General features: G+C 39.7%; 1 protein-coding gene, 1 long non-coding RNA gene and 1 pseudogene across 29 annotated transcripts; 1 reads left to right on the top strand and 2 right to left on the bottom strand.

Annotated features, from left to right (window-relative positions):
- Positions 1–54,839: 54,839 nt before the first annotated feature.
- Positions 54,840–274,807, top strand: RBMS1 (RNA binding motif single stranded interacting protein 1). 28 transcript variants are annotated; one of them, XM_086355859.1, is made up of 16 exons: positions 55,304–55,469; positions 120,928–120,981; positions 179,059–179,234; positions 233,307–233,365; positions 238,281–238,372; positions 247,597–247,754; positions 249,652–249,731; positions 260,759–260,865; positions 261,954–262,003; positions 262,130–262,223; positions 264,660–264,707; positions 265,586–265,636; positions 268,837–268,947; positions 269,883–269,963; positions 271,274–271,358; positions 272,189–274,807. In XM_086355859.1, exons 3-15 carry the CDS (start codon positions 179,083–179,085, stop codon positions 271,349–271,351), a joined length of 1,161 nt encoding a protein of 386 aa, XP_086211985.1. In that variant the 5' UTR covers positions 55,304–55,469; positions 120,928–120,981; positions 179,059–179,082; the 3' UTR covers positions 271,352–271,358; positions 272,189–274,807. The 28 variants fall into 28 exon arrangements, with proteins under 28 accessions (XP_086211895.1, XP_086211842.1, XP_086211810.1 ...); XM_086355827.1 differs by having other exon boundaries at positions 55,347–55,469; positions 260,759–260,874; XM_086355716.1 differs by lacking the exon at positions 120,928–120,981 and having other exon boundaries at positions 54,922–55,469; positions 179,062–179,234.
- LOC147378416 (uncharacterized) lies at positions 119,293–124,168 on the bottom strand. The gene is made up of 3 exons (XR_015147067.1): positions 123,708–124,168; positions 121,948–122,045; positions 119,293–119,657 (listed from the first exon to the last, which is right to left on the bottom strand). It is a non-coding gene; the product is annotated as an uncharacterized LOC147378416 (long non-coding RNA).
- LOC147378415 (dynein light chain 1, cytoplasmic pseudogene) lies at positions 228,894–229,292 on the bottom strand (annotated as a pseudogene).
- Positions 274,808–288,358: the final 13,551 nt, after the last annotated feature.

The following is a 288,358-nucleotide window of genomic DNA, read 5'->3' as shown; positions in this document are numbered from 1 at the left end:
AGTTCAATTCAGTCGCTCAGCCGTATCTGACTCTTTGCAACTCCATGGACTGCAACATGCCAGGCTTACCCTGTCCATCACCAGCTCCCGGAGTTTGCTTAAATTCATGTCCATCAAGTGGGTGATGCTAACCAAACATCTCATCCTCTGTCGTCCCCATCTCCTCCTGCTTTCAATTTTTCCCAGCATCAGGGTCTTTTCCAAGAAGTCAGGTCTTTGCATCAGGTGGCCAAAATATTGCAGTTTCAATTTCAGCGTCAGTCTTTCCAATGAATGTTCAGGACTGATTTCCTTTAGGATTGACTGGTTGGATCTCCCAAGAGTCTTCTCCAACATCACAGTTCAAAAGCATCAATTCTTTGGCATTCAGCTTTCTTTATACTCCAACTCTCATATCCATAGGGCTTCCCTGGTGGCTCAGACAGTAAAGCGTCTACCTGCAATGCAGGAGACCTGGGTTTGATCCCTGGGTCAGGAAGATTCCCTGGAGAAGAAAATGGCAACCCAGTCCAGTACACTTGCCTGGAAAATTCCATGGACTGAGGAGACTGGTAGGCTATAGTTCATGGGGTCACAAAGAGTCAGATGCGACTGAGGTTTCTTTCTCACATCCATACTTGACTACTGGAAAAACCATAGCTTTGACTAGATGGGCCTTTGTTGGTAAAGCAATGTCTCTTCTTTTTAATATGCAGTCTAGGTTGGTCATAGCTTTTCTTCCAAGGAGCAAGTGTCTTTTAATTTCATGGCTGCAGGTACCATCTGAAGTGATTTTGGAGCCCCCCAAAATAAAGTCTCTCACTGTTTCCATTGTTTCCCTACCTATTTGCCATGAAGTGATGGGGCTGGATGCCATGATCTTAGTTTTTTAAATGTTGAGTTTTAAGCCAACTCTTTCACGTTTCTCTTTCACTTTCATCAAGAGGCTCTTTAGTTCTTTTCTTTCTGCCATAAGGGTGGTGTTGTCTGCATATCTGAGGTTATTGATATTTCTCCTGGCAATCATGATTCCAGCTTGTGTTGCATCCAGCCCAGAATTTCACATGATGTACTCTGCATATAAGTTAAATAAGCAGGGTGACAATATACAGCTTTGACGTACTCCCTTCCTGATTTGGAACCAGTCCATTGTTCCATGTCCAGTTCTTAACTGTTGCTTCTTTACTTGCTTACAGGTTTCTCAGGCTGCAGATCAGGTGGTCTGGTATTCCCATCTCTAAGAATTTCCCATGGTTTGTTGTGATCCACACAGTCAAAGGCTTTGACATAGTCAATAAAGTAGAAGTTGATGTTTTTCTGCAATTCTCTTGCTTTTTCTACGATCCAACGGATGTTGGCAATTTGATCTCTGGTTCCTCTGCCCTTTCTAAATCCAGCTTCAACATCTTCGAGCTCACGGTTCATGTACTTTTGAAGCCTGGCTTGGAGAATTGTGCAAAGTAATGCACAAATGTCATGAGGAAAATGCAAATCAAAACTGCAATGAGATAACACTTCATACCTATTAGAATAGTTATAATAAAAAAAAACAAACAGAAAAAAATTTTTTTAACAAAATAATAAGAGTTGGCCAGGGAATAAAGAAATTGTAATTCTTATTCATTGCTGGTAGAAATTTAAAGTGTTCAGACTCTTTGGAAAACAGTCTACAATTCTTCAAATATTTGAAGGTAGTTTGTTATATGACCTAGGACTTCTACTCCTAGGTGTATACCCAAGAAACATGAAGACATGTCTACATAAAAACTTGTATGTTCATAATAACCAAAAAGTGAAAACAACCCACTAAAGAGTGAATAAAGTGTATCATAAGGTAATATTATTATTATTATCATTTCTTAGCAATAAAAAGGAGGATGTACTTTTATAGCTACAATTTAGATGAACATTATGCTAAATGAAAGAGCAATTACAAAAGACCACACATATTGCATGCTTGCATATATGTGAAATGTCCAGGACAGGTTAATTTACAGATAAAAAGTAGGTTAGCAGTTGCCTTTGGAAAGGTTGGGGAAATGGAAGAATGGGCAGGGACTGCTAATGAGCACAGGATTTCTCTGGGGATAATGAAAATATTCTAAGCTTACACTGTGGTAAGAGTTGCACCTTATTAATTTTATTGTATACAAATTATATCTCAATAAAGATTTTGTCAATAAAAGGAAAGTTCCTTAATCTGATAAAGGATATCTACAAGAGCATCAGATAACACCATATTAAATATAGTAATTGCTTTTCTTTTGTGATCAGGAATCAAAAAAGAATGTTTGCTCAAAATACTTCTTTTCAACATTAAGTAGACATCCTAGCCAGTGCCATAAGACAAACAAATAGATGTTAAATGATAGAGAGATAGGTAGGTAGATAGATAAAGATTGAAAGGGGGACTTCCCTGGTGATACAGTGGATAAGAACCCACCTGCCAATGCAGGAGACACAGGTCCAGTCCCTGGTCTGGGAAGATTCCATATGCCATGGAGCAACTAAGCCTGTGTGCTGCAAATACTGAGCCTGTGCTCTAGAGCCCGCGAGCTATAGCTACTGGAGCTCACGCATCTAGAGCCTGTGCTCTGCAACAAAAGAAGCCATCTCAGGGAGAAGCCTGCACACCACAACTAGAGTGTGGCCCCTGCTCTCCACAACTAGAGAAAAGCCACAGCAACAAAGACCCAGCACAACCACAAATAAATAAAGATTGAAAGGGAAGAAATAAAATGACAGTCTACAAAGTAGAGGCTAAAACAAATAAGTCAATCTAGCAAGATTGCTAAATGCAAAACAAATATGTAAAAAGATCAACTGCATTTCAACACATAATCAATAAGCAATTAGAAAATTAAAAGAAAATAGCATCCATTTAAAATGAGTCACCTAGAAATACACTAAATAAAAATATGTGTAATATCTGTGCACTGAAAAATGAAAAAATAAAGATATCTAAAGAAATGGAGAGATATGCTATTTTTCTAGATTGGAAGACTCAGTATACTTAGGATGTCATTTCTGCTCAAATTGATCTATAGATTCAGCACAATGCCAATCAAAACACAGCATGTTCTGTGTAGAAACTGCAAAGACAGAATAAACAGGACAATTTTGAAATAGAACAGAGTTGGAGAACTTCTATATCTGATCTCAATAATTTTCATAAAGTTAAAGTAAATTAAGACTTACTATAAAGAAAAGGGGGCTTTGCAGGTGGCACTAGTGGTAAAGAAGCTGCCTGCCAAAGTGGGAGACATAAGGAGACCCAGGTTCAATCCCTGAGTCAGGAAGATCCCTTGGAGGAGGGCGTGGCAACCCACTCCAATATTCTTACCTTGGAAATCCCATAGACAGAGGTGCCTGGTGGGTTACAGTTTATAGGCTTGCACGGAATTGGACACGATTGAAGCAACTTAGCATGCAGGCATGCATAAAGCAAAAGACAGAGTGGTACTGGCATAGGAAGAAAGGTATTAAAAAAAAAAAACAGAGAGTCTAGAAATAGATCCACACCTGTATGGTAAACTGATTTTTGTCAAAGATGCCAAGGGTTACCCAATATGGAGAGCATAGTCTTTTTTAAAAAGGTGCTGGATCAACTGGATATCCATGTAAACAAAATTCAATCATAACTTTTCCTTCACAATATATGTACACAAGCAAAAATCTCTAAGTGAACCATAGCCTTAAAAATAAAAGCTAAAATCATGAAATTTTTAGATGAAAACACAAAAGAGCATCTTTGTAGTGTTGTGGTAGGCAAACATTTCCTGGATAGGACACAAAAATAATGAGAAATAAAAGAAAACTTTAATAAACTGACCCTTATTTTATTAGAACTTTTACTCTTCAAGAGATTACAATAAGCAATGAAAAGGCAAGTTACAGACTGGGAGAAAATATTTCCCAAATCTAAAATATATAGAGAAATCTTATTTCTCAATAATAATTTTAAAGGTAATCCACTTTTTAAAAAAGAACAGAAGATTTGAATAGTCACATCCCAAAAGCAGATATATAAATGACCATCAAGCTCATGAACAGTCAACATCGTTAGTTCCAAGGGAAATGCAAATTAGAACGCAGTGAGATGCTATGACACATCTAAATTAAAATGACTAAAATTAAGGACTGAAAAGGCTAAGCATCAACATGTAATTCTCATACTTTGCTGGTGGGAATGCAAAATGTTACAGCCACTTTTCAAACCTTCTGGCAGTTTCCTACAGAATGAAACCTACACTTACCCATATGACCCCAGAATTCAACTTCTAAATATTTACTCATGAAAAATGAAAACATAGGCATGTAAACATACATACATGCTTCCAGCACTTGGTTATTATCTGCTTTGGGTAGAAGAAGAAGTGACCCAAGATTAGACTATATATGATTGAGAGACAGTAACAAATGGCCTGGTTTTTTTGGCCAGAGGCCAAAAACTGACCAAATGGAACCTGGGAAACCAAAAACTGAAATATTAAGTACAATGAAGTCTAAGGTAGAGGCATGTGGGAGTGGGCACAAAGGATGTAGATCTCTGTATCGCATGTCAGCACCCACCAGAGAAGCTGCTAACTAACCAAGTAGACAAAATGATTTGGACTGCTGATGTTGGCCATTGACTACACAGTCCTCTCATCCCTGAAGGACCAGAGATTTGTCCTACCACCAACAGACACATACTCCAGAAATGGGTTTGCCTTTCCTGCCTACAGGACCCCAACCAGAAACACCATCTGTAGGTTGATCGAGTGTTTGGTCCACCAGCAGAGGGTTCCACACAGACCAGGGGTCCACTTCACAGCAGAGAATTTGCCCGTCTTCTAAGGCTATGGGATCCACTGTTTATATCATATCCTACAACACCCACAGCAGCTGGCTTACTGGAGGGATGAGTCTTTCAAATTCACTCCAGAGTTCTTGATCTGTACCCACAAATCAGGTAGAAACATCTGTAAGTCAAGTTCATGTTATTTTGTCACACAGAGTCGGACACAACTGAAATGACTTAGCAGCAGCAGCAGCAGCAGCTGGTTGTAATGGATTCCCATATGACCATACGCATCAGCTAGGTGCTTCTCCAGACATAGACTCTGGGCTTTTGCTTACACAGCCTACTTGTGTGCTCTGGTCCTGCTTGTGCTCATTCCCATGTCATCTCATGTTGCTGACTCCAGAATCTTCCTGATCTTATGACTGACAGAACTCAGATCCTGAGGGGCAGGTTCAAATGCATGGTCTCTTGGTCAAACATTCCATCTCTACCGGGGCTCAATCTTACTTTCAATAAGATGACATTTTCGACTATTTCTTTTTCATGAAGCAGTTTTACTATGCAATCTCCAATATCTGTTTCTGTGCAGTCTTGAAACAATATGCACAAAAGTTGAAAAAAGTCAAACTATAGACCTATTTTTTAAAAGGTTCTGGTTCTCAGAAGTTAAGAACTACCAAAACCCTAATCTCGTGATCATAATGAGAATCATATGCTCATAATCATGGCTTTGTTTTTGCTGTTAATTTTGTTCTTGAAATTTAAAATAAAGTTGGAGTTCAAGTATGACCAAAGATTTCCATTTCAGGACATGCTTTTTGGCTTACATCTTTATCTCTATTTTGTTTAACATATGAAAGTTCCTATGATAAATACTAACACTTCTATGTTTCATTAAAGTTGGGGCAAAAATCAAAATAAAATAGTCAAATAACTGCCCAGTTCAACTAATTTTCAAAAATGTCAAAGCTGCCAAAACTGAATTATTGATAGCTCCCAGCATACCCACAGAAAAGCTTAATGTTTATTAGCTAATGTATAAAACTTTAAATTCAGTATAAAGAATGGTTTCAGGCATTTAAACATGTATATATATAAATATTGTTCAAAAACATCAAACTAAAAAATCTAATACTACCTATATTTAATTTAATTTATAATTTAAATTGGCTGCTCTAATAAAAATGGCACTGGACAAGCCATGAAGCCTTTCACATAAAAAGCCTTTCTCATGGACAGTGACTCAGTGATTTCTTACACATACATACCCAGTAGAGTGAATGCTATTGTGCACCACACACATCACTCAGGCCTCACCACTTCAGTGAGTGCAGCGCTTTCAACTGCTGGGTTCAACTGCATCTCTTGGCCTGAGGCTGCAAACATTAGGGAATAGAAAAGTGAACACCCCTCCTCAGCTTCCCTTCCAGCAGCCTTCAACCAAAACTGAGATAATACTTCCCTGGGAAAACCCTAGGATACGTGTTTTATGTACCCAGATTTCCCCTCAGGATTAAACTCTAGTCACTCACAGTGCTTGATGTTGCACTCTTTCCTGGATGTCTTTCCCCACCTCTCTGTCCCAGTTCCCCAGACCTCAGCTAGTGTTTCTTGCATTTACCACAGAAACTGTGCACAGGAATCTTCCAGGCATGCTTTGCATCATTTGACCCCAACACTAATTGGAACAGCAGTTGGCTAATCTGTGACCTCTGGAGTGGTCTGTTTTGAGACCTAGAGGAGCACTGAATACTGAACAGGCTGGTGAACCCAATCTTCTCTTGGGAAATTTAAATGTGAAATACTTGGAAATAGAGTTGATCATAGAAGCAAAGACTCAGAGACATGCTCGTGTGCAGTAAGATGACAAGAGTCAGGGGTACACAATATCTTCACCCCTTGTAGAAATCAAGAATCAAGTGTTTTACTCAGGTTGAGGTTTCACTTTATCATAAATGAACCTAGAATTGAAACCAGTATCTTCTGCCTTTATCTATTCAACTCCCAACATTTTTTTTTCTACAAGTCAACAATATCTTATATAAATTTCAAGTATTTTATTCAAGTGTTATTGTAGCCTTAAAATTTTTTATTCTAAGCATTTCAAAGGTTTAATAAAGTAGGTTAATCCTGGCACTTTGTCAATTACCCCAAAATGCCCTAAGCCAAATTTTTTCATATTTTGGGACTCAGATATCATCTTCCTCTTGTAGTTGGCTTCTTTTCATATTTCTTTGTCCATTAAAAAAGTTCTTCAAAATATCAACATGCTGCTTCTGGTAAGAGGGGAGTATAGTACATCTCCCTCTGCAACCACAACCCAAGTTGTAGCTAAACTACTCTGCAATGTGGGGCTGAAAAGAGATTTTCAGGGTTGTACAAATGTTCAGATGCTTTGTAAAGCTATTTAAAAGGAAATATGCACCCCTTCACAGCACTTTTAAACCTATTATAGATAGCAATAATGCATTAGAATTTTGGGGAATGTTTATAGCCTTATCTACTGTTCTCCACACAGGAACTCATGAGATGAGGAGGACAGATATTAACTTACACCTAAAGGACGAGGAAATAGAGACACAAAACAGTAACTTCAGCAAAGTTCGAATGAACTGTTGGTAAAGCCAGGACCTCAGCCTCTTGGCTTGGGACTCTGTCTTCCACCACTGAAGCCAAGTTTTCTGTAGTCTATTTTATAATTGTCTAATTTATAAATAGGCCAAGGGTCACATCTTCCAATTTAGTGGTTAAAAACAATGTGATATACATGGAATGCCCCAAATAGACATTCATTTTTAATCATTTGAAGTGTTTCTAATAGGCCCAAAGTATGTTAAGAGTCCTTGAACAAGAAATGATCCTTGAAACACATCAATTCTGAAAGAGTGGATTTTGATTTTTTAAAGTTAGAAGTATTCCCAAGATGAGTCTCTTCATATGTTCAATCTATTACTTTCTTTCAAAAAGTAGGAAAGCAATCTCTCATTTTGAAAATGAAACAAGCCTTGAAAAATATCTAACTAATTCCAGCAGTACTTTTGTCCCATTCTGTGCTATAATTCTGCTAAGTTAATGATGAGAAGCTAGTATTTTTAAAGTTATATTTAAAAAATGGGCAACACTGTTTACTGTAACTATAGTTTACAGCCTATATGTTCTATTTGAAATATAACCTTGAAGGGTTTTTTTTTTTTTTTTTTTTTTTATTTCTGTTCCCATTAAGCTTTGGAGAAGAAGTAGAATGATTTCTACCATTGCTTCTTTTCAAGGAAAAAGTTTGCAAATTTAAGTAAAAGGCCTCCTCTACTCCTATTTCTTTACGCATAACTCAGGACAGAGACTTCTAGCTGAAGTGTAAGTCAGATGAACTTTATTTGTAGCTAAGCATAGAAGCTTAAGAATCTCATAATTATATCTTGTGGACCAGTTCCAAAACCAGCTTCCAAGGAGGCTATTGGAGAGTCATTTCAATGTCAGGGGAGTGAGAACCCATGCTGCCTTCAACAATAGCTGAATCTCTTCATTGTTCATGGAGGTTTATTGGCAGGTATCACTGTCTGATAGTTCCCAGATTCTCCAGTATTTATTGCTGAGATGCCAGCATTTCAAATTATTTCCCAGAGCCCAAAGCACTCTGGTAAAATCCAGATTTCTTTTCATATCAAATTTAGTCTGTGTATCTTTCTAAGCAGTGTTTCTCATATCTCTAGCAGGTAAAGATTGCTTTCTCTTCCTCATCAAGGTCACCATTAAAATCCCTGTGGAAATTTTTGAATGTGTTTTGGGTTTGGGCTGTCAAAGCATATTCCTTGCATCACAAATCATTCTTTTTTCTTTTGCACAATTCCTAGAGCTCAGAACAAGCTGCATTTTGAGCTGAGAATTCTGAAATTAACATTGATTTTCAATGTGGGCTTAGGATCCTGATAACTGAGAACAAATCCATTTGTGAAAGTTATCAGCAACCTCTGACAATATTGTTTCTTGGAAAAGGCTGATGATAGCATATTTAGATGTGAATTTGATTCATAAAATTCAGAACTTCTTGCCTCGTGTATATTTGCTTTACTTGAACACTAATATACTGGGTTGACAGAAATGAAATCTAGGGAATACTTCCTGGATTACTTAAGCAATGCTTCTTGTTCAATTGCAGGCACACACAGGAGACATCAATAAATGAATGAGCAAATAATTACATAATTAGGAGAAGTCACTTAACCCCATCACCCTTTAAGTCCATCATGTAGTATAATAAACATGTATATAATAGTGTGTGTTAAACTTTAAGATGCCATTACAGATAGTATCTACAGTGGACATTGGTCATCTCTGTCTGTTTAGCATCCACCTTTCCTTCCTATCTTCCTAGTTTTTCAGAGGACACCTTGTATTTCAGAAGCTAAATGTCTAAGATCCTCCATCCCTCTTTCTATCACAGCCAGGGTATGGGCACATGATTAGCCTCTCCCTGGACTTTGAATGACAAGCCAGGAATAAAATTATTTTGAGAGAGTTCAAGATTATCTCAAGAGCAGAAGCGCATGAGCCAGATCTTTCCCACAGTGTGATCTTCATTGCAGCTTCTGTTTCCTAGCTTTCAGATCTTGCCCACTTTCCAAGCCTTGTTCTCAAGCTTCTCTTTATTTCTCTGCCCCTTGATATTTTTCCAACCTTCCCCGCTTCCCTTCGCCTCTCCTTCCTCTTCCTGTTTCTCCTCACTCTCCTCCCCTCACTAACGGATGTTAAATATTGTCAAATACTTTTTCTGCATCTATTGAGATGATCATGTGATTTTTATCCTTTGTTTTTTTAATGTGGTACATCATATTGATTGATTTGCAGATATTGAGCCATGCTTGCATCTCTCGAATAAATCCCACTTGATCATGGTTGGATCCTTTCTCCGTATTGTTGAATTCAGTTTGCTAATATTTTATTGAAAATTTTTACCTCTATATTTATCAGAGATATTAACTTGAAATGTTCTTCTTTTGTCTTTGTTTGGTTTGTTTTTTCGTAGTAGCTTTGTCTGGTTTTGATATCAGAGTAATCACGGGCTCATATAATGAATATGGGAGTATCCCCTCCTCTTCCATTTTTTGGAATAGTTACGGAAGGATAGGTATTAGCTCTTCTTTATTTGTTTGATAAATTTACCCCATGATGCTGTCTAATCCTGGACTTCTGTTTACTGGGAGGTTTGACTTTTTTTTTTTTTAATAGATTCAATTTCACTGTTATTGATCTATTCAGATTATCTATTTCTTCCTGATTCAGTTTTGGAAAGTTGTATGTTTCTAGGAATTTATCCATTTCTCTTAGGCTGTCCAACGCATTGACATAGAACTGTTCCTAGTATTCTCTAATGATTCTTTTTTTGTTATCTCTGAGATATTGGTTGTAATTTCTCCATTTTCATTTCTTATTTTGTTTATTTGTATCTCCTTTCTTTTTTCTCAATGAGTTTTGCTGAAGACATGTCAATTTTATCTTTTAAAAAGAAACAGTTCTTGGTTTCATTGATGTTTTTCTTTTTTTTCTTTCTTTTTTGGTCTCCGTTTTATTTATTTCTTTTCTGATCTTTATTATCTCCTTCTTTCTGTTGGCTTTGAGCTTTGTTTGTTCTTTTTTAACTCCTCTAGATAATAGATTATGTTGTTTATTTGAAATTTTTCTTGTTTCTTGAGGTAGGCCTGTATCGCTGTAAAGTTCTCTCTTAGAACTGCTTTTGCTGTATCCCACAGATTTTGGGAAGTTGCATTTTTATTTTCATTTGTGTTAAGGTCTTTTCTATTTCCTCTTTGATTTTTCCATTGACCTATTGGGTTTGTTAGACAGCATACTAAAAAGCAGAGATATTACTTTGCCAACAATGGTCCATCTGGTCAAAGCTATGGTTTTTCAGTAGTCATGTATGGATGTGAGAGTTGGACTGTAAAGAAAACTGAGAACCAAAGAATTGCTGCTTTTGAACTGTGGTGTTGGAAAAGACTCTTGAGAGTCCCTTGGACTACAAGGAGATCCAACCTGTCCATCCTAAAGGAAATCAGTCCTAAATATTCATTGGAAAGACTGATGCTGAGGCTGAAACTCCAGTACTTTGGCCACCTGATGTAAAGAACTGACTCATTTGAAAAGACCCTGATGCTGGGAAAGACTGAAGGTAGGAGGAGAAGGGGATGACAGAGGATGAGATGGTTGGATGGCATCACCAACTCAATGGACATGAGTTTGGGTAAACTCTGGGAGTTGGTGATGGACATGGAGGCCTGGGGTACTGCAGTCCATGGGGTCACAAAGAGTCAGACACGACTGAGTGACTGAACTGGACTGAACTGAATAAGTTCTCTACATATTCTGGATACTAAATCTTTATCAGATAAATGGATTGAAATTTTTTTTTTTTGGCCAATTCTGTGGGTTGTCTTTTCCCTCTCTTGATGATTTCTGATGCATAAAAGTTATTAATTTCAAAGGAATAAAAATCATCTTTTTGTTTGTTTGTTTGTTTCTTGTGCCTTTGGTGTCGTATTTAAGACCATTGCCAAGTCTAAGGTCATGAAGACTTACTCCCATGTTTTCTTCTAAGATTTTTATAATTTTAGCTCTTATATTTACATCTGTACTCCACTTTGAATTAATTTTTATATATGGAGTGAGGTAAGGGTCCAGCTTTATTTTTTGCATGTGAATATCCAGTTGTCCCAGCATCATCTGTGGAAGAAACTATTTTTATTGAATGATTGACTCACTTGCAAATATCAACTGGCCATAGATCTATGGGTTTGTCTCTAGACTGATAATTCTATTTCATTAATCTATACATCTATCCCTATACCAGTATCACAGTCTTTTGATTACTATAGCTTTGTAGTAAGTTTAAAATCAGGAAATGTGAATTATTCAGTTTTGCTCTTTTTCAGTATTGTTTTAACTAGTTAGAGCTCCTTGAATTCCATATGAATTTGAGGGTTGGCTTTTCCATTTCTGGAAAAATGCTATTGGAATTTTAATAGGTATTGCATTGAATTTATAGATTACTTTGAGTAGTATTGCCATTTTAACACTATTAAATCTTCCAATCCATGAACACGTTATGTCTACTCTATTTATGTCTTATTTAATTTTTTTCAGCAATACTTTGTAGTTTTCAGTGTATAAATCTTTCACCTCCTTGGTTAAATTTATTCCTAAGTATTTTGCTCTTTTGAATGCTACTGTAAATGGAATTGTATTCCTAATTTGTTTTTTCATTGTTCATTTCTAGTGTATATAAATACCACTGAATTGTGTGTGTTAATCTTATATCTTGCAAATTTGCTGAATTTATTTATTGTTGCTAATAGTTTAGAGGAATTTTTAAGGATTTTTTAATGTACAAGACTATGTCATCTGTGAATGGATAATTTTACTTCTTTGCCATCTACATGCCTTTTTTCATCTTCTCACCTAATTACTACAGTTAAAACTTCCAGTACAAAGTTGAATAGAAGTAGCAAAAGCAGGTAGCCTTGTTTTATTCCTGGTCTTAGGGAGAAAGCTTTCAGTCTTTCACCATTGACAGAAGTTAGCTGTGAGTTTTTATAAATTTCTTTTATCGTATTACAAAAGTTCTAAGAAAAACTTTTTGCAACCTAGAAGTGAATACTCAGCCAAGCTCTCAGTCAGAGGTGAGAGCAGAATAAAAGACATTTTCAAACTTGTGTATTCTCAGAATACTTGCATGCATTCACCTTTTCATAGGCAGGTGCTTAGAAATGTACTATAGTGAAACAAAGAAGTGAAGTAAACAAAGGGAAGATGGAGGATCCAAAATCAATGGATCTATCCATTTCAGGAGCCCAATAAAGAAGTCTACAGAATGGGTTCACTCCAGAAAGCAACCAGTCCATATTTTAAGAGTGTTAAGATAAAAGGATCCCAAGAGCGAGCTTTATGGTAACTGTTGAAAGTGGAGTTAAGTATGAAAGTATGGTCCACAAATGAAGAAACTAGTCAAATTAAAACAAAAAGTCAGTAGCCTTAAAGAAGAATGAAATTGACTCCAAGTAATTTTTAACAAGAGAGACTTCGTTAGTGGGGAAGGCACCATAAGAAAACAGTCTGGATGACACGTAATGGAGCAGACTAAACTGTAGAATAATTTTAAGTAATTGGTGGCAGAAGTCAAGCACCTTTATCTGAACTTGACAAATACAGTTCAGTGGGGAAGGCACCATAAGAAAACAGTCTGGATACAGACTGGATACAAGTGGGGAAGGCACCAAATAAAATCAAGCAGCTTTATCTGAACTTGACACAAGAACTTGTCCTTGGAATGGCATCAAAGTCATGAAATGTACCATTGGGACACTTTTAAGTGACCACTCTTTACACACTCAAGATAATGTTAAAACTGCTTATTGGTTTTCAATGTTCATAAAATTAAGGAAGGTTTAATTATGGTTATAGAAGATAACAAAAATAAACAGTCTGATGAAAAGACAAAAGAAATGTTTTGGATTTTCTCTTGGACAAGCACTTTTTCTCAACTGTCTCTCAGTCAGGTTGGGGTTTTTATGATACTGGATCATCCAGATGTGTGGGACGAAATGGTAAGTTTACAAGGCAATATGACAACTGGTGGCATGAAATCCTAAGAAGTATATGGAAGGACTTTACAAAAGCTTCGGCTTTTTAAAAAAGAAGGGCATTTTGTCATCCTTCTGGGAAGATAGAACAGGTGATAATTAGTATATTTGAGGTGGAGGAAAAGAAAGTTCCAAGAGAATTTGCCAGGTTACTCTGAATGTTCCATCACTGTTTAACTAGTTTCTAGCTTTTTCCTGAAAACTAAGAATGATATATCACATCCAATTCATTTGAAGCATAAATTTGAATCCATGAATAAGTTTTTCATTTTTGCAGACACCACACCCTCTTCCCGTCCTCCAGTTCTTTTCAATTTTGTTCCATCTGACAATTACGCCATTATGCTCCATGGAAACCATTCCGTGCATTCTTGGCATTAGCTATTGGTCTTCTTGGTATCTATAACTCCTACTAATATGAATGGGCATGACATCAGTGTCAAAGAGTCGTTTAGTTTGGCGTACAAAATGAGATATGCTCATAATGAATTATTTTCTGTGCATGTAAAATATATAATTCAAAGTTTACCCAGAATATAAATAGTTCTTGAATATATTCCGTCCTTTTTGAAAAGCATTGCTGTATTTATATGCATAAATCCCATGATTCCTTCTAGTCATTTTGAACATATTATATGCGACTTCCCCAGAAAAGGAAAGTGGAAAGTTAAGCAATTATCCAATGAATGTATTTAATGGAGACAGTCAGTCTGGACCATGTAAGCAATAAAATATTTTCTCAGAATCCTTTTTTGAAACTTGAATTATCAATATAGGCACCTCAACCTCTCAGTTATTTGTGTATGTGCTGCAAATTGCTCAGGACGGGGATATTAAATGGTGATATTTTGCCTATTTTCATAATAAAAGGAGAAATTAACCCTGTTTAAATAAATTTCCAGGCCTTTTGAGGTAGACATTGGAAAATTTGATTTTTTTCAATGTAGTAAATTATGGATCATAAGCTCTATCTGAATTATGAAAATTGTAGGCTCCTTCAAATACAGCTTTGCCTAGAAGTGGATAAAAAGGAGAATAGAGTCCTCTAGAGATTTCAGAGACTTACCTTAAAAGATAACTTGCATGTAACTTGTAGTTAAGAACCTTGGGGTGCAGATTACAAATGTATTAAATACATAAATTAGCACCTTGAATCAAAAACCAAGGTATGTTTTTTAACCAGCACTGAAATATGGAGAAGCTCTCCCTCCCACTCTTCTGCCCTCTTACAGTTACCCCTCAGGAAGCCGAAGGGAAGAACACTTTGGTTTCCACTCTCTGCAGCCCTCCTTCGCAGTCCCAGGCAAAGGCAGCTCACAGAGTTAACTCAGCTGGCAGGTTATTTTGGAGAATAAGGAGGAAGCAGTTGAGAGCTGGGTTTTGATAACTTCTTATTTTCTGGAACATGGTGTCATGTGCTGCGAATATTGAGATGACGTCAACTGTGAAAGATAAACGCAAAAACTCACTTAGCATTAGTTATAAGATAAGGCCAAGCAAATATTCACTTGATTACAGATCTACCACCTGTTTTTAAGACTAATTGCCAAAATAATGTATTAATAGTTGAACAATCTCTGCAATAATGTACTGATCTCTAAAGCACTCTTCCCTGTTTCATGGGGACTTCAGTCTTCCTCAGTGTGGGTGAGCATCTTCAATTAGCACCCCTCACATAACCCTCCCTAATACTGACCCTACTGCTGCTGCTGCTGCTGTTGCTAAGTTGCTTCAGTCGTGTCCGACTCTGTGCGACCCATAGACGGCAGCCCACCGGGCTTCTCTGTCCCTGGGATTCTCCAGGCAAGAACACTGGAGTGGGTTGCCATTTCCTTCTCCAACGCAGGAAAGTGAAAAGTGAAAGTGAAGTCGCTCAGTCGTGTCCGACTCTTAGCGACCCCATGGACTGCAGCCTACCAGGCTCCTCTGTCCATGGGATTTTCCAGGCAAGAGTACTGGAGTGGGTTGCCATTGCCTTCTCCAATACTGACCCCACAGTCCCTTAATCAGCAAATTTGCTGTATCTCTCATAGCAATTCTAACTGTGATACTGATGAGACTGTATACCTTAACTTCCAAAGTTCCCTCTCTCAAAAACCCCAATCTAAAATTCCCCATGTATATATGGAATTCAGAAAAAAATGGTATTGATGAATCTATTTGCAGGGAAGGAATGGAGACTCAGATGTAGAGAATGGACTTGTAGACAAAGTAGGGGAAGGAGAAATCAACTAGCATCAACATATATATACTATTATGTGTAAAATGGATAGCTGCTGAGAAGTTGGTATATAACATAGGGATCCAGTCTGGTGCTCTGTGATGACCTAGAAGGGTATGATAGGGAAAGGAAGGTTTTGGGGAGAGGGGACATATATGTATAATTATAACAGATTTGAGTTGTTGTAAGGAGATCAGCCCTGGGATTTCTTTGGAAGGAATGATGCTAAGGCTGAAACTCAAATACTTTGGCCACCTCATGCGAAGAGTTGACTCATTGGAAAAGACTCTGATGCTGGAAGGGATTGGGGGCAGGAGGAGAAGGGGACGACAGAGGATGAGATGGCTGGATGGCATCACTGACTCGACGGATGTGAGTTTGAGTGAACTCCGGAAGTTGATGGACAGGGGGGCCTGGAGTGCTGAGATTCATGGGGTTGCAAAAGAGTCAGACATGACTGAGCGACTGAACTGAACTGAACTGAACTAATGGCAGAAAGCAACACATTATAAAAATTAAAAAACAAAAAATAAATAGATGAAATTTCCCATGACCTGAGAACCTCTCATCTGACATCTCCCCATCCATCAGTTCAATTTCATCTGCATTTGGTTATCACCGAATCTGAAGTATCTGACCCACCACATTTTCAGCTTCTCCTTCCACCTTACTCTGTCTAGTCCATCTGGGCAGCCATTTAAAATCTGCCACTTAAAAAAGAATCTTTCTTTTTTCCACTTATAGAAATAAAACATGCTAATGAACACCTCCTTCTTCAGGTGCACATTATCCCATAGTATGGTTATATCTATAAAACACTGACCATTTCAGCATTGTTCATTGTTCATCCGGAATCCCTTATTTGCTATTTCACCAACCACTTTCTTTCTTCAGTAGCTGGTGTCCTGTTTTCTCTCTTTCCTGCTTCTAGGTTAATAAATATCATTATAGCAGCTCACAAGAAACTGTTGATAGAACCCATGTCTAAATTTATGATCTCCAAGTTCACCTGGATCATTCCTGATTTTTGGCTATCTGTTAATGACTGTCTCGTCAAATTAGGATTTGCATGTCAACAAGTGTTCCTCACCTTCTTCACTTTCCTTGACTCCCAGGTTTCCTCTTGATTTTTCACTTTCTGGATAGATGATTTAACTTTGCACTTTATTAAAAAAGATAAAGATCCTCTATGACCCACCTTCTAGACTAATGGAAATAAAAACAAAAGTAAACAAGTGGGACCTGATTAAACTTAAAAGCTTTAGAACAGCAAAGGAAACTATAAGCAAGGTGAAAAGACAACCCTCAGAATGGGAGAAAATAATAGTAAATGAAACAACTAACAAAGGATTAATTTCCAAAATATACAAGCAGCTCATACAACTGAATACCAGAAAAACAAACAGCCTAATCAAAAAGTGGGAAAAGACCTAAACAGACATTTCTCCAAAAAAGACATGCAGATGGCTAACAAACACATGAAAAGATGCTCAACATCACTCATTATTAGAAAAATGCAAATCAAAACTATAATGAGATATTACCTCACACCAGTAAGAATGGCCCTCATCAAAAAGTCTACAAACAATAAATGCTGGAGAGGGTGTGGAGAAAAGAGAATGGTCTTGCACTGTTGGTGGAAATGGAAATTGATACAGCCACTATGGAAGACAGTATGGGAGATTCCTTAAAAAACTAGGAATAAAACCATCATATTGGAGTTGGTGATGGACAGGAAGGCCTGGCGTGCTACAATTCATGGTGTCGCAAAGAGTCGGACACGACTGAGCGACTGATCTGATCTGATCTGATGACCCAGCAATCCCACTCCTAGGCATATACCCTGAGGAAAAAAAAAATTGAAAAGGACACATGTATCCCATTGTTCACTGCAGCACTATTTACAATAGCTAGAACATGGAAGCAACCTAGATGCCATCAACAGATGAATGGATAAAGAAGTTGTGGTACATATACACAATGGAATATTACTCAGCCATAAAAAGGAATGCAGTTGAATCAATTCTAGTGAGGTGGATGAACCTAGAACCTATTATACAGAGTGAAGTAAATCAGAAAGTGAAAGATAAATATCATATTCTAATGCATATATACAGAAGGTAGAAAAATGATACTGAAGAATTTATTTACAGGACAGTAATGGAGAAACAGATATAAAGAATAGATTTATGGACATGGAGAGAGGGAGGAGAGGGTGAGATGTATGGAAAGAGTAACACGGAAACTTACATTACCATGTGTAAAATAGATAGCCAACAGGAATTTTCTGTATAGCTCAGGAAATTCAAACAGGGGCTCTGTATCAACCTAGAGGGATAGGATGGGGAGGGTGATAGGAGGGAGGGTCAAAAGGGAGGGGACATATGTACACCTATGGCTGATTTATGTTGAGGTTTGACAGAAAACAACAAAATACTGTAATGTAATTATCCTTCAATAAAAAATAAATAATTTTTAAAAATAATAAAGATCATCTGACTTGATGTATCTCTCAGAATTCCTCACGGTGTCTGCTCCTTTTTCCTTCAGTCCAGTTCAGTTGCTCAGTAGTATCCGACTCTTTGCAACCCCATGAATCGCAGCACACCAGGCCTCCCTGTCCATCACCAACTCCTGGAGTTAACTCAAATTCACATCCATCGAGTCAGTGATGCCATCCAGCCATCTCATCCTCTGGCGTCCCCTTCTCCTCCTGCCCCCAGTCCCTCCCAGCATCAGAGTCTTTTCCAATGAGTCAACTCTTCGCATGAGGTGGCCAAAGGACTGGAGTTTCAGCTTTAGCATCATTCCTTCCAAATAAAACCCAGGACTGATCTCCTTCAGAATGGACTGGTTGGATCTCCTTACAGTCCAAGGGACTCTCAAGAGTTTTCTCCCACACCACGGTTCAAAAGCATCAATTCTTCAGTGCTCAGCTTTCTTCACAGTCCAACTCTCACATCCATACATGACCACAGGAAAAACCATAGCCTTGACTAGATGAACCCTTGTTGGCAAAGTAATGTCTCTGCTTTTCAATATGTTATCTAGGTTGGTCATAACTTTCCTTCCAAGGAGTAAGCGTCTTTTAATTTCATGGCTGCAGTCACCATCTGCAGTGATTTTGGAGCCCAAAAAAATAAAGTCTGACACTGTTTCCACTGTTTCTCCATCTATTTCCCATGAAGTGATGGGACCAGATGCCATGATCTTCGTTTTCTGAATGTTGAGCTTTAAGCCAACTTTTTCACTCTCCACTTTCACTTTCATCAAGAGGCTTTTGAGTTCCTCTTCACTTTCTGCCATAAGGGTGGTGTCATCTGCATATCTGAAGTTATTGATATTTCTCCCAGCAAACTTGATTCCAGTTTTTGCTTCTTCCAGCTCAGCATTTCTCATGATGTACTCTGCATATAAGTTAAATAAGCAGGGTGACAATATACAGCCTTGACGTACTCCTTTTCCTATTTGGAACCAATCTGTTGTTCCATGTCCAGTTCTAACTGTTGTTTCCTGACCTGCATATAGGTTTCTCAAGAGGCAGGTCAGGTGGTCTGGTATTCCCATCTCTTTCAGAATTTTCCACAGTTTATTGTGATCCACACAGTCAAAGGCTTTGGCATAGTCAATAAAGCAGAAGTGTATGTTTTTCTGTAACTCTCTTGCTTTTTCGATGATCCAGCAGATGTTGGCAATTTGATCTCTGGTTCCTCTGCCTTTTCTAAAACCAGCTTGAACATCTGGAAGTTCACAGTTCACGTATTGCTGAACCTGGCTTGGAGAATTTTGAGCATTACTTTACTAGCGTGTGAGATGAGTGCAACTGTGCAGTAGTTTGAGCATTCTTTGGCATTGCCTTTCTTTGGGATTGGAATGAAAACAAAAGAGTCCGAAATGCAGTACTTGGATGCAATCTCAAAAATGACAGAATGATCCCTGTTGGTTTCCAAGGCAAACCATTCAATATCACAGTAATCCAAGTCTATGCCCCAACCAGTAACGCCGAAGAAGCTGAAGTTGAACGGTTCTATGAAGACCTACAAGACCTTTTAGAACTAACACCCAAAAAAAGATGTCCTTTTCATTATAGGGGACTGGAATGCAAAAGTAGGAAGTCAAGAAACACCTGGAGTAACAGGCAAATTTGGCCTTGGAATACGGAATGAAGAAGGGCAAAGGCTAATAGAGTTTTGCCAAGAGAACGCACTGGTCATAGCAAACACTCTGTTCCAACAACACAAGAGAAGACTCTACACATGGACATCACCAGATGGTCAACACCAAAATCAGATTGATTATATTCTTTTCAGCCAAAGATGGAGAAGCTCTATACAGTCAGCAAAAACAAGACCGGGAGCTGACTGTGGCTCAGATCATGAACTCCTTATTGATAAATTCAGACTGAAATTGAAGAAAGTAGGGAAAACCACTAGACCATTCATGTATGACCTAAATCAAATCCCTTATGATTATACAGTGGAAGTGAGAAATAGATTTAAGGGATTAGATCTGATAGAGTGCCTGATGAACTATGAATGGAGGTTCATGACATTGTACAGGAGACAGGGATCAAGACCATCCCCATGGAAAAGAAGTGCAAAAAAAAAAAAAAAAAAAAAAATAGCTGTCTGGGGAGGCCTTACAAATAGCTGTGAAAAAAAAGAGAAGTGAAAAGCAAAGGAGAAAAGGAAAGATATAAACATCTGAATGCAGAGTTCCAAAGAATAGCAAGAAGAGATAAGAAAGGTTTCTTCAGCAATCAATGCAAAGAAATAGAGGAAAACAACAGAATGGGAAAGACTAGAGATCTCTTCAAGAAAATTAGAGATACCAAGGGAACATTTCATGCAAAGATGGGCTCGATAAAGGACAGAAATGGTATGGACCTAACAGAAGCAGAAGATATTAAGAAGAGGTGGCAAGAATACACAGAAGAACTATACAAAAAAGATCTTCATGACCCAGATAATGACGATGGTGTGATCACTGACCTAGAGCCAGACATCCTGGAATGTAAAGTCAAGTGGGCCTTAGAAAGCATCACTACAAACAAAGCTAGTGGAGGTGATGGAATTCCAGTTGAGCTATTTCAAATCCTGAAAGATGATGCTGTGAAAGTGCTGCACTCAATATGCCAGCAAATTTGGAAAACTCAGCAGTGGCCTGTATTCCTTAGCAATGCTAATCTTGGAGCATACCTCGAAACTTCCTTTGAGACCTTGCCTTCCTCTCTTACCTGATCATCCACATGTTACATAACTCACCAATCCTCACATAGCTTGTAAGGCGTAGAGCTGGACTTCAACTCCAAGCAACCTGACTGCAGACTCTTTTGTGCTCACCACAATGCAATCCTGCCTCTAACTTATGCTACTGTCTTCTTCCTTAATCTCCCAAGTTTCAGAATAAATAACCTTTAATGTGAAGTCAAGTGGGCCTTAGAAAGCATCACTACGAACAAAGCTAGTGGAGGTGATGGAATTCCAGCTGAGCTATTTCAAATCCTGAAAGATGATGCTGTGAAAGTGCTGCATCAATATGCCAGCAAATTTGGAAAACTCAGCAGTGGCCACAGGACTGGAAAAGGTCAGTTTTCATTCTAATCCCAAAGAAAGGCAATGCCAAAGAATGCTCAGACTACCGCACAATTGCACTCATCTCACATGCTAGTAAAGTAATGCTCAAAATTTTCCAAGCCAGGCTTCAGCAATACGTGAACCGTGAACTTCTTGATGTTCAAGCTGGTTTTAGAAAAGGCAGAGGAACCAGAGATCAAATTGCCAACATCCCCTGGATCATGGAAAAAGCAATAGAGTTCCAGAAAAACATCTATTTCTGCTTTATTGACTATGCAAAAGCCTCTGACTGTGTGGATCACAATAAACTGTGGAAAATTCTGAAAGAGATGGGATTACCAGACCACCTGACCTGCCTCTTGAGAAATCTGTATGCAGGTCAGGAAGCAACAGTTAGAACTGGACATGGAACAACAGACTGGTTCCAAATAGGAAAAGGAGTACATCAAGGCTGTATATTGTCACCCTGCTTATTTAACTTATATGCAGAGTACATCATGAGAAACGCTGGACTGGAAGAAACACAAGCTGGAATGAAGATTGCCGGGAGAAATATCAATAACCTCAGATATGCAGATGACACCACCCTTATGGCAGAAAGTGAAAAGGAACTAAAAAGCCTCTTGATGAAAGTGAAAGTGGAGAGTGAAAAAGTTGGCTTAAAGCTCAACATTCAGAAAACGAAGATCATGGCATCTGGTCCCATCACTTCATGGGAAATAGATGGGGAAACAGTGGAAAGTGTCAGACTTTATTTTTCTGGGCTGCAAAATCACTGCAGATGGTGACTGCAGCCATGAAATTAAAAGACGCTTACTCCTTGGAAGGAAAGTTATGACCAACCTAGAGAGTATATTCAAAAGCAGAGACATTACTTTGCCAACAAAGGTTCATCTAGTCAAGGCTATGGTTTTTCCTGTGGTCATGTATGGATGTGAGATTTGGACAGTGGAGAAGGCTGAGCGCCAAAGAATTGATGCTTTTGAACTGTGGTGTTGGAGAAGACTCTTGAGAGTCCCTTGGACTGTAAGGAGATCCAACCAGTCCATCCTGAAGGAGATCAGCCCTGGGATTTCTTTGGAGGGAATGATGCTAAAGCTGAAACTCCAGTCCTTTGGCCACCTCATGCGAAGAGTTGACTCATTGGAAAAGACTCTGATGCTGGAAGGGATTGGGGGCAGGAGGAGAAGGGGACGCCAGAGGATGAGATGGCTGGATGGCATCACTGACTCTGTGGACGTGAGTCTGAGTGAACTCTGGGAGTTGGACAGGGAGGCCTGACATGCTGGGATTCATGGGGTCGCAAAGAGTCAGACATGACTGAGCGTCTGAACTGAACTGAACTGAACTGAACCCTTATTTAAATTATCATTATTCACTCTTTAATCTGTTGCAATTTCCCTATGACCCCACTAGTATCCTGAAAATACTCTCTCCAAGATGCCCTCATTGAAAGACTTTTTTTTCCTTCCTTGAATCATTTCTCAACTTCTTTGGAGGATATGATATGGCCAAAGGGCAAGGGAAAAGAACTCGTATTAACTAAGTGGCTATGAGGTATCCGAACCTTTGAACATTATCTACTCTAGTATAATTCTTACTGTAGCTCTGTGGTATAAGTAGTAGTTCTTTATCACGCTGAAGAAAAATATTTGCAAAGTACATTTACTAGAAGATTGTTTAAATCAGAACTTATTTTAAAAGAAAAAGATCCTCCTAAAACTCAATAATAAGACAAACCTCTCCCAATAACTTAAATGAGCAAGAGATTTGAACAGACACACCAAAGAGTGGTCCATAAATAATAAAAAACATGCTTAACATTATTAATCATTAAGAAAACACAAATTAAAAATATTCCACACCCAGTTGAACAGCCAAAATCAAGAAGATTGATAATACTAAGTGTTAACAAACATGTGAAATAATACATACATTGCTGGTGGGAATGTAAAATGATACAGTCACTTTCAAAACAGTCTGGCAGTTTTTTTCAAAATTAAACATACACCCTGTTAACCCCACATAAGGTATTTACCAAGGAAAATGAAGATGTATATTCACACAACTTGTACACATATGTTCATAATAATTTTATTCATAATTGCCAAAAAATGGAAATAATTCAAATGTCCACTGACTTTTTGAATACATAAATAAATTGTGGTGTATTAAAAAACAAAACTACTCAACAATAAACAGGAATGAGCTATGATACCTCAAAGGTGTTATTCTAAATGAAAGAAGTTGGTCACAAAAGACTAGAGACATACGAAATTCTAGAAAAGCCAAATCAAACAACAAATGCTGAAGACATGGGGAGTGAAGGGAACTTTCCTACACTATTAGTGAGAATGTTAATCGGTGCTACCACTGTGGAAAACAATATAGAGGGTCCTTGAAAACCTAAAAATAGAGTTACCATATGATCCAGCAATCCTGGAATCCAAAGAAAACTCTAAATTCAAAAAGATACATGTATCTCAATGTTCATAGCAGCACTATTTATCATAGCCAAGACATGGAAGCTACCTAAATGTCCATGGATAGGTGAATGGATAAAGAAGATGTGACATGTATAACAGAATACTATTCAGCCATAAAAAAGAATAAAATAATGCCATTTGCAGTAACATAGATGGACCTAGAGATTGTCATACTCAGTGAAGTAAATCAGACAGAGGAAGATAAATATCACATGATATCACTTATATGTGATATCTAAACGATGGTACAAACGGACTTATTTACAAAACAGAAACAGATTCACTGACATAGAAAACAAGCATGATTACCAAATGGGATAGGTGAGGGAGAGATCAATTAGGAGCTGGGATTAGCAGATACAAACTACTACATATAAAATAGATACACAGCAAGGTCCTATTGTACAGCACAGGTAACTATATTCAGTATCTTGTAATAACCCATAATGAAAAAGAATATGCATTTATGTATGTATAACTGAATCACTTTGCTGTATCCCAGAAACTAGCACAACTTTAAATCATTATACAAAAAAAGAAAAACCACAACTGTATTTATAAGAAGCAGATAATTTGTTTCTAAAAGCCAGTGGTGGGAAGAGGAGATTGAGCATGAAGGGGATTTGGGGCAGTGAAGAAAATGTGATCATGGTAGCAGTTTGATAGCTATAAAGACATCAAAAATCATGGAAAATTCGTATCAAGTTGGTGACAGTACAATCAGTTCAGTTCAGTCCCTCAGTCATGTCTGACTCTTTGTGATTCCATGGACTGCAGCACACCAGACTTTCCCGTCCATCATCAACTCCTGGAGCTTGGTCAAAGTCAGGTTCATCAAGTCAGTGATGCCATCCAACCATCTCATCCTCTGTTGTCCCCTTCTCCTCCTGCCTTCAATCTTTCCCAGCATCAGGGTCTTTTCCAATAAGTCAGTTCTTGAGGATGAAGATTTGGGGCAGTGATGAAAATGTGATTGTGGTAGTAGTTTAACAGGTTAAAGACATCAAAAATCATGGAAAATTCATGCCAAGTTGGTGAATTTATAATACATGTATATTATTATATAATAACATGTAATCAAACAATAGTAAAATGAACATTTAAGTGTTACATTTAAAGCTATGTCTCAATAAAACAAATAAAAAATATAAAAGAAGGGGTGAGAAAATTTGAAAATAATTAGCAATTAGAAGGGTTACATGAACCTTAAAATGTTCCCTCTTCTTACCTTCATTGTTTCTTTCCTTCTGGTCCCTCTGTATTCTTCTATAGTCTTTTTTTCATTTCTCAACATTTTATTTCTACAACCAGTGATTAGTGAATTATATGGTGATTTTTAATCCTAGAAAGTGATTATTACATGAGTAGGAGAAGAAGACAGCCTTTATGGAATCATGTGCTGCAGAGATTCTCTTGACTAAATAAGCAAAGTGCTGTTAGAGTAAGATGTGGACATAACTATGTTATCATAATGACGGCTGCCAGGAAGGTAGAGTCCGATATGATGCTCAATCACAGCAACTCTATTAGCCCTTGAGGTTGACATATTAGCTTTCTCTTTCTTTCCATGGTCTTGACTTTCTATTTTAACTTCATCATCCTTATAATACCTTTCTTCTTCTTCATGAACCACCTAAATTCCTTATGAGACAGAAAAGGAGTATAAATAAAGGAAATAGAATTGTAATAAAAATGATGATGCTTATGATAACAGGATTATTCCTACATATGTAAAGGACTGTGGTGGTATGTACTCTGCTGATACTTCTTTTCTCAAAACACAGAAGTAGGCAATTAGTATTTCCCAGGGCAGTGTGTAATGGTCTGAAATTACAGGGGAAAAATGAAATATGCTCTCATTTGTTCCTTACATATATAAAAAGCTAAACTTATTGCTGTGCATCTGAAAGCAGTCTCATCTGAACCTCTAACTTGAGAAAGTTTCCACTCCTCCTCAGGAATGATAATGTCCTGCTGTGTGGGACATATTCTGTTTGCCTCTCCAGATCCACCTTCCCTTCCCCTTTAGAGACTGCATCATTGGTCATCTTTTCCTCTGGCATCCATTTTGATTTGGCCAAAGAGAGGTACTAGTAGGGGAGTGGAAAGGGAATAAAGTTGGGTATTTACTCCTCTAACTTTCTTTAAGGCAAGTGAAATTCTCTTTCAAAGGCCTCATGGGTGCCTCCCTCCCCACCTACTCCCCACCTACAGCTACTGGTTCTAGATTCCACAGTGTACTTCCTTCCTGTCTCCTGCAGCCCTAGTAAATAAGCCCGAGAGGGCTTCACAGTCCCTTGTTGGTTTCTCCCAGCCCTGCTATAATGGGTTGAATACTGGTCCCCACAAAAGAAACTAAGAGATGTCCACTTCTTAACCTCTTATTTGGAAAACTGATCTTTGCAGATGTAATTAAGTTATGGATCTCGAAATTAGGAGATCATCCTTGACTATTTGGGTGGGCCCCAAATCCAATGACTGTCCTTAGGAAAGAAAGACAAAAAGAAATATGACACAGACAGAAGAGAAGAAGGCAATATGAAAAGGAGAAGAGGAGAAGGCAACGCAAAAACGGAGGCAGAGATTGGAGTGACGTGGCTTTGTCGGACAAAGGTCCATTTAGTCAAAGCTATGGTTTTTCCAGTAGTCACGTATGGATATGAGAGTTGGACCATAAAGAAAGCTGAGCACCAAAGAATTGATGTTTTTGAACTGTGGTGTTGGAGAAGACTCTTGAGAGTCCCATAGACTATAAGGAGATCAAACCAGTCCATCCTAAAGGAAATCAGTCCTAAATATTCATTGGAAGGACTAATGCTAAAGCTGAAACTCCAATACTTTGGCCACCTGATACAAAGAACTGACTCATTTGAAAAGACCCTGATGCTGAGAAGGATTGAAGGAAGGAGGAGAAGGGGATGACAGAGGATGAGATGGTTGGATGGCATCACAGATTTGAAGAACATGAGTTTGAGCAAGATTTGTAAGTTGGTGATGGACAGGGAATTCCTAGCGTGCTGCAGTCCACAGGGTCGCAAAGAGTCAGACGTAACTGAGCAAATGAACTGAACTGAACTGGCTGCAGTCGAAGAAGCCAAGGAATGCCAATAGCGAACAGAGACTGGAAGAGACAAGGAACAGGTTCTCCTCTAGAACCTCTGGAAGTAGTGTAGCCTGGCCAACATCTTGACTGTGGACTTCTGACCTCCAGAATGATGAGAGAATAAACTTCTGTTGTTTTAAGCCACCAGGTTAGTGGTAATTTGTTATGGTAGACCTTGGAAACAAATACACCTGCCCATACCTTTGTAAAAAGACTCCCTGAAAACTCTCGCCAATTACCCAGTTTGCATGTCTCACTTATCTCCTGACGAGCTGCTGGATATAACTGGCAATGAATGAGTGTCTCATTGTTTTATCTCTGAACTATAGGAGTGCTCTGGTGACATAAAAGCAAAATTGTTATTTAAATTACTTATTTCTATTAAATAGTATTTAACCTTATACACACCGGTAACTTTCTATACAGCATGAGGTATACCTCGATGCAAAAGGTATGTTACGAAGTCCCCAAATGACCTTATTGTGGGGTTTCTCCTGTAAGAAAGTTGCATGGTAAGGATGGTAGTTTTCAAAATGTTCTGTGGAATGTCCCATGCTGTGGGAGTTGATATCTGGAATAAAAGACTGTAACTTAGTTTTATGACTATGACTTTTCATATCTAATTTCCAAAACCATGATCAAGAACAGAGTCACCCGGTAACTTACTAAAACAACCCCTGTGGGAGAGATTAGGACAAAAGTTAGTTATATGAATGTTGTTTATAGAGAAGTAAGACCATGACACAGGCCAGGAAAAATTAATCAGAGAAGAACCCTGAGGACAGCTCTTTGGGGAGCATCTATATTTAATGTGCAAAAGGTTGAAGAAGAGGCAGAAGGGTAGTTAGAAGCATAGGGGGAAAACTTGGAGGGTGAGGAGTTTCAAGGTACCTGAAATCATGGAGTGTTTCTAAATCTCAGTCTCAGGGATTCAGAGGAACAGACACTAATAAAAGCCCATTAATTTGTGAACTTTCAGGAGAGTCCCTGGGACAAAAGCCAGATTGCAAGAGAAGGCTCTGCTGACTGCTGATAAGGGTCTCCTGGGCTGGGTCAACTTTCAAACACACAAACAGCAACTATCTCAGAGCAATGGCTCTCAACACTGGCTGTACATTCTCATCCATGGGATGTTTTTAACTAACACCAACACGGGAGGCCTCTCCCAGACCAGTCAAATCAGAATTGGGGGAGGGGAAGTCCAGGTAATACCATGTTTAAAAGCTCCTGGGTTCTTCTAATGAGCATCTGAGATTGAGAATTATTGTTATGGAGGAGTCCACAAACAACAGCCCAGGCCAGCATCCAGCAGGCTGTTTTTGTAAATAAAGGTTATCATGAAACAGATGCACCCATTGTCAGCCGGTATATTGTCAGCAGCTGCTTTCACGCTACACAGGCAAAGGCAAGTAGTTGTAATGGAGACCACGTGGCTCACAAAGAGGAAGATAGTAACTATCCAGTCCTTACAGAGGTAGTTTGAAGACTCAATATAGGGCACGGTTTCTCAGCTTTGGCACTGACATTTTTGACTGGATAATTCTTTGTTGTGAGGAACTGTCCTGTGTATGCTAGGAAGTATAAGAGCATCCTTGTTATTTAACCAAAGCTAGTAGTCTTGGGGGTATATGCCATATACACCCCCCCTCACAGCCCACTCTTCACCAAATTCAAGACCGTCAAAACAGCTCCACACATTCCAAAATGTCCCAGATTGGCTCAGATTCCTATGAGCAAACAAAATCAATTCATATTCTTGTTTTATGTGTGTTTCTGTTTAAAGACAACATTATATACATATGCATAATAATATATTATTCAATTCAATTCAGTTCAGTTGCTCAGTCGTGTCCGACTCTGCGACCCCATGAATCACAGCACGCCAGGCCTCCCTGTCCATCACCAACTCCCAGAGTTCACTCAAACTCACACCCATCGAGTCGGTGATGCCATCCAGCCATCTCGTCCTCTGTCATCCCCTTCTCCTCCGGCCCCCAATCCCTCCCAGCATCAGAGTCTTTTCCAATGAGTCAACTCTTCACATGAGGTGGCCAAAGTACTGGAGTTTCAGCTTTAGCATCATTTCCTTCCAAAGAACACCCAGGACTGATCTCCTTTAGGATGGACTGGTTGGATCTCCTTGCAGTCCAAGGGACTCACAAGAGTCTTCTCCAACACCACAGTTCAAAAGCATCAATTCTTCGGCGCTCAGCCTTCTTCACAGTCCAACTCTCACATCCATACATGACCACAGGAAAAACCATAGCCTTGACTAGATGGACCTTTGTTGGCAAAATAATGTCTCTGCTTTTGAATATGCTGTCTAGGTTGGTCATAACTTTCCTTCCAAGGAGTAAGCGTCTTTTAATTTCATGGCTGCAATCACCATCTGCAATGATTTTACATAATTTTTATATACAAGTGTATATGTATCTTGTAAATAATTATTGACATATTTCTTTATAATAAAACACAGCCAGGATGGGTTTAACATTTTCTTGACCCTAGTTAAAATGTCAGTAAATTTCTTTGGTTTTCAGTCTTACAACAATTCAATTGTGGAGGTCACAATAGAATTTGAAGATGCACCACGGAGCAAGTGGAGAAGGAAATGGCAACCCACTCCAGTATTCTTGCCTGGAGAATCCCGTGGACAGAGGAGCCTGGTGGGCTGCTGTCCATGGGGTTGCACAGAGTCGGACACGACTGAAGTGACTTAACATGCACGCATGCATTGGAGAAGGAAATGGCAACCCACTCCAGTATTCTTGCCTGGGGAATCCCAGGGACAGAGGAGCCTGGTGGGCTGCCGTCTATGGGGTCACGCAGAGTCAGACATGACTGAAGCAACTTGGCAGCAGCAGCAGCATGGAGCAAGTAGAGAAGATGATGTGTGGTTTTTAAGGCAGTTTTCAGGACCCCTTAAATTAAAGTGAGTTTGGAATATGAATCCCCATCCATCCTGACTTCTGCTGATTGGTGAGGTCACGCCAACTCTGGACATCTCAAAAAAGTCAGAGTTTGTTCTGTGACTCTCCGTAAGAGTTAACTTAAGATTCACTTAATTACAAAATAGTGGTAACTCTGCTCAGTAAAGCATAAATTCTTTTCTTTGTATTTGCACATCTTCTAGAGTTTCTGTGTTGTTTGGAATTTCTATGAAGAACTCCTATTCTCTGGGCAATCTCTTCCAAACACTGTAATTTTTGTCTACGTCCAAGATCAGTATAATAATTGCAGCAATGAAATCTTACATTTTAAAATTAGTAATAATAGCTAATATATTTATTATTTACCTTCTATGGGATCGCACAGAGTTGGACACGACTGACGCAACTTAACAGCAGCAGCAAATAATACTCAGTGATATAGACTTATGAAATAAGTGATATTATAATGCTCATATGATATGAATGATATATATATTTATTTAAATTCATCAATATCACAACTTTTAAGTAGGAATGTATTAGCCTCATTTTTCTAGTTTCATTGAGATATAATTGACACATACCACTGTATAAGTTCAAGGTGTACAGCATAATAATTTTATCTTCCCTCATTTTGTAATGAGAAAACTGAGGCACACAGAGGTCAAGTATTTTGCCAAGGGTCACATAGCAAATAAATAAAAGAACAAGGGTCCAAATCTATTTCCTAACTCCCACCCAGCAAGCCATCTGCATATACAATGTAAAGAGACTTCACTGTAGTTTGAAATGATCAGCAAATATATTTTTGAGTAAATTTTCTGAGTCGGAATACATATTAACCACTCAGTAATATTTGTTGGTCATAGACCTACTGAGTGCTGATAAAATACAAAATTTCATAGCAGCACCTGATAAGAAAGATATCTTATTTTCCATTTTTAAAAAAAATTGTATCTGATTCAGACTATTTCCTCCTTTTTCTCACTAATGGAATTTGGATCAAAATTGCTATAACATGAAAAATAAAATTGTGCCTTTGTCGTGAGGGTTTTATTGATACAATTCATGGGAAAAGACAGTCTGCCAAAGTGATATTAACCATTTTTCATAAATATGAAGTGTATGTGTGCTAAATCACTTCAATTGTTTCCAATTCTTTGTGACCCTATGGATGGTAGCTCGCCAGGCTCCTCTGTCCATGGGATTCTCCAGGCAAGAACACTGGAGTGGATAACCATTCCCTCCTCCAGGGGATCTTCCTGACCCAGGGATCAAACCCGTGGCTCCTGTGATTCCTGCATTGCAGGCAGGTTCTTTAACACTGAGTCACTGGAGGAGCCCAATTATGAAGATACGACCCTAAAAAGACAGGAAACGCTGTAGCACGAATGGTTTAAAAAAAAAAAGAAAATAATTTCAACCAGGACATACTCCACGTTACCATACACAAATAAAGGTTATTTAAGGGCAGGAGACGGAGAAGGCAATGACATCCCTCTCCAGTACTCTTGCCTGGAAAATCCCATGGATGGAGGAGCCTGATAGGCTGCAGTCCGTGGGGTCGCTAAGAGTCAGACACGACTGAGCGACTTCACTTTCACTTTTCACTTTCATGCATTGCAGAAGGCAATGGCAACCCATTCCAGTGTTCTTGCCTGGAGAACCCCAGGGACAGAGGAGCCTGGTAGGAGGCCATCTACAGGGTCACAGAGTCGGACACGACTGAAGTGATTTAACAGCAGCAGCAGCAGCAAGGGCAGGAGAAGCTTTATACTGTGACTGCCAGAGGAACCTAGAAATCATATTCTGTTTTACCCATAGCAAAATTAATCAAGTGAGGAATGGCTGAATCTGATAAAAATTCTTATCTAGCACATGTGGCCACATATTAGCCCCAGTCCAAAGGAAAAAAGAATACAGACACAAGCAGATAGGATCGAGGAAAAGTATTTGGTCTTGTTTACATTCTTCAAAATAGAAATTATCTAAGAAAAATAAAATGAGGAAACCAGGCCTGTCAGAATGTTGATATCAAAGGAAGACAACAGATCAAATTTGATAGAATAAATTTATAAAATAAATTAGCTGAAACTACAGCAATAATGCAGGAAGCCTTAGGAAAGTATGTCCTCACCTATAAAGAAAGATTTCCCTGCAATATCAAACAAGCATTTGATTTGGGGAGGAGGCTGGATGGAAAACATTTCAAAAAATGGATGTTGATCAGGTATGAGTTAAAGTGGTCACTTCTATCCTTGACTAATCTTTGTCTTTTTACATCTCCTCAAAATTTTCAGCTTCCTAATAAAATAAAATTAAATAAAATCTGATGGGAGACAATTAACAAAGCACCAGCAGAGCGGTTAATAGTGATTATTCCCCCAAAGCAATGGGACCTCATTGAACAAAGATAGTTTGCGTGTAGAAGAGGGTAGAGTGGTTCTCATTATTATGTATCTTAAATATAACCTTGTTCAAATAAATCTTATTTTAATATAATCGAATCTCACTAAGCAAAAAATGAAATCTTTGGTGGGGGGTAGGTTTTAGGCGAAAGGTATAGCATCTTCTCTCATAGATATAGTTATATATTCCCAGTCAAATATCTTAAGATTTTTAAGGTATGTATTTACACCTACAGAAGTCAGGATTTCAGGAAAACATATCTGCTATTGCATATCCTAATCAGGGGGCACAGTGGTAAAGAATCTGCCTGCCAGTGCAGGAGGCGCAGGAGATGTGGGCTCAATCCCTGGGTTGGGAAGATGCCTGGAGAAGGAAACAGCAACCCATTCCAGTATTCTTGCTTGGAAAATTCCATGGACAGAAGAGCCTTGTAGGCTACAGTCAACAGGGTCACAAAGAGTCAGACGCCACTGAGCACACATGCACACACACACACACATCCAATCAATATGACATTATACTAGCATATTTAAAGTCACAGACAGTCTAAAATACACCTTGTTTTCTACTTGATCCATATTTATTATTTCCTTAATTTTAAATTTTTGGAAACTATCTCTTGTATTAGATGGAAATGTGTAAGAAGTGTATGAAGGCCCTCTGTTAATTGCTAAAAGTATACTGGAAGTGTGGACTGGATTTGAAATGGGGTTATTGAGGAAGGAGAAATGCTCCCAGTGTCTGGGTCTTGTTAAAAATAGGGCAGGCTCGTCTCTGTCTGGGCGGGTTTGGGTGTGGTCCGACTGGAGGCAGGAGAATGGACGAGAATAGACGACCGCACACCGTCCCTGACATACTGAGGACGCTAGGAGCCAAGAAGCCCTGGGATTCGGCATTGTGGGAGTAAATGAGAGAAAAACCCTTCCGAGTTTTTATTGACCCACCAGAGCCTGAGAAGTAAACACATCCTTCGTTCCTGTAGCTTTCTGCAACTGAAAACCCCTAGAATAAATGGGTGGCCTCGTTTTACTCAATCAATGCTTTAGTCATCATGTGCTAGAAACGATCTCAGAAATTATCCAGTCTTAGGTAGCCCTTCACAAAAGTGTGTAACTCTTAATTTTAGGAAACCAAATCTCCTGGGGATCCAGGGGAGCATTACTATTTAAAGGAATTCTATATTGAGTCCTTTCCTTACGAAAATATTCACCCTCTGTTTTGCTTTTTTCGTTTGTCCAGAATTCTGGTTTTCTCAAAAGGAGGTGTACGAGTGAGCGTCAGTCACTCAGTCATGTTCAACTCTTTATGACCCCATGGACCGTAGCCCACTGGGCTCCTCTGTCCATGGATTCTCCAGGCAAGAATACTGGGAGTGGGTAGCCATCCCTTTCTCCAGGAGAATCTTCCCGACCCAGTGATCGAACCCAGGTCTCCTACATTGCAGGCGAATTCCTCACCGTCTGAGATACCAGCCAAGCCCAAAATGAAGTGTATTTGTGTGATATTGTCTTAATTTTAACTACTACATTAAAAATTTTTTTTAATGTTTCAGTATTTATTAACTGTATCGTTGTGTAACTACTAAAATTATAACTGTAAAAACTATACAACTTGGGGAAATGTAAATGAAAAGTTATATGAGAAAAGTAGAACTGGAAATTGTGCATTTGCCAAAGATTCTACTACTATATAAAAATTATAAGTATATCTGAGTGGTTAAGACTTCATGCTCCCTATACAGGGAGCATTGGGTTCAATCACTTGTCAGGGAACCAAGATCCTGCACATGCCCCATGGCATGGGCAAAAAAATTTTTTTAACTTTTTTAAAAGGTAATAGCTGATAACACAATGTTACAGAAAACTTACATAAACATGCTCATTAATTTCAAGATTAACTATAAAATTAACGGAATCATTTATATGTTCCATTGGCTGTTTGCTTAAAGTGAAATATTGACGCATAATGCATTGAATAGAAACTCAGTTCAAATCCCAATTCCTCCATTCTGAACCTTTGGGCAAGAGGCAACCTCACACAGTCTTTGGCTTCTCATCTGAATGCAAAGATAGTAACCTACAAAGCGGGTGATTGAGAGAGGATTAGGTAAGGAAACATTTAGTAAGTGGTCCTTGGAAAGCATCACTACGAACAAAGCTAGTGGAGGTGATGGAATTCCAGTTGAGCTATTTCAAATCCTGAAAGATGATGCTGTGAAAGTGCTTCACTCAATATGCCAGCAAATTTGGAAAACTCAGCAGTGGCCACAGGACTGGAAAAGGTCAGTTTTCATTCCAATCCCAAAGAAAGGCAATGCCAAAGAAAGCTCAAAGTACCACACAATTGCACTCATCTCACACGCTAGTAAAGTAATGCTTAAAATTCTCCAAGCCAGGCTTCAGCAATACCTGAGCCATGAACTTTCTGATGTTCAAATTGGTTTTAGAAAAGGCAGAGGAACCAGAGATCAAATTGCCAACATCTGCTGGATCATGGAAAAAGCAAGAGAATTCCAGAAAAACATCTATTTCTGCTTTACTGACTATGCCAAAGCCTTTGACTGTGTGGATCACAATAAACTGTGGAAAATTCTGAAAGAGATGGGATTACCAGACCACCTGACCTGCCTCTTGAGAAATCTGTATGCAGGTCAGGAAGCAACAGTTAGAACTGGACACGGAACAACAGACTGGTTCCAAATAGGAAAAGGAGTATGTCAAGGCTGTATATTGTCACCCTGCTTATTTAACTTATATGCAGAGTACATCATGAGAAACGCTGGACTGGAAGAAGCACAGCTGGAATCAAGATTGCCGGGACAAATATCAATAACCTCAGATATGCAGATGACACCACCCTTATGGCAGAAAGTGAAGAGGAACTAAAAAGCCTCTTGATGAAAGTGAAAGAGGAGAGTGAAAAAGTTGGCTTAAAGCTCAACATTCAGAAAATGAAGATCATGGCATCTGGTCCCATCACTTCATGGGAAAAAGATGGGGAAACAGTGTCAGACTTTATTTTTGGGGGCTCCAAAATCACTGCAGATGGTGACTGCAGCCATGAAATTAAAAGACGCTTACTCCTTGGAAGGAAAGTTATGACCAACCTAGATAGCATATTCAAAAGCAGAGACATTACTTTGCCAACAAAGTTTCGTCTAGTCAAGGCTATGGTTTTTCCTGTGGTCATGTATGGATGTGAGAGTTGGACTGTGAAGAAGGCTGAGTGCCGAAGAATTGACACTTTTGAACTGTGGTGTTGGAGAAGACTCTTGAGAGTCCCTTGGACTGTAAGGAGATCCAACCAGTCCATTCTGAAGGAGATCAGCCCTGGGATTTCTTTGGAAGGAATGATGCTAAAGCTGAAACTCCAGTACTTTGGCCACCTCATGCGAAGAGTTGACTCATTGGAAAAGACTCTGATGCTGGGAGGGATTGGGGGCAGGAGGAGAAGGGGACAACAGAGGATGAGATAGCTGGATGGCATCACTGACTCGATGGACGTGAGTCTGAGTGAACTCTGGGAGTTGGTGATGGACAGGGAGGCCTGGCATGCTGCGATTCATGGGGTGGCAAAGAGTCGGACACAACTGAGCGACTGATCTGATCTGATCTGATCTGACATTGTTACAAGAGCTATGAAGTGTGAAAGATCCATGGAAGTTAAATGCAAGCTGGACCTTCAGGAAGTCATAGAAAATGGCTATTTTTCAGGCTGGATCCTGGTGAGTCAGGGATGCCCTGATCGAACTACACTTTGCCCATTCCCCATCCATGCCAAAACCCACCAAGTAATCTTGACCCTGGGCTTCCCTGGTGGCGCAGTTGCAAAGAATTTGGCTGCCAATGCGGGAGACACAAGAGACTCAGGTTCGATTCGTGGGTCAGGAAGATCCCTGGAGTAGGAAATGGCAACCCATTCCAGTATTATCGCCTGGAAAATTCCTTGGCAGGGGAGCCTCGCAAAGAGTAGGACATGACTGAGCGACTGAACACACACATAATCTTGACTCCTTGCACGGCATTCATTAAAGAGTGTTAACTACCCTTCAAGTACATGAGAGACATATCTTTCAAAGAGTTGGAATATTCTAATGATTCCACAGAAGTAAACACCATTCCCACGTAATTGCATTACCCAGAAGTCTAACCTACTTCCTTCTAGACCTTAGAGTGCAGGTATAGCCCTTCTGAACGGTAGATTAGATTTCCTCCTCTTACTAGGCCAGACATCTCGCAAATACAGGAAAATTCATCTGAAGTATCTTGACAGCACAGGATTACTCACATTTCATTATTGTTGCTGTGTCAGTCACAATATATACGAAACACAGAAAGGCTTGACAAAGACTGGATGGCTTACAATCACTGCATTCTGCACTGTACCTGCAGGAAATGCAAATTACTAAGGTTGCCCTGAACTGAGATTTAGTCTACTAGACAAGTCTTGCCTTTGCTCTACTATCCATTAAAGTGGGAAAGCTGCAAACATAAAAAGGTTCATACCATCCTAGAAATGTAATTTGATAGGGAGTATTGCCCCCCCATCCCCTACCCCAACCCACCAAAGTGCAGGTGATCAACTTAGTGTCAGTCTAATAGGAAACCACCACACTGGGGTGAATTTTAGCTTCCCACTGTTGTCAACATTCCTTATCAGTAACAAAATGGAATTGAGAAAATTCTCAGTTCTGGTGTGGTTGCGAATATGACAAGATTAACACACACACACACACACACGCAAGCGCACACACATAAAATACAGGAAGAAAATTGAAAGTGTTCTTTGTAAATTAGAGATATGTATAAACAAAAAATTCTGAGAAAAGTACAGAGTAACATTAATTAACACATGCCCTGAAACTGAAATACTCTGCTGGTGTAACAGGAGAAATAATCTAGATAAACCATTAATAAAGGGGCTTGAGATTACAATGGACCACAAATTTAAATATACTGATAAAAAAAAAAGAGAAAGTGAAGTCACTCAGTTGTGTCTGACTCTTTGCGACCCCATGGATTGTAGCCTACCAGGCTCCTTCATCCATGGAATTTTTCAGGCAAGAGTACTGGAGTGGGTTGCCATTTCCTTCTCCAGCGGATCTTCCTGACCCAGGAATCGAATACAGGTCTCCCGCATTGCAGACAGACGCTTTACCGTCTGAGCTACTATGGAAGTGGGAAGAACTGATAAGCCCCTCCCAAATTCTTGACCATCAGAAATCATGTGAAATAATGACTGTATGTTGTTTAAATTGCTAAAGTTGGGGTACTTTGTTAAGCAGCAATATATAACAAATACAATGATTAAAACTCAACAAAGTCTGATGCCGTAAAGAGCAATATTGCATAGGAACCTGGAATGTTAGGTCCATGAATCAAGGCAAATTGGAAGTCGTCAAACAGGACATGGGAAGAGTGAACACTGACATTTTAGGAATCAGCAAACTAAAATGGACTGGAATGGGTGAATTTAACTCAGATGACCATTATATCTACTACTGTGGGGAAGAATCCCTTAGAAGAAATGGAGTAGCCATCAGTCAACAAAAGAGTCTGAAATGCAATACTTGGAGGCAATCTCAAAAATGACAGAATGATCTCTATTCGTTTCCAAGGCAAACCATTCAATATCATGGTAATCCAAGTCTATGCTCCAACCAGCAATGCTGAAAAAGCTGAAGTTGAACGGTTCTGTAAAGACCTACAAGACCTTTTAGAACTAATACCCAAAAAAGATGCCCTTTTCATTATAGGGGACTGGAATGCAAAAGTAGGAAGTCAATAAACACCTGGAGTAACCAATTTGACCTTGGAGTACAGAATGAAGCAAGGCAAAGGCTAATATAGTTTTGCCAAGATAACGCACTGGTCATAGCAAACACCCTGTTCCAACAACACAAGAGAAGTCTCTACACATGGACATCACCAGATGGTCAACACCAAAATCAGATTGATTATATTCTTTGCAGCCAAAGATGGAGAAGCTCTATACAGTCAGCAAAAACAAGACCAGGAGCTGACTGTGGCTCAGACCATGAACTCCTTATTGCCAAATTCAGACTTAAATTGAACAAAGTAGGGAAAACCACTAGACCATTCAGGTATGACCTAAATCAACTTTCTTAGGATTATACAGAGGAGGTGACAAATAGATTCAAGGGATTAGATCTGATAGATAGAGTGCCTGATGAACTACGGACAGAAGTTCATGACATTGTATAGGAGACAGGGTTCAAGACCATCCCCATAGAAAAGAAATGCAAAAAAAGCAAAATGGCTGTCTGGGGAGGCCTTACAAATAGCTGTGAAAAGAAGAGAAGTGAAAAGTAAAGGAGAAAAGGAAAAATATACCCATTTGAATGCAGAGTTCCAAAGAATAGCAAAGAGAGATAAGAAAGTCTACCTCAGTGATCAGTGCGAAGAAATAGAGGAAAATAACAGAATGGGGAAGACTAGAGATCTCTTCAAGAAAATTAGAGAAACCAAGGGAATATTTCATGCAGATGGGCTCAATAAAGGACAGAAATGGTATGGACCTAACAGAAGCAGAAGATATTAAGAAGAGGTGGCAAGAATACACAGAAGAACTGTACAAAAAAGATCTTCACGACCCAGATAATCATGATGGTATGATCACTCACCTAGAGCCAGACATCCTGGAATGTGAAGTCAAGTGGGCCTTAGGAAGCATCACTAGAAACAAAGCTAGTGGAGGTGATGGAATTCCAGTTGAGCTATTTCAAATCCTGAAAGATGATGCTGTGAAAGAGCTGAACTCAATATGCCAGCAAATTTGGAAAACTCAACAGTGGCCACAAGACAGGAGGTCAGTTTTCATTCAATCCCAAAGAAAGGCAATGCCAAAGAATGCTCAAACTTCTGCACAGTTGCACTCATCTTGCATGCTGGTAAAGTAATGCTCAAAATTCTCCAAGCCAGCCTTCAACAATACATGAACCGTGAGCTTCCAGATGTTCAAGCTGGTTTTAGAAAAGGCAGAGGAACCAGAGATCAAATTGCCAACATCCATTGGATCATCAAAAAAGCAAGAGAGTTCCAGGAAAAAACATCTATTTCTGCTTTATTGACTATGCCAAAGCCTTTGACTGTGTGGATCATGACAAACTGTGGAAAATTCTGAAAGAGATGGGAATACCAGACCACATAATCTGCCTCTTGAGAAATCTGTATGCAGGTCAGGAAGCAACAGTTAGAACTGGACATGGAACAACAGACTGGTTCCAAATCAGGAAGGGAGTACGTCAAGGCTGTATATTGTCACCCTGCTTATTTAACTTATATACAGAGTACATCATGAGAAATGCTGGGCTGGATGAAGCACAAACTGGAATCAAGATTGCTGGGCAAAATATCGATAACCTCAAATACTCTAACGATACCATTCTTATGGCAGAAAGCAAAGAGCTAAAGAGCTTCTTGATGAAAGTGAAAGAGGAGAGTGAAAAAGTTGGCTTAAAGCTCAACATTCAGAAAACTAAGATCATAGCATCTGGTCCCATCACTTCTCAGCAAATAGATGGGGAAACAATGGAAATAGTGAGAGACTTTATTTTTGGTGGCTCAAAATCACTGCAGATGGTGACTGCAGCCATGAAATTAAAAGACGCTTACTCCTTGGAAGAAAAGTTATGACCAACCCAGACAGCATATTAAAAAGCAGAGACATTACTTTGCCAACAAAGGTCCATCTAGTCAAGGCTATGGTTTTTCTAGTAGGCATGTATGGATATGAGAGTTGCACTAGAAAGAAAGCTGAGCACCGAAGAATTGACACTTTTGAACTGTGGTGTTGGAGAAGACTCTTGAGAGTCCCTTGGACTGCAAGGAGATCCAACCAGTCCATCCTAAAGGAAATTAGTCTGGAATATTCATTGGAAGGACTGATGTGAAGCTGAAACTCCAAAACTTTGGCTACCTGATGCAAAGCACTGACTCATTGGAAAAGATCCTGATGCTGGGAAAGATTGAAGGTGGGAGGAGAAGGGGACGACAGAGGATGAGATAGTTTTATGGCATCACCGATTCACTGGACATGAGTTTGAGTAAACTCCGGAAGTTGGTGATGGACAGGGAGGCCTGGCATACTGCAGTCCATGGGTTTCCAAAGAGTCAGATACAACTGAGCAACTGAACTGAATTGAAAACTCAGCAATAACCATGGCAATTATTTAGAACTTAGACCAACGAAAGATTTTTTTCAGGAGGGAGTGTTTCATCATTATCATCACACTCTCTTACTGCCTATACCCAGAATGGACAGCTCCCATTGCTTATATGTATCCTGACTCTAGATTAAGCCATTGTCATCTGTTCCCTGAAATAACTGAAGTTTCTGATTCTAATCTCCCCATTGCCAATGAATCCATCTACCATATTGATGACAGTGTAATCTTTTTAATCTTAAATCTGAACTTGTAACTCAGACTGCAATACAGACTGTATAAAACCCCTAATAACTCCATTATACCTAGAGAATAAAGCCCAAGTGATTCACAAATTCATGTTGTCTATGCAGGAAATATTGGAAATTTCCACTTGTTGCACAGTAGTATTCTAATGAGATTGTCATGATCTATCCATTACTTCAGAGAAGGCAATGGCAACCCACTCCAGTACTCTTGCCTGGAAAATTCCATGGACAGAGGAGCCTTGTGGGCTGCAGTCCGTGGGGTCTCGAAGAGTCGGACACGACTGAGCGACTTCACTTTTCACTTTCAAGCATTGGAAAAGGAAATGGCAACTGACTCCACTGTTCTTGCCTGGAGAATCCCAGGGACGGGGGAGCCTGGCAGGCTGCCGTCTGTGGGATAGCACAGAGTTGGACACGACTGCAGCGACTTAGCAGCAGCAGCAGCAGCAGCCCCTACTTAGCCTTTTCAATGTCAAATCTCTACTCACCTCTGCATGCACTTGGAACTTAAGTCATGATGAAAGATTTGTAGTTCTCTGACACTTTTGCATAAACTTACCTTTTGTGTAGAATTTTCCAATTCTCCTTTAACTCTACTCCTACTACATTCTAGTTGTATCCTTACTTACTTTGTGAATTCTTTTTTTTTTTTTCTCCCTATAAACTATAGCTAAAAATATCTCTTCTTAAAGAAGCTTCATTAGACATCCTCAGTCCAAATAAAGTGCTTCCTCCTTAACCAGCTCACCACACTCGATAGCAAATATGTTTACATGTTTGTTTTTACTACTAGACTGAGAATCTCTCAAGGACAGGAACTATATTTATTGTAATTTTCCTTTAATTCCCTGTTGATTCACACAGTGTCAGGCCACCCTATAGGCATGTGATAAATAATGGAATGAACAAACATTGAAAATTAAAGCAACAGCAGCAGCAAAAACTACCCCCTATTGCAAAACCCTGACTCACATACTAGTATAATTTTTACACAAGCATTTCCATATTTTTCTAGATAACAATTTTATATAAATTATCCATTTATATTCTTAGCATTAGCACAGTTTAGTGCCCTGCATTTGTTAATATTTTTCATTTTGGATAGCTTCTACTATTAACTGTTCAAGTTCACTAATCTTTTCTTCTTCAGTGTCTAAACTGCTGTTATCTTTTCAAGAATGTGTTTCACCTCAGGCATTGTTTTTTATAAAGAAGTAGAAATGGCACCCCACTCTGAGTACTTTTGCCTAGAACATCCCATGGACGGAGGAGCCTGGTAGGCTGCAGTCCATGGGGTCGCAAAGAGTCGGACACGACTGAGTGACTTCACTTTCACTTTTCACTTTCATGCATTGGAGAAGGAAATGGCAACCCACTCTAGTGTTCTTGCCTGGAGAATCCCAGGGATGGGGAAGCCTGGTGGGCTACCGTCTATGGGATCGCACAGGGTCGGACACGACTAAAGTGACTTAGCAGCAGTAGAATCCATAGCTGCCCTGGTGGCTCAGATGGTAAAGTGTCTGCCTGCAATGCGGGAGACCTGGGTTTGATTCCTGGGTTGGGAAGATCCCCTGGAGAAGAAAATGGCAATCCACTCCAGCACTCTTGCCTGGAAAATCCCATGGACGGAGGAGCCTGATAGGCTACAGTCCACGGGGTCGCAAAGAGTTGGACACAACTGAGCGACTTCACTTTCACTTTTCACTTTCAGAGACCATAACTACAAGTTAAATATATAGCATAGTACGATTATCAACTAAAATCACATTTTTCTTCCTTCCTTTCTTCCCTCTTTCCTTTTTTCATTCTCCATCAGCCCATTAAAAATAAATTTATCAGCATGCATTCCTTTCAAATTCATTGTCAGTCTAGTTCATCACGCTAGTGTTTCTGGTGATAACGTTGGTAGCACCAGTGATGGAAGAGGTGATTAGGGTAATGGTAGGACTAGGAGAAGGAAGAGAAAACAGAGAGAAAGGAGAAGATGGGGGGAAGAAAAAGATGAGAGGAAGAATGGGATGAAAAAGAGAAAGAGGGGAAGGAGGAAAGAAATCTTAAAGGAAAAGTGATCTAAGTAACAAGCTAGTACTGAACAATACTTAAAAGTAGGGCTTTTAACAATACTTTAAAAATCTGGGATTTTGCCCTAGATTTTTAACTTACCATAAATAACTACCTTAGGACAATTATTTAATATCTCTGAGATTTTTTTTAATATATAAAAGAACTAATAGTAATGAATACGTTTATAGTGCTTACTTTTTACCAGGCACTAGTCTGACTGCTTTATGAATATCAACTCACTTAATCCTCTCAACAACCTCCTTTCACAAGCCAGGGAGGGGAACAGTCAGCTTTAAATCTGGGCAGTCTGACTCTGAAGACTGTGCTCTTTAATAACAATGTCTACCTGGACGGACTTCAGTGAGGATCAAATGAGGTAACTAATGTGTGGGGGTTTTGTAAATTAAAAAATAATTATGGGAAGTCCATGCTGGTCCAGTGGTTAGGACTCTGCACTTTTACTGCCAAAGGCCCAAGTTCAATCTCTGGTTGGGGAATGAAGATCTCACAAGCCACATGGTGCAGCCAAAAGTAAATCTAAAAGTAAATATAATGTTAAAATAATTCCAAAATAAGTGTGACAGCAATGATGGTGATAAAATCGAGATAACAAGTCTTAAAGAAAGAAAACAAAGTATTGCTGAGAATTCAACTATAATTTAGATTTGGAAAATTTACAAGTGTTAACGAAGTTAAGGGCTTCCTTAGTGGCTCAGATGGTGAAGAACCTGCCTGCAACGTGGGAGACCCAGGTTTGATCCCTGGGTCAGGGAGATCTCCTGGAAAAAGAAATGGTTACCCACTCCAGCATTTCTGCCTGGAGAATTCCATGGCCAGAATTCCATGGCCAGCTACAGTCCGTGGGGTCACAAAGAGTTGGACACGCCTGAGCTACTAACACACAAAGAAGCTAAAGATGGTGCTTCCGCTATGAGTTCTTTCTTCCCCAGTTTTCTAATTCCACGGCGCCATCAAGAAAACAGAAGCAGCAGTGCCTTCCACCTTGCCTCACTGATAACTATACTCAGAGAGCCCATACTCTGGAGATAAATAGTGATAGAATTTATAGTCTTAGGCATCTATTTTTATCAAATACTTCCATGTAGTATTGAAACACATGCTATATATTTCCAGAACTGCATTGAAAAGTGTACATGTGTGTATACATATGTACATATACATATATAATGTATATATACATATACACTGGTTACATCTCAACTTTTAGGACATCATACCCTCTCATTTCAAAATGCTTTAAAAAAAATCTCAAAGACAAGATTTGAAACTACTAAATAGTGGAGATAGAACAAGAGGAGAGAGGGAGGGAGGGAGGGAGAAAGGAAGAAAGAATTAGGGAAAGGTAAAAATTCTCTTCTCACTCTTTCCTGATACCTCCTCAGAAGTTCTCCTATTAAAACACTTGAAAAGAGAGCCTTAAAATATTAGGAGCACAGCCGCTCTTTCTTGACCTCTTCTGATGATGAAATCATGAAACCACAGCCTACCTCACACAGGCATCTAAACATATTGCTGCAAGGGTCAGGCTATTTAAAAAAGTGAAACTACAGTTGAAAAAAATAACCCTCAGTTGACACATACTTAATAACATGATTTTGTTGGTCCTTGTAAAACATTTTTTAAAAATCATGTCACTAAATGACTTTTATCTAAAGCATTTAAAAAATCCGGAAAGCAAGGCATAAATATAAAAACCTATCTTTAGGAAATATTGGCCTCCACAAAAATCCAAATTTCTAACCAATAGCAGCTTGAGGACTGCTAGCTTATCCAGAAAGAAAACAGACCATAACGTGAATTTAAAAATTTCCCCTTCCCATTCAGCTGGCTTACTCCTTGAACTTTTGAAAATGTCTACTTATTTGGGACTTTAGTATCACCAAAGGTTATAGTAATGCTTATCAGCAACCTGTTTACAAACACATTCATGGGATCAGCTAGGGAATGCAAATTATGAAATCTTGATCTTCAAGGACGGGGTCTAAGTCTTGACTTGCCTCTAGAGGCCAACCATTGCATGCTAATGGTGCTCACTAACTGCTTACTTAATGAATGAATTCACTATAAATTCTTTCATTCACCTTTTTGTGGAGATGATTATCTGGGTTATGGTAATAAAGAGGCGAACGCTTGTTTATAGACCACTCAGCAGGGCTGATTGGGGGAATGTATGTCCCTGATGATCCACTAAGTCCTTAGTTCTACCATATTCTTGGAGAGCAGCATCCAATTACATGTATTATTGCTAAATTTAAAATTAGTAGTTTGCCATCATCAACATCATTCAATATTTACTATAACTGAGTCCCTCAGTTGAGCCTAATTTTAGCCCTTATTAATAAATTTATCAAATATTATTTTTAATTCATATATACTTTTTGTCTATTTCAATTCTTGAAGGAAGGTCTTCCTGAAGTTTTGTCCTACTGTTGGAAATATTTGTGTTCCTTTCATTGGTCTAAAATACACTGGGGCAAGGAAGGGATGCGTGGGTTGTAACATATCAGGAAGTGACTGTGTACACAGCCACTCTTGCAAATCACAAAATCACTGAATTTCTAAATTGGAAGGGACCTTTGAGTATTTAAAGAACTTTTCTTATCACAAGTTCTGGAAATTGCCTCCAATGAATGTGCATGTTAATTGGATAATTGCTGTTCAGAAGGAGGTTCAGACTGGGTACCATGGGAGAGGCATTCAGTCCAACCTGGTGGTTGAAGGAAGTCATGATGGAGCTGTCTTAAAGGGTAAGAGTAGACCACATGAAGAAAGGTAAAAGACCCTCCAGGCAGGTGGATCAGAAAAAGTTGGTTGGAGATGTACAACAATTTGGTGAGTTTAGAAGGCGCAGGCATGGAGGCGAGGAAAGAACTACAAGCCACAAGGCAATGTAGTAGAGGGAAATGAATCTGGGAAAATGGGAAGGTCTAGTCAGGGAGGGAATTTTGAGCTGTGATTAAAAAAAGAAAACTGTGAACTAAGCAATGCTTCTCAAACTCTGATGGAGTATAAGGGATGCATTCTGTGAAATTTTAAATTTGTGTTTCACTTTGATGGAAGAAATGTTAAAGTATATTCCTACTTTAAAAACTAGCAAAACTTTAGTTTCTTAAGACAGGACTCCACAAAATAAGGTTTTTGGATAAATACCTGAGAAACATCAGGCTAGACAATGATTTATACATACCTTCCCTGAAGACTGTAAAACAATTCCCTATTCAAGACAAAACTCCATTGTACATTATTACCACTGGTTCCCTTTTATCTACTCTCCTGTTTGTTTAACCCTCTAAGAACTCTAACATGTATGTCAATTACACTTTCACCTTGCAAAAGCTATATGACCTTTCTGTCTTAAGTGTTCAGTAAATGTGTTACAGACATCACCTAGTCACCTAGTGTGGAAGAAAATTCTCCAAGTTCTCCATGAAGTCCTTCTAATGAATCTAAAACCCATTTCCAATTTACCGACGCTCTAGCATAGGGACTTTTTGTAACAAAATTTCCAATTTTGTCCAACAATTGTTTCAATACTCTCTGACAAACAGCATTAGAACAAAGGCATTCATCAGTGCTCATTTATTTGGTTCACTTCTGATTAACTGTTTAAAAAAGAAAAAGTTTACCTTTGGTTATAAGTGAAACCAGATTGGAGAGCTTGGATGGGACAATGCATGCCTCAAAATCTTTAACTTGGGGTTGTTTCTACAAGGACTTCACCCTCACCTTTCACCTCCTACAAGTTTCTTATGGCTGACCCACTCTCATTCATCATGTCTCCTCTAAGTGGTTCTCCCTGACTACTTAAAATTCCTAACCCAACTCCCACAAAGTTACTCTGCTCCCATTAGCTTGTTGGTTTCTTCACAGACTTTATCACAATTTATTATTGTTTTATCTCTGTCTGTCTCACTGGGCCATACACTCCATGCAAGTGAACACTGTATCCCCAGTGTCCTGTTCATAAAGGATGCTTCTTAAATGTTGGTGAAGGTATAAATATATAACTTCTCTTGAGGAAAATCACTCAATAGCTCATGTTCTCCTAAGGATCATCTTGGCACAAATTTCATAAAGAATAGCTCATGAGCTCCTGCCCCCAAATGTAATAAGGATAAAACACATTCAAAAAATTTTTCATAATAAAAAAATTATTAAGAGCAAGCTGATGTGGGCTCTTTTTTTTTTTTTTTAAAGAGAAATAGCTGATCCAGGTTTAGGCATGAGCTGTACAAGAACCTAGGACAATCTTATGCTAGAAAGCAAAAAAAATCTATCAAAGACTATTTGTTGTTATTCACTCATTCAGTTGTGTCTGATTCTTTGTGACTCCATGGGTTGTAGCATGCCAAGCTTTCCTGGTGTTCACTGTCTGCCAGAGTTTGCTCAAACTCATGTTCATTGAGTCAATGATGCCATGCAACCATCTCATTCTCTGAACCCATGTCAAAGACTATTGCAATCTGGTAAAAAAAAAAACAAACACCAAGCCAGGGTTTCCCATTGGCTGAAAAATGGGACAGTTTGAGCATAACAAGAATAATGATTGTGATGGATTGAAACAAATCAAACATATAAAAATCCATAAGTTCAGAATGTTGTTACTTAAAACTGGTAAGCTCTGGAGTTTCTTACAACATCAACTTATTATTCTGAAACTTGGTGAATAAGGGGAAATTTACCCTTATAGCACTCTTCCTGTGCTAACTGTATTTCAAGTTAACCAAAGAATTGAAGAGAGAAAATTCTCCTCCATAGACAATTTCCAACTAATAAGTACAGAAGGAATGGAAAAACTATAAAACCCAAAGTTCTATAACTCCTACTGAAATAAGGAATTGAGGTAACACTCATGAATGCCTACTAAAACCATGGAACTTTTTAATGGAAAAATAAAACTGATAATACCTGAACTTCTGATTGATCTTAATATCACTAAAAGTGAGACAGCCAGACTGTATAGTCTCTGTTGATGTGATAGACATCACATCACCTATGTGTGTTTAGCACCACCTATGAATTGCTCTTTGCCCTCCAAAAAAGTGAACCTGCATGTAATTAAACCTCTGTAACTAACTTTCAACCTTAAATGACACCTGCTACTGCTAAGTCGCTTCAGTTCAGTTCAGTTCAGTTCAGTCGTTCAGTCGTGTCCGACCCTTTGCGACCCCATGAACCGCAGCGCGCCAGGCCTCCCTGTCCATCACCAACTCCCGGAGTTCACTCAGACTCACGTCCATTGAGTCAGTGATGCCATCCAGTCATCTCATCCTCTGCCGTCCCCTTTTCCTCCTGCCCCCAATCCCTCCCAGCATCAGAGTCTTTTCCAGTGAATCAACTCTTCACATGAGGTGGCCAAAGTACTGGAGATTCAGCTTTAGCATCATCCTTCCAAAGAAATCCCAGGGGTGATCTCCTTCAGAATGGACTGGTTGGATCTCCTTACAGTCCAAGGGACTCTCTAGAGTCTTCTCCAACACCACAGTTCAAAAGCATCAATTCTTCAGCACTCAGCCTTCTTCACAGTCCAACTCTCACATCCATACATGACCACAGGAAAAACTATAGACTTGACTAGATGAACCTTTGTTGGCAAAGTAATGTCTCTGCTTTTGAATATGCTATCTAGGTTGGTCATAACTTTCCTTCCAAGGAGTAAGCGTCTTTTACTTTCAAGGCTGCAGTCACCATCTGCAGTAATTTTGGAGCCCAGAAAAATAAAGTCTGACACTATTTCCACTGTTTCTCCACCTATTTCCCATGAAGTGATGGGACTGGATGCCATGATCTTCATTTTCTGAATGTTGAGCTTTAAGCCAACTTTTTCATTCTCCTCTTTCACTTTCATCAAGAGGCTTTTGAGTTCCTCTTCACTTTCTGCCATAAGGGTGGTGTCATCTGCATATCTGAGGTTATTGATATTTCTCCCGGCAATCTTGATTCCAGCTTATGCTTCTTCCAGCCCAGCGTTTCTCATGATGTACTCTGCATAAAAGTTAAATAAGCAGGGTGACAATATACAGCCTTGACGTACTCCTTTTCCTATTTGGAACCAGTCTGTTGTTCTATATCCGTTCTAACTGTTGCTTCCTGACCTGCATACAAATTTCTCAAGAGGCAGGTCAGGTGGTCTGGTATTCCCATCTCTTTCAGAATTTCCCACAGTTTATTGTGATCCACACAGTCAGAGGCTTTGGCATAGTCAATAAAGCAAAAGTAGATGTTTTTCTGGAACTCTCTTGCTTTTTCCATGATCCAGCGGATGTTGGCAATTTGATCTCTGGTTCCTCTGCCTTTTCTAAAACCAGCTTGAACATCAGGAAGTTCACAGTTCACGTATTGCTGAAGCCTGGCTTGGAGAATTTTGAGCATTACTTTACTAGCGTGTGAGATGAGTGCAATTGTGCGGTAGTTTGAGCATTCTTTCGCGTTGCCTTTCTTTGGGATTGGAATGAAAACTGACCTTTTCCAGTCCTGTGGCCACTGCTGAGTTTTCCAAATTTGCTGGCATATTGAGTGAAGCACTTTCACAGCATCATCTTTCAGGATTTGAAATAGCTCAACTGGAATTCTATCACCTCCACTAGCTTTGTTCGTAGTGATGCTTTCTAAGGCCCACTTGACTTCACATTCCAGGATGTCTGGCTCTAGGTCAGTGATCACACCATCGTGATTATCTGGGTCATGAAGATCTTTTTTGTACAGTTCTTCTGTGTATTCTTGCCACCTCTTCTTAATATCTTCTGCTTCTGTTAGGTCCATACCATTTCTGTCCTTTATCGAGCCCATCTTTGCATGAAATGTTCCCTCAGTATCCCTAATTTTCTTGAAGAGATCTCTAGTCTTTCCCATTCTGTTGTTTTCCTCTATTTCTTTTCATTGATCACTGAGGAAGGCTTTCTTATCTCTTCTTGCTATTCTTTGGAACTCAGCATTCAGATGTTTAAATCTTTCCTTTTCTCCTTTGCTTTTCGCTTCTCTTCTTTTCACAGCTATTTGTAAGGCCTCCCCAGACAGCCATTTTGCTTTTTTGCATTTCTTTTCCATGGGGATGGTCTTGATCCCTGTCTCCTGTACAATGTCACGAACCTCATTCCATAGTTCATCAGGCACTCTATCAGATCTAGGCCCTTAAATCTATTTCTCACTTCCACTGTATAATCATAAGGGATTTGATTTAGTTCATACCTGAATGGTCTAGTGGTTTCCCCTACTTTCTTCAACTTAAGTCTGAATTTGGAAATAAGGAGTTCATGATCTGAGCCACAGTCAGCTCCTGGTCTTGTTTTTGTTGACTGTATAGAGCTTCTCCATCTTTGGCTGCAAAGAATATAATCAGTCGCTTCGTCTATGTGCGACCCCATAGATGGCAGCCCACCAGGCTCCCCAGTCCCTGGGATTCTCCAAGCAAGAACACTGGAGTGGGTTGCCATTTCCTTCTCCAATGCATGAAAGTGAAAAGTGAAAGTGAAGTCGCTCAGTCGAGTCCAGCTCTTGGCGACCCCATGGACTGCCGCCTACCAGGCTCCTCTGTCCATGGGATTTTCCAGGCAAGAGTACTGGAGTGGGGTGCCATTGCCTTCTCCGTAAATGACACCATGAGGTTGCAATAAGCCATGTAGGAAATTCTATGGGACAAATGACTCGATTTCTTTAACAAATAAACATCAATTTAGAAAATGAGTAGGGGTGAACTTTTATATAGTAAAGGAAGCTTAAGAGACACATCAACCAAATGTAACATACAGGCATTGTTTCATTCTGATTTAAGCCAATGAACTTTTTTAAACTGTTTATGGGGTTCCCAAGGACACAACTTAGATACTGAACAATGACAAGCAAATGAACTACAAAAAGTGATTTTTAGATAACTGAGGAGAAATGAGCAGAAACTGAGTAGTAGATGATCTTAACAAAGTGTCTGTTATCAACTTTGTTAGAGGGGATCTGATATTGTGTTTTTAAAAGTTCCTATTTGTTAGAGGTAGATACCCAAAGTGTTGCAGGTGAAGTGATACAATGTTTGGGTTTTGCTTTAAAACACTGCAGAAAAATTAAAATGGCTGTGTGTATGTGTGTGAGAGAGAGGGTTTGAGGGAGGGAGAGAGAGAAACAAGAATGACAAAATGTTGATAAATGTTGGAGCAGAGTGTTAGGAACAAAGGGATCATTGGTCTATTCTTTCTGTACATGTTTGAAAAAGATCATAAACAAAATTAAATGTTGAATTTTGTTTTTAAAATGTTTTAGTATGAAATACAGTAAACATACAAACGTGTCTGCTGCTGCTGCTGCTGCTAAGTCGCTTCAGTCGTGTCCAACTCTGTGTGACCCCAGAGACGGCAGCCCACCAGGCTCCCCCGTCCCTGGGACTCTCCAGGCAAGAACACTGGAGTGGGTTGCCATTTCCTCCTCCAATGCATGAAAGTGAAAAGTGAAAGTGAAGTCGCTCAGTCGTGTCCGACTCCTAGCGACCCCATGGACTGCCGCCTACCAGGCTCCTCTGTCCATGGGATTTTCCAGGCAAGAATACTGGAGTGGGTTGCCATTGCCCTCTCCACAAAAGTGTCTAGGAACCACTTAAAGAAAAGTATTGAAATATATTGTTACATGTCCACAACACAGTGCAAAACACGAACAATTGCCATCTCTGCAAGTCCACTTCTGTCCATCCCTGAACATTACACTCTTCTCCCTCAGAGAAAACCATAGTTATGAATTTTATGTTATAATCCCCTTGTTTTTCTTTATAGTTTTAAAAACACTACTCTTGTACTTACTCTTACACAACATACTATTCATTTATTTTTTCTGTTTTTCAACTTCATACAAATGGAATCATGCTTTATGTTGACTAACTTCTTGCAACATCAATTTTGAAATGATCTGTGTTGCTGTTTTTAACTGTAGTTTATTAATTTTCAGTGCTGCAAAGTTTTCCATTGTAGGCATGTACCACAGCCATTTTTATCCATTCTACAGGTGGTAGACATTTGACTTATTTTCAGTATATGATGAACATTCCTGTACATTTCTCTTGGTACACAGATAGACAAAGTGATGGACACTCACAAATAAAATTACTGTGTCATCAGATCAGATCAGATCAGATCAGTCGCTCAGTTGTGTCCGACTCTTTGCCACCCCATGAATCGCAGCACGCCAGGCCTCCCTGTCCATCACCAACTCCCAGAGTTCACTCAGACTCACGTCCATCGAGTCAGTGATGCCATCCAGTCATCTCATCCTCTGCTGTCCCCTTTTCCTCCTGCCCCCAATCCCTCCCAGCATCAGAGTCTTTTCCAATGAGTCAACTCTTCACATGAGGTGGCCAAAGTACTGGAGTTTCAGCTTTAGCATCATTCCTTCCAAAGAAACCCCAGGGCTGATCTTCAGAATGGACTGATTGGATCTCCTTGCAGTCCAAGGGACTCTCAAGAGTCTTCTCCAACACCACAGTTCAAAAGCATCAATTCTTCGGCGCTCAGCCTTCTTCACAGTCCAACTCTCACATCCATGATACATGCAAATAAATTGGGAAATATCAAAATGGTTTCTAAAGCAGCAGATGTACCAGTTTACATTTCTTCCAGTAAGCATTGTTCTTGAGATATTCCCCTTTTATACATCTTTACCTACTCTTAATATTTTCAGAGTTCTTAAATTTTTGCCAATCTGGTGATTGTGAAATGGTATCTTATTATTTAAATTTGCATTTCCTTTATTACTTGCCTTACCCAGTGGCTCAGGGGTAAAGAATCCACCTACAATGCAGGAGCCGCAGGAGACATGGTTTCTATCCCTGGATTGGGATTATACACTGGAGGAGGACGTAAGCAATTCATTCCACTATTCTTGCCTGGAGAATCCCATGGACAGAGAAGCCTGCGGGCTATAGTCCATAGGGTCTTAAAGAGTCAGACAGGGTTGAACTGACTTAGCATGCATACATGCGTGACTATCTCTTCAAGTGTCATAGTGATATTTGTGCTTCCTCCTCTATGAAATAGACACATTCATTCTTTTGCTCACATTTTAATGTTTCTCTTTTTAAAACTGATTTCAGAAAGTTCTTTATATATCCTGTTAGCCTTTTATAGTTCATATGGATTGCAAATAACTTTGTGGCTTGCATTTTCACTTTCTTTATAGAATCCTTTGATGAATCAAATTTAATCATTTTTGAATTTTAATCAATATAGTCAAACTGATCAATTTTGCAGTCTTGGTTACCTTATTAGAGAAATATTCCCTACTTCAATGTGATAAAGATATTTTCTATATTGTCTTCTAACAGCTTTACAGCTTTTTTTTTTTTTACATCTAGGCCTTTAATTCACTTAAACTTCTTTCTTCTCCTTTTGTGAAACAGGACTCCAATTTCATTTTTCCATATGGACAGCCAATTGACCCAAAACCATTTATTGAAAAGCTCATTCTTTCTCCACTGCTCTGCAATACTAACACAGTCATAAATCAAGTGTCTACATAATTGTGGGTGTACTGCTGGGCTCTGTAAAACAGACTGAATTTTCATCATCCAGAAAAAAGTAGAGCAGTCTAAGTTTGGTCATTTCGTTTATCAACTGATGCCTAGAACCCCTGAAACTGTTCTTAATCTGTTCTCTTCCTTCAGTCACTCCTCTAAACCATTCCTAGTCCTGCTAGGCTCTTCATGCTGGTTAGTTCATGTCCATTCTCTTATCAAATACATTAAAAGGTCCCACAGTGAAACAGTATAAAGAACTATTTTTAACCCCTAGCTAGACAATGAACTACCCCACTCTTCAGACTGTTATTAACTTCAACAGAATCCACCATACAGCGGAAGCTCAGTAAATACTAGTTTCCCTATAGGGTTTCACATGGGTTAACTGTTATTATTATTATTTTTTTATGAGAGTGTGATTTGCCTCCTGGCATATCCAAAATATTCTCATATGAACTTATATTGTTTTTTTCAAAATGTTTAACGTAGACATTTGTCTAAATCACAATATAAAGATAATAAAGATATTATAAAGATAATAAAGGCTTCACTTCACTATTGCATTGTTTTTAAAGTATCTTACTAAACTGTTTGAAATGTAATCAGACAAAAATGTAACTTTGACAAAATCAAGCATTTCATTTCAGCTTGATTTACCTTTGGGCTATTATGAAAACAGACTCTTGGAAATCCAGAATGACAAAACAGAGTAATCAAGGTCTATTTAATAGCAAATTAATTTTTCATTACCCTTTATTAGATGAGCAACAACTTCAACTTGAACGTGCTTTCTTACTTATCCTATTTGTACATTTTGGTATTATCTCTTGTTGAGCTAGAATGTAAAAAGTCTTCTACAGGGAGCTTCAGGGACCAATTAACTCCATTAAATTGTATCCAGTTACGTAGTGCACTGAACCACGGCTGTCTGGGGCTGTTTGGAGCTGTGACAATCAGGAGATGGAGAGGCAGAAAAGGAGAGATTGATTTTAATATGTCACCGAAGCACACTGCAACAATATGCCAGCGTGACTTTCAAAATGGCCTTAAAATATTCCAAACTCAGGGAGTTTCCTTGCTCCTGAGTGGGAGTTGACAGACTGTCTGGCAGCATTAGAAACAGGCAGAGAAAAGCTGATGTCTATATTGTGTCCTCTAATGATAACATTCTGCCTCTTTGCGACATCTCCCCCTCAGAAGGATCCGTATATTGGTGTGACGGTGTGTGTGTGTGTGTGTGTGTGTGTGTGTGTGTGTGTGTGTACTCGCGCGCGCGAACCCCCCGCTCCCCCAACCCCCCGCGCGTTTTGCCTCCTCCTGTGCAGAGGGCAGGGTTTCACCTCTCACATCTGGGAAAACCAAACCGAAGGACACTAACCCTCCCAAGGTCAACTAGAAAATTAGGCCTGGGAGGGGGGATGGGGGAACCGAACCCAGGTGTCCCCACTGCAGCTTTGTGGTTGGGCACTAAATCATTTTTCTTCTCTTGTGGGGAAAAAAAATCACTGGGTGGGGGTAAGTGAGAGATTAATCAGATTTCTTCCTCTTTCTCCCCTTTCCTCCCCTCCCCTCTCCTAAAGGAGATAAAACTCATGAAAGCAAACAAGGTGTCCACTCCGCAGTTCTTAAGCTGGGTCCCTCCAGTCTACCCCCACACTCCACCCCCAACACAAAGCGATCCGGGCTCCTAAGGTTTCGGTCCGTCCTACGCGGAGCCCGGGAGGTGAGGAGTGGTTAAAACTCAGCCCTCACCTCCAGCGGGTCCCGGATCCGCGGCGCCCAAGCCCCGCCCCCGCCGCCCTTCCCCCACGGCCTCGGCACGCCAGCCCCTCTCCCCTCTCCCAATCGGGCGCACCCACCCCAGATGCCGCCTGGCACCGAGCGCTGCCGCCGCTGCCGCCGCCGCCGCAGCACTTTCCACTTGTATTGATCACCTCCCGGCCCCGCTCAGCCTGCTCGCCAGAGCGGAGCGCGGCCAGCGCGCCAGCCCTTGGCAGCCCCGGAGCAGTCGGGCTCCGGGAGGCAACTCCTTGGGAGCGCCCTGTCCGGGGTGCCCTCTGCGCTCTGCAGTCTCTTTCTCTGTGTCTGGGAGGAGAAGAAGGAGGAGGAGGAGGAGAAGGAGGAGGAGGACGTCTGGTCCGGGCTGGGAGGTGGAGCAGCGGCAGCCGCCGCCGCCGCCGCCGGAAAGGGAGAGGCAGGAGAGATCGAGACTTGGAAACCCCAAAGTGCCCGCGACCCTGCACGGCAGGCTCCCTTCCAGCTTCATGGGCAAAGTGTGGAAACAGCAGATGTACCCTCAGTACGCCACCTACTACTACCCCCAGTATCTTCAAGCGAAGGTAAAGGGGCGCCGGGGATGGGGGGCGCCCAGGGCGCACGCTGCTCGGGTCCGGGAGGGGCGAGCGGCGAGCTCCCGCCGCCCCCGGTGGAGTTGATGGAAGGTTGCTAACTATAGCGCTGGCCTGGGCGCAGCCGGGCGGCGCGCTGGGCGGCTGCTGCCCGCGGAACTGAGTGCGGGGATCGGGTTACAGAAAGCCTCGGGGGGAAAGACTAGACAGGAAAGAGCCGCCGGCCCCTTCCTGGCCCGGGAGGCGGGGAGGGTCGCGGGCCGGGCGGCGCCCCTCGCCGAGCGTAGGCTGCTCGGCCGCGGGTCCCGCTGGCGGCGCAGATCTTCGACCCCTTCTCCTGGGCCTCGCCCGGCGAGCGGTAACTCTCGGCTTCCCTCGGAGTGGCGCCGAACCTCCCGCCCCCCGGGGACGCCCCTCAGTCTCCCGCGCGCGCGATGACTGGGGCTCCAGCGGGGGACGGGACTTTTCCCTCCCCGCCTCCGGCCCTGCGCGCCCGCCCCTCGCCTTGATCTTTGTGCGCTGTGGCACTTCACCTGGTTACTGATTTCTACTTTTACGCTGGTGTTTTGGGTAGGAAAGTGGCCAAAGTTCACTCAGCGTTCATTGATGTCCCTTTTAATCTTCCCTGTAGCTTCTGCAAAGGAGGGACAATGGGCAGATTTCGATGCAGAGAAAGAAGTGACTTCGTATTTAGTTTTGAAAAATGCTACCTTATATGTTTACCTACAGATCGATTTTCAGTGGTGCTTTCTCAGAAGTGGCTTTGGTACATACTTAAGTAACACAGCAGATGACATGTAGTCATACAAATTGCGCCTGGCTTTCTAGGGACCCTGGGTACGTTGTTAGTGGAACTATCTTATTTTTACTATAAGAATTTGATGCCTTCTGAACTCATTTTAAAAAATTATTGGGTCCATGAAAAGTGAGGGTTTCGCTGCTTTGGAAGCTTTTTTCCAGTTTGGGAGGGCGAAAGTTGGATGCAAAAGATGTCGTCAGCTGTTAGCATCTCCTATCTGGACTCCTGGTGCCCTTCCAGATTACAAAAGAATCAAGTGTGGGTACAGCCTCTGAACTTTCTCTGGAAGGTTGTTATCATGCCCTGCTTGCTGGCAGAGGGCAATTCAGGCCTGGTGCAGAGAATCTCTGATTCAACTTCGATAAGCCTTTCTTTCTTACAGTGTGTGTGGTCCATGTTATGTACCTACATCATCGTTCTGCATGTGTCCCTGTAGGTAAAATGACACTCTTCCGCATAGAGACCTGAAATTTTTTATCCCTCAAGGACCTCATTTTCACCCCCTCCCCAATAATCGCCAGAAAGCAGCAAGATGGTAGCAGTAAGGATACCCATTACTCATTTTTGTGTGGTAGCCTCTATATTTGTTTTCAGGGACTGGAGGGCGGTACCCATATTTTGGTGAACTACATTGTAAATATAAGTTCGGAGAAATTTTGAGGTGTAATCAATGCACTACCTTTTAGATATCATATATGTTTAATGCATTTGTTTAAATTATGCAGCATTGGGTACCTAAAGGACAGCCTGTTCAACACTTAACTTTATGAATAATAAATACCATACACTCAGGTGAAGAAAAAAAGACTGTGTTTCTACAGGCACATTCACCTTAGTAATTTTTATGTACCATTAGTAAGTTAGAAACCAAGTACATAGTATTTAATATAGCTAATGCAATGCCATTTGGCTCTTTTTTGCCCCGTAAATAATTGAAGAGAGAGACAAACGGCAAGAGCCTGCTCTAGTAATTAGGGTCGGATCCCAGAAAGCTTTAGGGCCCATTTTCTGAAAGTGTGCTTCCTGCATAAAGCATTTAATATTGATTTGTGTTACAGTAAATGACAGTCTCAAAACATATCTTGCTGTTTCTACTCTGAAATCTGAAATCCTATTACTCTGAATCTCTTTGTTTCCGGAGAAAGACAGACATACTCACTTGACCTATATAACATGGTATTAAAGTTTGATAATTAAATCTAAATTCCCTGTTGTAAAGAATCTTGATTATCTCAAGAAGAGGCATCTCCTAAAATGTAAAGGACTAGATGCAGATTTTAGATAAGCATAATTCAGTACACATAGCCTTTTTTTCCCTCCCTTTTCTAATCTATTTCTTGGTAACATGGTATTGTGAATCATTAAAAAAAATAGAGACCTGATTTGATCTGTAGTTAGTTTAAAAACAAGTGTTACCTATTCTACCTGAAGAGTTAATAAACTGACGTAGTATCCGTGGTCTACAGTGATGATCCTTGCCTCTGTGTGTGTTTGTGTTCTAACCCTCTTGAAATATGGGATAGGTAGCATCACCGTTTAAAGTACAGTGACGTGTTTGCTAGACAGAGTTGTTTTGAAACTTCTGTTTGGAAGCTATATCAAAAACTGAAGAATGGTGTGGTTGTTTACCAAGTGATATTTGACTTAGCCTTGTGATCAAGAGATGGATGTGATTGTTTTGAATCGAGAAAGAATAAATGGATGGGATTTCTTTTCCTCAAAAGGAATAGACACCAATGAAAATGGCACTTGAAAATCAGTTTTGTTACCATACTTTAAAAAGTTATCATATGTCAAATAATTTTTCTTATGTTAATCATCCAATCAGTCTGTTTTGAAAAATTTATTTAGTAATGTTTCTCTATAGAAACGTATTAGTTACTTCTGCATTCTATTAACAATTAGTAACCAAAAAATTATGGAGCTGTGTTACAGCATGTGACCATATTTGGGTGCGTTATGCTTTGACAGAAAAAGAATAGTAATACAGATGCAATAAACATAAAGTAAAATAGAGGATATTATGGAAGGGTTGGACATGGGGTGGAAATGAAGGACTCCAAAATTTTTATAATACCTTAGTGCAGAGTAACAGAGATTGCAAGTAACCTGATTTTACACGCTTGTTGAGTTTTTTGTATTTCTCTGTAAGGATGGTCTTATCACAGCAGGAGTCTCTTTATCACTTGACACATCCATTCTAAGTTATAGGTTGATGTAGCTTCATAAGTATAAGCACGTATTGTTTTGAAGGATTTTCTAAATTATTAAGAGATATTGTGTATTATTGAAAGTTAAATTTGGTATCTACTTTTCAGATACACAGGAAACATTCTGACAATTTGATATATTTTAATTAAAATTTTGTATGTAGACATTTTCACTTATCGTAAAGGAAACCCTTGAATTCTGTTTGTTTCAAAAAATACCATGATGTATATTACTACCAATATATGTATACAAATATTTATGGGAATTGAAATACTTATTCTAGTTCTTTTGAAGAAAGGGAAGTACAAAACGTTCTTTAATGGTTAGTTGATATTTTGTACCATCTACAAGCAATTTGACTCATTTGTGATCTTTATTCATAGATTGTTTTGTGTAAGAGATGATCTACGCTAGAAAAATGTTTTTTTCTAAAACAAATGTTTGTTTTAAAACTATTTTTGTGTAGGTGTATGCCAGAGAAGATACCTGAACCTAGCCTAAAAATCTGAAAAATATTGAGCAACATAATTTGGTATTCTATTAATGAAACTACTAGGAAAAAAGCTTTTTCTGAATTGAATTTTTGGGCACATTAATGCTTTGTTGAATTCTTTAATTTTTCCTTAGTTGTAACCACATGAATATTGTATCAGTCTGTTTCTTTAGGAATTAGGGGTCATGATTTGATACATGGAACTACTGAGTATATTAAGGTGGATTGGAGGTACAGTGGCATGATATTAAGACTTGAGGTGCTTTGTGTCCTGAGAAGTAACTGTGTTTGGGGAATGAATAAAGTTTGTTTAAATGCATCAACACATTAATACAATATTTTATATGAAGAATATACTTTCTTTTCATAAGTGGCTGAGATATTGTGGCTATCTGGAAGTAGTGTTGGAAGACTCAGGGTCATGGAAATGCTAAAATGAAGATGCATTATAATGTAATATTATAGGATCCTTCCCCTTGGATAGCCATTTCTTTTAAATTGCCATAATATCTATTATTTTTTATATGTTGGAAGCCAAATCTTACACTATTAGAATGGAACAGGGAAAAGATAAGTGAAGAAAAGGAGGAAAGCAATCAATTATTTAGTATCAGTATAACCAGATATACTTTACATATATGGTAATCTTGGCTTCAGATTTAAATTAAAATATGGCAATTCCCATGTAATACACTTTCATGACAAAAAGTTTTAAGCTTTTTGATATGTTGCTTAGTCTTTGTGTTTTGCTTAATAGTTTCTTGGAACTGTTAATTACCCCAGCTTACTTAATGAAGACTGAAATTTTAAGTTCTAGGTCTTTACACTAGACAGCAGGACCTTTTCCCCTTTCTTTTTACTAAAGAAGGATTTGCTAGAAATGAAAATTCCTTTTTTCCCCTATATCTTCTTAACCAATAAAAACTACGTGAGGAAGATCTAGAATGGAAGTTAAAATGATATGGACACCTAAATATCATTCATTTTTTTAAAAATGAGGGATTTCTTGTCTAGTTTGCTTTTTACTGGATTCTCAGTCCCCTAAAGTTTATTTTCCCCTAGCATGGTCTCCTTATCCTACGTTGAATCTCTTTTCAAAGGCTATCAGCTGTCTGTATTTCTTATTTGATTTGCAGAACACTAGGTGCTAAGTAAATGCTTGTTACTATTATATTCTGAATAAGTACATGCAAAATTTTCTTAGATCAGAAAAAAATTATAGACCAAAATTTACAAATATAATAACCCAGCCTAATTTTCTAATGAAATCTCAATATAGTTTGATTTGAATTTTAATTTATCTTGTTCCTGTAATGAAAACTTTCATTTTATGAAGATCACTAAGATGAATTACATATCAATTGGTCCATGCTTAATTTATGAAATCAAAGTACCTTTTTTTTTTTTTTTATAGTCTTTATTAAAGACTATGGCACCAGAAAAAAAGACCTCATTGTGTTATATCAAAGAGGGAAATGTTACATGTGATGAATTGGTTACTCAGCATGTATTTGCCTCTTACAACTGGCCCCTACCAACACAATTCAAACTTTTTCTGCTTAATTTTCAAGAAAATCCTTTTTTTTTTCCAGTATATTTCAGATGTGGTAAAAACATTTATTCATTTAATGAATAATAACTAAAATATAAACTAGCCTCAAGTTGTTCAGAATTATAATTATCTGTGTTACTAAGTATATTACCCTAAATATGACATTTAGCTACCTAGTTTTTTATCACATTCATTGGGATATTATAGGAATAAACAGGAACATACTCAATTGTTCTTAAGTGGAGGTGTTTTATTCAATGTAACATTACTTAAAGAAAATGTAGTAATGATATGTCAGTGATTTAAATGCAGTGCCATAATATTTGGTACACAATTATGCTGCATATTCAAAATTGAGCATTGGGCTTGGGGATTTTATGTGGAATGAATGTAAATGTCCTGATTTCTCTGCTGTATCGTTTTAACAAGTAAGTGGTAAAACCTTGTGCCTTGGGAGAAGCAGCAGTTGGATGATACATTTACCACCCAGAGTTTGGTCCGATGATACACAGCAAAATGCCTTCTTATAGAGTGTATGTGTCAAACACACATGCAGATTTGAGCACACACACACAGATTTGAGAACAGAAACTAAGTCATTTCTTAATCAGGTAGATATGTGGGGGAAGGTGTAAAGAGAGAGAATGCTGACAGCCAAGCTAGCAAGCTAAACATGTATCTTACATAATTGAATTCCTTATTTTTGCTTAATGCACCTAGTCTCCTTAACATAATTATATGAATATTTAACATTTTCAAACAAGCATTGGAAAAAAAGTGTATCAAAGATGGTGAGAAAGAAAAGGGGGACAAAAATCAACATCTAGACCTCCAAGAGGAGAAACTGTTCAGTCTAAAACTGAACATTCTTTTTCTCCGTATATTGTCTTCTAGCTAATTCTTAAATGCATGCATTTGCCATTTTAGAGGAGGGAGAACAGTCTTCTGGATGATGTATGTGAAAAGCTAGATTCTAAAAGAGAGATTAGATGCTAATATGAACAATTAACTTGCCTGTAAATCTGGTACTGTGGCTTTCCAGGTGGCTCAGATGGTAAAGAATCTGCCTACAATGTGGGAGACTCGGGTTCAATCCCTGGATTGGGAAGATCCTCTGGAGAAGGGAATGACTACCCACTTCTGTATGCTTGCCTGGAGAATGCCATGGGTAGAGGAACCTGGTGGACTATAGTCCATGGGGTTGCAAAGAGTCGGACATGACTGATCGACTAACATTTTCACTGTAAACACACAAAATCAGCGTCTTGTGGATGATTGCCTGCAATGGCTCTATTCTGGAATTAGGCTAAATTTGAAGCTGGTGTTTGTGGGAAATTGCTTAGGCTCTTGAAGGGTTATAATACTAACGAAGTGATTGTATTTCCTTAGTCACCCTAGAGCACCATTGTCTGCTTTGGGTACTGGGAAAGGTAAGGGAGTGTCATATCTGGTCCCTGCTGTCCAGCTGCCAGCAAAGACAGAATAGACACATTTAAGACATAAGCAAAGAATATTTTCAAAATAGTTCACCTGGGAAGACAGCATACCAACCAAGGGTCTGAGTGACAGGAAGGCTCTCTGATCCACATGTGGGATTAAAAACTGTCATGTGTATTGTGAGAAAAGGTAAAGTGGTTAAAAAAGCTACAACAAACCTGGGAATTTTATAGCGAAATGGGCTGTAGATTAATGAATGAAAATTTCTTAAATTGATAATCACCATTTTTTTTTCTATTTTCTGCTCTGTAATCCTCTTATGACTACTTAGAGTTTTAAAGAATATCACTTTTTCATACTTTATCTTAACTCCTTCTCCTCAAAGTTTCATATTCAATTACCTTATTTTACATTATTATGTTTCCAGTTTTATGCTTATGAATATACTATTAAGCCCACCTATTAGGGTTGAGACAGGCTGGAAATGTAATCCTTAAATGATGACATAATTGTGATATGGAAATTTTACTTTTATTCTTTTACTTTTATCATTTGAAGTGATGTTTATTTCTTCTAATTTGTTAGTGTTGTTTGGAGTTGTTAGGCGTCATTGTGTGCCTGCAATCTACATGGTGATAATGTGTTTAGTGTGAGTTGACATTTCTTCAGAAAATAACAGATTTTTAAATTATTCCTGATCTTTTAAGATTATAGTTTTTTTATTCTCTTTATTTCATCATTTTCTAGCTTTAATTTTTTAAATGAGCTTTGCAGTGGGTCTGAGTCCTTCAGGAGTCATATTATCCTCTGGCCTCAGTGTGGGACACTGAGCCCACCCTTCCGACTACCCTTTGAACAACACGTGCTATTGGGCTACTGGGTCGAGGAAAAAAAAAAAGATGATTTCAGGAAGAGTTTTTGTGCAACAAAACAAGATTATTTCATAAATATCATGAATAATTTTTACCAATCTTGAAGAAAAAATACATCATCTTCCCAGCTCTCCCAAGTGGGTAGATCCACTTTATATGATACTGATTTTGTTTTTTATAAGTTGAAAATTACTAATTGGAATGGACATAGTTCGATGGATACATCATAGAATTCTATGCTTTTTCTGAACTTGAGTTTTTTGGGAGGGAAATCAAAATTGCCAAAAAAGAATTTTAGATCATAAACCTACATTTCTATTGTACTTAAGCTCCTTAAATGACAATATACTATTCCCCCCATTTAACACTTTTTAAACATGGTAATTTTGAGAGTTGTAATTAAGAGAATATTTGTGCTGAAAAACCTCTAAAGCCTTCTTCGTATGTGGAATAACAGTGAAATATTTTCACAGTTTGAAATAAAGTCTCATAAAATATTTGGTTACAAGGAGAAGTACATCATATCAGAAATTTGTAATACCACCAACTTTACCTTTGTCTTCTCAGCAGTAATTTACATTCAGTACCAAACAGGCTTTTGACAAATGCAGACATTTATAGAAAGGAAAATTTGCCAGTATTTATTTTCAGGTCTTTAACTGAAATACTCCCAAAGTCCCTTCTGCCACCTACAGAGCACAACTTTGATTAATTTCATTGTTTAAAAAATGGAAGCCTTAAGAAAAAAAGTTCCTTGTCTCAATCAGTTCTTGGGCTTTATTCTACATGATTATTTGCATACTTTTATTAACAACAACAGCAACACACAAAAAGAACTGGCTAGAAGAGAAACTTCTCTAACAGAAATTCTATTGCTAGGCAAATGGTATTTTTTAGAATGCTATGTGATTTTTCTGTGATTGGGTATAGCTTATCTTAAAAATGAATTGTGTTTCCAATAAGTTTTGTTCCAAAAAGTTCACATATCACTTAGTACTTGAAATTCATCTAGTATATTTCATATATAAATTGTTATCTTTCATTAAAGGGTTCCCAGCCAACCCATATGGGCCTGTGAAAGTAGCCCACTTTATAGTTCACATATAGTTGTTATTATTGGTCCTACCACATGTGCTTCCCAGGTGGTGCTAGTGGTCAAGAACCCACCTGCCAAGCTTCCCTGGGAAGGACATGGCAACTCACTCCAGTGTTCTTTCCTGGAGAATCCCATGGACAGATAGCCTGGCAGAATGCAACCCATAGGGTTGCACAGAGTCTGACGCCAACTGAAGCAACTTTAGCATGCATGCACTCATGCATAGAACCAAATCATCATAAGGAACAATGTTTCCTGGAGGAGGAGGGTAAGTATTCAGGGTTGGAACTCCGAGTACCCCCCCCTTTGCCCCCTTTTGCGGGTAGTGAGAAGTTTTTCTTAATTCACCTGAGGGGCAGTGGGAAGACTGGAGCTCCCCGTAGTCCCTCAGCAGGGCTTTTGAGCTTACTGGACTGGGGACTGGTTTTAAGAAGAGGAGGGAGGTATGGCTTGTAAAGTCACAAGGGGCAGGGATTTGTGGAAGTGGGACTTGTGGGCGCTAGAGCTTCTCGCTGGGTTAAGCCTTGGGGGCCCTGCTCACTCCTCACTCCTGAGACTAGCTCCCCACATACTTGTTTTCTTTTCCTGTGCTGACCTCACAGATAATCTCTTGTTCTCCTTCCTCCTAGCCCACCCTCAATTTTATAAAGTAGTTCAAGGCTAGATTCTAAGAAGTAGGGTTTTGCATCCCTAGCTCATCACAGGCTAGATTACTATAGCCTTGCCAACTTCTCTCCTCTTCTGTAGCACTGAATCAGGCAAACAGCTCTTGAGGCTGGTAACAAGAAAGAAACCAAAAGACAAAGAAATCATCGTCCAGTGCCATCACTTCTATTTCCAGCAAGTCCTGGTCCGACAGTGCTTCATAACTCTTCAGTTCAGTTCAGTCGCTCAGTCGTGTCGGACTCTTTGCAACCCCATAGACTGTAGCACACCAGGCCTCCCTGTCCATCACCAAATCCCAGAGCTTACTCAAACTCATGTCCATTGAGTCAGTGATGCCATCCAACCATCTCATCCTCTGTCATCCTCTTCTCCTCCTACCTTCAGTCTTTCCCAGCATCAGGGTCTTTTCAAATGAGTAAGTTTTTCACATCAGGTGGCCAAAGTATTGGAGTTTCAGCTTCAGCATCAGTCCTTCCAATGAATATTCAGGACTGATCTCCCTTAGAATGGACTGGTTGCATCTTCTTGCAGTCCAAGCGACTCTCAAGAGTCTTCTCCAATACCACAGTTCAAAAGCATCAATTCTTTGGCACTCAGCTTTCTTTATAGTCCGACTCTCACATTCATACATGAATACTGGAAAAACCATAGCTTTGACTAAGATGGACCAAACCTTGAGCATCTGATGATGGCACAGTCCCATTAACCTCAGATTTTTACTGAGACTCAACCTATGGAGCACTGGTTAAGAATCCTACCCTGAAAAGAGGACAAAAATGGAACCAGTCTGTGCTTAAGAAGACAACTCAGACCATGGATCCTTTGGTATTTGTTTGTGGATTGTGGCTTGACTCTGAGGTGAAGAGCTCGACATGGTCCAAGAGCCTGCAAAGGAGGGATGAAGTCCATGGGTTTGGGCGATCTCCCAAGTGCGCTTCTTCTCTCTCATCTCCTTATCCCACCCTCCCTCCTTCCTTTTTCCTCCATTTCTACTTTTACCTTTTCTTCCTGCACAGTGACAGTAGTCCCACTGTGCACTGAATTCTGAGCAGCCAGGGGTTTGTGTGCTCCTGGTGGATCTGCCAGGGTGATGGCTGCTTCCAAGCTACTCCCACTGCATCTGCCCAAATAAGGGACCAAGTGGGTCTGACTTAATTTGGGTAAACAAAAGAAATCTTTGCTTTATAGATTATGATTAAGAATTTGCTAACTTCAGTTCCCTCTTTGAATCAGATTTTTATTTCTGATTCCTTATCCAATTTTATAGGGAAAATTTAAATAAAATTGTATTTGGTGGTGACTTGATGGTAAAGAATTCTGCCAAGCAGGGTTCAATCCCTGGGTTGGGAAAATCCCCTGGAGAAGGGAATGGCAACTCACTCAAGTATTCTTGCCTGGGAAAGCTCATGAGCAGAGGAGCCTGGTGAGCTACAGTTCATGGGGTCGCAAAGAGTCAAACTCGACTTACTGGCTAAATAACAACAAGTGTTATAGAAGCACAGACATGATGTAAGACTTTGAGCAAAAGAGAACATAATTAGCAGAATAAAAAGTGTTTTGATGCCAAATGTGTACTCCAAAGAAGATTGGAACTTAAATATAACATAGTGAAATGGTAAGCTGCATACTTTTTTTTTTCACGCATAAATTTAAAAATCATATATGACCATTTTTTCAATTTCTTGAATATTTCACTAAATTATTATTTATCTAAAAATAATCACAAAAGTTTTTTTTTTTTGATTGGCATAAATCTGTGTTTCTTACTTGGTAATAGTTTCTCAGATTTTAATTTTAATAGCAGAAATCTTAAATGTTGACTTCAACTGCTTATTTTTTAAAAGAATAGATTATATCTTAGCATACAAATAGGATTTCAAATGACAGAGAGTGATATCTGGTGCTCTTTTCTACCCCTCTGTTTCTGTCACCAAATTCAAATTCATGTCCCAGCAATTCGGGATATTCTTCAGTGAATATCCTTTGAGCCTTCAAAATTTGATTTGACTGTGTGTTCTGAAGATAGCTCGTTCAGATAAGCACATGGTGATCATCATCCGTGTGTCTGGGCCCTAATGAACATCTGCTTTCTAGGGCGCCACAGGAGTACCTTTCTTTGTTTCCTCTTCCTTTGCCTTTTTGATATGAATCTAGTTAAACCCTGCAAATGGGGTTGTTTTTCAATATGCAAATACTCCTATTTCCCTTTTTGGAAAAGAAAAAAAAAAGCGCCAGATATTTTAAACATGAACGCATTGGGAATTTAAAAAGAGTCTGCAGGAAGCAAGCACACAACTCTAGTTCTTCTCTTGACCACTCAGACATGGACAAAAATCATCTAGCGAAGATCATAGAGTTGGAGCTGCCTGGTGGGCAATTTAATTAAATTCAACAAACACTGAGCAGGCATTGTATTAGGCCCTGGAAGGTGCAAATATGTAAATAAGGCATGATTCCTGCCATCATGGAGCACAATGAGATCATTTTATTTACTTTCCTGTTTATTTAAAATTTTTATTTGAGGTAGAACACACACACACACACGTAAACAATATAGCACACACATTTTGAATATAATATGCTCATGTAACAGCTACCCAGGTCATTGTCTGACACTTCCAGCACCCACAAGGCACCTTCATGCCCTTCTCAGTGTGTCCTCCCCAGAGGTTTCTGCTAGCCTTATTTCTATCCTTGTAGATCGGTTTTGCCTATTCTTGTATGTCATAAAAATGAATTCCTGGTGGCTCAGATGGTAAAGAATCCACCTGCAATGTGGGAGACCTGGGTTTGATCCCTGGTTTGGGATGATCCCCTGGAGGGAGACATGGCAACCCACTCCAGTATTCCTGCCTGGAGAAAGCCCATGGACAGAGCAGCCTGGTGGGCTACAGTTTGTGGGGCCGCAAAGAGTCGGACACGACTGAGCGACTAAGCGCATTCTTGTATGTCATACAAATGAAATCCTATAGGCTACAAAGGGATGTATCCTTTTGTGTCTGGTCTCTTTAGCTCATCATTGCTTTGATTTCATTCATCCATGTTGTTAAGTATAACCGTCGGTTCTTTTTTTTAATGCTGTGTAGTATTGTATCTGGAGAAGAAAATGGCAACCCACTCCAGTGTTCTTGCCTGGAGAATCCCATGGACAGAGAAGCCTGGTAGGCTGCAGTCCATGGGGTCGCACAGAGTTGGACACGACTGAAGCGACTTGGCAGTATTGTATCACAGAATATATCACAATTTTTATCTGTTCTACTATTAATGGGCATTTAGATTATTTCACTGTGGAGCTATTATGAATAAAATTGCTGTAATTATTCTTGTTCATACCATTTGGTCAACATACCCATTTACTCATAAGAGAGGAACTGGTGGGTCATAGAATGTATGTGTGTTCACCTAAAATGGTCGATGCTACCATTTTCTGTTCCTGTTGGCAAAGTGTGAGAAAGCTATTCTACATGTCAGTAACACTTGGTATTGTCTGTCTTTTTAATTTTAGCCCTTCTGGTGGGTGGTATCTCAGTATGGTTTTAATTTGCATTTCCGTGATGATTAATGATGTTGAGCACTTTTTCATGTCTTTATCGGTCAGTTGGATATCCTCTTTTGTGAAGTGGCTTTCAAGTATTTTGCTCACTTCTTAAACATAACAGCTTTATTAAATATAATTCACATAACATAAAACTCAACCTTTTTCCTCACTTTTTTATATTGGGTTGTCCTTTTTATTAGTTTTAGGATTTTTAATAAAGTCTGGATACAAATCATTCGTCAGATATATATCTGACGAATGATTTGTGTGTATATATATAAAAACACACATATGTGTGTGTTTTTAAAGTATCTGCTCCCGATTTTCAGTTTTCTCTTTCATTATCTGATTACTATCTTTTAATAAATAGAAGTTTTTAATTTTAAGTTCCATTTATGATTTATGATCATTGCTTTTTTGTTTAAGAAATCTTTGCTTACTTTAAGGTCATGAAGATATATTCCTATATTTTCTTCCAGGAGCTGTATTTTATCTTTCACATTAGGTCTGCAATCTATTTCTAATTAATGTTTGTGTATGTGGATGAGGTCGAGATTCATTTTCCCCCGGTATGTGTGTGTTAGTTGCTCGGTCGTGTCCGACTCTTTGTGATCCCATGACTGTAGCCCGCCAGGCTTCTCTGTCCATGGAATTCTCCAGACAAGAATACTGGAGTGGGTAGTTATTTCTTTCAGCAGGGGATCTTCCCAACCCAGGGATCAAACTCAGGTCTCCTGCATGCAGGCAGATTCTTTACAGTCTGGGCCACCAGGGAAGCCCCCCGCATATGAATATCTTATTGATCCAGCAGATTTATTGAAAAGACATTTTCATTTTCTCCTTTGAATTTTAGTGCCATTTTGGTTGTAAATCAGAGGGCCACATTTATGTGTTTCTTTTTCTGGACTCTTTGTTCGGCTTCATATGTATTCCTCTGTCAGTACTACATGGTCTTAATTGCCAAAGCAATATATTATTGGTATGTTCCTCAAGGTGGATTTAAGTATTCTAGATCTTCTACCTTTTAAAATAAATTTTAGAAGTTATTTTTCTTAAAAAAAGAAATCTGATAGAATATTTATTGGACTGACTTTAAGACTACACATCTGTATTGGAAGAACTGATAGTTTCCAAACTTTAAGGATATCTCTTCTCATTTATTTATGAACTTACCACTTTTAAGTAATTGATAATAGAACAATGGAAACTTACTGTTTTAGATGCTTATTTCTTAAATATAGTCAATGATTCCTTCAAAATCTGTAGTAGGAAAGTTGGCATAGATCCTAAGAAAATAATTCTTTTCAAGGGGGAAAGAGAATATTCACTATCAGATAAAAATTAATTTTGAAAAGTAGTTTATAAATGAAACTTTTCCCTTAAAAACATATGGGATGTTCTTTTTGATTTCTCTTGAATGCATCCCAAAGTACTACTGTTTCTCCTTTATAGTCTTTTTTTTTTTTCCTTTATAGTCTTTAGTTTCCTTTCTAGGCTTCGTTTATTTGATGACATGTCATCCAGTCACCTTGTCTTATATAAGCATGAGTATCATTTGAAAATTAGTTGTGTTTGGAGAATTTTTTGACATCCCCTGTGATTTTATTTTTTTAATATTACCTGGATATTGTGAAAACAAAGGCTGGAAATAGCTCTGCTTAGATACTAACTTCTGAGCAATAGGATATGCTGCTCTATGGGCCTCTGCTCCTTCGAACTCTTTCTTAGATGTTCTGAAAATCTCATATGTATTTTTTTCATGCTTTATATTTAAGGTTTTTAAGCTTTGATTACTGCCATCTTCAGCCAGCCAAAAACAACTACATAGAACTTTCAGAGCTTATTAGTTCTGGCTAGGTTAGCTTGGGTTGAGTAGGAGGTTGAATAGACGACTTCTGAAGTCCCTTTCAACTCTAAATTTTATGATTCTGGGAATTTATAACATCCAAGAATCACACAGTCTTAGAACTGGAAGGAACTTTAAGATAATCTGGTCCAAGCCACTCACTTTACCAATGAGGAAATCTACCCAAAGTGAAGAGACAGGAGTAGAGTTCCAGAGCTGGGAGAAATGGGGTAGAGGGATGGGGGGGTGGAGTGGCAGGAGGGCCAGACCTCACATGACTGGTTCGTGCTGTGACCTAAAGGAGGGAAGGAAAGAAGAAGGCAGGCCACACACAGCCTTAGTAATTAATTATTCCAGGAAACCTATCAGAGGTTGGACTGGGCTGTACTGGGGCCGGAGTCACCAGCTGGTTTTGGGTTGGAAACTAGTAGCGGTCACCCTGTCAGAGGTCACCCCAGCAGGTGGGGCTGGCCAGGCTTATGCACTGCCTTCCCCGGGCACGGCCGCTTCTGCTGGTTTGCCAGAACGGTGTCCAAATCTGATTCTGCTTTGTCGTCCTGTTTCTAACCATAAAGATGCTCTGGGTACCGCTCCCATAACTGGGCCCTGCTTATCCTCCATGGCTTTTGGCCTCTTCACAGCCTTGTTCTCCTTCTGGATTCTTCCTTTACCACATTCCTGAGAGTCTTTGTTTTTACAGTCATGGGTCTGGGGCCAAAACCCTCTCCCTTTTTTAGCACGCCTGAAGCTTTCCCACACTAGCAGGATACACTCCAGACTACTTGATTCTTACTAAACTTTCTCTGTCCTGCCATCACTACCTGCTGTACCTGCTGTAACCTGTTTGGTCACCAAACAGCAACACAACCCAGGGAGGCTCTGATTAAGCACCCCCTGTATTTGTTAAAGCCAAACCCCCTCATTCACCACTCTGATGGGACCACTTTCTTCTCAATGCTGAGCACTCCACTTTGGGCTTTAGTATTTCTTTTATTTTTTTTTTTATTTCATGAGCTGTTTGAACATAGTTGACAGCTTTCTGCATTTATACGAGGTCAGGTTTCAGGAGCTCCGTTTTAGTCAATTATGTGGAAAACCTTGGAGAAAGAAAACACGCAGTAGGAGGCATCCACCAGCCCGTGTGCTCCTTGGACACAGCATTGCCCTCATGCTGTTTGGATCATATATTCATTTAAATACATTAGCTGAAAAGATCATGCCTGGCTATACACCTCACTTTAGGGAGGTCAAATACCAGAGAAATTGGGATATATTAAGGAAAAAAGAGAATGATTTTCCCACAATTTATAAAATGTTCGTCAGTGAAAATGCCTCCTAAGTTCATTTACATATTTCTAAGTCTTTGACAGAAAGTGTAATTTAAAGTTGAGCCATCAGGAGAAAGGGTGTGTACTAAAAAGAGTAATTAGATGTTAAGAAAAACAGTTTGTGAAGTATTTTCTTAGGTCAGTTGGAAAGGACGAGTTTATTCTGTCATATTAGATTTACAGCTGACTTCTGAGGAATGCACGACTGAGCAAAGGTACAACTGTAGTAGCTTTTGGTGTTTGTTTTGTTTTGTTCTCACTGTGTCAGTGCTGATTGGTTTAAAGCTTTTGGTTTTCTTCCTCCAAGTGTGTGTAATCATGACGGGTGAACTCTGGAAGCCATGGCATGCACAGAAGGAAATGACCGAAAGGCCTGTGGGTAATTTAAAATCATCGTGTTAGGGCCTCTACATTGTCTGCAAGGAAAACAAGTTGTGTGTGGACCATTATTTGTTGATAAGCGTCACAGTCAAGGAAGTTTCCAGGAGGTGGGGGTGTTTAAAGATTGAGGAGAGATGTGCTTTTTAAAAACATCTCAGGGTGCTGTTTACAGGGCAGTTGACTTCTTGGGCTAGAAAGTTCTCACAGGTGGGTTGAGTGAATCAAGTTAAACAATACGTAGCCAAAAAAAAAAAAAACACAAAACTGTTGTTCCAATGTATTTGGCTGATAATAAAAATGTGTGTGTGGGCTTCCCTGGTGGCTCAGTGGTAAAGAACCCGCCTGCCAATGTAGGAGATGCAGGTTCAATCCCTGATTCAGGAAAATCCCCTGGGAGGAACGGCAACCCACTCCAAGTATTCTTGCCTGGGAAGTCCCATGGACAGAGGAGCCTGGCGGGCTACAAGTCTATGGGCTGCCAAAGAGTGGAACATGACTTAAGGACTAAACAACAAATGGGTATGTGTAAATTGCTGAGTCGCTTCCAAAACAAAGTGGTAACTTTGGATTTTACTTTCCTTTACTTATTTAATCATTGCAAGAGAGATAGGCCTGCTTGACATTTTAGAAATCTTGTGCATTATTTAAGTTAAAAACATATGTATTCCATCAGAGTAACTTAGAGGAGAGTCAGGGTTCCTATAAGCACAGGAATAATTATTATCCTTAGAAAGATGGAATTTCTTTTCTGATCCAAGTTTACTTCCTAAACTAAATGTTTCTGATTTTAGTACCTTTCATCTAACTTTTCCAAAATGTAGCTTTAGAGCAAAGATTACTCACATTTTAAAGAATGTACAGGCATATTAAGGCAGATATATCCAGTCCTGCATTGGTTATATGCTCATTGCTGGGCAGCTGATAAAATCTCATGTTTGGGATGTTTAAAATACGGGAACATAAGAGTTTACTAATCTTATCTTTCCTCATTCCTTATTACATGTTAACTTTCACTGAGTGGAATTTAGAGAAAATTATATAAGGTGAGAATAATATATAGTAAATTAACAGTATAATATAATACAGTTTACATGTTAGGGGAAAATATGGAAAAAGTCAGAGTTTATCAGGAAAGAAAAAGCATAGTCTGAAATTATTTAAACTGCATTTAGTAACAGTTTAATGTAGCATTTTGCTAACAGTAATTTGTATGTGCTCACCTTTATACGAATGTGTTAATACATTAAGAATCAGGAGATATATCTTGTTCTTTTTTGTGTCTACTGCAATGTTTTGCACATAGTAAGTAGTTAAATAAATGCATATTAAATTGAATACATGTCTTTTGTTTTCTAATATGATAAAGAGAAGTATGAAACACAGCCAGAATTCTTTAGGGATGAAATGCTCTTGTTTCGAATACACGATTAGGATAAAAGGGGGCTTTTAGTCTAAATCACCCACATAATTTTCCCAGTCTGTTGCTTTACCACTAGACTCCTTGTTCATGCCTAGAAGGCCATCACTACTATTAAGCTAGTTTGTCACTGTCATATAAGCAGTTCATGAAGTACAGAAACAAAATATTCAAGTTAAATATAACAAATATATGTAGAAATGAGAGGCCCATTAAAATGAAAATTTTACTTGTAACTTTTGAATAACATATGGATGGGGCATTATTACTGAAAAGCAATTAAATATTTTAAAAGGGCTACCTTTCTAAGAACTGTATGTCCTACCTAGGATTAGCTGGAGGTCTCTAAGGGCTAGGACTGTGTCTGGACAGATTTGTGATTATAGTTGTCAGGGTTTTGACAGGAAACATATGGCATACTTAAAGTTGGTATTTAAGGGATGTTTAATAAACAAGGTTATTTACCAATGTGTTGCCAGGACTTAGGGAAACCAAAAAGGGATAATGACATGTTCCGAGGCCAGCAAAAGATGGGTATTTTTACTCCACAGGGTCTGAAGGGCTAGAGGAGGGAGCAGTTCCCAGAAGGGTATCCTGCAAAGAGGACTTCCTGAGAGGAGCAGTGACCTTTGGTTGAGGACCAAGGCCCACCCACGTTAGGCAGACATGTCTCACTTTCCTCCCACTTTCAGATCTCCCGTGAGTCTCTCCAGTTGGAATCCACAAGACGCCAGAGGCAGGAGAATCCCTCCGATGCAAGGCATTATGGATCCACCTCTAGGGTGCAGAGTAGGATGGAGAAGGTGGCAAGGCAGCCTGAAGAATGGGGAGCAGTAAATATTTGTCAAATAAATACATGGCTGCTTACTACTTTTCTTAATGAATAGTTTTCTTTTTTCTTTCAGTTAGCAGCGCTACTTATTGCCTTCTTAAAAAATCTTTGTTTTTCCTTGAATAAGATAAGCCATATTTAGTAGAGTGCCTACTATGTACAGGGCTTCCCTGGTGGCTCAGATGGTAAAGCGTCTGCCTGTGATGTAGGAGACCCGGGTTTGATTCCTGGGTCGGGAAGATCCCTTGGAGAAGGAAATGGCAATCCATTCCAGCACGCTTGCCTGGAAAATCCCATGGACGGAGGAGCCTGATAGGCTAGAGTCCATGGGGTCGCAAAGAGTCGGACACGACTGAGCGACTTCACTCACTCACTCTACTATGTACAAAACGTTTTGCCAGGACTGTTGCTATCAATAGCGGATAACTTTCTAAGAAAATTCACTACTGGTGGAGTTGGACCTCGCTTTACACAATAATTAAATACTTTGAAACGACATTATAAAGTAATCAAAAGCATCTCATTTCAAGATAAATTTGGGACGCTCGGTCCTTAAAGCAGTCCTTCGGTGCCCCTCGGTCCAGTAGGACTTCCCACAACTACAGGAATCTTCTATATTGGCACTCTCTGAAGCAGTGGCCACTGGCCCCATGGAGGCTACTGAGCACCTGAAATTTGGCTTATGTGACTTGAGACACTGAATTGAAAATTTTAGCCACAGGTGGCTAGTGACTGTCATATTGGGCAAGAAGCTCTAGTAAACTGTTAAAGAAATATAGGTTACCTGATTTAATTTTTGTGTGAAATCTGTTTTAAAGTAAGAAGTTGAATCTTGCATCTGTAGGGTTTTTTTTTTAAGATTGCCAGCCTCCACATATAGGAACACTGCAAATACTGGTGACCAGAATATAAAGGGAGAAGAAGTTAAATGCACCCAAGATGGAGTGGGTCCTATAGTTTTTGGCTAGTAAATGCAAAGCAAAAGATACAAGAACGCTCTTATGTTATATAGTATATGTTTTCCAAAGGTAGGTTATCTTTATTTAGACCGAGTTATATTTAAAAATAGATCATTGTGCCTGGCTTTCTCATCATTAAAAACTCTACTTCAATTAAAAAAACAATACATGTATTTTTATGATGTAGATATTCTGTTCAGTTCAGTCGCTCAGTCGCGTCTGGCTCTTTGCAACCCTATGGACCGCAGCACACCAGGCCTCCCTGTCCATCACCAACTCCTGGAGTTTACTCAAATTCATGTCCATCGAGTCGGTGATGCCATCCAACCATCTCATCCTCTGTCGTTCCCTTTTCCTCCCACCTTCAATCTTTCCCAGCATTAGGGTCTTTTCAAATGAGTCAGTTCTTTGCCTCAGTTGGCCAAAGTATTGGAGTTTCAGCTTCAAAATCAGTCCTACCAATGAATATTCAGGACTAATTTCCTTTAGGATGAACTGGTTGGGTCTCCTTGCAGTCCAAGAGACTCTCAAGAGTCTTCTCCAACACCACAGTTCAAAAGCATCAATTCTTCGGATCTCAGTTTTCTTTGTAGTCCAGCTCTCACATCCATACATGACTATTGGAAAAACCATAGCCTTGACTAGACGGACCTTTGTTGGCAAAGTAATGTCTCTGCTTTTTAATATACTGTCTAGGTTGGTCATAACTTTTCTTCCAAGGAGTAAGCGTCTTTTAATTTCATGGCTACAGTCACCATCTGCAGTGATTTTTGAGCCCCCAAAATAAAGTCTCTCACTGTTTCCACTGTTTCCCCATCTATTTGCCACGAAGTAATAGGACCAGATCCCATGATCTTAGTTTTCTGAATGTTGAGTATTAAGCCAACTTTTTCACTGTCCTCTTTCATTTTTGTCAAGAGGCTCTTTAGCTCTTCTTCACTTTCTGCCATAAGGGTGGTGTCATCTGCATATCTGAGGTTATTGATATTTCTCCCAGCAATCTTGATTCCAACTTGGGCTTCATCCAGCCTGGCGTTTCTCATGATGTACTCTGCATATAAGTTAAATAAGCAGGTTACAGTATACAGCCTTGACGTACTCCTTTCCTAATTTGGAACCAGTCTGTTGTTCCATGTCCATTCTAACTGTTGCTTCCTGACCTGCATACAGATTTCTCAAGAGGTAGATCAGGTGGTCTGGTATTCCCATCTCTTTCAGAATTTTCCACAGTTTGTCATGATCCACACAGTCAAAGGTTTTGGCATAGTCAATAAAGCAGAAATAGATGTTTTTCTGAAACTCTCTTGCTTTTTTAATGATCCAATGAATGTTGGCAATTTGATCTCTGGTTCCTCTGCCTTTTCTAAATCCAGCTTGAACATCTGGAAGTTCATGGTTCATGTACTGTTGAAGCCTGGCTTGGAGAATTTTGAGCATTACTTTTCTAGCATGTGAGATGGATGCAATTGTGCGGTAGTTTGAGCATTCTTTGGCATTGCCTTTCTTTGGGATTGGAATGAAAGCTGACCTTTTCCTGTCCTGTGGCCACTGTCGAGTTTTCCAAATTTGCTGGCATATTGAGTGCAGCACTTTCACAGCATCATGTTTTAGGATTTGAGATAGCTCAACTGGAATTCCATCACTTCCACTAGCTTTGTTCATAGTGATGCTTTCTAAGGCCCACTTGACTTCACATTCCAGGATGTCTGGCTCTAGGTGAGTGATCATACCATCGTGATTGTCTGGGTCGTGAAGATCTTTTTTGTATAGTTCTTCTGTGTATTCTTGCCACCTCTTCTTAATATCTTCTGCTTCTGTTAGGTCCATACCATTTCTGTCCTTTATTGTGTCCATATTTGCGTGAAATATTCCCTTGGTATCTCTAATTTTCTTGAAGAGATCTCTAATCTTTCCCATTCTATTGTTTTCCTCTATTTCTTCACACTGAGCACTGAGGAAGGCTTTTTTATCTGTCCTTGCTATTCTTTGGAACTCTGCATTCAAATGGGTATATTTTTCCTTTTCTCCTTTGCTTTTCACTTCTCTTCTTTTCAGGTATGACCTAAATCAAATCCCTTACAATTATACAGTGGAAATGAGAAATAGATTCAAGGGATTAGATCTGATAGAGTGTCTGAAGAACTATGGACAGAGGTTTGTGACGTTGTACAGGAGACAGGGATCAAGACCATCCCCAAGAGAAAGAAATGCAAAAAAGCAAAATGGCTATCTGAGGAGGCCTTACAAATAGCTGTGAAAAGAAGAGAAGCAAAAAGCAAAGGAGATATTTTGTACTAACTTATTAATAGTTGCTTCCATGCTTAGGCAATTGATTACAAAGATATTCAAAGAAGGAAGTTAAGAATTCTAGTATGTACTCAGCTAGAAGAAAATATGACTAATGATGATATATTAAAGGTGTATAGTATTTTCTCCTTAAGGTCTTGATATTTAATGTCTTCATTCATTTTTTGGTTATTTCCTTGTTTCTATTGTGTATATTATATATAATATATACATAACATATATATTCAGCTTTATGGTGAAATCTGAGAGTTCTCTTGGCATTTTAAATAAAGTTTTCTTCTTTTTAGCCTGTCTTTAGACCTTACACTAAGTCCAGAATCTGAAAAAACATTCACTTGAAATTCATAGTTATTCCATAAGGAAAAACAGATGATTACATCACGGATATGACATATTACCTGTAATGCAACTGAAAATACTTTCCAGAGCATTAAGTTCACGGATGTTTGTTTTCTGATTATTATTCTTCTACTCAGTCTGACCTTTTCCTTGTTATGCTTTTATTTCATTGGCCTTTAATAGGCCATAATAATTATATATGAGACTGTGCTTTTTGAAATGAACAAGATAAGGTCTAAGGTGATTATGAAAAAATTTTTAAATGATCTTGCTCTACAAACTCAAGAATGTTGAAGTAACTTTTAGAATGAAATGACTCTTTAAATAGAAAGATGCAGTTATTTTGCCTCTTTCCGTTTCGTTTCTGAAGTAATTTTGTCAGAAACCCAGTAAACAGTATACACTAATGATATGGTATGTGCTGAAGAAAGGTGTGGTTTCATGTATGGAATATATCATACGTGGTGACTCACCTTCCTTTAATGTGTTTTTCAAATTTGTATAATAATGTCCATACTTAAGCCTCCTTTCTTTTATTCATTTAATTGAGTTCTTGAGACGATACTAACACAACAGTGAAATTTTAACTCACTTTTATGTGTGATAAAATGCGTAATTAACTCATAATATTTTGGGAAATTATAAAAGATAAAATCAGCTTTCTTCTACAACATTGGTTCTGCTTGCTTATCTATTGCCATAGTAACCAGGTAAACACTAACTAATAAAACTAAATAGGCATCAAAAAAGTTTCTCACATCATTTGCATTGAAAATGCTTCATAGTACCTTTTAACAAATATGTCGTCTGGATAGGGGAAGGAAAGATTTACGTAATGGAAGAGAAGTCAAACTTTATTTGAATATAGAAAGAGAGTTGAAGGGGTAGGAATCTGTACTGCTGAGAAAAGAGTTTTCAGAGCAGACTGTTTCTGGTATTTTATACCAATTATGTGCAGCTATTGCTTTGAATAAATTTTGCTGCCCTGCTGAGATTTCCTTTTTTACAAATCCTGGCGCAATTATAAGATGGAAGTCTGGAATGTATAAACAATGTCCTTTGAACAGTAAATGAGCCTCGTTCTTATAAAACTCAAGGGTAAGAATGTACTACCTTTTCTTCTATGATTCTTTGCCTTTCCTTCCTTCTTAATCATTGCACAGAAACTCGTGTCTATTGTGAGTGTACAAAAACGGGAATTTTCACTAGAAATTCTTTCAAAGTATAATTTCTATCAAACTAATAAAAATCTCTCTGTTGCTGTAATACAATAAACAGTAATACCTGTTTAGTATAGCTGTTGATTATATATTTCTGTATCTCCAACCTTAACCCAACAAACTATAATAGATTACCTTTTTCTCTAGACCTGGAGAACAAAACACTGCCGCAAGTCAGTTTCATGGGGAGAAAAATGACACCCTTAGAGCATAACGTTAGGCTGAGTTTCCAAATGTCAGCTTGTTTTATGTGACAAAGCAATCTACACTAATCATGGCAAACAATATATCAAATCCTAAAGAGAAGTCAACTGTCACTTGGAATTAACTGAAAAAGCCTGAACTCCATTATTTTGGTGAACTTACAGACCTTATACAATGTTTACAATAAGGTTTGGAGAGTTGCCTAGCATTGGAATATATACAATTAAACAACACAGTGGAACGGCCCTTTTATGTCAGCACTGCTAAAAGACCGCCATTATACTCACATGATAGTCATTCTTGGAACTCTTAACATAAACAGGAATAGAGAACATTCATTTGTAATTCTATCCTAGTGCACGCAGGATTTTATTTTATTCACATAAGCCCCCATGGTAACTAAAGATAGCAATAATAAAGGGATCATCGAATGAGAATTATTCCTTTAACTGTCAAAGAATGTCATACTTTGGTTTGTAACTGAGCCCATGTACTCAGGTCTTTGGACTTTGATGTAAGCTTCTATAAACAAGGGATATTGTGTTTAAATTTATTACAGAGTGAATTTTGTTTGAAGATATCTTTACACTAGAAATTAATACAAAACGTACTTCCTGGTTCCCTTTCTCAGACATTTATCAAAAATAACAAATGTAAAGATGCCACAGAGTTTCATAGATTAAAATGAAACCACACGTAGTCTAAGTGTTTAATCCACATCTTGTTTCCTTGAAGTTAGATTAGGTCAATTTAATAGTTACAGCTGGACCAGAAGGGTTGCTCCTTCAGTGCTATAGGAAGCATAAGAGCAAAAGGTATACAATCAAAGCCATTTCTTGTTTTGGGGAAGTGGAATATATAAGACATGGATTTATAGTTCTTTCCTTTAGTAATACATATTTTAATATGTGCATTGGATTTTCCAGTAGTATTTTTACCCTGTAGTTTTCCCTAGAATGTTTGGCATTATAATTCCAAAAATTAGTTTATGTTGAGACCAAAATAAAGCAGAGCTATAATCACACAACTCGATCCTGACAGGAAGATTTGATCTCAGTTTTAGGTCACTGGAGCCACTCCAGCTGTTTTTGTCTCTGTTTTCCAGTCTGTTGTCTAAAATTTGGGAATTTGTTAAGCATGTTTACAGAGAGATTTGAATTGCTTGATAGAAAGTTGATCTGTTATGTGGCCAAAAAAAGGAGTGTCAACTTGATATATGAAAAGTTTGCAGGATATTTTAATGACTGAGTATTAGAGCACCTCAACATTAAAAGGTTATCTGAGATACGGTTTTTTCAACAAAAAATTAAATGTTTGCCTCTCCCTAATCTTGGCCTGAAATCTGTAGTTTAGAGCTCTCAGTATAGACAACTTTTTGTCCTTTATTTTTTCTTGTAGTATAAATCCTTCTCCCGACTTCCCAAAATACCCGGCAGGCCTCCACTTATAATCAGAATAAATGAAAGGTTATACTGAGTTAGACTAAGGATTTCCCAAACATGATTTTGACCCTATTTGGACAAGGTGAACTGAATGCCCCAAGAATCCCTTAAATAACCAATGAATCAATCATAGGACTAGACAGTTCTTGGACCCATTTATGTGTTTAAAGACATTGAGCGCAATGGTATCCACATACACTTATGAAGTACTACTGGATTCCTTTTTTCAGGAAAATATGTATTTCAAATGTTTCCTCTGTTCTTTACTTTTAATAATTTGAGAACTAAGTTTGGTTGTGATTATAAACTTTGAAAGTATTTCTTTCAACTTAATATTTTTCCAGAATGGGCAATCCTAATTTTACGTCTCTTTTCTTTGAATGATTTTAGTTGATAAGTCAGTTTATTTGTTTGGAAGGACAATAATTACAGCTTCCCAGAATGACCTTGATGCACTTGAGTTTTTTGCATAGTGTTGCAACATATTAGTAGATTTTCGATTTTATTTCCATTAAATAACTTGCCATGCCGAGTGTTAATTGCTCTCCGGGGTTATGGCTCACGTTGAGCTGCTGCCTTTCAAGTGATCCAAAGTGACTCCCAAACACTGCTGCAGTTGTAGCTGCAGTTTAGTGGTGGTGTTAGTCCTACTCGTGGATACTGAAGACCGTCTGTCACCTTTGACCTACTTTCCCATTTGTCAGCCTCATCAGAACAGTATGTGTTGTGATGAAAGGCTAGAGTGATATATGCAGACATGGCATTTCAGTGTGTTCCGCTTCTTTAAATTTTATATACAAATGTTAAGTTAGGCCAGGCACCAATCCGAGAAAGTTCATTCTTGGAATTTAAAAGAATGATGTCTTGATTCTCTTGTTGGTTTCTTGTGACATTCCCTTCCATTCTAGTGTTCATCACACTTACCTAGGCATATGGAGGATTCAGAGGTCACAAGACACAGACGCGCTCTTGGAGAGAGTGTAACACCGCTAGGTATGCGTTATACTCTGAAATCTGTAGTTTAGAAACCTCATATGTAGTGTGTAATGAATATCCCCTAACAGCCTGAGATGAGGGCTGTGGCTGGTGTGAAGGGAATGGAGAAATGGACTTGATTTATCCTCAGGATAAATCAGGAGAGCTTGGTGGATGGGGCAGCACCTGTGCTCAGCTTTGAAAGACGATGATTATGTGTGGTGTTGGTGACAGAATAACGCTAGTGTGTTTAAGGGGACAAGAAGAGCAGTGTAGATAGTTTGGGGTCCATGCAAGGCAAATGAAAAGTTCTTGCTTTTTCTTTTGGGCGGTGGGGAGCCATTAAAGGTTTTAAGCTGAGGAACGACAGCATTTCAGGGAGGTTAATCCAACAGATGCACGGTAAATGGGTTGGAGGCAAGAGGAAGTCTAAGCATAATATGTCTTCTTCTGTATGTATTTTAAAGTGGATTCTCTGTGGGAACTGTGTCAGAAATTTCTTGAAAACTCCTAACTGAGGTACTGTCTGAAAGTGAAAGTGTTAATCATTCAGTCATGTTTGACTCTTTGTGATCCCATGGACTGTAGCCCACCAGGCTCCTCTGTCCATGGGATTTTCCAGGCAAGAATACTGGAGTGGGTTGCTATTTCCTTCTCCAGAGGATCTACCTGACCCAGGGATGGAACTGGGGTCTTGTGCATTGCAGGCAGATTCTTTACTGTCCGAGCTACCAGGGAAGCCCCAGGGCACTGTCTATATTCTTTCAAATATTCTTTCAGTTAGTGTTAAACAGCTCTTTCCACTACTGACCACAAAAATATTTAAGTACAAAATCAAATGTGCTTGTAATATGTAGAAAAGACATCTAGGCGCAGTGATTCTGTGTTTTTTCCTTAATTATTTGAATTTGGAATCCCACTTTATAAGACTAAAGTACTATGTAAATTTGTCCTGCACAGCTGCAGGTATAGGCTATGAAAGAATTCACTGTAGTAAGGTAAATTGTTTTGAACAACAATAATAAAAATAATAATGATAATGATTACAGCTAACATTTATTGAATGTTTACTATCTGCCAGGCACTCTTCCAAGAAGTTCATGTGTATGCAAATCACTGTTGTTAAAATATATAGCTAAGTATGAATGGATCTCATGTTAGAGTAGACAGTAGAAAAGTGGGAGGAGAACAACAAATCAACATGCTTGATAGAACAAATTTAATCTATAAATGTTGTCTTTTTTCATAAAATTGAGAAAGCACCTATGTCCTAGGCCCTGTGGGAAATGAATGATGTCACTGTTTTATACTGACATTTGAAATAGTCTATTATATAGTTAATTAACATATGCTAGAAAGTAAAAATAAATTGGGTATACAGAATAATATTTGGGGAGTGTGTTGTGGAGCTATTCCAAGCAGAACACCAGCTTGGATTTGTTTTTCTTTTACATCTACACCCGCACAACAGCCGCATGGATTTAAAAATATATCTGTGCAGTTTTATCGTCTTGGCTCTGGAGCGCTGCACTCAGTGAGAATCTGCATTATCTGCATTAGGCTTCCGATGCCGATGCAGCCTGAGCATCTTTCATTAAAAATCTTCTTTCTGATTCCACCTTTCAGAAATGTATAGCCCCGCACCCTTCATTGTTTTATCTATTCACTATGAGGTCAACTTTTTGTCTCCTTAACTTTATTCTGTTTTTTGAAATCTCTCTTTCACTCACTTGTGGAGTTACATTACAGAATGTGTATCTCCTATAATTATATATCTTGTGACAACTCTCATGATGCTTCCCAAGAATAATTTCCGGGTTGTTTGCATAATCCTGTAACTCGATGAGAGTTAGTCATAGGGGTATCAGTAAGGTCCTGAGAGAAAACAGAAGGACCAGGTGTAACTGCTGAGATAGTGACTCCCTGAAGGAAAATGCTCTGTGCCGAGGTGGGTACCAATGAGGACAGTTAGAAAACCGTGGATGGTGATTCTGGTGGATGGTTGTCCAACCTCAAAGAAGCTGGACCCTACTAGAGAAGTGACAAGTTTAGGAAGTGCTGAAAGTTCTTGGGGCCCCGCAGCCCTGAGCAGCCATCTGGAGCCACATAACTTGAATGGGCAGAGTCCAAGGAAGCCTGGAGTCAGGGCTGTGGTGGCAGCAAGGACCCAGGAGATGAGAACCAGACCAGGCAAGAGCCTCTGGTTCTTTCATGTCCAGGGAGATAGAGAAGACTCTGGTTTGGATTAAGGTTGAGAATGAGGGTAAATTTGGGAAAGAGAGAATGCAATGGAAGAATGATTAATATCTCTGTAGATATCATTTATGTGTGGAATGTTTAAAAAATGATACAAAGGAGCTTATTTACAAAACTGAAATATACTTGACAGACATAGAAAACAAAATTATGGTTATCAGTGGAAAGTAGGGTGCTTGGAGGGAGATAGATTAGGGGTTCAGGATCAATAGATTCACACTACTATAGATAACTAGATAAAAGACTAGGACCTTACTATATAGCATGGAGAACTATATTCGGTGTCTTGTAATAACCTATAGTGAAAAAAGAATTTGAAAAGAATATGTTTATTTATATGAATAACTGATTCACTTTACTATATACCTAAAACATTGTAAATTGACTGTATTTCAATTAAAATAAAAGAATGTTTTAATGTGTAAACACGAGCCAGACCACGTGGCACTTGAGAGATGTATCTATGTCTAATTTGTATGTAGTTTATTCCCTGAAATTCCTTTACTATTTGCTTGTAAACAGTTACCAAGCCAATCATTTTGTCTATTTTAAATGACTTTCTGAACATGCAATACTTCAGAGTGGGGACTGAGGGCATTTTAAGAAGAGTACAAAGGCATGAAAGCAAGTGGCTCTGTCTTAAGAGAAACTTGTGTTCCTTGGGATGATGGTGACAGAACATTTCCCGAGAAGTGGCATCAAACAGAGGCCATTTGTTTAAGAGTCTCCTGGGTCTGCATTTCGGCAGGTATACATATAATAAACCCAATGCTGGTAAATACTGACTCTGTCCTGGGTAAGGGCAGAATCAATGCTAACAAATAATTTTTTCAGTGAGTTGTTACTAAGCTAGCCCTGCTACCTCTTTTCTTAAAAGAGTTTGAATTTCTTGTGACAGATACTTTAGGTGTTCACTTTTTAAAGCTGAATTAATGAATAAAAGTTGCTTGAATGATTTCTTACAGTTTTTTTTTTAGAAGCCGTAAGGATAAAGTTCTCTCCAACTTTACGGCCTAAGATAGAAGTTAATCGTATTTACTTACTTAAAATTTATGCTATAAATTTTAACCAAATGATCAAAATTGCATGTCCCACATGCTGTATATAATACTGTTACTTCAAATGAAAGCTAATCAAAGTGATCAGAAAGTAGCTTATATGTTTTTGGTTGAAATTGCAGAAATGAAAATAAGTTTACTTCTTTTAAAGCTATTTTTTATTGAAGTATAATTGATTTACAGTGTTTTAGGTATATGGCAAAAATGCGGACTGAAGACAACCAGCCTTTCAACGCTAGACCATAAAAAAGCCAACCCAAGTTGTGGGCAGTGGGGGTCGGGGGAGGCTGTGCATTTACGCCTCTAATCATTTTGTGACAGCACTATAACCATGTTGGCAAAATAGTCCAAAAGTAAATCAGATAGGAACATGAATCTGTGTTCCCAGAGAGACTGTTAGAAAGACGTTTGCAAGCAAGGGTCGTGCCTTCAAATTGCTTTGAAACCTCTATTATGCACATAGTGGATACATACGAATAAATACTTGTCGAGTGACCTAGATCCATACATAATGTCATCCATTCTTTTTAAGAAAACAACCACTGCATTTCCTATTCTAAGTGCACAAATTCCTATCCCCCGCCCCCATACTTTACCTTCCCTGAAATCAGAGTGCATCGCCTGGTTGGTGGCATATTTAAGGGACTGTCAGCCTGCTTCAAAGTCCAGTTCTTCTGGAGGGGATTTGTGGATTTTTGTTTACTTGTAATAGTCACCTGGGGACACTACCAGTCTGAACCCACTTGAAATGAAATCTGCTTGAAGTTTTGTCGTGCCACACTGGTTATACAGATCTAGTGCCAGCTGGTAGTTCACATTCTCGGCGGAGATTTTTTTCTTTTCTTCACCCAGTCACAAACACACACATTTCCTTGCTGTGTGTTTTATTGCAGTCAGTTTGCTTCTTGTTTGCTCTTTTCCAAATAGTGGAGCCCCTTGCTCTCCCTATTTTCTCTAGAGTTCTTCTATCAGATCCCTCATTTTGTATTTCCAAGTGGTACATAGAATAGTGGTGTATCCTGTTGTGGATGGTATCTTAGATGTGATGAAATACAATATCGTTCAGGTTGCAGTTAGCCAGCTGATCCAGGGCACTTGAAAGCCCAGACAGAGGCTCTCCTGATTGGCTGCCAGTGGGACCAGAAACCTGATTTTGTGTAGAGGATGGTTATGAAACTTTCGTAGATCTCACGGTATGAGCTAATGGTGGATGACAAGTAATGGTGTTAATTCTGCTAAGCCTGTTTGGGGTTTGGGAAACCAAGTCTCACTGTAGTGACTGCCTCATGGCTCCTTGCTGTGCTTAAGGTTCACTATGAGATGGCACTTACGTGTTCCAGTCTAGAATTCAAGAAGTATTTTAATCAAAAGTCTTCATGTTTCTCATTAGTTCTCACTACCTACTCTTTAGATTTATGGCTAACTTTCTGCTTTACAAACTTACTGGTCTGTTGCATCTGTTTTGTATTTCTCTAGCAATTGATTCTTGCCTCTTTGCTATCATGTATGCATACTAGAACATCCTCCCAAATTGTAATCTCCACTTGTTAGCATACTATTCATTTTATCCTTCATGAGTTTTGCCAGCTCTTTCTTAATGCTTTTCTCTTGGGTGATTCTCTTCCTCTTTGGGAAAAGAGACAGGAGGAGGAGAGTTAATATTTATTGATTGCCTATTGTTATCAGGTATGCTATGAAATTATTTTATTTAATCTTGACAACAGCTTGTAGCAGATAATTAGTATTATCCCATTTTACATAAGAGAAGACTGAGGTTCACAGAGGTGAAGCATCTGCCCAAGGCCGTACTGTAGGTAAGGAGGTGAGCCAGAATTTGAAACCTATGTCAGACTTCAAAGCCAGGGTATGTTCATCATTTCACTTGAGGGCAGAGCTTCATATAGGTTTTTTTAAAGTTTTCTTAGGCTCATGTAAGTGATTCATTCACATTAGAGATTCAGCACATACATAGAATTTGACTAAAGCAGATGCTGCATCTGATTTTATCATAGGTGTAGGCCCTGACATTTGAAATTTACACTTTTGGCTACTGTGTTAACATTTGAGAAATCAGATAAAAACAAAAGCCGAGGCCTCACTAATCCAAGTAGCAAATTTAAAAATCTTAAAATTAGTCTGATATCTGCTTCAGTATCTCATTTTTCACATAGATAACTTGTTTAGAACTTTTCCTCCTTAATGCAGATTTGGCAAAGCATTGATTGCAAATAAGTAGTATTTTTTGTTTACATTAAGTTATATTCTCAGACTCCCTAGAACGTACTGCTATATAATTTGAGTGAATTTAGTTTATAAAAGAAAATGATTAGAAACTTTTATTTTTATACTTTTTTTTTTCTAGGAACTTTTGTTTTTAAAGGTATGATTGACAGACATAATGTAACTCCCTGGGAATGACAATAAATTACAATAAGATTATAATCAAAACACTTAGGGTATGTATGTACCATATGATAATAATATATGAATATGTTTTGAGCTAACACAAACTTTCCTGATAATTGTCAAAATTACCCTGAGAGGGAGGCTTTATGTTAGCTAGATGACATTCATAATTGCTAGGTAAAGACTGAAATTCAAGAGTGTGTGTGTGTGTGTGTGTGTGTGTGTGTGTGTGTATACACATACCTGTAGCTCCACCAAGGCCTAATTTACTTATCTGTCCTCTTGTTTTCTGGTGCTTGATCAGACCTAAGCATAACTTGGGTAATCTGAACTAGGCATCTGATCTGATGGGTTCTACTGTGAACCCTCATGATAGATGAGCAGTCTCAGAAGACACTGGAGAGAAGAGAATTCTGTCCCACAGTCCTCACACTTGGTTCCTGAGTCATGCCTGCTTTCATGGTTTCAGGCTGGGATTCCTTATTCCTGATCCTGACTGTGATTGGTCAGTATCTGACTTTTTCCCACCCTTAGATCTGGTTCCTGACTACAGGCATGAGGGCTGACATGTGATGATGGAAGAAGTGGCACCTTTCTCATCTTTATCAAGTGAAAAAGTTGAATGAGAAATGTACTATTGAGTTTGACAAGAGTAATAATATTGGAGTTACTCAACAATATTTGGGCCTGATTTTTTTCAGTGTAGGTGGTGGTGTATGTTTGTTATACAGAGATTACATAGTTACTTTGGAGAAAATAGAAGAGACAAGACTTTGAGTTTTGAATTTCTATAGAATTGAGTCATAAGATGTTGGAAGTGCTATTGTAGTGTTGCCGTGACTATGCCAAATTCAAGTTTTGCTGTATCACATACTGTTGTCCTTGTTAGTGACAGGTTGACCAATTAATCAATCTCTTTGGAAAACTTTCAAAGAAAGATTAACTAATTTGTCTTTTTGTCATTATGATTGTCTGTCTAATAATAACTTTGGAACATCTTCAAAACTCATTTGCTTCAATGCCCTTTAAAAAACTCTTGGCAAGAAGATAATTAAAGATAAATATTGACAATTATATTTGTTGTACTATGACAATTTCAACTGTAGTACTATGCTATTCTATAAATAAGTACATTGCAGTTACTCTTGGGAAAGTTCAAACCTGATGGAAATCCTTCCTTATTGTATATAGAAACCCACATGGTTGAATGTGACACTGTTCCTATCAAATAGGATTAGTTCATTCGTGTGAGCCTTACAGGAGCAAGGATCTTTTCTTGTTCTTCATATTCTAGGATTAATGACACATTCAACAAATATTTGTTGAATACACGAGTAAATGGGCAATTGAATGATTTTAGAGAACATATATGACTTTTAAATAAAAGGTCTTCAAAGATACACTATTTAAAAATATCAACATCCAAAAAGCTGCAGAGAATAACATAAGTCCATATATCTACCTTAAAATATTAATAGTTATTAAACTTTGTCACATATGGTTTATCTCCTTTTTTATTTTTAATCAAAATAAAATAGTTTATCTTCACTCCTTCCTTAGAGGCACCTCTCATCGTAAATTTTGAGGCTATTTCTTATGTTCATATTCTATACTTCTACTACATTTATGTGTATCAATAAAGCAATATATAGTAGAAGATTATTTTGTGTTTCTACATTTACATTTATATCATGGTATGTGTATGATAGTGTCTCATTCTGCAATTTTGTTCACAAATTACAAGGTACATTTATGAGAACTATCCATGTTGATTATATATGTTCTGTGCTTAGTCACTCAGTCGTTTCTGACCCTTTGCGACCCCATGGATTGTGGCCCACCAAGCTCCTCTGTCCATGGGGATTCTCCAGGCAAGAATACTAAAGTAGGTTGCCATGCTCTCCTCCAGGGGATCTTCCCAACCCAGGTCTCCCGCACTGCAAGCGGATTCTTTACCATCTGAGCCCCCAGGGAAGCCCTGGTTACATACAGATGAATTTTATTCATTTTATTGTTTAGTAGTCTTCTGTCTTATACCGTAATTTTGTCTACCCATTTTTTGACACACAGATTGTTGCAGGTTTGTTCACTGTTCTGGAAATGTCTCCATGAAAATGTCTAGGGTCCCTTTGTGTGCATGTGTGGGAGCTTCTCTGAGGCCTGTTCCTGGCAGCGAGTGGAAGGTCCTGGGGTGTCCTGTGCTCTCTGCAAGGGCAATCTTAATTTATTCTGACACTAGTACAGGAGAGTACCTTTCCTCCATATTCTTTCAAACAGGCTTTAGTATTTAATTAGTAAAATATGCAAAATAGATTTTAAAGTTCATAGTAGATGGCTTAACTGTTACTGAATTCTGCAAAATTCAAATTCTTTTTCATAATCTTAAAGTTTGGGGAAGGGAAAACAGCATAGTGAACAAAACACTTGTGAATGAAAAGATGGAATAGCCATGGAATAAAATAGGAACCATTAAGTTAAAAATCCTTTGGTTGCCCTCCACTGAGAGTTTCTTTGGAACCACACTGAAGTGTGTCTCATTATCAAATGGGTGGTGACTAATCCCCTCCCAGCCTCCCACGACAGTCCTGGCTGAATAGACTCCATAATAATCATTTCTCAGTCCTAAATACTTGGTCTTGTAGCAGCCTGAACTGATGCTTTTGAGAGGCCTGTTATAAAATGCAAGTCGATATCTAATGAGAAGTTCTGGATTAAATAGCTTAAGTGAGTAAGAATCAGCTTTTACAGTTATTGGATTAACCATCCTGACCAATCTGAACATCTTTTAGAACCTCTTTTTTTCTAAAAAAGATATCATCTCTTTTATGTGGAAACTACTATTAGCAGAAATGAAACTCTGGTTTTGTCAGAAAGAAAAAAAAAAAGCTTTATAACTAATTTTATGGATCAGGTTTCTTTCTCTTAGCTCTTGACAGTGGGTCCTGTTTTCTTCTCATTTCTGAGGGAGGAGCGCGTTTCCTTGCCATGGTCTTTGCCTTTCATGTATAAATAGCAAGTGTTAGACGGGCTTTACCTCAAATCTCTTCCATTCGTCTCAGGTTCTCATTCTTCAACTGAAACGACCTGCTCAATCTGGCAAATGACCGTGGCTAATATGTTCTTTATCTTTTGCCCAAATTCTCCATTTCTCTTGCCAAATATTTTTATTGTTGAGAGTGTGTTTCTACTTACCCAGCTCCAGAGTCTCCAAAATCTCCTGATTATGAAGTACCACTGGGTACCACTCAGTGCCCTTGCCATCAGAAAATCAGCATTTGGTCATTTGTTCCTTTCCTGTCTCATGGCTTCCCTGGTTGCTTAGACAGTAAAGAATCTGCCTGCAATGCAGGAGACCTGGGTTTGATTCCTGAGTCAGGAAGATCCCCTGGAGAAGGGAATGGCAACCCACTCTAGTCTTCTTGCCTGGAAAATTCCATGGACAGAGGAGCCTAGCAGTCTTCAGTCCGTGGGGTTGCAAAGAGTCGGCCACAACTGAGTGACTAATACTTCCTATCCCAATCTGATTGGTGTGAAATGTTAAATTATAGGTTAAAAAAGATCTCTTTAAGGCTGCTACCTTGAGATGCCTGGACAAAAGATATGAGAAAGAGTAGGGGACAGGAGTCATGCGCTGGCTATTCCTCTGTAGGACTTGGCTTGTTGTGAAGTTAGAAAGTCTGAAGCACAAATGCTTTAGTGTCTACTTACCAGTTATCTGTAACAAATGGCACAGAACAGATTGGTTTTTCTCACCACACAGTATGCTTTCAGGCCACTTGAATACTGCCCCCAAATGGATTTGGTGTACATCCAAGTTTGCATCCCTTTGGGCTAAGCAGAAGAGAGATGGGGAAGGAATTGGTGGGGGTGGAGCACAAAGAACAATAAAAATAGATGAAACAATAATACTAACTGGTATTGTCTGTTGTTCAGGGTCACCTGCCCTGCCCCTTGCCTTTCATTGTCACAGAAGACTGAAAATTGATTGAATTTATTAAATCAAGAAGACGACAATGGTGATTCCATTCAGCTGCCTATAAACCTGAGGGATACTTTCACAGCTAAGCAAATAGCTATGTGGCTAATGCCTCTAAGAAAATAAGCAGTAGGTCCAAGGGAAATTAAACTCTCTCCTTTCGCCAACTCCCTTTCTATTATATTCTATGGGAAATGTGTATCTGTGAAGGATTTCTGAGTCATTTGCTGTAGGCAAATACTTGTGTGGACCTAATGGAGTATATAGAGCAGTAAAAACGGAGTTATCACTCAGGGAGGAAGGCGGACAGTGGTGTGATGGATGTGAACTAGGGCAGAGTGTCTTCGAGGCACTTGTCACAGCCCCAAAGCTCTCACGAAGCAACACCAGCCACAGGGGCTCTCCTTGCAGAGGCAGTGGAGGTGCAGTCTCTGGCCCTTTGGTGACCAATGTGCTGACTTTACAGAAGTAAAAGGAAAGGGACAGGAAGTCACACCCTACCCAACACTCGCTTGAATTGGAATGAAGTAAGTTCTAGAACTGCAGATAAGGTCACAGGCCACTCAGCTTCCCTCTAATGTTTGTAATGCTACTATTCGGAACCCCAGGTGGCCCAGTGGTAAAAAAAATCCACCTGTCAGTGCAGGAGATGCAAGAGACGAGGGTTTGGTCCCTGGGTCTGGAAGATCCCCTGGAGTAGGAAATGGCAATCCAGTCTAGTATTCTTGCCTGGACCATTCCATGGGCAGAGGAGCCTGAAGGGCTACAGTTCGAAGGGTGGCAGAGGTGGATGTGATTAAGCGACTGAGCACACACGCCTAATGCCATCATTTACACTTTATTCCTTCCATCAAAACATTGTCTTTGATTCAGAAAAAGCACATTTTCTAAAAGAGATAATGTGAACCTTCATTGTTCATCTCACTCTGACTGTAGCAGACTGGATGAAGTGCAAAAAACAAGAGGATGCTACATGTCTATAGACAAGTTCCATCAAGGTCATGAGAAGGGGATGGGGATGGCCATTCTTCAGGGAGCTTAGAAATCAGAGAGAAAACGTACCTCCTTCCTCTCCCATCAATGTGGTTGTCATGTTAGTAAAATGAGAATAAGTTTGACCTACAAGGGCAGCCTTCAAGCAGCAAAATAGTTGTTGCTTTTCAGTCGCTAATTCACGGCCGACTCTTTGTGACCTCATGGACTGTAGCACGCCAGCTTCCCTGTCTTTCACTATCTCCCAGAGTTTGCTCAAACTCATGTCCACTTTGTCAGTGATGCTATCTAACCATTTCATCCTCTGCCACCCGCTTCTCCTTTTGCTTTCAGTCTTTCTCAGCATCAAGATCTTTTCCAATGAGTCAACTCTTCACATCAGGTGGCCAAAGTATTGGAGCAAAAGTAGCAAAATGGTATTGGAGCTTCAGGGAGTTTCATGGAGCAAAATAGCCAAAGAAAAAAAAATATATAAAGTATCAGGTTGTCTGATGCCCTGTGTTAGAAAGGGGAATGAGCCCTCTTGCAGCAGCAGCTCTCACACCCCCTTCTCCTGGTATCTCGCCAGCCTGTGACCTGTGGCCAAACCCCAGTGACCTTAACCCAGACTCAGGCTCTGTGAACTGCAGTATCTTTATCAATGAGTTGTCCTTTATGGAGCCTTGGCTGTTGATCACCTTATATCCTGGTGATATGCTGAGTGATGAAGGGCCCCATCTCTGGTCACCAATTTCTCCTCCTAGCCCTCTCATTTTCTGCCTCTTGGAGTCATTAAGTGGCTTCAACTTCTTTCTGCACAGAAAAGCTAATGCGTCCTCAAAGTGATGATTGGAAGCAGGACATTCGCCTTGGTTGCCTTGCCTCAGTTCAAGGATGGAACAGTTGGGGCAGGTCAGGGTCATCAACTGCTTCAGGGAGATTCTGCCTTCTTTGGGTCCAGATATTTGTTTTAACTTATCTACAAGGTTAATGGATTTAATTGTGTGTTAGATTGTAATTAAGGATTCGTCCCAATTAATGATGCTGGTGTAGGAGAAGCCATAAATTCTCCCATGGCTCAGCAAACTTAGGCTTGAAATAAAATAGTGTTTTGGGGCAAGTTCCCTTCTCCTAATATATGCTTTTGTGCACATTGAGTTCAATCAGTATTGACGAACTAGTTTCTTAGAAAGAAGATAAGTGCTTTAGACTTTATCGTCTCTATCCGGTGAGTCAGTGACTCCGAGTTAGTATCAGGCACTCTTCTGAAACTTTACTTTTAAAGTAATGGAAAAGTGGAATACATTATTTATTGAGAACTTTGGTCATGAAATGCCCTGATTTCTTGGGCTTCCCAGGTGGCGTTAGTAGTAAAGAACCTGCCTGCCAACGCAGGAGATGTAAGAGATGTGGGTTCAGTTCCTGGGTTGGGAAGATCCCCTGGAGGAAGAAATGGCAACCCACTTCAGTATTCTTCCCTGGAGACTCCCATGGGCAGAGGAGCCTGGTGGGCTACAGTCCATAGGGTTGCAAAGAGTCGGACACAACTGAAGCGACCTAGCACGCACACTCTTGAAGCAATAAGGTTAACTATATAACAGTATAACATGTGAAATAATATACAAGTTGGTTCACAGTTAATAATGATTAATGAGTAGAAGAAAGAGGAGAATGTTGTAAAATAGGTCAGAAATGTAATGCTTATGTTGGGTCGTATTTTTGTTTGAAAATTTTAAAATCTGCAAATATATCATTTTCAATTATTTGAAATATGCCATTAAGAATTATGGATTTAAGGTTTCCCATAAATGCATTTAATCTTTTAAGCATTTGTGCTATTACAAAAACCGTGGAGGATCAAGTGAAAGCATGTTAAATGGAAATCTTATAAGAAGGAAGGATGGCAGCACTTTGAGTATTGTACTATATATTTTTCTAAGATGAAATTAAATGTCATGTATTTGGGGAGCCCACTACCATTTTTTTCTTAGGGAGACAACAACTTCGTAACCCTATAGGAGGCTGGATACTTATGGTAAGTTGAAATAAATATACCAATTAGAAAGACCAAGAAAGCTCAAATCTACATGAATGGAAACTGTCTAAAGTGCCATAGACACTCTGTTAACAGGATCGTTTGGATCATGAATGCAGACCAACTGTAAGCCAAAACAATCTCAAAATGTAATTGCATCATAAAGCAACTGGACATGGTGGGCATTAGGTCTTACCCCTGATACAGCCTCTTAAAGGTGCTGCCTGAATTGCTAAGGAACTATGTGGTGCCTCTGACTGGTGGTTAGAAAAGGCTCACAGCAGCACATAAAGGCTGGGTAAGTCTAAAGTAAATGAAGCTCAAGGATCTGTCCCAGCCAGGAAGCTGTTTCTCCATAACTCTGTGCATGTAGTATCTCTCATTGCCTTGTGCTTAAAACATTTCTCTGCAGATTTCTTTCTCTGTGTGTGTTCTGAGATCCAGGACCACAAGATGTGGCCAACAGTTCTTTCATCCTCGCTTCTAAGGAAGCTCTTGAGATGTCGTGGCCATGTGAAGACCTCTCCACTCTGTGTAAAGGTTCTGGTAACTTTAAATGTTAGTGAATCGGTGTATTCTTCAGTGTAATTTCATGTGTGAAACAAGTTCAATGAAAAGTTTCTTGATCCACTTTTAAAATACTGACGATTTTAATGGTGAATAAATGAAGGTACATGTTAATCCAGTGACAATCACTGTACCTAAGTAAATGTCCAGGGTTATGTACTATAAAAAGAGGCACCTCTACCCTGCCATCTAGTAATATGTAGCACAGAGTCTCTGAAGCAGAGTATCTATTTAATAAATATTGGTTAAAGAAATAAATGAATTCAGACAACCAGAATTAGTTCTAAATAGGAGAGATAAGTGCCATGTGTAGCATCCAAATAAGGGGTCTGAATAAGGTCATCAATAATGCTTTCAGTTTAGTTCAGTTCAATAATGCTTTAGTGGGATGATATTCAAAAATTGATGCTATGTTTTTATTCTAAAAGATGTTTAATGTGTAATAGATAAACCTATATTTCTTTGCATAGTTGTTTCGTATGTGTGTGTGTTGGTGTGTGTTAAGTGGCTCAGTTGTGTCTGACTCTTTGTGACCCCAAGAACTGTAGCTTGCCAGGCTCCTCTTTCCATGGTATTTTCCAGGCAAGAATACTGGAATGAGTTGCTGTTTTCCTCCTCCAGGGACCTTCTGACTCAGATATCAAACTCGCATCTTTTGCATCTCCTGTATTGGCAGGTAGATTCTTTGCCTCAGAGCCACCTAGGAAGCCACATAGTTGTTTTATTCTTATGCAGTAAATTGCTCAAAAGTGGTGTGTTGCACCCAGAAGTGCCAGGAAATCACTGAGGAAGTCACATGATGTGTGAGAGCGTGACATTCAGGCCAGCACCGATTAATGCGTAGGCAGCACTGCCCAGCTAGCTGATCAACTGTTGCGTGTTACTATTTAGTAATCTCTGGTTTGTGCTCTGAATCATATCTTACGCTTTCAATGTGTATTTTTGATATTACTCAATATTTAGCATACCTAAAGGCATAAAACCAATTGTGGCTATTTCTTGTGGCCATTAGTACTGCAGGAAATGTTGTGTTTTTTCCTTCCTGTTTGTGACAGTGAAGCTTAGGAATAAGACCATGTTAATATCAAAGCTCTGTTACTTATTTGCTGTGAAAGCCTAATATTTCTACTATAAACATATAATATTTCTTAGCCTCAGTTGACCTCCCTGTAAAATGGGTCTACTCTTCTCAGCCTCTGTTGAGTTACACAAAGTTCCCTTGGAACTGGACAGCTGAGGGGAGCTGGAAAGGAAGTGAATTTGTCTTGGTTTGGCCCAGTATCTCCATTATTGTTGAGGAAATAACCCATGGAGGCCACGTGGAGACTCAAAAGGAGGTTGGAGAAGCAAGAAGCAGCCAAGTTGGTAGAGAGGGAGTACAGGAGGCAGATTCCTGCTACAGCTTGGTATCTTCACAGCATCTAAAAGTTAGAGTTGATAACTTGGCAGGGAGGGGCCAGACAATCAGAATAGAAAAAGCAGAAACAAATCAAAGCAACTTCAGCTCCCGTTTGGTGTAGAAACAAACAGTCCTACTGTTTAGTATCTCCTGAGGTTTGCTATTAAGACAGAACATGATAGCTAATGTTCAAATTATGCTCAATATATTGTGAATTATTAAGAGAATTTTAAATTATGTGCAGGATATTGTATTTAAGAAAATTCAGAAAATCTAAAATATGACCTAGAAAAATTTTCATTAGAAGAGTCAATATTAAACTCTATGCTGCTACTGCTGCTAAGTCGCTTCAGTCGTGTCCGACTCTGTGTGACCCCGTGGACAGCAGCCCACCAGGCTTCCCCGTCCCTGGGATTCTCCAGGCAAGAACACTGGAGTGGGTTGCCATTTCCTTCTCCAATGCATGAAAGTGAAAAGTCAAAGTGAAGTCGCTCAGTTGTGTCCGACTCTTAGTGACCCCATGGACTGCAGCCTACCAGGCTCCTCTGTCCATAGGATTTTCCAGGCAAGAGTACTGGAGTGGGGTGCCATTGCCTTCTCCAATTAAACTCTATAGTGTATCTTATTTAAAGTCTAAATTGTCTAGATTGAAAAGAGCAACATAATTTACCGGGAATGCATTTACAAAAAGCTCCAGTCAGATGGAGATGACCTTTCATTCACATTTTAGCTTTGTGATACTGAATTTAGCAACAATTTCCTCATCTTTCAAATGGAAGTAAAATTACTGCCCGCTTAGAGCTGGTAAGAGGTTTAAAATCAGATAACCCTTGGAAAGCACTTAGCGCAGTACCTAACACAAAGTCTGTGCTGAACAGAGGTTAGCTTTTATGATTGGTGTTCTTACTACAAATGTTACGATCACTGTTTTACTATTTCAAGATTCTATTTCTTGAAACTACTAACACTCACTTCTTTTACATTAGCTGGAATTCTGTGCTTTGTACTCCCTTGCTTGATCTGGATTTCCTTTTCTTTCATTGATTTTTCCAAACATTGTATCGATACTGGATAAATCAATACCATTAAAAGCTTGGGAAAAGAGCTTATATTACACTGTGTGTGCTGGTTATAATTTTCCTTCTGCTTTCTTTCTTTTCTTGTCTTGGCTGGATGTTGGATATTTCTTTGGTGTCCTCTCCAGGCATGTTCATAATTTTCCTTTCCAAGCTTAAGTAGTACCTATATGACACTGCACTTTGTCAGCCAAAATCCATATACTAAAGTGTGTTCCGGTTAGTCTCTGTTCGTCCTGCAACTGTATTCTCTTCTTCCTTTGTCTTCCTCCTTCTGGTTATAATATTTCTTTTGGTTTAACAGAGTGTCACAAGAACATTCTAAAAATGATACTGTGCTTTATCTACCTTTTGCAACATAACTGTAACTTGAGTGAATTTGTTTACAACAGAGAGAAGGCTTATGATATTTCTAAACAAACAAAAGTAACAGCCTTTACTGTTTCTTATATGCCATTCTTGGGCTTCCCCAATGGCTCTGAAGTTGAAGAATCCACCTGCAGTGCAGGAGATCCCTGAAGATCCGGGAAGTTTCCCCTGGAGGAGGAAATGGCAACCCACTCCAGTATTTTGCCTCCCAAAATTCCATGCACAGAGGAGCCTGGTGGGCCACAGTCCAAAGGGTTGCAAAAAGTCTGACACAACTGAGCATGCACACATATATGCCATACATAAAGCAGAAGCTTCAGTGGAAAAGGCCGAGTCTTTAATTGAAGTTAAAATGAAAAGTTTAAGTTTCAGTCAACATCAGATACTAGTCTTTATCTTGACAAGAGGCTTTGAATACTTTGGAAAGATAACTCTGATTGAACATTTGTTGGCACATAAAGAGTGACATTCCAGGATCCGCAATCTGTGCTGTAGCTTTGTATACCTGAAGTGTATTTTCAGAGAAACAAGAGCTACAGGGGGTGGCTGGGGTTTAACTGCTGAGGATGATCAGAGACGAATATTTGACTGATGAATATAATATTTGACTGATGGATATTCAAATAACTATTATCCTAAATGTACTAGAAAATTAAATAAACGAGAACTTTTCCATCTCATGAGTAATTCTCCCCAAAGGAATTTTAATTCCTCATTTCTGAGTGTTATTTTTAAAATGTAAATCTGATCCATCACCACCACTCTCCTCCCAACACTGCCTAAAGTCCTCAGTGGCTTTGGATGCCCTTAGAAGACAGTCCACTCTGTTTGGTGGAACCAGCACAGCTTAGAGGAGCTGGCCCACTGGGTTCCTGTTTCACCAGCTTCCTGACAATGCTCTTCACTTTTGCAAATGCTCCACACTCCCTCCTGCCTCAGAACCTTCCAGAACTCTTCCCCTTTTGGAATTCTCTCTCTTCCATTCTTTACAGGGTTGATTCTTTCTCTGCCTTTACTTCTCATTGTAACAGTTGCTTTCTGAGAGCCGGCTTCCCTGGTTCCCTGATTTAAATTAGAGCCTCAAAGTTGCCATCTTCCATGGCTTCCTGTTCTTTCCCCTTATGGCACATACCACAGTGTAATTGTATATTTATTTGTGTGTTTCTTTACCATGCATCTCACAATTAGATTGCAAACCTCATGAAGACAAGAATTCTGTTTTCTTCACAGTACGTGGTACCTACCCCAGTATCTGGCAGATAGTGAGCCCTGGATAACTGTGAGCTGAATTGATAAATATGTAGGACTGCAAGAAAAGGATAAATCATTGAAATGGTTTGCATGGGTCATCTTTGCTTGCTGTAAACATTCTACCTCTCATGAGATTCTCTTAAAGAAACCATTATAAAATTATTTTAATTTGAGTAGCAATGACGCAAATGTTTATTGAGTTACAGGCTGGGTGCTTCCACACACAAAGGTAAATTAGATGTAGCTTCTATGTTAATGAAATTCATAATATAAGCAGAGAGGTAAGCATTTATCTAGCTTTTTGGTGGGCAATATAGGGAAGGTTCCCAAGGGTTTGTGTTTTGGGGAATTGTGGAGAGGATGGAAAAGACTTTTATAAAGGAGGTGACATTGAAGCTCACTGAGTTTGGAAGAAGTAGTAGAATGTTTATAGGTGGAGAATGTTGAAAGGCTCTTCTTGATGGGAAAACTAAAATGGGCTAAGGCAGAGAGCATCAGAGTCCATGCTGTGAGAGGTTCTGTGTGGAGAAGGGTGAGTATTGGAGGAAAGTGTCAGGAAATGAGGCTGGAAGGATAGATTGGGCATCAGTCCTGGATCATTGGGGTGATTTTGCTAGAGGTTTGGATATTATTCTGTAGGCCATACGGGGCTATAAAATGTTTACAGCAGGTGAGTGAGAGAGCAGATCTGTACTTTAGAAACATAATGCTTCTTTCTGAAGACCTTTTCAAGAGGGTTGTTGCAGTAGAGTGATGACAGTGCAAAGCTGAGTGGGTGGGGAGGAACAGAAGCGGACGATGAGGAATAACCAGGTTTGCAGAAGCTAGGTTATAAGGGGAGGGAAAATAATGATGGGGTCTCTTTTAAAAGTCTTTCTCTTAAAAAAATTATGAAAGTATCTCATGCTTAATAGAATTTGGAAAATGCAGAAAGTTATAAAAAAAGAAAGCAAAGATTATAATATGCTTAAGGAAGGGAAAGCAGAGTCAAGGGAAAATGTTCTTTCTCATCCCACCCCCTCCTTCCCCCACGGTGTCTACAAGTCTGTTCTCTCATCTGCATCTCCATTCGTTCCCTGCAGTAGGTTCATCAGCACCATTTTTCCAGATTCCATTTATATGCATTAATATTCAAATTTGCTTTTATTCAGGTTTATGCATGTGAGCCTCCCTGCACTTTTCATACTTTTTTTATAATTAAAAAATAATAAATTAGGTGGAAATTATGGAAAGATGATTTTTCAAGATAATGTTGCATTAAAAGTGTCATTTTCCTATTTTGTTTGATGGGTTGAATTTAAATAGATGTGAAACTCACCACTAAAGAAACTGAGGTTTATTTAGTACAAAGAAGATAAATTATTGATTTTTTACATTTTAATTCAAATGTTGGTAGCACTGTACATGTTAAAGAAAATCGTTTTTGGATGAATTTTGGACCTCCTGCTCTTTATTCTATTTATCAAGCTATAAGAACTGTGAAGACACTAGAAGTTGAATAGTCTCAGGAAGTTAATCTCTCAGGTATTTTGAGCACAGAAACCAACATCCACAGGGCAAACAATTAAATCAGTTTTGACATAAATAAATTTAAAGATCCCAGCTACTTCTTTAGCAGTTCATTCAGTGTCAAGAAAAGAATCACACATTATGAATTTTTCCCCTAGTTTTACACATTTAGTTGAGTTCTTTTTGTTTTGTTTTTTTTACCCCCCTTCCTTTAACAAAAATTGGTCACAGTAAGGCATTAAGGCAGCTCAACTTGAATTTCAAAATATTGTCCTGGGAACTACTTCAGTCTTTATCTTTGTCTTCCTGTTTATTTATAGACTGGAAAAGGAAGACAGCCTTTCCTGCTTTTTCAGTTTCCTAATGATGATATCTCAGTTTGTACTGAATTAATCCAGAGGAAGAGGGCATTCTTTCTGCATCTACAGAAGAAACCAGCTCTGTGAAAAGCTGGAGTCGGGGCTTTCAAATTCAAGTGGTTTAGCAATTTCCACCTTTTTACTTTATTTAAAAGTTAACACAACTTTCTGAAAAAAATTCTTACCCCTAAGATATATTAAAGCTGGTATTAAAAAATATAAGAATTGACAATATTGTAAAAGGAGATAAAGATAGTAAGCTGTAGTAAAACTAACTTTGTTGACATTTCACAACTGATTGTGATATGAAATTTTGTTACTTTTGGCATGAAACTAAACTTAATAGAGCCTGTATTCTGATTGCCCTTTTTAAAAAATATTTTACATTCATTCATTCAGCAGACAATTTCTAAGAGTGCTGAATATTAAGAATTCAGAGATAAGTAATACCTAGCTCTTGCTTTTGCAGAACTCATAGTCTGGGGGGAAGGAGATGGTTTAATCTTCTCCATAGTTATCAAGGGCATCATTCCAACCATTGTCAAAGCCACTGTGGCATCTCTTGACCCCAGAGTGCTCAAAAGAGCCAGGCTCCAGTATATGTGGATTTTTGGAGTCTTCAAGTACCATTTAGCAAGCTAAGCAGTAATGGGAAGAGTGGGCCAAAGCTCCTTCATTAATTCATTCACTCCCAAGCAGAAGTGGTTGTTTGTGGCAGGAATGTCCTGTGCTATGTGCTAGCGCTATAAAAACGGAAAGCACATTGCTGACCTCAAGGAGCTTGTGACACAGCTGGGGAAATGAACAAGTCAACATGCAAAGTCAACACAAACCCAGTGTGATGGGATCAATAACCATAGACTTACGTGGATATAACAGTAGAGTCATCTAGCAGCTACATCTCTCAGCTTCTTTTGTAGTAGGGATGGAGCCCTATGACTAAATCGTGGTAAGCAGAAGTGATATATACCACATCTTGGCCTGGTTATAAAATCCTTATACTCTTCCTTCTCTTTCTGAGATAACCTTGGAGACCAGGTGTAGATGATGGCAGACAGAAAGAATCTGGAGGTAAACAATGCCCCTCCCAAATAATACTGGACTGTAATATAAATGAAAAATAGATTTTCATTGTGTTAAATCCCTAAAGTTTGAAGGTTATTTTTTATAGTAGTTTATCTATACTGATTAATGTACTCTCTGTCCACAGTCAGGATACCTCCCCCTAGTAAGTGTTAGTGAGGAAGGGGAGGAAGAGTATCTCAGGAGGAGCATGGCAGGGGAAGGAAGAAAGCTTGGAACTTTCAGGAAACAGTAAGTAGTTTGGTGTGGTCAGGGGTGTAGTGGAAGTGGAGTTTATGGATGGGACTGGAGAGGAAAGTCAAGGACTGATCTTGGAAAACTTTGTGGGCCAAGCTAAGGGAGGAGAACTATTGAGACCTGAGCGAAAGCAGCCTCAGGGATAGAGTATGGAATGGGGTGTTCAGGCAGTAAAAAGGAGCTAACCTAGATTTGGAAAATGGTTTAATAATAGAAACAGTTTCTCACAATAGAGATAATTTTTAGTCATGGTCATGCTTAGTGGGTTTTCCCACATGTTGTTCAATTGCTAAGTCATCTCTTGACTCTTTGTGACCCCTTGGACTGCAGCACACCAGGCTTCCCTGTCCTCTACTATCTCCCAGAGTTTGCTCAAACTCATGTGCATTGAGTCGGTGATGCTATCTAACCATCTCATCCTCTGCTGTCCTCTTTGCCTTTGGCCTTCAGTGTTTCCCAACATCAGGGCCTTTTCAAATGAGTCGACTCTTTGCATCAGGTGGTCAGAGTATTGGAGCTTCAGCTTCAGCATCAGTCCTTCCAATTAATATTCAGGGTTGATTTCCTTTAGGATTGACTGGTTGGATCTCCTTACAGTTCAAGGGACCCTCCAAGAATTGATTGAAAAGCATCAATTCTTTGGTGTTCAGCCTTCTTTATGGTCCAGCTCTCACATCCATATATGATTACTGGAAAAACCATAGCTTTGACTAAATGAACTTTTGTTAGCAAAGTGATGTCTTTGCTTTTTAATACTGCCTAGGTTTGTCATACCTTTCCTTCCAAGGAACACGGTCTCTAAAAGTCTGTAATTATAGACCCCTCCACTAATGCTAATGGGAGCATGGACATTGATAGATGTCCAAGTGACAGAACTGGGGATGTTTAGCCTGAAGGAGAGAGAACTTGGAGAGACCATCATCATTGCCTTCAGCAGGTGGAAGATGGTTATACTTGACTGAGTAGCCCCAAAGTCTACTTAAGACAAATAGTGGATGAGTATGGAGACAGATTTAGGATCAGTACAAGGAAGAACTTTTTGCTATAATTGCCTGAAAATGAGTCATTCAGTCCTGGAGAAGACGGCAGTAAGTCTTATGAACAGAAAGGATTGGAATAAACTGGTTTCACAGCTTGGATGTTTACCGTGCAGGTCGTTCAACTGTTGGATAAGACTGGGATGAGATACCTTTTTGAAGTCTTTGCATAGTCTCATATTCTGTGATATTGATCTGAAATTTAAAATTTTATGAAAGCTAACTGCTTACATTTGCCCTGATTTTAAGGTTGAGGAAATGTATGATATAAGGTTTTAAAAAACTTCCAAAGAGAGAGAGAGAAAACTCTACGTGCACAAATGTCTTTACCCAGAGCTAACAATTTGGCAGTTAATACATACTTTTTGTTGGGGCTGATGAATAGGCATTTTGTCTGCTTCACATGGCTAAATGACCTTGCCTAGATATCACTGAATGGTATCTCCCTTAGAATGTCAGTCCCCAACAACAAGGCAGTGGGATGAAGGAAAAGGCAGATACTATCTTCCTCTGAGATATTGGGGGAGAAAGTTTCCCTTAACTCCTTTATTTATCAAAGCCAGATAGCTCAGCTGTTCCTCTGAACCTGTCAGGCTTTCTCTCATTGCTGCCTCTGAACTGATGGATGGGGATTGATGGATCTTGCTTACCACATGTGCATTGTAGCAAGACACAACTTTATTTAAAATACCATTAAGATGCAAACACTTTATAGCTACTCTGAAGGCCTTCTCTTACAACATGAATTATTCAAACAGCTCTTTAATAACTGCATTGATTTCCACAGTTAAGAGCAGATCAGATTCTGGAATCTGCTCAATACCACTTAAATGTTTATAGATGTTAGGGTTGACAAAGATCTTTTAGACACTGATAATTCCTTTCACTAGATCGGAATGCTAGAGATTTGGCATTACTAATAATGGTCTGTGTTTATTTTTAATAAATCAAGGAATATTGTAATAGCAGCCATTTAAGGTCTTCATTCTTATTCCATTTGGTTCCCAGAGTCATTGCCTAAAAATCTAGTTATGCTAAAAATCTGACCCAAAACTTTTATATTTATATTGATCAGAAGCCTTTATGTTTCTTTTGTAAAGATCAATATATTAACGTCTTAACCTGCCTGTATTGATGCATGTATTTTAAAATCTATGAATATTTATTGTGATAAAATCCAGTAAGATTGTAGCTTCTCAGATGCTTTTAGTACCCTATGAAAGAGGGGCAAATTAACTAGTATGAGAAGAAATTATAGGTGAAGCCAAAATGAGATCTTTTGTTTAATTGTCCCCTTACTTGGAAGTTTCTGGGAAGATGATTTCCGTAGTGTTTTAGTCTGTGTGGACTGCCATAACAAAATACTATAGACTGCGTAGCTTACAAACCAGAACTTTATTTTCTCACAGCTCTTGGAGGCTGTGAGTCAGAGGTCAGGGTGCTAACATGGTTGTGTTCTGGCAAGGCCTCTTTTCTTTTTAAAATTTATTTTATTGAAGGATAGATGACTTACAACGTTGTGTTAGTCTCTAGTGTGCAGCAAAGTGATTGAGTTTTATATGTATATTTTTTCATATTCTTTTCCATTATGGTTTATTGTAGGATACTGAAGATAGTTCCCTGTATTATACAGTAGGACTTTGTTGTTTATCAGCTTTCTATATGATAGTTTGCACCTGTTAATCACAAACTCCCAATTCATCCCTCCCCAACCTCCTTCCCCATGGCAACCGCAGACCTGCTCTCTATGTCTGAAAGTTTATTTCTGTTTTGTAGATAAGGTCATCTGTGTCATGTTTTTAGAATACACATAGAAGTGATATTGTATGGTATTTGTCTTTCTCCTTCTGGCTTGTTTAGTATGTTAATCTCTAGATTAATTCATGTTACTGCAAATGGTGTTATTTCGTTCTTTTTTATGGTAGAGTAATATTCCATCTTATATATGTACCACGTCTTCTTTATCTGTTTATCTGTCAGTGGACATTTAGGTTGTTTCCATGTCTTGGTTATTGTGAATAGTTAGAGTTCTTTTGATTTGCAGACGACTGCCTCCTTGCTGTGTGCTCTCATGGTCAATCCTTGGTGCTCACAAGGCATGGAGAATAAAGCCACCAGTTCTATTGGATTAAGATTCTACCTTTATAACCTCATTTAATCTTAATTTCTTCCTAAAAGCTCTATCTCCAAATACAGCTACACTGGAAGTTAGGACTTCAGTATAAGAATTTAGGAGGACAAAATTCACTCCACACCACATTGGCAGTGAACTCTGGAGTCAGACTGCTTGTGTTTAAATGTGACCTGGAGCAACGCACTTACTCTTGCCTGTTTCTCAGTTTTGTAAAAACTGAGAATAAACAGTAATGTTTTCAAGGCTTTATCATGTTGAATAAATGGGTTAAAACATGCAAAGTACTTAGTGTATGGCATATATGAAATATTCAATAAATGTTAGTTACTATTGTTGAATAACTATGTATTTATGTCTTAGCTAATAAGACTTTTGTGATTTTATATATGTATTCTCCAAGTATTTGTGTTTATATATCAAATGATTACTGCTGCTGCTGCTGCTGCTAAGTCACTTTAGTCGTGTCTGACTCTGTGCGGCCCCATAGATGGCAGCCCACCAGGCTCCCCCATCCCTGGGATTCTCCAGGCAAGAACACTGAAGTGGGTTGCCATTTCCTTCTCCAATGCATGAAAGTGAAAAGTGAAAGTGAAGTCGCTCAGTCATGTCTGACTCTTCGCAACCCCATGGACTGCAGCCCACCAGGCTCCTCCGTCCATGGGATTTTCCAGGAACTAGCACTGGAAATTCAGAGCATGCCTAAAAAATTTTCTTTCTGAAATTTGGTGGGTAGTTAATTGTAAGAAGATAAAGTATATCTTATTTTATAAAGTACTTATAAAGAAATTGTTCTCATCAGTGTTGATCTAGTCACCCTCCTTCTCCCTATCTTATCCTGTCTTCCAGAGCTAGAGAATGCTCTCCAGACAGACTCTGGACCTTCTCTGTCTATAACCTAAAGTTTTCAGGATGACATTGTACACAAATAGCAAGGGCAGAGTAACTTTCCTGGTGACCGAAAGAGGAATTCTCTCCTTTTCCTATTTTTCCACTTAACCCTTTTACACATACTCGCACATGCGCACGTGCGCGCGCGCGCACACACACACACACACACACACACATTCACTTTCCTACTTGTACAGTTAAAAAGCAGAGCATATGGTTGCATACCTTATTGCTGTGGAAATCAAGATACTTTATCCATAACAAGAAATTCAATAATCTTTAGACTACCCAAAGGGAGTTTGGGGTAAAAGCATCCTCATTTAGTTATTGTCTTGGAAAGCTAAGTAGAAGACAAATGACAACTTACCAGTAGCTCTATAGGTAAGATACGGCTGCCTGATTCGTTGGCTAATATCCATTTCCTGTGTTAGACTGAACACTGGCTGGAATTTGAATTGAATTAAAAGGGTAGAGAAAGTGCACTTAACTGATGCTCAAATAATAAATTATTTTTCAAGATTTGCAACACATGCCATCAGACAGTCTACAATCCTTCCTGGCTCTTTCTGGAGCTGTGTTTTCTGTCAGCATCAGTCATTCCTATTTGGCAGGCAGGCTTAAACAAAAGAAGGAGAAGAAGCAAGACAGACCGTGCCCATGAATTCTCTTTGGCCACTTCCTCCCTAGCCACTTCTCCTGCCTTCTGAGTCTGCGTTGTAGGCGTTGGACCTATGGCTCCCCTCCCTCTTCCTGTTTTGAGTACATGAACAAGTCACAGATACTTTATACTTATAAACGTTTCATTCTAAACAGTTGTACTTATGAGTCAAGTTATAAGACTTTCACTAAAATTAGGAAACCTCAGAGTCTTTTTATATCTGAGCTCTTCAAAAAAAATAAAAGTGAAATATTTATGTAGTGCAATTTGTAGCTGCTGTAGGATGCGCAGTTTAAGTAATCTGTCCTTGTAATACTTTTCAGTGTTAAGATGGCCAGTCCTACTAGAATATTGAATCCAGTAGGAAATAAAATCAGCATGGTGTGGGCATGTACCATTCACATGCAAATTAATGCATTTATAAATTATTTTTCATTTGTATTGGGATGCAATTATTTCACAAACTGTGGGCAAATATATTATCAAGAAACAGACCCTTTGGGGGAAAAAAGTGAGCTTTCACACCCGTCTCTGTTCTATAGAATTAATTTGGATGGATTGCAGACCCATATGTAAACTCAGAACCATAAATCTTCTGGAAGACATGGGAGGATATCTCTATGACCTCAAAGTAGACAAATATTTCTTGGATACCACACAAAAAGCACATCGTCAGCTTTAAAAACTGATTAATTAGACATTATCAAAATTAAGCATTTTTGTTTGCCAAAATATACCTTGAAGAAAATGAATAGACAGGTACCACCTGGTAAAATAGTCACAACACATGTATCTGACAAAGGACTTAAGTCCAAAATACATAGAGAATTTTTACAAATCCATAAGAAAATGCCAACTCAAAGACTGAACAGGTACTGCACAAATTAAGATATATGGATGGCCAACATGCTCAGAAAAGATGATCAACATTATTAGACATCAGGGAAATGCAAATTATAGCCACAGTGAGATGCCATTTCACATCCACTAGAATAGCTGAAATATAAGAGACTACCAATGACAAATGTTGGGGAAGACGTGGAGCACCTGCAAATCTCAGTCAATAGTGGGAGTATGAAATGGTCTAACCACATTGGAGAACTGTTGGATGGTTTCTTAAAATGCTAAACAGACATCATATGATGTAGCAGTTCCACTCCTAGGTATTTACCAATGAGAAATAAAAATATATTCCTACAGAAAGAATTGCATGAGAATCTTTATAGCAGTCATATTCATAAAGCCAGACACTAGAAACAATCCAAATGTCCATGGAAAATGGATAAACAAATTCCTTTATAATGGGGTACTACTCATCAGTAAAAAAGAACAAACTACCAATTTAAGCAACCACACTGATGAATCTCAAACAGTTTGAATGAAAGAAGCCTGATGCAAAAAAAAAAAAAGCCTTTTTTCTATGATTTCATTTACATGAAATCCAAGGTAAATCTAACTTATGTTGATAGACTTCAGAAAGTGGATGGAGAGGGAGGTTAAAGGAGAGGGGCATGGTGGAACTTCTGAGAGATGGAAATGACCTAAGTCGTGTTTTGAATGGTGGTTACACAACCATATACAGTTGTCAGAGTTCATGGACTAAACATTTAAGATCTGTGTATTATATCTCAATCTTGTTTAAAACAACAACAACAACAACAACAAGAATCTGTCTTCCTCTGTCAAAACGTTTGCATACTGATGAATAATCCAAGATGGGATCCTAGAGAATGTGAGAAAATGTTATATGTGAGATTTCTTGGAAGAAGAAGAAATTGGCTGCCTCGCATGTGTACAAATATGTCTGTGCTATCTGAACCCCTCAAAAGAATGTTAGGAGGTCTTGGAGTCAGCAACCTACTGAGGTAATGGAAAGCACAGCTTCAGTACCAGCAGATGCTAGGGACATCACTAAAAAGGCCATTTGAGAGTGAACACATTTTGGTGAGGTGGGTAGGAGTGGGGTGTAGGGGGTTTTGCCAGCAGTAAAGGTGCCAACTCTCATGCTTCCCCTAGAGGAGAAGGTGGTAAGTGGAGATCCTTCCAAGGATACTTCTGATGGTCCTTGGCTTGGGAATCAACTGACCGAAAGACCAGTCAGTCAGTGTATGTTGAAGATGGAGCTAAGGTGGAAGCACCCTAAAGTCAGGGATGCTGGATTAGTTTAGGTGTCAGAATTGTACCTAGACATGGTTTTTGAGGCCAGGCCTATTGGGTCCCATCTCAGGGAGGCAGCTGGATCCATTTGGCCAATTTTCGTGATGGAGAAGGAGAATTCCTTTAAGTTTCCAGTTACTGGAAAGCATTGATCCTCCAAAGATTGCCTTTTGTCTGCATAAACAATAGGTTTTTTATAACTTGATTCCCCTATGGAGTCCCTTCAAATGATCTCAAAGAGTATTCCTGACTTATGAATGCTTTGAATGCTGCTGAAAAGCAAAAAGGACTTGCTGGGGAGTCAGAAAGGACATCAGCATCAAAGTCACTTCTTCTCTTCCTGCAATGGTAGGAACAGCAGGGCCCTAAGGCATTTCTTATTTCTTGTCCAGGTCCTGTCAAAAATCTCAGCTGATCACAGGAGGAAAAGTGGTATGAGCAGGGTGATTCTCCTGCACTTTTGGAGTCAGGCTCTTGAAAACTGGTTTAGAGAAATTTATCATTAACCCCTTATATGGAGAAGTGTAGAATATGGCTATAATTGGAAATTTGTTTTAGAAAAAACTGATAAGTATGACTTCAGTGCCTTAATAATCAGTGCCTCTGATTTTTCCTGAATGACAGAAATACATATTGCGTGTTATGCAGACTGTTCCTTCGTACCTGTACTTCTCAGAGTTTGAATACTTCTGATGTTACATGCTTTAAAGATTAAAAAGTGTCACAAGCCAACATCCATCAAGCACTTGGGAGGTTGACTGAGAAGGAAGCATCATATTCATAGACTGCCTGTGTTCTTATGGTTATAGACATTTCGAGATTCATTTGTTGGCCATAAAATTGGCCATGTTTCAACATCTGTAACTCCTGTGCATACAGGAGATGAAGATTCTGTGTAGTGAGTACTGAATTGGAGTGTTGGCATTTCTGACAGAACTGGCAATTTTTCAGATTGACTGAGGCATTGGGTAGACTTTGAATTATAGATTGTATACTATTTTGCTAATTGTGCCATACTGAGAGCAATTGCAAGAGAAATGAGAACAGTTCATGCTTTGCACCTCTTCCTCCCTCAGAGGACCTTTAAGAGGGCTCAGATGGGAGCCACAAACTAGACAGAAAACTACGGTGGCAGTGGTGGAGCTAATCAGTGTCACTAAGGGTAACCATGAAGGTTGAATTGATGGCCTTTAGGATATTGGTTGCCAGTATGCTGTTGTAGTTTTATGTAATTTTTTTTTTCACCTTTAATATCACTCAGGGTTCAGTCTAAAGTGGATTGAGAAAGCTAAAGCAGGTTTTACCTTGGAAAGTGTCCCCTTTAACATTTTAGACTTCTCTAGCTACCCAGGTTTTTTTTCATGTCATTCATATTTATTTTACCTATAAAAAATATTTCCCAGCATCGTTTCATTCCAGGGAAACGAAGCAGTCTTCTACAATCGAACAAGATTAGTGTGCAAACTTAGCACTTATCTACTTATGTTTTGTAATGATTTAAAGTTCTTATCTCGTCGAATTAAATATTCATGGTAAAAAAGGAAAGACAAGAAATAGAGTGGGAGGAGGGGTGAGATTCTAGGATGTACTTCAAAGACAGACAACCCGGCTGCTTAATTTCAGTTAGTCTGGCTACTTTTCTTCATTATCCTTTTCAGTTGAAAGGCTTCAGCTGAGAATTCTTTTGCTAAACTCATTCTCTCAGATCAGTATAAAAATGTATGCTATAGTTTTCCAGGAACCCATTACTCTGTTAGCTCCTTTCTTTTACTTTCTTTTTGTTCAGTGGTGGTAATAATCATGAGACCAGTGTATCAGGAAACCTCGGGGATGAGCTTCTGTTTGGGTGAGCCTTTTCCATGGTAGTAATACCTTCAGAGACACTGTCATTCAGTCATATTTGAGCTTGGGTGAAAATGGTCAACTATACTTCCAAGTTATTTCCTTTGTTCAGAATAAAAAGTAAGGAAGCAAATTTGGTAGTAAACTATGGAAGAGAGAACATCATAAATCAACCCAAAACTGCATTGCTTAAGACAACAGTGATGTATTTTCCCTTATGATTCTGTGACATGGGAATTTAGACAGGGTTGGTAACTCCAGGTGCTATCAGCTGAGGTGGGGCATTGGGCTGGTGGCTTCAGTGGACTGGAAAGTTGTGAAGGCTTCACTTTCTAAGAGCTAGTGCTTCTTGCTTTGCTCTTATTCTTTCTTCTCTGCCTGAGTAGCTTGCCCTTTCTCATGGGACAGTATTCTCAAGATAGTTGTACTTATCTTACATGGCGGCTGTCTTCCAGAAGGAAAGGTGGAAACTGCCAAAAACAGCATCACTTCCACCACATTTTATTAGTCAAAGCAAGTTACATGTCAGCCCACATTCCAGGTGAATTGAGAGAGATTGCACCTCTTGATGGGAGGAGTGACACGAGGACAGGAAGGCGAGGGATTGATGGTGGCTGTTTGGAGATTATTGGCCAAGTTATTTACTGATGTAAATTAAATAGAAGGGACAGTTTTAGAAAAATTGACAATTTTATTTGTTCCAGTAAGGTGGACTGCTGCGATGAAGGTTATGAAACCTTTCTTGATGGGTTGTTTCATAGAGATGACTTTATAAATCCAATAATGTTGATCAGAACTCCTTCACCACTTCATTTCCTTCTCAATTTATCAATGCTTAATTAAGTCATAACTTGACTATGTGATGGAACATTTATTTTCATACTATAACTAAACCTCAGAATGCTGTAATGAATGCATTCTTGGTTCTTAGGAAATTTGGACGAAGAAGTTCAATTTAGTCTGCATCTGAAAATAATTCTAGATTTAGATTTCCCATTATTGTACTTCAATGGACAATACTTCTTGTTTTTCCTCTTACTTCTTGGAGGGAGATGTATATGTCCATTTTCTCACAGCCAGAGGTGATCTTAAAAGTAAGTGCTTTTTGTAAAAGAAAAACTAAAACCTGCAATACTAATGTAAAAATCCTCCCGAATATGAAGACTAGTCTATGGCTTGGTGAATATAAAAATCTATTCCTGTTGCATTCTAATTATTAGATAATAAAATATATTGCATGATTATTGTGTACTAAGTATTCTGAAGAAAGAGCCTTGGAATAGGAATAAGAAGATTGATGTTCTGGTTGCCTTTGGCAAGTCACTTAACTTGAAAGCTTTCTCTTTTTGTCTTTTTATCCTAGTTCTTTCTCTTTTTTTTTTTTTTTAAAAACCATTAAAAAAATTAAGGTATAGTTAGTATACAATATTGTGTTAGTTTCAGGTGTATATTCTTTTTCAGATTCTTTTCCATCTATTATAATATATTGAATACAGTTCCCTGTGCTGTATACTTTATCTGTTTTATATACAGCAGTATGTAGTTGTTAATCCCAAACTCATAATTCATCTCTGCCTGGCCCCATCCCCACTATACTCTTTGGTAACCATCAGTTTGTTTTCTATGTCTGTGAGTCTTTCTGTTTTGTAAATAAGTTCATTTATATCTTTTTTTTTTTAAAGATCTACATATAAGTGATATCACATGTATTTGGCTTTCTCTGTCCAATTTACTTCACTTAATATGCTAATCTCTAGGCCTATCCATGTTGTTGCAAATGGCATTATTTCACTTTTTATGGGCTAAATAATATTCCACTGTATGTATGTACCACATCTACTTTATCCATTTCTCTGTCAGTGAACATTTGTATCGCTTCCATGTCTTAGCTATTGTAAATAGTGCTGCAGTGAACATTGGAGTAAATATCTTTTTGAATTAGAGTTTTCTTCAGATATATAAGGCTTTTTCATAATGTATAAATTGAGGAGAATAATTCCTACTCTTCCTTCCTCAGAGAGTGTGAGATTTAAATAAATAAAAGTATTCAGGACCACATAGAAGATATGATAACTGGTGATAAGAAAAATGTTGGGATACAAAAAATGAGAAAGAACTGAATTTAGAAAATACATACGTGTGTGTGTGTGTATTCCGCCGAAGGGGCTCAAGTCTCCTTAGAGAGTATTTTCAGTAGAGTATCTAGTTAAAGCATAGAAATAGTTTAAGATAATCCCAACGATTTCCAGAGAGAGTTAGTAAGACTTTTTGTTGTTGTCATTCTGCATGTCTCTCCCAGTTATGTAGACAGTTTGGGTCAGGCTGAACTGCCTTAGCCAAAATACCAGTCCCTTTAAATGTTTAATTTCTTGTAAAAACTGGGTAACGTGGCAGAATGCTTAACTATAGGAATCAGGATTGGGCTTGTCCTTTCTGCCCTGACATTCTATCCTTTCTGTCCTTCCTTGACAGTACTTGTCTATGGTTGAAGATCCTTTTCATGGTCAATTTAATAAGGATTTTAAAACATCATCAGATAATTATCAGATAAAAATAATTCTAGATACCTGCTGACCATAGAATAGTTGACACACTTAACTGTATGCAGACATGCTTTGTTTTGTTGCACTTGGCTCTATTGCACTATGCAGATATTGTGCTTTTTACCAATTGAAGGTAACTGGCACTGAGCAAGCCATTTTCCCCACAGCATTTTGCTTATTTCATGTCTCTTTGTCACATTTTGGTAATTCTTGCAATATTTCAAACTTTTTATTATTATTATGTTTGTTATGGTGATCTGTGATGTGCGATCTTTGATGTTACTGTTGTAATTGTTTTGCCCATGTAAGATGACGAACTTAATCGTGTGTGATCTGACTGCTCCACCAACATGCTCTTCCCTGGCTCCCTCCCGCTCCTCAGGCCTCCCTGTTAGATAAAACAATTTTGAAATTAAGCCAATTAATAAACCTACAGTGACCTCAGAGTGTTCAAGTGAAGGAAAGTGTCACACATCTCTTATATTAAGTCAGAAACTAGAAATGATTAAGCTTAGTGAAGAAGGCATGTCATAAGCCAAGAGAGGGTGAAAGTTGCCTCCTTGGGCCAAACAGTTAGCCAAGTTTTGAGTGTAAATGAAAAGTTCTTTTTTTTTTTTTTGAACACATTGTCTTAAAGTCTCAGGTTTTCATAAGGTGAAGAGAACTGAGTGTAAAGCCCTGTAGGCCTGGAAACAAAAGGGGAAGTTCCTTTAGGGACAGCATTCTTTGGTGGCAAGATGGTGACTTTTGTGATTTTTGAAGGCTGGCAAGTTAATCTGGGATTTGAAGAAGAGCATCATTTAATGATCTTTATTTATTTATTTATTTATTTATTTTTATACAAAAACAGGAAAGAGACAAAATGTCCTAGTGGCCCACTGGAAGTAACAATAGTTTTCTAAACCCCAATAAATGCTGTAATTATTGTGGTTCCAAATGTGTGCCATTTTTTTTTTTTTTATATTTGATAAATTTAACGCCTTTTATTGCCATACCTCATTTTACTGTGCTTTGCTTTAGTGAACTTTATAGATACATGTTTTTTTTTTTTTTCCTTGTTAATTTTCGGTTTAATTGATCTATCCATAGGTGTGAGTGGGGTATTAAAGTCTCCCACTATTATTGTGTTATTGTTAATTTCTCCTTTCATACTTGTTAGCATTTGTCTTACATACTGCGGTGCTCCCATGTTGGGTGGATATATATTTATAATTGTTATATCTTCTTCTTGGATTGATCCTTTGATCATTATGTAGTGACCTTCTTTGTCTCTTTTCACAGCCTTTGTTTTAAAGTCTAATTTATCTGATACGAGTATTGTGACTCCTGCTTTCTTTTGGTCCCTATTTGCATGGAAAATCTTTTTCCAACCCTTCACTTTCAGTCTGTATGTGTCCCCTGTTTTGAGGTGGGTCTCTTGTAGACAACATATGTAGGGGTCTTGTTTTTGTATCCATTCAGCCAGTCTTTGTCTTTTGGTTGGGGCATTCAACCCATTTACGTTTAAGGTAATTACTGATAAGTATGATCCCGTTGCCATTTACTTTATTGTTTTGGGTTCGAGTTTATACACCATTTTTGTGTTTCCTGTCTAGAGAATATCCTTTAGTATTTGTTGGAGAGCTGGTTTGGTGGTGCAGAATTCTCTCAGCTTTTCCTTGTCTGAAAAGCTTTTGATTTCTCCTTCATACTTGAATGAGATCCTTGCTGGGTACAATAATCTGGGCTGTAGGTTATTTTCTTTCATCATTTTAAGTATGTCTTGCCATTCCCTCCTGGCTTGAAGAGTTTCTATTGAAAGATCAGCTGTTATCCTTATGGGAATTCCCTTGTGTGTTATTTGTTGTTTTTCCCTTGCTGCTTTTAATATTTGTTCTTTGTGTTTGATCTTTGTTAATTTGATTAATATGTGTCTTGGGGTGTTTCTCCTTGGGTTTATCCTGTTTGGGACTCTCTGGGTTTCTTGGACTTGGGTGATTATTTCCTTCCCCATTTTAGGGAAGTTTTCAACTATTATCTCCTCAAGTATTTTCTCATGGTCTTTCTTTTTGTCTTCTTCTTCTGGAACCCCTATGATTCGAATGTTGTAGCGTTTAATATTGTCCTGGAGGTCTCTGAGATTGTCCTCATTTCTTTTAATTCGTTTTTCTTTTATCCTCTCTGATTCATTTATTTCTACCATTCTATCTTCTAATTCACTAGAAAAGTTCTTGAAGGAAATTAAAAGCACACCCCAGTGAACACATAGATGATAAGAAAGCAAGCATCCTTACTGCTAATAATAGTGAAAATTTTAGTGGTCTGGATAGAAGATCAGACCAGCAACGATATTCCCTTAAGCTAAAGACTAATGCAGAGTAAGGCTAACTGTCTTCAATTCTGTGAAGGCTGAGAGAGGTGAGAAAGCTGCTGGAGAACAGTTCAAAGCTAGCAGAGGTTGGTTCATGAGGTTGAAGGAAAGAAGTTGAAGCCATCTTGATAACATCAAAGTGCAAGGTGAAGCAGAAAGTGCTAATGTTGTAGCAAGCTACCCAGAAGATCTGGCTAAGATAATTAATGAAGATGGCTACACTAAACAGATTTTTCAGTGTACACAAAATAGCCTTTTATTGGAAGAAGATGCCATCTAGGACTTCATAGCTAGAGAAGAGAAGTCAATGCCTGGCTTCAAAGCTTCAAAAGATGGACTGACTCTTGTTAGGAGCTAATGCAGCTGGTGATTTTAAATTGACGCCAGTGCTCATTTACCGTTTTGAAAATCCTAGCATAAAAATTATGTTAAATTTGCTGTTCATGTGCTCTATAAATGGAATAACAAAGCCTGAATGACAGCACATCTGTTTACAACATGATCTACTGAATATTTTAAGCCCACTGTTGAGATCTGCTGCTGCTGCTACTAAGTCGCTTCAATTGTGTCTGACTCTGTGTGATCCCATAGACGGCAGCCCACCAGGCTTCTCCGTCCATGGGATTCTCCAGGCAAGAATACTAGAGTGGGTTGCCATTTCCTTCTCCAACTGTTGAGATCTACTGCTCAGAAAAAAGACTCCTTCAAAATAGTACTACCTGTTGGCAGTGTCTCTGTCACCCAAGAGCTCTGATGGAGATGTAAAATGAAGTTAATGTTTTCATGCCTGCCAGCACAACATTCATTCTGCAGCCCATGCATCAAGGAGTAATTTTGATTTTTGAGTCTTATTACTTAAGAAATACATTTTGTAAAACTGTAGTTGCCGTACTGATTCCTCTGGTGGATCTGAGCAAAGTCAAATGAAAATCTTCTGGAAAGGACTCATCATTCTAGCTACCATTAAGAACATTTGTGATTCATTGGAAAAGGTCAAAATATCAACATTTAACAGGATGTTGGAAGAAGTTGACTCCAGCTCTCATGGATGACTTGGAGAAGTTCAAGACCTCAATGGAGGAAGTAACTGCAGATGTGGTAGAAATAGCCAGAAAACCAGAAGAAGAAGTGGAGCCTGAAGATGTGTCTGCTCTGCTGCAATTTCACGATAACATTTTAATTGCCAAGGAGTTGTTTCTTATGGATGAGCAAAGAGAGTGGTTTTGGAGATGAAATCTACTCTAGATGAAGATGCTATAAAGATTGTTGAAATGACAACAAAGAATTTAGAATATTAATAGCTGATAAAGCAACAGCAAAGTTTGGAAGGGTTAACTCCATTTTGAAAGAAATTCTACTGTGGGCAGAATGCTATCAAACAGCACTGCATACTAGAGAAAAATCATTTATGAAAGGAAGAGCCAATTGATGTGGCAGACTTCATCGTTGTCTTCATCTAGAAAATTGCCATAGCCACCCCAACCTTCAGCATCCACCACCCTGATCATTCTGCAGCCAATAACATTGAGGAAGACCCTCTACCAGCAAAAAGATTATGACTCACTGAAGGCTTAGATAATGGTTAGCATTTTTTTAGCAATGAAGTGTTTTTAAAATAAGGTATGTAACATTGGTTTTTTTTAGACATATCACACATTTCATAGACTACTGTATAGTATAAACATAACCTTTATATATATTAATTATATAAATGAATAAATAAATGAATAAAATGAATATTCATTTTATTGTGGTGATCTGGAGCCAAATCTGCAGTGTCTCCAAGTTTGTTTCTTCTCCAAGTGTCTCCAAGCATGTATAATAGTTTATTTCTTTGGTTGTCAGGGATCCACTAAATAATAGGCCTGTGCTATCAAATATGGTAGCCACTAACTGCCTGTGATTGTTTCAATTTAAATTTAAGTTAGTTAAAAAAAAAAATAAATAAATAAATAAATTTAAGTTAGTTAAAATAAAAACTTCAGTTCCTCAGTCAACCCTCAGCTATATTTCAAGAGCTCACCAGGTGCCATTTTGGACAGTAAACATGTGGAACATTTTCATCATTACAGAAGATTCTAATGGATGGCACTATTACAGACTATTTTCTAACCCATTTGCTGCTGTTTTTTTTCCTGCTATCTATCTCCCTCAAAGGCTTCCTCTTCCATGCTTGTTTGTTTCGGGTACACAGTGGGAAAAAAGAGATCAAACTCATGTCCAGTGTTTCTCTGTTTTAGTAGTGCTGATGAAAGAGTTGGTAACTGGATGGGCTGTAACTATTGACTAGAATAAGATTTCGGAAATATCTTTGAATTTAATTTATATGTATCACCCAAAATAGTGGTGTAGAGGTGGCTGTGTTTAGTTTTTAAATGGACTAGACTCACGTCTTCTTCGTTAAACACATCTCTTGAGCTAGTGATTACACTTCTCCTATTGAGTATTGTTTCATTATCTCTAAAAATTTTGTTTATTACAAACTCCTTTAGTAAGTGAAAATTAGGCCACCATGCTCTAGGCTTTTTCTCAGTTTAAACAAATTTCTGATCCAAGATGTGTTTGGATCTTGATATATGCCAATTAAAATATTGACTTTAAACAAAGAGGTCATAAAAAATATGTGATTAAAATGATTAGGAGTTGAGTCCTTATCACATAACCCAAAGTAAACGCAGATTGCACAATTCCGTACTTAAGTGGTGCAGCTCTGTTGTACAGGCATGTTTCTGGATATTCTAGATTGCTTCTAAATTATAGTGCTGTGTGTTGAGAGATTGATATTAAAATATACTTGGGAATTAAAATTCACTTTTGATGAATAGTTGTTTAAAAAGCTGTAAGATAGCACTGTGGAGACATGGTGTGAAAAAAGAAGTCTTCAAAACCAACTCACATTTCTTTGGATCAGAACCAGAAAAATCTGTGTAAGCAGTATATTTACCAAATGAATTTCCAGTAATGGAAGCCCATTTTTCACCTTAACATTGATGCTATTTATGCAAAGCCAGGCAACAGAATTATATCTTCATGTCACTTAATGTTTGCTACATGGACCAAATTTCAGTCATTTTTTAATTGTGAAGCTAAAAATAATGTTTGCTGCCGAAAACTTGAATTCTGCAACCAGACTTTCTTAACTTTACTTTCTTAACTTTATATCCAAGCCAGTGAGAATAGGTTCTTTCCCAGGAGATTCAGCCAGTTCACTAGGAGCATGAACCTCAGAAGAGACGATAGTTCATAGCTCCTCTCGTTGGACTTACCTGGTATGAACTGCTTGAGGATTGGGTAAGAAGGGTGATGTACCATGTGTGAATCGGCTTTGTTTTGGCAGTCGGGCAGGATACTTAGCATATCTGTCCAGAATTCCAAATCATTAAATGAGATGCTTGTTTCCCAATCGCTCTGTCATGACACGTCAACGTGTCACAAACATTTCCCCGCAGAGTTGCAGCAAGCCTAGCTTTCCTCAAAGCTCTGGTTCCTTCTTAGACACATTGCCACCAGGCTACCAGCATGGTCTGCCCATTCTCTCCCCACTCCCAAGCATTTTACAGTCTTTATGTCTGGATTTAGCTGAAGTCTTTTCTTGGCCAGGCTTGGTTTTCAGGTCCTAGTCTGAATTCCTTCACAGATGCCAAGTTGTTGCTACAAGGGGTTAAGTCAGTCTCTACACATAAGTCTAACAGTTTATCATTCAAATGACATTTCTTTGAGTGACAATCATTGCCAGTGTCCTATGAAACCACCATTTCTTTTATTTCCTAGAATTGGGAAAGGATTTGAGACACCAGGTGTAAAGGAACGGTGAAGAAAGAAGAGTGTTGGTTTGATGAACACTTGTGAACTTGACTGATTCTTGTGGGCCAGAGAAATGTATTTGTGTCAGCCTTGCCCTTTCTTGCAAGCCCTTTCAGAATATTTTCCACAAAGTTATCTGTAGTTACCATTTGGGTCAGTCTCCTTCTCCCCGTTCTCCTACTGTGTATTATTTAGATCTCCATCATATTACTACTGTTCAGGTTCTGCTTTGTCACTTGGTCATTTGTGCCTGTCTCTTATTGAAATGGTTAGATTGTTCTTTGTATCTTCAGAAGCACCTATAATACAATATGATATGATATGATAATATACAACATAAAATAACACGTTTAAATATAGATATATATTAAGTTCCTTAAATATAACAGATTCATATTCAATATAAAGTATTGAGTGCTTACTCTATATTGTATGAGACACTAGTGACAAAACAAAGAACAAAACAGGTATGACCCTTTCTTTCAAGGAGCTTTCGTCAGAGGATGGACATTAAACAGTAATTTAAACTGCAGCCTGATGAGTCTAGAAAAGGAGACATGCTGAGTGCTGTATGTGAAATGATACAAGAGGAGGACCTTGCCTCTTCTAGGGGATGGGAGAGATGATTTTCTGGTAGAAATGCTGTCTGTGGTGTCAGCTGAAACTTGGAGGATAAGTAGGAGTTAACCAGGCAGAGGAAGGGGAAAAGCATTGTACTCAGAGGGAACAGTGTGTAAAAAAGCATGTTGCTGGATTGGTTACCTTGAAGATATGAAGTGTTGAAAGACCAGTGTACTTGAAACACAGTGAGTGGGAAGAGAATGGTGCTGGAGGGGTAGACAGGCATCAACTCTTGCAAGGATTTGTGGGTCATGTGTGGAAGATTTGGTTCTTTACCCTAAAATCAAGAAATCACTACCACAAGGTATACAGCAGAAGATGCTTAATCTACATATTTATTTAATTAAACAGCCTCCAGCTTCTGGAATTTACACTTGCACTCATCGTGCTCATTTGTACTTTTTAGTCCAGGGAAAAGAAGTAGTATAACTTATACAGGTAATTGGAATATACTTTACCAAAGTTTGTTGGTAATAAGATGCCTCCTCAGAAGAGAAAGAACTACCAGTCTGGATCTAAGGCTTTTGAATTTTAGTATTAGATGTGGACCACTTGGTTTATTCTGATAACCTGGTCATCTTCCTCCCAATTTATTCTGGTTCTATTGTCTCAGTGACCATTCTTGAGTTCTGAGACCATTCACCCTGCCACCCCTCAGGAAAACTTAGCCATTAAAGGGAAGAACCCTAGTGATTTTTCTCTAGCTGGAGTTGTGTGTCCATTTCAATTATAAGCAGTCTCATGGAAAGCTTGAAGGAAGGAAAGGAGGGGAAGGGGCATCAAAATGCAAAGGGCCTGGGACTAGGCGTCCAATCATTACTTTGGTGAATTGGGGCTCGGAAAGATAGGAGGTTGCAAAATTTGTGGATGCATTGAGAATAAGGAAGGCAAGAACTTTTTTTTTTTTTTTGAAAGTATAATTGACCTACAGCACTATGTTGGTTCCAGGTGCACAACATGCTTATTCAATAACTCTATATGTGACAAAGTCATCTCCAGAAGGTAAGAATTTTTGATGGATATTCTCAAATTTTAAATTGCTTGAAGATGCCAGTGCTTTGTGCATAGAAACTTTAGATGATCAATAGTTCTTAAATATCAAAACAAAACTAGAAGTGTGCATAAATAATCATAGGTTCAAAAAGTTGCTTATTACTTTTTGAATCCTTAAGACTAGTAGAAAAAAAAATTGTTTAACCAGTTCTTATTTTTTAAAAAAAGCACAAGAAAGAGTAATTTTTAGTCAATTGCATGATTATTTGGTGATCCTTACTATAGTTGTTGTTGTCGAATTGTACATGACTGAGCGACTGAACAATAGCAACAACTATACTGGGTACAAAATAGAAAAAAATAGAGATGCAGTATTTTCTTAGGAGAAACATATCTCTCTTATATGTTAACTTTGCATTTGCTTTTAAGCATTCTCAACTCTTGGATAAGGTATTTTGCCTCCGAGCCAGTTTCCTACTGCATGGTAGGGCTATAGGAGCTTGTGGATGTGAAAGGGCTTTTAAAAACTACAAAACACATACAGATGTATTTACTGGTTTTATTGTTGCAGTTATCTATTACTGAGGAATGAGTGAAGTCACTCAGTCGTCTCCGACTCTTTGCGACCCCATGGACTGTAACCAGGTTCCTCCGTCCATGGGATTTTCCAGGCAAGAATACTAGAGTAGGTTGCCATTTCCTTCTCCAGGAGATCTTCCCCACCCAGGGACTGAACCCAGGTCTCCTGCAGAGACCTGGTAGGTAGGCAGACGCTTTACCATCTAAGCCACCAGGGAAGATCATACTGAGGAATAAACCATCTCAAATTTAAACCAATGATTTATTATTTTGCACAATACCCTGAGTTAACTGGGATCTGCTGGACGGCTCCAGTGTGATTTTAGGTCACTCATGTAGCTGCATGCAGTTGGGAGCAGAGCTATGGATAGAATGTCTTAAAATAAGTGTACTTACGTGCCTCACAGGTGTGTGGCTCTTGGCTGGAGTGCCTCTGTTCCCCTCCACCTGGCTTCCCATTCTGTAGGACCTCTCTCTCCATGTGGGCTCTCTACCTGGATACAGAGGAGCCCAGGCTTCTTTATGTGACATTTGACTGAAGGCTTTTTAAGACCTAGACCAGCAGGTTACTCAACAATATGTTTATATACTTCTGATCCATCACAAGACCATCCTACATACAGCAGGTGGAAAAATAGATTGCAAGTCTTGACTGAGGAGAGCAAACGCGCATTGGGAAAGTGTATGCAGACTGGGAGGGATTGTGGCAGCCATCTTTGAAACATTGTATGGACAGTTATTAAGTAAAGCTTGATAGATAAGAGATTCCACTCTCAATGAATAATCAGTTAGAAATAAACTCAACCTATACTACTTCTAGAAATTAAAAAGGTTTGTCATTTTTAATATGCATCATTTTTAATTTCTATCTTTGCATAATAACCATCAAATATATTCTTAGTAGTTATGCTAGTTGAAGGGGAAAATATTGTCCCCTAAAAGCCTAATTCCTGATTTAGTTTTATTATTTAATAACAAAATGTACAGTAATCATACTTTTTATTGTTTCAGAAGTTAAGTGCACTCTACATGTTTATTGATACAAAGGGAATTTGGATCTCCCTCTAGTGGCAGTAGGTTTTCTTTTCTTTTTTCAAAGAGCTTGCTTGAAATACTAAGATGGCTGACATATGTAACAGAACGTAGTTTCAAAAATCACTGGTTCTCACTGAGATGGGTGCTTTCTCCTGTGTGAGTTATGGTAGATTCTTTCATCTCTTATGAGAAATGTTCACCTTCCTAAGAAACAATGATCATATTATATGAAAAAAATTAAAAAGAGATTTTGTTTTTAAGTATAAAAACTTAAGACCCATCAATCAAGGTCTTAAGTGAAAATGATTATATTTGGACAATTAAAATAGATTGATCCTTCACTGAAAAATAAATTGAATTTTTAGTTTTTGTCTGAAGAATTATTTTTGGAGCAGATAAATGTATTTGACTGCAAAAATATTTAGAAAGAGAGCAATAGATAGTTACTGAAATGTGAAACTTGGGAAACACTAATCGCCAAAACAAAAATAAATAAATACAAAATAAAAATAGAGGTACCCAAACCTTCTACTTTCCTCTAAAAAAAGTTCGAGTTCAGATTTTCTTAGCCAGTGGAGAAACAATATTCCTCATAGCCATCGCCATCATTGTACAAAAGGAAGCACCACGTCAAAGGGTGGGAATAGAAAAACAGGGACAATAGAATGTGTAAAGGAAGCTTTCCTATCTCCACCCCACCACCAAATAGAGTTAACTTAGTCCTGTTGTCTGTTCATTTACAGGCAGATCTATTCTAATTCTTTAAGAAAGGACATTTTCTATAATGCTATCAGAAAAAAACATTCTTACAAATGCTGTTTTCTCAACTCTTTACTGAAGCTGATCCAAGTTACTTATCCTGCATTGTCTTTTCTGGCAGGCTGAGGTCCTCATCCCTCTCTTCTCTTTCACAGAGATAGCAGGATGACCAGGGGTGGTAGATGAAAATTCAGAGATTTTTTTTTTTTCTTTTTTGCTTTTTAAAATTTCCAGAAAGTAGAACCTAGGATTATCCAAATAATGTCAGGATATTTTTTGTTTGGGAGTAAACTATGAACTAGTAAGATTTCCACGAAATTAATTAAACCATCCAATGAAAATTGAGTTTTTCTTTCCAATACCTCTTTTCAGTTCGACGTGTATAACCAAGTATGCGTCTCTTGTGGTCTCGATTACATCCGGTGTTTTTAGCTGGCAGCATTTCCTCTGTTGAGGCCCCACTTGATTTGCCAGACTTCATTTCTGTGAATATAAAGAGAAAACCAAGTTGTATGAGACAGTGGAATTTAAGAAAAAAAAATCAAGTGTTAGGATAACATTGATTTTTGAAATAAAAAACCAGCACTAAATCTGTTACAAACTGATCCTTTGATTATGAAAAATATATAGGCTACAAAAGTACTTGGAAAGTCTTATAGCCATCTTTTAACCATGCAGTATGTTTTCTTTTGAATATATATAAAAATTTAATTCAACTATCAGGGACCAAAGAAGCCCCTCCTTTGTAGTTGTACGGATCTGGAATAATGAAAGTGAATTTGCAATTCTTAAAATGGTGTTTTCTTCCAGTTCTCATAGAAGTGTTTTTGGAACAGTGGTCTGTACTAACAGCTGTATTCAATCTTGAGTAAAAGTCACTTCCTGAAGAGAATGAAATTCAACTTAACATTCAAACTTGCCCGGAACGTAATCCTGTGGGGCGGGTGTACTATGTGATTATGAAACTGGGCATGGGCACCCTGCTGAGGTGGTTTCTTGTAAATAGTACCCAACAGAAACCGTTAATCGGTGCCAGTGCTTTGAACTGAGGATTTAATCATCTAAAAGCATTGCTTCTTCATACACAAAACCATCTTAATTTGCAAGAATTTTCCTCTTTGGTATTTTGAAAATATAATTCCCTTCTGGAATTATATTTGTATGGAATCTGTATCTTTATCTACACACACTCATATATATATAGATAGATAGATATACATATATATGTGCATATGTTTATATATATTTAAGCTTCTCAGATTTTTTAAATTGTCATTCTTAGTTTCAGGCAAGTTTGTTTTTGATTTTTTTTAATTCATTCACTATAATGAACCTAGTTTAAATAGAGTTTTTGTTCCTGGCCTCATAAGGTTAGTTGATTACACGTAGAGATATGAGAAGTACAGTTTTAGCCACTTAATATCTATTTTAAAAATATCTTTTAGATAGATATTACTAACTTTTACTGTCCTAAATATTGTACTTATTTATTTTAAAGAAACAAATGTGTATCAGTATAATTTGGACATTGTTAATGGAATCATGCTTTAGGTGGAAAAGTTTTTACTGAATCAGTTGTTTCATTTATATATCACTCTTCTGATGACTCAATAGTGATTACATGGTTTTCAATCAAACCATCAAACTGAAACAAAGGGAAAGTCTGACATGTTAAGCCAGAATTAACAAACATATATAAAAATTCCAGCCTTCTCAATTTGTCGAAATCAAAACCATTTCCTGCTTACTTTGGTAACAAAGGAGGGAGCGAGGCTTTCTTCACTCCTTGACGAAATCTCCCAAGTTGCCTTGAAGACCTTTGTTTATAATGTCTTCATGCATTCTTTTCTTTTTGACATGCTCCCCTCCCTCCAGTGAGATACTAATTAAAGAGAGGCCACTGTGACCCGAGATGGTTTAAAAGTCACCAGGAATGAGGCAGCAGGGCAAATCTGGACAGGAAGTGCTCATTCCTAAAATATAACACAGCCCTTAAGACCATCTTATCAAAAATCTATTGGCTTCTAATAGCAAAAAAAAAAAAAAAGTGCTTCCTTTGATTTAGAAGATATACACTTAAACCCAAAATAGAATCTCTAAAACTTATTTAGACAATCCGGCATATGTACACTTTTTAGAAGAATTTGAAACATAACATCATCTCATATATTAAATGGTATATTAAATGGTCATTTTAGAGACATTGAAATACATAAGCATTAATGACATATTTGGAGTTTCATTTTGGTTTTTGTTGTTGTTTTTGTGGGGAGAGAAACCTATATCTTGGCATTCCTTTTAAAGAATTTGAGACAGCTCAGATTGCATGTAAGAACCTTGGTTTTCTCATATACAGAAAATAGCAACACTTTAATTGGGATGATAAGATACCAGCTGATCATGTAGGTGCAATTAGGGCAATTTTGTTAATAATAAAGATTTGAAAGAAATGGAGATAATTTAGTAACTTAATAAGCGGGTGGTTCTGCCTGACATCAAATTATTTCCTTCTTGAAATGACTTGCTGTTGCTAAGTTCTAACTTTCAAGAAGCAGTTTCTTATATAACTGTGTTAGTATTGTTTAGCATGATGCTTTTAATCGCAAGTAATAGAGACCCTCTACTGATTGTTAATTAATGGGGGTGGGGTTGTTCTAAGAATGTATGAATAGGAATCATGAGTCTCTTATGAGACCAGACCTCAAGGGAACCCATGAAGACTGCCTTACCAGGCCTTGGGATTGGCAGGAACCATAGTGGCTGTGGGTCTTGTTAAACCAACTGGATGACTGGTCTCAGTTCAAGGCACCAATCAAAGAACAGGAGTTTTAAGTTTTCCTTCTTGAGTGTCCTTCATTTCTGTCCCCCAGTTGCTCATTTTTTAGCTGCTTTCTGTGTCTGGCTACTTTGCTTCTTGCTGTCTCTTGGAAGCTCATTCCTCCATTCCTCTGAGTCTCAGTGTTGTTGGAAATCCTTGCCCTGTGAGTCACTATTACAAGTGATGATTCCTCTGTCTCATTGTTTCTGTTTCCTCCCAGCTTCAGCTTAGTCATGGCCCCTCAACTGCCTCACAGCTTCCCTCTCTGTGCACAGCTCCCAAAGGTTTGACTACAGTAAACTCCCTGCAAATATTGGTTGAATGAATAGATGAGGAATGTTGTTAGGGTATTACTTTATCTTCTCTTTCAATCAAATTTTTAAGGAGCTAGTAAGATATAATCTGTCTGCAATGCAGGAGGCACAGGAGACGTGGGTTTGATAGGTGTGTCAGGAAGATCCCCTGGAGTAGGAAATGGCAACCCACTCCAGAATTTTTGCTTGGAGAATCCCATGGACAGAGGAGCCTGGAGGGCTACAGTCTGTGAGGTTGACCTTCAAAGAGTCAGACATGACTTAGTAACTAAACAACAATGAAGAGATGATCAATTCCTCATTGTCTTAAGGCGACCATCCCCTTTTATGCTTGTTTTGTAAGTCCTCTACCTTCCAATAGCTGCTAATCTTTTAGCATTTGGTTGCTTGGGATATAAAAGTTAACACCAGGTCAGAGTTCTCAATTCTGTATTCCTTGTCCTTCACTTTTTTTTTTTAAATAAAGGTGAAAGGGAGGTTCTAAAGTTTATTTTGTAAAAATCTTTCCCAGATTCTGCAACTTGTATAATAGTTTATGAGGAGATGGTAGGCATGATTAGATCCAAATGGGCAATTATGTTTTTCATTTAAAAGTTTTCATCCAAAACTTGGGTTGAAGAAGAACCTGAAGAGCAGTTCAATATTCACTAAAATACATTAAAAAAAAAAAAAGATTCAGTTGCTCAGATTTCCCTGTTAGAGCATGACTATCCAAAGTTGGCAGTTAATGGGGCTTTCATTCTTCCGGTACTTTGGAAATGATCAGCGTTCCCAAAGGCATTTGAGAGTGTTTTCCCTCATTAGAGGAAAAGTGCTTTTCCAATTCTGAGGACTTTCTGTGTGAAAACAAAAAGAAAATAGATAATAAAAGTGCTACATGAGCATGAGAAAATTTTTCTCTTTAATTTTATGAAAATGGTAGATTTTTTCCCCTTGGACTCATATACCAATACATTTAAAATAACTTTTGTTTGTAGAGTTGCAACTGTGTGCAAGCCATTGAGCTAGACCCCTAGCTCTTAACAAGCCTACGAATTCCAGTGAAATGCACGGTTGGATATAAGCAAAGTACACTACAAATGGCCATGATAGGGAGCAAATAGATTTCAGTGGTGATGAGAGGAGAGACAGATAACACAGTGAAGGCTGAGCAGGGAAACAGAGGCTCAAGGCAGCTAGGACCATGGGACTGGACCCCTAGAGAAAAGCCAGGATTGGCTCTCTAAATGTGGACTCCTTTATTTAGGGTGATTACTGAAGTGCTAGTCATGGGTGAACTCATATATAGAGTAGAATCTAGAGCAGAGAAGAAAATGAATGCAAAGGAGGACGACTGAAAGAATAGACATTTATGAAGAATTCCATGAAGGTGAGTTACAGAACTAAATCATGTTGAATGAGGGCCAAGAGGCACCTGCGGGTAAGTGGTAGGGGCGGAAGCTAGATCACAGTGGTCTGTAGCTAGAAGGGAAAGAGAAGGTATAAACATCCACTGATGGGTGGTCTTTTAAGAACTTTGCCAATTAATAAGAGAAAGAATAAAATAGCTTAAGAAGCAAAGAAGCGATTTTCCTTCTCTTAGGATAGAAAAGATTTAAACAAGTTAGTTTACAGGAAGAAAAAGCCATTGCATCTTCTGTTATTTCTAAAAGGAAAATATATTCATGTATTACTTTCATAGAAAAAAAAGGAAGAAAAAAGGAAGATACAGAAGTTGGGTTGGGGAGATATGTGTGGGGGATGGGAGAGGAAGTAATAGGGAAATTCATTTGAAATCAAGGATTCAGATGGAAATTTACATCTCGAGAAGAACAGGGAACGTCTCTACTACTTAGTAGTGAAGAATGCCAAGTAAAAATATATATTTGATCATCACATAAATAATGTCCGTTGATCTCTATGTTATCATTTTTCAATGAAGAGTGAGATTTCCAGTTTTAGGGGAAAAAAATTAAAGGTTTGGAATTCTGTGGGGGATGAGATAGGAAGTCACTTGGAAATGAGTAAAGTGAGCGTTATGCTTAAGTGAATTTTTCATGAAGCCAGTGAGCATGGTTATGACTTGCCATTGTCAGCAATGCAGGAGGAGGAATGGAAAAATCTGATGGTCAGAACTGCTTGTGTGTAAGACAGGATGAAATGGCTGTGGATGCTGAGCACTGGAAAGAACAAACTTGGTGTCCCTGATTTGGGGCTTTAGATTCGTTAGAAAGTGAAACGTGTGTGTATGGTGGGGGTGCTGTTGGTAATGGTGGTGGCAGTATGACCAGATGGAGCAGAAGAATGAAAGGATACAGAGAATGAAGGGGAAGCTTACATTTCTACATCTGGGATGGGAAGAATAATGGTGGTGTCAGATTAATGAAGCAATGCCTATAAAGTACTTAACAACAATGTCTGGCACATATTATGCACTGAAAAATGTTATCTCAAACTATTATCTTTATTAATAAGAGCACAGAAAAGATAGAAAAATGGGCATTTCAGGACTCGATGGCATGCAACAGTGTTAGTCACTGAAGTCAAGCAAGTATGCAAGTTTTCTTGAAGTGGAGTTCAAGCACCAACCTGTAAAGTTGGGATTTTAGATGACATGATATTACCTAGGAAAAGCTCTTCAGTTCAGTTCAGTTCAGTCGCTCAGTCATGTCCGACTCTTTGCAAACCCATGAATCGCAGCACGCCAGGCCTCCCTGTCCATCACCAACTCCCAGAGTTCACTCAGACTCACGTCCATCGAGTCAGTGATGCCATCCAGCCATCTCATCCTCTGTCGTCCCCTTCTCCTCCTGCCCCCAGTCCCTCCCAGCATCAGAGTCTTTTCCAATGAGTCAACTCTTTGCGTGAGGTGGCCAAAGTACTGGAGTTTCAGCTTTAGCATCATTCCTTCCAAAGAAATCCCAGGGCTGATCTCCTTCAGAATGGACTGGTTGGATCTCCTTGCAGGAAAAGCTCTTAGCTATGCACAAAATTATGTTGAAGGTGAATATATGAAGATGACTTGTAATTTTACAAACTGAACTGTCTTATTTGCTTCTTTCTTCCCCAAACCCCGTAACAGAGGTGTTGTTGTTTTTTCCCGTTTTACAGTTAAACAGATTTAGGTGAAGATTCCTAAGTTATCAAGTGTTAGAATTTTCTTTTGAACCTGGCAGTTTTTATTGAAAGCCCATGCCTTGCACATTACTCCACACTATAAACAGCAGTGACGATCTGGAGGTGATATGAGACAGAGTGCGTTTCAAGGGCTGTGCTGTTTTGCATTGAAGAGGAACATGGAAAAGGCAGATGCCTCTTGGTGTGGGGAAGACAGAATTAACCACTGGAATTTCAAGGAAAATTGTGTCATGAGGAGAAAGTAATTCTCAGCTGCTTTAGTCATTCTGAAATACATTTTGGTACCATCTTGGGTTATAATAAAATAAATCCTTACCTGTGAAAACATTTCATCAGTACCAAAGCCTCTTATGTCAAGAGGCTATAATTTTTATGCACTTCTTTTTTTTTTTTTTTTTTCACAAAAAAGAACAAAACATTATATTCTGTAACATACAAGTTATAGACATCTCTCTTATGTCTGCATGCATGCTAAGTTGCTTCAGTTGTGTCTGACTCTCTGCGACCCTATGGACCAGCCTTCCAGGCTCCTCTGTCCACGGGATTTTTCAGGCAAGAATACTGGAGTGGGTTGCCATGCCCTTCTCCAGAGAATCGTCCCAAACCAAGGATCAAACCCGTGTCTCCTGCAACTCCTGCATTGCAGAATTCTTTACTGTTGAGTCACCAGGGAAGCCCATCTCTTTTATCTCTATCTATATAAGTAGAGCTGAAATTAAATGCTTGTTTTTTCTGGGTTCTTATAACTTACCCTCTGGTTCATTATTTGTAACAGTGTTTTTCAGATAAGGATGGGAGTGTGTTTCTTCATCCTTTTTGACACAGAATCATATAGAAGTAAGCCACAGTGACTGATGGGAATATCCAGTCCAGTATTCCTCAGGTGTGCTGGACTGGAAAAGAGACTAAGAACAACTGATTTATGGTGAAGCCAGGCCAATAAGTACTTGCTGAGTGCTCACAGGATGCCTTTTAACATAGTAAATACTGGAGAGTACCTGGTAAATCTTGGTCATGGTTTCATCAGTAGAGGAGTTTACAGTGTAAAGACATTAGATTGACCTAACTTAGGCATTTAATACAGTCCTTAGAAAATATAGCAAGAGGTCTTGGAAAATAGATGAAAGTAGGAAAAACTCAGAGGGGGTGGACCATGAGCTGTGATTTCAACAGAGCAAACAGAGGGAGGGATGAATGTGGTTTGGCTGATGGAAAAACAGAGGCTGTTTCCTGGCAAAACTCAGAGCCAGAAAAGAGTGAGTTCATCTGCAGCCAAAACACAAATAGTAGCCGGAAGAGAGGTAAAGGAGGAAAGGAGTTAGAAAGAGTGCTTTACCGGGGATGATCAGAAATTGCACTTGATGTGGGCGTGTTAGGAAGTACAGGGATGTGGCCAAAGAGGTCATAACAAAGTATTTTAGAAGCAATGCAGACATCAATTTGGAACAAATAAGGACTGGTTAGAAGAAGAAACAGAAGAGATTCCAGCAGTTCTAGTCTGAGGAAACTAATGGATATAAGATATCAAAAATGAAAAGAGAATCAGTAAGGATGAAAATGAAAAGAGAATCAGTAAGGACCATAGAGGCACTGCTGATTTAGAAGATGGGCATTTTCACTGTCGACTGTAGAAACTGACTGAATCCTGATATGTTTCATCACTTGGAATTAGATAGCATCTTCCAACAGATTTGCTGTCACTCTTGTACTATTCAGACTGTAGTCTCATATATCAACTATTTAAATGTTTTTCTCTTTTTAGGAGAAAAGAGCAAAGTGGACAGATAGAGTAGTTATTTCAAAGAAAAATTCCTAGCTGTTGGAGCACCAAGAATCAATTTGCCTTGGTTTCTGCAGTCCTCTGAAAACCAACCTCACGAGGCATTTAGTACACTGTATCATCTCAAAATACTTCAATTCTGAAAAATTTCAAATATATGCTAAAGTAGAGGGAATATCTTGGAGAAGGCAATGGCACCCCACTCCAGTACTCTTGCCTGGAAAATCCCATGGACGGAGGAGACTGCTAGGCTGCAGTCCATGGGGTCGCGAAGAGTCGGACACGACTAAGCGACTTCACTTTCACTTTTCACTTTCATGCGTTGGAGAAGGAAATGGCAACCCACTCCAGTGTCCTTGCCTGGAGAATCCCAGGGACAGGGGAGCCTGGTGGGTTGCCATCTATGGGGTCGCACAGAGTCCAGACACAACTGAAGCGACTTAGCAGTAGCAGCAGCAGAGGGAATATCTTCAACAATTATGAACAATTTGCCTATTCTTATTTACTGATAGAATTTGTCATGTGATAAAATGAACCAATCTACATGATTTTCAATTATAAGAGTTTGTATATCTACTTTTTAAAAATTTGGTAATTATCAAAACTTAAATTATGTTTTTTTTAAAAAGAAAGGAGACAAGGTATAGAAATGGGAAAAAGTCTCTACCATGATTTGCAATATTTTGTACCCTGATTTACTTAAATGATGTCCCTGGTAAATAGCTTAAATGAAGTCTAAAACTTCTTAAAAGAGCCCCTAAATAGAATATATTTTCAAATCACTCAAGAAATCATGAATTACAGAAGCTGGAATGATATTCTTTAATACTGAAGAAGTTTGGCTAGTAAATTCAAATTTATAATCTGTCATTGAATTAGCATATCTTAAAATCATAAGCTGGTTGTACTTTAGGACATAATAATATGTGTTTCAAAAGGACTCTCATGCACTTTAAACATATTGCTTATTTATTCATTAAACCAATATTTGAATGCCTAGTGTGTGCCAGGTCCTGAGTTAGGGACTTAGAATATATTGGTGGTTGGATGTGTTAATAATTTCTATAAGGTAATATTCAGTGTGAAATCAATTATAATTTTCTCTTATAACAAGGGAAAAGTTACAGATAAATGAAATTCATAGATAACCTCCAACCAACATTTTGACCAACCTCAAGTGAATTAATAAGTTGACCAGTTTGTTTCACTTTTTCCTATGGGTTTTATCTTCACATCAGCAATGAAATGACTAAAAGGAAAGGTGCATGAGGAAGGAGGAGGAAATGGGACTTGGTTGATTCCTGAACAAATATGAGCCCTCGGATTCCAACAGCTACTAACAGTCGTTGCTCTAAGTGTGAACCATTTATATCTTTTTCTATAACTGAGTCATCTCACCTGCTAAGTTATTGTTTTGATTCACTTTGTAATTTCATATCAATTTTAAGAGTTGTGATAACCATTTTAGATATGTCTTTCTATCCGAGTTACCTGATTCACATAAAAATTACTTTTCCAAATGGAAGTGCTGGATGACTGAGAATTACTACTCCAGGCTTTGCTAAAAGGTAGACTCTTAGGTTGGAATTGATGCTAAGTGCCAGAACAGCCCTGAACAACCTTTTGAGTGTGCGTGTGCCCACTTGCATGCATTTGTGTGACTTAAACTTGGTAAAGAAGTAACATCTGGGATGAATGTTCTTAAGTTTTGTTTGTAACTGACAGCTTTAGAGCACTGATAACAAGACGTGGAGTGGAGAAGTCTGATAAATGTCTACAGATTTACGCTCATCTCCTTTCCACTTTTCTTATATAAATGTGCTCTGTATCTAAAGCACTAGGGGTAGAAGTTGAGGTGATTGTTAGGAGGTGGGGTGGCTGAGAGGGAAGCTGACAGCTCTGTTTGTTCCTTTGTGAGATTAGGGTAAAGTTTCTCATTCTGACTCTTGGAGACTGTGCTCACTAGTAAGACACAGTCAGATCTTGGAAAAACTGACGGTGTGAGTCATTTGCTTGCAGTCACCTAGTAGCTCTGGGTTCTTGTGAAGGTTAAAAATGAGTGTTTGCAAAAATGTGTTTCTGGAGCCTAAGCTGTAAGATGAACATGTGTGTGCACGGTATCCATGCACTGTCTTCACACACCTGTGTGCCATTCTGAACAGATTCTAGTGCTCACTTTTTTCACATTTCAGCATTGCTGAAATCAGGATGCATCTTACAATTTATGATGTTCTGTAATTGCTATTGTCCATTTTTTTTTTCAAATGTTAACATCTCTGTAATCGTTAAGCATATTATAATCAGTGGCATCTTATATTTATATCCAAATATTTATAGGAAACTGATCTCAGAGATTTGTAGGCCATTTCACTTTCCCTTCAAAAGTAAAGCAAGAAGATTTATTCTGACAGTAATAGTTGAGGTCAAGAGAGAAACCATTTGATCGTGGAATCCCATTTCCTTTATTATAAGTAACATACAAATGCAAAATGCAACATTCATTACAACCTCTCTTAGGATCCCAAGTGATCGAAAGATTAGGATGCAAATTTATCATGCTTAATATAAGCTGTAAAATGTATTCTTTAAGCTTTGATCCCTCCATTTCTCACATTCAGCTCTTTCTAGTTTCACCTCATGATCATTTTCAAAAGAGGATGCAAATCATCATTTGTCATGTGTGTGTGTGTCTGTGTCTCTCCCTGTGTGTGAGTGTGTAAGAAAGCTATCGTTCCTCATTCATTCACACCTCCAGCAGAACCTACTATGTGTAGGACAGTGGGCTGAGGAACTCATTAGAGATTTACAGACTATTTAAGCAATCTTACAAGATTGTTAAGACTCAAAGTAAGATGACTCCACCCTCACTTTTATGGGTCAGGCAGTGTAGAATATAGAAAAAAGCTATATACAATCTACAGAAGACACAGATACAAGTCCTGGGGTAGGAATATAATGAATAGGTTCAGAATTGGAGGCTGTTTAACAAAGAACCTTCTAAAGAAATGGCTAAATACGGATAGATTTAATTTATTATCAGTCATGGTGTCCAAGGGCTTCCCTGATAGCTCAGTTGGTAAAGAATCCTTCTGCAATGCAGGAGACCGCAGTTCGATTCCTGGATCAGGAAGATCTGCTAGAGAAGGGATAGGCTACTCACTCCAGTATTCTTGGGCTTCCCCGGTGGCTCTGCCTGCAATGTGGAAGACCTGAGTTCAATCCCTGGGTTGGGAAGGTCTCCTGGAGAAGGGAAAGGCTACCCACTCCAGTATTGTGGCCTGGAGACTTCCATAAACTGTATAGTCCATGGGGTCCTAAAGAGTTGGACACGACTGAGTAACTTTCACTTTCACTTTCATGGTGTCCAAGGAGAGACAGTTACATTCATTCTATATTGAGTTATTTCTTGAGTGATTATTATATGTCAGGCACGGGAACTAGCATTTAATCATTCTTTCCAACCTTGAGGTCCTGCTTCATGACCTAAGTCAAATTGTTTAACCTACCTGAGGCTCACTCTGCTGTTCAAAACAAGTGGATCATGCCAGCCTGCTACCTTCCCTGAGACTTTAATGAGATGTACAATAAAGCATTTTGTAAATTATAATATTTTTATAATATAATAAAATATAACAAAATAATGTAATATAATATATGCCTGCTTGCCTGCCAAGTCGCTTCAGTCACGTCTGACTTCTTTGGGCTGTAGCATGGACATCTCCTCTGTCCATGAGATTCTCCAGGCAAGAATGTTGGAGTGAGTTTCCATGCCCTCCTCCAGGGGGTCTTAACTCATCTCCTGAGGCTCCTGCGTTGCAGGTGGGTCATTTACTGCTAAACCACTGGGGAAGCCCAGTATAACATACAGGTCTGAAAAATGTCCTCAGAAATTATCTACTTCTTCCTCCTAGTGCTTCCTCCAATTTAGAAGAATTTTTCACAGGATTTTAACATTGAATAATCCTTTAGTTGAAACTTCAGCACGTCTGCCAGTAGATTAAATATTAGATTGGGAGGTGAAGGAAGGGTGGTTCTGGGAGGATCTTTTTAGTATGCTGTCAGCATTCTGGGAGTGTTCTTTATAGTTTGGAATTAGGAACTGCTGATGTCATGATCAGTCATATTGCCATGACAATATCAGAATTTCCTCCTTTGCCTTTTCTTCGCTTGGGGAGTATCAATTTGCCACAGGTCTGTCATCGGTTTGTCCCGTATGTTAAGTGTATTAGATAACCAGACACTCAGGGTAGGGAATTTTTATAAGCTCCTTATGTAGCCCTTTGCAGTACTCTTAACTAAATATGCTGTTACTGGAAAGTTTGCCTTCATCTACCCCATCTGAATAGAAATTTATTCTAATTTCATATTTTCTTATGTGAACCTTAACATTTATAATTTAGTGGAGAATAGAAAGCTTTTTAGCATTCTCACTTATTATTCTGTTATCCTCCTCTTCAGGTAAAATTAACTTAATGCTCCTGTTAGCAACTAAAGAGAAAGGAAACTGTTTTATTGTTTTTTCTTCTGTATTTTGAATGCTTTAAACCCTAATTTGTGCTGTGGATCCCAGGTTTTGCATAGACATTGTTTATGTCTCCCAGCATTTAGGAATGTCTTATGCCGTTTGTCGTTCTTGGCTTATATGAGGGTTTTGTTTGTCCAAGGTAGTTGTTCAGCCTCTCCAAATTTTCATTCAAACAGTTGATTTTTACCTATGGAAAGGTGATGGTTACTCCAGATTTGAGTTTTGTTTTTCATGATTTAGAGGTTTTTTTTTTTTTTGGCTCTAGTTTTTCACAAATTCTGTAGACTTCCTAAGTACTTTCTGTCTCTTCCCAAGTCATGTAGGAAGAGGTGAATATAATTAGCTGTTTCCACAGCACATCACCCCCTCCCTGCCTCACTTCAGCTTATCCTTTACACATAGTCTGATTACTACAGACTATTTTTTCCTATTTTTATAGAAAAACGTAGGAAAGAAATTTAACTTACAGAGAACCTATGCCAGGAATTTGAGTGAGCTTTGATTTTATTAACTAATCTGCAAGAGCAAGGAAGTAACTAATTTATGATAGGCTATACCTAAAATTTTTTTAAGTGTAAATTATTTGTTTGAAATTTAGAGGATGTTGTGCCACAGAAATAAATATCCTAAATGATGATTAGGATGTTAGTTGTCTGATAAGCATTTATGAGTCCCATAATGAAGCTAATCTCGAATATGGTCTCCCACTAGATTGCGAGGGAAATTCTATTCTCAGTTTCAGTTCAGGATTTTGGAAAAACCTTTTATATAATCACCAACCCAGGTTCTTTTCTGCTTCTCTCCCAACTCCATTCTACCAACTATCCCCGAGAGTAAGACTAGTGGTTGTAAGAGGAGTTATATCTTAGCAACCATTAATTGAATAAGATTTAGGAGCTAGGTTGGGTCAGAATATGTATTTGTACTATTAAGTGCATAATCTAATATTGAAAACTTTGTCCTCATAAGAAACTGAATGGAAATTCAGTGTAATTTCTTATCTTTTAAAAAGTGATTTGCCCAAGTCATGTAGTTGGTAATCGGTAAAGCTGAGATGCACACCCAGGCTTGGGCTCTTAGGTTTTCCCCCACAGGGTTTGGATTTGAACTGTAGATCATAGTAATAACAGTCATCAGGAGTATCATTGGGGGTAGGCAATTTGGAGTCAGAAAGACCTAAGTTCAAACCTCAGCTCCATCATATATTGGATCTGTGGCCTTGGAAAGGTTATTTAAGCCTGAACCATCAGGGAAGCCCAACAGTGAGCCTCACTTTTCCCTTTAGTAAAATGGGCTAATTATTATTCTCTCATGGTGTGTGTGTGTGTGTGTGTATGTGAGAGAGAGAGAGAGAGAGAGAGAAAGAGAGAGAATGAGGGCGGGAGAGAGGAACTTGCTGAGAAAATGCCTAGAATATAGTAGTTACTCAATAAATGACATTTTTTAGTCCATACAGAGAAGCTGCAGTAGGGCAAAGCCCATTTCTTCTGTTTTGTTCACCAGGACAAATTTAAGAATCATTAGAATATTGCTTTTGATAAGACTCATCAGAATTTGGCCATGTTTATGTTCTTCTATATGTCTTCCAGGATTATAGCTATAGAGCTATAGTTTTATTTTATTATAGTAGCTTCATTTTTATACACAAGTGATTTTATATGTGTCTAGGGAGACTTTAGGTCTAGAATAAGATTGTAGAATTTTTTAAAAAGCAAAATAGTAAATAATAGAAAATATTGCTGCTCCTTTAGAAATAGGATACTTTATCAACTCTATTTTGTATCAAGAAAGAACAGAAATTTGAAGAATCTGCTGACCTCATATTTTTCTTTTTTCTTTTTTTCCTGCTTTGCTGGGAGCTAGAGGCTTTTGTAAACACATTTTTTAAAGTTTGAGCTGCTTACACTAACACCTACTATGTGGTTATATTTTATTCCTTAAATATTGTAATGTAAAGTAATGTTGGATAACTTTTTCCCCCTCTTATTTTCTGTTTTTAATGTGACTCAGATAAAAAAGGGTGCTTGAAATGCCTTAGCACCAATCGAGGATTAGAACCTACCACAGGTCTGCTCTTTTGTTGACAGAGGTATTCTATTATCTCATTGGACATCTTCTCTACACGCCTCCCCCCACCCTGTTTTCCCCCCTTCTTTCAAAGTTTAGCTCTCCCACCACACTTTCTTTGAGTTATTTTATTCAAAGGCTTCTTTCTTTCCTATATGAGGCTCAGTAACATGTGTTGGAATGGGGGGCTCCCCTACCTTTTGATTTTCCTTCTGCCTTAAGGAGTTTATCAGTAAGTGATGATTTCAACAGCAGTCACCCCATGTCTACATTCTCTCTCATACCACCCCTCTCTCTCTCTTATACGGACACACACACTCACACATTTTTGTTTTTCTCATCGGCAGAATGCTTCTTTCTGAATGTCCCTCAAACAAAAACATTTATACAGCTGAGCTCCCCACGCCCTTGTTATATCCTGTATTGATCTCACCCTGCAGTGGACTTGCACAGTGCGTAATTGTCTGTACCACTTGGCTGGCACTTATCACTTAATGCCTTGCATTATTCGTGTCCAGCAACTCAGTGCTGTAGGGGTTACAAGTACTCACCTGGGAATTGGAGCATTATTTATAAGGCTTTTTTGAGTCCCAGCTTTATAGTGTTGAAGGAGCACAGGACAGGATCTTTTAAGCCTTACTCGGTCTGGGTTTGAACATTTGCTTGCTTCTTCCTAACTCTATGGTTAAGTCAGTGAGTCTTCACTTGTTTTCCTCTCATTGGTAAATGAAGCCTAATAACCCTTCCAACTTCATAGGGTTGTTGTGAAAGTGAAATGAGATGTGAAATTTATAAATGAAAGTCTCATTTTCAAAATATTTCTATGGGACAAATGTCTTCTCAATTCAGATTCTCAAATTGTGGTTTTACAAACACTTGGGAATCACGAAATCTCATCTCCTCTAGGAGGCTGCAGGCTCCTGCATGTACTGATGGCTCTGTCCTTATTAGCCTCATTCATAGCCTCCTCCTGCCTCACAGTGTGATCTCTGATAGCACGCACAGTCTTCCCATTCATACAGAAATGGCCCTGGTCCAACATACAACCTCTTTAAAGGAAACAGGACAAAAACAAACGTGGGAGAAAACCTTGAGTTCACCTAGGCTCTTGAAACAGACCTTCTGTCAGACAACTTTTTTAACCTCTTAGGATTAAGCCTTGGAAAGTATCTTCATTCAGCCATTCAGCAAACAGTTCTCAAAGACACAGGCTCTCCTTACCTAAATTTGGTTTTTTTAACTTGTCCATTCAACCTGCTCCCTTGCTCCTGCTCTTTGATGATCAGCCAGCCTTACTAATAGCAGTTATTTACACAGTATACCCACTTAAGTCTACAAACACCACTATAAAACCTGAGAAAACAATAATAATAGCTGCCATTTATTGAGTGGGGCACTTTGGTTGGAGTACCATAGATATACTTAGGACAGTCAGCGAGGAGTCTGAGACTCAGAGAGGTTAACTGGCTTGCCCAAAGCCATGTGGCTAGTCACTGGAAAGCTGAAATGTGGAGCCAGATGGGTTTGGCTGTTTAATTTTGTCCCTTGGATTGCAAAGTTCAGATTCACTTAAGCTATCTGAAGAACGAGGGGTGGGGCTGGTTACCCATACACACAGAGGGGCTGTTGTCAGTCTGAAGAGCCAGAGCAGCTTCAGGGACTTCATCATGTCCCCGCCAAGTGCTCACCCGCTCCTGGCATCTGCTTGCCTCTCCGTTTGCTGCCAGTCAGCTTCCTGTTACTCATAGTTTCTGCTTCCTCATAACCTTGGCTTGCGTATGGTTTTGGCTTTTTGTGGCCTCAACTCTACCCCTGGCACTCTTGCAGTTTCTGCCCCTTCCCTAACTGGTTCAGTTTTCTGAATCAGATTCCCAGGGGTGAGGATCTGATTGGCTCTGCTCATTTTTTCAGTCCCAGCCATGTCATAGGTCACTGGCCTATCTCTGGATTGACTGCTCTTGGGTCAGATTCCCACAGCTTTACCCACCAGCTGAGCCGGGCTGTGGAGGATATTGTCTGCCCACTCAACAAAGTCTCAGTTTCCCTTTCAGAAAGATGAGCATCTACCGGGCAGATTCCAAAGCTCTAATTTTGACCACGATAACTTAAGAGTTTCTCTGGAATGCTTCCTTGCTTTGTCCTAAAATATATTTTTTTCAAAGGTCAAATATACTTTCCTAGATGAATCTCACTAGTGTCTCTTCTTGTAGCCATTTATAAATAATCACTTGTGAGTATTTATAATTGATTATATATGTATATATTATATATATGGTTTAATATTTGTTATTTCTCTTAGGTTGAAATTATTTGGGTTTTAGTGACTTTGTTATATTTTACATTTTATAGTCATTGAGGGTGGAAAATCAATCTTCTCCTTTCTTTGCAGTGCTTAGTTAAGTGTGTAGTACCTTCCTGCGTCTGGAACTTTTGAACCCTGGCTTGTAGACCTTGTATAAATATATACCTTTCCTTGTTTCCTTTTATGCCATCCACCATATAGAACATTTTGTTTTGTTGCTATTTAGATATCATTTTTATTCTTAAAAATAGTCCTTGAAATATTTTTAATGTTCTTAGTATATTTTAGTTACCTAGTTATTAGAATTGCTCTTGTAGTCCAATTTAAATTGTATTATCATTTAAAATCTTGTCTTAACCCTGTAAAACAACTGCAGGGTATCAAATCAAGTCTTCCCGTTCTAGAAGAGCACAATATCCAAAGTATCATGACCTTAGAGCAGAACCATAGAAAAATTAATCTATGCTGTTCTTTTGTGGTTTATACTGTGGTTTCCTAAGAGACCAGTCATGACAACTGAGGTTGTACATGGAATTTTTTCCATAGATGACAGGTTTGAACTGCTAGGGTCTTGGGCATTAAGTTCTCAGCAAAAGGCATCTATGACTGGAACAGTTCTACCTAAAGCCTTCTATTTTATACCTGTGTTTGATGACTTGTGGTAAAAGGACCTAGTGCCTGGAGACAGCAAAGGAGCAGCCAAAATGGCATGGAGTAGTCCTAAATAGTATATATATTAACACAGAACTGAATGTTAGTTGCATTGTTTTTATTCAATCATTTAAAATAACAGATACGTTTCTCTGAATGTTATTTAGCAAGTTCTTACTTGCCAAACTGTGCACCTAGTGCTGTGCTTAGAGTAAGGTTACTGCTGCTACTTTTTCTTTTTTTAACGAGAAGAATTAGAAATTATATGTATAGTTTGTGTATATAGTTTTTAAGTAGGTGAGACTTGATAGTTCTCATCACTTTTGTCAGAAAATGTTCGGAGCCCCTCTGTATACCGAGGTGGTTCCCGAGGTCAGCAGTGGGAAGGGTATCTAGGTTGGATATTTTTCAGCTCCTTGCTGCTGGTAACACCCTTGAATGGTCACAGCTTTGCTAGAAGATTCGATTTCCATAGGGGCCACTTTGTTTTCCTTAGGGCAGCCAGAAGTTGAGTGCCTTCACTTCTTAGCCGAGTTAGGATTTTTCATTATCATGGCAGATGGCCCTTTCCAGGGAGGCGTTAGAGGCCAGAGGCCAAGGAAGAACGCTGTAATATTGACTGCTTAGTGTGGTAATATTATCCCTGATAGTCTCTGCTGAACAGGCCAACTGTCCCAGTGGCCCATCCACACACTGCCTGTGGAACTTGCTCTAGAGGCCATCTGCATTGCTCAGGTTCTATCTGGGCTTGATATGCTAACGAATGCAAAGCTGATCAGAAAAAAAAAAAAAAAAAAGTGGGGGCATCTTGAATCGCCTTAAATAATTTCAGTTGAAAAAACAAAGGAAACTACCTCCTCCCTTTGTCCCTGTTTTGCAGTTTGTGTCCCTTCAGTGGAACACATTTGTGTCGTATCTAATAATTAAATATAGAAGGATCGTACTCTTCCAGTTTTCGAGAAGGCTTGCTAAACCGATGGCTTGAAATGATTTTCGCTGTTTGATTTTGGCATCTCGAAGGTAAGCTTGCCAAACTCTGGCATAGGAATGAAGCACGAACTTTACTGTGCGTGTTTGCGGTGAGGGGGTGGGGAGTGGAGACTTATTTTCTCTGCTAAAATTTTCGCGTGCGAATTGGGGGAACGGGGATTTGCAGAGGTTTGATGGAAGGCTGGTGTGTTCACTGAAGTAGGTGTGATCGCCCGCACCTTTTCTGGGAGGGTGGACGGTAGGGGGGATGGGGGGGGTAGTTTGAAAGGATGAAAGAAAAGATAGAACTGGGACCAGCTGGCTTCCTACCCAGGTGTTAGCGTGATCCCCGACGCGGTGCCCTGAAAAGGGGCTTCGAGCCGGGGTGCAAAGCTGCAGCGGGTGCTGAGGCCAAGAATCTAGGAGAGAAAAAAAGAAAAGAGGAGGGGGGTGGCTACTCCAAGGAATGTGCGGCATGCGGGGAGCCAGACCCAACCATTACACCGGAGCGGGGGCGCCGGCGGCTTCCCCGGCCGCGTGGCCCCCGCCCCGGCCCCGAGCCCGGGAGGGAGCGCCTGGGGGCCGGCCGGCGGGCCGGCGGGGCGGCGGGCGCGGCGCCGGGCGAGAGGGCGGGGAGGCGCTGGTGGGCCTGGGCGCGGCGCGAGGCGGTGCGCGGCCGCCTCCCCGCCCCCGGCGGGCGCGCTCTCGGGGCGGTGGTTGAGGCCGCGGTAGGTGGGGACGCGGCGGCGCTGCTCCTCCGCTGCCGCCGGGAGAGTCCGCGGCGCCGCCAGCTCCGCGCGCGAACTCCCGTCCATGGCACGCAGGGCGGCGGCCGCCCGAGCTGCCCGAGTCCTGCCCGCCGCCGCCGCGCCGCACTTTTAGGCGACTCGGGAGGTCCAGGGCGGAGGAGAAGTCAGCCCGGAGCTGCAGCCCCCGCCGGCCGCCGCCGCGCGGCGAGAGGGAGTTCCCGGAGCGGCCGCGGCCCCGGCCGGCCCCCTCCCTGCGCCCTCCCCCTCGCGGCGAGGCTGCCCCGCGCCCGCCGCCCGCGCCCGCCGCGATGATCTTCCCCAGCAGCAGCGGCAACCCCGGGGGCAGCAGCAGCTGCAGGACGCCCTATCGCAAGCAGGTGAGGCGGCGGCGGGGATGCCGCGCGGAGGCCGGCCACCCCGATCTACAAAAGGCGGCAGCGCCCGGCCAGACTCCGCTGTCCTCCTCGGAGGGACCGGGCTGGGCGGTGACCTTGTTTCGCAGGAGGCGGCCCGTGGGGACGGCTCGGGCCGTTGACCTTAGCTGGGGAGATGCCCTCGCTCCCGCCGGCCGGGCCGGGCAGGACGCGGAGGAAGGGGAAGGGGCGGCGGCGCGGCGAGAGCAGGAGCGCTCCGGGCTGGGGGCTTCGCCTAGCTCTGCAACAAGTTTGGGTTTTTTTCTGGAAACCTTTGTGTGTGTAAGAGTAAGATAATAAGTCGTAACATTGGGCTACAACAATCTTCACTTGGAACCTCAAAGAACCTACCCGATTCGTACTAAACCCGGAAGACCAATATATGTGTGTGTGTGTGTGTGTGTGTGTGTGTGTGTGTGTGTGTTCGCGCGCGCTCCCCCTCCCATTTATATATTAAAAAAAGAAAGAAAAAGAAACAGGAACTTCTACTGTCACTTTCTCAAGGTTTTCAGTTTCCAGCAGCAAAGGGGAATCCTGTGACATCTAGTTGCAGAGATACTTGGATAAGCCTGAGTCATACACATGCCTTTTCCTATTTTAATACCGTTTCATACATTTTTTAACAGATTGAACTCCAAAGGCACTTTAGTGGTTAGATCAAAATCCCCTGCCGGGAAAATGAGTGGAGCTGGAAGCTTATATTCATAGCCTTTTGTTTTGTTTTTCATCTTTGTTTTTAAAAGAAGGTTACTGAAGCCATGTTGTGATAAATCTCACAGAGCCTTTCAGCAGCAGCAAAAACAAAACGTAGCCTTAAATTATGTAAAAAATGTGCAGGTCTGTTTAGAAAAGGTTAAACTGATTTAGAGGTCAGTGGCAAGATGCTTGTTGAGAAAACAAAAACACGATTGCAGATATTTTTCTTCCATAATATATCTCTTGTCTACATCCTTAGCCACTGAGACAAATCAATTAAGTTATTACCCCCATAATGATTCAATCAAACTGTATCCTTCCATGCAGACCATGGCTCTGTTAAGATCATGACAGATGACAGCGATGCCTGGTGGCTTTCCTAAAGGCGTTCACAGGGTTATTGATTATGTTTAGTCCTTTTTGTTCTCAGACTCATTTTGGGGGAGGGAAGGCATGTCTTAGCATAAGTATGTCTGAAAGTGGTCCTAATTTTCTGAACAGAGTGACAGTGTCCAAAAGTATTGTTTTCTGGCCCTTGTATCTTTCACTTGTTAGCTTCCCCTTAAAAAGACAGTAAACACACCTAGTCTGTGTTCCCTTCCTGCCCAAGTAAATGGAACTTTTACCTGGCTTAAGAAAAGTCCCTCCTTTTAATTAAAAAAAAAAAAACAAAACTGCATTTGTGTCTTGGTTGAAGTATAGACTAAAATTGTCAAGATTCAGAAACCGGCATCTCTGAACTCTTCCTGTGGCCTCATTTAAAAGAAATACCTGAGATCCAGTACACTTACATCAACTTCATAAACGAAGCCAATTTACAATGAATATTCTCCTGAACCCTCCTCCCCCACCCACCTCCCTCTACCTGAAAAGATGGCTAATTATGTAAGGGCCTTGTGTATTCATTTATTTGTTGTCAAAACCCGGCGGGGTGTTAGCTCTGAAATGGGGAAAAAGCTCTGAGGGCGAGGCCTTTTGCTGTGAGGGGCTGGAGGTTTTGTGTGTGGAGGGGGACAGCCTGCTGGTCTGGAGCACGCTGATAAGATGCTCTTCTTTTCACTGGGCTCTCCTTAGATTCAGAGACTAAAAGGGCTGACTGAATCAGAAAAACAAACAGACTCTTTTTTTCTATAGGCGAAGAAAGAAATGAATGTGTAGGCATTATACAGACACAAGACCCTGGGTACCAGTGGTATTTTGAGTCAAAGGTTTCTTTTGTTAGTATTTAGCCATTCACTGGGAAAACACACTTCCAGCGCGGGGACCTGGTTACCATGAGTGACTTTGTGATCTCATCCTGGCATAGTCTAAATGGGAAGTCTAATTAATGCTTCTTAGAAGATTTTGTGATATCAAGCTTGCACCTTTCAGTTCACATTACTCTGTTCATTTAGATGAAAGAATAGGTACGTTTTAGGTGTATAGTGCAGTTTGAGTTTAATGTAGAAATATATAATCAGCTGTTAGAGCTGATTCAAGATAACTTGCCTGAGGAAAACACTGAATGTGAGGAATACTTGAAAATCACCTTTGGAAAAAAATAAGCCAGAGTCACATTTGTATTATACATATATATTAGTGGCAAACCATCATTGAGCATCTTACAGCCTGTGGATTGCTGTTCTCAGTGCTTTGGGTGGATTAACTCATTTAGTCATCTTGACAGTCTTACAGGGCAGGTAATAATATCTTTATTTTTACAGTTGAGGAAACTGAGACATAGTTTAAGTTCCGTGCTCAGTCTGTATGACCCAAAGCGCAGAGCCAGGATTTGGACCCTGGCAGTCAAGCTCTTTAAACTACCACACCTCGGCAGCCTGCGTATCACGTGCACGTTTCAATGAAAACTCAGAGCTTCTCCACGTCACTGCCCATCACCCTTCTAGTCTCAGAAAGTCTGGTTTAGGGATTCCTCCCACCTTTCTGGACTGTGGGCTGGGGTACAGGGTGGAGGGATGGTAAGGGAGTTGAAGGTGAAGAATGATGACGTGGATGACTTGGATAGTGAGTTCAGAATACTGGGGATTGGCATCAATGTCAAAAGATTGCTTTTTGGAGTGATTTTATGATTTCTTCTTAGAACTTTACAAATATTGGAGTCAGCCAGTTTCAGTTAAAGCAGAAGTGGGTGATGCTCATTCTCCTCCTACTCCATGTTGTGTGTGGAGGGCCTCAAGGAGCACTGATCTCTGGCATCATCCAGAATAAACAGGATTTTCCTGTATCACAGGCCTACGAGCTTGTTAGAAATACACCTGCTCGGCTCGGGTCAGAGTAAGATGCTTTGAGTGGAGTGATAACCCAGGAGGCAGTATCTAGGCAAAGATTGCTGGCTCTAGTCTCAGTGGAAAAGCCTGTGTGGCCAATTATTGTTAACTGTGACTTTCAGATATAAGATATTAAGCAAACCTAGTCTGATTATTTGAGAACACCCCACAACCAAAATGAAAACCACTTCTGTAATTGTGAAAATATTTTAGTATGTTTCCGTCGAAAAAGTGCTTTGTGCTGAAAAGGCCTTAATTAGAGAAAATAAATATTTCCATTTTATTTTCAACTGTTTTATTAAGTACTTCCCCCTTGGTGTTTCCTTACTTCCATTATGGAACTGCTTTCTTGAGGTAGTTGACTCAGTTATGTCATATGCTTGGTTTTTTACAAATTGAGGCATGTCCTTCTTTAGGGTTTTGAGAAAGTCCTCTTTTTTTGCCCGGTGGTTTGCAGTTGGGTCCTTTGGGGTAGAGGAGTGAATATAAGAATTTGCGTGTGTGTGTTTCTTTTCTTTCCAAATGATCTTGCCAACCAATAGCTGTACTTGATAAGAGTTGCTAACTTTTGATGAGTGAAGTACTTGTCTCCTCAGTTTAAATAGATTTACACAGTTTGCTGCTTTCTTGAAGATTAACTGGGTGTAGCTGCACGTGAAGAATTCAACAGTGATTCAGTATTTGGCCGTGTTAGAGGATGACATACAAAGCTGGTGATTAATCCTCTTCAAGCAGTTTCTGTTCACAGCAATTTATGTGTAGTAGATTGGGTTTTTGTTAAAGTTTGAAGATTAAAGTTGTTCAGAGAAATGTTTAAATGAACACTGAATGAGCCAGTTCCAATTTATTGTGTTTTTTGTTTGTCTGTTTTAAAGAAAGTAAACCTCAAGCCACTGATATTGGAGGTTTTTTTAGGAGAAGTTAGCAGATAGTTAAATTGGTATCCAGAAGATACCAATTCCTGGTTCTCTACTAGGCTGTTCCAATGTGTTTGTGATTCAGTAGTCCTTATGCGTCGAGGTAATGTTTGAAATAAGAATCCATAGCCATTTGGAAAGTATGGAATTCATCATTAGTGATATCCAATTTTTTCTCTAGGTATCCCTTTTGGCATCTCACCACATTTTCCATAGTTCACGTCAGGTTTTAAACATGTTTCTTGTTTTTGCTCTTTCCTTCCTTTTAGAGTCTACTGTTAACTGGGCTCACCATATATTGGTAATACTTTTCAAGCCCTTTCTTGGAGGAGTGGCGGGGAGACTGTCTCGTCCAAGTTTCTGAGAATGTATTTCCAAAGCACTCTGCCAATAAATATTTAAAGATATATATGATATCCCCTCCCAACCTCAGCTATATTTAATCTTCACAACGGCCGTGTAAAGTAGGAAAAGGTCAGGAATTTTGAGGCAGTGAATTTAAACGGCCTGGCTGATGAAAGCTTGGTCTCTGGAGTCAAAAGCTCTGTCTGCTACCAGGAAAAAGAAGGAAGCTCAGTCAAGAACAGCTGTAGCCCTCTCGACACTTCCCTTTCCTTGGCCTCCCAAAGACATGTGGCGCACAGAGCACCCCAGATTTCGGCTTTGGGAATTCTAGCTCTGTAATTTATTAGTGTTTTTTGTTTGTTTCATGAAGGCCTTTGCTCTAGGGTTGTCAGATAACATACAGGACACCAAGTTAAACTGGAATTTCAGATAAACAATGAATAATATTTTAGTGTAAGTACATCTTGGATATTGCACAGTACTGTGTGTTTTTATTTGCCAAATCCAATAATCCTATCTATTTCTGGGGAACCCAACTCACTTTTTAAAACAAGTTATAAAAGAGATGATAATTGTAGACAAAATTATTTCCATGTTTTCCTCCTAAAATCTTGCCTCTTAGGATATTCCTTGAGCCCCGGTAATGCAGATTTCACATCTTAACTTTATTAACCATCACTCAACCTCATTGAAAGACCCCCCAGCTTAAGTTCTGGCTCTGTCACTTGCCTGCTTTTTCAGTTAACCTCACAAAGCCTCAGTTTCTGTTAAATAAAGATAATAGTGCACACTCCACAGGGTTGTTGTTGTTAATCCTTCTAAGGTGTTATTATTATTAATGTCCCTACCAAGCAAGCAACAGCGGGTGGTCCTGGGAGGCACTGTGTGATCCTGGGGGACCTTGACACAGCCTCTAAGAATGGACTTTGTTTAGAAAGTGGGGGCAACCTCCCAAAGGGTAAGGATCTGGAGCTTGAAAACAAGACTCTCAACCACATTTAAAAAAAAAAAATCCAGAAAAGATGTAGAAAAGAACATCCCACCATATTTTAAGACAGTGGTCCTGTATTATGCTCTTGTTTGCAGAATTTGCCATGTCTTTGGGGAAAGAAAGCCTTTCAACTCTCTGTTCTTTATTTTATGCAAATATATGATTGGAGAATGGGGAAAAAAGAGCATTAGTGACTGTTGTTAATGAAAAATGCTGCCTTTTAATTTGCTCAAAAGCAGACAGATTTGATTATTAGTATATGCATGATGATTTCCTGAATTCTTTCCTTTGTCTTGTTTGTATATTTGGTTTTCAAAGGTGCCATCTTTGCCTTTCTCAGAAAAATAAACATTTTTTTTCTCCTTAGACATCTGTAGGTGTTCAGTGGGTGTTTGTTTTTAAACTCCAGTCTGTAGAGAATGCTTTGCTTAATACATTCTAAAAGCTTGGTAAATTTTAAAATAAGATAGACATAGCATGAGGAAGGAAGTAATAAGCTTTTCCTGAAGTTAGGACAAGGTGGAAACATTAAATGGAGCAAACTAAATTCTGTATTGAAATAATGAATCAATGTAACTATTGTTTTTTAACACTTATTAAATAGCAGCTACAACAAAACTTGTAAATATAGTAGTGCTCTAATAAATAGAAATATATCTTGGCTCCACTTTATTTAAGTATATGGATATACAAAGCAATGTAATGTAAACTGGGGAAATCGTATTTACACTTGTTAATTGTGCATACAGTACAGCTTCAAAAATGCATTTTAAAAAAAGAGGCTGAAAGGAAATATGCCAAAAATATTAACAAGTGTTTTCCTCTGTTGGTAGATGGAACCATGAATGATTTACTTTTCATGATTCTCTTTACATTTGTTTTTCAACCTTCCAGTCCCCCTTGGTCTCCACATGAACATACAGTCCTTTGGTTATCAAGAAAAAGATAAAGTGAAAAGAAAAATCTAGAAAATTATACTATTTTTAAGGTTTAAAAATTGCAGTGAAAGTTGAGTTTTCAAGTCAATGAGAATTTCAGCCTAGCGTGTAGGTACTACTTGTTTCTATGTCTGACCTTTGAGATGTGGTCCTTTCCTATTCTTTACAAGTGTCTATGCATTCTTATTTTTACTGCGAATTCCTGTATCACGTTTCTGGAAATCACCTATTTCTGACACATAGTTTTTATATTTATGAACTCAATATTTTCCTGTTTTATACATGCTCAACAAGACTTCTGTACTTTTTAAAAAAGCATTTTTAGGACACCACTTTATATGAGTCAGCAAGGAGAAAATATTGCTATATGTATGGAATTTCATTTGCTAGATCACTTTTCAGGAAAGGAGCTATTCAAAATATTGAGGAATTACCTCTGTTTTCTCTTGTTGTTATTTGACTTATAACTGCATTTCAGTACAGCTGTTTTGTGGACAAATTCCCTAACATTTAATTTCTGTACTAAACATGAACCAAGACTGCTCTACTACTCATGTCATAATCCTTTGGATTTTTTTTATCATAAATACTTATGGTTATCTTCATCACACACTTTCTTTTCAGTATAGCTTTTTGAAAGGGCAGTGGGGCTGGAGAAGTGGCTTCCTCACAGATAGCTGTAATATATAATGGGGCAGTGAGGGTTTCTGTAAGAATCATTAAAGCTGTTACTTTGTAATCCAGGGGGATTTTCAGTTTATCAGGATATTTGAGGTGAACTCGATAGAGACTACAGGACTTCAGAGAGAAAGGAGAGAGCCCTGGCAGATGGAAGGAAGAGGTGTTGGGTCTGAGGGAGAAATAGAAGGAAAGCAGCATTGCCTCGTTTTGTTGTTTGGTCAAATACCTGAGCTCTTTTAGGGAAAGAGTGAGTAATCTAGGTGAGCTGGACTGCGGAGTAGAGCTTGGGGGGCAGAGCAGGGATAGAGTCAAGCTTGCTAAGGTGTATGAGAGGAGCTGCTGGGCTGTGCTCAGTTGTGTCCAACGTTAGCCTGCCAGGCTCCTCTGTCCGTGGGATTTTCCAGGCAAGAATACTAGAGTGGGTTGCCTTTCCTCCTCCAGGGGATCTTCCCGATCCAAGCATCGAAGCTGTGTCTCTTGTCTCTCCTGCATTGGCAGGCAGATTCTTTACCACTTTGCCACCTGGGAAGCCCAGATGAGAGGAGAGCCCTAGCTCAAAAGTATTGGCGACAGTTGAGACAAAGCTGTAAAATGGAGTAATGGCTGTGTGAACGTAATAGATGGAGTGGATTCAATTTATTGCACAGAGAGAATTGACAGGATTTAGCTGGTGACTGGTTGGAGGTGGCATTGGTGAAAAAAGAATCTTAGGTCTCTTGTCTTGAATGAATGGGGAAGTGAAGTTTCTGCTCCATTACTTGCTCTGGGCTCAGTGATAAGATAGAATTCAGCCATTCTCTTACAAGGATTGTCTACATTTTTTAAGGCACAAAAATTAATTGGGGAGGGGTGTTAGGTGCTAAATTCTAGTGACATTCAAAGTCCAGACACCAGAGATGCAAAGGGTCCTTCAGTGTCCATGTCAGTCTCTTAAGGAAGAATCATCCAGGCGAAAAGGCTAGTGGCACCTTGTGCAAACCTCTTCAAGAACTCATTTTGGATCCAAGAGATGGTTGTAAATATTTTTACTGGTTCCCTGAGATTGTCTTAAAGTTAGTGTAGAGACTTTGTCACATGGGTGTGCTCATTTCATGTTTGGCCTGGATCCTCGCATTCTTTGGAGTAGAGTACTTATCCAGCAGGTTGTTTCTTGATAGTACATGTCTTTTATAACATCTGTAGTATAACAAGTGCGTTTGGTTATACTAAATATTCCCACCCATACAGAAGTATGGAAGATGGCAGGTTGGGTGGCAAAGGGGTTAGAGAACTCACCCTGCCACAGTAAATTAGTTTCTGAGGAAAGACCGTAAGCTTGGTTTGGCCATTTTAATTTGGCCACACAAATCACACATTACCACCCTTCCCACCTGCCAACTGTAGGCAGAAATTTCCAACAAGAAATACAGAACTAGGCAGGAAGCTCAGAACCTCCTGAAACTTAATAGAAGGCACATTGGAACAGGTTAAAGCAGTTCAGGAAGAGAGGGTGTCCAGAAGGATCTGGACAGACCTAGGGGAGCACAGGTTTGAGAACCTGTGGGAAGAAGGATGAGCATTAGGCAAAGCGGGGGAAAGAAACGGCAAAATATTGGGAGAATCAAGAGATTATCACAGAAGCCTAAGAAGAGTGGAGTCTCTAAAATAGCTGGTCAGCTCTCTTTGTGTTGCCTAGAAGACAATGATGTAGTAGAGGGCGTTGGGAATGTCCATTGGAAGGTCTTTGAAAGCACTCAAGATGGAAGTTTCAGTAGAGTAGTTTGTGTGTGGTAGACAGGGAAGGGGATCAGGGGTGAGCACGGAAGAAGCACATGCCAAAGAGTGTAAGGAATGCGTAAGTGAAGAGGGTGTGTCTTTAGAAAAATTGGATGTCCAAAGGCAGAGTCCCTTCAGACAATATTGACGCAAGATTATCTTAGTATCTGACTGGTTGTAAGTAGAGCAAGGTAATAGAAAGCACAGAATAGCTGGAACTAGGTCTTATTTTCTTTGTTATTTTTTAAGAAAGATTGAGGTTAGTCTTATAGGAAAGGGATCTGAGAGAATTGCCTGACCATGATACAGGAAAGAGGAGATTGGTTATGCTAGAGATGTTAGGAGGAGTAAGGAGGCCGGTGAAGCACAACCTTTCAAAAGCTTGCATCTCAGTAAAGAGGCTAGGTCATCTGTTATGATTGAAAGAAAAAAAAGAGAGAGAGAGATTGTAGGCCTAAGGAGTGTAACAGAAGATTTAGAATAGTCACTCTTGAGAATTTGGTGAGTGTTCAAATAGAGATGGGTAAAAGGATGACTAAGCTATAGTGAGGGCCCCTGGGAAAGCAGGGGTCTGAGTTGGCAGGGTGTTTTGATCCTTCTCCAGCAAGAAATGACGGAAAGCATCTAGGTAATGAGAATGCAAGGAGATCAACCAGTCAATCCTAAAGGAAATCAATCCTGGATATTCATTGGAAGGACTGATGCTGAAGCTCCAGTTCTTTGGCCACCTGATACCACCTAAGAGCCTACTTGTTAGAAAAGACCTTGGTGCTGGGAAAGATTGAAGGCAGAAGGAGAGGGGATGACAGAGAACAAGATGACTGGATGGCATTGCCGACGCAATGGACGTGAGTTCGAGCAGACTCTGGGAGATGGTAGGGAACAGGGAAGCCTGGCGTGCTGCAGTCCATGGGGTCACAAAGGGTCAGATACAACTGAGGGACTGAATAACAACAACAAAAGGGATTAGGTGTGGAAATTGAGAGTATTTTTATGAAGGTTAAAGGAGACAGGTGAGATCAAGAGAGACACTGAATTTGGAGAACAGGGAATATCCTGGGGATCCTGGTAAGATAAAAAGGAAGGCCCCTGGGAGTCAGGGAAGGGGAGTGATCTTGAAGAAGTAGTAGTCCCAAGATCTTAATCTTGTAGAGTTATTGGGAGAATTAAATAAGGTGATACCAGTGTGTCTGCCTGGAATACCAGAAATGCTCAGATGGTTCTAATCATTAAGATGTGGCTCTTGTATAGTTTTTACCTCCCTAAAACCACTGTTCAGATATTTGTGTAAATCAAAGCATATATCAAACAGACTTCAATCATGAACCACAAACCAAAATAATTCATGTTTTCAACTGAACCACAAGCTGAAATTAAGTTTTAAAACATACCATCAAACTATTTCAAAACATTTTAAGTTGCTTTTAAGGAAAAAAAGGTGGACATGGGTGTGGATCCCAGCTTCATCATTTATTCTATTACTGTGAACTCATTTCTTAAACTTCCTGGGTCTTGATTTCCTCAGTGGCAAAACGAAGTAAAATAGTTACTTAATGTAATTGAGATGATTCAATGAGGTCATAGGCATGACAGCACTTGACCCATTATCTGGCACAGGTGCTCTGTCTTCACTTCTTCCTTAGGATATCGCCTAACAAGTTACTTTACGCAAGAGGATCTCAGTGGATGGATCACAAAGTGATAATATTAGTGGAAGATTGTGATCATTCTATTCATTAGTAGAAAATACTTTTTGAGGAGAAAGATCTAGAAGGATAACTCAGTTGTCATTGATAAATGGAAATGATTCTTACATTGTCCTTTACTTCCTAGAGTAAAAGGTCAAGGGATTAATGACAGACTTTATGACAGAGAAACACTACAGAGATATTGTTATGGCTTCTGAAATGGGTGCCCTTTCCAGCTATTACATGAGTATTTTGTTTCCTTCAGCATGTGATTCTAAGTTTATAAAGTCTTATCGTTCAAAGCTGCTTTTCCCAAATTGTGTCCTCTAAGATTCTGGAGTTCTTTTAAATGTTAAAAGTGTTCTGGAATTAAAATATTTAGTGTTCAAAGAAACTTGGGAAACACTACATGCTATATAGTGTTACTGTCTTAGAGAGTAATAGTGGAAATCAGCATTAAAAAGTCTGAGAAGTCCTACAGTAAAGACTTTTGTCCAAATTTTGTTTCTCATTGTTTCCAAAACTATTTGATCATGGTACCTAGAATATTTACTAGACATTCTGTGGAACAATTTGGGAAACACTTTTTTAAAGGAACCCTTTGGCCTGTTAGAGTTGGAAGGGACTTTAAAGATGGTTTAGTCCAACCCATGTAATTTACTAAGGAAATTAGAATCCAGAGACACTGAATGGTTTGTTCAAAATCTCAGTTCTAAGGCCTAGATGTTTTGACCCTGAGTGCTCCATCATCCTGCCTTCAGAATCTTGACTTTTCCAAGATTCTGTGGCACACCTTGCACCAGTGTTTTCAGAATTGTTTTCATATGACGTTTTTTTATTCTGTGAACAAGTAAGTCCTTAGGGATGGTATGCTATGTGTTACTTTCAGACAAAGTAAATTAGTATCTGCCATCTGTTATCTGTTTTGTTTTTAATTGCTCCTCTTTTAAGTTTAGTTTTCCCACCTATTTTATTATTTCTTGCAGCATTTACGAAATCTAGATTACTGACTTGGGAAATCAATCTAGTTTTAAATATCAGTGATCTAGAAAACCCACAGGTTCTAATTATTAATGAACATTCTTTTGCCCTCTAATTTTGTTTTGTCTTTTTCACCTAATTGGCTGTGGGTAGACAAATTTACATATTTTTAGCCCCTTCCTGCCTGACTTATTACAGCATGCAAAATTTGCTCTGTGGTTTCTAGGTTAAGTTCCTGTATAGAAGAAACCACAGTTTAGACTTTACAGTGCTGCTGTGTGCTAAAGGCCCATCTAGGACACAGTAAAATATGCTCTTTAAAAATCTAAATGACCAGTTTGTTGCCCTCTGTTACCATTATGATCTTTTAGGTGCTAATAGTTCACTTGGAGAGTTTCTCTTTTTATGTATCTTAAGGTTTGTAGTTGCGTAGTTTAAAGAAAAATGGGTGGGTCCCTGTCAGAAACCTGCACTAATTTTTTCTGGTGTCTGCAACATGAAAATTTATTCTAAATGAATCCTGTAATGTGATACTAGTGTTCTGGATGAAGTGATATGAAATAATGTCTGTAATATCATACGTATCACAAAAGGAGCACAGAATATTAGTAAAGGACCTTAGAGGTGAGGATATTTCAACATCACTCAGCTTATCTGTAACAAAGCCAGGAGTAGAACTCGTATATCCTGACTACAGTGCAGTTTGAACCTTTGCAAACAAATTCATCTTGGATTATCATTCATTCAATCAGTATTTTATGGGCCAAGTGCAGTGTTAGTTCTGAAGGGAATAAGAAATTAATGGTTTTACTTCTCAACATCATAGTGAAATGGGAGCTATGGAGCAGGTATAAATAACTAGATAAGGTAGAAATGAATCAGTAACATAAGAGGTGTAGCTATTTAAGAAGTGCACGGTGTAAGAACATGTGTAACCTGTAGCTGTCTTGCTCTCAGTTCAGTTCAGTGGCTCAGTTGTGTCCGACTCTTTGCGACCCCATGAATCGCAGCACGCCAGGCCTCCCTGTCCGTCACCAACTCCCAGAGTTCACCCAAACTCATGTGCATCGAGTCGGTGATGCCATCCAGCCATCTCATCCTCTTTCATCCCCTTCTCCTCCTGCCCCCAATCCCTCCCAGCATCAGGGTCTTTTCCAATGAATCAGCTCTTCACATGAGGTGGCCAAAGTATTGGAGTTTCAGCCTCAGCATCAGTCCTTCCAATGAACACCCAGGACTGGTCTCCTTTAGAATGGACTGGTTGGATCTCCTTGCAGTCCAAGGGACTCTGGAGAGTCTTCTCCAACACCACAGTTCAAAAGCATCAATTCTTCGGCGCTCAGCTTTCTTCACAATCCAACTCTCACATCCATACGTGACCACTGGAAAAACCACAGCCTTGACTAGACAGACCTTTGTGGGCAAAGTAATGTCTCTGCTTTTGAATATGCTATCTAGGTTGGTCATAACTTTTCTTCCAAGGAGTAAGCATCTTATACTTTCATGGCTGCAGTCACCATCTGCAGTGATTTTGGAGCCCCGAAAAATAAAGTCTGACACTGTTTCCACTGTTCCCCATCTATTTCCCATGAAGTGATGGGACCAGATGCCATGATCTTCGTTTTCTGAATGTTGAGCTTTAAGCCAACTTTTTCACTCTCCACTTTCACTTTCATCAAGAGGCTTTTGAGTTCCTCTTCACTTTCTGCCATAAGGGTGGTGTCATCTGCATATCTGAGGTTATTGATATTTCTCCCGGCAATCTTGATTCCAGCTTGTGCTTCTTCCAGCCCAGCGTTTCTCATGATGTACTCTGCATAGAAGTTAAATAAGCAGGGTGACAATATACAGCCTTGACGTACTCCTTTTCCTATTTGGAACCAGTCTGTTGTTCCATGTCCAATTCTAACTGTTGCTTGCTGACCTGCATATAGGTTTCTCAAGAGGCAGGTCAGGTAGTCTGGTATTCCCATCTCTTTCAGAATTTTCCACAGTTTATTGTGATCCACACAGTCAAAGGCTTTGGCATAGTCAATAAAGCAGAAATAGATGTTTTTCTGGAACTCTCTTGCTTTTTCCATGATCCAGCAGATGTTGGCAATTTGATCTCTGGTTCCTCTGCCTTTTCTAAAACCAGCTTGAACATCTGGAAGTTCACGGTTCACGTATTGCTGAAGCCTGGCTTGGAGAATTTTGAGCATCACTTTACTAGCATGTGAGATGAGTGCAATTGTGCGGTAGTTTGAGCATTCTTTGGCATTGCCTTTCTTTGGGATTGGAATGAAAACTGACCTTTTCCAGTCCTGTGGCCACTGCTGAGTTTTACTAATTTGCTGGCATATATTACTCTAATTGACCTGAATTTTGACTATTTGACATTTAGGTGCATTTGACTTGGTTCTGGGATAGAAACAAGATTCTCAGTTGGCCCATTTTGTCATTGTGTTGGTTGTCATGTTAGAGTTACTGTACCCTTTAACTGACTCTAATAAGCTGCTTACTGGGCTTCCCTGGTGGCTCAGATGGTAAAGAATCTACCTGCAATGCAGGAGATCCAGGTTCAATCCCTGAATTTGGGAAGATCCCCTGGAGAAAGGAATGACTACTTACTCCATTGTTCTTGGCTGGAGAATTCCATGGACAGAGGAGCCTGGAGGGCTACAGTCCATGGGGTCACAAAAAGTCGGACATGACTGAGCGACGAACACACACACACACACAGACACACAAACACACACAGTTTATTAGGGTGTAAAGTAGAGTAGAAAAGACACCAAAGTATATCTTTCATATTCTTGACATTAATTCATTGCCAAATTTGTTTTAGTTCTCTAAAAGAGGAGTGGGAAAGGTAGAGAGCACAAAGAGAAATTCAGGCAAAAGTAGTACTAATTCAGTTTCTAAAAGGCTCTTCTTTTCATTATTCACTAGCTGAATGTTTGAAGAATTGGAAAATATAGTATTTGTAGAGCTAGGATTGTTGACAGTCAAGGAAATAATAAATAAAAGTTTACATAAAAGTGGCTCATACATTTTATAGAGTATCTATGGCCGGGGTCAGCACATAGTTTTCTGTGAAGGGCCTAACAGTAAGTATTTTAGGCTTTGCAGGCTGTAAGGGCTCTGTTACAATTACTTAGCACTGCCTGTGGCTTCCAGAACGCCATAGAGAATGCTTTCAAATGGGCTGTGTTCCAATAAAACTTTATTTACAAAAGCAAGTAGCAAATGAGATTAGGCCTCTGGACAGTAGTTTGCAGACCCCTGATTTATAGAATCCTTTATTCATTGACTCTTTTACCAAAAGGTGCACAGAAAGAATTGAAAGAAAATGACATTCAGACCAGAAGTAGTGATACTTATTAGCACCATCAAAATAGAGAATAAAAACCAAGTGAGTATAGGTTTGAGTCTTAGCTTTGATCAAAAGGTTTTAGATTAAAGACTCAATCTTGACTAGATATTTCGTTTGGTTCCATTTGGGGAGGCTTCTTTCGTGTATCTGTATAATCAATACTACCTTGGTCTTTTTTTTTGAGAATCCCTAAATCTTGGTCATCATTCTGAAATGGTGAGATGTTTATCACAGCTTTCTGTCTGTGATAAAATAGAAATAACATCCTAGGAGTAAAATATTAATTTTTTTCCCTTAAAAATATTTTTTGCCTTAATTTCCTATAGCTGCCATAACAAAGTTCCACCGGCTGAGTTATTAAACAGTAGAAGTTTCTTTTCCCACAGTCTGGAAGATAGACAGCCAAGATCGAGGTGTTGGCAGGGCCACATTTCTTCTGACGTGTTAGAGAAGAATCTTTTCAGGCCTCGTTCCTAACTCCCGTCTTCACATAACATTCTCCCTGTGTGGATGTCTATCTCTTTGTCTAGATTTTGCCTTTTAATAAGGACACTAGCCATATTAGAATCCACCCTAATGACCTCATCTTAACTCAGTTACCTTTGTAAAGGCTCTGTCTCAAGTAAGGTCACATTCTAAGATACTGGGGGTTAGAACTGCAATGTATAAGGTTTGTTTTTTTTTTTTGGTGGGAGGACAAAATTCAATGCACAACAATCTGATACCAGACTTGCATTCACCTGGAATTGCATTCATCTGTTGGGTTCCCTGGTGGACCCAAAATAAAGGTAAATTGCTTTGTGATTCACTCGTGGTCACCTTGGCTTTCATAACACAAACGTTAGTTATCCTGGTGGCCCTCTTGTATATAATATATAGATGATTTTTGTTCTGTTGTGTTTAACCTGTAAGATAAAAGATACTTCTTTACAGAAATAGTTTAAACATGCACATGGCTAGGGATGTGTCCATTTCCAGCCCAAGTCTTCCAGGACCTTGAGGAACTAACTGCTGTGTCCCCAGTCTGCTTTGCTCAAGTTCATACTTGCCATTCCAGTCAAAGTTATTAATACTTCCCGTGCTTTCTGAAGTCTGTTTTTCCTTCTTCTCCTCCACACTTTTGTTAAGCTGTCACATATGGCCATGGAACTCTGTCCTCTCCTTTTCAAGCTCACTTCCCTATCTTTTGGAAGTTGAAGTTCAAGTTCTGCCTCCTCCAGGATGATGATCTCTGTGATCTCTTTTTTCCTGCAGTTCCTGCTGTTACATGAGAGCAGAATTCTGATGTGATAGTTTTCCATCACCCACATCTCATCTTGGATGTGTGTGTGTGGTGTGGAGAAGCGGTAATGCCGTTTATATTCAGAAAGGGATGAATTGCACCGTTACCCATTAAGGTATTAGGTTACCCCTAGGGACTTGGAATGGGAGTGAGTTCCTATAGTTATTAGGTAAATCCTTCAGAACAGGGAGATTCTTGCCATTTGTAAGTTTGTTTTCAAAGCTGTTATAGAGCTGTAGTTCTGTAAGAATGTGGAGTCATATCAGAACTTCTTGAGTCTTATACAAAGATTTAAAGGTGTTCATCCATTCCATTAGAGGTTCCTTGCTTTTGTTATTCTTTCTTTTACCTTTTCTTTCTTTCTTCCAGGACCACTCCACTCCTTTTTTTTTTTTTTTTTTGACAGATACTAAGGATGTATCTTAATGGCACCCATTTTAAAAAAGGCTAAATTAATCATTTCTCTTTATCAAAGGATTCCTCATTGTATATATAATTGTTGCTTAATTTCTGAGTTCTCTAACTTTTTGTTTGGATGTGTTTCTCGTTACCCACTAGATTGTTTAAGATCTCTGTGTACATGGAAACTATTTCTTTGCAGCATAGTGTTTACAGAGCATAGCATTTTTGCATGCATTATTTGGGCCACAATATTTGCTGATTTCATTGTCAGGTTTTCTTTAAACATTTTATTTCCTTACTGCAAACTACCTCAGTGTGTGAAGTAGACATACTTACCAGTCATTATTTAGGCAAGAATTTATCAGTGACTGGCACTTCTCTATGTCAGGGAAGGTACATTTCTGCCCAGTATGAAGTCGTTGAGTTTATAAAAGCTGCCACTTTCTGAAGTTTGTTTGTTTTACCACATATAGTCACACAAACTTAGGTAAGAATTGAGACAGTTTGTTTGTAAGATGAACAGATGTGGACTTGACTCCCTGACTCTGAATGGGAAGAGCAAGATGTCTTGAAACTGCGCAGGAGGTGCCCTGTGGAGCGCCTTGTCCCAGAGCATGGCTCCCAGCAGGCGAGTTGATGTTTCTTTGTACCCAGTGAAGTATATGTAGAGCTGGACATTGAACTCCCTCCGTGTCTGTCCAGGAGGAGCCACAAAAACCTCTCACATCTGAGGGAGGGTTAATAACAAGTGTCAGATCAGGGAACCAGAAATTGCTTGAATCAGCTGATGCAAAAGAGGATCTAGAGGGTGTGACCAGAGAGTGTGCAGTTTTAGAAAGGGGAGACGCCTTTTCCTGCCGGCAAGTCAAAGGATCAAGTGTCATTTGGAAGAGTTTAAAGAGACCGGGTGGGGAGCAAGGGAACAAGATGGCAGCTGCTTTGTGAATAAGGTAGTCACAGCCAGGGTGCTGGGGCTTAAGTGGGTGAGGGCCTCAGTGCCCTGAATGCTCAGATCAGTTGTAGAGACCAGAGGGTTGACATTCCAGAGTAGGAGGAACACCAGGGTCTTTGAATTTCAAAAGTGTGTTCTCTTGGTTCTATGCATTACATAGGCATTGGACTACATGCATCAGTTTCCTGGGGTGCTTATTAAAAAGATAAATCACTGGGTCCCACTACCTCACTTTCTCAAATGCTGCAGGGACATTTTAAGGGCTCTTGGTCCCATCACTTCTTGGCAAATAGATGGGGAAACAGTGTAAACAGTGTCAGACTTTATTTTTCTGGGCTCCAAAATCACTGCAGATGGTGATTGCAGCCTTGAAAGTAAAAGACGCTTACTCCTTGGAAGAAAAGTTATGACCAACCTAGATAGCATATTCAAAAGCAGAGACATTACTTTGCCAACAAAGGTCCGTCTAGTCAAGGCTATGGTTTTTCCAGTGGTCACGTATGGATGTGAGAGTTGGACTGTGAAGAAAGCTGAGTGCCGAAGAATTGATGCTTTTGAACTGTGGTGTTGGAGAAGACTCTTGAGAGTCCCTTGGACTGCAAGGAGATCCAACCAGTCCATTCTAAAGGAGATCAGTCCTGAGTGTTCTTTGGAAGGAATGATGCTAAAGCTGAAACTCCAGTACTTTGGCCACCTCATATGAAGAGTTGATTCATTGGAAAAGACTCTGATTCTGGGAGGGATTGCGGGCAGGAAGAGAAGGGAATGGCATCACTGACTTAATGGACGTGAGTTTGAGTGAACTTCGGGAGTTGGTGCTGGACAGGGAGGCCTGGCGTGCTGCAGTTCATGGGGTCACAAAGACTCGGACACGACTGAGTGACCGAACTGAACTGAACTGAGCTGAGGTGACTTAAAAGAATGAGCTTGCTTATAAAGCAGTGATCTTTTAAGTCCAGGAGTGATGCAGGCAGTAGTAGATGGGTGCCAAGTAAGAGAATGACATATATATGAGCAACAAGTCAAAATCGGGTCCAAAGAAAAATTGAGGTGTAGCTTTCAAGGCCGACATCAGAAAAGCTAACTGCATTTGTCCCTTGGAACCTTGGTTGTCCAGAGCACTGGACCAGCTGGACTGGTGCATTTGAGCCATTCTGTGTTTCTGTAGGAAACTGGAAATAGTTTCAGAGTTCAGTCTGTAGAAGTGCTGAGCCAGCCAAGATGCCAGGGCCAGGCATAAACCTCAGGGACCAGATGAAAATCTTTAAAATCTAGAATACAGAAAGCTTTTTCTTTTTTTATCGCCTAGTCGAATTTTTGCCACGCATGTTTTTTTAAGTAGCTGCCTAGGGTGTGTATGCATATTGAGGGGATGGAGGAGGTATGTATACTGCTAGCTGTGTGTACTTGTTGGGGAGAGGAAATTGCTGAGCATCTCAGAGCCCACATAGCGTACGTGTGTGTGATAAGAGTGAGCTTCCATTTCTCTGTTTTGTTGACTCTCTTCCTCAACATCTCTGCTCTGCATACAGAGTGGACAAGACTGCCATTGGCAGCAGGGACGGGAGAGGTCCCAGGACTCACACCATTGCTAAGCCTCCCCCCACCAGCTGGACAGCTGTCCAATCAGGAGCAAGTACAGGACCGGTTGGCCCATCAGACAGTATCACCCAAGTGCATCTTTTCTTCTTGCTAAGCCACAGTCCACAAAACTTGGCAGTTACTGTTAATTTTAGTAAACAACATTTGGTTATTAAAACCTCTTCCTAATAAAATTTAGAGATTTACCCAATTCGTTAATTTTAGTAAACAACATTTGGTTATTAAAACCTCTTCCTAATAAAATTTAGAGATTTACCCAATTCGTATTCAGTCTACTCCTTAGGGAATAGGGCGAAAAGAACCATTAAGATAAAACGAATGGTTATTGTCATCTCACTTGCCTCAGTGTTTTCCCCATCATGACCACCTCCTCAGCCCCATTTACTGCTGCTGCTGGCAGTATTTTGGTATTTTTAACTTCTATATTGACAGTCACCGATAGCTCTATCTCTTCCTAAGAGAGAAAAAGCAGTCAGGGAAGACAAGAGGTGGGGTTAGTCTTAGGATTTGATAAACCAGACAGAAAATATCCTGAGATGAACTTGTTGAAAACAGCAACTTGTACACCGTGTAGAAAATATGCTTCTCAATTCTTCAGAGGACATCCAGCTGGGAAGAGTGGTGCACTACAGAGAATATCAATTAGCAAAAAGTACCAGCCCACTGGAAGATAGGTACCTGTTAACAGAAAGAGCGTAGATGGGAATAAGTAATCATAAAATTGTGCAGTTCAGTGGGAAAAAAAGAAAATACTGAGGGAAATTGAATACAACTTGGTATGTGAAAAGACCTGTATGGTTGGTTTGACCATACATGAGTATTAGCCAACTGATTTAACTGCTTAGAGCACTAGGGTTGTTTTACCTACAATTAATAAAATTTGAATATTTAAATTGAGAAATGAAATCATCCTATTGCATGGATATTGAAAGTTCTCATCCAGAAGTTCATCTGTAACTTGAAATTTTAAAAATCAGAACACTTTTTTTTTCCCAAAGGAACATTGTATTCGATAAGTTGGTTCCTAGATTTGCCAGTCAAAATGTTATTAGCAATAGCTAGATTCCCAGGTTAGCCCCAAAGCCCGAAGTCTTCTAATGGAATTTGAGAACCGGTGGTGGTGCCAGCTTCAGTTCTGAGTCTCCGGTGAGCAGAGGCTTGTCATATGATACCTTCAGTAGAGGAAGAAAATACCTTTCTCACTTCTAATAATCATAGTGAAAAATGTAAATTGGGTGGCCTATTGCACTCTCTCTCCTACCTCTCTGAAGGTTCAACATGACAAAAGTTAGGCACCTCTAATGGAACAAATGTATGTCTTTAAGTTCCCTTGCTGATGCTCATCTCAACTGTTTTAGGTGATGACTATTTTAGCACATCAGATTCAGGAAGTTTGGGGATTTTAAAAGAGAGGCCCCAACCCAAATGCATCTCTAGTTGGAATTTTAAGTGCTAAAACTAATCCAAATGGAAAAGCTCAGGGAGTAGGAAAGGTTTGGTTAGGCCAGCCTTCCCAGGGAGCCTTTCCTGGGTGATCAGCTTCCGCAGTTTCCCTTTCCTTTTGCAGCTTCTTCCACTTTTGAATGCACAGGGTAGTTTACATTTTCAGTTTTCTCCATTCTCTTTACTGTAGCTTTGCAAAGGAGCCTCAGAGTAGGAGGGGAGGGGATTGAGGAGCTGCTTTCCTCTATAAGTCAGTTGCAAGCTTAGGACTGGTGGTGTCTATACTTGGCAGAACCCTCTGGGTACCAAGATGAGAGAGAGACACCGAGAAAGATGAACTCAAATGTAGCTGGATGTCATTAAGCGCTTCTTCCAAGCTTGGTGTTTTACTGGAGGCCCAGCAGTGATTAGTGTGAGTCTTCATAACTACTCTGTGAGCCAGAATAGACAGTATCACAGTAGAATCCTTAATTTTTTCTTGGCCACATGGTACGGTTTGCAGGATCTTAGTTCCCCACCCAGGGATTGAACCCAGGCCCTCAGCAGTGAAAGTGCCAAGTCCTAACCCCTGCCAGCGAATTCCCAGTATCATCCTTATTTATAGATGAAGAGATGAGATTCAGTTGCCATTTCCTTCTCCAAGGGATCTTCCCCACCCAGGGATCAAACCTATGTCTGCTACATTGACAGGTGGATTCTTTACCACTGAACCACCAAGGAAGCCTCAATATAGTGGTACTGACATAACTTTCTATACATGTTTTGATTATATAAGTACGTTTAGAAGTCTGATTAGGAGAGTCAAGATCAGCCTTTAGGGAAAGTCACTTCAGTGGGTTGAATAGTGGTTCCCAAAACATGTGTCTAACCAGAAATCCAAAATGTGACTTAATTTGGAAATACAGTCTTTTGCAGATATAATTAGTTAAGGATCTTGAGATTAAAAAGTATTAATAGAATTAGAGTGGGCCTGAAATCCAATGACCAGTGTCCTTATAAGAAGAGGAGAGGACCCAGAGAGACACAGAGAGGTGGCTGTGTAAAGGTGAAGTCAGGTTGGAATTATGCTACCTTGAGAAAAAGAATGGTTGCTCCTGCTGAGTCACTTCAGGCGTGTCTGACTCTGTGCGACCCCATAGACGGCAGCCCACCAGGCTCCCCCGTCCCTGGGATTCTCCAGGCAAGAACACGAGTGGGTTGCCATTTCCTTCTCCAATGCGTGAAAGTGTAGGAGCCTCCCAAAATTAGAAGAGACAGGGAGGGAGTCTGCCTTAGAGCCTCCAGAGGGAGGGCTGCCCTGCTAACCCTTGATTTCTGACTTGTGGCCTCCTGAACTGTGAGAGAATAAATATCTGTTGTTATAAGCCATTTGTTGTTGTTGTTCAGTTGCTCTATTGTGTCCGACTCGTTTGTGACCCCATGGACTGTAGCCCACCAGGCTCCTCTGTCCATGGCATTTTCCAGGCAAGAGTACTGGAGTGGGTGGCCATTCCCTTTCTCCAAGGGCTCTTCCCTACCCAGATGTCGAACCCACATCTCCTATGTCTTCTCCTGTGTCTCCTGGGCAGACAGATTCTTTCACCACTGAGCCACCAGGGAAGCCATGTAAGCTACTAGGTTTGTGGTAATTTGTTATAGAAGCTCTGGGAAAGTAATACAGCCATTTCCCACTGTCTCTTCATTTATACTTCACCTTTAGCTTTGATATGGCTTAATGTACATATGTAATGCTTTGGTTACTATACAAATGTAAGTTTTAAATTTCCTGACAGAAACTAATGACACTTAAATTGTTTTAAGATGGTGATACTTATTATTTAATTAACTTTTTTAAAGAATTGAGGTTCATTTCAAGGAGTAGCTTTTTCTTTGTCTAGTTTTTTGAAAGCCACGCTGCAGTTGAAGGGATGGCAGGCACGGTTTGGAATTCATCTGAGAGAATTTTATCAGACTACTCAGATGATTCCATTAAGAAGTTAGTCCTCTAAGTAACTCTCTGTCTTATACTTCTCTAATGTTAAAAATCAATTAAAAGGATTGGAGTGAAGGTGTCATTTTTCAATTGAGAGTCTAATAAAGCAAATCCTGGCAAGAATGAATAACAACTGCCTGACCAGATGTGGCCATTACCAAAGGCAGGAGGATCCCAGAGTGATTACATCTTCTTGAAGGTTTATAGTAATTCTGATTAATCTGTTTTGAAAAGACAGATACCCACATATCTCCTGTATCCAAAGGAAATAAGATTAAGATTATTAGGACTCATCTTTTTTGCCAAATTATAATTCTTACTATCAATCATAATTTGTCTAGCCTCCCTGGTGTTTTTGAAGTCGAAACTAGGAATTTTAAAAGTCCACCTGTCAGAGTTGGGAAATTGTCCCAGAGATGCTTCAAGTCTGGATTTCAGTGAAAATAGAGATCTTGTTTCAGCTACAAAAAGGCTATGATGGATGCCTTCTGTCCCAGATGTCAGACTCCTTTCTCAGACACTTAAGCTCTACCCGTCGTCTAGCCCTGGCCAGCTCCTCTCGCCTCTTTACACCCCAGAGATGTTCAGCGTGTCCCATTTAAAGTCCTGCTACAGTTCCATGGTTTCTAACATGTGTCCGCCTATATTTCTTCCCTTTCCACCCACAAAAAGCGCTTGGTCCAGGCTCTGTGCTGTGCAGGATGGGATAATCAGGCAGGATGTGGTTACATGTCCTCAAGGGGCTTACAGGCCAAGGGAGGAGATTTATTCTTTAATTCAAAGGTAGAAATATCTTTAAATACTTTTTAATATTTAAAAATAGAAAGTGTTAAACGTTTGTTAAAATTAAGATAACTGTGTATTGAGAAGACCTAAAGGAAAGCATGTGGCCTGAGTGTTTTGTAGAGATATTCTTTCAGAGTCATGCTGTACTGTTGGGATGGCGGTAAGAGAGGACATATCACTAAGTTTCACCATTCCTGTAACCACTTTCTTGAGCCAGAAACCTTCAGTTAATCTTTTATTGATGGACGTTAGGAAGATTTTTAATAATCATGACATAGGCAAACTATTCCAGCAGACGTCATTTTCTTAAGGCTCCCAACTCAGTGAAACTCAAGGATACACCCTCCCTTACCTGCATTTTCTCTCTGCTTAGCTCCTAAGGAGGTTGTCAGGCAGACCATATTTCACATCCAGACTGCTACCTCCTCCATGATGCTGGGAAAAATCTCTTAACTTCTGTTTTCTCAGCTGTAACATGGTGAAAATCATACCTCCTTAATTGTGATTTAATGAAAAAATACATACAAAGCATCTAGCTTGGTACCAAAAAAAACACAATAAACGCTCAACAATGTTAGGAATCAGTACAGTGAATAACACTCAGTTTTCTAGAAAAAAATGTTTGCAATAAGTTGTCATGGTTTAAAATGGTGTTTTCCCTTTAGTTTCTGCTTGTTTTGCTGTTTTAAAAGATTGTCTAGATAAATTTGACAGTAAAACGATAAAATATTATAGCCCCAACTAAAACAGGTAAACAAATGGCTAAGCCTCCTCCCCTCAATTAAGAGAAAAATATTGTTCTTGGCATTCTGTCTTTTTCAAGAAAGATAAATGCTAATGAGCTTTTGCATATCAGCTATTATTGCCAGACATGCTTGAATTTTGTAAGAAGAATAAAGATGAAGTTAGAGTCTCCAGTGCAGGCAGAGTTTCCATGTGTATTTCTGGGGACAGCAGAGTGAGATAACCTGTCTAAGATTTTAATGGATAAGTTCTGGCTTCAGTATTTATAATTTATATATTACCTTTTGAAAAATGTATCCAGGCAGGATTAAATGACTTTTTAGATCTGTATCTCCTCCTAATTTGCTTGGTAATGGAAGTTCTCCTAAAACTAGGGTGATATTTTAACTTGAACAATTCTTACATAACTGGGAGCAGCTACTGGGTTGCAGAGATGAGCAGAGCAGCAGTTGACTGGCACCCTCTGTGCCATGAGGTTAGGACAGCCCCCTCTGCTTTCCCTGGCGGGAGTGGAGAGAAGGCAGCTTGCCCACTCATTCCTTTTTTTTTTCCCCCATACTAGAAGTTATAATGCCTGGTTCTGATCTTTAAAAAAAAGAAAAAAAAAATCTACCATTCTTTTTAGTTCATTCCTTTGTTCTATGCCCTGATTTTTAAATTGGGCAGAGAGTACTGTTTGGGGATTAAATCTAGAATGTAAAGGAAGTATCCAAAGACTTGAATTAAAGGATTTGTGATGTTGTCTATAGGGAGAAATAGAAGTTTTAAAGCTGTTGGTGTTCCCCTCCTGCATTTTTTTTTTTTTTTTTTCTGTTTCAACAGAATGGTTTGGTAATGCACAGGTTCTCTGAGGTTCCTCTGCTGCTGCTTTGTGTTCACACAGTTCCGAGAGCCTAGGAGATCCCAGGTGGCTGCAGGTCGCACCTGAACCATTCCCGTCTGCTCTGTCAGGGCAGGGGTTCACCTTCCCTTTCCTATGCTGGCAGTGCTCATTGGCTGCTTTGAATTAGATGGGGTGGATGCAGAAAGCTGGTCCCTCCTTCCTGGTCATTGAGTGTGGAGTCTCCTGAAGCCAATTTCCATTTAGGTACTGCTACTGCTGTTACTTCAGTCGTATCTGACTCTGTGCGACCCCATAGACGGCAGCCCACCAGGCTCCCCCGTCCCTGGGATTCTCCAGGCAAGAACACTGGAGTGGGTTGCCATTTCCTTCTCCAATGCAGGAAAGTGAAAAGTGAAAGTGAAGTCGCTCAATCGTGTCTGACTTTTAGCGACCCCATGGACTGCAGCCTACCAGGCTCCTCCATCCATGGGATTTTCCAGGCAAGAGTACTGGAGTAGGGTGCCATTGCCTTCTCCGCCATTTAGGTACAATTGTCTTCATAAATTTTTTTATGATAATACTTTGTTGATGAGTGGGAAGAAATGGTGTCGTTTTCTTGTGCATTTAGAAGGGCAGAGATTTATATAGCCCACTTTGGGTACTTGTCACTAATAAGTTAGACTAATCTGGGGTTATGATTGAGAATGAAAGATTGCATGTTTGATTTTATGCTGCAGAGGTAAAGAGTATATGCTAGTATAGTGAAACTAAACGAGAAGAAAGGGGGATGGGAAGACGCAATGGAATGAGTAAGACCTGTGCTGTTGGGGGAGATGTGACCCCCACACCTGGCCCCTCAAACTCACAGAGGTTCCAGGTCTCCTTTCTACCAAGAGTTAGAACTTGATTCCTACCGTCCAAGGTTTTTTGGAAAAGAACCTCCTTCTGAAGTTTTCAGTTTTCAGTCAATTTCAGAAGGAGATGCTTCAGAAGAATGGATGCTTTGTGATTAACTTGAGCAACAGAAAATAAAAAGATCTTTAGGAAGATTAATAGGTTAACTTTTTTTCTTCTTGAGCAACAACTCCCTACTTTAAACAAAGAGTATTATGAAATAATTTTTCTTTTGAAAAAGGAGTCATGTCTGGTTTGCATAAATACTGAAACCATTTCCCACATTCCACTTACTACAGAATTAAGATGTGGATTAGTTTATCCACTTCAGAAATGATGAAGAGAGGTGTGAACCTTGCCAGAATTTGGGTTGGTTTCCTACCAAGGCCCCCAAGTACCCCAGGGCTGATACCATCAGTCCTGAAGTGATGAGACAGCAGTGGTGCACGGGTTGGCTCCATAAGACAGAGGAGAGTCTCCAGGCTGCTGGAAGCAGTGATGGTTTAGTGGCTAAGTCGTCCAACTCTTTGTGACCCTGTGGACTGTAGCCTGCCAAGCTTCTCTGTCCATGGGTTTTTCCAGGCAAGAATATTGGAGTAGGTCGCCACTTCCTTCTCCAGGAGATCTCTTCCACCCAGCCATCGAACCTGGGTCTCCTGCATTGCAGGCGGATTCTTAAACCACCTGAGCCACCGGGGAAGCCCAATAGATATTCAAATATACAAGAGAAATACAATGTGGAAGAAAATTGTCCCTGCAAAAAAGTAGAGAAATGCCTACCAGGTCGAAAGAGATACAGTTCTTTTAAGTATACTGGTGAGCTGCTGGGAGCAGGTTTATCCTAACTTTTGGGGCTTCTAAAGGAAAACCTACTCATCTTAGAGAATTATATGAGTATAACCATTGTGAAGCTTTGGCATAAAACCAAACACTGAAACACATGAAAGGAGAATCTCACAAATCTCTGTTTTCTTTGTAAGAAAACTGAAGGTTGAAGTTGTTTGCTTTAAGTGAGTGAGTTTGTGACATACACAAGGGGACTAGACAGTGGGCAGACAATTCTAGTGATTTTTCAGAGGGTTTTAATCTAAGCTTATTAAATTGCCAGTTGACCCTGAATGTACTTCTCTGACAGCAAGGCAGCAAACTGCTATAATTCATCTGTTTGATTTGGTTTATCTCCTTGTAGATGGTACAGATACTGATTGTGTTAGTCACAAATTTTTAATATAGACATGAAAATAAAAATGGTAGCATTCACAGAATTTTTTTAGGGATTTTTGAATGATAAGTTTAATAGATAATGTGAGATTTTTTTTGGGTGGGGGGATGGTAAGTAGGAAACTGGATGTCTAGCATACACATGGACAGCTAGGTAAGCCATTTAAAATATGAGATGTATCAGAGGCAGTACAAAATATACACTTTTTTCTATGATGCCTTAATAGGGCTAGCATATCAATTTTCCTTTACAAGACTCATTGAGAAAACTTGGCATGTACTGTCATAATTGCTGCAGTACTTATGGCAAATAAGGCTGGTGCCTGTTGACAGCAGTGGTGGGAAGAGAGACTTAGTTCTGCCTTGAATTAGCTGTATGTCATTGGACATACATATGCTTTGACATCTCTGGGCCTCAGAGGGGTTTCCTGAAAAGTAACATTGAATTAGATCAATGTTTGTCAACACATTAACAGTCAGGTCTTCCTGGATAAAAATAAGAACACTGTCCTGTCTCCACTCCTGACCCATCTTTTAAGTTTCCATTATACTTCCGGTTGAGAATTACTGGACTGCATGATCTCTGATCCCTCTCTCAGCTCTGGAAAGCAGAAGAACAGAGCTTTTCATCTTATTTTGTGGATAGGTAAGCCTTACTCCTTCTTAAAGCTGGCAAGGGGCCTTTCCAAAATGCATTCTTTCTCGCCAGGAGTACACATTGCCTTGAGTCCTGCCTTGTGCATGGCCAACACCCAGAAAGAAGCTTGCTATAACTGCAGAATCTTGGCTCTACCCAAATGGCTGAGTCAAAATCTGCATTTTAACAATGCAGAGTTTGAGAAACGCTGCAGAGCACTGTTTTGTAACCCACAAGGGGCAATATTAGTGGGGTCTGAACTCAATTTAGTAGGTTGCCGCCAGCATTTCTTATTCAAGGAAATAGACAAGAAAAGATAGTATAATGGCACATTGTCTGTGGTAAAGGACAATAACTATTTCACAAAATTTTTGCTTCAGTTTTAAATGTGTCTGTATGTGTATACAGGGTTTCAATCTCAGGCCAAAAGTTAATTAATTTTTAGGTGGATCTCAGGCAAAAGAGGGGTAGGGGGAAGCCACTGAGCTTTGTGTCTGAAGACAGTGTATCTCAGAGACAGTCCTCTGTTTGCTCACAGACAGGTCAAGATACGTACACAGAGATGCAGAATAAAGAGCTGTCCTTAACACTGATTATCTGTATTGCGTCAGATGTAAACTGCTGAATTGTGCCATGAAAAAGAAATAAATGTGACTCTTAATTTTTTTGAGTTGTATTAACTTAATTTTTTTTCCTGTTGATGTTTTACTTTGACTGTATACAAATCACAACACTGTCAGATAAGATTTTTTTTTTTTTTTTTAATGATTATTATGGGAAGATTTCAGATATTTATTTGGTTTCCTGAAAGTAGAGAGAATGCTTTTTTCTCCAGGGGCTAATTTGTGAAACCCATAATGCTCCCAGCTTATTCACATGTCCCTTTGCATATTGAAAAAAAAGAATACCTTGAATAAATTCATTTGGGGTTTTTTTTTGGGGGGTAAACTGTTTCATAATCACTTTTTTAACTTTACGTTTAGTTAATCACTTTACAGTACTTTCAGTAAGTATTGTATAGTGTGAAGAAAGTATATTTTTAAATAGGTAGTTTCCACCCTGAGGACTTTGCAATCTCAGCAATAATTCTTTACTTACAAGAAATGCTAGAAGATACAAACTGTACTGTACATAGACTTTTAAAAACAGATGGAAGGAAGTTGTCCATGCCAGCATGCTCACTTCATTGGGGTGAAGCAGGAAATTCAGGCTTTGCAGAGATGTTCTGAGCTGTCATGATAAAGGTAACCCTGCACTTCCCTTAGGAAGTTTCCTTTTTTTCAGTTTATTTTGAGTAAAAAGGAAGAGTCTGTTCTTGTCCCTTCACAGGACTCTGTGTCGAGGAATATAACGGGTGTGGATTTGAAAATTCTTCATTTGAGACCCAGAATGAGAATAAAAATACTCCATGCACCTGCTTTCAGAATCCAGAAGAGTAATCCGTTTTGTACCTGCAGTTTGGCAGGATTTTTTGTTTACCGTGTGGAACATAGCTGGTTGTTAGGAACGTTCTTTTAGGGTGATTTTGGAGCTATCACATGGTCCTTGTTTTATGTGAGATTAAATAGAATGTGAAATGCAGCTTTTTGCTGATTACCTATTGAAACAAAGAGATATGAGGCTGTTAACCAACATAAAGTCTCGGTAGGTCAACATTATTAAGGCAACTTCAGCTATAATATTTTTACCGTAAGACCACCCTGGCTCCAAGAACTCTGAATATTATATTTAAAAAACTTTTAGAATTTGTTTCTTTAAACTTTAGTTTTAATTTCAGTATAGCGTCCATGTTTATAGTCTTTCCTCATAAACATCTGTGACTGATAGGACTCTGTGCTTGGCCTGAGTGATGTAGGGAGTTGAGACCACAGTGTGACTCCTGTCTGTCTTTTAGCTGTGCCTGTAGCTTCTCAGGTCTGCTGATTCAACCTCTTACTCCATTTTTCAGCTAGTGGCACAGGTCAGTAAGAGTACCAGGAACCTGGCTGAGTTTGGTCATGATATACCTTAGCTGGATACAGCAAGAAGCATTAGCTAGCCTCTTAAAATCTGGAAGTGGAGGGGAGCTTAGAAATCACCCAGTCCAATCTGCTCATTTCCCAGGTGAGGAACTGTGAGGTCCAGAGATGACATTCCCGTTACTGGCCAAGACAAGATTGGAATCCAGATATTCTCCCATTCAGTCATTTTTCGTGCCTGTATACCTTTTTGTAGAGAAGAGGGGGAAGACTTTGCTTTGTTTTATGTTTTCCACAAGCTATGCACTTCATTTACCATTTGAATTTTCTATTCTCCCTGTGAGCCTGAACAGTCATGTGTGGCACTATAGCCATATTCTGTATTGATTTCTAGGTAATCTTGCTGCCTTTCTAGTGCCATCCCACTGTCCCTTCTCCTCCGCAGACATCACCCTGTTCTGCCATACCCTTGAGCCAACCAAGGTTGGTCTTCTCCCTGGCTTTCATGAAGAATGCTGCATCCTTTCTGTATCTTTGTTGGCACTTCTCTCCCCGCACACCCATCCCTTTCAGCACTGCGCTTCCTCTGTTTTTAATGACTTGCCATTAATATTCAGCTCACTTAGCCATCTACCCCTTTGGTGAAGCCTTCTTCAACCTTTCTGCCCCAGGCCCTTTCACCCCTGATCTTGCCTTGGTTGAACTATAACTATTTTTAGAAACCATACCATGCCACACCATTAAACGTGATGCAGTTAAGGGCAGATAAGGCCAGGAGCCCACTGCTAAAAGCTTTTCCCTCCTAATGAATGTGCTTTCTGGTAAGGAAGTTTTGAGCCCATTGCCGTAGGCCCCTCACAGTTTTTTGGTGAATAACTTATATTTAATACCTTCAGTTTGATATCTTAATGTTGATTTTTGTGCTTTTTAAAGACTTTTTTTAAAAGTAGTTTTAGGTTTACAACAAAACTGAGAGGGAGATTCAGAGATTTCCCACCTGCCCTGGCTGCCACACGTGCATTCACTTCCTCCATTGTCCACAGCAATCATCAGAACGGTACATTTTAAAATTTCAGTGCACATCTTAAATTTATTTTTCTTTTACCCAAAGCTTAAGAGAATGATGCTTAGGTAAAGATATTTAGGACTCAAGAGATTTATGGGTAGAGATTGCAACTTTACACTTAAGGATCCGATTTGATAGGTATCTTAGAGAATATTAATTATGAAGTCTTAGAAATTTTTACTTTTAGCTCACATAATAACGTGAACCTCTTTGCTTCAACAGACATAATCCAGCAAAAAATACTGAATAATCTATTGCTCAGTTTCATAGTTGGAGGCTACAAAGTTTATTTCCAAACAAGGGACAGTGACAGTATAAGAGCCAGTTCATTAGCTAATTAGCTTTGTGATCTTAAGCTTTGATATCCTGGCATCCAGTGGGATTAACTGATAACTGCCCATTTGTCCTCCTTCCCACGTGATGGATGGTGAGTAAGACCTTGCATGTGTGAAGGGGCACCATTGTTCTTGGTTACTGCTGGTGCCGTCCTTTCGCCTCCGGGCCCACCCGGAAGAACATCTGCTTCCTGACCAGCTTCTCATCTCTCACTAACTCACCTCCCACTTCTCAGCTGTGTACTTTCCCAGCTGCCTATGCCAGAAACTTTCTTTCTCAGCCATTATTCCTAGCCCTTTTGGAGCCACTCAGATGTCTAAAAGAAAACAAACCAACAAAAATGCCCTGACGGTGGTGAAAATGGGCCCATTCACATGCTCCCCATACCCCACCCGTCCCGTTCCATAGTTCCCTTAAATTATTAAATTCCCTTTACATATTGGAAGTTTAGAGAGAAGAACCAGTGTATGGAACTAGTCTGGTAGACAGTGCCTTTGTATAGTACTCCGCTCATGCCAGGCTTGATATCATACTGTTTCCTGGAGAAATGATAATGTCTATGACTCCAGACTCCAGTCTGCTCTCAGGAATGACTGTGGTGATTATTGGATAAAGAAATAGTTGAGGTGGTAGACCTCCCTGCTGTTTGATAGTGGGTGTCTATCTGTCCCTCTGTGTGTGTGTGTGTGTGTGTGTGTGTGTGTATAGGGGTGGCAGGGTGGAGACAGAGATTATGGACTATAATCTTAAACTATAAGGATGACAGCCTTAAAGAAGACTTGAGGGTAATTAAAAGCCAGGTACTAGATTTCCTTTCCCTTCAAAATATATTCTTAGGGAAGTTACTAAATGGGGAGGTGGGGGTGGGGGAAGAACCACTTCAACTGTAAAATTGGTCAGAGCACTATTCTTTAGCCTATTAGAAATAGGAAGGAAATAAGACAATAGAATTTATAGTGACCAGTCTTTAATTGTCTTTGCTGAATAGAAATTTGCAACAATGTACATGATTACTAATATATTTTTAGTTCACACACAGCTAATCCCTTTAAAAAAATGCTTTTTGATGCATTTATACAGAAGAGGCTTCTTAGTGTGCATTGGAATAGGGGTGATGTGATGAGAGTGAAATAGATTTACCGTACATATAGTTGCTGTGTGCCAGGCGTCTTTTAGTGTAGGAGGTGAGTAGGCCTTCCTGCTTTGATGGAGGCAACAGAGCTGTCCACACAGGAAGTCCTCCCTGATTGTGGTCCACACAGGAAGTCCTCCCTGATTGTGGTCCACACAGGAAGTCCTCCCTGAGTGCTGACAAGCACTCCTCCTGCTGATGCCACATCCACTCCTACAGAGAATGCAGAGAAGCTCTGCTAACAGCAACCCAATTATTCACCGTCAACTCTGAATGAGAATTTAGCCCAGTTACTAATAAATGTTATTGTGAAAACTGAATTAGCTTGTTTTTCCCCTTGGATGACAATTTGCTAGGTATATTGTTTGCCTGAACTAAAGCAGTGAGATTAGGCCAGAGAAGATTGGAATAGACTTCTTAGCTCTTGTAGGATGAGCCATCACTTAGTGGTGGTCATTCAGCCATCCAGTTCCTTAAGTAAATAGGTTGAATTTGTGAAAATTGTCTACACGCTTCATCCAGTGGGTGAAAGGTTGGTGGCGGGGAAGGGGGGTGTCTTTTCAAATTTGGGGGCAGCTTAGGGATCTTGAGAGGCAAAATGTAAAAGGACAGCCAGTAATGAAAACGAAGTTTGGTCAAGTATCATCTACTTACAAGCTTTTTTTCTCTCCCTAAGTTTGCTGTTCATGCTGTTGAGGCATGTGACTGTAAAATGTAATTGCTTTGAGTTGATCAGCAGGGTCCTAACTAAGGTAAAGACTTGTCAGGGTTTGTATTTCAGTCTGGGAGTGAGGGTTTCATTCTTTTGTTGAGTGGAGCCTTCCTAAAATGATGACTCTGATGTTCATCTGTAACATGCTGTAATTTTCCAAAGTTGTTTGCAGAATTCTTTTAGTGAAAAGATCTATAAGATAGAATTTTTAAAACTGACCTTTTAAAAGATTTCCTTAAACACACACACACACACACACAAGCTGAGTTCTGTGATCATTAAATTAACTTAAAGGCACCTTTGACATTTTTTTAAAAGTGCAGCCACCGATGGTATTAAGTATCATATTTCAGAGAAACTGGAATTTAGTCATTTAACTTGCAGGAAGGATGAGCACAGAAAAATGAAGTAATACAAATAGCACATTTAGGATATGGACAGTGTTTCGGATGCCATTTAGGGCACAGATTAAGGGCTTTGACTTTTTTGTCCAGCAGTCCTGAGTTCAAATTCCAGTCCTGCCACCTACTAAAAGTGTAACCATGACACATTACTTAATGTCTCCTGAGACTCAGTTTTCTGATCTTCAAAATGCGAAAACAAGAATGCATCTGTCTCATCTGGGTTAAGTGAGATAATACATACACAGCACGTGGCACAGTGTCTGGCGCATATGAAACATGCAATATATGATAGTAATTATTACCCTGCTCTTCTAGTTATGGTTAACCAATTCTGAATATTTTGGAATAAACTCCTTTATTGTGTTTGGATTTTCTTCTTTGAACATGTGTCCAGTCTTTATTAGGATTTAACTTTTTAATTTCGATGAGTTTGAAAAACTCAGTCTTTGGTCTAAAGTTTTAGAAAATTGACAACCTGGACTAACTTAATGCTTCTTCTCTTTAGTCATCAGCCATTTGTGACAGTTGCTATTAGGATACATTTAAATTTAAACTTGGTCGCCAGGATTCACCAGAGACCAGTCATCCTCCTTGAGATGCATTCAGGAACCCCCTTCTCCCACCTGAGATAGGAATATTAGGAGATTTCTTATCCCCAGAGAGTAAGTTGAAGAGTAAGTGGGGAGGGACAGAGGGTATTTGCTCCCCACCTACTTCCCAGACTAGGAAAATATTACTGTCATAAATAGGGAGGCCTGTCAAAGATATATTAGATCAGCTATGTAAATCACAGTTCTACTTCTGCCAAATACGTGAATAAAAGCCTACTCCTTCATGTCCAAAAAAATCTCCTGATAAATCATGCCCCCAGGTGTTTCTTTTAACGACAGAAAGTCCATGCCTGGCACTCCACTTTCCACCCCAGAGAATAGCAGAGGTAAGAGCTAACGCCAACTTGGAATGCAGTCTTTCAAACACCAGCGGTTCACTGGCTTTGCATGGCATCCCCCTGAGAGGTGGGCATTGACCCGAAATCCACAGCTTCTGTCAGACCCCTGCAAAGCTTACCCAGGTGAGCACATTGCCTTCCCCGACTGCTGCACTGAACACACCAAGTCTTACTGGGAAAAACAGTGTGTTTGTGGCAAGGACCAGGTTCTTGGATGTTAATCAGAAGTGATTTAAGAAAAATTTCAGTCTTGCCTAATCATCTACGGCTGTCAGTTCTTTGTGTAAGTCGAAAGCTAGGGACAGGGAGGCAGATGTTTGGGTTACGTCCCAGCCCCTCTGCTCTTCACTGAAAGAAAGAAGAGGCACCTGGCTGATTGCAGGTATCAGCCAGCAGTTATATTGAATGACCTTGGAGAAGGAACACAGACCTCTTTATGGCCCGGATGGGGGTCTGCAGTGCCATCAGTGACAGTGCAAGAGACAAGGCTTAGTTTATACCTGGAAAGCAGGTTTTACCTCTTAGAGAAACACAAGGGATGACAGGAAAGGGTTTGAGTTCACCTGCTTATTAAGGGCATAAATCAAATAGATTTGATAGGATATGATCTCAGGCAGGTTTCATTGGGGTTAAGCATCGCTGATGTTCCTGGTTCAAGTTCAGCGTTCATCAATACATTGACTATTGTTAACCCTTCTGGCAACACTCCTTTTTGAAAAACAATCCTTTGAGATAAAGTCGTGTCTGGGCTGTGATTTTAGCAAGGACCCTGGGGAATGAGAAGAAAAATCTGCATAGTATACGTTTCATGTCTAGATCCACGAGGAGCCCCATGCCCCAGGATACTGTGGAGTTAGGATGGCCAAGGTAGAAACGTGGTGCAAAGCTGGACATTCTATCCTGGGGTGTTGAGATTGCCAACAAGGTGAGAGGGGTTGTATGTATTGCCAGAGGTCTGCTTTTTGAACTCTATAAAGTGGAATTGAATTGTGTCTTAGATATGCTTTATTTTCTTGTTTGTGGTAGTAAAAGTCCTAAGGTTTGATATTTTTGATCCATGTCTAGTGACTAATTTTACATCTTCAAACTGTTGTTCAGTATCAGTGATGTCCTTTATTAGGACTGTGTTGGTTAGTCTTATTTATTATTTAGAAGTGGTGAAGTGAAAAAATTCCTGTCCTGGTGCAAAATTGCAGAACATTTGCTGTGAGAACACTTTAGGGTGTGCTTACTTGCATCTCACGCTGAACCATTTCACTTCCTCAGAGGTCATGTGTGTGGCACAGGGACGGAGAACTGTGGTTTCTTTCAATTGGTTAACAATTATCTGGTGTGAGTACATTTTCAGACAGTCTTCCTAGGTGGCTAAAACCACACTGAGCCCTGGCTTGCAGGCTTTACAGAAGTTACGTTGGTTGCTGCCAGGCCTGGGAATGTTTCCAGCTTCTGCACCATTCTCACAGGGGTTAAATTTCACAAGGTTAGCCAGAGTGAAAGGCAGCTGACCTGTGAATCTTATCCAAATGTCTCAAAGAAGCCATGGGCCTGTCTTAGAACGAGGTGAAGTCTTCGTTCTTTGAGCATCTTGACTGAACTCTTTAACTTTCTGACACTTGAAGAGTAATCTTTTTTTCTTTTTTAATCGCTAGGAATCATCTCAATAAAATTGTCAGCAACTTTCAATCAAGTGTTTTTCAGCATTTGAAAACCTTTTCAAAAGTCCAGTGTTTTCTGAATGACTGTATATTAAAATATTATTGCATAACTTTATGCAAGTTCACTTTGAGTCTTGAATGTATTCCTTAAAATATGTAAAGAAAATCTTACAAAATTTTAGTCTTATTTCAAGGGCATGTAGAGAATAGTTTACTGAGTTGTCCTGTTATTAATTTCATATTGAAGGAGAGAATACTTTTGCAGAATGAACAGATCTTTTTTAAGATGTAAATTAAAATGTATGTAGTAAAGTAGCTGAAGATAATCTGTATATTTATCTTGGTTTGCAGATCATGCAACCTCTGAATGGTGCTGAATACAGGTTCCATGGAGCATTCTAACGCTGTGGTCTTTGTTTTCCAGCAGTCTCTGGTCCCAGCCCATCCTATGGCCCCTCCCAGCCCCAGCACCACCAGCAGTAATAACAACAGCAGTAGCAGTAGCAACTCAGGATGGGATCAGCTGAGCAAAACGAACCTCTATATCCGGGGACTGCCTCCCAACACCACAGACCAGGACCTGGTGAAGCTGTGTCAGCCGTAAGTAGAGGTTCTTGTTTTTAGCTCCTCAATACCTCCTTGATCATATTACTGAGTGATATAAATTGTGTTTTAAGAGAGGTTTAGTACAAATCTGTGACTCCTCATTATGGTCACAGTTGACAGGGTTTCTAAGTTTTGAGTCCTTGGACACTTTCTCAGTCAGCATTAACATCAACAGGGTGCCTATATAACAAAATAAATTGGAGCATTTTCTCAGTAGAATTTGCCTTTGTTGGCACATGAGAAGGAGAATATGAATTATGTAAAAACACGGCTGGTTCCTTTTGAGGAGTGCTTTTGTTTTTGTGGAAGCTCGTCTGGGGGCCAATAGGTCTCATCCTTAAGAGAAACTTCTGTTGTTACTGTTTGTCAGAAAGGTAGTTCCCATCTAACCTAACTCTAAATGTGTATAAACTTCCTTCCAGTGGGGCAGCGGCGATCTGCCTTCACTCACACCTGTAGTTTTGTGGTTCGAGTTGCTCACCCTCGGCTCTGAACGTTCTTATTCCTCAGGTTCCTATTCCTCTTCTTGCTGCCACCCTTGTTGTGTCCTGGGAAGAGATGTACACGTGTGTATCACTTTGTTCCAAAGGAAACGTGCATTCTATGCTAATGCTGTCGAGGAAAGGAATAGAAGTACGCTACTTGGCTGCAGTTGCATTAACTCACTAAGTAAGAAAGCCCTAATTTAAACCAAGGAGCCAGAAGCCCTGTACATTGGAAGGATCACTGTGTAAAGACTAAAATCCGCTAATCACTTTAAGCTAGAAAATCCTACACATGCAGCAGCATCTTTTATTTACCCAAAGACGATCGTGGTCCTTCACAAATGGAATTTTATGTAACTGTGGAAAAGGATATCCACTAAAGAATGTTTCCTGTTCCCTGAAAAGTATTTCCATTTCTAAACATTTGATTAACAGCATCTGATTTCCGTTACCCTGGGTAAAATATAAATTTATTACTTCTTGCTTTAAGAAAAAAAAAAAAATCTTAAAACTTACTTGGGCAGCGTTTCCAAACCGGAACTAAAAGTAACATCTGGCTTTCCATCAAGAGTGGTGGTTTTGCTCTGTGGTGTTTCTAGACAGGAGTGTGAGACGGTGAGAGATGACCTGTCAGGATCCAGAGAGCCTTTTTGACGGCCGTCGCCCTTAGCACCCTCCCTGGGCCTTTCCCATGTTATTGTTCTCATCAGCTCCTTTGGACTTGGACTGCAGCCTTTGCTTCCAGGGCAGTGAAATAATGTCCTGTGCTCAGGATGACTTTGAAAGCAAGTCCAGCTCTTGGGGTTTGTCCTGCTGACCAGAGTCAGAAGGAACTCTGCCAGGCGCGCCCTGCCCTTTTGCAGCTGTTCAAGACCACAAATAGGCCTTTTGCTATCTTGTCTGCTGCTGGCCTTTACCAGCATCTTCCTATGATTTTGCAGCATAATTACAGGTAGATAGAGCACCATAAGGAGAAGGCGATGGCACCCCACTCCAGTACTTTTGCCTGGAAAATCCCATGGATGGAGGAACCTAGTGGGCTGCAGTCCATGGGATCGCAGAGTCGGACACGACTGAGCGACTTCACTTTCACTTTTCACTTTCATGCATTGGAGAAGGAGATGGCAGCCCACTCCAGTGTTCTTGCCTGGAGAATCCCAGGGACGGGGGAGCCTCGTGGGCTGCCGTCTATGCGATCGCACAGAGTCGGACACGACTGAAGCGACTTAGCAGCAGCAGAGCACCATAAGGTCTAAGGAGCTAAAAATACAACTTCATAGGGAACAGTAGAATGAAGATAAGCCTCACATGTTTGAGGTCTAAGAGAAGGGGGAAAGATTTCAGAAGACAAATTTTTCCTTCAGCTAGTTTGGAAGCACGTAAGGTGAGTTTTAACACAAAGAAGATAGAATTGAACAGCCATAATAGAGTAATACCATGTTTTATGTACAGTAAATCTGTATTCAAAAAATTAAACTGGAAGTTTTTTGGTTGTTTTTTTTTTTGTTTTTTTAACTGAGTTAAATCGTGTCCCAGATGCAGCAGAAGAGCATTTGATCATCTGTCCTAGATAATTCATCCTCTTTGACGAATGTGGATTTTCTCAGCATGTGTACACATCAGTCTCTTTGCTGTTATTGATAGCAGCAATAACAGTTTGCCACTTACTTTCTCCTATCATTTGCAAAACCCCAAGTTTGATAGTTAGCTCCAGTGATAGTTTTCTTTATGTATTATACAGAGGCAAGACACACAGTAATAGAGAAGTCTTATGTCAATATCTGTTGAGAGCTTCATTCCATTTAACACAGAGCATCTAATAAGTACCAGATTTGTCTTGTTGACAATTTTGTGTCTCAGAATGTAGAGAGAGAGCAAAAAAGGGCATTCCTGTTCTGGAGTTGATTGTTTCCAATAAAGAATAGCTAGTTGGCGACATGGAAGTGACAAGAACTCTTATGGGAAAGTGACTCATCCTAGAGCTTAAAAAACCCAGTGGATGTAATTAGAGAGTTTTTAGAAAAGTTTCAGGAGCTTCTCAGAAAAGATAGATAGCTATCTTTTAGCTACCTATCTCATAGCTCATTTTGAGATACAAGATATGAGCTATAAGATATCTCATAGCTCTTTTAGCTACCTATCTCATAGCTACATTATCTCATAGCTCTAAAAAAGAAAAAATAAGAAATAAAAATTTAGCACTGTAATTTACAAATTGACCTGATGAGCTGAATTGTAGGAGGGGCAACAATAGAAACAAATAATTTGAATCTCTAGAGGACTTGTACGTTTTAGAGGATTATCTGACAGATAAATGAAAAAGATGCCTAAGAACATTTGTAATAGGGACTCAATAATGTACAAACAATGCATGGAACCTAAAGGCAAGAATGACATGAGGGTTGTGAAAACCAGAGAGAGAAACCAAAAGTATTTTTAAAATGCTGTGTTTGGAGTAGAATATACAGATGCTATAATGTTAGAAAAAATGATGGTGAAAAAGTAGATGTCAACACAAAGATCACAGTGGAAAAGCAGCCTCTTTCCAAGTTACAGAGGGACTCAGGACAGCGTAAAGAGAAGGTCTGCATGGCTAAGAGGAAGGGGGCTCATGCTGGAGGGCCACCAGTTTAGGTTCCTTGAAGGAGACTGGCCTCAAGGACCAGGCAGGGATGTGACAGTGGCGATGGTGGTCAGGTGACTCGGAGTAAGAGTAGGTCCATTTTCTAAGAGCATTTGATGAAGGCAGCTCAGCAGCCCTAGCTGACAGCATATCATCTTCATGACTTTCTTACCTACAGTATAAAATCATGGTAGTCGAGGTGGCAAATTTTTGGTACCCCAGAGTACCTACTACAGTGCTAACTAAGCAAGTACCTCATTCTGTCAGTAGCCTGTATAATGGGTCAAATGATGCTTATATCATATGAGGTGGTGATTAGAACTAGATCGAGTAATATAAGCAAAGGAACTGGTCCACATTCTAGGACCATCAAAACTCATTTGTAATTGAACAAATATTTGTCTCCCCATGACTGAGCCTTTGCTCCTCACAATCCCAACTGCTGGAATACTTTTTAATTACATATAGTTCTACATCTTAAAGTAAGAAGAAAATACCAGATTCTGATCCTGAAGGCTGAGAAAGCCAGGGCATTTGAGAAAATGCCCATAGGCTGCATTGACAAAAACCACCAGCCTTCTCTCCCTGGAGCTTTTTGGGGGAGCCGGGGGAGGGGAAAGTAAACACTAAACACTAGTTTCATTCTCTGCCACTCATCGGTGATTTATTCCTTGTCATAATGATGTGAAGTCCTTTATTGTGTCCAAACTATTTTTTTCTGAAGATTTAGAAACAATATTTGGTACAAGGTTTGGTACATAGTTCTTCCTGGTTTGCAGTGGGGGCAGATATGTGGGTCTCTGTTGGCTGAGGCTAGACATTACTGTGGTATTGACATCACATGGAAGGGTCTGCATAACTCAGTGTATCAACAGCTTCATGGAGGTAGTGGTTTAGTTGCTGAGTCGTGTCTGACTCTTGTGACCCCACGGGCTATAGCCCACCAGGCTTCTTTGTCTATGGGATTTCCCAGGCTACTGGAGTGGGTTGCCATTTCCTTCTCCAGGGAATTTTCCTGACCCAGGGATTGAACCGAGGTCTCCTGCACTGCAGGCAGATTCTTTACCAGCTGAGCCAAAGGAAAAACAGTGTACTGGTATTAAAACAAAATGAGATGTTTCTACTCTTCCTACCTTCTATAACCTTGCTCTCATTCCCAAACCAGTCCTTGGTCAACCAGTTGTGTTTTTTTCCCCCCTTTCATTCAACAGATAACTAATTCATTTCACAGTGAAATAAAGCATGATTTTTATATAAATGGGAAATTAAATTTAGCTTATAACATTATAGCCTAGTACTAATTAAAAGGAAATATTTTTGAAGTGTGATTCCCTGGTTGTAATACCCAGTATATTTTCATTTCCTAGCCCTTTGTTTTCTCTTCTCTGCAAATTTTCCTTATTCTTTTGAATACAATACAACTCTTAAAAAGGCAAAGCGGAAAAAGCAGGACAGATCAACAGAGGCAGACATAAACAGCCAGCCCTAATTTGAGACAGAATAAAGTAAATGTTATAATCAGTGCAGTGTTCTGGGAGGAGTCAGAGATGGTTTCATTAACCCCAGTGCCAGGGAATTGGGGTTGCTTCCAGGGAGGAGATGATGCTAAACCAGAAAGAAGGAAGATTTCATGCAGGATGGAAATAATAGTGTCCTCCAGGCCTCTGAGAGGACCCAGGAGATGTGAGCATGCTTGGATGTTTAAGAAAACACAAAGAGCACTTCTTGGTGCATAACTGTCATGTAGCAGTTGTTTGTTACCAGGGCTTCTGGTGTCCGGAGTGGAGAGAGTGGGTGTAGAGCAAAGAGAAGCAGGTTGGTAGCATATTGTTAGCACTGAATAATAAGCTAAAACTTTTGGAGTTTATTCTTTAGTTACAGAGGAGAAGCTGGCTCTTGGAGTGAAAGAGAAACACAAATCTGTGTTTCCTTTTTCTCTCTTTCTCAAAATGGTAATTATGCCAAAAGTCAACAGGTTGGCTTGGAGAAGGGGGCTGTCGTAAGTCAAGTTAACACGACCCTCATCTGGGGCTGTAATGAAAGATGGAGGGGAGGGGCACCCTAGAGATAGAAACCCAGGGACTGAAGCAGGATTTAAAATGACTGTGAGGTTTTAGCTCTGAATAAAATGAAAATGTGAGTTGCACTTAACTGAGAGAGAAGACATGAAGGGCATAAACACTCATTGATTCTCTCTCACACCCTAAACTCCAGCCTCTCCCTGTGTTCCCAGATGTGGCCACACTTTTATTCATTCATGCAACCTACAAACAGCCCCCACTAAACTACTCTCCTGAAACCACTAATTTTTTTTTGTTGAACACTGATGTTAAAAGAATATTTTAAGTTCTGACTGAAAAAGTCAGGGCAACTATTAGGTAAATGGAGAACTTGAAATAATAAGGAACAATTCTTTATACATTTCCATCTATTTCTGTAACTAAAATTTCTTAAACAGTCTATCAGCTAAATGTTCTTTTTTCTCTATCCAAGAATAAAATGATCATCCCTTTTATTTCAAAATCATTAGGCTATTTTTAGGGTAAGTTTGGAAGTGAAGGTTTTCTAGTAAGGTAAGTTTAGTTTTTTATGCTTAAATGATCTACTTTTAACCCTAATATGAAGTCAAACTCTAAAAGTAACAATAGGTCTACCAGACCCACTATTAGGAAACCCCAGGTATATATGAAGTCCTTTGAAATTTACTCTGTGAAATGGGAAGACCTTAAATTGAAACAAAACAAACATCCTCTGATGAAGTAGGAAAAATCACCCAAAAGTGATCTGATTCTCACTCACTTTCAAATCGATGAGAAAATTTAAAGCCAGGTGATCCAAGGCCATGCAGGCATCCCCAAATGACTCAGTCCAAGAAGCCTGAACATACCCTGGGCTATTAGTACAGTTACTTTAGAGAAGAAACACACACACCTCACATGGATTTATGCTGGAGTATTCAGATAACTGTACAGACATCAAAGATATGGACCAAAAGATTGTATTGCCTACATTCAGTATCATTCTCAAGTCAGCCTTGTGAATCTTACAAACCCAGAGCTTTGGAAGCAGGGTTAAGTGAGAAGCTGCTCTCTCTCTTTGAAGCATAGTTTACCCTTCAAGTGATGTTTCTAGGAAGTTGAAGTAGTGTCAGCTACTTTGTGGCAGTGGTGGTGGTATTGGTGGTGGTGATAGTGTATTTAACTCACAGGCCTCAACAGTAAAAGACCCATAGGTCATTTTTTTCTTTGGCATTGACTGCATCTTGGATAATTGAAATTTATTTCAATATTGAAGTTGTATTGTAGTCCAAAGCCATTTGAATTTTTAGGTTTTTTTTTAAATTGTATTTTACAAAGATACTGAAACTATGTCTAGCAATTTTTTATTTCTTTTCCTTTGAAAGACAGCCGGAAAAAGAAAAGTTAACAGGAACATAGAGTAATTAAAAAAAAAAAGTAGTTCTTCTCTCATTAAGTGTGTGCCTTAAAAAAAAGTGTTATTGACTGGCATACTTAAAAAAAATTCTCCCCAAAAGTCAAGTTAAGATAATGTTTGCCACAGTTAATCATAGAAAATACAGGCCATTTTTTCTGTCTGTTGCTATTGTGTAGCTCCTTGCCCATATACAGGTTTTATTTATATAATAAATAATAGGGTTTCTTTTAAGTTCCAATTGTTTTTGCTCTTTACGCAGGTGATTTTTATCCTCTCAATGATTCTTTCTTCATCGATCTAGAAGATTCTCAAAACAAAATACTAACAGCAATACTTTCTGGGACTTGGTTTCTTTTATTATTCCTAGCATAAGAGGATGACACATAATAACTCAGTGAGGACTTAAACCAAGAAAATTGAGCATTTTCTGAAAAATGTGATCTAAGATGTGTTTTTCAGACTTTATGTCACCCTTTTAAAAAGGCATGCCAATCTATTGCATCAAAATATTGAGTCACTAATTGTAATTTAACTCTTTCTTCATGGATCATATTCTAGTAAGGGTATGTGTAGTCAAAGAGAAAAACACGATGCCTTAGACACTGAGCAAGATATATATCATCTTGTGATCTTTTCTTCTAAAAATGGAAGTCACAGCCAATTTCAGAGTTTAGGAGGAACAGTGTGTATTTAACTAAATCTCCTATTCATCTCTTGGATAAGCATATAGAATCTTTTTCTTGTTCATGTTAATTGCTTCATTTTCCTTCTTGGTATGAAAGAATTCTGGCACTTTAAGAAATACTTTATGTACAATAGATCTTTGATACGCTAAGATATAATCTGAAGACTTTTGGAAATCCCAGAATTTCACAGACATAATTTCAGCATCAAAAAAAAAAAAAAAATCCCCCACAAATACCTGCTTTCCATTAGAGAACCATCTCTTTCCTACAGCTCTCTTTTCTTCCCTTTTATCATTAGAAATGTCAGTTGGCTTTTTTAAAGGGAATGGGCAGTTTTCAAAAGTGAACACAATATTGAATCCCTTCTTGAGAGTTGCTGCTCCACAATTAGAGCAAAACCCTCTTGAAATATGGACCCTGGGTCATGGGCTATGCTTCTTCACTGGCAACATGACTCGCTTCCCTCTGTCTAGGAGTGCCCAGGATTCAAATACATAGCACAGCAAAATTGAAAATTACGACAGGTCAGCGACCTTCAGTGTCACCACAAGCAGTTGAAACCTCAAGCATTAGGTATTGCCCTATACCTGATATATACGTGCATTTGATACTTTGACAGAAAAATCTCAATTATGTCTGTTTTCTAATTTATCCTCTGTGTGATATCTGCTGGTTGGCATGGATATGTAGAGATCTAGCCAACCCTCCTTATTGTCAGATGGCCTTTTTCTTAAGGATTTCTTTTTATTGTTCCTGGGCATAATTAAGAGCCTTCTCCCTTGTATTACCCAGATACTGCACATGCCAATGGCAAGTCAGTTTCAATGTTAGCCTTAGTAGAGGTTAATTGGCAAGCCAGCCCTGAAGATGAAGGCCGTGCCACATGAATTTTTACCAGAGCATCCTCTCCTTCTCTGTAAGAGCAGATGGAGTTTACTGTATGTTTGCGCATTCCCTGTTGCTCTGTATGAACCTTGCATTTCTGTGGCATCTTCTCTGGCAGCAGCTCGGCAGTGTTTAATTATTATATAAAGGTGAAGGTAGTGTCATCAAGAATAAAAGCATTAAGTCTTTATTTGGCCGTTATGCTTAGTTTGACTTAGAATTTCCTTATTGGGTTACCATGAATATAAGAAATTTATTACCTCTCCCTCATCTTTCCTCATCGGCATTTTATAATAAATATATGTGAACAATTTCTGTGTAATATGTGAACACCTCAATAATCGCAACAGCTAACCTTTTCAGATATGTCCTTTGTGCCAGTAAGCACGCCAGGTGTTCCATTATTTAATCCTAAGAGCAACATTATGAGCGGTACTGTTGTCCCTATTTTATCAACTAATTTTTAACAAATTAATTTTAATGGATTAAAATTAATTCTTCATTTATAAAACTTTAATGTTTAAATTATTTTAAATTTAAATGTGTATCGTACTTTTTCAGATTCTTTTCCATTATAGGTTATTACAAGATACTGAAATAGTTCCCTGTACAATGCAGTAAGACCTTGCTTATCCATTTTATATGTGTTAGGATGTACTTGTCAATTCTAAATTCCCAAGTTTATCCCTCGCCCTCACTTTCCCCTTTGGTAACCATAAGCTTGTTTTCTATGTCTGTGGGTCTGTTTCTGTTTTGTAAATACATTCTTTTATATCATTTTTTTTTTTTTTAGATTCCACTTATAAGTGATCATCTGATATTTGTCTTTCTCTATCTGACTGTCATCCTCATTATAAAGATGGAGTTGAGAGAGATTTCCTTCTCTTACTGCTAAGGATAATTCATCTGATGATGGTGGAGCCGGGATGTGGGCCTGGACAGTCTGACCCCAGAGCCCATACTCAGAACCACTGTGCTTTCTATTTCCCCAAATGTCCTCTGAATGCCAGTTCATCGTCTTCATCCTCCCCTCATCAGTGCCCACAGTCCTCTGTTTACCACAGACTATAGAGAGACTCATTTCCTAAAGATCCAGAAAGAGAGAAATTCAGTCATGATAGATGTAACAAGATTTTGTTAGAAAAATCAGCTTCCCTTAAGTCCAGTTGACTGGTTAGTAGAATCAAAAGCTCAAGGCAAAGGTGAGAGGATAGAGAAGGAACTCATCTTTCCTGACATCTCACACAGTAATCCCTTTTAATGCAGCCAGTTATACAGAACTCTGCCCCCAGTTAGCTGTATAGTGTGCAACTGCCCAAGATGACACAGCACAGAGAAGGTATGCAGTTTGTCATTCGCTTGGTGCCTGAGGGGCATAGTGCATATGAAGAGAGCATTCTTTTACGGATCCCCGTCTAGCAAATCTAAACAACAGTGCTTTAGAAAATGGCAAAACATAGCACTATAACTTTACTACAAGTATCAACTGGATTAAAATACAAACCGAACCTCTTCTGGGGAGAAATTAAACAAGTAGAATTGGGTGGAGAATTCCATTATTTATTAAGCATCATGCTTTTTGATTTTGCCAGATCCCGCACTGCATAAGACACATTTCCCACCCTCAGGGAGGTTCTTGTCTTGCATAGAAAATAAACTTCACTCATAGCCATAGACCAGAATGTGGTGTATCAGGTGAGAGATAGAAAGTACTCAGAGCTTACAAGCTAGGGCGTGATTGCGTGTCCTTGGATGGTGGTAGTGGTAAAGAACCCACCTGTCAATGCAGGAGACATAAGAGATGTGGGTTTGATAACCCGGGTGGGAAAGATCCCATGGAGGAGGGTATGGCAGCCCACTCCAGTATTCTTGCCTGGAAAATCCCATGGACAGAGGAGCCTGTCAAGCTACAGTCCATGGGGTTGCAAAGAGTCGGACATGATTGAAGTGACTTAGCACGGAGGCATCAAAAAAAGCTTGTCATTTGATTAAGTCTTCAGTCTGGGTGAGCAGCTTAAGCCCAGGTTTGAAGCCTGGCTTCTGCCTTGTCTGGTCTTCATCAGGACCGTGTCATGGGAGGGCTTCAATCCCAAAAGAAGGCCTGTACTTCACTGAGAAGGTAGGTGATACCTTCAGGATTGTCCCTTGACGTCGTGTAAAAGAGGCTAAATCCAAGGAGGAAGATGATTCCAGATGAAGGTCAGATTTTGAGTCTAGGAAACTGGGAGTTTGGTGCCATTAACAGATATAAGGATCAAGGGGAAGAACTTACTTTTATTCTTGCCTGCAAATTCTCATCTACGTTCAGGAAATTTCAAATTGAGTACCTGTTTGCTTTATGAGTTTGTGTGCTTTTGGTGTGGCTATTAAGTGGAAAGAAATAATACGTCAATTCCAGACTGAAGAAACTTTAGTGCAGAAGAGTGACTAGTAATTATACCTGTTTGTCAGCTGGAATACTGTATATTAGAAACTTTCCATCTATATAGCCACCATTGATATATATATTCCTCTAACGTCATTATTTTTGTAAATTTTTATAGTTCAGTCTTAGGAACTTAATTTTTTTTTTTTTTTAAGTTGCTTTTTGTTTAATAACGAGCTATGCAACTCCCTTGATAGGATCATTTGGCTTCAGACTGGAGACTTTTGAGAAGAGATTTTGTAAGAGAGCCATGGGATTGAGTGGGAGGAGAGGAGGACAAGTTTCCCTAAATGGGGTATCTAGAATTAGAGAGGAAGTACATTCATAACACAAACAAACCTGACCAAGTTCAGGGCTGTGCCAGGGGACGCCATCTGTACCCTCAGTGACCTGGCTTAAACCTACGTCCTAGGCTCAACTGGCTTTTTGGACCAGGATCACTTGACTTTCTCATTTTCTCTTTATGCCATACCATCTTTCTGATTCTATTACTCAGCTGTCAGTGAGGGAGCCTGTGTGAAAAAAACCAACATTATTTAAAGGATCAGCATTTACATGCAGAGTTCCATCTTTTCCAAAGATGCCTCTTTTCTGGTAGCATAAGGATTGTTTATTTAAACATGGAACAAAGAAGTGGTTATTTGTGATCCTAGAAACAAAGAGAACCCTGGCCCATTTGGAGAGAAGCACTGATCCTTTCCAAGGGTTTTTCCAAAATGTTTCATCTTCACCCCCAAATCTAAGCCAAAAATTATGAAAATATTGTTACTGCCCATGTATATAGGCTTGAGTTTTGCTTCATTACTCAATCAACTTAAGTAACCTGGTGCAATCTGTCAACTGGCTAGATAACATTTTGTTTCCTAAATTTCCCCTACTATTTCTTTATTCATTATCTTTGTTGTTATTGTTTGATACCATACAGTGTAGCTGTTGAAAGCCAAACCCATGTAATTTTGAGATTTTTGAGGCCAAAGAATTTGAATATTTATTTAATTAAAAAGTTCATGTCACCTTTTTCATCTCTAAGCTGAATCACAGAACTTTACATCTCTTCTAGTTCAAGTGACTGTGAACAAGGAAGCTCATCAGAATTAAAATTTGCATGTGCAGGCCCTTCAGTAGAGTCTGAGTCAGAAGATTCGGAGATACACATGGAGAGAGGCAGTGTAACATGGAATTGTACTAAAGAGCACTGGCTTGGGGTCCTTCCACCCATCTCTGCCACTTGACTGGGCAGATTTCTCAACCTCTCGGTGCCAGTTTCCTCCCCTGTAAAATCAGGGTAATGGTACCTGTAACAGAGTTCTTATGGGAACTAAATGGGTTAATACACATAGAATGCTCGCATTTCCTGGCATGTATGAATATCATTGCTAACATGATGTATTTTGTAAAGCTCTCAGGAGGTTCTGATGTTCAGTCCCTGTTAAAAGCTACTGATTTAGTCCCTTCCTATTACAATTGAGAATGCTGAGGTTCAGAGAAGGTTAAGTAACCATTCTGGAATCAAAATAAGGAAGTGGCAGGCCTGGGAATACATCCCATTGTCTCCCCAGTCACCCACCTACCTTGATTTCTCTCTTTACTTTTCATGAGTGAATGAAACTCTAACCTCATCTCTGCCCTTACATTGAGTATGAAATATCTGCTCTTCGATTTCTTGCCAAAGAACTTAACTTTGTTCTTTCCACTGCAGCTCTTGTCAAAAGCTGTTGGGAGAAATCAGATTTATGAAAAATTGCCAGCATGATTTGTAATTTCTTTGTTCTTCAGAGAGCTTCCCAACCTTGTCATACCACTCACAGAAGAGGATGGTGTTTGTGTTAGATTATATTGGTATCAGATTAGATTAGACTGGTAGGTCATTAGATTTAAAGACTGCTCAGTGCTTAAAGTGAGGGGCCCCACCCAGTCTTGGGAGGAGGGGGGATGGGATCAGTATCTCCCTGTCTGTCATAGGACTACCCTAGCCAGAGGTCATTTTGAAATTTTTTAGTAGAAAAGTTCTTCAGTCAAATGAAATATGAAACAGAACTACCGATACAAATATTTCACACTAGTCTTTTTAGTGCATATTTTATAAATGCAAATTTGTAGCATTTATGATGTTCATTAGGAAGCGACATGAGGCAGTTTTGATGAACTCAAAAATTTGAGATGGAGACTTCTGACAGTTGCAGAACAATATTAACGACTTAATGTCTAGATTATTTCTGTTTTCCAGTTCAGTAGTATAGTATTAGGGAAAATACTTAAATCCATAAGTAGTTACAGAGATACCTGTCTTCTAAGCTCTCATATTATCTTCTTAGTATCATCTTGAATTAATCTGATCCAAAAAGCTAGAAAGAACCAAAAAGTTTTTTGTTTTGACATTGAATCCTAATACAACTATCAGTATGCCTCATGGTAGGTCTAAAAGTCAGAACAGGGACAACAGTTAGGACCAGTCTTAGTGATACTACCTTGTGATTCAGTGAGCGTGGTAGGCAGCTTATTAATGTACAGCTGGCTATTAGGTCATGATGAGGGCGTACACCAACTTGTTGTACCTGCTCCTGGCCTGTCATTTGTTTGAAGGTGATGTATGTGTAGGTTGTTTGTATAATTTTATATGAATGGACATGCGCAGGCTTGAATTTCCAGAATACCAACACAGAATTATAACTTTGCTAATCAGTGACTCATTTTTAAGAAGTTCAAATGTCCGAGAAGAGATGGCAGGACGCACGTTGACCCAGCATCTGCCCTTAAAGAGACTTAATACGAGGATGGTTACCACTGTTAAAGTGTGCTGTGCTATGCATTTGCTTGCGTTTCCTGTTTGGGTTTTTTTGGGGGGTGGGGTGGGGAAGGTTGTTGTTTTGTTTGTATTTGAAGACTAGGGAATTGAACTCCAAGAGAAAATTGGTAGAACTCTGAAAGTACGTCTTTAGAACCCAACTTGATAACCACTGTTCCAGGGAGTGTGGATTTTATCCGTGGATGCTACAAAGTCAGCAGAGAGTATGCTATAGTAACCACAGAAGCCTTTGCCCTTGTAGAATTCCACAAGGCACCAGGGCACTTGTGGCACCGCAAGGCACAATTCCACCAGGCATGAGGTCACCCGATCTGGCTTTGCACCTAACTTGTGGCCTCAGGAAGACCCACAGGAATAAGCTCCTTCTGGCTTCAGAGCTGGAACAAAAAGAACTTCTCCTGAGCCCTAGACTTGCTTTTACTCTAATGAACACTAGGTTCATAATTGTTATATTTCCTTCTTATTTTGACTGCTAGGAAGTTCTAGGCCAAATTTGCATCCGCTTTTGGCAGCTCTGTGGGACTTCATTTTCTGGTTTGCATGTCTGCGTAATAACTCTACTCCTGGGTTTATTTTCCCTTCACCTTGAACTACGTATCTATTTCTATCTTGTGGTGTTGGTTACATTTCTGCCAGCAGTCTCAAGCTTTTATGGAAAGAAATATAAATAAATGTTTCTCATGCTCTCTATTTGACTACCCCTTTTAACCTCACAGTAGATAGAACTTTACTGGGTCGTCGTCTTTTGTCAGTCTGTACCACATCGTTCTTATCAAAAGTGGCTGTCTGGGGAATGCTGGTATTTTTGAATACATGCATGCATGCTCAGTCGCTCAGTTGTGTCCAGCTCTTTGCAACCCCATGGACTGCAGCCTGCCAGGCTCCTCTGTCCATGGGGTTTTTCAGGCAAAAATATTGGAATGGGTTGCCATTTCCTCCTCCAGGGATTAAACTCATGTTTCTTGCAATGGCAGGAAGATCTTTACCACTGAGCCACCTGGGAAGCTCGGTATTTTTTAATATTCAGTGGCATTTCCATTGGAAAGGAAAACTTCTTTCTGGCCCTATAAAGGCATAAGTGGGTGCACAACTGTTCCCTGGATGTCAGTAAACATTACAATCATCAAATACTCAAAATCCTGATTCCCAACAACTCCTCATCTGATTGACATCTTTAAGGAAAAGGAAGGCTTTTTTAAACTACTTTTCTTATACCCATTCTCACTTGGAATTCCCTTTGGTCTTGAATTAATTGTCCCTCTTTTTAATGTTTGAAGACAGAAAACATTCAGCAACTTGCTTAGATATGTGTTTTAGCTATAGACGTTTATTTCACCTGTGTTTTGGTGGCTTCATAAATCACAGTTTAAAATACTCATTTCTGACTTCTAAACCTCCTATGGGCTACAACAGCTGCTTCAATTCTCTATCTACTACAAGTTCCTGATAAATTCCTGCTCTTGAGCTTGAAGGAACATTCTTCTTTCAGAAGTAGGTCATCATAACACAGTCAGTTTCCTGTCTCCCTCTCCCCTGCTTTCTTCTGTCTTTGGATGTCTGTTCTGATAGCACCAGCCTTAACCGGGCATGTGTAGACAGTAATGATGTATAGGTTCTGAGTTTTTCAGGACTGGTTTTCTTTTTGGTTCATTTATATCCCAGTCTTAAAACAGATCTTCCTCAACTTGCAGTGTGGGGATATATCCTGATAATGGGCTCCAAAACCACTGCAAATGGTGACTGCAGCCATGAAATTAAAAGACACGTGCTCCTTGGAAGAAAAACTATGACAAACCTAGACAGCATATTAAAAAGCAGAGACATCACTTTGCTAACAAAGGTCCGTATAGTCAAAGCTATGGTTTTTGCAGTAGTCTTGTACAGGTGTGAGTTGGACCATAAAGAAGGCTGAATGTCGAAGAATTGATGCTTTTCAACTGTCATGTTGAAGAAGACTCTTGAGAGTCCCTTGGACTACAAGCAAATCGAATCAGTCAATCCTAAAGGAAGTCAATCCTGAATGTTCATTGAAAGGACCAATGCTGAAACTCCAGTACTTTGGCCACAAGATGCAAAGAGCTAACTCATTGGAAAAGACCCTGATGCTGGGAAAGATTGGAGGCAGGAAGAGAAGGGGACGACAGAGGATGAGATGATTGGATGGCATCACCGACTCAATGGACATCAGATTGAGCAAGCTCCAGGAAATGGTGAAGTACGGGGAAGCCTGGCATGCTGCAGTCCATGGGGTCACAAAGAGTCGGACATGACTGAGCGACTGAACAACAACAACAGAGTTGAAAATAACCTAAGTCAAAAATGCATTTGACACACCTAACCTCCCTAGCGTCATAACTGAGCCCAGTTTACCTTAAATGTGCTCAGAACACTTAATGTTAACCTACAGGTGGGCAAAATCATTTAACACAAAGCCTATTTTATAATAAAGTATTGAATATCTCATGTAATGGAGTAGGAAATGACACCCTATTCCAGTATTCTTGCCTGGGAAATCCCAGGACAAGAAAAGCCTGGTGGGCTACAGTCAGTGGGGTCGCAACATTGCACTTAAAGTGGAAAACAGAATGGTTGTAAGTGTATTGGATGTTCATCCTTGCGACTGTGTGGCTGACCTGGGGCTTCAGCTGCTGTCCCCTATCACGAGACAGGATCCGCCCACACATCGCTAGCCCTGAAAGAGATGAAAAATCATCTTTCACAATACAGTTTCTGCTGAATGCACATAGCACCATTGTCAAGTATGAGGACTGTCTATATTCATGAATAGTGGTTTTCTGACCTCCAGTACTTGCCAGACCACGGTTTCCTCTGTGGGTCCACTACTAGGAAACATCCAGGAAGAAGAATCTTAATACCCTGTTGAAGAGAAATGATGAGGTGATGCTTCATAAGTGATCTCAATACAGCAGATGGGACAGTCCTTCACTCTCCACTTGTCTTGCTCTTGTTCTCTAAACCTTCTCAGAATACGGCCTTAGGAGCGCTGCTACCACACGGACACAGCTGCCAGGATGTGTCTCACGTCATGGACTGATGTGAGCCATGAAGATAAATATCTCTGGGCATGTTCCTCAAATCTGTGCCCTGCCACTCCCACAACTGCACGAGACGTACAGGTCAGCCCTGTCTCCAGAGTCAGGGAACTCAGCCGTCCTGGCTGGCTGGCCCCTAGTGACTTTCTCCCTTGACTCATCATTTACAAGTCTTAGGATGGCTCCAAGACCCTATATTACCTGCCCCTCCACACACACGTTATTTTTCTGACCTCGTCTTCCCTTATTCTCCTCTAGCGCTTTACTCCAGCCATGGTGGACTCCTTGGTGTTTCTCTGAAACCTGCCAGGGCTGCTTCTGCCTTCCAGTCCTGCAGTGGTTTTTCCTCCTCACGTAACTGCCTTGCTCCTCCCCAGGTCATCCTGACTCACTCCCTCACCTCCTTCAAGACTGCTCAGATGTCACCTCAACAAGCCTGCCACGGCCACCTTTTTAAAAATTATAATCTGCCTCTGTGTCATCTTGGCATTGTATATCTCAGTCCCCCTTTCCTTGTACTTTCTAATTGTTGTAATACCACCCTCTACCATACTGTGTAATTTGCTTATTTTTGTTTAATTTTTACATGCAAATACCAGTTAACATTTTTGAATGACTAAAATGGTTCTTTATGGCACAGAAGAAGGCTGAGATATGAGTCCAGCTCTCTTAACTGCAGAGGCTTTGTTTTCTTTTCTTCTCTTTTAATTTGACCACTGTTTTTTTATTTTTAAAGAGAAATATTTATTTCTTCCAGATAGCCCTGACAGAATTAATAACTTTTCCTGTACCTGTATTCATTAAAAATACCCTTTTGAAATGTATTATTGCCAGTAATTCAAAGTACAGTAGCAAAGTAAATGGGCAGTGCTTCTTGAGGCCTTGTTTTCTTGACAGCCAAGCTTAGGAGCTGCTCCTGAGGTGCATATTTGTCACACACACACACTCACACTCACACTCACATACACATTCATACTCAGCAACTAGATGAGGAGTGAATCTGTATTCTCCAGCACTGGGAAAGGCCATGGTGAAATGAAGGCTTCAGAACTGGCCACAAGGACAAACTTTATCCTCCTCATAATGTATATATTTTATCTTTCATCCTGTTTTGGCACATCTCTTTATTGTTTCTGTGTGTATTTCTGAGACATGCCAAATAGTTTCTATAGTAAGGCAAACTAAAATAAATGTAAAGAGAAATGGTAAATAAGTAGCCCAGCACTTTAAGACTCCAGTTCCTCCTTGGACCACATCAGCGGATTAAACTGAGATGAGGAATAGAGCAAGCAAGCAGCCGCGCACCGCCTCATTTCCTCTTCCCCGGCAGCATTTCTAATACAAAGACGGGAACACTCTTTCCTGCTGAGCCTGGCTGGTCCTCAGAATCCTTCCCTACACAACACAAGCCTACTGACTCTTCAGGGATGATGGCATGTGAGAGGAAAGCTATTTGAAACCCTTGACAGATTCCTTCCGGCTCTGTGGTCTAAGAAAGGGAGAGATAAAGGGTTACTCTTTGCCTTTCTAGGGACCTTGAACCTTGCTTGTTTCTGTTTTTTGGGGTATTTAATATCCCTGCACAAAACATATTAATAAGGCAGGGGCTTGTATCTCCAAGTCGTCAATAACTGAGCTGTCTTCCAGTTTAGTCAGGAAATAGGTTATATTAATTTTATGATTGATTATAAATAGAATATATTCTATATGAATTGTCAATTTTCAAAGCAGCAGGATGCAAGGAAAGAAAGACATTTTCTTATCATGATGCAGGTTACACTTCACACTTGCATTGCAGAGTTATCATTAGGACCAATTATTCCTGAAGTATGCTTGTGCTGAAGAGATGCTTATGATAGATTTCTTGTCAATCAGGTGCTTGATCTCCAGGTCATTCACTGTGTTTGATCAGCACTGGTTGATAGTCATTAGACAAGCTCTTCAGACTTACCCACCGATGAGAAGTCAGGCACTTGAAACAATTGGCCTCTCTCAGTAAGCCATTTCGCTCCTGCCTCATTTTCCCTTTGTCTCATGTTCCTTACCATTGATTTTTGCCTTTATTTTATCTGGTAGGATATGTCTTTTCATCAACTTCCTGAAGTCCTTTCAGGAACAGGACAGACAATGCACATACACACATATACATACATGTAGATGTATATGTTTATATATGTATGTATATACGTATGCACACAAGCATCTTCCATGTTTGAATGCATAAATAGATGAATAAATGTCACTTTTACTCTTGTGAGGAAAATAATGAAAAACATCAACTAGAAATCTTTTCATTCCTCTGGTAAAGAGGATATTTTGAGGTGAGTTACCTTTTGAAATGTCTTATGGGAAATATTTGGAGTGTCAAATGCGTATATACCGTATTTTAAAGAAAAAAAAATACCTCAAATTGATTTTGAGTAGATTTATATAATGGTTTCCTTTCATATTCTGTTTTCAGTGCAGTAGATGGTATTCTTTAATTGGATCACAATTAGAAAAACTTGTTAAAGGTAATAAAATTAGCGATAATGACTGTGTGGGCCATTGTTCTCTTCTAGAATGATCAGGAATACTGCCCCTGACCATTCTCCATGCAACTGGCAGTGTCTAATTTGTTATCATTTATTTTAGCTTCCTTTCCCAGTGATGAACTCTAAATTAAGATAATGAATGTGAAAGCACTTTGTAAAGTATAAAACAATCTGTTCACACAGAAGATCAGGGTTATCAGGACCTCTGCTGGTGTGCTCTTGGGCTAATTTGAGACATTGCCATAAAACACAGCAAAATTCTTTAGAAATGCTATGATTCATGTGATAATGTAGGTGACAGTGCTTGAAGATCAATAAAAATGTTCCTCTCAAAATCGTGCATTCTGTGTACAAAATTAGTGGACAAGCTCTGAGGTGGTTTCACCCATTAGTGTCAGGGTTGGTTATTTATGCCGTTACTTGATGACCTCCCGTGAGGAAATGGATTAGTCCTCCTGCTGTCTTGGATTCACCACTGTTCTAGTCCAAATAATTCTCCAGTTCCTCAGTCTAACTTGGTCTCTTGCATCAATGAATTCCATTATTGTGACTGCCCTCTTCTGTCACTGGGTAGCACATGGATGCTAAAAGTAAGGATAAAAATAAGGTTTAAAAATGGTGTTTATATATATGCAATGAAATAATACTCAGCCTTTAAAAAGAACAAAATAATGCCATTTGCAGCAACATGGATGGACCCAGAAATTGTCATACTGAGTAAAGTAAGTCAGAAAGAAAAGGAAAAATAACATATGACATCCCTTGTGTGTGGAATCTAAAAAGAAATGATACAAATGAATTTATTTACAAAACAGACTCACAGATTTAGAGAATGAATTTATGGTTACCAGGGGAGAAGGTTAGGGAGGAGGGATAGATTAAAAGTTTGGGACTGACATGTACACACTGCTATATGTAAAACTGGACCTACAGTATAGTATATGGAACTCTGATCAATGTTACGTGGCAGCCTGGATGGGAGGTTAGTTTGGAGAGAATGGATACACGTGTGTGTGTGTGTGTGTGGCTGAATCCCTTCACTGTTCACCTGAAACTATCACAACATTGTTTGTTGATTGGCTATACCCCAGTACCCCAGTACATTTTTTTACAAAAATTTTTTACTCTATACCCCAGTACAGAGTAAAAAGTTTTTTAAAAATGGTGTTTACAGGATTTCTCTGACAGTCTAATGGTTGAGACTCCACATTTCCAATGTAAAGGGCACGGATTTGATCTCTGGTTGGGGAACTAAGATCCCACACACTGCACGGTGCGGCCAAGGAAAAAAATATGTATATTTTTAATGATGTTTAAATAAATAAGCACTGCACGGTGTTATAACTATTATGTTAAAATTGTTCAAGAACCTTACATTTTTGCAGTGTTATGTTCATTTTGGTGGTTTGATGGTTTGAAATACTCTGTGAGCATTATGCTGGGTTTTTCATTGAATTTTCAAACCATGTGAATTATTACAGCCACTGAGGTAGTAGAATATTGCTTGAGTATTCTGAACAATTAACTGCTGGGACTTAGGAAAAGACAACTATGGTTCTACCTCTGCATTAATATTAAAAGTAGTTTCATTCCTCATTCAAAGTCATTCATTTTTTTTCTCTGGTACATCTTATATTTAAGTTGAAGCTCAGGCATTTTCTAACAGTAGTTTTGCTTTTATTTTTTCCCTGATGATAAGAAAAGATCTCTTTTTCATAGTACTTCTAGAAAAAGAGGCCCCAACAGAGTGGCTCAGACGGTAAAGCGTCTGCCTACAATGTGGGAGATCTGGGTTCAATCCCTGGGTCGGGAAGATCTCCTGGAGAAGGAAATGGCAACCCACTCCAGTATTCTTGCCTGGAAAATCCCATGGATGGAGGAACCTGGTAGGCTGCAGTCCATGGGATCCCAAAGAGTAGGACACGACTGAGCAACTTCACTTTCTTTCTTTCTAGAAAAAGAAGCAATGAATTTCCTTTTGTAACCAGTTCTTTTGCAAAGTTGTTTTCTTTCTTTCTTTTTTTTTTTTCCCAAAAAAGAACTTCTCCATAATAATTACATTTGGTTTGAATTGAGGGACCTAAATGAAAAATTAGAATTCTCCAGTATTTTTTGAAGGTAACTTTAAAAAATTTTGTTCAGAACTCTGTAGTGTTTATAGAGGAGTTTGTTATTGGACACAAAACCGTTAACTTCTGTTCGTTGGTCCTTCCTTCTCATTGTATTGCCTTTAAAATCTTCACTTTTAATGGCTTAAAACAAAGGAATGTTCAATCATGGCACTTATCGTGAAGACAATTAATGTGTACTGTCTCTTGCCCGCTAGCTGCTTCCACCCTAACCCCATTCCTGTATTGGTTAATATATCTTTAGGAGGAAGGGGCAGAGAATGGAAGCTCAAACCAGTTTTACAACATGGCAGCTTTCTACAACAGGTCAACTTAGGTGAAATTTGGAAATAGATATAAATAAAATTTGGACGTTTTCTGTGATTTGTGTATATTTTAAGGACATGATCTGATTTTCATTTTATAAAATTTTGACAAAATTTTCATCTTAGGAAAACCTTTCCTAAGTGGGTCACTATGTTGCAGGAATGGTCAGGGTGGCACTTAGCACCAGAAGGGCCCACTGGGGAAGCTGCCCTTTCTGGTTGGTCAGTGCCTGTGTCATATTAAGAGTGAAATATTTTTGGCATCACATCTGTGCTGGCATCTGAGTTAGAGACTACATTCTGATGGTGAACAATGCTGTAGCTCACCTCTGATAAGAAGTGTAAAGACCCACCCTGACAGAGGCAAGCATAGGAGATATTTCATTATTGAAAAGACTGAAGAAGGCTTCCCAGATTTGGGGAAATGTATTTATCAAGTAATTCAGCCAATATCTGCTGAGAGTGCTTACCATGCTAGGTTCTGGGAGCTCCAAGGTAAAGTTAATAACACAGTCCTTCACTCTGAACAGTCACTGTCTGCTTAGGATGCTAATTATGGCACCATGTGTGACATAGCCTGGACTGTGAAAGTGGTGTACATCCTTAAAGTTTTAATGGCATTATGAAGGAAGATTGTTCCTGCCACCCACCACCTTCATCTGTAAAGGTGTGAGTGAGAGTCAATTAGAGCAGACTCTAAGTAATCAGAATAAGCACCGGCAAGCTGGTTTATGTATGTTCTGCCCACTCATGGGGAGCTTCTCTAATTTTCTAAGGGGATTTTAAGCATATAATATGTGTGGGCTGTATTCTCAAAGAATAAGTATTAATACAAGACCGAAGACCTGATTTCAGGCCCTGGTCTTACCCTTTTCTAACAAGGGTTGCTTATAAGTCAACCCTTAGGAATCCATTAAATATTTGAGTTTCAGTTTCTTCACCTTTAAAGTGGAAATGATGTCATATGGAATGTGAATTTCTAACCCTTACCCCAAGTTTCCTAACTTCCCACAGGAATGAGCAATTTCAGGTCTCCCTTAAGAAATCTTCACTGTGTCTTCTAAAACAGGACTAGCTTTTCCATATGGGCTACTCTTCCTGCCTTCACATGTTGACAACTAACTCTCCTTCACTCTTTCATATTTTTATCTGCTCTCTCTATAAACTGATTATTTCCAGTGTAGCCCTCTTTTCTGAGCAACTTGCTGTGTTACATTTCTGTTTACTAGCCTGTAAGACCTGAATGTCCTCCAGGTTACTCAACTTAGCATTGCAGGTTTTACAATGGGAAGGGAAAGTTCAGTTCTGAAATTACTGTGTAATCTTGGGTGAATTTGAAACTTAGTGTCCTTTTTTTCTTTTTTAAATAGGAGTAGAAATACTAACATTCTAAGCTTGTTTTTTAGGAGACTTAGAGATATACCTGAGCTGTTATATAGAATATCTAACCCATGTACAGTCCCAAGAGGAAGTTTCTATTCATATTAACATTGTCATCATACTGTAAGGCAAGAATTAATTATGCATCAATAACCCAGTCCAAGGAATCTTTGCGCACTAGGTTCAGTTTAATAAACTTTTATTTGATCATCTGCTATGTGTCAGACACTATGCTGAATTACAGGAAGCAAAGATGATACTAAGCTGAACAAGCAGAGACACCTGTAGCCCACTGCACCCAACACGTACCCGCATGTATTATTAGTATACTGGGTTTTCTTTTCTGTCCTTTGTAGTTTAACATCTGATAGTAGACGCTCAGTAAATAGTTGTGAAATGTCATAGTTGTGAAATATTTTGCCATTCCCATATACTACTTGCAGATGGAAAAATTAAAACCTGACCTCTTCCTTTTGAATAGCTTATGTTGCATCTTCCTTGTAAGACCCATCAATGTTTCCATTTAGTGTTACGAGTCATGAAGTTCTCATCAAGTCAAGCAAAACATCATAGATATGGAAAGGAATATGAAAACCTATCTCCCTCTGTTCTGTCTTTGACTGAGGCTGCCTTGAAAGTATCTCAGAAAGGTGTTGATCTGAAGTTAAAATTTCTAAAGAAACAAACTAGTTGCCGTTTTAGTAATACTTGCTGCCCCACCCACTATTGCTGCTTGTAAGTTCCCTATTTTACCTACTTTATTGGTTATCGTGAGAACTGTATGAGATCGTTAGTAATTAAAATATCAGAAATAGACCAATTTCACTGATTTCATTGACTTTTATAAAATATAAGGTTATCAAAAAAAGAAAATGTGCACGCAAAAGGTAACAACTGTTTCCTTAATTCTAAAGTTGTTCAGGTTCAGAGCTTTTGGCCAGTGAAGGATAGATAGGAAATAGATATGTAGTTTTAGAACATGCAAGTCCTCTAACATTGTTTTAAATGTCAGCCTAATTTCAGTCAGTAAATCCAGGTTCTTGTAGCTCATGTTCTTGTACACTGAAAAATATATAAAGAATTTGCTATATTAATAACACACAGGAAAATCAGAATAGATATACTGTGGTCTTACACTCTGAGTGAATTATTTTCAGATTTTAGTAAGAGGTTTAGTTGTAATCATTTTCCTAATGTCAAATCAAAAATTGTAAGATTGTTTTTAACAACCACAGATGCCTCACAAGGAGCCATTTTATATCGTTCTTACTCGTATAGTCTCTGGTTGATAATTAAATTTTAGTCCAGGTGACGCACAGCAGAGGTCAGAACTTCCTATAATGACAATAATGCACATTAATAGCTGTGTGGTAGCCAGTAACACAACCCTTAATTAGAACCAGTAATCTGATAGGCTTCCTAACGAAGCCGGAGGCCCCACTGAACTTGTTCTATTTCCATATGCAGACCTAGGATGGAACTACTGCTAGGATTTGGCTATAATAAGCCAGTAAAATGTGGCCTAATGCTAATTAAAGTCAGTTTGTTATTTTAATGTGGATTTTACTTTTTTATTTTAAATATATGACATTCAAGGAGAATTTCTTAAGTGCTGAACAGTCATTTTTTTGAAGGTACAAGCCATTTTTTCCAAGGTGCAAGCTGTTTTTTCAAAGATACAATTTCTGAAGTGCTAAACAGCCATTTCTTTGAAGGTAACAAGTTTGACCCGACTGAGCAACTTCACTTTCACTTTTCACTTTCACGCATTGGAGAAGGAAATGGCAACCCACTCCAGTGTTCTTGCCTGGAGAATCCCAGGGACAGGGCAGCCTGGTGGGCTGCCGTCTATGGGGTTGCACAGAGTCCGACACGACTGAAACAACTTAGCAGCAGCAGCAACAAGTTTTTTTAATGAAAACCCTTGATTGTACTTTTTTAAGACTATTCAGTGGAAATAAGGATCTGTCTTGCCTAAAATTCCACAAAAAGAGAAATTCCTAACCCTAGTAGGAAAAGGGTTAGGGGTAAAGAATCCGCCTGCCAATGCAGGAGACACGGGTTCAATCCTTGGGTAGGGGAGATCCCCGGGAGAAAGAAATTCTTGCCTCTAGAAATCCCACTCCAGTATTCTTGCCTGGGAAATCCCATATACAGAGGAGCCTGGCGGGCTATAGTCCATGGGGTTGCAAAAGAGTGGGACACGACTCAACAGTAGCAGCAAGCAGCATAAATAAGAGCTGTGTTTTGTCGCTCCTCGAATATAGCATTTGATTGAAGTGAGCATTTTTAATCTAGACAATAATAGACTGTGTGGTGTGTAATGACAAAATCTCCAGGGATCTTAGTTTGGTTTGGTCAGTAAGTTTCCATGAGATGTGTTTGGTGCCAGGATGGCTTCCTAGATCCCTTACTCAAGTTCTTAGGAGATAATCATATTTTAATATATCAACTGAAGATCTCCAGTTTGGATTGTAATAGGGTCGTAAGAACATAAAATTTTTCCTTAAAGGTTCCCTCTGCAGTGATAACTTGGTGTGTGCCCACTAAGGACTCCAGTGTGAACAAATGGTGCAGATGCTTCCAGGTGGGGGAAGTGTCTGACACCTAAGAATATGCTCCATTTCTGCTCTAATACTGATTTCACAATCTTAAGAGGAAGCATTGTGTGAGCATTGAAGTAAATAGGCAGCTGGCACTGTTGACTATGAATGTGATGGGTTTAAAAAATAATCTCTTTGGTTGGATTTTTTTACCTTATACATTTTGTATCTTTCAGTAACTATAAGGGATGTCTATTTATATGTTGAAAACATGTATAGGAACATAGTTTCCAGATGACTTTTGAAAATTGAGATACAAATGTCTTATTTATTACATTGAAGTATACAATATAAGAATTTGATATATATATATGTATATATATTGCAAAATGATTATCACAATAAAAACATTCATCACCACGCATAGTTAGTTTTTTTTTTTTTTCCTGTGACTGAGAACTTTGATGATCTACTCTCTTAGTAACTTTCAATGTTGTTAACTGTAATCACCATGCTATCTGCATATTACATCCCCAGGACTTATTTATCTCATAACTGGAAGTTTGTACCTTTTAACCACTTTCAGAAGAAGATTTTGACTCCCAACATTCCATGATACTATGCCAAGCATTAATAGAAGTTGTTTTCTTCAAGGAGAAATGGTCAGATATTTAAGACAAATTTCTATAAATGACAGTAGTAAAATAGCCGCTCAGAACTCAGGGCATCCTTTTTTTGGCATGTGGCATGTGGAATCTTAGTTCCCCAGCCCGACCAGGGATCAAACCCATGCCCCCTGCAGGGGAAACATGACATCCTAACCACTGGATTGCCAGGGAAGTCCCAAGAACGCAGGGTATCTTAATTAGGTCTTAGAACAGTTTGTTTCGATCACTTGATTTCAGAGACAGTTTTACCAGGTTCAAGATCAAACATTAAGACTGTAAAGTGGAACTTATTTATTATTGCTAGATAAAACAAATGGTTTAAGAGCAATTTAACCAGGTTTACTGAGCTTTGCTTTTGGAGAGGAAGGTTTTTTGTTTTTTGGGGGTTTTTTTTTTTGCATTTTCTCAATAGTATTCGTAGACTTTGTTAAGTATTTTAATTTAGTTGTAAATGTTTGAAAACATGTAACTATATTGAAGGTAAAAGTTCAACTTTAGATCTTGCTCAGATTCATCTGTCCTCTGAAATACTTACCATGAGATTTGTAATGGAAGGGAAATTGAAATGGGAGGTAAAATTATTTGGACATTTTAGTATACCTTACTGGTTTAATTTAAAACAGAAAACAGATGGTAGTGTAACTCAACTTTCCTATCCCCTCTCCACTTAGAGATACTTTTTTCTAGGTATCCCTGAGAACAGGGAAAATGTTCCTGGGTACTATCTGTGGCTCGGGTGGTAAAGAATCTGCCTGCAATGTGGGAAACCCAAGTTCGATCCCTGGGTTGGGAAGATGCCCTGGAGCAGAGAATGGCTACCCTCTCCAGTATTCTTGCCTGGAGTATTCCATGGACAGAGGAGCCTGGCAGGATGCAGTCCATAGGGTTGCAAAGAGTCAGACATGACTGAGCAACTAACACTTTCACACTTTTCACTATCTAATATATCTCTTCTCATGGTACTGTAAATAAACTTATGGTTTGTAGGTTGTTTTTTTCTGGTTTATTTTTCCACCCTGAACGCTCCCTACTTCATAGTAAATATGGGGTTCTCCTTTCCCTCTGTGGTGTCAAGAGAGAAACTTTCTGGTCCTGACAGTGGTACAAGGTTTCCAGCTTTGGCATCAGAGCACTGGGACTCAGAATTCAGTGCTGAGCAGAGGGAAGGTAATTTATGGCCCTGAAGACAGTCTTAGTGAAAGGATATTTATCATGGTGCCATTTGTAATAATAAAAATTTAGACACAACCTGAATATTCTGAAATAACTTATAGTGTATCCATTAAAACATGTTATAATCATATTAATAGATCTTGTTTTTAAAGAATATTTTGTGAAATGCTCAAAATTCTCAATATATTAAATGAAAAAAATTAATACTTATATATTCAACATTGTCTCAATTTTGTTAAAAAATTTTAGTTGTCCATCCAGCCACTCACATACATTTTTTTTTTAACTCTTTTAAGACAATTAATAGTATTCCTAATTTTATAAGAGCGCCTGCCAGTTTTATAAGCAAAAACAGAGGGGTGAACATTTCACAGGAGAGAAATGACAAAAATGAGAGTAGACTATGAAAATGTTCCTAATCATTGAATTAAAACTCACCATTCAGAGTATCTTCTCTGATGATAATTGGGTAGTTGGGTATGTAATCACTCATCTAACATACATATGTTTTAAAATAGCAAGTCTTAAATTTTTTGCATATTTTCTGACGTACCTGTGAAGATCCTAGTATTCTAAAAGATTCAACTGCATATTTCATGTTTTCTTCAAGGGATGAACATGTACAACTAATTTCATTAGCTCTGACTTAGGTTTATTGTTTTGTTTTCGGCATGGTGGTAACAGGTTGCCTGTTTTTGTAACTTGTGTCAGAAAATTCTGGTTCTCTCCACATCTTCATTGTTGAATTTGCACCTGCTTCACATCTTTTCCACGAGTTGTTGATTCCTCACACTCTCAGGCCTCCTTTAATTTCTGTCGTCGTTCCTTAGAGATCTTTCTTTCTTCCTTTTCCCTTATGTACCCTGAGGTCAGCTGGTGTATTTCTGCTCTGACTAGATTACTCCTTGAGGAGCCAGAAGTCGGTGTTGGGCCTCAGGGGAGTATATTATGAGAAATTCTTCCTTGCAGTGTCTGGCAGAATCTCATATCCACTATAGCAACATACCCCAAAGATATCCCTTTTTAAAGCTGTCAGTGGGATTCAGCAGAATTAGACATCTTTTCTGATGGTTGCCTCATATGGCTATTTTACTATTTTGTCTAACATTCTTTAAATAGTGTTGATCCATTAATAAATCACAGCAAAGGAAGTAGCATATTTAGTATTTTCTTAAAAAATTATATAGCTCGTGAAGAAATGAAAAAGTATACAAAAGTCTAGAGAAGAAATTAAGAATCAGATGTAATTTCACTGCTAAAAAACCCATCTCCACAGTGTTTCGGTTGATACTTAAAATATGTCCATGTAGTTAACCTAAATTGGTTCATTAAGGTCTGCACAATACAGCACAAATTTGCATGAGAGAGAGAACAAGGGAGATGACTGATTGAGACATGACTCTTCTGAAGGACAGCAGGTGAGGTAGGCACCCTGAATAGTGTTGTGAACAGTATATGAGCGCTAATGGTCCAAACATCACCCATCCAAGGATAAGACAAATACCTTTAAATATATTCCTGTGTTGTAAGAAAATACCTATGAACTAAAAACTAACCTGGGCTTCCCACATGGCGCTAGTGGTAAAGAACCCAACCCACCTGCCAATGCAGGTTGATATAAGAGACTCGGGTTTGATGCCTGGGTTGGGAAGATCCCCTGGAGGAGGGCACGGCAACCCACTCCAGTATTCTTGCCTGGAAAAACCCTTGGACAGAGAAGCCAGGTAGGTAAAGGTCCATAGGGTCGCAAAGAGTCAAACATGACTGAAGTGACTTAGCACACACACAGCAAGAACTAATCTAACTTTTTCAAAGTATTCCTTATTACAGTTTACTTTAGTCACAAAGGCTATTTTACACACACAGAAACACCCAAACACATTTTTAAAATTGCATCACACACAGACACACACCTATGTATAAAGATACGTGCACACACTGACCACATGCATATATTCATTTTGCTATTTTGGACACTTTACTAAGAACTTTATTTTAGGACAGTCCACAGTATGTAATAAAACACCCTTGTGTTTCATTTCTTGGCACTGTGGGGAAAATTAATTTACAGATACTGTTCCCAGAACTTCTAAATCACCACAAATAATTTTAGAGCATCAGCATAGCTTTGACATCTGTTTGTTTCCAACTACATCAGAAACACATAAAAACAATGGGTAACAAAATCATTGTTACCATAAACTTCAGAGGCTCAAAATAATTTGCCTTCCTGGAATTTTATGTTGAGTATTACTAAGATAACTTGGTTATCAATTTAGAATTTATACTCAGATTATAATGTTACTCATAATGAAAATAAACTTATTTCAGTAGACTACAGTGAGATGGGTAACTGGTAAAGGAAAAAGGAGAAAGACAGCTGTGCACTTGGATAATGGAACACAGGGTTTTCCTCCCGAGTCTGTACGCTGGCCTCTCTCTATTTTCTGTAACAGGTCCTCCCCTTGCGCCGAGGGCACAGTCAGACCTAGTTCAGTCCTGGTTTCCTGTGTAATAGCTGGATGATCCTCTGCAAATTGGTCTTCACTCTGGCCTCAGTGTCTCAGGCATAGAGACCGGGAATTAAGTAAGATACCATCCGAAAGTTCCTCCCCCAGGGCTTGGCACAAGCAGGGTATGGAAAAAATATGGTTTCTTTGGCTCTTTCCCTTGCCTTCCATTTTCTAAGTATGGAGTGGTTATTGGATATTCTTTTGTACTCACCCTATTATCTGTGCCTTATAAATAAATAGAATTGTTTATTATGTATTATATAATAAACATATATATACATATATATGTATTATATATGTATTATATAATAAACATATATATACAATAAAACATAATGTATTATTATGTATTATGTAATAAACAGAATTGTTTATTATGTATTATAAAGATTTATGGAAAATGTTTTTATTAAAGTTACCATGTATTTCTTCATGTTAAGAACTTTATGTTGAAAACTTTAATTTCCAAGTTTTATATGTATAATAACAGTTTCAATTTTTGAAAACCTGGATTTCTCTGTATTTTCTGCCTCACCTGTCTATAAGGAGGACTGTCACCATTCTTCAGCATTTAAGAAGCATGGCGTTTTTGGTACTGATGCTCCTGAAAGGAATATATAGCCTGTACATTGAGCTCATTGCTGTCTCCAGGGCTTGCTACCCATGTCTGCTATTGTGTGCCAGCTGGGAAATTGTTCCCAGGACCCCCATAAAATTGGGGACACCTGCATAAGAAATGCCTGCTTAGCACGGGTATGGGACTGAATTCCCTCTCAAAGTCAGACACACATCCTGTGCCTGAGGGATTTCTTCCTACCACGGAGGAACCTTTTTTCATTTTGCAAGAAAGTTGTCTTAAAGGCTGGCGGTTGCCCTGGTGGCTCCCCTAACCTTATAAGTAGCAAGTGGCTAAATGTGAACCTGAGACAAGTACAGCAGACTGACTGCAGTTAGGCAGTTCCTTGTTTTCAAACAGTCAATAAATATGTCGTTGCCCTCACAGATTTTTTTCTTAAAAAGAGGCTCATCAAACAAATGTACCATTCTGACACGTGGTCTTGTCATATGTTATCCATTCCACTCAGAGTACACGATTAAAGCCCCCAGGAATTGGGGTGGTAAAGGAATAGTTGTAGAACGTTCTGCTGTATGTGTGCCACAGGACTTAATTCATACGGTGAGAGAAACCACAAAATCTTACTATGTAAGTCAAAAAGACAGTACTGTCAGGACCTTTCAAGTATACCTTGCTGTTCAGATATTCTCAAAGGTTAACTCCAAAAGGTGAAGTGAAGTTGCTCAGTCGTGTCTGACCCTTTGCGACCCCGTGGACTGTAGCCTATCAGGCTCCTCCATCCATGGGATTTTCCAGACAAGAATACTGGAGTGGGGTGCCATTTCCTTCTCCAGGGGATCTTCCTGACCCAGGGATTGAACCCAGGTCTCCCGTATTGCAGGCAAATGCTTTATGGCACCCCACTCCAGTACTCTTGCCTGGAGAATCCCAGGGACGGGGGAGCCTGGCGGGCTGCCGTCTGTGGGGTCGCACAGAGTCGGACACGACTGAAGTGACTTAGCAGTAGCAGCAGCAGCTTTACCGTCTGAGCCACCAGGGAAGTTCCCATTGGTAGTTGCCCCAAAAGGTAAATACTTATTATCTCCCATATAGCCAGGATTAGAAAAATCATGTCAGAAGTGCAAAAGTTGGGTGATTGCTCTCTTTTGTGCTCACTCTAAAGCAATTTCCACAAGCAGTCTAAACTAGTAGCTGCCAACTGCTGTCGCCATGATTTAAATGATGCCAGGATACTATTTCCCATGGCAAGGAAAATCGTAAACTGTAGAACACACGGCAGCCCTTGAACATCTAGGTCTGCACAAACAACACGAAACAACCAAATGTGGCTCTTGAGTGCTTGAAACATGCCCAATCCACATTGAAATGTGCTAGGGTATAAAATGCATGTGGGATTTCAGATACGACTTAGAAAAAATATATTGATTATGTGCTGGATTGATGATATTTTGGACATATGGAATCAAAGAAAATATTAAAATTAATTTCATGTTTCTTTTTACCTTTTAATGTGGTTACTACAAATTTAAAATGAAATATATGGGTCACATTTGTGGTCTGCATTCCACATATTTATATTGGACAGTGCTGGTCTAGGTATTTCAGGAGAAAAGGTGGGGGGATGTGTCTGTGGTTTCTTCACTGTCTGTAGTCCACAAAATAACAGATTTTGTTGCCTCTGTCCCACAGGCAGGAACTGTCTCTATAACAAGGACATAAAATATCATATTTTTCATCCCATGGCTGTTCTGCAGTTTACTTAGTATTTAGATTATTTACAGTCATTCTGCAGACTCTTTGTCACAGAATTTTGTACATGATCTTAATAGTTTCCTCAGGAGAAATGGTTTGCAGCCTTTGCTTCACATTGCCCTCCCAACATGACCTGTTTGCTCTTAGCAGAGTAGATGCCTCTTTTGCCAATTTTCTCTCCATCCTGGGGATTTTTGTTGTTGTTGTGATGGGGAGTGTGTGTCATCTCTATTAGAAAAGGGAAAACAACTGAATTTTACACTCTGATATGAGCTGCTCAGTGTAAAGTAATATAAAGAATTAGAAAGAACAGCATATCCTAACCCGCTTTAGATAAAGTTTTGAATTAATTTGTAGTCTCTGCAGAAATATATCAGACTGGGTGACCATTGCAAATTATACTTTTCAGATTTTATGCCAGCATGAAGACCCTAAGAAATAAATAACTTAACCTGGCATGGACTGCCTGGCAGGATGAGTCAGCCCACTGACGTGCCCTGGAAATGAAAGGATGCCAAGAACAGTTAGCATCCCATGTAGCTGTCCAAGTTCGTAATGAAGATCCTGGGGAAAGTGTCCTTGCCTGGGAAGTTTCTAATTGGCCTGGCTGCCTGGGATACAGTTGCATCAGGATTGCAAGTCCAATTAGCCAGGAGTTTACGAAAATCCATCCTGTGCCTTATGTACTTTAGGAGAACAAATGAAAAGGAGCCTTGAACACACACAACTTTCGCTTTCCTTCTTTTCATTTGCCAACTGTGTAGAACTGGTTTACGTCTAGAAATTGATCGTCGCTATTGTCTCCGGCACGTTACCATTTTTCACACACAACAGTTGGAACGGTTCCGTAGGAGGTTGCTGTCCTGTAATTGTCACGTCTCACGTTTGCTACGTGGCTGTAACAGGAAGAGAGCCTCAGCCACTTGATGAATGGGATGCTTCTAGACATCTGGGCTGCCTTCTTTCTCCCCGCTACTTTGTATTCTGTGTAGGGCTTGACAGGACTGCACATCCTTATGTGCCTTTGTTTGTTTTGTTTTTTCACTTGGTTGATTAGTTTGATAATAAAATATCAAATGAAAAAAATATTTCACGCCCCCTCCCCCCAAATAACATCCTACACATTCTCACCTCCCCTCTGTGGGTGATGGATAGGTCACATGCCATTTCTCCAGAAAGCATTTATTTTTCTTTGCTGAGCTTAGGTGTGTAAGTCATATTCTTTAAGTTTGAGACATTTCTTCCTCTTTCTCCTGCATGGGGAATTAAGATAGAATTTAGTCTTCATTACTTTGCCTTTTGTTACCTGATTAGCTGAAGGGATTTGGCCTTTTTTTCTGAGATAATATCTTTTTTGTTTTCGATATACATTACAGCTATGTCATTTGGTTGAAAGACTATAATTTTTGAAGTTGTTTTTCTCCCAAACCATCTGTCTCCAGTCTCTGCTTTTATTTGCCTAAATTTTTAACTTGTGCCTTAAACTTAGCCTGGAAAGGTGACTAAAAAAGATGAATTTTGGATTTAAATGTTTTTGCTTTATTTCCCTAAAAGATTATGCTGTTATTTCCCTGACCCAACACACTCTTCATGGCTCAGGTCCAGTCTTGGCTTTCTTTAGCAATGATCTCTTCCCATTTTAGCCAACAAGTTTCCTTAACACACTTCTTTCACTGGAAGTGGCTACTCAGTGAGCTGCAGGAGCCTGACTCAGATTCATTTTAACCAAGTATCTACCAAAGAGCCTGGTTTCCTTTTCTGATTCTTCTGTATAGGCGTGCCCTGGAAAGATGAGTCACTTTCCCCTCAGTCTCAGTTTCCTTCCTCTGCAGTACAGGACTGATCTCCCTTGCTGGGTTGTCATGAGGCTTGGGTGAAAGCCCTTAGAAAATGTCAAATGTGACAATTCTTTAAAAAGTTTAAAATCAAGGAAATCCTGGAAATCAGGCACTTGTCATAGCTTCTCTCCTGGTTCTTTTTTTTTTTTTTTTCCTCTAATTTTATTTTATTTTTAAACTTTACATAATTGTATTAGTTTTGCCAAATATCAAAATGAATCCGCCACAGGTATACATGTGTTCCCCATCCCGAACCCTCCTCCCTCCTCCCTCCCCATACCATCCCTCTGGGCCGTCCCAGTGCACCAGCACCAAGCATCCAGCATCATGCATCGAACCTGGACTGGCAACTCGTTTCCTACATGATATTTTACATGTTTCATTGCCATTCTCCCAAATCTTCCCACCCTCTCCCTCTCCCACAGAGTCCATAAGACTGTTCTATACATCAGTGTCTCTTTTGCTGTCTTGTACACCAGGTTATTGTTACCATCTTTCTAAATTCCATATATATGTGTTAGTATACTGTATTTATGTTTTTCCTTCTGGCTTACTTCACTCTGTATAATAGGCTCCAGTTTCATCCACCTCATTAGAACTGATTCAAATGTATTCTTTTTAATGGCTGGTTCTTTTCTTAACTGCCTCCCCACTCGTCAGAAATACAAATTCCTATGGCTGATTCATGTTGATGTATGGCAGAAACTAACACAATATTATAAAGCCATTCATTATCTCATTGTTTACTCAAAAATATGTTTTTGAGGACCTGAAGTACCTTTGTACATCTTTTCTGCAAAATCTCCTTGTGTAATGTATCAGAGAAGTGGAAATCTTTAGGTACTGTAGATAAATGCTTGTGAGTAGTAATGGAGGACTCCTCATTGGACAGGATAGAAATATTTTTAGAAGTAAGCCTACAAAATGATCATCATTGCCAAAATGAATTTACAAATGTGGGCATCTCATTACACATGGTACCAACCCCTCAAGTTTTCATCTGCTTAAAATGATGACACTTTTTTTATATGGTAAGTTTTTAACTGTAGGATAATTGCCTTACAATGTTGTGTTGGTTTCTGCTGTATAACAGCGTGAATCAGCTATAAGTATACATACATCCCGCCCATCTTGAACCTCCGTCCCACCCTTCCAGGTCATCCCAGAGCACTGAGCTGTCCCTGTGCTATACAGCTGACCACACTTTCTGTCTCTCTCTGTTCTTTGAGGTTCACCACTCAGGATTCACGCTTGAGTTGCATGGTCTCATTTGTCAGTTTTAAAGACCCTGGCCTGTCATTGTGTCCTGAATTTCCATTGCATCTTCTCTCCGATTCTTCTGATTATCTTTTGTGTTTTATGTCCAGGCACTAGAAGGAAACTTTTTTGTTTACTGGACCTAAAAGTGCTTATTCCTGTCCACCAGCCATCCCTGACTTCACATGCTCTGCATCCCATCACTTTTGTAGATGAGGTGTGTGGTTTGGGAAGCATCTGGAGTCAGTTCTAGAAAGAGAGCTGCCGCTTCAAGCCATCCCCTGCTTTCTTTCTGATCCCCAAGTAGGAGCTTGGAGCAATTAGTGAGCCTAGGGTAGGCCTGGGTGTTAAGGGGGCAATTATCACCTTCCTCTGGATACAGTTTGGAACTGGCACTGGCCTAGTGGGGGCCAACCCAGGTGAAAGAAAAACAAATATTTTGATAAGCTGAGCTTTGAACAGTTAAGTAGTGGGAAAGGGTACTTAATATTTACTTTGGTCTTTGTCTTTATCTATGTTTTAAAACAGCTACCATGTTCCTTGTAAGTGAGTGGGAGTTTGTATCATTAGGCTCATAATATAGATTATATGCAGTGTATATTTGTCAAATAAGCACAGGCAAGATGATCATGTCATATCCCTAACCTCTCCCGTAGTCTCACTTATTCCCTAGTTTCATTCTCAGCTCAAGCTCAAAGAAAGCCCACGTGGCCTTCCCACCCCATCACCGCCCAGGTGTGCCTGGAATGGGGTCCGGGAAGAGTGAGTTCACCTCTATCTGGGTGGCCTTATATTTGCATCTCACATTAATGCCAGAGATGTTACACTTACTCTTTAAAATATAAAAAGCTTCACACTTAACCTAGAAAGAACTCTTGTGTATGTGCATGTGGATGTGTGCACACACATGATGTATGTGCTTATATATGTAAAACTGTGCTATGTGATAAACTTTCTGGTGACTTCCTTTAACACCATGTCTTCAGTGATTCTCTAGTATCACTGGGATTTCAGCTTCCTTTTGAGGATCCCTCGCAGGTTGTATGAGACCTTTGTAATGATCTGTAGAATGCCGCGTTTGTGCTTTCAGGACCCATTGTACCTTGACCATTTAAGCATACAAGGCTGATCGAAGTAAGTAAGTGTTAGTCGCTCAGTCGTGCCCGACTCTTTGCAACCTCATGGACTGCAGCCCACCAGGCTCCTCTGTCCATGAGATTTTCCAGGCAAGGATACTGGAGTGGGTTGTTATTTCCTTCTCCAGGGGATCTTCCCAACCCAGGGATCGAACGCGGGTCTCCTGCACTGCAGGCAGATTCTTTATCCACTAAGCTACAAGGGAAGCCCAAGGCTGATTAAAGTAAGCCCCAAATGAAGCAGGAAGTCAGCGGAGCTGAAGGCTGTGTTCTCCTCAACAGGAGACTTACACTTTTGCTGTAAGCAATGGTCATCACCACGTCTGCATCAGCCAAATCCAAGAGAGAAAACCAGAGAGAAGAGAGCTAATCAGAGCCTTCTCCCTGTTCTTTTTTCTTATGTGTATTTTTTTCGGGGGGAGTGTGATCTATTCATGTGCAGTTTTACAGGATTTTATTGAGCCGTTTTTGTCCCAGTTTATAATTTGAAATTAAAATAAATGGAACTGTGTGTGGTATTGTTTTTTGAAAGATATATTTGCCTTTATTCCTGACCTGAATGATTCTGTGCATGTAACCATTATCCTTACCAACATTAATCTGATTGATCACCCAGGTCAGTCTCCTTTTCAAAGCAGGAATGCCAACTTCCCACTCACCAACCCACCATATTTTAGTGGCTCCCCAGATTTGGGGATTTAAGAACCAATACACTAAACAGACTTCTCCTGGTGGCTCAGATGATTAAAAAATCTGCCTGCAATGCTGGAGACACCGGTTATAAATATTTAGTAATATTTGTTAAATTTTTGTTTTGTCAGGAAGACACAAGCTAAAACAACCACCATCTTTTGTCACTGTTTCATAAAATTACCCAAAGTATTTTATTTAGTTATTTTAATACCAGTACTTGTTTAATAGGGCTTCCCTGTTGGCTCAGCTGGAAAAGAACCTGCCTGCCAGTGCAAGAGATGAAAGAGACACAAGTTTGATCCCTGAGTCAGGAAGACCCCCTGGAAAAGGGAATGGCAACCCACTCCAGAATTCTTGCCTGGAAAATTCCATGGACAAAGGAGCCTGGCGAGCTGCAGTCCATGGAGTCACAAAGAATCACACTTGTTTAATGCCAAAAGTGTGAGAAGCCCATAATTTTACATTAAATTTAACTCTTCGAAAAATTCCCTGCACTTGTTTTTCTGTTTACCACTTGGCGATCATCTCGCCCTGGACTGGTTTTTGTGAAATCTGCATCTATAGCTGCATCTCTGACCCAGCCCCACTTGAACGCTGCTCGTGGTGGCAAGCTCTCTTAAGATAGTTTTTAGACAGGACTTCTTTATAGTTTTTTTCTTTTCCGGGTGAGCATCTACAAGGCTGTCAGCCATTTCCTCCTAGTAGGATATGATTTCTAGACCTTTGTCTACTATGCCCACCCTCCCCCAGAAGAGCTCAGACTAAGTAAAAGGAGATGTTAGAACAAACATGTTTCCTGTAGAAAGCACTCTGAAAGCAGACTGTCATTATTCCTTTATTTCTTTACTCCTTTCTCCTGAGTTATGACTGTTGATCACTGTCAGGCACTGTGCTGGGGCCTGGTATACAGAGAGGAAGTGATCCAAGGGCACACATTAATGGGGATACAGATGTGGAGGCGATGCAAGGCTGCCCGGGAGGTGGTAGGGACGCACTAGCTCAGGCAGTGCCAGAGGCAGCGCTTAGCTTGGTCAGGGGAGGCCAGAGAAGGCTTGCTGCTGCTGGAGACAAGTTTTACACCGAGACTGCAGAAAGATGCTGAATCTTCCAGGTGAAGTGACATCTTAAATATCAGGAAGTTAAGATGGAGCAGGGCAGGTGCAGGGCTTATATAGGATCCACAGGTAATCTGGAGCTGTTTGAGATTTCTAAGGCTGTTGTTACAGGGACCATAAACTGGGTAACTTAAAATCATTATTTCACAGTTCTGAGGGCTAGAAATCCAAAATTAGGCATCAACAGAACCATGTTCTCTTTGAAAGTTTTGGGGGAATCCTTCCCCGCCTCTTCAGCCCATGGTGACTTGCTGGCAGTCCTGAGTGTTCTGGCTTCTAGCTGTATCCGCCCCCTCACCCCCAAGCTCTGTCTCATCATCACATGGCATTCTCCCTGGGTCTCTATCTGAGTCCAGATTGCCCTCTTACAAGGACACCTGTCACATTGGATGCAGGCCTACCCTAATGACCTTATCTTAATTTGATTATATCTACAAAGATTCTGTTTCCAGATCACGTGCACAGGTACTGGAGCTTAGCACTTGGATGTACTTTTTTTTTGGGGGGGGGGTGGAGATGGGGTGGGACACAATTCAACCCATAGTGGTGGGTGTCAGGGAATGTTGAGCAAAGAGGCCCAAAAGCATAATTTCTTTCTATGGTCAGGATCATATATTTTCCTCAGTACAACCTAAATCTGTCTCATTCAGAGAACTAGAATTTGTTTCTAATCAAAAAATCCAGGTATTTTCATATGAGTAAGCCAAGGGTTTCCCTAAATTTATACAGTTGACCTCCACCACCCTACCACCCCTACCTTGGAACTTATATTAATACTTACTTTTCCCTATTAAATATTACAATGTTGGCTTTGGCCAAAAATTCATTCTAGCCTGTTGAAATAATTCTGACATCTTACTTTCACCACCACCCCCAACCCAGCTTTGGGATGTTTATATATCTAATAAATGTACTATCAGTGACCTGGTTTATAGCAATTTTAAATGTTATATACATGCTGGCCAAGAACAGAGCCGTGTGGCTCATCACTAGATGGTTCCTCCGTGCTGTGACCCTGACCATTCAGACTAGCTTAGTCACTTGTTTAGCTAGTTACCCACTCACTCAAACCACACTTCCTCTTCCCAGATACACTCCTCTAATCCCTGAGCAAATAATGACTTTTATTTAGCTCAAATCAAAATATACATTGTAGCATTTCCAAGCAACCCTGACCTTCCTCACCCACCCCCCAGAGTAGAAAGAGCAAACTTTAATATTCCTGAGTTGCTCTAAAGGACTTTACTGATGACTGTTCTCTTGTCTTGCTAACCTTCTAGTTCACCAGTCCATTCTGCAATTTCTCTTCAGGTCAGCATTAGCCTTACCTGCCTTTTGCTTCTAGAATCTAGTTTTCTGTTCTTTTAAAGAATCAGAATATTTTTCCTTTCCATTACCACCTCTCCTATTATGCAGGTTTTCTCAAAACAACCAAGATTGGAAAATCTTTGCTGATGGTGTCCTGTAAACAAGAAGCACTTTTAGCCCCAGCCTGGGAAATCCCATGGACAGAGGAGCCTGGCAAGCTGCAGTCTATGGCGGTCCCAAAAGTTGGATACAATTTAGCAACTAAACCACCAACCACTTCATTCACAGCCCCCTTACTTATGGAAAATGCAGTAAATTTAAGCTCTCTTGAGAGTGAGGCATATTACCTTCATTTGAAACATGGTAATTTTGTGAAACTGATACTAAAGTAACTTAACAGCATTCCGCTAGCTCTTTTTGGTTCCATTCTTTTCAGTTCAGTTCAGTTCAGTCACTCAGTCCTGTCTGACTCCTTGCAACCCCATGGACTGTAGCCCACCAGGCCTCCCTGTCCATCACCAACTTCCGGAGTTTACTCAAACTCATGTCCATTGAGTCGGTGATGCCATCCGGCCATTTCATCCTCTGTCGTCCCCTTCTCCTCCTGCCCCCAATCCCTCCCAGCATCAGAGTCTTTTCCAATGAGTCAACTCTTTGCATGAGGTGGCCAAAGTACTGGAGTTTCAGCTTTAGCATCAGTCCTTCCAATGAACATCCAGGACTGATCTCCTTTAGGATGGACTGGTTGGATCTCCTTGCAGTCCAAGGGACTCTCAAGAGTCTTCTCCAACACCACAGTTCAAAAGCATCAATTCTTTGGTGCTCAGTTTTCTTTAAAGTCCAACTCTCACATCCATACATGACTACTGGAAAAACCATAGCCTTGACTAGACGGACCTTTGTTGATAAAGTAATGTCTCTGCTTTTTAATATGATGTCTAGGTTGGTGATAACTTTCCTTCCAAGGAGTAAGCATCTTTTAATTTCATGGCTGCAATCACCAACGGTGGTGATTTTGGAGCCCCCAAAAATAAAGTCTGACACTGTTTCCACTGTTTCCCCATCTATTTGCCATGAAGTGATGGGACCAGATGCCATGATGTTAGTTTTCTGAATGTTGAGCTTTAAGCCAACCTTTTCACTCTCCTCTTTCACTTTCATCAAGAGGCTCTTTAGTTCTTCTTCACTTTCTGCCATAAGGGTGGTGTCATCCATTCTTTTGCATAAAGGTAATTCCTCTCTGATGTTCTTAAGTTTTAGAGCCATACTATTCTGTCTTTGGAATGATTGCTTATATTTATCTGCAGTGTCCAAGGACAGTCTTTTTCAGAAAGAAACCAGTGGGAAACCCACGTGCGAGCCCTGTTTATCCTTTTCCATCAGATATGCTCTTAAGAGACGTGACCACTGTCACGAGTGACCCTTGAACGAAATATCTAAGTTTAGAAACATCAACTGTGCTGGCAGGCTATTCCCTTGCCTATCCAACTCAAGTGTATCTTTTTTTTTTTAAACTAATGATAACATTTATATTATATCCCCAGATTTCTTAGAACTGAAGTGAGTGAAGTAGATACCGTTTTCCTTCTCAGTCTGTTCTTCAAACAGGCTTTTCAAGGTTGTGGGGCAGTCAGGATTTATTACTTTAAAAAAAGATGGCCTCATAGCATTTGGAAATCAATACACTGGTGCTGTGTACTGGATCAAAGCCAGCATTAGGGCTCAGTCTAGGAAATGTCCAATTTGACCCTGTCCTTTTTTAGTTTGTGTCAGAATCAAAAGAAATGTCTAGGTAATTTGCACACTCTGTTTTAATAGTTTCAGATAACTCTCTGTTTTACTTTAGAGAGCATGTTTACTTTTGCTCTCTGTCACGTTCTTCTTGTTTTGAATGAAACAGTCATTTATGGTTTGAGTGTTGAAGTTTAATGCATTCTGTTTTACAGACTTCTGGTACTCTGTGTGTGTTGTGTGTAAAAGCTTTCTAGTTTTGATTTTGCAAAACAATCTAGGAACCAAAACTCTTCTCAGTTTTTTGTGTTCCCCTGCCACCAACCCTTTGTAGATTTCCTTTTAGTAGCAATTTTTAATTCCATATTAAGCTCCTAAATTACCTTGCTTCCCTCATTTGTTTTTATAAGCTAAATTGGGATAAGATACAAGGCCATGTTCAAGGCAGAATCCAGTATTTCCCTGCTCTGGCTGCCAGTCTCCCTCAATTCCCCATACCAAACACTTTAAGGGAAAAAATGTATATTGCATATTTATGTTTTATTCATACACGCAATATATATTGAGAGGGTTTCATTATGCAAAGATCTGAACTGAAAAATAACCATAAAAAATGGTGAGTCTACATTTCTCAACATTCTTGTGTCTTAAGGACCACATCATTATGACGGTGAGGAGGGAAGTTTAGTTATCTCCAGTGATAAGAATTAAAGTGCCCTTATTCCAAATAATTCTAGGAGGAGTGGAAGAAAAGGTTAACATTTATTTGTTACCAAGCATCTGTCATGGGCCAGCACTGTGCTGACCCGCTAGTAACAGTGCCGTGAAGGAGATGTTACCACAGCCTTGGTGGTGGAAAGGGTACAAATGGGGATGATGAGGCCAGACACTCACACCCAAGTCACAGAGCTGGCTATTGGCCAAAGGACCCAAGTCACAGAGCTGGCTATTGGCCGAAGGTGCACTTGAAGACGGGTCTCTCTCTCGGCAGCTCCATCTGCTTTCCAATGTAACGTCATCTTCCTTCTCATATGGTGAAGTACTATATCAACGTGAAGGTGAGATCGTCAGAGCAAAGAAAACACATCACAGATTTTGGCGGGAGAGGGAGAAAATTTCTTAAATGCTCTATCATTGTCAGATTATAAATTCAACTCAGAAATGAAACACGATTTTATGTAATTAAATTGCCTTTGTTTTAAATGTTAGACATTAATCAGCATGTGGACACTTTTTGAGACTCATTTTTATGATAGACTATCTACATTTTACTTGCAAAATTCTGGGTTCCATTTGCAGCAAGTGTTATTTTCCTCTGACATATTAGTACTTGGGTGCACTAATTTGGGGCTGACCATCTGTGACTGCATGCTAAGTGCTGCAGTACGGTGGCTTCTGGCTGAAATATGGTCATAAGGTAGGGTCAGTGACCCTTTGTGTGCTGTGTGCTCTTAAAAAAACATAAAATAGTGTAAAGCTGCTTTACCTTGATTGCGGATCATAATAGACTGGATACTAAGCTCTAATAGCAAATCTGTGTAATAAGTCAAATGCTTTATAGTGTGCTCGTTATTTAGGAGAGAGGTATAAGTTTTTCACAGAATATGGCAAAAAGTGCATCTTAACCATTTCTAATGAGGTGGTTTTTAATATTCATTCTGTATGAATTATTTAGTTTGAGCCATACATGCAATAAACAGCATCAATTGTTGCTTTTGTGTAGCATGTATAATAGTTTAGCTGTGCCAGCATCAGTGTTGAGAAGGCAGAGAAACAGGAGAGGTTCTACATTTAGTCATAAGTTATATTCATCCCAAATCTGGGTGTAAATTAGTAATTTTATTTGTATTCTGAAAGGATGTGTTCATCTTAAAATTTCAGTGTTATGAAAAACTAGATATGTAGATATATTTTCTCTTGAAAAATGTGCTGCTTTGTCCCCAAACTTCTGTAGTTTATTCCCCATCCGCTCATATGTTGTAAAGCAGCCCGTCTAGCGAGGGCTGGACCACTCAAGGATGGTGTTTGCTTCTGCTACATTAATCTACAGGCTCCAGGTCTGGAACTGGAGCCAGAATTTACTGTCCTTTCCAGGATAGTTCAGAAAAGAAGACCATGGTGATTCCTTTTCTCCCTCTCCTCTTTGTTCACAGAGGCAAACCATTGGCTTTCTATAACACAGATACCACAGGCTATTTTTCTCAGATATTATTTTAAAGCATTTAAGGCTAGTTAAAAGAAGTCCTCTGTCTTAAAGCTTTCCTGTCCTTTAGAACCTTGCCATTCATCTCCTAGCTCTCCTGAGCCCTCCATGATAACTTCTTGAACTTGAATGTTATTGCCTGAGTGCAAAGAGCCAAAAAAAAAAAAAAAAGAGTAATACTAAAACAAAAATGTAACATTTCTCTCTGCTAATTCTAGCTGTAAGATTTTTGTTAATCTTACCAAAATCCTGCTTTCATCATATCATTCCACAGTTGCAAAACCTCCAGCCACATTCTGTGCCCTGACTCCTTTTCCTAGAACCCAAGGCCCTGTCAGACCTTTTCCAGACTTGGCTTCTCTTACTCCTCACACAGCTTGCATTAGACAGATTCCTCTGTTTACTGTCTTCCATGGCCTACCTGAATTTGTTTTCCCCAAAGTCCTTTTTGCTGAACTTGACCTTCATCCTGTTTATGCTCCTTTATTTAGCTTTCATCATACAAGATCACAACATTCTTAGTTATTTTTTTAATATTAAAAAATCCCTTGCACTCCTTCGCCCCAAAACGGTTCCCCTTGATGGCAGGAATGGCATCTTACATATTTTTCATAGGCTTTGGATGGTGAAGGGCCTACTGGAGACATGCTGTAAATATGTGTGGCTTGATTTCTTAGTCTGACCTCCTTCTGGACTGTACTTGTCTTTCACATGTTCATTCAGCTTCGGGACCAGGTTTGCCTTTGACCTTTAGGACTGCAGCAACTTTTCCTGCCAAATATTTTCCACCTTCAAACCCTGGCTGCCATTCCAGCCGCATCAGATGTGCCTTCCTCTTCTGTCCCATACACAGAATCATGTATTCACCAAGCACACCCAAGTGAAAGGGGCAGTGACCGAACATTAAGGAATCAAGTCAAAATGGCTAGAATTACAAATGGAATATCTTTCTATACCTTTCATTGTTGTATCTTAGATGTCTTATACAGACAGCGAAAATCTTCAAGGCCAAAAAGCTGAAAGTTTTAAAATACCTGTCTCATATTGATTGCCTAATTTTAAAATTTCACATATACCTTATCTTCAAATGCTTACCACTTCTTATACTAAGTAAATAAAGAAAAGAGAACAAGTTGAACTATTCAAAATAGTGAGGATTCAGGATAACATGGATAAACAGCTCCTTCTGCTTTTTTCTATTTTAGGCCTCATTGTCCAACAAACTTTAATGTTAGCAGAGTGTATATAATTTATACTTTCTTGAGCTAAAGCAAATTGTAGGAAATCCCCTTTCCTGGGAAGTCATTGAAAAGATAAAGAAGCAGAAAAAAAAGAAAAAGCAAATTAGAGAACTGTATCACCTGTGTGTGCATATTTGTGTGTGAATTTTTTTCCCTTTTCTCTCACAAGTCCACAGTCACAAGGAAGTTTTGGCTCTTGTTCATAAATCCATTCCCACCAAACAGATACATGTAGTTACTCTGTTGAAGCTTTAAAGCCAGCCATACCTCCTCCGGCCTGATACATTTGTTGTCTTGGGCCTCTTATTCCAAATAGAACAATGTTGCCTACCGAGAAGGTCAGGTAACAACTTTCTGAATGTTATCAGTATCTGTCTCAGAGACTTAGCAGTTCCAGAGTCTACCCTCATCCCTCTGCCTCCTGCTTGGAGCTATGCAGACTCAACACTGGGAACTGCTTTGAACCTCTGGAATATTCTGCAGTTGGCAAGTAAAGTATCTGCAGTTATCCACATGGTTGACCAAAGCAAACTTCTGCCTCTCTTCTTTGTTACTTATCAGCTTCCCTGGTAGCTCAGCTGGTAAAGAATCCGCCTGCAATGCAGGAGACCTGGGTTCAGTCCCTATGTCGGGAAGATCGCCTGGAGGAAGACATGGCAACCCCCTTCAGTATTCTTGCCTGGAGAATCCCCATGGACAGAGAAACCTGACTGGCTACAGTCCATGGGGTCGCAAAGAGTTGGATATGACTGAGCGAGTCAGCACAGCACAGCTGTGTAACCTTCAGTTCAGTTCAGTCACTCAGTCATGTCTGGCTCTTTGTGACCCCATGAATCGCAGCACACCAGGCCTCCCTGTCCATCACCAACTCCCAGAGTCTCCCCAAACCCATGTCCATCGAGTCAGTGATGCCATCCAACCATCTCATCCTCTGTCGTCCCCTATTCCTCCTGCCCCCAATCCTTCCCTGCATTAGGGTCTTTTCCAATGAGTCAACTCTTCACATGACAAAGTACTGGAGTTTCAGCTTTAGCATCATTCCTTCCAAAGAACACCCAGGACTGATCTCCTTTAGAATGGACTGGTGGGATCTTCTTGCAGTCCGAGGGACTCTCAAGAGTCTTCTCCAATACCACAGTTCAAAAGCATCAATTCTTCGGTGCTCAGCTTTCTTCACAGTCCAACTCTCACATCCATACATGACTACTGGAAAAACCGTAGCCTTGACTAGGTGGACCTTTGTTGGCAAAGTAATGTCTCTGCTTTTAAATATGCTGTCTCGGTTGGTCATAACTTTCCTTCCAAGGAGTAAGCGTCTTTTAATTTCATGGCTGCAATCACCAAGTGTGGTGATTTTGGAGCCCAAAAAAATAAAGTCTGACACTGTTTCCACTGTTTCCCCATCTATTTCCCATGAAGTGATGGGATCAGATGCCATGATGTTAGTTTTCTGAATGTTGAGCTTTAAGCCAACTTTTTCACTCTCCTTCTTCACTTTTATCAAGAAGCTTTTTAGTTCCTCTTCACTTTCTGCCGTAAGGGTGGTACTCTGCATATAAGTTAAATAAGCAGGGTAATAATATACAGCCGTGACGTACTCCTTTTCCTATTTGGAACCAGTCTGTTCCATGTCCAATTCTGTTACTTTCTGACCTGCACGCAGGTTTCTCAAGAGGCAGGTCAGGTGGTCTGGTATTCCCATCTCTTTCAGAATTTTCCACAGTTTATTGTGATCCACACAGTCAAAGGCTTTGGCATAGTCAATAAAGCAGAAATAGATGTTTTTCTGGAACTCTCTTGCTTTTTCCATGATCCAGCAGATCTTGGCAATTTGATCTCTGGTTCCTCTGCCTTTTCTAAAACCAGCATGAACATCTGGAAGTTCACGATTCACATATTTCTGAAGCCTGACTTGGAGAATTTGGAGCATTACTTTACTAGCGTGTGAGATGAGTACAATTGTGTGGTAGTTTGAGCATTCTTTGGCATTGCCTTTCTTTGGGATTGGAATGAAATCTGACCTTTTCCAGTGTAACCTTCAGTGGGTCCCATACTCTCTCTACTCCTCAGTTTCACATCTACAAAGTGTAATAAAACTTCACCTACTCAAAAGATTTCTGGGAAGATTAAAAATATTTGACCTAAATCACTTAAAACAGTGTCTGGCATAAGATAAAAGCTGTATTAATGTAAGCTGTTACTTCTGTTATTCCCCTGAATTGACTCACTAGGTCAGGCTTTCCAGTGTGGATCCTAATTCAATAGCACGTGGTCAGAAGTTTGGTTTTTCCCTCATTTCAGCCCCCTCTCCCTCCTTCTTGCTGGTTATTGTCATTTGCATGGGCACAATCTCTCTCACAGGGTGGGAAGTTTCTTTGTCCTTCAGAGGCAGTTCACTTATTAAGTCAAACAAACGATCGTCCTATATGCATGAGGAATATCCCACCTTTTTTCACACTTAAAATAAGCAGTTTTTGTTTACATTATGTGTACACTTTTTTGTAGTTTTTTTTCCACATACTTATTTTTTTTGTTTGTTTGATAATGTTTATAAAATAAATTAACATAAGCCTTGCTAATGACCCCATAGAGCCTTAAATGAATCTGTAACTGGGATGACCAATATTAAAATTACTCATCAACCCTTACCGCCATCTGTTGGTAGTAGGTGGAATAAACTCCATTCTCCAGAGGCTTGGCTTGTAACCAGCAATGTTCAAAAGCTCCAAATTCTCTACAAGGGGAGAGAATCAGTGTACGTGTGTGTGTGCACGCATGTACACTCACATGCCATGTGCACATGCATGTACATGCACATTGGACGAGTCTGTAAAGATATTCAACAATCCATTTCACATTTGTGTCCAGGACAATAGGTGATTTTAGTATTTTAATCTACTTTCCCGTGTCTTCAAATTACAACAAATATGCATTTCTTTTGTAATTATGGTAAATTATCAAAAAGGTAAAATTTACGAGTGACTAAATGATGGGAGACAGAGGAGAAAAATCAAGTTTTATTTTAGTAAGTGCAAACTAAATATACTTAGATTTTATATTACAGCCAACGAAAGAAGAAATGGAAATGGGGAGATATGACAAAAGCTGTGGTGCAAAGGAAAGAAATTTAGGTAGATTCTAAGCAAAACTTTTTTCAGCCAATAGGTTTAAATTTGAGTTTTTACTTGTTTATCCTTCCCTTTGAGATTTTCAGTACTCTGTAGTCATGTCCCTTAATTACTCTCTATCCTTTTACTATCAGAGTTTCCTCTGGGGTGGATCGTCTACTCTTAGCACAGAATATTATATTCTGGGTAGCTACAACTGTGAGTCTGAGTCTTCTTACTTTGAAGCTGATAAAACCCAAAGAATCTTTGTTTTCATATTTTCCCCAATAAAATTCTGCAGCTTGCTCTCTTGGGCATGCATCTCCTTGGTGTTCTTAGAGTGTGAATCCTACTCAGTTAGGAGGCCTGTTTTCTCCAATAAATCATATGTCCCTGTTACTAGATTTTTTGTTCTGTTTTGTTTTACAAATTAAGTTGCAAATAGGAGTGGGGAGGTGAAAATCTGGTTGCTTTATGAATTTCCCCCCCAGATATCTGTTACTCTTACAGGCACTGATCAACGATAGACTTAGGCTAAATGTTAATCATCTGTAATGAGTTCTCCCCCAGCCACTCCATCGCTTGCCTCACATTATTAAATCTTAACTACAGATAAGACTAGCAGGGAGGGATAGTAACCACTCTGAACCCTGCTGCCCCCTCTCCTGCTCATTGAAGTGCCATTTGCCACGTGGCTTTTCCCCATATTGTAGATCCTTTCTCATGTCATCAGAAGAGCTTGTTCTGTACTCCATCCCCACAATATGACTGCATCAGCCCCTGAGAAACTGACTTCACCAGGGCCTGAGCAATTTAAAAGTATTTCTGTTTCCAGGCCAGGGATCTGTATTTTTGTGAGAGCCCCTTGTGCTCTGAGCAGTATAACTGAGTGAACAGTTCACAGAAAAGATGTAGGAAAGGAAAACCCTTCAGACCCCTGCCCCCACAACCCCCACCACCACCTGTGGTAACTCCATAGAAGTAGCCTCCTGAACCCCTGGATTGGAGAGAGGCTGGTATGCAGTAGTACCATGGCTGAGTGAAAACTGTCTTGACTTTCTGGGAAGTCATGGGCTTTCAGTGCTAACCCACAAATCATGATGAAAACCACAATAGAAAGTAAAACTGATAAATGATAGACATATCTCTTCTTCTATACACACCCCCATCCCTCCTTCAACTATGAACCACCTGTTTATTTCTTGTGTCTAAAACAAACAAAAAACTTGCTTTGGCTTGAAAAATAAATCTATTCTGATGCCTTAATAGAAGAGAGCTTCCATTTTTTCCCCTCACTGTTCATACTCTGAGTGTATAAAGGAAATTGTTTCTCAAAATAATTTCTTTTTTTTTTTTTAATTCCTGCAGACTTTATTAGAATCACATGGAGGACCGCTGCTCAAAAGCTTTTTCCCTCTTAAGACCACCTTTAATCTTTAAAGTATACTCTGGCCAAGGCAGGGGAAGGGAAATGTCTAGAGCCCAACAAATTTCTTATTAGCCCAACTTTCTCACCAGCTTATTTCCATTTTACAGCCATAGAAAGCTTAAAGGAGTTCTACTACACCTTCATCATCTCTGAGGCCTAAGGCCCAGAACACTCTATAGCAGTTATCCCAAAGGAGCACTTAAGTAATGTATTTATCAGGTTAGGACTAAGAGTTAATCCAGTAGTTTCTCTGCCATGCATTTCTCAACATGCACTTCTGAGCAGTATTCTTCCATGCACAACAGGAACAGGATGGGCAAGGATGAAACTCAAATGTGTTGAACAGGCTAGTCTGTTTCATCCCACAGAAACTTCAAGGAATCACCCCCACCAACCTACCCAAGATCAAGTAATAAGCCATCTTCAATAGATTATTTGAACAAATGGTAATTAGCGCACACTTCTTCAACAGATTCATTTCTTTAAAGGAATGGATTTTGAAGAGAAAAAACATGGGGCAGAGAGGTGTGGAATAGAAAATAAATACAAATGTAAGCTGTTTTGCTAATTGCTTTATAACCACAAACTAGTACAGAGAATGCCCTCTACAAAACACAAGACAGGTTCAAAGGTGGAGGTGTTCCCTTAGGCAAGGCTGAAGGCTTCAGTCCCTGGTATTTGGAATTTAGGCTGCAGTCCTTGTTTTTGGATGGATCACTGGGTGTGTGGCACAGTCCATGCTTTTAACCAGATTTGAACAGGAGAATGGCCACTTGGCCCAAGTAGATGAAGTGTTTGGTTTCACGTGTCACATAACTACCGAAGTTCCTCCCCACGATGCAGTGCCAGGTGGGGTTGTACTTCTTGTCGAACTCCTTCTTGATATGGGCCACAATGTCCTTCTCTATATTATATCTCTCCAATGCCTGAGTAGCACACTCCACCAAGTCCTGTTGCATCTCCTTAGACATATCGTTGTTCTTGATCTCAGCCTTTCGGTCACACATGGTTACCAAGGAGCAGGGGCTGGCCGACTGCAACGGTCTCCTGGCGGAGGGGCTGGTGAGGCTCACACCTGTGTAGAGAGGGGGTCGCAGCTGAAGCCTTGGCGCATTTCTCATTTCATAGAGAAACTGCAGTAAGAACTTTAACTATTTTTCATTTTTGATGTGTTAGGCAAGATCTTAGACCCAGAATTTCTGTGAGCTTTTGTTTTCCCATTTGCAAAAGTGAGAATAAGAGCAGCTACCTCTTAAGATTGTTGTGAAGTTAAATAAGATCATACACAGAAAATGCCTAGAACTTTAGTAGAAACTGCTGCTGCTCCTGCTGCTACGTTGCTTCAGTCATGTCCAACTCTGTGCAACCCCTTAGACGGCAGCTCACCAGGCTCTCCCGTCCCTGGGATTCTCCAGGCAAGAACACTGGCGTGGATTGCCATATCCTTCTCCAATGCATGAAAGTGAAGTCGCTCAGTCATGTCCGACTCTTAGCGACCCCATGGACTGCAGCCTACCAGGCTCCTCCGTCCATGGGATTTTCCAGGCAAGAGTACTGGAGTGGGTTGCCACTGCCTTCTCCGTTAGTAGAAACTAAGTAAATGTTATTCCCTTTCTGGTTTCTTATCAAATCGCCCACTGAATGGTTGAGGAGATTAGGGATGGTTTCATGGAAAATCTAGTGTTAACAACAGGTTCTTTAAATTCAAAAGATTGGTAGGAGGGGGCAGTGGAGAGACGAGAGAACCATGTTCAACTCTCACCTCTCCCCCCCTGTTTTTTTTTATTTGCTATGCTAGTTCCCCACCAAGGATTGAACCCATGCCCCCTGCATTGGGAACACAAGAGTCTTAACCACTGGACCACCAGGGAAGTCCCAGAGAGTTTAAGGCAAAGTAATGTTTAAGGCAAATTAATATTAGACACATGTTAAAAGAGTTAATGACTAGCTGGACTCAGGAATGGCCGAGTTGATGATGTCTCAGGGACATCACCAGCTTCCCAGGTGGCTCAGATGGTAAAGTGTCTGCCTGCAATGCGAGAGACCTGGGTTCGATCCCTGGGTCAGGAAGATACCCTGGAAAAGGAAATGGCAACCCACTCCAGTACTCTTGCCTGGAAAATCCCATGGACAGAGGAGCCTTGTAAGCTACAGTCCATGGGGTCGCAAAGAGTCGGACACAACTGAGCAACTTCACTTCAGAGACCACAAACTTGATGGAACAAGGGGATCTAATGGTGCTATAGAATGAAAAGATACATGAAGAGGAGACAAGGAAAGATTTGTCTAGGGTTCTTGGGAGATATGACTTAGAAAATAGAGGACATGAGGTAACATGTAACTAGATATTTAAGTATTTTATATTTTAATAAGATACTAAGATGTTTAAGTAAAGAGAAGAAGACAAAAACTAAACCTTTGGTCAGATTAAAATAAAAACCCAGGAAGGAGAAATTGGCTTCATCAGAGAAGATTCGTTTATTAAATCCATGACATTGGATATATTTCCTAGGGAAGAGAAGGTGGAGGACTAATTATTAAATGTGATGAAAGAACTTGGTTAAGGAGAGAGAGAGGAGGGAGCTGAATGAGGAAGAAAAAAAAAAAAAAACTGAAAGAGAGAGCAGAAAGGTGAGATGGGATCCCCAGAATGAGGGTCCTAGAAGCTAAGGTGTGAAAGTGAGGAGTAATGTCAGATGTAGCAAAGATCAAAGAGAACCCACACCAGACGAAAGTATGGCACGGATGGAGTCTCTGGATTCAGTGCTACCAGGAGCCTCTTCTCTTTCCCTGCTTCCCACTCCTTCCTCTCTCCACGTCTTCTTCCTCATTATTAATGTGGAGAGCAGAACCAGAAAGATAGAAGGCCAGCCCCTGACCTTCTCTAAATTTCCTTCTATTTGGTTTACAAAAAACCCTGAACTCTGTGACCTCAAGCAAAGTCCCTTAATCTCTGTAACTCCCAATACCTTTATCCTACATTGAAGTCATACCAGTTTTCTTCCCTGCTTTTGCAAAGGGCTGAGGTAGGGATGCAGTCTAAAAGCATTTTCAGCTAAAACTTGTACAAAGGAGAGAGTTCTGATAAATATCAAGCGTGTCAATAACTTAGGTAACTTGCTAAAAGGTGGTCTTTAAATCACTTACTTTTTTCTGGTTTGCAAATTTTTTTGTTGTAAGCTTAGTGACCTTCTATTAAGGTTGTTGCAAATACTCAGTCTTTACAGGGAATTGAAGGTGTTTATGCAGCCTTATGCCTCTTGGATGTAATTGTCATTTAAACCTTAAGTTATCTTTACTTTTATGCTCAGTTAGTAATCATTTGATTACATGATTACACAGAGTGAAGTTAACTGAGGGAGAGTGGTGGCCCAAACTATTTGTTTCTTCTAGATAAGTATCTTTCAGCTTGTTCAAATGCATAAAATAGAAACCTGCAACATTGAAAATGTTTTAAAGTACTGCACAGATACTTCCATTTCCTAAAACTTTTAAGTCTTTTTAGTCCTCAGCAGCAATCACAAGAAAATATTAGAGAAAATGTGAAATTTTTAAAGTAAATATATAGAAAATTAAAATTGGGGGATTTGGCATGTATAAATGTGGAAATAGTCTCAGATAAGTATGTTAGATGCCTTTCCCATAGACCCAGTAATTTTTAAGAATTATTTTTCAAAGGTTTTCTCTGTTTTTTGATGACTATCATAGATAGCAGTGCTTTGCATTGTAGTCTGGTCACTGTGAAAGGATATAGGGTAGTACCTATATTTAAACTCTCTTGCCCCTTTGTTTTCTTTTTTTTTAATTATGTTTAATTATTTATTTTTTTGTACCAGGTCTTAGTTGAGACATGCAGGATCTAGTTCCCTGGCCAGGGTTTGAACCTGGGCCTCTTGCTTTGGGAGCTCAGAGTCTTAGCCACCCGCCATCAAGGAAGTCCCCCCCTTTGTTTTCCATAGCAGTGCACTCAGTTTTAACATTCTGAATTGTTTTCCTTCTTTCCCCAACTTCTATTGTACATGAAGGAATTTGAACACATTTTTCATACAAACTCTCATAAATTAATGCTTGGTTCCTGGTTCATTGTTTTTTGTTTTTTATTGCCTATTTCTTGCACACACATGCCCACTTATACATTAGTGAGTACAGTGTGTAACTATTATTATGGCATTAAAAGAGGTCTTAAAAATATATTTATAAATAGTCATCAAAATCTTAGATAAAAAGACCTGTTTTAAATATTACATTTAAAATGCTTAAATATCCCATCAAGCGTGTTAAAGATACATATTCCAACACACCCTTCTGTGATGATCTAGAGCCACACAGAATCACCTGCAAAAGCAAAATGAATAGAGTGATTCAGGGAGCTTTCTTGCCTCAGTTAGTTCATAAAGGCTTTATGCATCGTAGTCCTTTCCCTTAACAATTCTGTAGCCTTGCCTTTGGCTTTGCATTTGACCACAGACATAGTGTTACTGTGGGCTTCCCTTGTAGCTCAGTTGGTAAAGAATCTGCCTGCAGTGTAGGAGACCCGAGATCGATCCCTGGGTTGGGAAGATCCCCTGGAGAAGGAAATGGCAACCCACTCCAGTATCCTTGCCTGGAAAATCTCATGAATAGAGGAGCCTGGTGGGCTGCAGTCCATGGGGTTGCAAAGAGTCGGGCATGACTGAGCGACGCACACACAACACACGCACACACACACACACACAGTGTTACTAGAAGAAACTGCTTTTTGTAGAGAAACTATTTTTCCTAAAGCTCACATTCCATTTCTTTGGTCCCAAGATCACCAGGTAAGTGCCTGATTTCTCCAAGCTAAGTATCAAACTATAATCCAAAGAGCCAAATGAGGGGTCTAGCCATTCCTCCTTTTTAGTTTAGCTTGAGTTTCGAATTCTTATTTCCTGTCCCCTAGTAAAGAACATTTTATACTTTAAAGTTTGCAGAGGTTTAATAAGTGTGTGTGTTCTCCGGACTTAAATATTAATAAAGGTTCCTCAATTATAACCTCTTGTTTTTTCTTTTTTTAGATATGGGAAGATTGTTTCCACAAAGGCAATTTTGGATAAGACAACAAACAAATGCAAAGGTATGTTTCCTTGTCTGATGATTTACTAAATCAGAGCTTCAAAAAAAAAGTGGAATTTTAAACCTGATCTTTGATTTCAAAACTACCTCCATTTATTAAACGCAAATCTTACATGTCAACCAGTTTCTGTCTTGCACGGTGTCAGCATATTGCTTACGTTGGTCCCTGGTTGAGTTTTGGCTGGAAACCCAACAGCAGCTAGCCGCTTGCCAGAATCCCAGATTTGACGCCAGTAGAGTTAACATGCAAAATACTGGCTGGCATTTATCCCCTGCTTTTAAAGGGGGAGTAGAGTTAGAAAATAGCTTTTCTTTCCTGAGCCTGAGGAGATTAGAGCTGCTTACCGAAGACCATTGGACTGTACTAAAGAACTGAAAAGATTACATATTGTGCAAATTGGCTCTATTAATTAGAATAGAGTAGTTTTAAGCAGTACTTAATTACGTGTTTCAATACTCCCAATTGTTCTCTGCTGAATGCCTGTTGACAATATTGGCAGCAGGGAGGGGAGAACCATTTTCACTGACCAAATTGTAATCGGGAGGGGAGGTCATACGCCCCTTTGAAATATGCTGCTGCATTAATTTGATGCACTGACCTTCAGTTTTCTGTGTAATTAGGATGAGCTCATCCAGCTCCATGAGCTGGAAGAGGAGGCGTCTACAGTAGGCAGCACTGATGCTCTGTGGCTCTGACTTTTAATGATCCAGCATCTTAACAATAGGCTTGTGATTTCTAGGAAAAGGGAAGAATGGAGTCAGCTGACTTTGAGTCTAACAACTGACCCCATGAATTGAAATAAGGTTGACAGGAATAGGCAGAGAAGGCAAATCTCCTCATTAATTAGACTCCAGTTTTCCAAGTAGGGGTGACGGTTGTGACTTAGCACAATCTGAACAAGGCAAAGAACGTCAATGAAGTCTATGGTACGGTGGGGCCTCGCCTTAGAAGCCAGCTGTTTCCTTTAATCTAGACTTGAAGTGATTCATTGTACTCCTGTCTCTTCTTCAAAGCTCCTGAATTTAAAGGAGCTATTGTGGCAAATATCTGAGCCCATGTTTAATCAGCATGGCACATTCAGGCAGTTTTGCCGTAGGACACTGAATAGAGCAGTGCTTTATGTAGAGCGATACTCAATTAATATTTTAAGTGAATTAAACTGGAGAGAGTCTAATTGTAGACTGAAATGTTTACCCAGTTACCAGGTTAGTCTTGTTTCACATATTTTAAAATGATTTGGATGAGCAGGGACACAGGGAAAAACTTTTTGGTTTTATCACCAAGAGATGGACTCATGCAGGTATAAACCAGGAAGCTGATCTCAGCATTTGTTTCAAACCAAGAGAGAAATCATAGTAGACAATAGTTTTACAGCCTTACCTACCTTTCTTCCTCCTGACCCCACCCAATTCCCTCTCCCTCAAAAAAGAAGTCTTCACATAGGTCAGTGTGTTAAAAAGCAGAGCTGCCCTAGTTAAGTGAGAGAGAGGACCGAGCGGCCTCCCTGAGTGAATTCTCTATCACACCTCTGCCCTGGACACTACTGTTTCACACTCTTCTCCAACACGACCCTATTGCCAAGAAACCAAAAGTCCACAGATGCTTAGCGTGATCTAGAAATGCTGTTGGTGGGAAAAAAAAAATACTAAACCTAACATCTTATAATAATATAAACCCATGATATTTGACAAGAGTCCAAAGATTAGTGGGGAGATTTGTGGGGCTTCTAAATAAGTATAAATCAGAACTAGTTTTCGATACATGTCTCCTAGAGAATTTCTCCTAAATTGAGTCGTAGGAGAGCCTGGCTAGTATGTGGGGGCAGTGATAGAAACCTTATAAGGCTTTTGTGTGTCACACAGGCCTCTCAGAAAGGAAAAATGATAGATATCTGGGGTGTGGATGAGTGGGTGAGGAGAGAGAGTAAGCAGGAATGGATTTATAAAATTCTGTAACGGGCAATGAAAGAGCTCCTGAAAAAAAGTAATTTTGGGACGAGTGAGAAAAAAAAAAACAGCATAGCTCACTATAAAGACTGATAACATGTTAGTAGCCATGTTATAAATAACTTGGGAAGGTGGGGTGGGTGGATGAATATAGGTAATGCTTAAGAATATTAGTATAAATGAAAAAAAAAAGATTAGTATAAATGAAAAGTGCTTGTATTGTATACTAATTTTTAGAGATTGAAACGAACAAAGAATTTCATACCTGAAAATTAGAGACCTTAGAGGTCATAGTACATTTTTTGGTCACAAAACATATTTGGGGGCCTTTCTCCAGAAGACAAAATTAAGCTGAAGGAAACATTGCTCTGAATAACATGTTGCTGTAGTTATTAAATTTAAAAATTTATTATTCAGTTGCTCTCCTACATTTCAACTTTTGCCAGTTTTTAGCCAACAAAAGGTGTTTAAATGCTTTTCAGCTCTAGTGTACATGCCAGTTCAGGACCAGGAAAAACTTACAAAGGATTGATTGTGCTCAGTGTTTACAGAGTTGCATATAAGACCAGAAAACACAAACGCACACAAAATGGGTGAGGACAAATCAGACCAAAGGAAAAACAGGGGCAAGAGCAGGAAGCTTCCTATTACTACAGAAATGGCCCTGCGTTTCCTGGTTGCCAAACCAAAAATAACGTACCTACTCCCATGATTCAGTAATCTCAGTGTAGAAGAAAACCCAAGAAGCAGAAATGCCGTAACTATGCCTGGTCCCAAGACCTGGGAGAATCCTCCTGGGGTTCCAGTGAGAGGATACTGTGTTATTTAGTGACTCCCACCTTCAAAAATATCTGTACACATGTTTAAATAATGAAACCCCAGAGAATCTGTGAGACCCATTTATATACTCTTATATTTACTTGAAAGTATTATAACAGGGAAAGTGAAAGAGCACACGGTTGCATGCATAAGCACGTTATATTTGTTTTAAGCAAATATTTATGAAACAGCTGTGTAGTGGCATTGGGCAAGGCCAGAAAAGAATGTAAACAGTTAGCTAAGATGCAGCCATTATGGATTTTTCCTAATAAGGAAATAACAGATAAAATAATACTAACACAGTACTTGAGTAGAAACTTCAGCTACATTAACATCAAACTTGGGATCTTCATCTTACTGTAATTTATTGATAACAATAAAATTAAAGAAGGACTCTTAAACATCCATCAGATATTACATCATTTCAATGTAGTTGGGTGTCCGTTTATGACCTGCTTAAGTTCTGCTTGGTAATAAAATATGTATGAGCGTGAGAGAGTGAGAATGTGTGTGCCCACATGCATCTTCATAATAGGTTGCATATTAGCGTTAATAACAGATTTCTAAAAAAATATGAAGTATATTTAACCTAATTTCTAACCTGGCTGTTGAGGAGCATTCTCTGTTTTTACCTGGGTCAGCCTCCTCTTTTCCTTCCAACCTGGGTATTTCTCTACTCACTGTCAAAATCAAATTAAGCCTTATTCCATCACAGTTCCAAGTAATAGAAAGAAGCTGCTATTTGTTTTAGCTTTGATACTCGTCTCTCTAAAATACCTATTTCTGTAATTCATAGTCTAGTTCACTAATTTTTTATCAGGCCAATATTTTTGTTGCTAACACTGCACACTCTTTGAACTACTTCTGAAGTTTCTGTTTTGTCGTGTTGATGTGTATATTTTGACCCTAGTTCCTTCCTGTCTAAATTACTGTAGCTTTATAATATCTATAAATAAATGATAGGCCTGGCCCCTCTTCTGTGTAACTTCCAGACAAGACTTTCCTTTTTCAAAATATTCTTACTCATTTAACATTAATTTGATAATAGGTTTGAGTCCCAAGTAGATCTCTGTTGATATTTTTGCCTGGAACCCTGATCATTTCACTGATGTGCTTTTAAATACAGTTGAACCTTTTCTTAGTAATTTAAGACTTATCATAGTGGCACATTAGTGATTGCCTGATTTAATACAGTGATGCTTATGGGATTGGTGAGGTTCATGGAACTGTTGCTCATACGCTCTGTAACGCCTGCTCTTTGTATTGTTTTCCTTTTTTACTGGTTGCTGTTAGTTTTCACTAGGTACCATCCATATGACTTTGTAGCAGCCCTACCCTCAACCTGACCCCTCTTTCCTCTAATTTCCTGCTTTTGATTTGTTATAGCCAGGGAAAATAGCTGACCAGCTTGTTTAAAATGTTTGAAAAGCTATGGATAAATAAGCTTTGAACCAGGGCCTCTCTTAGGATGTTGTTTATTTGTTTGTTTTATTATGTTTTGTTTTTAGACTTAAGACCAGGAACGTGAAAACAGCTCTTTTGGGTTTCTGGAGCCATTTCCCCCCTGCCCTTTATTTATTTTGAAGAGATTGTGAGCTGTATTTTAGATAAATAAGTAATATTTTTAAACAAGTTCTAATATGTAGATTATTTTATATTTGGAGTATCCAATGGTTGTACTGAATTTATTTCAAAAATGCAATTTACAGAATAAACAAATATTTGTAAGCTCTGTAGGATAGCTCCATCTTTCTTACCAAATTATTAAAAATGCTACTTTTTTCCTGAAGTTGATTCCCCCGGCCCATTTTTTTTTTTAATCTTGATTGATAACTTGGATGTCTTCCTCCCCAATCCCCTGCCTCACTCCAGCAAGTACAGACACTTGAGAAAAAGATCTGGAAAAGGAAATAAACTGGTTTCTCTTTTTTCCTTTTTTTTTAAACTTTGAAGGGAAACTTACTGAGCCCAGATAGGCGGGACGGACAGCCTGGGGAGGACATTGCAGTGCAGCTATAAAGCTTGGGACTGTCAGAACGTCAGGGCTTTGATTTTTGTTGCCTGCCTCAGAGACCAAATGGAGTCATCCTTTCCCTCTTTACATAATCATAAAATAACAGCTTAAATACTAATTGTGTTTTGCATTTCAGGTTATGGTTTTGTTGACTTTGACAGTCCTGCAGCAGCTCAGAAGGCTGTGTCTGCCCTGAAGGCAAGTGGGGTTCAAGCTCAAATGGCAAAGGTGAGTTGAGGTCTGGTGCTTATTCCTCCGGTCTCTGGCTTTGGTTCTGAATCTGGGCACATGGCTTTTCCTGTCACCATGCAAGTTCTCCTTCCATCCCAGCGAGTCACAGTTACCTGGGGACATTTGCCCCTTGCCTTCACATCCTCAGTAGCAGCTATTTTGCCAAAGACAATTCCTCATAATTTTATGTGTGAAAAAGAAGTTTACAACTGTATAAAATTTTACATAGCAGATTATGTAACCCCGTAAGTAAATGGAGAAATAGCATCAGATTTTCTCAGGTAATTGGGTACTTGTGGACTAAAGCTCTGTACTTTATTTTTTAAAATAATTTAAAATTTTCAATGTTTAAGGAATTAATACATTTTAGAAGTACTTCAGAATGTCATGTTCTGAAAGAATAATATACTTTATCACATATGTAGACTTGTACAGATATACTAGTCGTTGTAATGCAGTGTCAGCTACAAATAATATTTCCTCTGTATAAAAGAGACATTTTTAGACATTGATTATTAATGAAATTAATAATTCTACAGTTTCAATGAACTCTTACCATAGAAGTGGTGTTTGTGCTCCAGGTTTTATTGCCTGAATGTAAACTTGGGTTTTATCATACCTAGTGTACTTACTCTTTTCAAAAGATCAATACTTTTATATTATCCAGTTTCTTGAAGTACAAAGTAATTTTGTGCTGTCCTCTTCTTCTTCTGAAGAGTAGCTTGTGATCTTTCCCTGAGGAGCATTCACATTTCCATAAGGGAAGGAGATTTATGAAAGTTAAAGAACCCTGGGTGAAATAAGTTACTTGCTAAGCCCTTAAAGCGGTTGAAGGACAAATACGCAGCTACCAGAATAGCGATTTCCCTTAACTAAAAGAATCAACATGAATAAAGATTTCAGGAGTTGATGAAAGGGGCTTCCCTGATGGCTCAGATGGTAAAAAATCTGCCGGCAATGTGGGAGACCCAGGTTCAGTCCCTGGGTCAGGAGGATTCCCTGGAGAAGGGAATGGCTACTCACTCCAGTATTCTTGGCTGGGAAACCCCATGGACGGAGGAGCCTGGTGGGCTACAGTCCATGGGGTCACAAAGAGTCGGACACAGCTGAGTGACTAACACTTTGATCACCTTTCTAAAGTTATCCTTGACTTTTAATATTTTTAGACCTTTAGGGTAAGATAAAGTCCAGAGTAAGAAACTAAAATAAACTGTAAATACTAAGAACACATCTTCTCTAGAGTAAGGGCACCCTGATTTTTAAATTATTTGTCCATAATATAGAGCACCTTCTTGTGGTATTGTTGAAAGATGGTGATTATGAGGCTTTAGTATGTTTAACTGTAATATGCAATACTTGTGTTGTTTATGGTTTACAGAATGTTTAATATGTATCTGTAAACCGTGGGTAACCATATGTTTTCTAAGCAGGACTTTGAAGGCACGATCAGAAAAGAACTGTATTTTTCCCTCTATTCTGTCCATTTCCTCTACTCTGTGAAGCTCCTGTTTCTTCCTCTCGTGGATGAAATCTAGGGCAGATCCCATGACTTTTCTGGCAACTCTCATTATTTTGAAAAGTCCCTTCAGCTGCTTCTTTCATTTCATGCCTTTTTGGTTAATTTTTTTCTTTAGAATGCCCCTTGATTTTTTTCATGTACAAACTTCAGGGAATATAATTGTCTTTAAATACATTTTCAGCCATTCCTTTATGTATTTACACCAACCTCAATATAGTATTTTAAATAAGAGGTTTAAGGGGGAAGTCTCAAGTTATATTCCAAATATGGTTAATAAAATCTCAGAATTGTGTAAAGGTTTTGAAAACTCAGTTCTGAGAGTCAGCAAAAGGGATGTGCGTCTTGGATGTTGCTGGTGCTAAAAGAAATCACAGCTTACAAAGCAGTTGTCTGCTGAAAACCACACATTGATAGTTTGGTGATCAAGAGGTGATATTTTGTAAGTTTACATCCCAATAACAATCTTTTACATGTTTCCAAACACACCCATACACACACACAGATTTGTAAGACATGTATTTAGTGACATTTTAGGAAATTGGAGGCTGTGATTAATGATAATGCATTAATGCTTTTTTTCTTACTTGAAAAAATGTGAAATATTATTAATACATCCCAGTACAACCATCTATTATTATGTGTCTACAAACACACAGATGTGTAACACATGGTTAACATTTTGATACTGAATGTCTGATTTTTCAACAACACATTTAAACGCTAAGTGTGTGATGCCCGTCCAGTCCTGTTTATTTGGCAAAATTTTGTGTGCCGTATAATACTAAAACTTCTGCCTTCCCCCCAGCTCTGGTCTGCTCTAACTAGTAAGCTTGTCCTGGGATGGGAACATGGTTCGTTCTTTCCTATTTTCCAAATGTGTGTTTTTCCCACTCTTCCATAGCTAGCTGTGGTTTCTTACCCGTCCCAGGTTGGAACAGTGGTGAAGGATGGGAAAGCTTCTTGACCTGACAGTTATGTGATGTGGTGTTGATTTCTCTGGGCAGACAGAAAACTGATGCTTTCCCTAGTAGAATGCTCTGCTCTCTCCCCTGTGGTTCCTTCACCCTAGAGAAGAAGTGTCCTCAGCTCCTGAGAATCTAAGGGTCAGCCTTCAATCCTTTTCTTCTTGGACTTCTTGTCCTTCAGGACAGCCTTCCTGGGTGGATCTAACACAACCCTGCGCCAGCTCCGTCTTGTGTGGCCCACATTGATCTGGCTGCCAGCTGTCTGTGGGAAACTAGTTACCTCCCAATCACACTTATAGGCCCCTTCAGTCAGCCTTTTGCCTTTTAGATTCCTCAGGCTTAAGCCAGACATTGATCCATTGTATCCACCAAGCTCCAGAGGACACACAGACCAGGCCTCGTGAGGGGTCTCTTGAAGCCCTTCTTGCTTGGCTGGTGGTGGGCGGGGGAGGGAGGGTGCAGGAAGAAGCCCAGTTGGTGGGAGCATGGAACACGTCATAGAACACATCAGTGGTTCTCTCCACCTGCGTGTTCATTCCCAGCCTCCTCAGTCTCTCCCGAGCAGACAGGAGGTGGGTGGTCAGCTGAACATCCAAAACCAGGCTTCAGCCAGTTCCTATGCAGACTCTGTTTAGGAGGTCTGGTTTCTCACTCAGGCATGTGGGTGTGCCTGACACCCATTTTTTGGGGTTGTTTTTTTTTTTTTTTTTGGTGACTTCTGCTGAAACAAAGTTAGAAAGAGGCCTATTTTAACAATCTACTAGGGCTAATGCAGAGGCCTTATTTAGAGAGGCCTCATGAGCACGAACCTAGGCATCTTTTCAGTACCAGTGATCCTGAGTAGCATAGTGTATTAACTATATGCTGTTTGAAGGAGTTTTTACAATGCATTTAGTCAGAACCAGAGTGGGTATAGATTGGCACTGTATGTCTCGTGTCAACAGTGCGCTTTGAATGCCAGCTTTCCCGTGGACTGATAATGAGCACTGTTCAAAGACCTCCTTAGGCAGCTTGGGACTGTAAATTGGCTAGGAAAAATGATCCCTTCCTCCATCATCTGCGGGGAATGAACAGTGCAGAGGTTCAGAGACACTGGCAGTGTGCCAACATCCTGCACATCGTGAATTTCTTCAGGTCTATAGAATGACTGAGTTTCCTGGACCTGATTTCTTTTTTATTATATCATTAAAGTTACAAAAGGTATTTTAAATGGTAGAGGGTCCATTGTTCCATGCCGTAGAACCATGGATGTGAGTATGTGGAGTTAACTTGGCCCCTTTATGCCGTCTGGATACAGGATTATCTGACTTGTACCTTTTTGTGGAGACAATTTGTAGAAGTTTAAGCCTGGCTCCTATGTTTGGGTGATAAGAGACCTGTCACTGTCCACTTCCTTTAATTAATCTGGATACTATAAAGTTTTTGAAAATTCACATTGCCACATATTAAAGGCTTGCCCTTTTGCATAATCAAAAAAATTCAGGGACATTCTAGTAGGTGAGGGGGGATATAATATTGTTTGACATTTTGGCTACTTGAGTTGAAAAAGGACTCCACAAATATTCAAAACTGAATTATAAAACTACAAATGGAGAGCCTTGGACAACAGTGATTGTTTTATTAATTTCAGTGCCTTGCTTGGTACTTGGCATATGGTAGATATTAAATGTTTGTTTTGTTGATGACCAAAGAAGCCAATTAAGCATGAGAAAAACTTCCCAGCTTGGGCAGATACGGAGCGATAAGAATGGACCATTTAAAAATTATATTTATTGAGCTCTGTCCATTGAGTACCCTGATGAAATTTACCAGAAGGTTTTCCAAAAGGCTCAAGGTCATTCCCACTTATGTTACACTGGGCATTTGTTTCAAATGTGTGCGTTTTTCAAAATAAAAGACTCAGAATCTATGAAAAGAAGAAAGAAACCCCAGACAACGAGCTAAAAAGATAAGAAACTCAAATCAACATTGGTTAATAGAGTGATTCCTGTGGGCCTTTCAGCAGTACCTCTTCCGACCTGCTGGGGGTCAGCACATCATTCCATGTTATTTGCCTAGTGGTATGCTTGCAATTTTTTTCAGTAAATAGGCAGTCAAAGAAGCAGGAATTTAATCGCCCTTCCACACAGAGGTCTACCATGCTTCAAGCAGTTTGCATTCACATGCCCGTAAGCAGCTATCTGCTGGTTGGTGAACCTATTCAGTACAAGAGAAAACAGATGTCTGGTCTTCCTGCCAAGTCCCTTTCTTGCATTTTAGGAACCATTCCACACGCACAGGGAGGTTTTTGTTAATTTCTTTCAGATGATGACTGAGTGCTTTACACCACGTGGGACCTCTGAGCCCTACTTTTCTACTCAAGTGAACATTAGTAGCCATTTATCCCTCTCATGGCCAATGTGGGATCTAGTTTTCTACTTGTTAGAGAAGCCATTGAACCCTTTCCACGCCTTGGGATATAAAGAGGCCTATTGGCCGCATTTTTATGTCTGACCACCCATAATTTACAGAGTAATTGTTTTTTCAGACATAGCATTGCATGTCATAAAACAGAATTACAGTTGTCCCTGATTTAAAGGCGCAATATTGCCCTTATTCAAGAACCACTCCCCTTACTACAAGTACTGTATGTTCTGTTTACTATGAGTGTATCATGATTAGAACACAGGGACCCTTTTTTGGTGATTAGATATTTTTGTGGCCATTGCTGCCAGGTTGGAATTGCTTCTCATTTTTGTTTTTTTATTTTTTTAGTAAAACTGTATGCAGAAGAAGTTGACCGTTTGAAAAGAAAGATAAATAACATTAGCCCTGGAGGTCATTCCAATGAAAAGAGCTAATTGACTGACCTTTTGCTATTGAAAACAAATGCATTAAAATCATAGGAAATACCTACCTATATTTAGTCTACCTTATCTACCTATCTTAGAGTGGGTTGGGAGCTCAATTTCTGGATTCTGATTTAGCGCTTTTAATTATTTTTTTCCTCATTGGTAAACTTTCAAGTTGAATCAGCATTTTAAAGAATAATATTTTAATAATTTAATAATTATATTTAATAATATTAAATATTCATATTTAATATTTAATAGTAATTGATATTTTAATCATAGCCAGTAAAACACAGATTTAGAAAGCACTTAGTTACCTTACATTGTTAGTTCTTTTGAAAATACTTCACAGATGACAAATTCTATGAACATTCTTAAACAGTCTTAAATGTTCATCATTTAGATTTTAATAATTGTAAACCAAAAGGAAAGCTCATGATGTTTATGATACATGTTTCTTACATAACATTTCTGATGCCATATCTTTGTCCCAGGAGTGTTTTAATGCTCCTTAATTAGGGAGTTCCCAGCTTCTCTGAATCTGACTAAGCATGATTCAGAAACCTTTCTAATAAGATAGGTTTGATCACATCACTCCCTTGCGTCTGTGCCTCAGGAAGCTTCCCACTTTTTAGGGCATGGCTTTCTAGCTGTGGTTCCCCCTTCCTAGTCCTACCCCCTCACTCACCAGAGTACCTGAAATTACAGAATAAATATGGCTTATCTCTCTGGAGTATCATTATGACTCCAAAGTATTAGGTCAGAAATATTGTTCTATATTGAAACAAATTCAGATAATTAGGGAGTAGATTGCAACATTCACATACCTTTCCCTCCCCCCCCCAGATAAAGCACAAGGCTTCAAGGAAACTGTGCAGCCTTAGCAAGGCTCCTTTCTCCATTGCCCACACACTGCACGAGACATAGTCATTCTCTTTGCTGCTGCACTCCTTAAGTGGAAAAGTTTAAGCAGGAATGACTGACAAAAAAGTCAAACTCCTTGGATAGCTTTTTACAGTCTGGTTTTCAGCCTCGTGCCTTATGCATGTTTCTCAGGTCTCAATGTCATGCTCCCTGAAAAGTGTTCCCTACTAAAGACAAGCTGCCCTGTGTGTTCTCCCATTGGGATTTGTACGCGTCTCCATTACAGCATTCATTTCGTGTGTTTCTATCTCCCCAGCTCCAACTGTAAACTGTTGGAACACGGGACTGGCATCATAATTATTGTGTAAGAGGGTCTGGAATGTACAGGATACACTGTAAATGTTATTGGACTGTGTTAGGTTACAGGGCCCCTCAGTACGCACCTTCAGAAAGAAAGGATCCCATCTGTGTTTGCCAGCTAAGGACCAGATTTCCACAGGAACAAATACAGTCTTATGCACTCCATGAAAGCTTCAGGGACTTAGGAGATTAGAGCTGACATGCGGTAGCTAATTGAGAAGCTGTGCAATTAAGTGGGCGAAATTGAGGAGGTAGTGAGTGAAGTGGAAATAAGGAATGGAGATTTTACCTCTTAGCCTACCTCAAAAGAATTGAAAAATTTGATACATAAGAACATATTGTTTTCCCCCTTATTTTGAAGCCTTTTATCTATTGTTATGCATTAAATCACTCTGCAATTTTTATATATTAAAGATACACTTTATGTAATTGTCAGTGGGAGATTTTGCTCTGCGTAAGGTAATCAGTGGTACCACAATGACTTTGGCTCAGAGGTTAAAGCATCTGCCTCCAATGCAGAAGACCTGGGTTTGATCCCTGGGTCGGGAAGATCCCCTGGAGAAGGAAATGGCAACCCACTCCAGTATTCTTGCCTGGAGAATCTCATGGAGGAGGAGCCTGGTAGGCTACAGCATGGGGTCACAAAGAGTCGGATACGACTGAGCAACTTCACTTCACTTCACTTCACAATGACTTTAATTTCAGCCAGAAGCAAGGTTAGTAGCCATTTTTATTTAGTCTGTCAAGGGTTAAGGAGATTAAGTTTTTGGCTTACTATTGAACATTTGAAAATTTTTGATATTTTTTTTATTGGACCCAACTGCGCCTGACACACCTCCGAGAAGCTGGGAGCTTCTGCTCATTCCTTTGGGACTGGGGGTTGCAGGCTGCCTTCTGTCAGAACCAGGAGGTCACAGAGAGTACTTTTTGCCCATAGTTTCTCAGTCTGTGGTAACTTTAATTCTTGGAACTACCAGGGTGTTTTACCCTTTTCTGGGATACCAGATTACTGTTTTAAGTCTTACAACTTAGGTATAGTGTGAAAGATCAGTACTCACTTTTACTTGCAGATTATCTAAAAGGAGAAGTTTTATTTCATTTTTAATTAATGACAGAATAACATTTGATAGTAGAAACTTTGTACAAATCCAAACATTTGTATACTTCACATATATTTTTCAAGTACTGTACTTCACATATATTTTGAAAATCTAAAATATGACGAGTGCACTTTTCTGAGGCCTAAGACTAAAACATCAATTAATGACTTTGCTAATAGTGCTTGTTGGGCTTCCCAGGTGGCTCATTGGGTAAAGAACCTGCCTGCAGTGCAGGAACATGCCAGAGGTATGGGTTCAATTCCTGGGTTGGGAAGATCCCCTGGAGGAGGGCACAGCAACCCACCTTCATGTTGCCTGGAGAATCCCATGGACAGAGGAACCTGGAGGCTACAGTCCATAGGTCACAAAGAGTCAGACACATCTGAAGCGGCTGAGCACGGCACAGTAGTGCTTGTTAAAATCATAAACTTGCATAGTTCAATATGTAAAGATACAGTTGATTAATAATATCAAAGGAAAGCCTATTTTAAAGTTAAGACCATCCTAATCTCATAATTGCCATGGTGAATTTTTATTTGCTCAGAAAATACTCCAGTTGTCATGTAAGCTTATTTCCTCATGATTTAACACCAAACTCTTCGTAAATCAAGATACTTGCTGTGAGAACCCCATGAACTGTATAAAAAGGCAAAATTATACGTAGCAGTTACTGATTCTCAGAAAACTCAGTTCTTATCTTTGATTTCAGCTGATTTTACTTCTGCAATGGAAGGGTGAGTGGGAAATGGTCTAATTGTTGTTTCTTAGACTTTCATATGCATTTGTACTTCCTGAAGATCTTGTTAAAATGCAGTTTCTGATAACATCAGTCTGAGATGGGACCTGGGATCCTACATTTCTAGTAAGCTTGCAGGTAATTCCATCACAGCTGGCTCCTAGATCACTCTTTGAATAGCAAAGATTTCCCAGAATGCCCTACCCCCTTCTACACTTGAGTTTAGCTTTATCCAGATTCTAAAATTTGCTCTGCCTCTAGTCTTTCATTTTGTATGGCTTTGTAGGTTTTTTATTTTTGTTAACTTAAGAGCCCTCTATTTTCCTTTGGTGATCACAGATCAAGGTAGTAAGGACTCCACCATAGAGCAAAAGAAGGGAATTTGGGCAAACTACCCCTGAATTTTGGATGACTTGGTCCAGAATCCATCATGTGTCTCTGGATTAAATTATTAGCAGTAACCACCATCTGTGCAATAGTGTGCCCGAAATGGGCTCCTAAAAATAGTAGTGGAGTCAAGGTTAGTTATTTTGCAGAACACTGCAAATGGCTGAGACTTGTACTTGCATGAGGGCATCCTCTCCAACTTAGCAGTGCCTGCCAGCACTTCCACTTCCAACCTGCCAAGAATGGTTTGGTAGGCTCGTGACTGACCTGCCCAGATTGTCCAAGCTTCAGACACTGTTGTTGAGTGTCCAGGGTGACTTGGGTGTTCTATAGCAAGTGGTCTCACTTGCTAGTACTTTGAAGGGACCTGAACTCAGAGAGTGGTTAAGTAAAAGTGTGTTCATGTAAATATCTCACCTTGTATTAGAAATTAACAGATAATTCTCTGTTCCATTTTAGCAACAGGAACAAGATCCTACCAACTTGTATATTTCTAATTTGCCACTGTCCATGGATGAGCAAGAACTTGAAAATATGCTGAAACCATTTGGACAAGTGATTTCTACAAGGATACTACGCGATTCCAGTGGGACGAGTCGTGGTGTTGGCTTTGCTAGGTGAGCATACTGCCCTATCTTCGTGTCAACAATAGCTCTGCTACATTTCCTGGAGAATAAAAATTGAGCAAGAAGAGAGAATTTAAGCCAGGGTTATAGGAGCCAGTTGTACCATGAACTTAAATTATGCACAAAAAATAATTTGCATCTCCCCCAGCTCTTTGGAAACTCACTGGAATTCTTGAACCTGAGGACCCTAAATATTTGGAGACTTAGGGTAAGGAAATACCACATGAGCAATAGTTTTGCAAGTGTGTTTCCTTAATATTTTGACTAATTCGATCAGGTTGCCTAAACTGCTTAAAAAAAATAACTGCAGGCTCCTAAATTTCATAAATAAATCGGTATTTTTGTCTCATTAGGTAGAACTTTGATTCATCATCAATAAAATCAGTAAATTAGATTTTTAATGAAATATTTCACACATTGAGAAGAGTACAGCAGACACCTAAGCACCAGTTGTCACACACATTATAACACTTTACAGTTTTTGCTTCAAATTATCTTTTAAGAAGTAAAATGTTGCACATATCTAAAGCATCCTCCTTCCTTCATCTTACTTTTATCCCTTCCTCCCCAGAAAGGGTGCTTCCGTGCAGTGGTTAGTTTGCTTCCTTTGATTTTGACATAATTCAAATCTGAAAGCCCACATACAAAAACTGATTTTACAGCGCTTAGCACCCTATTAATTCTGTGCAGTAACCAATAATGTCTACATGTTTTAAAGTATTGACTTTGATTTGGGGGAGGAAATTGCTGACTTTATCCTGTTTGATGACAGTCGCATCTACCACAGGCCTGTGAGATCAACAAAGCAAGCATTGTTCACACGTTGACATATAAAAAGAATTGAGTTAAAGAAAGGACATTGTGATGGGGTTGCCAAGCAATGAAGCAAGGTCTAGTACTTGGTTCTTCTGGCTTTCAACCCATTGCTCTTTCTGTTAGACCAGATGATTTTATAATAAAACTAAAATATTCTACAAGTGGAAAGTCACCAAGGCCAGAACCCATTGTGCACTTCATGGGTTAAAAGGATCAGGTGAAACAGTGAAAGGCCCAGCACCATCTGAAAATCGGCCCTCTGTGGGTGTTCTTCTGAAAGCAGATCAAGGACTTTCGTTTCTGTATCCAAAGATGGAACCCAGTTAAATTCTAATGCTTTTTAATTACCACCCATTAAAATCAAAATGCAACTATTCTGGGTAGTCCAGGAGTACAGTGCATTTTGAACAGATTATTCAGTGTTTCCTCCATTAAAGAAAAATAAATCAAAATTATTTAATTCCCCCGAAATGTTTCTGCAGATGTAGAATAAGTTGTCAGGCTCCATCCTTTAATTCTTCCTCTAAAGCCAAGAAGGCAAAGAAGGAACATAATTGACTTCACTAATTTTAAACTTGAAGCTAAAGTGAAAAACTTGTAAGACACATCCTCTGTTCAGCCCCAATTCATTTCATGACTTTTGAGTCTGTCGTTTTGTGAATAAGTAAAAGGAAAGACCATCTCTAAAATGAGCAGTGTCCTAGCAGCACTAAATACACTAGTAGTTTAAACTGGTATTTTTGTTTTTGATTCAGTATCATAACTAGTAAAGCTATTGTGTATTGATTATCATTTCAACAAGTAGAAAAAAATTAAACATTTTGTGTGCTTGATTAAAGGTATAATTTATTTCTTTTATGATTCTGAAGGTATCTGGTCATCAAGTTTTCATTTTACCATGGAAACACGCAAACAACACTAAAAGAGAATAAACGCACTTTTTCTTATCACTCACATTTTGTTAGGTTTCATCTGTATCAAATAAACCTGTAAGATTGTATTCATGTGCACAGAACGAAATGAAAATTAAGATATCTTTGATTATTTATGTCTTATTTTTATGTATAAATAGGATGGAATCAACAGAAAAGTGTGAAGCTGTTATTGGTCATTTTAATGGAAAATTCATTAAGACACCACCCGGAGTTTCTGGTATGTTGTTTGTCTAAAATTATATTAGTAGTCTTTTCTGTTATTTATAATTTTAGGATGTGGTGACTCTTATATCCAGAACAAAACACTCCTCATTTAGCTCTTTAACATTTATTTCTTTGGATCTCCAAAAAGACTTCAAAATTCACTTCTCCCAGCTGTTTAAATGTGAATGGAAGCATAGAGTCACAGATGTAGAAAACGAACTCATGGTTACCGGGGAGGAAAGTGATGGGGAGGGGGAGGGATGAACTAGGAGACTGAGACTGACAAATACACAGCACTGTACCGTGTATGAAATAGATGATTATGGGAACCTGGACTTCCCTGGTGGCTCAGCAGTAAAGAATCTGCCTGCAGTGCAAGAGACCTGCGGGAGACAGTTTCGATCCCTGGGTCAGGAAGATCCCCTGGAGAAAGAAATGGCAACCCCATATTGGTGCCTGGGAAATCTCAAGGACAGAGGAGCCTGGTGGGCTACAGTTCATGGGGTGGCAAAAGAACAGGACAGACCTGAAAAACACCAACAAATAAGAAGCTCCAGTTTATCACAGGGAACTCCACTCAGTTCTCTTTGATGATCTGTATGGGAAAAGAATCTAAAAGAGTGGATATGTGTATATGTACAACTGATACACTTTGCTATACAGCAGAAACTAACACAACATAGTAAATCACTATACCCTAATGAATTTTTTTTAATTCAAAAAATAAAATGAATATGTATGTATAAAATGAAAATGTATATATGAATGGAAGCAGACATACTGGTAAGGAGCTGTGTGCCTTGCAGAGGATTGGAAACCTCTCCTCCCTGGATGCTAAAGGCATCCTCTAACACACCTTCTCATTCAGTAAATATTCTGTCAATCATATCCTTTGAGGACAATGGTACTTTCTACCCCAACTGCTGCCTTTGTTCTAGATGATTTCAACATGTGTGCGCCCTCCCTGCTTACAGTGCCTGGACTGACCTGCGATGGCCCCTCCATCCGCTCCTCTGTAGCCTCCTCCTGCCGTTGCTCTGACCTGTGTTGTCTTGACTGAGAACAGTGCACCTCAGGAGATTTCATTTCAACATCACACCTCCTCTGACTCCCACTAAACCTGCTCTGAAAGACAGTGAGCTCCAGCCTGACAAGACCCTCAGCATCACTGGGCCTCACTCAGCCTCTCACCCTTACCTAAACTGTAGTTCTTCACAGTTTTCACCAGATTGCACAGCCCTCTCCCTAAACTGCTCCCGCACCACAGTCCTAAGGAGATGGCTTCACTTCCATTCCCTTTAACTTGGCTGTTCCCTTCTCACCCCTCAAGATTCTGGTCAAGGCCTGCCTCCCCACTTCAACAGCCTTCTCTGCTCCCATTGGGTTACCGTCTGCATTGCTCCCTGAGGACACCCACCTGTAGGGCAGCATTTAATTTAACAGGTTTACACATGTCAGTGCACTAAACTGAGCTCCTTGAAGGCAGAGCCTGTTTTCTCATCTTTCGGTTTTCACACCTATCTCAGTACTTGAACCTTACTAAGCACCAGTAACTGTTTGTTATTTTGCATAAATTTAACTACACTAATTACCAAGACAACACTGTTTACAAGCTGGCGTGCAAGTGGCTAACCACAAACTGGAAGATGTTCCTATGTGTGCATGTGTAACTGGTGTTTAGTATTTATTCTCCTGTAGCTCTAAGGCTCCATCTTTAACTGGATGGCTGATGATTGTGGTTAGGGATCCACTTTAGTTTCGGTATCCGGGTGAGTCCCACTTCATAGAGAACTGATAAGTATGTGCGGCGATACCATGAACTAATCGCATCCTTCAACACCGAAACCTGATAGGATACAGTTTGCATGGCTGTGTGTGAGCTTGAACTGCCTACTGACATGAGTTTGAAGCATAAAATACAAGACTTGGTAGTACATTCTTTCAAGGAACTCAGCCTTGTGAAAAAGCTTCCTTTTTTGTTTTTCTTAGGCAGTTTTCTTTTGAGTTGAAATTAAAGAAAATAAGAAGGGATTGTTTTTACCCTCCAACTAAGTAAAGACAAGGGAAAGATTTCATACGTCGGGAGCCTTCTGTCAACCTTGCCCTGCAGGCCTTGCAAGGCCCCTGCACAAGCTGCCCCCATGCCCTGCTCCCTCCCCTTGCTGTCCTCTGCATAGCCAGGACCCCAGAGAATTACCTGAGTCCCTTCGAAGGGCTGCTCATCCACACACCTATGACCTCCTTAATTTGTCAGCCTGCTCTTGAATGCAACAGGGGAATTTCAAGAAGGAAAAACACCACAGCACCCTTTTATTTTGATGTTGTATCAGCTTAAGATAAGATCTTCCAGTTCCCTGAGTAAAATAGATCTCAGCATGTCACAAATTGAGGTTGGCCAGTTTCCTTTTTTCTCCAAAGGACTTCATGGTTGTGTCATTTAACTGTTTTCTTTGAAGTAGATTTGAAGATTGTTGGTCACACCCATTCTAGGAAAAAAACAAAAAAGACCTGATTTCCAAACCACATGTAAATGATTGTAAGATTCTCTGCACCTTTGCAGCTAATAATGAATAGTTTCTTCCAAGTAGTGCTGAGGGTCAGAGGGGATGTAAGAGCAAGATCAGTTCCTTCTCCAAGAGGAGCATCCCCTAGGGAGGACAGCTGTGTGGTCAAGCCGTTCTCTATATTCGAACCAGGACTTAACTTTATGCCATTTTCTGATGTGTGATGATCTCTCCTGTGTTTCAGTATTGGTTCCCGACTAGACTACAAGTTCTTTAGTGGTGAGGGCTGTGTTTTATATGTTAATTTTGCGGTAGGCACCAAAAGCCTGTGCATCGCCCTACACTAGCAGAGGTTTACCAAAGCGTTTTCAAGAGCATTTTTCAGATGGAGTGCTTATCACAAGATTTGTGGCTGGCTATTTTGATGGTCTTTTGGGATAGATTTTGCCTATAAGTGGTTGAGCTGCTGTTTTGGCAGGAGTTTGAAATGTGCAATGCAGGTTGGGAAGCCCACTGTTCAGTAAACAACCTTTCCCCAAAACAAGTCTCCAGTGGACTGGAGAACCCACACCAGAATTGAAACCATTTTCAACATGTCTGGATTGTTTTCTGTCCATGTAAATACAAGAATTATCTTTGACTAACAGTCTGTTTATTAATGCCTCTCTCTCCCCTCCAATTACCTGTCTGACTGCTCTGTCACATGGGTTTCTTCATGGAGTGCATATGATTACTTTCAGTAGAACCAGATGAAAAAGAAAAAATATTGTCAGACAAGGTTAAATTGAATGGGCCTCCACTTTCATGTTTAAATAATGTAGGCTTATTGCTAGGCAGACATAACATTTCACAAATACAGTCAGAGGATGGTTTATTTAATGATGCAAGTTGTTTAGCTGGCATAAGCAGAATTATCCAGGATGGTTTCTGTCAGAGTACTCCGATTGTTGCATGACTGGCGATTTGCATGTGACATTGGAACCAAGTATAGAAAAGAAACACACATTAGACACAGTCCCCCAAAGACACTTTTTGAGAATTAGCAAACTGAGCAGTTAACTCACTGCGTGACACTAGAAAGAAAGTCTCTAGATGGCAAAGCAGGAGGAGCTCAGCTATGTCATTTCTCCAATACCACCCATCCTTCTGCCAGCACTGTCTTCATGCCAGGGTGTTGAAGCTCGGTCCCCTATATGGGGCCTGGTAATGCATGTTTAGAGTTCCATAAAAATCACTCAACCACATCACAACATTTTATGCAGTCTTCTTTCTGAAACTGCTTTTTAAAAAATCTTGTGCTTTTGTGTCTGATATTACCATATTTTCACAAAGGCTTTATCTTATGGCAGATTCTTCAAGCATTCATTACAATTTATGTTGAAAAAGAAATTTCTCAGAATGCCTTGCCTTCTATCCTTCTCTGCACTCAGGCTCTCACTTTTCTCTGAAAATGCTGAAGCATTTTCTTTTGTTTGGATTTACCTTGGTTTTGAGTGCTAGCTGGTTTGCACTTAGTCACATTTACTTGAAAGGACCACGAGGATAAAAGAACTTCTTTGTGAGACAGTGACTTCTTTGTGAGACAATCTAGGTGAATTCCATAGACATTTAAAAGCAGTATGTCCTATTGGGTTGATAAAAATTCCATTATGGAGAAATAGTACAGTGGTGCTTTCCCACACAGAATGTTAGCAACAAGAGATGGGCAGAACTGAGGTCCAAATTAGGAGATGTGCCCAAGGCAAAGACACTGTCACTCATGGTCATGATTCAGAGATTTGTCTGGAAAATGTTCTTCCAGTACCTTCCTGGAAGAGAGTGCAAATGCATACGGCATGTTAGCTGGAATTCTCCTAGGGCTGCTTGCCCTGCACCCTCTGTCTTCGCACAACACGCACCCCATGGACAAAGGCCACACGCATATCCAGTGCTGCAGAAGGCAGTATGATCACGTCTCTCCTTCTGGACCTCTCCGTGACGTTAATGGAATGTGAAGACAACCTAGTGTGGTCGGGGCAGAGAGTTTTGTTTTTTGTTTTTTTTTTTTTTAAGAAAAAAAGTGCCTAGTCACTGGATATGCAGTTGCTTGTTAGATTCCCAGCCTCACGCTGGCTTCATTCTGCTGCATTGCCTGAAGCTTCTTCATTCTGCATTGCCTGAAGCTTCTCCTGTGCAGGCGATGGAGCTCCAGTGAAGTGCATGTGTGACTGCTGGCCGACTCCATCCAAAGACCCCAGCTTGTTTTCCATCTGCTTTCTGTGTTACCTTGACTTTTCAGTTTGGGTATATGCCCGGCAGGGCTTGAAAACTGCTTTTATCCATGTTCTGGAATGTTCCATATATAGGTAAAATTATTTGGGCCTTGTTCAGTGCCAGAAGGCAGAAAAGGTAATGTTTAGAGGAAAAATTACAAATCTAGTAAAAAGGCTGGACATCTTTCAAGGGCTTTTACTGCCCATTTCGTTTCCTGCATGTTTGGCTTAAGCTTCATTTACTCTGTTAAAAAACAGAAAATTTGGGCAACTCTAGGACAAAAGAAATACTTGAAGACATGTGCGATGGTCCTGGTACCTTTAGGACAATGTGATCAGACCTCTGGGATTGTGATGGTTCCCGTCTCTCTCACCTAGTGCGTACAATAGAGCAGAGTCTGAACGCACGTTCTGTTGAGATGTTCCCTCCAAAGGTAAATCATGAGTAAATCATCGCCGAGAAACCAGAAGGACAGGAACCATCCTGGGAGGCCAGTGGGGTGACGACTGTCTTGCAGATCCAAACTAAAACTTATTCTCTACCAGAAGGAAAGTCTGGTTTTTAAAAAGTGACAGGGGATCTCAACCAGACATGTGCCCATGTTTCAGATGAAGACACTCTGAGTGTTGTGCCAGGTTTAGGAGGAGACTGCCTTCAGGCAGCTGTTACCTCCGTGGATCACACCCAGCCCACAGCAGGCCCACTCCAGTCAGTTTTACACCTTTCTACTGTCAGGTCCTGCTAGAGAGGAATAGTAAATAGTGGTGTGTGCGCGTTAAGTCACGTCAGTCCTGTCCCAACTCTTTGCAACCCTGTGGACTGTAGCCTGCCAGACTCTTCTGTCCATCTATTTGTCCAGGCAAGAATACTGGAGTGGGTTGCCATGCTCTCTTGCAGGGGATCTTTGCAACCCAGGGATCAAACCCATGTCTCTTATGTCTTCTGCGTTGGTAGGTGGGTTCTTTACCACTAGCGCCACCTGGGAAGCTCATAAATAGTGAAGTAAGATTTTATTAAAGCATAAGGATCTTGAGTTAAAGATTTAGGTGTTACTATGAAACAGTTTTCTAAAAGGCATTTGCCAGTAACTTCATCCCTAACTACAACTTAAATTACATCAAGCCAACATAGCAACCATAGCCAGCTCTTTAAATCTCACAGAATCAAATCCCAAGGAAAACAGGCCAGTCCCTAAAAACGTTTATAACTTCTAAACCAGAAGTTCCTCTCCCAAGAATTTAACAATTCAAAGAAGGAGCCACAGCTCAGAATTTGAGCTCCTCCTGTTGTCATAGTGATGATAATAATAGTAACTAATACTTATTTAATTGTTCTGTGTGTTTATATATATTTATATATATAGTAATTATAACAATGTTTTGAAGTAAGCACTCTTAATGGTCTCCATTGCACATATTATGAAACCAGAGACCTGCCTGGAATCACTAGCTAGTAAATGGAAAAGCCAAAATTCAAACCCAGAAAGACTAATCTATATCCATTGTTCCAACCAGCATAGAATCTGACCACTAGCATCACATTGGCACTGGGACCAAAGAGATAAAATATATAACACACACAGATGTTCACACAGTGTTAGTTGTAAGAACAAAGAAACTATACATGATCCCTTTTCAAATAGAACATTATGTAACCATTAGAAAAAAAAGATTCTGTAGCAAGATAAAGGGCTACAATGTAAATGATAAAAGCCCCTATCATTGCAAAAATGAAAAATAAATATAGACTTAGAAAAGTAGTAAATATAGAATATTAAAATATTTATGTTGGAGTGATGGGAAAATATTGTGTTTTTGGTTTCTCTTTAACCTGACTTGAATGTTGGTTAACCATTATTTTACTGACATGGAAAGCTGAATGGGATATGGAACCACTCTGTAAGGGTCAGGAAAGCAGAGATAGACCCTAACAGAGCCCGTGTGGGAGGTATGCATCTGCAGAGAGAAGCCAGAGTTGTGCCCCCTATGGTAGAGAGGACCACAAGGTTTGGTTATAAACAAAGAAGGGACTGAAACAGGAAACACAAAAAAAGGATAGTATTTATTGGATCCTTAAATCGAAATTTTTAAGAGTCTTGGATAGTTTCTTGCATGTTGTTAGTTGAAGAACTTTGAAAGTAGCTGACAGTGATCATTAAGAAAGCTGATTACAGTTGCTGTGAAGTGAAAGTCACACAGTCATGTCCGATTCTGTGCAGCCCTATGGACTGTAGCCCACCAGGCTCCTCTGTCCATGGGATTCTCCAGGCAAGAATAATGGAATGGGTTGCCATTCCCTTCTCCAGAGGATCTTCCCAACCCTGGAGAAACCTGGATCAAACCCAGGTCTCCCACATCTCAGGCAGATTCTTTAGCATCTGAACCACCAGGGAAGCTCCTATAGTTGCTGAGTGGGCTACTTTTCCAAAACTGATAGAAAAGCTTCTATCAAAGGCAGTCTATGTCTTAGAGACTGTTATTTGGGATAAAATGCTCCATAGCTAGAAAAAAAGGAGTACTGGGGGGCAGTCGTTTCTCCAGCTGTTAGAACATGGTTAGGAAAAACGCCACTTTGTTAGAAATAGAAGAGAACTTGGAGTCCTCTGAGCAGTTGGATTAGATAAGTGAGGAGGATGTCCGGGAGGTCTGATCATGTGCTACAGTGCTTAGTCAAAGCAAGCATTCTAGAAATGATGTTGACTGTAGGTGTCCAGGAAAGACAGTTGAGCCTAAATAAATCGCTGCAGAGTCTAAACTTCAGAAGATGGGTAAGGACACAACTTGGTGGAGATGTGCAGGAAGCCATCGTGGGCATCCCCCCTGTGGCTCACAGCCCCTTAGGAGGGACTGTTGATGCCAGAGATCAGGCACTTGGTGAAAATTTCAACTGCGAAACAGACCAGAGAACATAATAATAGAGGAAAGAAGTGGTTAGAATTGTATGTTGCCTCACACAGAATACTAGTTGCTTCTTTCCCTGAAGCAACGACCCAACAACTGTCTGAAAACTGTCATTTCTACTGGGTTATGCTGCTGCTGCTAAGTCGCTTCAGTCGTGTCGGACTCTGTGTGACCCATAGATGGCAGCCCACCAGGCTCCTCTGTCCCTGGGATTCTCCAGGCAAGAACACTGGAGTGGGTTCCTGTTTCCTTCTCCAATGCATGAAAGTGAAAAGTGAAAGTGAAGTCGCTCAGTTGTATCCGACTCTTAGCGACCCCATGGACTGTAGCCTACCAGGCTCCTCCGTCCATGCGAGTCTCCAGGCAAGAGTACTGGAGTGGTTTGCCATTGCCTTCTCTGACTGGGGTGTAGTTCTTTGAAATAAGAAATTTGTTTTCCTAAGATATGGGACACCTGCCAATAGACACACTGTTTTAATGACTTACCTTTTTGGTTTTAGAGGAAGGAAAATATCTTAATGACAGTGCAGAATCATGTAGCAAATGTAATTCACTTTGTAAGATTCAACTACATTCTGTTCCATTTGTTTCATTTTAAATGATATATTTGCAAACATGTCATTGCTCACTTGATGTTTACCTCCTCATTACACGTCTTTAGCAGGCTTGATTGTTGCCTGAAATTGCTTTTTCGTTGACAGAGCTTAGTCGAGATGAATGAAAATGTGTTGGGAGCACCTTCCCACAGATAGGGAAGGCCTGTTTGGCCTCTCAGCAAAGGCGCAGCCTTGGCACTCCCCAGCGATGGCTCCCCAGCTGCCTCCATTCGCATCTGCCTGCCTGGGCAGCCCTGGGGAACATCCAGAATGATTCTGACTTGGTCACCTTCTTTCTCTGCTAATGGAGAAAAAATGGTGCATTTGCGTTGTTCCCTTTGAAGGGAACTTTTTTTTCTTTTTTAATTTAAGTTTCAGTCTTGGAGCTGATCTTTATAATGCCTCTAGATAAAAGCACTTCCCCAAAGTGAAGCCCCACAAAGTGCCGGCACCATCAAGTTTACTCTCTCTTGCTCCGCAAGGTTATGGGGAGACAGAATCCTAAAACCCTCAGATGTCATTGGAGGAAACATTTGTTACTATAAGGACCTTTCTAGATCAGTGGAGAGAGAGCTCTTGTTTCTTTCTAAGTTCTCAGTTTGTCCTCAGAAGTCAAGGATGAGGCATCGCCGGCCTCGACAGGCACTCTCTTCACTTCTGCTTGAATGTCTTTTTTTCTCCATCCCATTTCCATCTGATTCTGAAGGGCCAGTTGCAGGATTAAAAGCACTGTCAGTGATTAGAAAGCTCTCTGGTTTCACTACATCCATTTACTTTACCTTCAGTGATTGTTGGTGGAGGTGGAAATTTCCAAAAGTCAGTAGCTTTTTTTTTTGTTTGAAGAGACAGAGAATGTGGTTTAGGAATGTAGGATTTGGCCCCTGTCCATCGTCCATCACACCCGGCTTGCCTTAAATGGAAGAATGGAAGTTCCTCGCTCAGGAAATCAGTGGGTGGGGGAGGTAATGGAGTCAGAAGGGAAACTCAGGGCCCCTTTGTGAATGGTGGGGCCCACGTGTCTCACCAGACACAGGACAGCTTTGCCTGCACCTCCAGACACCCATAGCAGTACAGCTGCCATTCAGACCTGAGCTCACGTGCCAGCCCGTCCCTCTGGAGCAGCTCAGCCGGGGAGAGGGGAGAGGAGTACCAGTGGACAGCCTGCGAGGAGGAATGGCAGTGGGGCTTTGGTTATGTTTTGTTTTTTTGGCAGAGCAGTACTGAGAGACACTATTGCTTCCACACCCTGTCATTAGTGGGTGGGTAATAGTGATATAAAATAAGAGATGAATTAGGATAATAAGAGGCAAAGGAGAAAGGAGTAAATTTTCCACAAGTAATATTTTTCTCTTCATGGTTATTTAACTTTGAAACAGAACTTGAAAGTAGTAATCACCATTCCACGGTAGACAAAGGACTGAATGTAAGAGCCAGACACGAAGGTGTGCTTATCTTTATTATGTTAACTAGAAACATACTGAAACATGCACAACTTTTAGGAATACACTGCTGTTTGCATTACAGAAAAGAACATTTTTAAAAAGGAGAAGTTATGGGTGGCCTACTGTGTTGTTGCCTTTTTTTTTTTCCTTTTTCTTTTTTTTGGCTAATGAAGACGTAACCCTGGTGAGAAAAGTCTGTGCATCTTAGGCACCTTTTGCTTTTCTTCGACAGTTTTTTGGGATCATTTTATGAGGCGGATATATTGTAAAGCAACTCCAAGTGGGATGATTAAAGGCCCAAAAAAACCTTTAAAGACAGTGGGCAGGTATAGCTGTTTCCCTGCTTCAGCCCCAGAATAAATAAGACCTGTTTGTATTCATTCGTTGGTTCACCCAAGAGGGAATAAGTGCTTGCAGTATGCCAGACACTTAGGCACTAGAGGTAACAGGGATGAACAGAAGTCACTGCCCCCACGGAGCTTACACTCTGGAGGGGAGATAGACACCAGACAGATCGCCACATTCACAAAGTATTATAAATGCTCCAAATAAAAATGCAATGTGGCGGGGGTGGGGGTGGGCGTGTGAACTGAGAGAGTAGCACTGAAGTGTCTGCGCTACCATGTGTGAAACAGACAGCTAGTGGGAAGCTGCTCTATGGCCCAGGGAGCCCAGCTTGGTACTCTGTGATGCCCCAGAGGGTAGGAAGGGGAGGGTGGGAGGAAGGCTTAAGAGGGAAGGGATGTATGTGTACCTATGGCTGATTCATGTTGTTGTAACACAGAAAGTAACACAACATTGTAAAGCAGTTACATTCCAATTTTTTAAAAATTAAAAATTTTAAAATCGTATGAATAAATAGTAAGCGCCTATAAAAAAAAAAAAAGTACAGTGTGAGCAGTATACAGGGGAACTTGTTTTCTCCTGGAGGAAGTGAAGACCTCTCTGAGGAATTACAATGGAAAATTACAGGAGCATTTTTAAGTGGAGGAGGGGAGGGTGACCGTCCTAGTTACATCTGAAGATTCACAGGGATGGGGTTGAAGAGGGCCCACACCCAAAGAAATACCCAAGTGAATCAAAGGCTGCCTTTGCCTCCTCGGAATAGCTCTTTAAATGTTTTATTACACTCCAGTTTGAAGTAAACAGCTAACATTTTGTGCACTGTTTCTCACCAGTGGGTCCTCTTCTAAGGGTCTGAATAAACTTTTGCCTTGAAGTATTCTCTTAGTTCCCTTCAAGCACCAACACTGCTCCTATTAAAAAAAAAAAGAATTCAGTTATATTTTACCACTTGTAGACACATACAATTCTGGTTTCCTGTTATTTTTCCCTGTTTATTCAGCTCCTACAGAACCGTTATTGTGTAAATTTGCGGATGGCGGACAGAAGAAGAGACAGAACCCAAACAAATACATCCCAAATGGACGGCCCTGGCACAGAGAAGGAGAGGTGAGACTTGTAAGTCCTTTCTTGAAACTTCTGTGGGGCTGTGTCATCACGCAAAATACGAGAGTAGTTACATGCGCAGCATCTTGACATGGTTATCACGTTCTAAAATAGGGACTAGGGTTAAAACTTCATTATCCAGATAGTGTCACGTGAGGACTTCTCACAGTGAATACACAGCTAAGGGAGTGATGGTTCTCCCAACAGACAATAGGTGGTGGAAACAGCCGTGTTTACCAGTTAGCAGCATTTATTTAAAAAAAAAAAAATAAAGCATTTTAAATTGCTGTAAGAAATGCACATCTACAGCTAAGTTGCTTCAGTCGTGTCCGACTCTGTGCGACCCCATAGACAGCAGCCCACCAGGCTCCCCTGTCCCTGGGATTCTCCAGGCAAGAACGCTGGAGTGGGTTGCCATTTCCTTCTCCAATGCATGCATGCATGCTAAGTCGCGTCAGTCGTGTCCGACTCTATGTGACCCCATGGACAGCAGCCCACCACACAAGTGGTCTTAAATGTTATGATTTCTTAGAATTACAGTTTTATTTAGAAATTATTTTAAATATTATTAAAATAAATAGTATATTTGTCATTCAGGTATTTTTTACCTAATTCTTTTCAATAATGTTCTTTAGAAAAAGAAAAAGAGCTCAATTTCTTAATAAAAATGTTGGCCCTCCATTTCCCCATACTAACCATAAATAAATTGTTCTTTTGTTTTGGGTTTTTTTAAGTAACATATTGGTTCAAGAATGTCTAAGGAACTGCCATTCAGTAGAATGTTCTACAGTCTGTACTGTCCAGAGGTTGCCACTAGTCACTTGTAACGCCTTTGAAATGTAGCTGGTATGGTAGAGGGACTCAGCTTTTCATTTAAGTTTAAATAGCTGTCTTTGACTAAGGGCTGCTACGTTGTACAGTGCCAATCTAGAGCTTAATTCTCATGTTGAGTTTATAATTACGTGTGTCTAACATAAACTCTCAATTTTATCAAATACTAAACTATCCCCATTTTTTGTTGCCATGAGTCTGAGAAATGGAATTTTTAATTTGTACCTTTGCAGATGAATGTTTCTTTTTCTTTCCCATAGGCTGGAATGACACTTACTTATGACCCAACCACAGCTGCTATACAGAATGGGTATGTCATTAAGATAAATACATAATAGCTAGAGGGAAAATGTGAAGGTGGAAAATATCAGACGTTTATTCCATGAATGATTGTGCTTAAAGGATTACTTAATAAAGGCTTTTGTGTTTGTTCTAGATTTTATCCTTCACCATACAGTATTGCTACAAACCGAATGATTACTCAAACTTCTATTACACCCTATATTGCGTCTCCTGTATCTGCCTACCAGGTTTGTACCTTAAGGATTCATCAAGAGTATGACAGCTTGCCAACCGTGAATCACTGCTATGTTTTTATGTATCTTAAAATTTTGAACACTTACAATGAAATTTTAAGTCAAATGTTAGGCAGCTCAGATACCCAATTTAGAATTAGCTGCTTTTGATTTGACAGAGTGATTTATTTTTGTGTTTAGGAGAATGTACAACAAAGGGAAATGGTTGTCAGTTTTTGAAATTATAGCATTTTAGAATTGGGACAAACTCAGATGCTTCCTTTACAACAGGCCCTGCCGCTGGACACCATGTGTCCCAGACATTGAAACTGGAAGAGAATTGCCGTTAGGTAAAATACGGAATAGATCTGCACTGTTCCTTTGTTAATTTGTCAGCAGAAACTAACAAAAGAGCAAGCAAATATGCTAATAAATGAAGATGTGTCTCTATCAGGTAACATGAAATGAGCAATGCAATGAGACTTGAGGCCAAAAAAGGAGAGGCGGCTTCCCATTTAGGTTATTTTTTGAAGAGGCTTTACCTTACACTTCCAACTTAGAACCAAGATCTCCTTCGGCACCTTGTGGTTATACTGATGTGGTTTTATTGGAGGGGTAGCTCCTGTTCTCCATGAATCCTGGTTGTACATGTATTTCTTCTCCCATTTTGGAGTGCCTCTCACAAGGTCACCACCTTGGCCCAGACAAGAACACCAACGGAGTCAGTTACAGACATAGGAATACACTTTTGTTAACTGTTGAGATCCTGTGTGACTAAACTTTTGTGTATTCTTGTCTTTAAAACAATTGAATTAGATATTGTAACCCTGGATTTGGTGGTAGGGGTAATATCTAATACCTGTGTAATTTCACATCTATAAGCCTCAGTTTCCTCATCTTTAAAATGGGGATAATAATAGTTTCTATCTCATAGGCTTATGATAACAACTAAAGGAGATTATCTGTGTAAAGAGCTCAACCCAGTACCTGGCCTATGATTAGCACTCAATAAATGTTAGCTATGATTATCATTATTGTCCTTTACACTTTACATCCAGGATTAACTGGCTGGTAAGAGTATATCCATTCTGCTTTTTTAAAATAATGGATTGGTCAACATAAGCAATATAGCAAAGGTGGTTCTGGCTAAAAGCATAAAAGTAGCTCTGAATAACAAAGAGAAGTGTTTAAATGCCCTAAAACTGAAGTTGTAAAGTAGCATTCACAGCCTCCCTCAGCTTCTAGGTTCTTTTCACTTCTTTCTCTGAGCCGTCACTCATTGTCTTTTATCTCTGGGTTGTTAAGTTTCTTCCGCTGCTACTTTGATCTGCTCATCTGCTCGGTGTAGCACTCACTCATTTAATCCCTCTCTAATGATTTTGAACTTAAGATTTGTTTCTTTTCTTGCCTATCTGAGATTCACTGAGATCTGCTGCAGTGCATTTTCCCTAATTAACAATTCCTGTATCTGACTTTAAAGGATAGTCTTCTTTCTTAACTATTTGAACTTTGCAACCTCTAATAGGGACAAGTAAGCATATTCTCAGGCAAATGAAAGATTGTGCATATTAATTTCAGTGTATGCACTGTAGACATTTACAGCTATGAATATCTTCTCACAACCTCCTTTTCTGTCTTTACTATAATGGCAATGACCATTTTGGCCACAAAATTATTTCATAGAGTAGAAGAAAATTAGGTGACCAGTGTTGTTAATAGATTTGATAGACCTAACTGGAAACAGCATTTCATTACAAAGGCCTGATTTCTTTTCCTGGGCAATCTGTTTCCCTAAGATACGTGTGGAATTTTGTTCCAATTGCCTGGCCCTCAGTGGCATTACTTGTTAGATCCTCAACCCCATAAGTTCAGGGGCCCAATGGGGTCAGAAAATGGGATTTAAGTGATCTGTGATTCTCTAAAATGCAAAGTGTCACTGGTATGTATGCAGTCAGGTGCAGAGGGAAAGGTCTATTTCCTTCATCAGGTTTTCAAAAGGATTCATGATTCAAAAGAGAATAAAGAATCAATAAAGAACATAGATTATTATTCCCATTTTATAGTTAGGGAAAATTGAGGAAAAGAAATTGACAGCAGCAGATTTGTTGCTTCAGAAAGAAAATTGGATTAGATGTCATGGCTCCCTAACCCCATGATGATATGAGCTATTAGATTATCAGGACCACAGAAATATACCACGGATGAGTGCATCTGGCCCAAATTGGGGTCTGCAGGGAGCTGCTCGCCTCCCCGTGATGTTTTCAGTGAAGGCCTGGCGCTCGTGTTGGAGCGGGCCTTTCTCCACTAAACCACTATATGCTTATATTAATACAATTGGATTTGAGAAATTGGCATCTGGAAGAAACCACCAATATCCCGATGGGGAAAGGCTGCAGTCCAGATAATTGAAATGCTAACGAGGCAGAAGCACTTAACTTTGGTCTGCCTTAGGTGGCAAAGGAAACCAGAGAAAACAAGTATCGGGGCTCTGCTGTCAAGGTAAATCACAACCCATTCTTCCCCCATGACTCTTCCCCGTGTCCTCTCTGTAGAACCTCTTAACAGTGGAGGATGAGATGCAGGAGGGTTTTGTTCTCAAGAATTAAGAGGCAAGCTTATTCTGAAATCTAACCTCAGGAAAGCTTTGGGTATCAAGAAATGGGCCAATAGTCTTTTCTCTAGAGTGGCAGAAACTTCCCTGCTTTCTTCCATGCCACAGAATCTGACTCTCAGTCATTTCTCAGTCCAGAGGGTCTACTGTACAGATATCCTTTTAACTGTAGATGTCAGGATCTAGTTACTAAAGTTTAATTTTCTAAATATGAATTTCAGATTTTTATATTTCACACTAACTAGAAATTATTGACCACCAGACAAGATTTCTGAAATACAATGTCCTGGGAGTTGAATTTGATTACTCTTAAAATAAGCACATACTTTAAGGGTTAGTTTCTAGTAAGATGTGCTGGAATGAATTCTCATTCCTCTCTATTCCTCAAGCACCTATGTTCCTACCTTGATTGTAACACTTTTCACTGTTTCTTTGAGTTGTTTATTTGTTTATCTCCCTTGCTTAGATAGTAAATTTCTTGAGGGTGGGGCCCATGTCTTATTGCCTTTATGTCTTTGGTGCTTGATACTCAAATACTTTTTCAGTGGGCAGATGGAACTTGGTTTTAAATAATCATTTCATCCTATTCAGAGTGACCAGTTTGTCAAGAACTCTTAACTGCCTTAAGTTAAATCCTTTTAATCAGTTGATAGTATTGTTTCTTTATTTTCCTCCTGTAGATTTTAACATGATTAAAAGAGCTCTAGAGAAATAAGTAGCGCTCCTATGGAAATCAATGTTTCTTCCAAAATCCTTCCTTTTCCAGGTGCAAAGTCCTTCCTGGATGCAACCTCAACCATATATCCTACAGCACCCTGTAAGTTTCTCATCTTAATGGCTTTGTAGTTTTCAAGTAAGCTATGTATACGTTCAAAACCATTCTCTGGGTTTAAATCATTTGTGCAAAGGTGGTATAAGTATTTGGGAAATGTTAAATATGGGATATTGAGAATGTATAAGTTCATTATAAAACTTTAACTCGTCTTAAAACAAATTGGTAGTTGACATTAAGTTAGATTTGCAATCCATGAGAATTTAAATATAGGAGATCATTCCACTGAATTTTTAAATTTTAAAGTTTTTAAATTGCTAAATTTTTAACCATACTTGTGATGAAATAGCTCTCTTTGTCTACATTCTGTTTAATGCAAATATAAAGTGTTCAAAATTGACCTAGAGTTTTTTCATCAGTGTTAACCTCTCCATGGAAATTTTAAATACTAAAATAGTAATGCCCACTGAGGGTAAATAACAAATGTGATTTCTTTAGTGACACGGGCATGCACTGTACTTACATATATATTACATTTTTTAAATTGAATGAGTAACACTTCACCTTATTAGGTAGTATATGGAATGTATTTTTCAAAAATACATAAAATCCAGTTTGTTGAATTAGAACATGAGTTTAGAATGTTGAAAAATAAAGATAAAAAACAAAAATCACAAAAAAGACTAAGGATGCCTAATATAATCTGGATGCTCACCGCAAAGCAGCCACAAAGTGAGCCTAAGCTTTCTAATAACCAATGCAAAATGGGAATCTTAATAAGCAGTATAGCTCATAGTGCTTATAAAACAGATCCGTTGCATAGGAGAAAGCACATTGTTCTTGGCCTTAAAATGAGACAGGAATTTCTTTAGGACAACTTCTGAAAGAGGACACTACACAGTGTTAGACCAGGCATGTGAAACAGCAGAACAGGGACATGTTCTGAACAGGAAGTTGCTGAGATGACTTTGAAGAAGGAGAAAAAGCATGTTTAGTTGATAACACAGGAGAGGAGCTCTCTGATGATGTATCTATATGTGTTATATTGTCTGTATAAACATGCACACATGTGTTTCTACACACCCACACATATATCTACCCACATCCACCCACTAAGCCACACAAACGCTCATGGCAGTCTACACCCCAGGTACTCTGTGCTGTCCTATTCAGGAATGCTAGAAATCGGCTCATTTTTCATTTAGGGGCTTTCTAGGACAATAACTCCTACAGATGAATGAGGAAGAGCAGCAAGAAACTCCTGAATTTTATAGACTTCTGAGTCATTTACATGTTACCACTCACTTTTGAATGATGCACATTAAAAAATTTTAAATGGAAAAAAATCTTATGAAATGTATTAATAACAAGTGATCTCTGACATGGGCTTCCCTGGTAGCTCAGCTGGTAAAGAATTGGCCTACAATGCAGGAGATTCTGGTTTGATTCCTTGGTTGGGAGGATCCGCTGGAGAAGGGATAGGCTACCCACTCCAGTATTCTTGGGCTTCCCATGTGGCTCAGCTGGTAAAGAATCTGCCTGCAATGCGGGAGACCTGGGTTCGATCCCTGGGTTGGGAAGATCTGGAGAAGGGAAAGGCTACCCACTCGTTTTCTGGCCTGGAGAGTTCCATGGACTGTAGTCCTTGGGGTCACAAAGAGTCGGACACGACTGAACGACTTTCACACAACTACTATCTCTGACATGAATCTTCATCCTTTGGTAATCTTCTCCTGGAGGGAGGAGGGCTTACCTATTAGAGACAGGTAGCACATCTCTTAGTTGAACACCATTGAGACCGCTGTAGTGTGTGCTGAGACAGCAGTAGTGTGTGCAGAAGGACCCGCCTGAGAAGTCATTCCTTTTCTGCACCCAGATTTAGACTGCCTGAGACTAGCACTAAAGTTCCTGCACATCAGCTTTTACCCTCAATTGTGTATCTAACTATCAATAAATAACTGTTTTTAAGGGATAATGAGTCAGTCGCAGTGATACCAAAAACCTAACATTAATAATTGTATGATGTATCAGAGTAATTGCATCCTCAGGTAATTGGATGATTGCTGAAGTGAGAGGAATGCGATAATCTGTAAGAATATTACAATAGGATAAATTAGAGAAGATGCAAAAATCCAGAAATAGAACTAATTGAATATCATATACAATTAGGGTGCCATTAAGTAATCATTAAAAATGATAATGAGAGCAAGGCAGTAAGTTAGGTAAATATTAATAATGGAATGTTAAGTTAAAAAGCAAAACCCAGAATATGAAGTAGTTTCGTATTTTATATGAACCTGGTTGCAACTCTGTAAAAATATGTGGAAACCAGAATCCATGCAGTGCTACCCAGACACTGCTAACAGCCATGTATTAGAGACAGGCTGGGTTATATGAGTGATTTTTTTTCACCCCTCCTCTGTGTTTTTAACTATATTTAATTTAATTTAATTAATTTATTTATTTTTAATTGGAAGGTAATTGCTTTACAGCTATGTTTAATTTTGTTTTTGAAGACCAGAATTTTTTCCAATGAAGTCAAAGATTCTGAAATTAGATTATTAATTATATCTGAATCTGCTTCCCTCCCCTGGCACCAAATTACAGTTGCAAGTTCTGAGAAACACTGAGTGAATGAAGACTGTGATCTTGACCCTAAAAGCCTGACCTTGAATCAAATGACTATTTTTTTTAACATTTTTAAATAAGATGCTGTATTTATAATATGCAGTATAGTATATTGTGTTGTGACTGCATAAAACATCAACTGTCATTTACTTTAAAAATGAATTAAGTATTTTGTAACCCTGCCAGCCCAAGGTAGTTTGTGTTTCCTGTCACAGCACATAGTCCCGTGAACTAGCTTGCTTTACAGTTAAGTGAAGAGGAAGGGAGAGGTATTTAATAGAGAGGGATTTCTGTGAAGTGAGTGCTCTTTAGAAAAGTCTCAGGGAGACTTACCTGGTGGTCCAGTGGCTGAGACTCCATGCTCCCAGTGCAGGGGCCCTGGGTTTGATCCCTGGTCAGAGAGCTAGATCTCACATACAGCTGAACAAAGATTTTACAAGTCTTAGCACAATCTAGACGATTTTTAAGAAATCGCAGATGACACAGTTTACAAGTTTGAAGGGAGGTTATTTTTGCTTCATGTTCTGCAGCAGGCTAAGCCATTTCCTATGGAAAAGGTGCTTCCAGAATTCCGCTCCTCCCTCAGTGTGTCTCACTTGCTCTGTCTGACTCCCCAGGGTGCTGTGTTAACTCCCTCCATGGAGCACACCATGTCACTACAGCCTGCGTCTATGATCAGCCCTCTGGCCCAGCAAATGAGTCATCTGTCACTTGGCAGCACCGGAACAGTAGGTGGCAAATTAATATCATGTGTCTTAGCTTACAGAGGAGGCTAAATTCGTGCAGCCCGGTTTTCCTTATCAGTTATAGGCTCTATAATGTCAGAGATTATATCTGATCCCCTCTCACCTCCCACATTGCCTTCCACATAGTAAATACTCAGAGATTTCTTGATTAATTGATGAGCTAAAAGTCTGTCCTCTGACTGGCTGTCTCTCCTGTATCAGAATATAGCATCCAAACAAGACCACTTGTAGCCCTAATAACTGGTATCATTCATTCACACTGGCAGACCTGGTCTCATAAAGCCAAAGATGAAGGTGATACATGGTAATAAAGGCAGGGGATTTTTCCCCACTTACTTCCAATTGTATGGTTTTTAGGGGCACTGAATCACAATCGTAGTATTGACTTTTTCCCCAAGTCCAGGGTTGCATTTGGGTATGGAGTTGAGCTGATATCAGACTAATTTCCAGGTTTGATATGTGTAGCATTTAGATGGTAAGATGACCAAAGGCTTTTAATTGAGACCATATCTGTGGTGACTTAATAGAACAAAGGGTAGTATTTTCTTTGCTTACGTTCACAGCAAACAGCAGCAGCTCGTCAAGGCTAAACCAGGGCCACATACATCGAATGAGAAATCTCTCCTGCCTTTGGAGAAGGATAATTTTCAGCATCAGGAAAGCAAGGGTCCATTTTCCATTTTTTTCCCATTTTTCAGTGACCTGCTGAAGATCTAAGGCATTTACTTCTTGGGTCTCCACTTATGGGAACAATTCTAATTCAGGCAGCTGCTGGAAATGAATGAGGTTTTTTGAGGGAGAAATTTTTCTAGATTAAAATAGCACATTAGTGATATTGAATTATTGAGGATGAGAAACTGTAATGATCTGCACCCATGGCTTGTCATTGGCCACCCTGACCGTATTCTTCTTTTCAGTACATGCCTGCCACGTCAGCTATGCAAGGGGCCTACTTGCCACAGTACACACATGTGCAGACGGCGGCAGTTCCTGTGGAGGTTGGTACACACCATCCAGTGGCCATCATGGCAATGAGTAGTTTCAAAAGTGGGTAAATCAGAACTCAAGGAAGAATCAAATCAAAAGTGAAACATGTACATAAAGAACTGAGTTTAGAGGGAGTGTATGCTTAGAGTTGTTTTCAACTATGAAATATAATTCTCTGCATACAGCTTAATATAGCAATATCCAAGCCACACCCCCAGGGCTCCCTGAAATATTTTAATATTTTCTAAGCTTGTAGCACATTTCATTACCCCCTCAAGTCTCTATCCTGTCTCCTATAAAATGATACTTCCAGGCAAATTAAGATAAAGCTGGAGATTGCAGTCCTGGTACCAAAGATTATATCAATAATAATCATTATAAAAATCTGTTATAATTAAATACTTAGAAAAAATACTTCAGAATTTAACAGGGATAAAAAATCATACCTGTTTTTGTAGAAGACTTAATAGAGCTAAATAACTCTTAGTTCTTGTTACGGAAGAGACTAGTATGATATTAATATGGAAGAAATCTGACATTTGAATTCAAGTTGGGCAGAAAACAGTGTTTTCCTGCAAAATATCCTTGAAATTCTAAGGAAATTTATCTACCCAGTCGATCCCATCAGCTAGTTACATCCCGTAGGTTCCAATTCCAAAAACAGCCCTAGGATTGTGGCTGAATTACAGGGGAGGTAGGGTTTTTTGTTTTGTTTTGTTTTATTTGCCTCTAAATGATTTAAATTTGTGCAGTTATTGGCAACCACAGTTACTGGAACCCACAATCCGTATCTGCAGTGCTGAAACAAACAAATCTTAAAAATTTTCTTTGTAACTACTTCAGCAAAACCCTGACCTGTGGCAGAAGCCCAGCTGAACTGACACAAGACGAGGTCTTTGCCCCATTTACACTGTATCTTCATACTTTTCAGCACAGACCTGTTAATGTGTTTGATCATAAGGTACAGTCTGAGACCCCACTGAGTATCATCGGTGATACACAGCATATGCATAGTATATTTCAGATTGTAAAATCTGAAATTACTGAGGTCCAAGTCATATCTGCCCCAAAGGATGAGAAATTTGTTTAATAAATTGTAGTTTGATGTGAAGAGATGACAACTACAAGTTGGATGAGGTTCTTTGGGTTTATCAGACATTTAAACTCCTTAGGGAAGTAATTAACCTTGAAGGCTCTACATGACATTAAGAAAATCACTTGTAAGCAGTGCTTGTCTTTACGATGTGGGACTCAGTCCAATCTGGGTAGTAGAGTTTGGATTTCATTGCTCACATGTCTCATCTGTTCTGCTTTGTTGTAGGAGGCGAGTGGTCAGCAGCAGGTGACTGTGGAGACGTCTAATGACCATTCTCCATATACCTTTCAACCCAATAAGTAACTGTGAGGTATGAGGGAACCATCTCCATCACTGTAGGGCTCAAGTCAAGGAAAGGCTATGATGATTTTATCAGAATGGTACTTAGAACAACTCAGGTCTGGTCACGCTGCTTCAATCATGGCAAGGGAATCCAGTGTTGCTGAAATCTTAAAATCAGGGATTTTGTGGTCTTGTAAATTAAGTATTCTGTCCAAAAAGAACACAGTGCCTTATATTGACATCAAATGTATGTTTGCTGTCTCTCCCTCCCTATCTGCCTCCAGAATCAGTAACATAATCAGAGAATACCAGGTACCAAATTTGTCCTACATTTTTATATATATAGATAGATAGATAGATATGTGTGTGTGAGAGAGTATATACCTATATATATATATATCCTATATTTATATTATTTTAATGCTCACAGACTGAAGGAAAAACAGTGTGAGATTTTGCTTAGTCTAGCATTACAAGACTAGCAGTATCTTGACAGAATCAAATGTGAGCATCCTTAGATTGATAGATTGCTTTCCTTACTCTCACTTGAACCACGTATCTCAAAACTTGCACTCTGCCATGCAGATTACATTGAACAACTGTGTGGAACATAGAACACTTGGGTTTCTAGATTGCCCTGGTGAAGTATGTTGCAGGTCTGAGATTTGAAAGGTGGACTCGGGACATAGAAAGCGACCCTCAGTTCCAGAACTTGCATTTACTGACCTACCACCAGTGATGAGCAGATCCTTTCTCAAACATATATGTCTTTAAAGCAAGAAAGAAATGACAAAGCTCTGTGGTCTGTTACACCAACAGTTACAAGAGCATTTGTTTTTTTATATTTTTCTCTTCCAGATGTACAGAAGGGTGTTCTTACATGAAGAAGGTTGTGAAGGCTGAACAATCATGGATTTTTCTGATCAATTGTGCTTTAGGAAATTATTGACAGTTTTGCACAGGTTCTTGAAAACGTTATTTATAATGAAATCAACTAAAACTATTTTTGCTATAAGTTCTATAAGGTGCATAAAACCCTTAAATTCATCTAGTAGCTGTTCCCCTGAACAGGTTTATTTTAGTAAAAAACAAAAAACAAAAAAATAAGCAAAAAAAAAAAAAAAGATTTTTATCAAATGTTATGATGCAAAAAAAAGAAAAAAAAAAGAAAAAAGGGAAAAAAAAAAAAAGAAAACTTCAATTCTCTGGGTATGCACAAAGACCATGAAGACTTACTCAAGTGCATGACCGGATTCTTGTGGTTTTGTTCATTTTGTGTTTCGTTGTGTTTTTCCCGCTGTATGAAATGGGCTTTCTGACGTTTAAATAGTCCGACTTCACCCCTGGTGTTCTGTGCTTGCAGTGAGAGTGTGACCGCCAGTGTCTCTCTTCTTTGCTTTCCGTTTTCCTTTCCACGTCGTGTGAAGTGTCTTATCCTTTTCTATGAATTCCAATTTGCCTTAACTCTTTTGATGCTGTAGCTGTTTCAGTAAAAGTTAGTTCAAACTAATGATGTAGAATGCTTTGACCAAATGGGCTGGTCTATTATGCCTTGTAAAACAGCAGCATAGGGCTTTTAAAAGGTAGTCAATAAAAGTTGCTGAAATTTTGGCTTTTTTAAATATGTAGTAGGTGTTTTTAATGATTTTTCACATAATGTGTAAGGTAGTGAAATGCAAGAAGGGAAAACTGTTTTGTGTGAAACACATTTTCTGACTGGGGAACTTTTAATAGGGTGAATTGTTTGTAAGGCTGTACGCCAACAGTTTCCTCTGATAGTTTGACTGATTTAGGATATCTGCTGTATGATGCAATGTAAAGTCTTTTTTGCCTTTTTTCAGGAAAAAAAAAAAACTAACTTGATGTTCTAGATTTAGTGTAGGTAGCGTTGGGGCAGGGGGTGGGGGGTGGGGGAGGGGAGTCACCGACTGTTTTGTCCTTCCTTTAAACTAATGACAGTGCTTTAGAATGAGAATGACGCCTGAGATCTGGCAAACCGAGAAAAAAAATGTTGCTATTGCAACTAAATGGCAAAAGCTAAAAGTAAGGATTTATCTTCAAACATAAAGCTGAGATATGAATAGAAGCAAAATGATTGGCTACTAGCTCTCTCTATTATGTAAATTTGAGAAATAAAAATTACTTGGCACTTTTAAAGGTAACTTCACCAAAGACCGAAGAGCCAGTAACCAGTAGCTCCAACTAGTCTCAGCATCACATCTTCTGTGCTCTTTATTTTTGCCGGACCAGTTTGCGGTTAGGAGAATGTGCCTTTTTTGTACCTTTGCATTTAGGTTTTCTAATTTTAATTGATGTATGGACACACACAAACAAAAAAGCATGAAGGAGGATTTGGATCCAAGCAGTGCCACACTTTACATCATCACTACAAGTGTTCAGTGTAAAGAAAACCCAATTTTGAAACTATGAAATTCCTGATTCATAAATACACAGTTATTTCTACTTTAGTACCTAGAAGATAATTCACTGTTATTAAAGCTCTTTTATTAAGACAATTGCATATGTTTGAAAAGCAATGGTAAATTAAGTTGTCTTCCAAAACTGTGTACTTGTCTGGTCAACTGTGTGTGATCAGTTATCTACCTCAGAGTCTATTTTCTTTTGTGCTGGGACAGGTTGCTGGCCCTCCCTGTTTCCACAGACCAAATCCTTCCTAGCTCAGGAGCTAGGCCTAAGCAGTTATTTCTTTCGAGTATTTTTTAGTTCTTAAAATTTATGCTTGTATTTGATTATAGATGTCAGTGACATTTCATAGTTTCAAAAGTCCTTGCTGCTCTGAGAAGTGTAGATTCTAGTGAAAATTACATAGTCATAAGAGAAATGTGTTTTTGTTTTTGTTTTTGTTTCCTTTTTTTAAAGTTGTGGTATTATTGGTTCTATGCTCCCTGGAATATTACTGCTTTGTGAAAGTCCAGACCGAACGCAGCGCCCTCTTTGTACCTAGTACGTTATAAACCTGGGTCTCTCACTACTTGATATTTTTGCATTAGTTAAGACAGAAATTTGATAGCTCAGTTAGAGAGGAGGGAAAATCTGCTGCTAGAAATGTCTGAACTAAGTGCCATACTCGTCTGGGTAAGATTTGGGAAACATAACCTCTGTACATAAAAAAAGAAAAAAAAAAATCAGTTAAACATCACATAGTAGACAGCCATTAAATTATAAAAAAATTAATTTATGAAGAAAGACCTTTTGTACAGATTGAAAAAAAAAAGATTTTCATAGAGATATCTATATGATCAAGAGAGTTAATTTTTTATTTTTGTTTTACTAGTGCCACAAACTTGCCAGTGGTAACTTATTTGTCCGGTTCAAGATAACTCTGTAGTTTTCTTTCCTAGGACTTGTTGTTAAACGCCAAAAGACATTTTTGAACTGTACATTTGATCAGATTGTTAGCTTTTTTCTGTTTTATTTCTTTTGAAAACCTTTGAATAAAAAACATCTGAAATTTTATTTTTTCCTGTCAGTTTCTTTTTAGGTTAAATGTGTATCAGAATTTCATTTCATTTCTGATCTCTTCCTTCAGTTCAGTGAATTGGTTGGAAATTGAGTTGCAAATTATTTTAGATTCAGTATGTATTCAAAATACATTTCCTTTGAAAGAATTGGAAAAACCATCCCACCGTCTCATTTTTGGCTATTTCAGTTCATGGACGCAAGGACAGCCATTAGCTCACCACGTTTCCTCTCGGCAAATTCCACCTTTGGTCTGTCCTTAAAGGTCAAAGAACCATATCCCTCTCCTCCCTCCTTCCTTCCTGCTACCTTTTGACGGTGGTACTGTCATTGCCCAGCAAGGGAGACAGAATAAAAACTGTCACTGTCTCATAAGCAGGTTCACAGGTAAGGGTTTCAAGATGGTCTCACCCCTGCCTTGATGACTTGGGCCTCCGTTCGTGACCTCATTTGGCTGTGCCCAGTAGGAGGCTCTGGTGCAACATTCATGGAGGAAAGACACAACACTCTTTCCCACACTGACATGCTTTATGAGAGACTCTTAGTATAAGAACTTGACTTTTACCCAAGGTAAATGAAATATTTTAGTGTAGTTATAAAGGTTTCTTTTTCTGCTGCCCAGTGACTCTGTCCTGTTGAAAGGAATGGGCAAGAAAAATATCCGTAGCCTCCCATTTCTGTCTGCCTCCCATGCAATGTGATATGTGAATTAAATACAAGAGGTTTAGAGCACTTCACTTGCCAGAGCCGAGAAAGCCCCAGTACTCTCTGGCTCCTTGAGTAAAGGAAGCCAAGTTCTCTGATGATAACCAGTGCATCAGAGCGTAAGATGTCAGGGCAGGAGCAAAGTGTGGCCTCGTTGAGATGAAGGCAAGCTGCCAAGAATGTAAGCAGCGTAATCTCATGTTCTGTCGCATCTTTGGGGTCCCCATGCTCCTTCATAGGACCACCGACCAGAGGCAGGAAAAAAGTACTACTGGGCTCCTTAGGTTTTGTTAACCTCATTTTTGTTCTTTTAAGATGGCTCATGTCACTGGAGTCCTGGGACACGCAGGGGCTGTCATTCATACAGAAACTGATAAATGCCTTTTCAGAGCACCTTTTCTATCTGAGCAACAGGGCTGAGCAAGCCAGATTGCTGATGAATAAAAAAGGAGCTATCTCTCACACATAGAGAGAGGACCTGCAGCACCCCTGGGGATTCACCCCAGGTTCCTCGGGTCATCATCAGGGGCCAGGGTCCGAGCAGTGGGGTGGAATTCTTGCCTTGGAAGGCAGGGAGGAAGCTGGCACCGGCTCCCTGGTGTGCATCCTTCCCTCTCTGTGGGCCAAAATGAGAGAGCAGTGGTGGATGGAAGCCCCGTTTTCTCCCATGCCTTTCAAGGGCAGTGGGGCAGGGTATATCCCCTGGAGCCTGCATTCTGCCTCTTCTCAAACTTCATAAATGCTGCTTAAAAAGTCACACGGAAAGGCCATGCCTCCCAGCCTGAGCAGGGGCTGAAAAATGTTCAAATGAGACCACAATAGCCTCATTCCACCGAAATAGCCAAAAAGGAGAAGATCCAGGGCCTTTGGATAAAGATCACAGACTAGTCACCACCACCCTCCTCCCACAATGCACGAAAAGCTTCAGAAGATGACAAGTAGGTGAAGAAGGAAAACTCAGAGCCAGAGTTAAAGAAAAGCCGAGCAGTTTCTTCCCCTTGAATAGCAATGTGATGAGATAAGCAAGGGAGTAGGGGGACACCGGCGCCCACGCTGGGCAGGCTGCAGGGCAATGCCCAGGGGGTCCAGCACACAGCTACGGGGTGGTGCTGTGCGCCCATCCTTCGTGTGGGTGATCCTGGCCAGGCGATGGAATTTGAGTCCTGTGGAATGGCTCCAGATTGTCTCCCATCTTGATGCTCTGGATCTTAACAGGGCCTGGGAGTGTTCCCACTGAAGCCACTAGAGGGAGGACTTTGTCTCTCTTTATCTGCGTATGTGAGATCCTAAGGCGGGAGGCCCTGGCCTCGGAGAGGGCGCTGCTGGTGGAAATTGAGGTGTGCACACCGCTGGGGATTACAGGGTTCTTGAACTGGGAGTTAATGGTAAGAAGTGTTGCCCAATGCTGGCAGCTCCCTTCTGAGAGCATTGTTGCTGAGACTGGCAAGTAACTTATGTGACTTTTAAGATTCAAGGAAGCTGGAGTCAGGGAGGGAGCCAAAAACCTTGCCAGACCTTATGACTCCAAGTGCAAGAAAGTGCTGGCAGGTCTCTGGGCTGCTCAGAATTGAAAACAGGTGGCTTTGGATTAAATACAAGCTCTAATGCTATTGCTCCATTTTATTATTATTATTGTGTTTTGAGATTTGATCTAGGTTATTCCACTGCTCATTTACACAAAATACATAAAGGAGACTACAGGTGTCTCCTACCCTCTAGGATTCCTGAAGTCACTTCTGCTTGAATACTTACAGGTACGGGGCACTTCCCACCTTTCTTGGCTTCCTGTATCTTTTTGGACCAGCTCTCAAACTTGCTTAAAAAGTCAAGTTTGCATCTGTTAATTTCTACCTATCAATCAGCCTTAGTTCTGCCAACTGAGATGCCACAGAGTTAAGTCCGTCATTCCCATTTCTGAAAAAACAGAAGCATAGTGACAGAGGGTGTGTCAGTGATTGCCAGAGTTAGTGGACACAGGAGGCTGTGACCACGAAGGGATAGCACAGGAGAGTTTGGGGGAGGAAGAACCTATTTTTGTTCTGATGGTGGTGGTTACCCAAATCTATGTGTGTGCTAAAATTCATAGTGCTGTACACCCAAAAAAGTCTATTTTAATGTATGGCATTTGCTTTAAAAATCTTCTTAAAAAATGAGACAAGTCAGTCATCCCTCAAATATGGACAACTCTGGCTCCACAGATCTCTGGGTTAAACACTCCTTGCAGCTTTAACTGTCCCTCATTAGCTCTGGCTCCACACCACACTGGCAGCTCACCCTCCAGATGGACCACAGTGACTTGGGATACAATCCAGAACCCCAGGAAAACCCTGTCCCTCTGTTGCAGATGAAATCATTTCCTTCTTGACATCTCAGTTCTTAAAGCTTGCAGCCAATTAAAAACCCTGTGGGTATTGTTTTGTTTTTGTCACGACGATTGATTCTAATAAAGACATGCTATAGTCATTTTTAAATGAAAACATTTTCACGGCATGAAATGCAGAATATAAAGAGCGTCCCTGGGGGTGCAGTGAATAAAAATCCACCTGCCAATGCAGGGGACACAGGTTCAATCCCTGGTCCAGGAAGATTCCATTCCAGGAAGATTCCATATGCCTGTGGAGCAATTAAGCCCATGAATCACAACTACTGAGCCTGTGCGCTACATACTTAAGCCCACACACCCTAGAGCCGATGCTCTGCAACAAGAGAAGCCACCATAATGAGAAGCCCACGCCCTCCAACGAAGAGTAGTCCCTGCTCGCTGTGACTAGAGATAGCCAGCAAGAAAGCAATGAAGAGCCAACACAGTCAAAAATAATACTTTTTTAAAAGGTTTTTTTAAAAAAGAAAATAAGGTAAATAGAATTCAGGCATAGAACTGTAGATACAGTATGATCTTAATTTTGAAGCAGTGTTTACAAAAGATGAAGGTACTTCCAAGTACTTACATATGGATGAAAAAATAAGGGAAAGTTTGTATTTTCTTATACTTTTCCAAATTATTCTAGTTGTCTACAATAAAAACATTCTATAATCAGGGGGGAAAGTTTCAAAAGAATCTTGTCAGGTTATCCTGAAATTATGCAAATAGCTATGTTCATTATATTGCAATTCAGTGCATTTGATTAATTTCTTGCATTAAAAAGTACTGCACCAGACATCAGAAGACACAAAGATGACACGATGTTGTCCCAGTCCCCAAGGGACATTCCTGTAGAGAGACAGTACGTAAGTGACACTGTTTCAAGGAGGAGTAACCAAAGTGTGATCTAAATAAAGAGCTTTGGGAGTTCTGTGAGCACATAAATGTGGTCTCCTGAGATTCTTGTCATTTTCACATCACCAACCAGTTAGTTCCTTTTTCACTGATAAGAATTTACTCCAAAGCAGCCATTTCCTCCCTAGTTCCTCTGCCTTCTGACAGATGAAATTGTCAGGCAGACAAACGAAGTCTGTTGTAGCTCTGGCCTTGCAGAGTGAGACTGGGAGCAGATGTCCGAAGAGTGGACTTTTCATCACTCCTGCTCTGAAAGTCTTGGGATGTGTAACAAGAAAGTATCATCTTGTTTTGGTTTGTGGTAAACAATGAAGTGTAATATATTTCCTAATAGTGTCTTCTTTTACCCGCCTTGGTCAAGTATTCTGCACACACAAGATTGTGGATTTGCAATCATCTGTATAGCCATCTCTCCCATGTCCATTGTTGTCTTGAGAACTCATATTTTTTACTTTGTTCACAGATATCTAGCCAGCAGTCTCATCATATCCACTTTGTTACACGTTGCTTTGACATATGCAGAATAATTATGTGTATTATTCCTAGCCTCCTTGCCTAAGAAATAACCAAAGGAACTTCTGTTCTTGCTATATGCATGATTTTCATCCTAATGTTTAACTCAGTTTTATAGAGAAGATTTTGTTTCTCTCAACTTTCACTCTCCCAGTGATTCTTCTGTCTGTCTCTGTTTGTTTTACCAACCTTTATTTTTACAAAGGTTTGAAACAACTTACCAGAAACACAACAAAACAAATGTAAAAATCAGAGCTTGGGACGTTAACTATGAAGAGAAAAGGAGAGCATAGGATGTAGCTCTGCAAGCCAAAAGGCCTCTGTCATCCCTATAGTTGAAAGTCAATGGTTTTGAGTTTCCTGGCAGCCAGAGTGAAAAGGAAGAAAGGTATACACATCTAGTCAAAGAGTACAAGACTACCAGATCCTCTTCGAAAAGGTATTTACTAGATTTAGAAGGGATGCCTGGAGGAAGCACTGGGCAGAGTCTTCCGCCGCCTTTCTGTGCCAACACAATCACACTTTCCCAAGGTGGTTTCAGGTAGGGCCCCTCAGTGAAAGCCAAGGCCACCTCCCAAAGCACCAGTCCATGAAAGGGACTGGAAGGCTATAGACTCGTAGTGAATGTTCTCAACTGGGTCTCTCCTCAAATGTTCTTATGCAGTATACTTCACCGCTCTCACCAAGCCAATTGCTCTGCTTCCTTAAGACACATCTCTGCTTTGCAACAGCACAAATGTTCCAAGTGCTCCTTTCTCTTCCACATTGAGCCCCTCAATGGAAAAAAAGGTGCCAGCCCCAAGTCATCCTGCCTCTTACTGAGCACTCCCTGTGATGCCTGAGGCCCTATGCCCATTTCTTCCTTGTTTCTTCCTTCAATCAGAAGCAGCACCCTCCACCCCACCCACCCAGTGGGTAGTGGCTGGGTGGGCTGGTTTGGGCAGGCACTCACTGCTCCTTGGTGGCAAAGCCTGAGAGCTGGGAAGCAGGATCATGGCACGTTCCATTACCTAATACTGAAACTTTCCAAAGATTCAAAATAATACTGCTTCTCTAGTTTTTCATCAAATGACCCTTGAGAGCTGAGGAGGGAGCATAGGGACCTCCGAGGACATCGAAGTACAGCCTTGTGTGGCCCACCATGAACACAAAATCTCTCATGTTTTCTCAGTGGGAATCTTGTGTTTACCTTATAACATCTGTCTCTTTTTCCCCAAAGTGGTGGTGCCATTGAATTTGTTTCTTAATTTAAAAAAAAATTTTTTTTTGAAACATAAAAATTGTAAGTATAGTACCAAAAAGCTTTTATCTTGACATGTTCAAAAGCAGATCATCAGTGGCTCAGTGGTAAAGAATCCCCCTGCCGATGCAGGAGACACAGGTTTGATCCCTGACCCCAGTGGTAAAGAATCCCCCTGCCGATGCAGGAGACACAGGTTTGATCCCTGACCCGGGAAGATCCCACATGCTGCAGAGCAACTATGCCTATGTGCCTACTGAGCCCATGTGCCCTAGAGCAGCCATGCTCTGCAACAAGAGAAGCCAGCATACCACAACTAGAGTGTAACCCCTGTTTGTTGCAACTAGAGAAAGCTCACACAAAGCAGCAAAGACCTAGTACAGCCAAAAATAAATAAACATTATTTTTTTAAAAAAGCAAATTATCAACCCAATGCTCCATGACCCTCTACACACAAGGATATTCTCCTGCGTGATCACAATACAACCATCAAAATAAGGAAAGTCTTGCTGATACATCACTAAGTATTCCAGTAATGCCTTTGTAGTACAAAGATCCAGTTTGAAATTATGCATTGACTTTAGTCATCTGTGTTCCTTTAGTTTCCTTCAGTCTGAAATATCTCCTGAGTCTTTAGTTGACTTCTGTGATTTGGCCCCAATTGAAGATCCCAGGCAGGTTATTTTGCAGAGTGTCCTCAGATTGGTTTTTGACGGTTCTGTGTGGTTCTCCCCCTTCGGCAGGAATATCACCAAAATGGAGCTGTGTTCTCCTCACTGCATCCCTCTGGGAGGTGCGTGATTTCAATTTGTCTCATTATTGATGATGTTCCCTTTGGTCATTTAGTTAAAGTGGTGTCTCCCAGGTGTCTCCCCTGTAAAGTTACTACTTCCCACTTTGCAATTAATAATTAGTTTGTGGGGAGATATTTTGAAACATATCAATATGCTAAACTTCCTCAAACTTGAATTTATTCATTGATTTATTTCTCTAAGTATGGACTCAGGGTTTTCTTCTTGTTCAATGAGTTCTAATCCATTACAATCATCACTCGTTTTGATGCTCAAATTGTCCCTAACGTGGCAAGTGGAAACTCTTAACTCCTGCAAGCCAGCTTATGTGTTTTTAAAGATGGGTCCCCATGATTCTTCAGGCATTTTCTTGCTTGCTGGCTCCAACGGATGTGCCAAGTTCACCTTGAACTCTCCCTGTTCCAGTCCTGGATTCAGCCATTTCTCCAAGGACTCCCAGTTCCTTTTAGCAGAGAATGGTGTTTGAAAGGTAAGATTTGGGTACTAGATAATCTCTTTGCTACTGATATGTCAGTGTCCTCCAGCTCCATCAGTGAATAGGGTTAAAGAGTGTGTGTGTGTGTGTGTGTGTAGGTGTGCAACACACATTTACATCTGCATTTACTCCATGATCTCTACATATTGAAAAACATACGTCTGTACATCCAGATCTCCAAGTCTAATCGAACATGACAGAGTTAATTTTCCCTTATTTGCAAGTCTCTTTTCTGACATCAAAGAACCTGGCTTCTACCTCCTTGATACACATACTCATCTGATCAGATCCCCAGTGTGTGACCAGCCTCCCAACTCTGACACCCTCTCGGCCAGACAGGTGCCTCAGCCTTGCCCTCCTGCTCAGGCTGGGAGTCAGCGGTGGGAAGGAAGTTGGTTCTTCTACTCTGCACAGAGGGAGACAGAACCAACGTCAGGGGGACAGGAATGGTCATTCTGCCATAGAGGGTGAGTGCTCTCCAGGGGAAGGGGGCCTCTGTGATGCCCTAAATTTGCCCCAGTGGCATCTGCTTTCCTCCCGCTGTCAGATGGAACATGGTAAAAGGCTCGAATCAGGAAGTTGAAGAACAGGAAAGTTGTTGTTTTTGTTGCGGTTGTTTAGTCCCCAAGTTGTGTCTGACTCTTTGCCACCCCATGGACTGCAGCACACCAGTGGAAAACCCACAGAGGAGACATACAGAGAGACACGAGAGGATGGCAGAAAGAAGAGAAAGAGAGGAAGGAGAAAATCGTGACTTAGCGTTAATGTATGACAGGAACCAACACAAAGTTATAAAGCAATTATCCTCCAATCAAAAATAAAGAAAAAATCATCATCATCTACCTACCAACCAGAAAATCAATTTAAAAAAAAAAAAGGAAGGGTCTTAGGTAGGAAAACTAGTATTAGAACATTTGACCAGAGGAGGAAAAAAGGAAGATAAGATGAATTCCAATGATTGACATTACTGACCTCCAAGCTGTCCTTGAGGACCTGGTGAACAGCTCTCAGCCACCAAATTCGATGTGCAGTACATTGGGGAGAGAGAGATTCCTAAGATGCCCACACTGAGTTGCCATCTCTGAGGCCCCAAATCCACCATCCTGTAGAAACTCCAGCACAGCAACCCCCTGATTTCCCAGGCCTTTTTCCAGCACTTCAATAGTGAATCCAGTCCAGTGTCACAAAGCACCAGAATAATTTCTTAAAGGTGAATCATCTCATTACCCATGAATTAATTCTGAAGCCTCTGAAATAAATACTTTTGAATTTTTGAGAATGAAAAGAAGAACTACCACCTTTTATGGTCATGGAGAAAGCGTGAATTCACCAACCTAAACCATCTCATTTCTTTTTCTCCAATTGGCCCTTCCAGCAGCATTGGCTGGGGTGATGTCTCTACTTCCGGTCTCGGCTCCCACCTCATCCTACTGTGGCCTGGGGTCTGCCCCAGTTCTCCACTGCACTGTTCTCATCCCAGCGAGACCAGAATCAGAGGACTTTCATCCTGATCTGAATGATCCTGCCTGCACTTAGCACTGTTGACAGGCCTCCTCTTCTTGAAATTTCATTCTTCTGCTTGAGATTCTTCCACAGCCCACCAAGTCGAAATGCCTGGCTCCCTCACGACCTCATTTCCACCATCTCTGGGGTCTCACCTCCAGCCACACTCCGAACTTGAACTTTAAAATCTCAGAAGCTTTCTGTACGCTGCTCCTTTACCCCTTCTCCTCTCACTTCTAGGATGGCCTCCCCAACCTGGATAACTTCTCTTTTGCCTTTATTCAACTCAGTACCTAAACTCCCTGAGAATGATTAGGCAATAAATAACTGCCTTCTTTTGGACTATTTTACAACTGTGAAATAAGCTAAGAAAAGTGCAAAGCCATAGATGTACAGCTCAAACTCTCATAGCAAAATGAGTACCCTCAACCACCACTCGGCTGGAGAAATAGAACTCAGCCCCTTCCCTTGGCCACCCCCCACCATGGTGCCCCTTGACCGTCATCAAACCCTCCTTCAGCTCATCAGGTAACACTTGTTGGTTAGTTGCTAAGTTGTGTCCAACTCTGGGATCCCATGGACTGTAGCCCACCAGGCTCCTCTGTCCATGGGATTTCCTAGACAAGAATCCTGGGGTGGTTTGCTATTTCCTTCTCCAGGGGATCTTCCCAACCCAGGGATTGAACCCACATCTCCTGCATTGGCAAGGGGGTTCTTTACCACTGAACCACCTGGGAAGCCCAGGTAACACTACACAGACTATATTGTTCATGTTCTCAGTTTTCTTTATGATTATATCACCTAAAATGTTTAGTTCTGTCTTTATTTGAATTGTGTATAAATGGAATTGTACATTCAATATTTTGTTGTAGCTAACATGTTTGCACAATATTATATCTTGAAGATTTAATCATGCATTTTTGCTTAGCTGTAATTTGTTTATTTTTATCATTACATAGTATTTCATTGTATAAATATACCAAAGAGTGTCTGTTTTATTTTTAATAGACATGGGAGCTCTTGGCTATTCTGAACATGCTATGATGAAAATGCTCAGTGCATCTGTGCCTGTATTTCTGCAAGGTATATGCCCAGCTTCCCTGATGGCTCAGGGGGTAAAGAATCTGCCTGCAATGCAGGAGACACAGGAGATGTGGGTTTGATCCCTGGGTCAGGACGATCTCCTGAAGGAGGAAATGGCAACCCAATCTAGTATTGTTGCCTGGAAAATCCCGTGGACAGAAGAGCCTAGCGGGCTACTGTCCAAACATTCACAAAGAGTCGGACAACACTGAGCTACTAAACACATATATGCCCAGGAGTAGAGTTGCTGGGTCATGGGGTTATGCCTAGCTTCAGCCTTACACGATAATGCCAAAATGTTTTCAAAGTGGTCATCACTGACCCTGAGAGTAGATGAAATAGCTGTCTTTCATGCAAAGAATACTTCTACTTGAGATTTAAAATAAAACAAGACAAAAAGCAAGAACTACAAGTAAGAGTCCAGGCGGTGAGAGGTAAGTACTGGCAAAGGTCAGGGAGGATGAGGACCCATTGCCGAGGGGTCTAGCCCTCACCGGACTTGGAAGGTGAGGGTCAAGATAGAACCACTATAGCGCCCCATGTAGAGTTGTGGTGGCTTCTCAGCTGTGAACAATGAAAAATAGCTCCCTTCCTTTCTCTTGAAAAGAAGGAACAAGGCTTAACTAAGCAAGGATGTCATTCCTCCTTAGGGTATCCCAGTGCCTCAGATGTTTCTGTGGTGTCCACAGACATCCAAGGGAACTGTGGAACACACCAGGCTGCTCCTGGGCCAGCCCTCATCACCCTCCGCCCCAGTTCCCGCTGGCTCCGTCTCCTCAGCCTCAACAATGCTCCTCCTCTCCTGGATGGCCAGTGGCTCTCACAGTTCTCTCCGAGTCTCAGCCCTTCCAGCACAAAGAAAAGCTGCAGGAGTCTCATGTGCCACCACCTGTGTGGGGTGTGGCGTGCTCTTTTTCCAGACCTTTCACTCCTCAGTCACAGGCAGCACCTGAGAGGGAGGCGAGTGGGCAGCGGGGGTGAGGGGGAGCGGTGCAGGTGGAGGTGGTATGTCTGGGCATTATTCTGAAGCCAAGGCTGAAGGGGGGCCCAGGTTTCCTCCTCTTCACTGTATGGAGAAGTTTGGACCACATCTTAGTCTTCACTGGGTCCTTCCCTTTCCCCACCCCCTCTCCAGTGCCCAATCAAGTCCCTACAGCTACCTAATCTGCCTCTTACCCAACCATCAACTCTGTAACAACTGGAGATGCAGGAGGTACCCAGTTCTTAGAACTCTGTAGCATCATCTGCCAGAAAGTTGTCAAAATAACTATATAAATCTATAATGACTATGTGACTGGCACCCCCTGGAATTGTGCAGAGCACAGCTTTTTCATTGTATGCTATATTCTGCCTTATGGGTAATAAAATTAATGATTATATGCAAATTTCATGTTTATTAGTAATCCCAAACTCTTAAAATGGGGTGACCAGTGTGCTAACAAGGAACAATTATCTAAATGACACTAAAGGCTCCCATTAGATGGAAGATCCACCAAATAAGTTCAAGTCAGCCAGAAACTGCCAGCAAAGGGGACTTGATTTAATAAAACAGGCAGTGGATAGATTTGAATTTTTTCTATAGCTTAATGATTCTTCCCATGTGAACTAGAAGGATGCCACTTTGCAGAGTGTAGCAAGAGGTGACATCAAAATTCATCCTTCCAGTTCTTCATGATGAGGGGCTGGAATGAGGGGCCCAGGGCACATAGGCTCTGAATCGGAGTCCTTGGTAAGAGTGGCTGCACAGGGCTGTGCAGGGAGTGTTTGACTGAGGAGGGTAAATGACAAGCTCACCAAAACAACCGCTCAATCCAGTTGAAGTCTTTTTTCCTCCAATGCGTCTGCCCACAGGGATGTCTTTTTCTAATTCTCATGAGGACTAGTGCTATGCAAGATTTTCAAACTATTGCCACAAAGCCAAACCTCCTAACAGCCGTTCTCTGAAACCAACATCTCTTTTGCAGTCCACAAAGTCAAATACACTGGTTTGTCTAGCTTCTTTGTTAAATTATTTATAACGCTATAGATCAATGAAATCTGTGTTCTAAGTTCAGCACTGTTTGCTCTTCCAGATTACTCTTTGTAACTCTCCGTAATTTATGAGACTGACCTTCAGGGTGGCATCACACAGTCTCCCTTGCTTCCGGCTTCTATCTGGGGTTGGCCAGTGTAAGCTACCTGTATCCAGTGGGCAGGAGGGAAGACTGATCAAGTTTTGTTGCCCATGCTTCTTCCTTGCGGCCCACAGATTGACAGTGTCAGCATTATGGGTAGAATTGTGCATGTGTGCATGCTAAGATGCTTCAGTCATGTCTGATTCCATGCGACCCTATGAACTGTAGCCTGCCAGGCTCCTCTGTCCATGGGATTCTCCAGGCAAGAATACTGAAGTGTGTTGCCATATCCTGATGCAGGGGTTGAATTATGTACCCACCTAAATCCAAACTTGAAGGCCTGAGCCCCAGGACTTCAGCAAGTATTTACAAATATGGCCTTTAGAGAAGTAACTGGGGCTTCCCTGGAGGCCCCGTTGGTAAAGAATCCACCTGCAATGCAGGAGACCCAGGTTCATTCCCTGGATGGGAAAGATCCCCTGGAGAAAGAAATGACAAGCCACTCTAGTATTCTTGCCTAGAAAATCCTAGGGACAGAGGGGCCTGACGGGCTATATAGTTCATGGGGTCACAAAGAGCTGACCACAACTCAAGTAACTAATCACTCCTCGAGAGATAATTAAATTAAAATGAGGGTGGCGCTAGTGGTAAAGAACCCGCCTGCCAATACAAGAGACATGGGTTTGATTCCTGGGTCAGGAAGATCCCCTGCAGGAGGAAATGACAAGCCACTCCAGTATTCTTACCTGGAGAATCCCGTGGACAGAGGAACCTGGTGGGCTACAGTGCATGGGGTCACAAATAGTCAGACATGACTGAAGCGACTTGGGATGTCATAGGGTGGGCCCGAGTCACATATGACTGATGTCCTTATAAGAAGAAGAGATTTGGACACACAGATACGTGCACAAAGGCAGGACCATGTGAAGACATGGGGAGAAGAGAGCCATCTATAAACCAAGGAGAGATGCCTCTGAAGAAGTCAACCCTGCCAGCACCTTGATCTCAGATCTCTAGGCTCTAGAATTGTGAGAAAATTAACTTCCATTGTTTAAACTGCTCAACTGTATTTCCTTTGTTAGGGCATTCTGGGCAAACTAATATAGTCTGTCTACCAAAATCACAGTGCAGACCACCACTCCCTGTGCTTGAGCCACAGTTCTCTCCCTGGCTTGTGTCACTGCTTCCTCCCTGGATTCCAGGCTTAGGGGAAGAGAGAAAGGGCTCCCTGCTGTTGCTGGCTGGTTTCCTTTTGCTTTGATTATAATGGGACATAATATAATAAATATAATATAAGAGATTATCTTTATTAAACTCACTTCAATTACTCCATTCACGTGCACCAGCAGTTACTACTAGGAGCTCAGACTGATTCACTTGTTCCCAGCAGTTTGCATGATTTGTTCCTAAAACACAATGTCACCCAACAGACACAGACCAGGGCAGTTCATCCTGCCATCTTACTGTGTGAAAGACATTTTCTGAAACTTCCTTTGGTGACAAGAAGCTGTTGGAATATGCAGCCTAGTGGTGAGGTCTGCGTAAATAAAGACCCCAAATCTGTGGAGCCCAGGAAACACTGACACCCTCCTACCAGGGAATGAGAAAGTGACTGCTCAGAAAAAGAAATTCATGCTTTGGAGAGAACACGCTGGAAACTAATATTTATATTTATATGTACAATATTCCATCATTGTATAAATCATCTCCAAAAACCATGTTTTTTTCTCTGTTAAGAATTCTGATAAATACCCATTTTAAAAACTTGGAAGTGGGAGTTAAAAAATCATTTTAAAACATTTTAAATGTATAATTTTAGACAGCTT

This window comes from Bos grunniens, chromosome 2 (genome assembly GCF_055505025.1).
Source record: "Bos grunniens cultivar Pamir isolate PY7600 chromosome 2, Bosgru_T2T1.0, whole genome shotgun sequence".
Lineage (NCBI taxonomy): Eukaryota > Metazoa > Chordata > Mammalia > Artiodactyla > Bovidae > Bos > Bos grunniens.
This window is presented reverse-complemented; position numbering and strand designations above follow the sequence as displayed.

Excerpts from the sequence above, each read along its gene's own strand:
- RBMS1 (XM_086355676.1), top strand. The coding sequence starts at position 55,395 with ATGGGCAAAGTGTGGAAACAGCAGATGTACCCTCAGTACGCCACCTAC. Across the intron at positions 265,637-268,836 it reads CATATATCCTACAGCACCCT|GGTGCTGTGTTAACTCCCTC; the intron begins GTAAGTTTCTCA and ends CTGACTCCCCAG. Across the intron at positions 269,964-271,273 it reads CGGCGGCAGTTCCTGTGGAG|GAGGCGAGTGGTCAGCAGCA; the intron begins GTTGGTACACAC and ends GCTTTGTTGTAG.